A 243,983-nucleotide genomic window follows, 5' to 3' on the forward strand; every position below is an offset into this window, starting at 1 on the left:
GTGTCGCCCTTTAGCTGTCTCCGTAAACAAAGGGCGTGTTTTCTATTTTTTCCCAAATCTCATTTTTATGGGTTGCTTTTACTTGTTTTTAAGTGAGTGGAATGTTAATGGTTACGTGGTCTCACTTAAGGAGGAAATTTTGCACCTTAGAAGTTTGTTTCCCTTGTATGGAAAACAAAAGGCTCTGATTGGATTATTCATTTGAGGACAAGCGAATCATCTAGAGAGTCTGTAAAATATGCAGCTTCACGAACCCCATCAGTGCAGGTCTGACATGTGTTCCAAGTATTGACAAGAACACCAAGTATTTTCGATTTTGATATTTGATTGACCATCTCACTTGAGAAATACTGTCCTAAATGTTTTCTTTTCTTTATTTCTTTCTTTCTTTTCTTTTCTTTTTTAGTGTTTATTTTGAGAGAGAGAGCATGAGTGGGAATGGGGCAGGGAGAGAGAGGGAGAGCAAGAATCTCAAGCAGGCTCCACACTCTCAGCACAGAGCCCAATGCGGGACTTGAACTCACCAACAGTGAGATCACGACCTGAGCTGGAATCAAGAGCCAGACACTTAACCAACTGAGCCATCCAGGTGCCCCTGTCCTACATGTTTCCTAAGGTCTTTTTCAGATCTAAAATGTTATGATTCTGGAAGAGTTTTTTTAGAAAAAAAAAATAGATGATAGAGCTCCTTCGTTATTTGGGGGCATACTACATACACCAAGGAACCAGTCTAAAGGAATTAAAACTTGGTCCTTGAATTTCTGGACTATTTTAGGTATAGGTCATCTTCATTGGAGCACATACTACTTGTTTGTGGTTTCATAGCCAATTATATAAAAGCCATATATATATATGTGTGTATACACATACACACACACACACACACACACACACACACACACACACATATATATATATATTATATATATACACATACATCCTTATTGCCAGATAGAAAATCCTGCATGCTAAGTCTCTAATGTGTTTGACTTTGTATACCTACAGTTAAATCTAGTATGCAACCTACATTTCAAATTGGGCATTTGTGGGGTACCTGGCTGGCTCAGTAGGTTAAGCTTCCAACTCTTGATTTCAGGTCAGGTCATGATCTCACAGTTTGTGATTTCAAGCCCCCATTGGGCTCTGCACTGACAGTGTGGAGCCTGCTTGAGATTCTTTCTCTCCCTTTCTCTCTGCCTCTCTCCCACTCATGCTATCTCTGTGCTCTCTCTCTCCCTCTCTCTCTCTCTCTTTCTCTCTCGCTCTCACTCTCTGTCTCAAAATAAATAAACTTTAAAATTGTGCATGTGTAAAAAAGAGAGATCTTTTTTTCACATCACTTTCAGACATCGGTATGGGCATATTTAAGCTCCCCAAGCCTCCATTTCCTGCATCATTTCTACTCCTTTCAAATCTGGAAACTATCTCTTCCTCTATTCCAAGCCTTTTATTCTCTCTTCCAAAGCCCTGTCTAAAATTCATCTACCCCACATAAGTTCCATGAGCACATAGCTCTATATCCATCCAGTGGTGTGCTGGTAAACGTTTTCCACTCAGCTCTCCAGGGGTGGGGTGAGGAGACCTGATTTAGAATGTTTGCTGACTTCCGCAGTGTAGATATTCCCACCGTGGCTGATGTCAAATTAAGGATGTGACCTTACCGAGCACAGGTGTTGAGCAGAGATAGGCATTGGCACACCTTTAGATGGCGTGGTGTGTATACACATTCCTTATACTCTTCCTTTTCAAGAGGTGGAGCTTAATTCCCTTACACATGAGTGTAGGCAGGACTTAGCGACTCACCCCTAGTGAACATAATACAGCAGAAATGATGGGACGTATCTACCAAAATCAAGTTATAAAAAGACTGCAGTTTCAATCTTTCTCTCTCTCCCTCCACTCTTCCTCTTACAATTTGCCCTGGACCACCGTGTGGAGAAGCTCACATAACAAGGACCTGAACGGAGGCCTCTGTCAAACAGCTGAGAGGGACTGACATCCTTAAGTGCATCAGCCTGTGAATTACTGAGGCCTGTCAACAACCATGTGAACAGGTTTGGAAGTACATCCTTCAGTCCCAGCCAAACCTTGAGATGGTGGCATCTCTGACAGCTGACTACAAGCTCAGAAGACACCCTGAACCAAAACGACCCAGCTCAGCATCAACCAAATTGCTAACCTACAGAAACCGTTAGAGAATAGATGTTGTTTTAAGCTGCTGGTGGAGTAATTTGTTACACAGCACCCAATAACGAATACACATAGTTATTTCCTTGATACAGATGCAATAGATACAAATAACCTCAAGAACAGAAGAGGGTAACAATGCGGCAACATAATTAAGAAGTGATGGGGGCACCTGCAGAGCTCAGTCGGTTAAGCATCTGACCTTGATTTCAGCTCAGGTCATGATCTCAGGGTTTGTGAGTTTGAGTCCTGAGTCAGGCTCTGCGCTGACAACGTGGAGCCTGCTTGGGATTCTGTCTCCGTCTCCCTCTCTACTTCTCTCTCTCTCTCTCTCTCTCTCTCTCTCTCTCTCTCAAAAATAAATAAATAAACATTTTTAAATTAAGAAGCGAAGTGCTGAATTTTGAGTATTTATTGCCTTTTGAGTATTTATTGCCTGTTCTACATATAATTTATTTAATGGCAAGTTTATATAATTTCTTTTTTGTGAAGACTGGTTGTGTTTAATAAGTGCCTCATAAGATGTCTTAAGTTTTAACAATTGGCTCTTGCAAGTGGGTCAAGCTGCCTCCAACAAACTACTATACTTACTTCTAGTCTCCATTCTTCACTTAGCAGTATGCCCTCCGTTTATGGCTGGCCCTCCTCCGCAGTTCCCCACAGAGGTGATACTGTATCGTTATTCAGTTTTCATGAAACTTCTGTATCAGAATCACCTAGTAAGCATGGCCCTGTTCCAAACCAATTGAATCTAATTTTCTGGGGACGGGGGCTTGGAAATCTGCATTTGAATAAGCTCTCCCCACCCCACCACCCCACCCTCGCACAGTGATTCTGATGCAGTACAAATTGGAGGAACACTCAGTCAAGAGACTGGCTTTGACATCTGACGGGACAGCGTTCTAGTCCCAGGCCTTCTTGTTTTGGAAACTGCTCAATGCCTTCATCTGAAAACGAGGGATACTATGAGCATTCCATGAAATAAAGCCAGCAAGGGGCTGGGCACAAGAGAAGCGCTCTATAAACGGAAGCCTTCCGTGCCCCTTCACTCCTTGCTGGGACGAACCGCCATCATGGCACCCTCTCACTGGCCACTGCAGCACCCCATCCAGGTATTCTTGCTCCCGCATCCTTCCTCCTCCCTTCTGAACCCCGAACACCGAAGTCTGACATTCCTTGCTAGCACTGACGACATTCTCTCAGCCAGCCTCCCCTCAACCATTCCTCTGCTCACACTCTGGCGGACCCCCGTGTGCCCGGCCAGGGCTGTAGAGGCTCTCCTGTTGCCCTCACTTCTCACTCCTCACATTTCTCGCAGTTGTCTCACCGCTGGGCTGTGTGCGTATCAAGGTCAGTCAGGTGTGCCACCACAGTGTTCCTGCCACTTCCACTTGTGCTTGTGTAATTAATCAAAGAGGTGAAGTGATAAATCCAAGAGCAGAAAAAAGTTGAATGCTTTGGATGCACTCAAATTTTCAAAGTGGAATAAAGTGTGGAGAAAACAGTCAAGGACTGCGGAAAACATAAAAATCTCTAAAAATTCTGCTCTTAGATTTGTTCCAAAAGCTGCCACTTTACTATAAAGGAACTGAAACTGTTACCCTAAGGAACAGAACATACATTATCGTGAAAAGGCCTTGTTCCTGAAACTAGCAACCAAGAACCAACCAATGGATGAGCATGTGCTTCTATTTTAAATTTAAATAGATTATTTAAACTGCGCTTGTATGCTTCATTTTTTAATTTTTTAAACTTTATTTATTTATTTTGAGACAGAGAAAGGTGCCAGTAGGGGAGAGGCAGAGAGAGGGAGAGGGAGAGAATCCCAATCCCGACACAGGGCTCAAACCCATGAACCTGTGAGATCATGACGTGAGCTGTAATCGAGTCAGACCTTAACCTCCCGAGCCACGCAGGAGCCTCTGTATGTTTCATTTTTTATGATTCTCTTCTTCAACTGATTTTTCCTTTAGCCATATTCCAGTTATATGAGGTAAGAAGGTAGATATGTACCACAGCAGACGGGTAACAAGCAAATGCCTTCTGAATGTGCCACTTGAATGAGTACTGCCAATAATCCATCGCCAAGTATCACCACTAAGCATCTAATTACCACCTCAAATTAAATGTGGTCCAAAAGGTTTATCAATGGTTTTCTACAACCTTATCCTGAACCAATTTCTCTGTAACCTAGTGGCCACCTCAGTATTACCAACCTCCCAGCAACCTCATCCAAAAACATATAATATGAACCATATGTGTACCTTTAAATATTTTGGTAGCCATGTTTTTAGAAAGTAAAAAACAGGTGAAATTAATTTTAATACATTTTGTTTAACCCAATGCCCCCAAATATTATCATCTCAACCGGCAACCGATTTAGAATGTATCAATGAGGGGCACCTGTTAAGAGCCTGACTTCGACTCAGGTCATGATCTCACGGGTCGTGGGTTCAAGCCCTGCCTTGGGCTCTGTTGCTGACAGCTCAGCGCCCGGAGCCCGCTTTGGATTCTGTGTCTGCCTCTCTCTCTCTGCCCCTCCCCCACTCATGCTCTGTCTCTCTCTCTCTCTCCCTCAAAAATAAATGATCATTAAAAAAATTTTCTTAAAGAATGTATTAACGAACTATTCTTCCATACTAAGTCTTCAAAATCAGTTTTGTAACTTACATCACCGCACATCAGTGCAATTCAGCCTAGCCATGTTGAAAGTGCTCAGTAGGCACCTGTGGCTAGACAGCCGTATTGGACAGCTGACAAATCTTGCCGTTCTTATATTCCTATCTTCTAAAATTATTCTTTGTGATTTATCTTCACAGTTAATGCCATGGTCCAAGCACTGGTTATTTCTTTGCCTGGACTATGGCAACATCCTCTCCTGGAGGTGACTCTTCTCCATCACTGGTTAATCAGAGTTTTCAATCTTACTTCTTAAACCTCCTTCATCATTCACCCTGATTCATCATTCACACTATCCACCATCCTGTCACATCCATCACTCGGCGGATCAAAACCAAAGCTGCCAACCCCTTAGTGAAAATAAAAGGAAACCTTGTTTAGAGTGGAGTCAGGAGGCCAGCAGAGGGAGCTCTCAGCCCTACCACTCCTGGTGAGTTTCAGGCCCAACAGGAAGAGACACTAGATACCACTTCATTACCCCAGCCAAAGAAAGGAAGGTTTCCTCCTTCCATGGCAACAGCCCAGCCAATAAGAGACAGTTACAATTCAGGCAATGAAAAGCCACTATACTTCCAGCTCCCAGTCTACTCCAATGAACTTTCAGTTTCTAACGGTCTCTCCCAACCCCTCCCCTTTTTGCTCTATAAAAGAGTGTTCCCCTCCTTACTTCTCCAGTCTCACCTATGGCTTTGCCCCATGTTGGTTGTCCTGGGCTAAAATTCTTAGCTGTTCCTGAATGAACCCATCTTTTGCTGGTGAAATGACTGGCAGTTTTATTTTTAAGTTTTATTTAACATCTTCGGAGAATTTTATTGGGGAGCCCTAGGAAATCTTACTTCTTGTGTCTCTTGCTGCTTCTTTCACTATTTCATTTACTCTCCCAACCTCATTTTGAATTCCTGCACCACCGTCCCCCAAACTACAACCATAGTGATATCTACACCAGCCTTACCTCCCACGCTGTCGTCCCTCCTCTCGAGGCCAGCCCCATCCCTTACCTCCTATTCCCATCCTCCTCTTCTCCACCAGGCGATCCTCCTCGCCTATACTTTCAGGTCCTCTTTCTCCCCTTGCAATTCCTCTTTGCACCATTCTCTCCTATGCTCTTAAAAAACAAAACAAAACAAAACAAAACAAACAAACAAAAAAAAAAAACCCTACATTCTGACTTGAGTTCACTTTCCCTAGCTAGCACCCAAATACCTCAACTTTGTCACATCTCATTCACTCTTCCACTCAACATCTACTCTGTAGATTTTATGCATCTAATCAGACTCAACACCAGGGGGCCTGGGTGGCTCAGTTGGTTAGGCCTACAACTTCGGCTAAGGTCACAATCTCACGTTCTGTGAGTTCAAGCCCCACATCAGGCTCTGCACTGTTCGTGCAGAGCCTACTTGGGATTTTCTCTCTCCCCCTCTCTCTCTGCCCCTGTCCTGCTTGGTCTCTCATTCTCTCTCAAAATAAATAAATAAACTTAAAAAACAAAAAAGAATCAACGTTCATTGACCTTTCCTGGGCTTCCTCGGGGTCCCACACTCAGCTTAGTGTTCTTCCCTCCCTTGACATGCTCTGGGTGGCCTCTTCCATGCCCGTGGTTTTGGTTATCACCTCCCTGCTCCCGCGATCTAAAGCCTCCTCTCCATTCCGTCCCATTTTAGAGATAGAGATGGCCTTTTGTGTGTTTGCCTCCACGGCCTAACACAGCAGGATCCACAGTTATAGGGGCTCAATATGTTTGCATGTGAATGAATGAATTAGTGAATCTGCTATCAACTCCTGCTAACCATGGTACTCAGACTTCTCCCCAGGTTTGTAATGTTCTGCTTACTCAGTAAGCTCCTGGATTCCCACATTCTCCTCCAGGAACCCTTCCTCAGCATGACACAACTACGACAGCCTTCTCTTCACTCAGCAACCACGTCCACCAAGTTGCTTGCGTGTAATGTGAGTCATTTGCCAGTTTTCTCATTTTATCTGTGTACTTGTTCAGTGTAGTTTCTATTTCTGTTTACATTATTATTGTCCGTGTTATACTTTTAAGTCTACCATACCATAAGTTCAATATTCAGAAGCGAAAAGTGGGTTTTCTATTATGTTTTTACCTTTGGAAACCAAACTGCTGAAATGAAAATCAGATTGCCGATTTTCACTGCCAAAGAATGATTGGCTTTCCCTTCAGCTGCTGGAGGCTGACCAATGCAAAGAATGCATAACAATTTTACGATGTAGGATGCTAACAACTTAATGGGGCTCAGGAATGTTAAGGATTACATAGTATACGGACAAGTACCGGAATGTTTTTGTTATCAATAACAACCATGACTTATCTATTGCCTTATTTTTCAATCCATAATATTTCTTGTACCTTTTAAATTTGAGTGTCCAAAAATGAAAGCTATTCACCTCTGTGTCGTGCAACTTACAAGACATCGGGGTGATGTCACTTATTTAGTGAAAGCTGCTCACTTCTTTACAAGACTACAAAATTAGCAATGCATGTAAACACATTTTGTGCCCACACATGTTTTAAAGTATCTCCTGCCTTCGCCAACACTTTGGAAGCCTCCCTGCTACTAGATGGACTGACCAAAGTGCTAATTAGGTCAAAATTAATGAGGTTAATCATATACACAGAGAACAAAACAAACAAACCTCTTACTCATTGTCAGGACTATACCCTTAATTTCAGAAAAGCTTTGTGCATGACAGCAAACCCAACTCCACTGAAAGTTTAAGTCAGATGGCTGTAGGTGGGTGAGTGGTCAGTCACATTGTTACTGGCAAAAAAGAAAAAAAAAAACATACACAGCACATTCATCAAGTGGATACTCAATGTTCACAATAGCTATGACTTTAATATAGTACCATACATAATTTTTGCTGTTAGAAACCTCAGTGTTGTCTGATTAGTCCTTGAAGTTAAATCAGGATTCTCCTGCAACCCAAACACAAAAGAACCTTCCACTGGCCCTTTTGTTGAAAAACTAATCTGTATGTGGAGTCTTGGTCCAAGCTTGGTTTGCTCTCCACTTGGTTGCACGATTTACTCCAGGGGCCTGCATCCTGAGATATGTAATTTGGGGGAGGGCAGATCATTCTACCAGGTAGATGAGAGGCCAGGAGGTATGGAATGGTCACTGCCCAGCAGAGTCCTATGGGGGGCTGAGCCTAGGTCTTGGGGCCAGGTTTGCCTTCTTGTGAGTGACCATGGGTTGTCTTTGTCCGGGGGAATCTGTGGTCAAAAGAATAGAGTTTAGGTGAGAACTTAAGTCACATTTGTGTAAGAGAAGAATGAGGAGTTAGGGGTGGAGAGAGAATAGTGAAATAGCAAAGAAAAAGGAGGAAGAGGAGATGAGGGGGAGGAGGAGAGAAAAAGAAGAGAAGGGAAGAAAAAGCAAAAGTAAGGCAGTTGAAAATCCAGTACTATGTCTATTCAAGGGTCTTAGAAATTTTATAAACTTCATCTTCCTTAGTGTGAAATGTGTAGGAAATTTACCTTCCTTATGGATGATTAGTCCTAAATCAAACCGAAGAATCTCTATATCTTATTCAAGATGCACAGCAGCATAACAAAAACAAAAAAAAAGCATGACATTTATAAAGCATTTCAGTGTTCACAAAGTGTTTCTCCTGCATTTTCCAACTTTATTCTCAAACTTTTTTCATTTTATTATCCACTTTTTACAGATAAGCCACCTGAATTCATGGAGGATAAATTCAAAAGCAAAGATATGTGAAATCAAAGAGAAATATTATTAACTCAAAGATGTATTTTAGAACTACCCCTTCATTTAATTTTTTGGACTTGAGCTCATTCTACTCTAGAAAAATGTACTATAAATCTAAAGTCTTAGCGTGTTACTAGGAGCCAAGAACAAATTGAATTTCTGTGTCTTCCTCCCCTCTGTGAAAAAATTATTATGTCTGTGCTTTTACCAACGATAAAATGTGGTGTTCATTGGACTTCAACTAAAATTATATACTCTGCTATTTAAAAACAAGATACCAAAAATGGAATTAAAAAGATAATACAATAACTTGCTTATAAAATATAACAGACTCTAGTAGCTAAGGGAATGCATTGCTTTATTGCCCTTAAATTTTCCATTAATATAATACATAGAAAAAAGTCAGAAGTGCATCTTCTCTTATATACCCATGTTTGAGAATGAAATTACCAAAAATGAAAATCAAATGTCATGCTCTCGTGAGACAAATGTCACAAAGGATGATTGATTTTCTCTTTAGCTATAAGATGTTGGCCATCTTATACATTTTAAACTCTTATAAATTAATAAATCTTGTAAATAAATAGGGTCTTTAATTAGGGAGTAAGTTAAATTGCTTCAGGAATCTATAATGGTAACTCTAAACTAAACATTACACAGGTGCACACAACACTAACCTTTCATCATAATTAATAATCATATCTACTTGGATCTTTAATACTCTCGTCAAAGTATTGATCCCCACTTCCCCTCCCTGTCGTAGACTCGTTCTTTCTTGTCCAGCAAGAAACTGGGATGCAGGGGGGCGCCTGGGTGGCTCAGTCAGTTAAGCGTCCGACTTCAGCTCAGGTCACGATCTCACGGTCCGTGAGTTCGAGCCCCGCGTCGGGCTCTGGGCTGATGGCCCAGAGCCTGGAGCCTGCTTCCGATTCTGTGTCTCCCTCTCTCTCTGCTCCTCCCTGGTTAATGCTCTGTCTCTCTCTGTCTCAAAAATAAATAAACGTTAAAAAAACAATTTTTTTTTTTTAAAAAAAGAAAAGAAAAGAAAGTGGGATGCAGGATTAAAATGCGAGAAATGGCTAATGTCCAGGAGAAGACAAGAGCCCCGATGAAGGGTTCTTGCTCCATTTTTATTAGGATCAGAGGGCTTACTAAAATGGTGATGGACGTGCACAAAGAGGCAATGAAACTGTGAACATTAACCCATGGGCATGAGGGAAAGGGGGTTTTGGAAATATGTGGTGCTAGAGGTTTGGGTTAATACAAAACAAAATCCTGGCTCTGGTTGGAAGGTTGTTTACGGCAGACTGAGGCACTACCTCTGTCTACCTAAACTGGTCTAGGGGACAAAAAAGACAGAGCATGCAACCTCAGGGTCAACAAGGCACCTTTCTTTTGTTAATTAGCTCTGCTCTGGACAACTTCACCCCGCAGAGGTCTTACAGCTCTATTTACCTATCTACCTAATTCGGTCCTTCCTTCCTGTTAAAGCCACTTATTGTACTAAATTGGGGGCGTTCCTGCCCTGAATACCTAATCTTGTTTACCTCATATACCTTTGTCCTATACTGGGGTCTTTGCCCCGCCCTATCTATACTGGGGCCTTTGCCCCACCCTCTTTATACCCATTTGCCTAATCTCGTTTACCCAAACTTGGGTGAGAACATACTATGGCTTTCTAATTCTTTATGCCTTGTTAACACATCAGGGAATTCCTAAGCCTATTCCCCACACTTCCCTACACACACATACAACCCCTGTTTCTCCATGGGTATTTCATCTCAGAAATGGCCTCATTTTCTATTTGTTCAATAAAATTCCAATTGACAGCCTTGATCTTCCTTTTTTCCCCATGCCCCACATCAGCACTTTCCATCAATTCTACCGTATATATACACACATATATGTATGTAATATGTATATATATATATATATATTCCACCCTTTCTTTTTTTTTAATTTTTTTTTAATGTTTGTTTATTTTTGAGAGAGTGAGAGAGACAGAATGCTAGCAGGGGAGGGGCAGAGAGAGAGGGAGACACAGAATCCAAAGCAGGCTCCAGGCTCTGAGCCATCAGCACAGAGCCAGAAGTGGGGCTCGAACCCATGAACCATGAGATCATGATCTGAGCCACAGTTGGATGCTCAACTGACTGAGCCACCCAGGTGCCCCTATATTCCACCGCTTCTTGCCATAACCACTGCCATTACCCTAATCTCGGCCTCCAACTTTTCTCACATCAACAATTGTGATCGCCTCTTAACTCATCTCCCTGCTTCTACAACTGTCCACCCTGAATTTATTATTCCCACTGCAGCCCATTTTCAAAATTTAAAGCAGATTATATCACTCCCCTGCTGAAAATTTCCAGGAACTTTCTAATGTACTTGGAATAAATTCCCAACTTCTTGCCTTGCCTGCCTCTCCCATCCCATCAATAACCACTCTCTTGGGATCCCTAAATGCAGTGGGGACTCCCAGGTACTATCTATCATATCTTCCTGTTCATTTCCTTCAACACACTTATCACAAAATGCCGTTTCTTTACTTGTGTTGCTTTTTTTTTTTCCTATAAAAGATGAGCACCTTGAGGGTAGGTTCTTGACACTAGAGTCTAACTTACAGAAGAGATTCCATAAATATTTGTTGAAAATAATGAGACATATGTCCTGACATTTTAACTCAAGTCCACAAGAACTTTATCCCTTTTAAACTTTAAAGACTTTAAGGAAATAACCAATCCGCATCTAAAAGAAGAATATTATCCCTAATAGACTTAATATCTACAATCTTTTTTTCTTAAGCTTATTTATTTATTTTGAGAGAGAGAGAGAGTCCCAAGATGGTTCGTCACTGACAGTGTGGAACCCGATGTGGGGCTCGAACTCACGAACCTCAAGATCACTACCTGGTCTGAAACCAAAAGCCGGAAGCTTAACCGACTGAGCCACCAAGGCGCCCCACTATCTATAATCTTTGAACGAGACACTGTCCTAATTATTGGCTTTAACTTTCTACCCCTATGCCATATTTTACAAATAAGGAGACTGAAGTTGAGAGATGTTAAATAATTAGTACAAGTTTATATAAACAGGAAGTGATGAAGTCAGGCTGATGGAGAAACTGCATCATTTTCATGGTATGGGCTTTCCATTCATTCAGTCAGTCAGTCAGTCAACAAACTTATTTAGAACCCACCATATGCCAGGTACTTGGTAGTTACTTGGTGGGATGTGGTCAGTGAGGAATGTAAATGGATTAACATATAGTCCCTGACAGAGAAGAGCTCAGAGCTCACTCTCCAGTGTAGAGACATAAGACTGCCTTGTCCAGTGATAAACATGTTCTCTGGCTAGAACCAATCACCATGCATAGGAGAGTTTATTTCAATTAGGATGTAGCAGAATTGAAATCTTGGAAAAACACATCCTGTTATGATGTGACTTGTTGAATATTTTAAACACTTTGAAAACAATATACAATATAAAGTCCAATAACTAATTAATTCAGATTCAGAACACACTACACCCCAGCGGCTTGGGAACCGACTTGTGGCAGGGAGTGTTACCAAACACATTGAGTCATTAAGTCTTCTTAGTTGGGTAAAACAATTAGGTTCAGCTGCCACATCGCTCAAAATTGCTTCATGAAGGATTCTTTCAAGATTTAGTGTGCTATTTATTGTCTTGTTCCTTGCCTCAGCGAATTAATATGCTGATTCGTTGATTCGGCTTAAATTTTATTTCATACTTGCAGAATACCCCAACAGCGCAACTAAAGCCCCGTCTTTAATCTAGTTTTATCTCTTCCTAGGAAGTAGTTGCTTATCTCCTTATTGTCTTCAGGCTGCCTCCCAACATCTCTGTCTTTCAACATCCACTTAATTGACCCGCCCCTGGATGTCTATGACCAACCCACACTAGGCTAGACAGCCAACTGGGGCCGAAATAACACCACCACATAGAGAAGGGGCTGAAATGGTACCTTGAGCTGATGGGATTATGTAGGAGAGGAAACAGAGGGCAAGAGAGAATGAGTCACAGGTACTCCGCTGGAAAATAAACCACAGGGCCCCTTGGCCATTCTTCTACCTTGGCTTGTCTCATGTATACGCCTCAGAGCAGGGCAAGCTCCCTTGTTTGAAATGCTTCTGGAACAAACTCCAAGTCACATCACGAGCTAGTGTTATTCTGCAACTTCTTTTCCCATTGCTCCCAATGCTTCCATCCATCTCTTAGTATGTGGCATATTCCTGGTCTGACCAGGTCTTAATGCATGTTGTTCACTGTAGTGTGATTATTCTTCCCCTTCTGTCCCCACTCCATTTCTGGGTAACTTCTGTTGTTACAGGTCTCAGAGATCTTATGGGGGAACCTTCCCTAACAGCCTCCATCAGGTGTGAAAGATCCCATGGCTATGTGATCCCAAAGTTCCTTGTGTCTCTCTCCCTTTTCAGAGCTTTTTACTAATTACTTATTTAATTGACCAAAATCTCCTTTATACTATAAATTTTGTGAAGGCAAGAATCATGTCTCTCATGCCTTCTAGTGTCTTCTACTGCCTAGCAAAGTTTGATACAAAACTAAAACTAAGCAAATATTTATTGACTGCATGAATATATAAATTCTTACAGAGATCAAGCAATGCTCCTCAGTTGACACTGGATACTCCACCATTCAAAAATAACTTGCTCAAAATCTACATCCGTTAAACTGCAACTGCTTCCATAGCTACGGGAAACAGCCCATGGTTATGGACGTATGCAGATCTGAGAGAAGTATTGTCCTGAGCTTGAGGAAGAACCATCACCACTGCCTATTTCTGCCAGTTCACATGGAACCTGGAATATAACTCTACTGACTCTGAAGTCCTGAGCAGCTGAACTAGTCAGGACTTGCTTTGTTACAACTTAAAATAAACTGAATTCAAAATGGCATAAGCAGGGGCACCTGGGTGACTCAGTTAGTTAAGCCTCTGACTTTGGCTCAAGCCATGATCTCACAGATCATGGGTTCGAGCCCCGCATAGGGCTCTCTGCTGTCAGCGCAAAGCCTGGCCTGCTTCAGATCCTCTCTCTGCCCCTCCCCCAGTCTCTCTCTCTCTCTCTCTCTTTCTCTTTCTCTCAAAAAAAAAACCATTTTTTTAATAGCATAAGTAAATAGGAAGTAATATAGGAAGGAAGGACAGAGGGAGGTGGGGAGGGAGGGAAGAAGGAAGGAAACTAATTCACAAAATGGAGCTGGCCTCTTTCCCAACTTCTTCCAAGGACTCCACCAACCCCAGGAATCTCCATCTAGCTATCCATCCACCTATACGTCCCTTTCTTGCCTCAACCTTCTGTGCTAGCTTCATTCTCTCCAGGGAGAAGGACTTCTACAGGGAGTTCTGCAGGCACTTTCAGCACTCTCTGTCAATGCCCATACATAAATTCCCTAAGAAAGATTATGGATCTGTCGGCAGACTTGGGTCAGGTGCCTATTCTCAGGCCAATCCCTGGAGATAAGAAAATGGGGCATTATGGTAGGTTACACCTACAATTTTTTTTTATCTAAAATCCTGGAACAAGGAAAATCTCTATAAAGACTAGAAATACAGGTAAAGATTCATTATCATCAAAAACATATCCAATCTGTAATAAAAATTAAATAATATTATCTGTGTTTTCAGGTTTTATATAAGACTTCATAGACTAGAAACTAGAGTTTTGCCTTTAAATAATGTTCATTATCTAAAAAGAGGTCAAGATTTTGTGTGTGTGGCTTTTTTCTAGCTTGATCTTTGTTTCTGGAAGACAAGCACTTTCCCCAACCATCCCTCAGCCAGAAATGGATGGAAGTCATCACCAAGTTCCCAGTCTGGGACTTTTCAGGCTATAAACAATTAAAGCTGTGGAGCTGACATGTGGCCATATTAGAAAGGAATATTTTTTAATGGTTAAGTCTCAGAACAGTGAAGTCTCAGAGTATTTTGTTGTCTTGTGATCTGTCCTCACTCCACTGAATTAGTACTTTAGAAAACCATTCTTACTCAATCCTCACAGTCTGGTGTAAGAAATTCTTTCTAATATGTAAGCTTAGTGTAGTAGGTAAGCGATGGCTATAGACTGCTCTTGGATTAAATGGTAAAAATAAACCGGGGTAGCATGAACAAGACTTAAGAAGATCATTTGCTTTGGTAAACTAAATGGTCTGGGGGCATAGCCACCTGGACAATCTAGTTCCAGAGTTGTTTTATGCTTTCAATCCAGCATCAACACTCCTCACAGCAGGAACATCACTTCATTTATGAGGTGCAAAAAAAAAAAAAAAAAACATGATTCATTTGGACTAAAATAAGAAAAACTGATAAAATGGATGATAAATATGATTTTCATGTAAAACTTCCATCAAGTTGAAAACTTGATTTTTTAAAGTTTTTGTGCATGAGGGTTCCCTTTTCTCCATATCCTTGCTAATACTTGTTATCTCTTGTCTTTGTAATAACAGCCATTCTGACATAAGTGAGATGATATCTCATTGTGGTTTTGATTTACATTTCCCTGATGGTGAGTGATGCTGAGCATCTTTCCATGTGCCTGTTGGCCATCTATATGTCTTCTTTGGTAAGATGTCTATTCAGGTCCTCTGCCCATTTTTTAATGGGATTATTTGGTTTTTTCGTGTTGAGTTGTATGAATTCTCTATATATTTTGAGTGTTAACCCCCTATTAGATATATCATTTGTGACTATCTTCTCCCATTCACTAGGTTGCCTTTTCATTTTGTTGATGGTTTCCTTTGTTATGCAAAAGCTTTTTAGTTTGCTATAGTCCCATTTGCTTATTTTTGCTTTTTTTCCTTTGCTGGGGGAGACACATCCAGAAAAAACGTTGCTTCACAGTTGAATTCTACCAAACATTTAAAGGAGAGTTAATACCTATATGTCTCAAACTCTTCCAAAAAAACTAAAGAGAAGGGAAAGCTAACAAACACATTTTACACGGCCAGAATTACCCTGATACCAAAACCAGCAAAAATGAAACAAAAAAAGAAAATTACAGGTCAATATACCTGATTAATATAGATGAGACAATCCTCAACAAAATATTAGCAAACTGAATCCAACCATATATTAAAAGGATTACATACCACAATCAAGTGGGATTTATCTCAGGGATGCAAGGATGGTTCAACATCGGCAAATCAATCAACATAATACATCACATTAACAAAATAAAAGATAAAATAATATAACCATCTCAATAGACGCAGATAAAGCACTTGAAAAAATTCAACATTCATTCATGATGAAAATTCCTAACAAAGTGAGTATAGAGGGGATATACCTCAACATAATAAAGGTCATATATTAACATCATACTCAACTTTGAAACTTACAAGACACCAATGAAAAAAACTGAAAAAGACACAAATAAATGGAAAGATATTCTGTGCTCATGGATTGGAAGAATTAACATTGTTAAAATGTCCATATTACCTAAGTCAATCTACAGATTCCTTATAATATCTATTGAAATTTCAACAGCATACTTCACAGAACTAGAACAAATCTGAAATTTTCACAGAACTACAAAAGATCCTGAGTAGCCAAACCAATCTTGAGAAAGAAGAAGAAAGCTAAAGGCATCGCTCTTCCTGATTTCAAACTATACTACAAAGCTATAGTAATCAATACAGTCTGGTATTGATATAAAAACAGACACACAGATCAATGGAACAGAATTTGAGAGCCCAGAAACAAATTTATAGATACAAAGAACAGACTAGTGGCTTCCAAAAGCGGAAGGGGGTCAACAGTATGATGCTGGATGGTAATGAAGCTTGTGGGGGTGATCACTTTGTAGTGCATACAGATGTCATAAATCTGTACATCTGAAATTTCTATATTAAAAACAACAACAAAATGGACTTTATATTTCTGAGATAAATCCCATCTGATAATGTATAATCCTTTTTGTATCATCCTAGATTTGGTTTGCTAGTATTTTCTTATGACTTTGTGCATATATACTCAAAAGGGATAGTGCTCTGTAGTTTCTCCTTATTGTGATGTTGTTAATCTGGTTTTGGTATCTAGGTAATACTGGTCTCACAGAATGCATGTGAACTGAGTTTTAAACACTGCTGTTCTCTCTCTCTCTCTCTCTCTCTCTCTCTCTCTCTTTCAATTTATCTATCAGGTCACTGCCAAGTGTTTTCACTTTCTTGGAAAGTCTATACACCTATAGGTATAAAGACTTGGGTCAACAATGATTGATTAAACATTCATCCACTTAATAAATATTTATAATGAAATCATTTTTTAAGAAGCATTTGTCAGCGTATTCTGGTTTCAGTCCAAAATAGCTGTATTTTAATTTTATTTAGCATTCTTAGAACACCAAACACTGTGTAGGAACTGGGATGGCTACTGTGGATAAGATCATCGCTATGACAATCCCTGAGTCTCCTGGGAGATACAGACCAGCACATATCCAGTGTGCTAAGTTCTATGATAGAAGTCAATAGTCAACAGTGTTATGGGAGTACTTCAGAGGAGTACCCATGTCTGACCAGAAGAGAAGAGGTTAGGGGCGCCTGGGTGGCTCAGTCGGTTAAGCGTCCAACTTCGGCTCAGGTCATGATCTCACGGTCCGTGGGTTCGAGCCCCGCGTCGGGCTCTGTGCTGACAGCTTGGAGCCTGGAGCCTGTTTCGGATTCTGTGTCTCCCTCTCTCTCTGCCCCTCCCCCATTCATGCTCTGTCTCTCTCTGTGTCAAAAATAAATAAACATTAAAAAATAAAAAATTAAAAAAATAAATAAAAAAGAAGAGAAGAGGTTAGAAAATGATCACCAGAAGGGAGTAGAAATTGAACAGAAGAGGTTAGGGTATCTCTGGATACTGAGGAGGCCATGGATCAAGTGGGCATGAGGCTGAGAACAGACAGACTCTAAGGTTACCTGCTGAACCGTGGATCCTAAACCTTTTTCCAGAATTGATTCCCAGAATGAATCTGGGCATTAGGATATATTTCTCCCGAGACAGAGATTGAAACTGAACCCAACCTATAGAAAAAGACAAAGGCTGAAAAGACTCTCTTGCTGCCTGATTATCTAAAATGGTTTCACAATCATATTTGCAAATTCTTTCCCCCCTCAGGAACTTGGAAATTTCAAAGTGCATTTAAAGCTATTAGGCACTTGATTAAATATCTCCTCCTCTCTCCTGGGATTCAGTTCACAATCTTAGCAGGGCAATCTCGCTTCTTTTCCCAACGACAGATCATTTTCCCTTGGTAAGGAAGTGTAAGGGCTGAGTAGCTCCAACTGCTACTCTGTATGCTAACAGTGCATCACCTACTTGTGAGCAGTAACCAATGCCCTATTCTTGCTTCTTACTCTCTACTTCTTCTATTACTAGCAGATGAATTATTTTGTAGCGAAGAAAGCTCACTGAATCTCCATGGGCTACAAGAAGGCGCATTCAAATCTGCCAAAAGGTTAAACAAAATTTAAAATTTTCTTTATAAGGTGGACACAATCTTTTGTCAAATTCGATAGACACGCGTGCCCTCTACACGTACCAAGCAGCATACTCCATAAGAATCTATGTTACTGAAGTCAAACTCTAAGCTGCCAGAACATTAAAGTGCAGCAGACTTCAACTGACCCAGGCAGCCCCGGTGCAGAGTTTCTTTCACCTTTGGCGTGTACTTTAATGGGCATCCCCCTTTGCCCTCTGCTCTCCCCAGCATTTGCTGTTATTTACTTAAGACTTTCTCAATTGATTGTTAAAATGGCAGCACAGTTGCCAAATCCTACATTAAGGTGCTGTTGTGTGCTCTCCTCTTTTTTTAATCGATCGACATTTCTTGAACTCCTATAACATAGGAGGCATCCATCACATCAGATGTGCAAAGGATATGGAGGAAAATACAGAGAATAGGAAAATCCCAGCCTGCCCTGCAGGCAGCTTAGCCGCTCATGACCTGCATGCCTTTGATCATATTAATAACCCTCGCTGCGCCTCTGTTTCAGGCTGAGAGATTAGCATGAGCAAAGGTACAATAGTACATAGTGCAAAATAGGTAACTTTGGCTAAAAAGAGGTAGCAGCACATAGTAGCCTGTGCTAAGGAGTGATAGAGACGAGTGTTACAGAACCCACCGTGGGGAGAGTGGGGAGAGGTTGCAGTCACCTGAAGCGGGAATAAGACCTTATAGGAGTAAGAAGGAGGGGGCGGTGGAGGGAGGCTTGAGCCGGGTCCTTAAAAGTAGGGAAAGGTACGGAGTTTTGAACAGAACGAATAGCTAACGTTTATTGCCCACAGCAACACATACATACTCCACACGGAGGATCTTACTTAATCCTCACAAAACTCCTATGAATTACTATTATCCTCATTTCATACGTGAGGAAATGGGTTTAGTGGAAGAGGAGGGGAAAAGGCTTTCCAGGAAGTGAAATGACTTATCTGAAGCAAAGGAATGAGACCTGCTATGAGGGCATTTGCGGCTTTGTCTCTCCTGTTCCTGTCCCTGCAGTGCTGGTTTCAGTCCATGAGCAAGCAGCTCCTGTGTTTACTTGTCCCGTGATCCTCTTCTCTGCCACCAGCCCTTTCCTTTCCATACACAGCGAGCCTGCGTCTGTCCCCGGAGTTTTGCTTATTTTCCTAGTAGGCTTAAGGTAATTTCAGTTAGTGCATTTTAGCCTCCCACATCCCCTTGCTTTTGACATGTGGACTTCAGCAGTACTCTAAAGACATTTCAAATGGTCCTCTAGTGATTTTATGTAAGAATGTCAGCATTTGCCAGTACCCTGCCATTCATGTGACCAATGGCGTGCCACTCTTCCGAACATTGGCAGAGATGCTAGTCTTTTAGAATGGATTGGGTGTTAAATCCTCAGAGATGAACATACAACCCTCTGCCCCCTTGCTCACGAATGGTTTCGGGTCTTTCTCCAGCTGGGGGGATATGGGACTTGAACATGGATTTAACAGCCCTAGGCTTTACGTAAGAGCATTAGAAATGGGAGATGTGGGACAGGGGAGGTCTCGTGACACACTGCAAACCCAGGCTTTTTTAAAGGTCTATATGTCTTTAGCCAGGATATGTAGAAGAGTGAGATACTAGTTCACTGGGACAACACAGATGTAACTCTAACATTCATTTTAGCTACAATATTAACCATAAGCTTTCAAATTACTTCATTACCACTATCTTTACTTTTGGTAAAATCCAAAATAGGTAACCCGAAACAGAATATTTTGCTATTTTCTAGAGTAGGAGAGCTATGTATTTTATTTGTACTCTAGTCTTCTTACTTGTTTCATTTTTGTCTGTCAAGTGTAATAGAGAAGATAGTTTAATCCAGGGAATTTTAAGAGGTCTGGCCAGTAAATCATATTAAAATGTATTTGTACTAAAGTGTTGTGTGAGCCTTGCTTTCTGGGTAGCTACTGGTTTAGAACTTTCTTCTCAAAAGCCTGTACATAATGACAAGGGGAAATTTTGGAGACCCATCCCCTGAGATTTTTATAGAAGATGCAAGTCTCCAGTGTAGTGAGCGTAGTAGCCACAAGCACGGCTTCTGAAGTCAAAAGGCTAGCCCTGTGATCTTGAGTCACTTAACCTCTCAGACAATGCCCTCACAGAGAGGCAGAGAGAATGGCATTTGCCTCAGAGACTTAAATGAAATCATACATTAAAAGCTCATAGCAGAAGTCAGGGTATACATTAAGTGCTCAGTAAGTTAACTAGTATGAAAAGAATGAATGAGGTGAACCAAGGTGTTTAGTACCATTTCCAACAGTAGATGTCACCCTCCTCCCAAGTACTGAGTCAAAACGTCTGTGCATTCCATGAACATTAGAGAACAGAGGGTAGAGAATAAAATTTCCTACAGATAGCTTATAATTAAACGGCACGATTTTAAGTACAGCCCCCAAATCGCTGTTTGAGAATTAAGAGCTAACATTTTAAACCACGCCCACACAGGAAGGGAAAGGGATAGAAAGAATGAAAAGGGTCATATGGTCTAGGTACAAATTAGAAAACATGGTCTAGCAGAATAGTCTCAGTTCAACTTTCTGAATCCTTATTTGAATCTCTTTATGTTTGCAAAAGAAGGAAAAGAAACTTACCCGAAAATGGCTCCATATTATAAATAACAATTTGGCAGAATTATCAATTCTTTGAGTTGAAATCTAGGTATGAGATTAAATCAGCTCTAAAAAGTTTAGTTCTATTCTTCCATCTGCACAGAAAACATACACCTCAAAACAGAGAAAAGAGCTGTCTCAATATCCTCCATCTTATTAGCTCAATGGAATTGCCTGCAATCATAGCCTTATAAATACACGTTGAAACTGCCAAAGAAGTTCAGCAAATGAAGCACTTAAAAAAGTAGAATTATTCCTTTTATTACAAAACTTAATAATTTAACGATTTCTGTACTTTTCTTTAGAAGAATAAAAAAATGACAGCTGATACTCAAAACCGGAAACCAGATAATCAGACAAAAAACATCACATTTATTTCAACAGTTCAAAGTGCAAATACAGCAAGTCAGTCCACAATGTTTCAAGATACAGTTTTAAGTATAATGAAAACTTGATCTACAAAAATGAAAGGGTAAACAGCGGAAATAAAGCTCAATTTTTTTTAAAAATTCAAGTAACCCAAAAACCCTTAGACTAAAATATTCCACTTATGACGATTCAGAAATGCCTTCATTTATGGATACCAGTAGTATTTTGCAATCCAAAAGGACTTCTCAAAGAAAGAGAATCACCCAAAACCGGTCAGCTTAGGACAAGAGTGGAGGTTCTTGGTGCGGGCTCTTCCTGATTTGGCGGCCTCACTCACACTGTCAATTGATGTGGTCCAACCCATGATACTTTGAGGTTTAGGCAAATTCTAAAAAATGTGTGAAGTTCAATATGAGGCCAACACCCTGCTAAGAGTTTTTGAAACGGCCCCCATAGATTTAAAAGATTTTATAGACCGATTTTCACTTCAGGACTATGGTGTTATTGGGGGAAAGACATAGATTAATACTTCTTCCATTACTTCGCACCTTTCCGTAAGGTTAGCAACGTGGCCTTTGAAACTTCCTTGTGACAATCGTCCTTCAGTATCTATTTACTTATTTCCACACATACAGAACTTTATTTATATAGAGTAGAAAAAGTTCCCACTAGGAAGATAATTAAAGGTTGTTAATGTTCCTTGTATCACCTGGCAGCCAAGACACGTTTATTTCTGCTCCGCAGAAGCAATGTTAGCTACTTGCTTCAATTCAGGAAAGTGTATCTTCAGAAAGGTTTAGATGAGATATTTATTTACTCGGTCTTTTTTCCAACTTTCTTCATCTTTTCATTATAGGCAATAAATTGAGAGTCTGTTCCAAAAATTCTATCCCACCATGTAAATGTTGAAGCATAATTTCCGATGAAGTTCATATGGTGGAAATCATGATGCCGAGAACCAGCATAGAAAGGGATCAGATTTAAAGGGTTGAGAGGAATGTCATAACCACTGAAATAAAAATGATAAAGATTATGAAGGAAATAAACCCACTTCAAATAACTGACATTTTCATTGACAGTCATCTGCCTGTTAACTAATTCGAGTAACATTCCATGTCACCTAAGTCACATTTATTTCCGACATGTTTACAAAGACAAAACCTCACAGAAAAATGGTACATATTCTAGAAACCATTTCAAGAAATTAAAATAAAAACCTTAATAGATCTTTGGAACTTAATTTTATATATCATGGGATCAGAGAGAGGGCTTATAGTAATGAATCTTTAGATACAGCCTTTCAAGAATTATTTTTCTTTTCTGTTTTAGAGGAGCTTTCTCACCACAGTTTGTAATGCCCATAAAAGTATGTGTCCTTTAGGAAAAGTTAAATGAAAGGAGTGACTGGGGACTCCTGGGTGGCTCAGTCAGTTAACTGTCCAACTTTTGATTTCAGCTCAGGTCACGATCTCACGCTTCATGAGATGGAGCCCCACGTTGGGCTCTGTGCCGACACCACGGAGCCTGCTTGGAATTCTCTCCCTCCCTCTCTCTCAAAAGAAAATAAATAAACAAAAATTCTAAAAAACAAAACATATGTAACAAACAAGGCTAACATGAACCAAGAGGTTACAAGACATATAACCTAACAAAAATGGGCAAACGATATAAAAGGGTTACTCAAAGAAGACAAAACATATCGACTGATGAGCACACACAGACGCACAGCCTCTCAAGTCCCTGAAGAAATGCAGATCACAATACTGAAAACTCTTCAGTTCTCTTAAGGACAAAGAGTAAAGACTGTATCTATCCGGCTTGGAAGGTGTTGCGGGAGGGCAAGCATTCTCGTATATACTCCTCCTGGGGATGTAAATAGGGACCCTTTTGGAAGGCAATTGGGCAGTATCAATCAAAATTTTATTTCACTTGACCAAGCAATACATGAGTACATTCTAACTGTAAAAATGACAACTGCCAGAGACAGGAATGTAAAAAAAAAAGAAAATGTTTATCCAATGATTATGTTCTCATGTTTCCTTTAAATAAAAATAACAAAACTAATGTGTCTTACTAGTCTGCTTAGAAAGATCGGGGCGCCCGGGGGACTCAGTCGGTTAAGCATCCGACTTTGGCTCAGGTCATAATCTCGTGGTTTGTGACTTCGAGCCCCACGTTGGGCTCTGTGCTGACCGCTCGGAGCCTGAAGCCTGCTTCAGATTCTGTGTCTCCCCCTCTCTCTGCCCCTCCCATGCTCATGCTCTGTCTCCGAATAATAAATAAACAGTAAAAAAAATTTAAAAAAAGATAATCTTACAACTGTGAAAACAAAGATATATTTTGATACCTTATACCTGAATAGAAACCATAGCTCACCTATGGACGTCAATAGTTTCCATCAAACGAATGGTCACCCATGCCCAAAGGAAAATGACATGATCACATAAAAGCATGATTCCAATAAAAAATCCAGTTCCAAGAATCAGAGTTTCCAAGGGATGTGCATATTCAGCTTCCATTCCAAATGGAGCCTAAAATAAATAGGTAAGAATTACTTAATGTGTTGTGACTGTTAATTTTATGTGTCAGCTTAGCTAGGCTACAGTGCCCAACAGTTTGATTGGTCAAATACCAGTCTGGATACTGTTGTGAAAGTACTTTTTTGATGTGACTAACATTTAACTGAGGAGACTTTGAGTAAAGGAGATTACTCTCCATACTGCAAGTGCTCTTTATCCAATCAGTCGAAGACCTTAAAAGCAAAGACTGAGGCTTCTCAAGGAAGAAAGGATTCTCAAGACTGAAATACAGAAACCCTGCTCAAATTTCCAGCCTGTGGTCTGTCCTACGCATTTCAGACTTGCCAGGCCCCACAATCACATGAGCCAATTCCCTAAAATAAATCTGTGTGTATCTCCTATTGATTTCGTTTCTCTGGAGAACCATGACTAATACATAACATTAAATATATTCTAATTTATTTATACATATGGTTTTATAATATTATATTGTTTCTTTATGTAATGACAGTATACCTAGCTGAAGATATATAAACAATAACCGTAATTCTCAATAAAAACATCTTTTTGTGGGGGCCTGGATGGCTTAGTTGGTTGAGTTCAACTCTTGATTTCAGCTCATGATTTCACGGTTCATGAGTTTGAGCCCCGTGTTGGGCTCTGTGCTGACAGTGCGTAACCTGCTTGGGATTCTCTCTCCCTTTCTCTCTGATCCTCCCCTGCTTGCTCATGCGTGCGCGCGCTCTCTCTCTCTCTCTCAAAAATAAAGAAAACTTGAAGCAAACATCTTTTTGTTTCTACCAAACATCAAAAGGTCTAAAGATGTCCCTAATAAAATCTTAATAACTGCCTTTAATGGTGTTAGATAAAAACATTAAACAACTTAAACTCTAATTTTGGTTTATGCAGTTGAATTTGTTCTGCCCAGAAAAGGACACTTGATTTAGCAGACCCTGTCATCAGGATCAATGTGGAACACATTGACATAACCAGTTGGACAAAGGTACATTAAAGCAGTTCTGATCAAATCAGTTTTTGTGGAGGCCAGAATGAGGTGGAACTGTGTTAATCAAACAAGTCAGTAATTGTTTCAGAAGTTTAAAGATGAAAGGTTCATTGTTTTGGGATCCAATTTAAATGACTTTAACATCACTATGGCCTCTATTAATCTGCCACATACCAACTGTGATAGGATAGTGCTCTGGCCCCAAAGATGAGTGACTGAACTATTTCATATAACATTTTTCTTGAAAATTTATAGAACTGGTTGTATGTATGTGCGTGTGTGTGTGTTATAGTCTTAACATGCTCATGCCAAATAAAAAGCAATACAAACATCACTGACAGTTTTTTAAAAGCTTGAAGAAAAACATTTTGCCTCTAATAGAAAACAAAAAAAATTCTAACATACCTGAAACTCATGATGAACTTTATGAATATATTTATATATTCTTTTATGATGTAAGAGCCTATGCAGAAAATAGTGCCAGGTATCTTCAATCACTGCGCAGCCTAAGCATTTTACCAACAGCAGACACCTTTAAGATGAAAATACTGTAATGAGTATACGATAACTTAACTTAAACAATCTAGATTTTTCCTTGGGATCACTGCTTGAGGAATTACATGAAACCAAATACCCACCAACCACCTGACCTAACTGGATACACTGACCAGCAAACTCTCAGAACTGATAAGTACAACGTGACCATATTATAGCTGGTATTATAATACCTCTGAAGAAGGGGTAAAGAGATTGACACTGTAGCAATTCTAATTCATTTTTTAAAAATGCACATGTATAGGGGTGCCTGGCTGGTTCAGCAGGTAGAACACATAACTCTTGATCTCAGGGTTGTGAGTTTGAGCTCCACATTGCTCCACTTAAAAAAAAAAAAACAAAAAACAAAAAACAAAAAAACTGAAAAAATTTCACATGTATAAAATCAGAGTTAAACAAAATCCAAAACATCTAGGAAAGGAATAATACTGATGAAGGACTTGAACTGAGATTATTAAGAGTTAAAATCATCACTTCTTTTCCACCAAAGAGAGGGTCATAAGAGCAAGGGGCAAAAACATTTTATATACAAATGAACACATACACAACGCTTTTATATGTTAAACATATATTACAAAGAAAAGAAAAAGTGTACACCTAATATTGGTATATCTGTATTTGGCTATGTCAGGAGCAAACAGTTGAACACAAATATTATTTGAACACAAATACTTGTGCTCAGATAATATATATGTGTCTATATGGACACAACTTTTATAAATCTCACAATTACTCCCTTCTCTTTTTATTCATTTTGGACTTAGAATGTAACAGAGTTTTTCTTGGTTGAAGCATATGGATCTGTATACAGTCACATAAAGGGTGCTACTGAAACTTCTGATGTATGTAAGAAATCACTTTCCAATAAAATATTACATTAAAATAGAGAGAGATAAAAAATGGGAACATTTTAAGTTTCTACTAATGGTTTACTTTTCTACATTGTATTTACTTCTAAAGTTTAGAATAAACATTAACCAAATGAAGAAAGAAGATCAACATTAAGGATATTTTAACTAGATAATAAACCATGACTGAGTATCAAAATCAAATCTTTATCTACATACCATCTTGGCATTCTTTCCCAATCATAAGGAATATTAAAATACTCTGTAAAATAATAAGTTCCACATATCAAAGGAAGCTGGATACAAAAGTGATTAAAGAGAAGTACTTTAAAACATTTCCACTGGTTTTCCCATGTTTCTGGTTTATCCTAGGGAGAAAAATCGTAGTATTTAGTATTGTGTCGGTAATTTGACCTGAAAATCAGAGTGAATTCTAATTATTTCTGTAATGTTTCTATGTGACCTTAATTCTACATTATTTAATTAATCTTATATTACAGTGACTATGTTGCAATAAGCAAGGGCGAGGAATCACAGCACCCCCCCTTCTAAATTCTTGACAACTATGGTAATGAGTTAAAATAGGTGAAGAAACTGTTCCCAAACAAACCCAGGAATAAAGGTCACAAACAAACTGAAAAAAAAAACAAAAACAAAAAAACACCACACCGTGAATCACTCTTCCGTCTTTGCTGCCCACAGAGCCCTCACTTCTGTCAGCAGGAATTTCAGAGAAGACATGTGTTATGCTGAGATCACAGGCAGGTTCTCCCAGCTGTCATACAGACCGCACTGGAAACCTGGATTACGGAGGTGAAGTGATGCCTCCAGCCATTTAGCGGTACTCAGAAATAAGTGTATTCCCAGAAATAAGTGGATTTTTGTCATTTCCAATGACAGAATTATAACTCTCTGAGCTGGAAGAACGTCAGAAATGAGTCCGGTGGGTCCCAAAGAATGGAGAGCTACTGCCCACAGATGACGACATTCAGAGATGAAAGTCAAAATGAGAAAAGTGAGATCAATGTTGTAAAAATGTTCAGAAAACCTCATCAGGATATCGACTTGGTTAGCAAGCCATATAAAAGAATCTAAATTTATTCGATTTAAAGGGCTGCAGTTAGATAAGAAAAGGTGCTTCTGGTTTCATAAAAAGACGGTGATAATATATAATAGTTATTGCTTTGTTTTGCATGTCCTTACTTAAAAATCCAGACAGCTGCTAGTCATACTTTTTTAACTAAACCATAATATCCCAAGCAAGGAAACTACTGCTCAGCAGTGGAAGCCCAGAGAGGTCTGCTACCTTGCCCAGGATCACACGGGCAGGGACCCGAACTAGGACTAACTAAAATCTAGGTCTCCAGTTCTGGTCTTAAAATTCTCTTTTTTGTTGCTCTTAAAATTCCTTGAGTTATCCTCTCTAACAAAAAAAAGAAAAAGCATTTAATAGATAACCAATCTAGAGAGCCAGCCTCCAATCTCAGGGCCACCAATCTCAGAGCTAACTAGCTCTGAGATGCTCACAACTCTGTTTCCTCAACAATAAAATGAAGGGATTAGACAAGATAATTATTAATTAGCTATCTCTACTCTGAGATTATCTGACCTCCTTACTCCAAACCTCCAGTCTGTGATTGGGGACAAAATAAATTAAAGAGCCTAGCTTGGGCAAATTTTCCCTACAAATTCCATTTAACAGACTTTTAATATGCTAGCTTGAATGTGATACCCTAATTTAGCTGCAGAAATTAACACACAAATCAGTCAACTATAAAATCACATGGTTAAAGTGTACATAAATTAGTTTAAAAGATAATGAACAATGGGGGAGCCTGGGTAGATAATGAACAATGGGGGAGCCTGGGTAGATAATGAACAATGGGGGAGCCTGGGGCGGGGGGTGTAATCTGCTTGGAATTCTCTCCCTCCTCTCTCTGGCCCTCCCCTTGCTAGCTCTCTCTCAAAATAAATAAATAAATAAATATTAGAAAAAAAGATAGTGAACAATCAAAAACTCCTACCTAGTGGAACATCAGAGTTTACTGCATTTTACACTTTATATATCACTGCATCCTAATATGAAGGAATACCATTATTAGGACAATCGAATGTTTTTAGTATACGCGTCCCTGAGGAAAACTGCTAGAGAACTACGAAGACGTGATGTTCTGTAAATTTCCCTCTCACTAGTGAGCACGCGCACGGACTATCCCCTAGTCTATCCTGTTTGAAACTGCTCTCCTCACTGCCAGCAACCTTCTTCCTGTGCCCACAAACAAGGGTTTCAGGGCTTTTGCCTTCAAAATGCATAAACCTGTAATTAACTGTACTGATTCTGTTGCTTGTTTTTAAACCCTTTTATGAGAACTTGTACTGATTTACCAACACAGTTCATTTTGGTATCAAAAAGCTCAAAGCAGGGACTTTGATGGTGTTGAACCTCAAAGGAAGACAAGACAGCATGAGGCCATATACCCGCCCTTTCCATTTCTGTTTCTAAGTCCACCTGTAACCAACTAGACAATTACTTGTATGGTCTTTTGCCACCTTTTAAAGTCATTCATAAAACACTGACTGAAAAAGGTCTTCTTCTCTCTGGAAAAGTGACCACCCTCTGACCAGTGAGTCAAGTGCGGAGGGCAGAAGGAGGCCAGGGACACTCTGGCCTGGCCAGACATACCATGATTCAGCCCTATAAGCAAACAAATCAAGAGGTGACACACTCTAGTCAGAATCATCCCAAACATGCATGAAGACAGACATCCAAATTGAACTCTGCCTTTCAAAGCAGGCCCTGTTATAAAAAGCATTTTGGAACTTCTGTCCTTAATTTAGGGTAAGAGAATACTCCCCTTTGGGCATGTCCCTTTTTCCTTCCTCTCCAATCTTTTTGTTCTTCCCTTGGCTTACAGTCTAGTCGCCTGATCGCCTGCAGTATCCCCGGACAGGATCAATGACGCCCTTTGCGTGAGCACTTAAACTCACTGGGAGAGGCAGCGGGGCAAACAGACCCATGGGGGAGAATGTGCACACCGCCTGCCACCTGACGGGTACTTAGTAAGTGCAAATTAGTCTCCACAAAGGAACACTCTCAAATGTTCTACCAAGACCACGTGTCCTTGAGTTTTAGTTTGGCATGACTTTTTAGAAAAGTAAACAGCAAGCATTAGAAACTATCATGGGTTTGCCAAGTGCTGATAAAGCATCTCTAATAAGCTAGTCCAGACTCTTTGCTGGGACCCCTGTCACACTCTAGTTGACACTCTGGTAGAGCTCACCATTTTCCCTGTGATTAAAACTGAAAAGCAGCACTGTGTATATCTCAACACTTTGTCACGCACGGTGGGATCTCAAGAAATTTAGTGCACTAAAACAAGTATCTAGAAACTAGGGGCCTCAGGACTTCCTCATTTGGGATGACATGAATGCTGCTCAACCACTACCATATTATTTAAGGAAAAAACAAAACGTTTAATAACCCCAATCAAGATCTTAGAATATTAACATACACTTAGCAGCTGAGACATCAGGGGTAGGAGCGAATTGCAAATTATCTACAAATCCCCATAACTTTCCTTTCCAGCTAGTTTAAGAGATTAAAATTTCTAAGCCCAAATTAGACAAATATCACATCTAATGAAAGCATAATTTAACAAATTATTCTTGAAACATTAGCAATAACAATCTAGGGCTGTGCTGTCCAATATGGTAGAACTAGAAATGTGTGGCTATTGAACGTTTTAAATATGGCTAGTCTAAACTGAGATGGGCTAAAATTAATGTAAAATACATAATTGATTTCAAAGTCTTATTGTGAGAATAAGAACATAAAATATCTCATTAAGTACTTTTATATTGATTACTTAAGATAATAGTTTAGATTTATTGTATTAAATGAAGCATAATACTAAAATTAATTCCCCTATTTCTTTATACTTTTTTATGTATTCTATCAGAAAATATAAAATTATGCATGTTCCTTCACTGAATTTCCATCGGACAGCCGTGATCTAGATTCTCTCAAAACAAAGTTATATTTACTTTTAAAACCTTCCACATCAACAATAACATTGCATTGTAAGCCCATCACACTCACCTTCTGAATTTTGTACTTTTTCATGTAAGGTATAAATTGAAACAAAAATCCAGGTAAACAGAACAAGAAATAAAGCGCCTCATGAACTATCAAAGATCCCCATGTTGCAATCTGGAATTTCGTGTAATTATTCAACATATAGTTCCAAGCATTTTTAAATGGTTCTTGTAGAGGGTTCTCAGGTAACAGTGAATCTACATACTCCACAGCCAAGGATGCCGAACTAAAGATGCTGATACTTTCATTTGTTGCCATTTTTCAAATCTCTGCAGAAAGCCTTAGAATTCTGTAAAAATAGACAAATAAATACATAAAACAGTGAAATTCCAGCAAAATAATTTTTAAAATTCATCTTCTGATAATTTTTAAAACAACAAATACTAAAGTACCAATTCTCAGATCCTAAACATGTGATTAAAAAAAAAAAAAGTCAACTACTAGATGTCATCACCGTGTCCATTTGAGGACACTGATTTAAAAGCCACACGTTAAGTTTCAAGAGCAGGATCTAAAAGAACACTGGACAAAGAATTTCAGACTATATTTATTTATTTATTTATTTATTTATTTATTTTCAATATATGAAATTTATTGTCAAATTGGTTTCCATACAACACCCAGTGCTCATCCCAAAAAGTGCCCTCCTCAATGCCCATCACTCACCCTCCTCTCCCTCCCACCCCCCATCAACCCTCAGTGTGTTCTCAGTTTTTAAGAGTCTCTTATGCTTTGGCTCTCTCTTCCACTCTAACCTCTTTTTTTTCTTTTTTTTCCTTCCCCTCCCCCACGGGTTTCTGTTAAGTTTCTCAGGATCCACATAAGAGTGAAAACATATGGTATCTGTCTTTCTCTGTATGGCTTATTTCACTTAGCATCACACTCTCCAGTTCCATCCACGTTGCTACAAAGGGCCATATTTCGTTCTTTCTCATTGCCATGTAGTACTCCATTGTGTATATAAACCACAATTTCTTTATCCATTCATCAGTTGATGGACATTTCAGCTCTTTCCATAATTTAGCTATTGTTGAGAGTGCTGCTATAAACATTGGGGTACAAGTGCCCCTATGCATCAGTACTCCTGTATCCCTTGGGTAAATTCCTAGCAGTGCTATTGCTGGGTCATAGGGTAGGTCTATTTTTAATTTTCTGAGGAACCTCCACACTGTTTTCCAGAGCGGCTGTACCAATTTGCATTCCCACCAACAGTGCAAGAGGGTTCCCGTTTCTCTACATCCTCTCCAGCATCTATAGTCTCCTGATTTGTTCATTTGGCCACTCTGACTGGCGTGAGGTGATATCTGAGTGTGGTTTTGATTTGTATTTCCCTGATGAGGAGCGACGTTGAGCATCTTTTCATGTGCCTGTTGACCATCCGGATGTCAGACTATCTTTAAAGAGACTTTTCAGTGTGGTCTCCTTGGAAAAACTTGTAATTTCAATTAGCAATAATGGAGTTTGAGTGTCACTTAAAACCAAAAAAAAAAAAAAAGAAAACATCTGCCAAATAAGACTACATAAAAATTAAATACTTCTGACTGGGGAATAAATAATTATAAGTAAAGTCAAAGATCAAATGACAAACTGGAAAAAATATTTCCAACACTCATGACAAAAGGCTGCCAAGTGTGCTTTAAAGAAAGACTAAAAACCCAACAGAACAATGCCAAAAGACATTCCCAAGGAGTTCATGGAAAAATAAATATAATACAAATGTTCACTAAACAAATATGCAGCTCAGTTCCACTCAAAGAAATACATCCTAAACCAAAAATCTTTAAAAGTTTCATGGTGCTCAGGACCCAATATCGGAAACACACTTTGGGGAAACAGGCATCATTATACATTGCTAATGGAAGGATTAGTATGTCTGAGGAAAAATTCACAATATTTGTCACAATTAAAAATAAATACACCCTTTGATCCAGCAATTTTCTTACTCAGGTACACTAAGACTGAAGGAAGCATTGCTTATAGCAGCCAAAACAAAGAAAAAAGAAAAAACAACATAAATAAGTCCATCAACAAGAAAGGAGTTAAATAAACCCTAAGTCCTTTCACAGGCAATTATACAGCCACTTAAAAGAACAAGGAAAATCTGTACGTTCTTCATAGAAGGATGTCTAAGATACAATGTTAAATGAAACAGCAGGTTGCAGAATAATACCCATAAAGAAGAGCCCCCCCACTTTGTTTCTGTGAAAACGTTATATATTTATCTGTGTGTGTGCACACGTGTGTACACACACACACACACGATGTATGGAAGGATATCCAGGAAACAATTGAGAGTGGTGACCTTTAGAGGAAGAGATCAAGAGGAAAAGATGCACACTCTTGTCCATGTGCACACACGGGATGAGGGGCGGTGAGGCGGGAGGAGAAAAATTCTACTTTCCATTTTATACCTTTTTGCAATTATAATTTTCTCATGAATATACTTTACCTATATAATAAATAAGCATAACGGGTCATGAAATCAAAAAAGAAAAACTTACAAAGAATGTTACTTTCCTAAAAATGTTCCCTGTTGTTCCTAATGTGCAAATTATGAAGGACAACTTTAAAGACAAATTGTTTAAAGCCTCAGAAGCATTCTTTTCTTTTTTTAATGTTTATTTATTTTTGAAGCAGAAAGAGAAAGACAGTGTGAGCAGAGGAGGAGCAGAGAGAATCCGAAGCAGCTCCAGGCTCTGAGCTGCCAGCACAGAGCCCGACACGGAGCTAGAACACGAACGGTGAGATCATCACCTGAGCCGAAGCCGGACGCTTAACCCACTGAGTCACCCAGGCGCCCCAGAAGCACTCTTAATAGTGCTCAAAATGCCCCACTCCCAATGCTGACCTCTCACTGTGCCTCACAGAGGATACTGGGGAGCTCAGTCAACTTGCTCAGGTCTCTGAATTCACTTTGTATGCTTAGTTCTTTTGTCCTACTCATTCTCAAATGGCTTATACTATGGGACTACAGTTACATCCTGACCATTCCAACCTCAAAATTTCTCTTTTCTCACTCACCCTCTCTGAGAGTGACTAGTGTTTTGTTCCCTTCTTACCTTAAGAACTAGTCTGTCACTTGTCCTTTCTTACTTTTCATCTTGCCCTCTTCACTGAGTCCATTCCTTCAAGTTTAGAAAACATACTCATGTCTTCATACTCGTACTTTCACAAGAAAGTCTTCCTTTCTTGTGAAAAGTTTTCCTAACCTGTATCCCCCACTTCCCCAAGCCACTGTCCCACTTTTCTTCTTTGAACCAACCTCTTTTTTCTCTAGGGAGAAATCAACAAAAAGCCTCTCCCTGCTTTGTTTGCATCCAAACACGTCACTCAACCACTTGCAATCTAGCTCCCATTCACGCCAAGGTGTCTTCAGTCTCCTAACTCACAAGATAAAAGTCATTCCAATCCTCATTTTTCATGAGATCATCACCAAATTTGACAATGCTTAACCAACATCACTTAGTAGCTGTGTGACGTTAAGCAAGTTATAGAACCTCTCTGAACCTCAGTTTTATCATCTGCAAAATGTACAGAATCGTAACTAGAAGGTGGGATCTTTTCATAATGTATGTGTATGTTTATATATATATATATGATATATATATCATTTATATATATATCTCATATATGAGATATATATGGAGAGATACACATATCACCACAATGTACACCTTAAATATCTTACCTGTCAATTATACCTCAATAAAGCTGAAAAAAGAAAAACAGTTTTAATGAGTCCAAGACATAATACACGTGAAGTACTTAACTTAGGACCTGACACACAGTAGCTAAGCTAACAATAATTGAGCACTTCCTATATGCCAGGGACTGTGTTCTAAGAACGCTACATGCTCTCTCTATATTAAAGACTTTAATCCTTCACAAAGCAGGTGATTTTATTATTTCCATCTTATAAATGAAAAACTGAGGTTTAGAAAGAGTAATCAACTTTTTTTTAATGTTTGTTTATTTTTGAGACAGACAGAGCATGGGGGGGGGGGGGGGTGCAATGAAAGAGGGAGACACAGAATCTGAAACAGGCTCCAGGCTCTGAAAGGTCAGCACAGAACCCAATGCGAGGCTCGAACCCACAAACCGTGAGATCATGACCTGAACCGAAGTTGGTCTTTCAACCAACTGAGCCACCCAGGTGCCCCAGAGTGAGCAACTTTCTTAACCCAAGTTACAAAAATACTAACTGGGGGAGATTATGCTCTCATCCACTATGGTCTATTGTAATCATCAATAATAAAGCATACAACAGGGGAGCCTGGGTGGCTCAGTCGGTTAAGCGTCCGACTTCCGCTCAGGTCATGATCTCACGGTCCGTGGGTTCGAGCCCCGTGTCGGGCTCTGTGCTGACAGCTCGGAGCCTGGAGCCTGTTTCGGATTCTGTGTCTCCCTCTCTCTCTGACCCTCCCCTGTTCATGCTCTGTCTCTGTCTCAAAAATAAATAAACGTTAAAAAAAATTTTTTTTAAAAAACAAAAATAAATAAACATTAAAAAAATTTTTGCTAAAAAGAAATTATCTATAGTATCTATAGTCTTTCTGTCCCTAGCCCTTTCTCCTAAACTCCAGTTTCTGATTATCTAAAACTCTACCGGCCATCTTCAATTACACAGTTCAGAGTTCCATCAAACTCAACACGCCCCAAAATTCAGCCAACTGCTCCCTGTAACCCTGCCCAAATATTGTATCTTCCTTAACCTCTAATTTGGGGAACTGCACCATCATCTACTTAGTCATCTCTGAAAGAATGTTCCCGGTCTCTCCTCTGCTGCCTAGGTCAAGCCTTCAAACTTACCCCCAATTTAGAGACTTGGTGTAATTCAGGGGTTTACTCTCCCGACACAAGAAAGGAGAGTTGGATACATCTTTGCCAAATGAACAAAACCAAAAAACTAGAAATTAAACTTAAGGAGAGGGGAGGGGAAATAAAGAGTTCTTTTCCCTTTTCTTATCCTTGTGCAACCTGATTGGGAGCCTGCTCCATTCTCAGGAAGAAAAAAAAAATGAGTTATCTGTGTATTCTCTGAGAAACTCTGAAGTTTGGCTGAGCACGGTCGGCCAGTGTCCGTCCTTTGGCCCATATACCTTGGCTGAGCCCGGACTGCAGCAAACAGTTCCCTCATTGGCTGGCGTTGCCCAATCTCTTAGCTTGCCCTCCTTAAACACTACCTTTAAGGTACAACGGCAGGGTCTAGCTAAACAGCAGAGTTAACCCCCTTCTTTAAAAAAGATGTCAAGGGAATGCATCCCTGAAAGATAAAAACCAAGGCCCTGAGCGAGGCGAAACAGGCCCTGCCAGGCCTTCACTCTTCACCTCTCTTATCTCCCACCTTCCCGCTGTATTCTCACACTTCACGTGTAACGGGCACAACACTCCCTTGTCGGTAACGTCCGCCATCCAACTCCTATTCATCCTTCAGTGACCTCCTCTCAGACGCCCTTCCCAACCCCACTACCTCCACTGCACATACGCAAGAGACCTTATCTCCCCAGTAGTGCTTCTGCTTTTGCAAAACTTTCATCACTCCTTCACCCTGTGAACTATCTCCTAATATATCCCGTCTTCGGATGACTGTAAACTTTTAAAGGGCAAGAACCATGCCCCAGCCTAAATTCATCGTTTGAGATTTCACACGGCTTTCACCTGTTCCCCTTGCCTTCCGTCCTCACAGCGGGCGCTGCCGCCCTGCGAGCGCGCATCCACGGCCGACCCCGCTCCCCTCAATACCACGGGGCAGCTGGCCGGAGCCCGCCCGCTCCCCCTTCCTGGCCTACCAGTCTCACCTGGACGACCGCGCGGGAACTGCGGGCCACCGTCACCCAGACTCCACCAGGTGCTGCACCTTCGGAACCTGCCTTTCCGGCTCGAGGGTGGAGCTAAGAGGCCGAGGCGGCTTCTTTTGCTGTTATTGGCTTGCGAGGGCTCCCAACCCTCCTTCTCCGCGCTGTGATTGGTCCTTGCAGTAGTCGGACTCGTGTGACTCGCGTGAACAAATCCCTGGCGGTCCCAGCCATTGGCTCTGCGAATGGAGTGAGGATAGTGAGACCGAGGCGTCTAGCCAGTAGCCAGCGCCGCAGCGCGCCTGGAGGCGGGGAAGCGCGAGGACGCGTGACGGCGTGAGGGGGCGGACACTACCACCACGAGAGAGCCGCTGCAAGGAGTTGCCTTGGCAACCGCGGTTCTTGAGGAGTTGCTGCCGATCCCCGCGCAGTCCCTGGAAGAGGGTACCAGGCCGCCCTCCGCGCGACTTTAAGATGTGACTTGTGTAGCAGTCGCTTGGCAAAAACCTGGGAAGAAAAAGTATAAATGAGTTTTAAGATCTGTTTTGACGGTTTCTTTACAGACAGCCTTGCCTCCCTCTGCTCTACCTTGGATCTAGATCATTCTTCTTCCTTGTTTCCCCAGCCCCAGTGTCCCTTAATAACCCCCTATATATGGAAGATGGAGAATTTCAAACGCAATATATCTCCTGTGATCATCTAAAGAGTTATGATTACCCCCATTTTCAGATGAGAAAACACGAAGCTCAGAAAAGTTTAGCAAATGGTTTGACTTGGCAGACGGCTGCTCCCTGGGGTGTTTAGGCGTCAATCTAGCCCATAGGCCGTGACCTGAGAACGCCCACGTGGTGTACGTGGTGTAATCCAGGTGTGGGACAAACGGGCAGAGAGCTTGATGCGCTTACAACTTTTCGGGAGCCCTAGCCTCGTCTCCGCCATGTGTCAACAGTAAAATACTTGTGTACGAGGCAATAAGAGTCGTGTGTACAGATGGTGTAATAGTATACGAATTTAAACAGGGCCTTCTAAAAATTCGCACAAAGGCACCATTTGGGCTAGGTGAAAGCACTTGCTATTCAGTAGTTTCTGGAAACAGGATGCCGTTGTTTCTCTCAGGGCTATGCTCAAACTGGTTCTTCTGCCTGAAGTACTCAGCCATCTCTTCCCTTACCCATCACCCATCAACTCAGGCACTATCAGCTTGAGGAAGTCCCCTTTTGGTGGATGTCTCTCGATAAGTTCAGTGACTCTCTCGTCTAACTGTCCCATGTCTGACAACCACGTTCTCTGTAAAGTATCAGGACAGCGAGGTCAAATCAAATGAAAAGCAAATGGATCTGCCCTTTTGGTGGTCAGAACCCTGTAGGACGCCTGTGCAGGCAGGTGAATGGTGTCCTGGAATGGATGCTGTGGTGCACCACCCAAATCCCCCTCTTCAGGACTGAAGCAGGCATTTAGCTTCTGAGTGTTGGCAAAGACAGCCACCTCTCCCCACTGGCACACCCCCTTTTCATGGGACCGGAGTCCAGTGACTGAATGATGCCGCAGTACAAAAGCGCAGCCCCTCATCCTAATTTAGGACTGCTTTGCTTGTCCAGCCCAGCTCCAGAGATCTCCCCTCTTGTTGGCTGAGGTTACCAGGCTTTCTCAATTAGCAGTGTGCTCTTGGGTAACTTCTCAAAGTCTTATCTAGTACATTTGTAAAATGAGTATTGTAATAATACCTACATCTCATTTGCACAAGTATCTGAAATACAGGAAGTGTTCAGTAAAGTGCTTACTGACCATTTCAGATCATATCCACCATAGTAGATACATTTTCTAAATCAGAGCAGGTGTATGTATTGGAGGGGCCAAATTATTATTTTAAATCTTGGACATTTAGAGCTGAAAGAAAATACAGATATGGCAGCCAACTCAGTTATTTCCCTACAATGAAGAAATGGGATGTTCAGAGAAGAGCAACGAAGGCGGTAATTTATCGAGGGTCCTCTGTATTTCAAGCTTATTATAACACACATCATTTCTTTCAAATCTCACAATAACCTTGTGACACAGGCACTATTGTTGCCATTTTAGAGAAGACAAAATAACAGTCAGAGGTTAAGTAATGTGTTTAAAGTCACAGCAAGCAGCTGTTGGAGAGGGATATAAATTTAGAGCCACCTTCTGATTCTTATGCCCATGGGTTTTCCAGTACACATCTTTTTCTTCTTTAGAGTCATGAGGCCAGGGTTGGAACCCCAGTCTTGATTCAAAGTGTGATTCCACTCTCCCCTGTAACCTCCTCTTCCAACTGAGGCACTGGCAGCCATACAAGCCAATAGGAGGCAATTTGCTCAAGATCAAACTGAAACAAGTGGCAGGCATAGCACATCAATGTGTATTATGCTACCCTTGTCTCTAATAAAATAAGTCTCATAACTCGGGGTGCCTGGGTGGCTCAGGCGGTTGAGCATTTGGCTCTTGGTTTCAGCTCAGGTCATGATCTTATGGTTCGTGGGATGGGGCTCTGTGCTGACAGTGCAGAGCCTGCTTGGAATTCTCACACCCTCCCACTCTCTCCCACTCTCTCTGCGCCTCCCCCTTCTCTCTCCGTCGTTCTCTCTCCAAATAAACAAAGTCTCATAACTCATCAGCAGCTAAGATTATGAATACCCAGGACCTCATGCTCTAAGAGATGATAATAAAAACCAGGAATCATATGCCAGAGTCTAAAGGAACTCCTAGCAGTATGCACCCCATCCACCGTACCCTTGCCACCAGTGCATTTGGCCAAGAAAGCAGAGATCCACACAAAGCAGGAAGCAGATTTCCTTCCCAATGCAGATGCTCAAATCTAGTCTTGAACTCTGCTCAACCTGGTGCTGTTTCTTTGGCAGGATTTCTAACATGCCTCTCTGTCTTAAGTTCTGCTCTTTTTTGTACGATAATAGAACATACCAGGAATGGTCTTCTATGCCTTTTTAAAAAGGGGTGGGGGGTGGGGGGTGTTCCAAACTGGAAAGACAGAGAGGCATGGGGGAACAGGGTACATCCAAAGCCTCCGAAAACAGTTATGAATCCACCCACTGACAAAACGTGGCAAAACTACTTTATAGTATAGCTATTAAAGCTTCAAAGGAAGTAAAGACAAAGTGGTGTTTGACATTTTAAGTATTTAAGTCTCTGTTACCTTAATAGATTGCATTTTAAGAAAAACTTACACATTTTTTAGATAAGTCTAATAATGCACAGAGAGTTTCATAGAATATTAGTGTTTGGAAGCGATCAGGAAAGATAATGACACACATTTTCCTTGATGCCACTGTGGGAAACAGCTAATAGTGCTCTAAGTTCATTAGATCCTCAACATGTTCGTTGACAGTGGATGTGCTTGGAGCCACACTAATGCAGAAATTCACTTTTTCATATGGTAAGCAGAGGCTTTTTCTTTTTCTGATTAAGTTCTTTGTATTTCCATTTATAATTGGAAGTTCAAGTGAGTATTAAATATGGTTGTTTAAATTTCAGTACTCTGTATTAAACTAAATGGAAATTTTATCACAGGTATAATTCTTTCCTCTTGGTCATCCATTGTTCTGGCTACTGTTCTGTCTATGCTAACCTTTTAAATTCCTCTTCTGAGGCACAGCCACCATATCCCATCGCACTTTCTCCTTCCCATTCCCCTCCCCACTCGTCCTTCCCCTCTTCCCCTTCCCATCTCCTTCCCTCCCCCTCTGCACCCAGTCAGGGGTCCACAACCTCAGCTGTCCATCTTGCTCCCCCACTCCCAATCCTTCAATTCCTTTTATTTAGTATCAAAATCACAATTCCTTTCTCAGTTACTTTAGAGCAGATTTTTTCTTTTTTCTTTTTGGTCCATTGCTCTTTGTTCTATTGTTATCTTGTGCTTAGATTAGGGGACAGAGGAATATAAAAACTTTAAATTTCACCAATACTTGGGAGACTTTTCTCTGATGGTTGAGGTAACTTTTTCTTGGATAACAATTTTCAGGGACCTCAGTTAATGATAACAGACTTGCCTTATAGGTTACTTTGGCATCAAATTTAAAATACTGATTTGTGAAGTTACAGAAAATGCAAACTTTAAAAAAGAACAGAAAAACGAAGTAGGCAACTTTCTTAATATGAAACTAAATAGATACAAATCAAGGACAATGTGAAACAAATAATATACAAACTTTTATTCAAAGATATTCAAGAAAGACATGTTTTGGTCATTTTAAAGTGAGATTAATTGAAGATCTCAGAAAAATTGTATTTGATCAACGCACATGGCTACTCACAGAAAGTTCTCTCTTCTGTTAATAGCAGCTAAATTTATACACACAGAAAAAATTCTTAAGACCATGCAAATTCAGTTGAATTCCATACATTCATTATATTCATCAAAAACCTGCAGTAATATTCATGCCAAAGAGTTACTTTAAGAAAAAAATTAAAAATACACACCAAAACATGACCAAGATTAAACTAAGGAAAATAATAAATAAGCATAATTTATATTTTATTTAAAAAAGTTTGGCATCACACATAGTCAAGTGTGTTACACCATGTTCATTCCTCAGAAGTGGCATTTTAAAGTGTTAAGCATTGTTAAATATCAAAAAATACAACTCTGTTTTACAATGTAGTACTGGCATAATTCAAAGTACTGTGCCAATTATAAATAGTATAATCAAGTTTCAAACATCTTTTCAAACATATTTAAAGGAAAGCATATAGACACACATTATATGCACACAATTTATTATACTCATGTAATCAAAGGTATTTTATAAAAGCAAACAGTTTTATCCCTCACCTAGTTTGTATACTTACATAGATTTTAATACCTGTTCAAAGATTTTCAGTTCCTGTGTATACAGATTTTCAGGAGAAGGAATAAAGATAAAATTTAATTTTACAAGAACACACATTATTTTATCTTCCTTCACAAAATAATCCATAGTCATTCAAGGTTGGTAAAGAACTAGTCTTTAAGAAAGCAACTGTTGTCTAAAGACTACAGAGTAAGTACTGCAGTCCGGGATTCTTATTAAAACTCAGTCAGCTGCTGCTCATTGCAGAAAAAGCCTATGCGGTGCTTCTACCAAAAATAATCTTCAGTGTCTGAGGCCTCTCAGGGCAGCCGATCGTAGCTTCTGCTGAGACGTAAAGTGCAGCCACAAGTGGAGAAGTGCTAGGCTCTGAGTCACTTCAGAAATACTTGGTGAAGCCTGTCTCTCCGGTATAAATATGCCAACAATGCCCTTCAGGCTCATAGTGGTTTATCAATAACTGTGACTCCTGAGCAAAGACACAAAGAAATAAGACAGAAGTCACAGGCACCATTCTGTACCTCTCAGAAAGCAGTGGACTCTTTCCTACAAAAACATCAGGGACTGAACAAATCATGGTGTTTCAAGGTCTCTTTCTTAAACTTTATTTAATACTACTATCATTTTAATCTAAATGACAGCTAAATCTCTGTTCCGGTTATGGACCAGAACCACATCAGACTATTTAATCCAGAACTAACCTTTTGCTCTTTATAGTTATAATTAAAGGAAAATAATTTTATTTTATTCAGGAAATGTCAAAATCCACCTAATACTCAAAGGGACACAAGAGACTTTTGGGGGTGATGGATATTTTCATTATCTTGATTGTGATGATGGGTTCATGGGTATATACACATGTCGAAACTAGTAAAATTCTACATTTTTAATATATGCTGTTTATTTTATGTCCATTATATCTCAATAAAGCTATTTAAAAAATTCACCTAATTTTGAGCTATGTTATTCTGGGATCCTACTATATATAGTTCTTCTATTAGGTGTTTGGATGATACCTAAATAACAGTGATGGTTAGTTAGTATAAACTTCTTTTCTCTCCACTATTGGGTCAATATCAGAATGAATATTAGAATTTAGAGTGATATACATATGTATCTGTCATCAGAATAATATGCAACATACAATTTTAAAGACCTGTCATTATATTTATTATTATTACCAATCTCTTACTAAGAGAATGGGCCCAAAATGGTATTTTATATGATTCGACCACTGTTTTGCTTAAGTAAGAAAAATTATGCCACTGTCTTACTGTACTACTATCACACGGCACCCTGCCAGGGGAGGTGTTCTAGTGGTTATATTTCTTGGATAGCTGAGTAATTAAAGACTTGCCACATAGTGAACTCCACTCTATGTAGATTTTAGCCATATTAAATTTTATTGTACTGTTCTACACTGGAAAGGTTTGGGATTTTGAATTCAAATGACTGTAGAATGACAAAAGAATACCAGTGCCTTATTTTAGAATATATACATCCAGTATTAATTATTTTGAGAAAAGAAATATACTTTGAGAAAATTCTTCTGACAACATTCTTACATAAAAATCAAGATGATGTAATCTTTCTCATATTCCAATAGAAGACAATTAGACAATTATTACCTGCGTAACTTCTCCCTGTGCTCATACAAGATGACACAACTGTCCATTTATCAGTCGTTGGGTTATAATATTCTACTGATGCCAAGTTACAGGAACCATCATCCCCTCCAACTACATATAACAGACCATTAACTGCACAAACTCCTTTAAAAAAATTATGGAGAGAAAAAACAATTAATTTTAAAACTTTGGGGAAATATAAATACCCCTATATGTGTTTGGTGAGGTGTTCCAGAGACACTGATTTCCTTGAAAAGAGGCAAGAAGAGAAGATGGTGAACATGAAAACAATTCCTCTTATATTTGAGAGGTGAACACCACTTCCGAGCTCCTACTCATGCCATGTAGGCAGTAGCTGCTTATGCAGGCACTATTTCAGTTAGTCTTGACAACAACCCTACTTTATGGGTCAGAGACGATTTTAATTCTTATTTTGTTAAAGAAAAATTAAAGGTCAAAACGTTCAGTTAACTTTCCCAAAGTCAGCTTCTTAGGGAACCCTAAAGAAAAAATATATATTGGTAGAAGGTAAAAATGATTTTGAACTCTGAAATGATACTGAATGGTTAGCTATTTTATCTCCTGTAAGAGGAGAGAACAATATTATTTATTACTAGAATAACTCATTTTTTTGGAAAAATTCAAAATACCTAGAAAAGCATATATAAAAAAAGATCACCTCTAATTCTGTACTACTTAGAATAATGACCAGTGAAATTCTGATCTCTACTCTTGCAGACTCTTTTCTATGCATATATACTCAGATACTTCTTTTTTTAATCTTAAAGTTCCTCATACTACACATGCTACTTTATTACCCACCCACTCCTAAATGATATACCTTGGACACTTCCCTAAGTTAATAAATACAGATCTATGTAATTTATAATGGCTGCATAGTACTCCATCTATGATAATACCATAATTTGTTTGTCTTTTAGATATTGTTATTTTCAGGTATTTTTGCTCTTATCATGATGTTGCAATGAACAAGGATTCCTCTTGCATACTTTTTTTGCATACTTGTGCAACTATTTCCTAAATATATTTTTTTACAAAGAAAATTGCTGAGTTAAAAAGATAAATACCTTTTTTTAAGATTTTATTTTTAAGTAATCTCTACACTCAGCATGGGGTTCAAGCTTACAACCCCGAAATCCAGAGTCGCATGCTCTACCGACTGAGCCAGCGAGGCATGCCAAGATGAACACCTTTTAAAAGCTCTTTATTTTAGTGTATATTTTAAAAGCATATTTCTAAGAATTTTAAACAAGGTTCAGAGCTATTAATAAACTGGCACTTGGAGGGCATTAAAACATCCAGAGGATGCTGCCCACACACTGGTCTCTGTAGTTTTGTAGATGGTTTTTCTAACATAATGAACAGATGCCTGCGGATTTTTAACATAACAAAATAATGAGTTCAAATCTCTATATGGCATTTAAAAGTGGACAAGCAATAGTATTTTCTGTGCAAATGGAATGGATCTTCTCTACTCAAATTCAATTGTGTTACTATTCTAGTCTCTTGACAGGGAGCAAACTCATACCATTTTAATGTAGCTCGAACACTTGAAAAGCAAGAGCAAGATGGTAGTTCTACATACACAAATGACTACCTTATTCTTCTCACTAGCAGAAATGAACTAACTTTGATTTGAAAACAATAAAACACAGGTAGAGAAGAAAGCCACAGACTATTCCAATCTTTAGGAAAATAATGAAAGCTAAATGCAAATAAATCTCCCAGTCCAGCAAGGCACATGACTGTATTACTGTGGCTTTTCTAACTTTGTATACACCAGGGTCAAGCACTTATTCTACTTAATAATTTGTGGGTCTTACCATAGTTCTGGACTGTCTAAAGCAGAGAGGTTTTTAGTACCTCACCAAATACAATTGACTAGATGAGGGGAAAGGTCAAGTGGAATTAATTATAAATTCTGTTCTGTTACGGACAGTCCTTGCAGTCCCACGTACTTTGTCTCCCCTCATGATCACACTGAACTAAACAGAAATTTTTTTTTAATGTTTATTTTTGAGAGAGAGAGTGTGTGTGTGCCTGTGTGCACGATGGGGAGGGGCAGAGAGAGGAAGAGGAATACAAAGGATCTGAAGTTGGCTCCACGCTGACAGCAGTAAGCCCTAAGCGGGGCTCGAACTAATGAACAACAAGATCATGACCTGAGCCAAAGTTGGACGCTTAACCAACTGAGCCACCCAGGCGTCGCAAATAGAAATTTTTGTAAAAATAAAGAGAAATTCAGAGGAGCATTTCGGGCAGGATCGAGGGTGCATCTTGCGACATCATCCAGTGGTGAACAGTGAGTTTGAGAATCATGAGGAACTTATTTTGGACTGGAAAATGGCATGAAGATAATGGCATTTTCAAATAGACCAGCATTTCCTGAAAAGACAATCTAGCTATCCTGGATCTAGTTTCCATTTCTATTTTCCTTTCATGGATCTTCTTTCTAAGAGGTTAGTTCCCTAATCTTGAAGACCTCAGTTTTCTTAAAATTACTTGTTGCTATTGTTGTTTTAGTTTTTCCATTTTTAGAAATCAAGAACTAGTAAATTAGGGTTAGCTTCTTCAAGCTTCAGATTCAGGTAAACAACTAGCTTTTAACCTGGTACCAATATTTACTCAACCAGACTAAATTGAGAACTGTAGTCTCTAGTACATTATGCATGGTATGCAATAAAAAGTGTTTGTGGTTAAGAATGAATGAATTCAAGCATCAAATATAGAGGGCTCTTCCTCTCATTTAGTCACCAAAAAGTAGCCACTAAGCTAGGCATACACTATATAAAATTATTACATAAGCTTCTGTCTTTAAAGAACCAATCTATTAGAAAACCCAAATCACTAAAAGAATAAATATACAGCAATACTAGTAAAACTCTGAATACAAATCAATATACATTTCATAACTGTAAGCTAGACAGATACCTGCATTTCTTCTGCACATGTTCATATCTGCAACCTGCCTCCATGTATTGGTGGTGGGATCATACACTTCAACACTTTTTCGTACTAAAGGACCATCATGACCCCCTACAGCATACAGTAAATTGTTTAACACACCAACACCTATAAAACACAAAGAACCAAACTAGAGCAGAGTAAAAGGGACAAGAAATTCAGAACATATTGGGGTTTCTACAAATGACTTGTAAAAGTAAGTCAATATTAAAGCATACAATCTAAGAAATGGAAATGAACAGAATTGACAAGTGAGTATCCCAATAAGAACTATTATTCTAAAAGAGGGATGTCAAATAGAATAAAAATAACATGTACGTGAAACACAGAGAGGCAAGTCCTTTAACATGATCTCTTGAAATCAACTTTCATGGTGTAAGCAAACCAGTATTAAAGCACAAAATTTGTAAGAAAAGGATATGAAGAGACTTGATTATTGAGTTCAATAAGCACTCAAAACAAAAACTAAAAGGAATGCCAAACAATATAAATAATTAAATGAAACACAGAAGAAGCCTTTAATATAGCACTTACGAATTTTACAGTGATATTTAAGTACACCTACTACCACTACCTGCATAATTCAAAAGACATTTGACAGTGGCATTAAAATCAGTATGTATATTTTCCGATGGTATAAAGAGATGCTAATGAATCATTTCACTTGTTTAACTCTTTTCCATCATTTTCATACTTCAATTGCTAAATGAGTTTCCTACGTACCGGCTCCACTCCGTCTGGTGCTCATTTCTGCTATATAGGTCCACTCATTTGTGGTAGCATTATAGCATTCGACTGTGCTAAGACACTGACGTGACGCTCCATCATACCCCCCTACAGCATAGAGCAAACCTAAACAAGGAATCACAAAGAAAGCCAAATTCATAAAAAGCCATTTTTTCAAGTCATAAAGTATTTTCCTCCACAGTAGCAGTTTCCCTTTTGTTACTCATTTTTATAAATTATGAAGATCTTGCCTAATGGTGACAGTAGAGTTACCAAACTGCATTATGAAGATCTATACGTGATGGTATTAATTTAACATTTTCATCAATAAATCTGACTATAAAACAGAAACATAAAACTCACTACATCTTTGGATAACATTATTTGGTAAGTGAACAACATCCTGGAAAACAGAATATAGTAATCTTAGTAACTTGGGAAAAACCAGTTAAATCAAGAATTAGTACCAATATGCAATAGAATATTATTTGGCAATAAAAAGAAATGAGGTACTAGTAAATGTTATAGCATAGATGAACCTTGAAAACTTTATGCTAAATCAAAGAAGCCAGTCACAAAAGAACACATACTATATGACTTCATTAATATGACATTTCCAAAAATGGGAAATTTATCCAGAGACAGAAAGTAGACTAGTGGCTGCCGAGGTCTAGGGAGAATGGGGATGACAGTTAAGGGGAGTGGACTGGTTCTTGGGTTAAAAATGTTCTAAAATGAATTGTGGTGATGGACGTACATTGAATTGAACACTTTAAATGGCTGAATTGTTTGGTATGTGAATTATATCACAAGAAAGCTTTTCAAAAAAAAACTCAGTGCAAAGAATTATACCCACAGTAGGGAGGGAGCGAGAACCCACAGATCTGCCCAAGCAAATAAAATAAAAATCACACCAAAAAATAATACTTATAGCCTACTTAAGCTCTGTTGGTAAACAAAGTAGGATATAAATAAGTAACTGTGGCAATACATCCTCTTAAATGTGAAATAGACTTTCTCTAGAATTAAAATTTTTCACTTATGTCATTTGATTTGTTCCCCAAATAATTGTATTAAGATCAGTTAACAGTTTTATGTAAGGTAAAAACATACACACACACACACAGAGAGAGAGAGAGAGGGAGAGAGAGAGAGAGGGAGAGAGAGAGAGAGGGAGAGAGAGAGAGAGGGAGAGAGAGAGGGAGAGAGAGAGGGAGAGAGAGAGGGGGAGAGAGAGGGGGAGGGGGAGAGAGAGAGAGAGAGAAAGAGGGAGGGAGAGAAGGGCAAAGAAGAGGACAGAGGGAGAGAAGGAGGTGCGGGGGAAACAAGGGCCTTACATAGGTTACTTTATATAGACAAACTAATTTAAAAAAATAAATAAAATTTTACGATGGCTACTCCTTTCTTTTAAATGATCATTTGCTTGCTCATTTAGAAAACTGGTGTTTGGATTACTAGAAGAATCACTGCTAGCAATCCAGAAGCCATATGTGCCTGGAAATGTTCACCTAAAAGAACAGTCAGCACCCACCTCCAACAACACCGACACCCACGCTGCTCCTCCTTGTGTTCATGGGAGCCACGTGAAACCACTCATTTGACTTTATATTATATGCCTCCACAGATGATAAACCTATAATAAAGCACAATGCTCTTCATTTCCTCCACTAAAAAAAAGTGAGGTAATTTTTCTTTTATATATATTATTAGGGAAAAATACTTTAGGTATGTTAAATTGGGCTAAAATGAAAAGAGGAAAATGGTGGAAGGTAAACATGTCAAAATAGGCATAGCCTCTCTTCCCCAGGGCCCCTAACCATGCTACTCACACTTACTAGCTTTTTAAATGTAGTAAGAGGACTGACAGTGATCCATAAGGAAGAAAATTTATATACTTAGTATTCTTACACCATTTAAAAGAGTTCTTTTAACATTTATTTATTTTGAGAGAGAGAGAGAGAACAAGTGCAAGCAGGGGAAGGGGCAGAAAGAGAATTCCAAGCAGACTCTGTGCACTATCAGCACAGATCTCATGAACTGTGAGATCATGACCTGAGCCAAAATTAAGAGTTGGACGCTCAGCCACCCAGGTGCCCCTAAAAGAATTCTTGATGAGAGTTTTTAAACTTATCTTTATAAATTCCCGTTAAAACACTCAATGTCTAATTTTGCCCCAATTCGTTCCCTAAATGTGATTGTTGTGTTAATTCTAATGCAATGTAGAAAAGATGAAAAGGAAGTTACCTGTACTGCCATCAAAGCCTCCCACAGCATATAACAATCCATTTAATACAGCAGCCCCCAAAGTGCTTCTGCGGTCTCGCATGTTAGCAACACTGGTCCACTGATCTTTCACGGGGTCATAGGAATCTACAGTGCGGACTCTTAAGGAGCCATTAAAGCCACCAACAGCAAAAACGAGCCCAGCCATGTAGACCATCCCTGCAAGAGAAATCCAGCAGTTAACGATGAGTATGCAACCATACTCATACCATAGATAGACTACCATACTATCTAAAGGCTGCATTCCAGTAAGTCTATAGCTGTTGTCAGAATATAAGCTACTCTTAGGAGAATGCTGACTGAATAGAATTCTACTCATTAGCAAGAGTATCTAACCAATACATTTTCCTCCTTTCTAAGATTATTAAAAAATCCAATGGTATGGGCTGACATATTATTCTGACTCTTGACTTTTTCAAATATTTATTTATAGACTTAAATACTGAGCCAAGAAGTTTGCCAACCACTTGTATACAGCTCCCATGGCTTTCAATTTTGGATCTTCTACTTTATATGTGTATCTTAATTTGCACAATATATTCTGGTTTATCACAGTGCGATAAATCAGGGGACAGTAAATTACAGCCTGCAGGCTGATTATTTTTTGTAGAACCTATGAGCTGGGAAGGGGTTTTACATTTTTTTAAATTTATGTATTTATTTTGAAAGAAAGAGACACACACGAGAGGGGCAGAGACAGAGAATCCCAAGCAGGCTCTGCACTGTCAGCATAGAACCTGATGAGGGACTTGAACTCACCAACCATGAGATCATGACCTGAGATGAAACCAAGAGTCGGACACTTAACCGACTGAGCCACCTAGGTGCCCTTACATTTTTTTAATGGTTGAAAAACCACCAAAAGAAAATTTTGTGACACGTAAAAAATTACATGAAATTCAAATTTCTGCATTCATAAGTCTTACACAGCCCCACCCATTCATTAATGTAGTATCTATGACTACTTTCACACGATAGTGGCACATGAGTTGTGACAAAAACCATATAACCCCCAGAGCCTAAAATACTCACTCTCTGGTCCCAAAGAAGTTCGCTGACCCTGGGCTAAAGAGAGGTTAGGGAATCCCTGGATGGAGAAGCCAAATTGCTAGCCTCTGGATCTCAACCACCTTTTCACTTTTCTAAGCTTTCTCCTGTGCTTCTCCTGATCTGAGAAGCCCCTCTCACCATCCACTGTGCTTTCTTCAAGTTTAAAGTCCTACTGAAAGTTCCACATTCTCTAGGAGGCCTTCCTCGAACCACTTGAGCCTGAAGAAATTACCTCTAGCTCCTGAACCCCTAGAGCAAATAATACTCTATACAGAGCATTTGAGGTTAATAAATCTTACTGAACCTGCATTATCATCACTTTAAATTGTTCAAAGTTTTATTTTTAAATTCTGTAGTGTTTATGTCACTGTTCAGATGAAGGCAGGCATTGTGCCTCACAGTTCTCTGAATCCAGCCGGGAGAACAGGAATCACCAGCTCTGTGTTGACCAGCTCAGTGTTTCCTATGATGGTGTCAGGCAGGCATACATCACTACCCCCGACTGTCTTACCCTCTGATGCTTCATCCCCAGCTCCCAAAATATTTAGGGATGTGTAGTCCTTCATATGGCACGAAGACTCCTACTGTTCAAATGAAGCTGCCCATGTTGGCAGCTCCCTGTCAGAGAAAGGAATGACTTCTCAGTCCCTGCTTCAATCAGGAAATGAAAACTCAAGCTAGTTTCTGGTAAATCTTCAGAGTTTGGGGAGAGCTGTAGGCAGTGGACAATTTAAGTAGGCAGGGGACTAACAAATGCTAGAGAGTAATCCCTGGATTCCTGAGTGCCCTCAGTAGCAGAAAATGTGGTAGATCTCCTGGGAAGGTGGGGGGAGAGGCAGTGAGCAGTGAACACCGCAGGCAATATATTTCACCGTGAAAATGCCCTATATCCCAATTCATAAGGAGCACTGGGGAATGTTCACTGTGGAAATTTGGTCCATTTCAATGTTTTCTTTTCTCTACAAACAAAACAAAAATCTATCATTTCTTGCAGACAGTATAATATGCTTACCAAGTGGTAGGGTATAAATGACCAAGTGGTAGGGTATAAATATATGAGTCCAAACACTCTGGGGGAGAGGTGGGTGAACTAAAAGAATTGATACTTGGGGCACCTGGGTGGCTCAGTTGGTTAAGTGTCTGACTTTGGCTCAGGTTGTGATCTTGGAATTCATGAGTTAGAGCCCCACGTCAGGCTCTGCACTGACTGCAGAGCCTGCTTGGGATTCTTTCTCTCTCTCTCTCTCTCTCTCTCTCTCTCTCTCTCTCTCTCTCTCCCTCCCTCCCTCCCTCCCTCCCTCCCTCCCTCCCTCTCTCTGTCTCCCACTTGTGCACTCGCTTGCATGCTCTCTCTCAAAATAAATAAACTTAAAAAAAATAAATAAAAGAACTGATATTCTTCACAGTTATAGGGAAGCAAAGCACCCAGACGTTTGAGTAATTTGGCCATAATTCCACAGTTAAAGGGCATCAACTCTAATCTAAAGTGGGTAGAGAAGCACACTGTACCTTCATGGGGACACAATGAAAGTAAAATTTACTCATGAACAGTAAACTTTGGAATGGACCCAGGCTAATGACTTATGGTGCAATAAAAAGGAAACTGAATCAGGAATCAGATATGAAGTAAGAAACCAGTTATAAGTATCACAGAAGACTCCAACAGTAACAATAAAGATAAAATACCTAAGAATAAACTTGCCAAGAAACATGTAGAAGCATATGAAGAAAATGTTAAAAATCTACTAAAGAGGGGCACTTGGGTGGCTCAGTTAAGTGTCTGACTTCGGCTCAAGTCATGACCTCACGCTTTGTGAGCTCGAGCACTGCGTCAGGCTCTGTGCTGACAGCTCAGAGCCTGGAGCCTGCTTCACATTCTATGTCTCCCTCTCTCTCTGCCCCACCCCCGCTCATGCTGTTTCTCTCTCTCTCTCAAAAATAAATAAAAACATTAAAAAAAATTTAATAAATAAAAAAATTAAAATCTGAAGAAAGAAGACAGGAGTCCCATCACCAGTCCCATCACATATTAAATTATAAACCACAGTAATTATAACAACAACTGCTCTGTTTTGATGCATAAATTGGCAAGACAAATCAACGGAACACGATATTTAGAATAAAACCAAGTAAATGTAGAAATTTAGTATATGATAAGGGCAGCACTTCAAATGAGTAGAAACAGCTAGGTTAGCCATTAGAAGTCTTTGGACAACCGGATACCATTAAAAAAACAAACTCTACATCTTACTTCTTATATCAAAATAAAGTCTAGATGTTTTTGATATGAATATAAAAAATAAAACTCTGAAAGTACTAGAAAAATTCGTATTTTAGAATATAATTTTGTTTTAGGGAAGAAACCTAACAGGTACCACCTTAACCAAGTGATTGAGGTTACTATCACCAGAAATACCCCATCTAATCATGAGAAAACATCACACCCAAAACTGAGAGACATTCTTCAGAATACCTGACCAAGTACTCTTCCAAAGAATCAAGGGCATGAAAAATAAGGAAAGACTATGGAACTATTACAGAGGACTATCACAGAGGTCAGAGGAGGCTAAGAAAATATGACAATTAAATACAATGTGGGATCCTGAAACAGAATAAGGACATTAATGAAAAAACTCATAAAATACGAAGTCTGTAGTTTAGTTAACAGTAATGTACCAACACTAATTTCTTAGTTTTGATAATTGTATCACAGTTGTGTAAGATAATAATATTAAGGAATAAATATATCAGAGCTCTTTGTAGCATCTTTGTAACTCTTCTGTAGGTGTACAATTATTTCAACACAGAAGTAAATAATTTTTTTAACTTAAAAAAAATAAAAAACGTGTATGTACATACACACACAGTTTTACAGTAAGGATTTTCTACACACGAAATAAATCCTTAAGTCTAAAGGCAAAACTCTGATGTACAGGACTTCATAAAAAGGCAAAAATTTGGGGAGCTTGGGTGGCTCAATCAATTGAGCGTCTGACTCCTGATTTCTGCTCAGGTCATGATCTCACAATTCGTGGGATTGAGTCCCCCTTGGGCTCTGCGCTGACAACATGAAGCCTGTTTGGGATTCTTGCTCTCCCTCTCTCTCTGCCATCCCCCTGCTTGTTCACACGCACACACACTCTCCCTCAAAATAAATAAATAAACAAAAAAAAATGGCAAAAATTTTACATGGCAAAAATAACACAGGTAAAATCAACAAAGATTAACACAAATATTCACACATGTGACAGACAAAAATGGTACTTTCCTTACCATATATCTGTCAAATCAATAAAATAATATAATAAGAAATGGCAAAAATCATAAACTGACAATTCAGAAAGATGTTTAACTTTCCTCATAATAAAAGAAGTATAAAGTAAGATAACATTTTTCACCTACCAGACTAGCAAAACTCTAAACATTTAATCACAAGATGTTGTTAGGAATGTAGGGAAATTGACACCTTCATATTTTACTATTAGTAGTAATAATTGGTAGTTCCTCTTAGGATACCCTTTGAATCAGTCATTACAGTTCTAGAGTTTTACACCCCACTAAAATATACTGGCACGTGTACATAATAATGTATATATAAGGAATTCATTCTGGCACTGTTTATAATGTAAATTTAAAAACAATTTTTAATGTTCAATTAAAAATTCGCAAAAATTACACTACATCCAGACCGCCCCCCCCCCCAAAATACTAAACAGCTCTTAAAGAATGAAGTAACTCTATGCTGACAGGTAACAATCACCAAGAAATACTGCTCAAGTACTGCCTTCCATTTTGCTATGGAAGCTATGAATTATGGATCCAAATTTGAGTCCCAGGAAGAATCCTTAGAATTTACAACTGCCTATTCTGACTGCAGTTTTGGCTAAATAAGGTCTATTTCAACAAATGTTTATAAAGTGCATGCTTGGAAGTAGGCAACTTACTGTGGATTATGGCTAAGTCAGGAGTCTCTTAGAACTAAGGGTCCCACTCTAAAAAATTATTTTTCAGCACTTCAGCAAAGGTACCTAGGAAAATACTGACCAAATTGCTAAGCTATTCCGCTTTATATTAGAGAATCAGAAAGGTATGTAAAGATGAAGACTGAGTGGCTGTTCCCAATAATGTCTTGGGACATTAAAGACACGTCTATTTTGGGGCACCTGATTGACTCAGTTGGCTAAGCCTCCAACTCCTGATTTCAGGTCAGGTCATGATCTCATAGTTGGTGGGTTTGAGCCCCACATCAGGCTTTGTGCTGACAGCATGGAGCCTGCTTGGGATTCTCTCTCTATTCTAATTAATAAAACAGGACCTCAGAGAGAAGCTCCCAATGACACAGCAGTAGAGAAATGACCATAATGCATCATGCTTACCTGCCCTACATCTCCTGGAAGGCAATTCTGCTACTTGGTGCCATCGCTCTTCTTTAAAGTCATAGCATTCCACACTTCGGATAGCCTTTGGTGCTTGGCCCCCAACTACCACCATCAGCTGGAGGGCAGAAATGTAAGCATTTGAATAAACAACTATTGCATTTTGGGGGGATTTAAAATGTCTTACAAAGACATCGATGTGGAGAGTGTTAGGATGAAGATGGTGGGGTGAGCTGGGGAATAACAACCACCTAATCAACACTTAATAAACATCAACAAAGGGGGCACATGTTAGAACTACAATTCTATTATCTAGCACATTTAGTCAAAAATAAGGATTTCAGAAACTAAAATAAGTTTCTGATCCTTCAAGCAAAAGCAGAATTAAAGCCAAAAAACAGCAGGCAGTCAGCACTGGCAAGGCTGCAGTACGTCATAGGGCTTGCTATAAACTAAACCCTGGCTTTGTAACGACCAGGGATTAGATCTCCACAATCCAGGAGTACAGACAGAAGTGAAATTTATGTTAGTGGGTAGGTGAGATGAAAAGGATGGTAAGGCATTAAAAGAAACATGGAAGAAGGTGGGGGGAAAAAAAACCCTATTGAAAAAGGGGGAATAATTGAATTGGGAGTTCACAAGAGAGCACACATTCCTGTATCTCAAATAGAGATGCCACACAAATAATGGAGATGCTAGAAATCATAATGAATGAATGTACAATAACCTAGTGCTGAGAATAAACAAGGTCTACAAATTTCTTCATTTCAACTCAATCCAACAACTATTTACTAAGTGCCTGTCATCTATCTATACTTGTCCAGAACTAAGCTAGGTGTTATACACATAAGAAATATAAGACATAGTCTCTACCTCCCAAGAGCTTATAGATCTCACTAAGGAGACAAGACCCATGAAGTAATTCAAGAACAATATACATTTATTTATGACCAAAAAGGTATACGATTAGTATAGACATTAGTCACTAACGCTGATCAGAAAATGGAATGTTGCCATAATTTAATGAAAGCTTCCTGGAGGGAGTGGAACCTTGAGAGACAGATGGAATTTAGCAGTCACTGTGTTTGTCTTTTACTGAGTACAAAGGGGCACTTTTTGGCAACAATGGAAACACAGCTGTCAAATCAGAAGAACATAAAAGTTAATGATGTCACATATGGAAAACTTTAAAGAATGGCAAGGACCTTAGGGGAAAGTTGAAATGATGATAGGAGAAAATAGATGTTCAAAGGAAATAAAAAAATCAAAACAAACAGAAAGTGGAATGATTCATACATACAAAGAGGGGAGGTTTGCAACCTTGACTATGACCTACCTGTACTTAGAACTACAGAAAGACAGGCGCACAGAAAACAGGATTCCTTAGAGTAAATCCCAAGTTTCCAAAAAGAATCCTATTTTAGTAATTTATTAACTGGAGAGTTTAAGGAATTTTAAAGGTTTTAAAAAGAAGACTGAGCATAGACCAATTACACGATTTTCTTCAGATGTGTCATTTTTCTAATGTTGATGTAAATAAATAAAAGGAAGAATTAACAAAGAAAATCCACGATATTCTCTCCACATATTACGGAAGAGGAAAGAACAGGGAAGAAGGCAAGGTTGTAAAATCATAGAGGTAGAATAGACAGAAAGATCAACACCATATCCAGGTGTTTATATAAGATCGATCAGAATTTAAACTTCTAAACACTGTCTGGCAGTTAGGCAATAGTTAAGAGGCTTAGTTAACATCTCTGATAAAGATCAATCTAAAAAAATCTCCACACCTGAAAAACATAATCCAGTGAAGAAATGGGCAGAAGACACGAATAGACACTTCTCTAAAGAAGACATCCAGATGGCCAACAGACACATGAAAAGATGCTCAACGTCGCTCCTCATCAGGGAAATACAAATCCAAACCACACTCAGATACCACCTCACACAGGTCAGAGTGGCTAAAATGAACAAATCAGGAGACTATAGATGCTGGCGAGGATGTGGGGAAACGGGAACCCTCTTACACTGTTGGTGGGAATGCAAACTGGTGCAGCCGCTCTGGAAAACAGTGGAGAGGTTCCTCAAAAAATTAAAAATAGATCTACCCTATGACCCAGCAATAGCACTGCCAGGAATTGACCCAAGGGATACAGGAGTGCTGATGCATAGGGGCACTTGTACCCCAATGTTTATAGCAGCACTTTCAACAATAGCCAAATTATGGAAAGAGCCTAAATGTCCATCAACTGACAAATGGGTAAAGAAGATGTGGTTTATATATACAATGGAATACTACTTGGCAAGGAGAAAGAATGAAATCTGCCCATTTGTAGCAAAGGGGATGGAACTGGAGAGTATTATGCTAAGTGAAATAAGTCAAGCAGAGAAAGACAGATACCATATGTTTTCACTCATATGTGGATCCTGAGAAACTTAACAGAAGACCAGAGGGGAGGGAAAGGGAGTAAAAAAAAAAAGTTACAGAGAGGAAAGGAGGCAAACCATAAGAGACTCTTAAATACTGAGAACTGAGGGTTGATGGAGGGTGGGGGAGAAGGGAAAGTGGGTGATGGGCATTGAGAAGGGCACCTGTTGGGATGAGCACTGGGTGTTGTATGGAAACCAATTTGACAATAAATTATACCTACTATCTATCTATCTATAGATAGATAGATATAGATATATATATGAAATAAATCAAGCACATGTTGTTAATGTTCTAGAACAAGATTAAGTCTAAGTATAGTTATACATTTTGAAAACATTGTACTTCTCTATGCTCTGCTTACTTATTAAGGTGTTTGACATGTTCAAAAAAATTAACCAGGCTAATTTTTTAAGTCTATTCTAAATCATTTAAGGGGATTCAATTATTTTTATAATAAGAGTTGAAATATTTAAGGAAGATTAACTTATGAAGTTTATTGGCAATTATTTAATAAATCAAACATTTAAGAAAATGTAAAAAAAATAAAAAGTTTATTATTATTTTTTTACAAACCTCTAGCTATTCTACCACTGTTCAATAGAAATGTGATATATATAATGTGCATATCATTGTAAATTTTCTAGCAGCCACATTAAAAAGCATTAAAAGAAAAAAAAATCTCCAAAGGGAATATTTTTTTAAAAGACCTTGAGAAACAATATGGGTTTATTAGATTTCATGATTCTTAAACTTTGAATCTCATGTTTTCCACGCAGTAGTTCACTTTTGCATATCAGAATAAGAATGGAAGAGAAAATGTACTACTGAGTACAGAGAATGCTAGTGTTATCTGTTCTGTACTCACCCAAGTAAAATGGGGTGAGGATTTAGGACTCCAGGAATCAGAGAGAACAGGGACAAAGAATGTATAATGGGAACACAAGAGAGCAAGGATATTTGTATGACATCAAGAGACTGCACTAATAACCACTATGCTACTAACCATCAAAAGAGGTACTCATGACTCTAACACTCCAGTTATTTGTAAAAGACATTTGATATCATTTGAGAAACACCAAACTAATTATGCTACTGTAAAGAAATAGAAAACTGGGAACACTTTTGGTATGAAAAAATTAAATGTGACATATTTAAGGAAGGCAAGGGGTAGGGAGTTAAAAAAATTCAAGTGACCATCCTAAAATGTAGATCGATTAAACTTTCTTTTTTTTCTTCACCTATTAAGTATTAGTTAGAAATTGCCTCCTGAAAACTCCAGTTTCATAATTTTCCAGTTGGAAATCTCAACACATATGCTGGGTAAAATACAGAAAAATAGATACACAGAACTAATGATAGCATTTGTTAAAAAAAAAAACAGATTCCAAAGTAAAAAAGAAGCCACAAAGTATAGTAGCAAACACACATAGTTTGTCACTATGATGTCCAAAGCCAAGAGCGCCTTACAAAATCCCAATGCTGTTTACTGGAGATGCAAAACTAATGTCTGAGATATACAAAGAATCATTCATGCAAATTTGTATGTATATATCAGAGCCTAATATAAAAAGTACTAAGTCACTGTCATGGTAGACATATTGCCAAAACATTACAAAAGTTTCCTTAGAACCACTACCGCATTTTGTCTGATTTTACTTATCATTACTATGAAATACGTAGGCATGAGAAATTAATCTTTGCTTCATTCTTACCTACTCAGAATTAATCTTGAATATAACCACTTGAAAATGCTGAAAGAGCATCCAACATAAGCACTTTTTCAAAAATATATGTAGATAAGTAAATTTCGAGAAGGGATCATGCAAATGCAAGGTCAAAGCAACAGTGGAGTTCACTACCATTTGCCATGTCTGCTGCCCCTCCTCCCTAGCCACCTGAGAAAGCAGAATGAAACAGAACCTTCATGGACGGTATACCAACCACAAAAAAAAAAAAAAAAAAAAAAGCTAAAGAATTGAGAAATCCAAAAGTATAATAGACTGGAAGGGCCATTCCAAAGCCATAGCCAGAAAAGCCCAGAAACAATATAAACTGAACAGATAATCACAACTCTACAAAAGAGAAAATAAAATACCTGATAAGATTTTACCAAGAACTCTTTAGAAAGTTTCCAAAAGTGACATGTTTATTCCAGAAATTAGAAGAGAGTTAGTTTTCACTCTAAAGGTCTTTGCAGGATAAAGATAGCAATGCTAAAGATGCCAGAAGAGGGGATATACAGATATGAAATGTTTAAAAAAGTATTAAAGATAAAACAAACCAGAAGGAAGCTGACAAAACTAGCATAAAATAGTAATTTAAATGGGCTAAGACTATCAACACTTATTATAATTTTTTTTTAAGAACAAAAACTGACACCAAATAATATGGACAAATATGAAGTGATGAAGATTTATAAAGATGGCTATTTATAAAAGCAGGTAAAAGGGTATTTGGAAAATGTAAACATTTATAAAACCAGCAGACCCAGATGGCATGCATACTAAGATGTTAAGGGAACTAGCTAATGTACTTACTGAGCCACTTACAATTATTTTTGAAAAATCTTGGAGAACTGAGGAGAGATCAGAAAATTTAAAAACGGCAAATACCAATTCTCAAAACAGGGTAGGAAGTGAATGCCTTGTAAATACCTTCTAAGTGATAATAGTTCTGAGTAAAAATTTAGAATATTTTGAGAAAAGCATCCAAACCTCTAGGAGACGACAAAATGATGAGTAACACGCAGAGGGATGTTAAAAAAAAAAAAAAAAAATCATGCCAAATTTGAGTCTATTTGATCCTGAATCTCACTGGACATTACAGGCCAAATTACTTATTTTTGGCTGAGATAAATTATCTCTGTTTAGATAATAAACATAATCATATGGACTGAAATTTTCTGCAAATGGACTATGTCAGTGAGTGGGTATTTCTAGCAAGGTATCACCAGGGAGAGTGCTGAGGTTCATTCTAGATTAAAATGTTTACTAATGATCTAGAAAAAGGAGTAAATAGCATACTGGTAAAATACACAGTTGGTTCTAAATTGAGAACTGATGTTAACACTGGGCAGAACAGAAAAACAGTATCGATAAATATGTGAAGCAATTAAAAATGTAGATTCCAAAAATAAAACTTGAAAAAAACACTAAAAAACATTAAGTGAAAGAATTTAAAAGACATAATTTAATGGAAAGGATAGAGTGGTAACTAAAGATGATATAAAAAAAAACAATGGGTAACAGATTCTTATTTCTTAATTGATCATTGCCCCAAATGCATACAAGAGCTAAAAATACATAAATAACAAGCATTACACTATGGATCATTCTGATTAGACCCTACACAAAATGACACATAAAGTGCTGGTCTTCCAGTACTGTGAAGATGAAAAATGAGTACAAGAAATTGCAAACAGAGACAGAAATGAGGGGTTTTTCTGAAAGGAAAATTAAATCAGTGAAACATACATGGCTTCAACTAAAAAGATAAAGGTAGAATATGAACGTTGACACAAGGGAAATATGAACACTGGAGATCTGGGAGGACATATGGTGAACCTTGCACTGATGGCTACATAGGAAGTGTGAGTGCACCGTCAAAGAGTATACAACAGGGAATAGGAAGGAAATGTACTGAACAGGCTATTCATCAGCTTTAACTCTAATATGTAATTCTGAGAAACTACTTGGTCTTCAATTATTATCTATATGCACAGCTTCCAGAGAAATCTTTTTACCTACTCTGATTTTCCTTTCTACTCTAACTGAAGCTAATGAGACTCAGAAGGGAAAAAGATCAGTTGCCTTCTGTTCCAGAACAGTGACATCATGCGGTTTATAAAGATTAAATGAACCAAACAATCCCCACCCTCTACAGACAAACCCAACAGGGAAGTTGAGTTATATACACTACAGTGAATTTCCAGGCACATAAAAATTCCAGACGAGTAAAAGTATTAACAGCCTCACTATGGGCCTTTCAGATGAAATAATAAGTGTGAACAATAGATCCTACTTTGGGAAGGTTCATGGGTGTCCTCAGTCGGGTCCGGACACTCTTCATTAATATACGCTGCTCTGTCGGCAGCAAATGATACTTCATAGCTTCAATGAGGTAATCTTTGCAGGCACTGCTATTCTTGACCAATGCCTCCTCTTCAACCCTCTGTAAGAGAGAAGACACACCCCATGAGGGGAACAACTATTTCATGATAAAACGGACAAAGCAACAGAGTAAAGAAGAGGGAAAAAAGCAGTAACTATCCTCTCTGGTTCAGTCTTTCCCTTACAAAGGAACATTTATAAATATCACCAAGAGAAAAATAAATGAAGTCCAAAAATGCTCAAGTATCTGGTGTGCAGAGAAAAACATACGTATGCAACAAAAAGAAGAACTACAATCAAAATTATATACCTCAACATCGGCTACAGAATAATCTTTAGATCATACTATATTTGCCTATTTCTTATCTTTAAACATCAAGCCAAAGAGTAAGAAAAGAATTTAGACAATGAGTTCTTCAGGTAGAGTAGGCAATACTAATAAGCTAAAGACAATTTTTCAAACACAAAAAGGCAAATAAAATATCCAGAAGAAGGACTCAAAATATTCTATAACAATGTGCCTACACCACAACTAAATCTTGTACCTGCTATTCCTGACCTCAAATGCAGGACAGGTTTTTCTGTTCATTTTCTTAATAGTGGAGTATCAATGATTATACAGATCACAACAAATAATGAGGCTTCAAGAAATCCTAAAATGCTCAGACTGAATCTCTTAATAAAGAAGGTTTCCTTGGATGGCTCCAATTATAAAAATGTTGAAATGTTCCAAGTAGGATACTAATAATAAAAAAATAAATTCAAAGATGTTCATAGACTGCTAAAGATCCATTTATTTCTACTTATTTCAAATATGGTGGTTTTCCTCACCTTAGAAACAAAGACAGAAACCCAATGCATGCCACTATAATACTATGAAGTCAAATTCAATGGTATTTGGGTCGCATGTCAAAACTCCATTTCTGCAGGGCAATCAGAAGAAGCTATCAAAGGGAAAGCACAGAAGATGCAGAGCAGGGACACAGAGCCACAGGTGCATTTATTTATGTGTAAATGACCATAAATACTGCCTCAATAAGTTCTAGTATCTGCTTGCCCACATCAGAAGTGGGGAGAAGTAAATTTCCAAGAATGGGGAGTGGTCTAAGTAAAGGAGCAGCTGCCGAGGACTGCAGGTGCCTTTATCATTCTCTGTCCTGCGCCCTGTGGTCTGCATTCTGCAGGTGTTATCACCGTGTTAACAGAGATCTCCATGCTGTCAGCCCAGTGACAAAGTGCTATGTGTATTCAGGTGTTGTGAATATGCTTTTACCTGAACTAAATATTCCCGAGGAAGCAAAGGTAACCGCACATGTTCCATCAGCCGTGCCATAAATTCCTGCCTTACATCCTTGTCATGGTTTACCCAAGCTATTACTGCTTCAAATACCTTGCAGAAAATGTGGGGAAAAGAAAATAAGTAATGAGTTATGTACCAAGGCATCTGAATAAAGTATGATGAGATTACATTTTATATACAACTCTTGCTAAGACATTCAAGTTTAATACATGGCTCAGGGGCACCTGGGTGGCTCAGTACTTAAAAAGTTATCCAATCTATTTCTTTTTTTTTTTCATTTGACAGAAGTACTTTTTTCCCCTGCTTTATTGAAATATAATTGACAGATAACATTGTATAAGTTTAAAGTGTTCATTGATAGACTTGTACATTGTGAAATGATTGCCATCAAAGCTCTAGCTAACCCTTCCAACATGTCACATAATTACTTCTTTTTTTGTGGTGTGAACATTCAAGATCTATTCTCTTAGCAACTTTCAAGTATATAATGCAGTTTTATTAACTATAATCACCATACTATACATTCTCCAGAACTTATTCATCTTATAACGAGAAGTTTGTACCTCTTTGACCAACATCTCCCCATGTCTCTCACCCTCAACCCCATCTACCACCACTCTACTATGTTTCTGTGAGTTGTTTATTTAGATTCCACATATAAATGATACCATACAGTATTTGTCTTTCTCTGTCTTATTTCAATTAGCATAATGCCTTCAAGGTCCACACATGTTGTCACAAATGGCAGTATTTCCTCTTCTCTCATAGTTGAATAATATTCCTGTATATGTGTGTGTGTGTGATACTTCCTTATGCATTCATCCACTGAGGGACAACAGGCTGTTTCCAAATCTTGGCTATTATGAATAATGCTGCAATAAATCAATGCACATGCGAGTGCAGATGTCTCTTCAAGATTCTGTTTTCATTTGCTTTGGCTATATACCCAGAAGTGGCATTGTTGGATCATATGGTAGTTCTATTATTAATGTTGTAAGTACTTTTAGTACTTTTATGTATCTAGTATTTTTCATTTGGTATTAACTAAGCACTTAACCAAGTACATTATCTAATCTTCTTGAACTTAAGTGGTAGCTGTGATAATCAGATGATACGTGATCTAATTCACTGTTGATGACTTTTCTAAATTGAATTTGGTTCTATTTACTTGATTTAAATCTCAAGTCTCTTGCAATTCCTATCAAAATAACATCAGCATTCTTCACAGAGCTAGAACAAACAATCCTAACATTTAAATGGAACCAGAAAAGACCCCGAATAGCAAAAGCAATCTTGAAAAAGAAAACCAAAGCTGGAGGCATCACAATCCTTCAAGACGTATTACGAAGCTGTAATCATCAAGTCAGTATGGTACTAGCACAAAAACACACTCAGATCAATGGAACAGAATAGAAAACCCAGAAATGGACCCACAAACGTATGGCCAACTAATCTTTGACAAAGCAGGAAAGAATATCCAGTGGAATAAAGACTGTCTCTTCAGCAAATGGTACTGCGAAAGCTGGACAGCGACATGCAGAAGAATGAACCTGGGCCACTTTCTTCTACCATACACAAAAATAAACTCGAAATGGATGAAAGACCCAAACATAAAATAAGAAGCCATCAAATCCCTCAACGAGAGAGCAGGCAAAACCTCTTTGACCTTGGCCACAGGAACTTCTTACTCAACATGTCTCCGGAGGCAAGGGAACCAAAAGCAAAAATGAACTACTGGGACCTCGTCAAAATAAAAAGCTTCTGCACAGCAAAGGAAACAATCAGCAAAACTAAAAGGCAACCAACTGACAGAATGGGAGAAGATATTTGCAAATGACATATCAGATAAACGGTTAGCATCCAAACTCTATAAAGAATTTATCAAACTCAATACCCACAAAACAAATAATCCAGTGAAGACATGTGTAAAAGACATGAATAGACACTTCTCCAAAGAAGACATCCAGATGGCCAACTGACACATGAAGAAATGCTCAACATCACTCATCATCAGGAAAATACAAATCAAAACAATGAGATACCACCTCACACCTGTCAGAATGGCAAATATTTAACAACTGAGGCAATGACAGATGTTGGCAAGGATGCTGAGAAAGAGGATCTCTTTTGCACTGCTGGTGGGAATGCAAACTGGTATAGGCACTCTGGAAAACAGTATGGGGGCTCCTCAAAAAATTAAAAATAGAACTACCCTATGACCCAGCAATTGCACTACTAGGTATTTTTCCAAGGGATACAGGTATGCTGTTTTGAAGGGGCACATGCACCCCAATGTTTATAGCAGTGCTACCGACAGTAGTCAAAAGTTTGGAAAGAGCCCAAATGTCCATCGATGGATGAATGGATAAAGAAGATGTGGTATATATCTACTACGGAGTATTACGCGGCAATCAAAAAGAATGAAATTTTGCCATTTGTAACTACATGGATGGAACTAGAGGGTATTATGCTAAGCAAAATTAGTCACAGAAAGACAAATATCATAAGGCTTCATTCATATGAGGAATTTAAGATGCAAAACAGATGAACATAAGGGAAGGGAAGCAAAAATAATATAAAAACAGGGAGGGGGACAAAATATAAGAGACTCTTAAATATAGAGAACAAACAAAGGGTTACTGTGGAGAGGTTGTTGGAGGGGGAGGATAGGCTAAATGGGTAAGGGGCATTAAGGAATCTACTCCTGAAATCATTGTTGCACTATATGCTAACTAATTTGGATGTAAATTAAAAACTAAATTAATTAAAAAAATAAATTTCAAGTCTCTTTGGAATAAAGCACCCAAAATATTAAAGCAAAGTGATGTTGTGGGATGAAAATCATATACCCTTATAAACAACTATTTTTGGCATTTCTTTAGATTTACAAATAGATGTGGACCATACACTTCTAAACTGAGGGTCTGCAAAATAGATGAACTTTCTTTTCTCACAATGGAATATGTTAAAATCTAATATTTGAATTTTTTCAAAAAATGAAATAAGATCATTACAAATTAACAACATAAACCTATGAGAAAGCTAATAAGCTAATATGAAGATAATAATTGACTACATAATTTCCTTCCAGACTGATGAACACATAATCAATAATTTTTAAAGTGTTGTAGAAAATGCTTAATGATGATAGTTAAGTTGATTACCAGGAACAAAAAATATTTATTTTGATACAGGAAAAGAGCGAGAAATTAAAAATAATCTACATTTTAATGAACATGCCTCCTTAATTTATTTGGTCAGCAAGCACCTACCAAGTACCTCTATGTGTTGGCTGCTAGAAATAGAGGATCCTGTAAATTCTATCTACTATTTCTCAGCTCTGCTTTCTCTTCACCTGTTTATACCATCCTGAATCAGATCCAACTACTCACTGGTTTGACTTCAACATCCTATCTGTCCCTCACCCCATTTCTGGGGTTTTGTTCATTCAGCATATCACCACTGTGACAGGTGGTCTCCAAACTGGTCCCCTAATAAAGTACATCTCTCAGTATCCACATCTTATGCAGTAAACCTCCCACAGGGAATCTAAGCTGTCCCTGTGTAACCAAAAAAAAAAAAAAAAAAATATTGCAGATGCAGCACTGTGTGACTTCTGAAGCTGGGTCATAAGAAGCTTTTCTCATTCATTATGGTCTCTTGAAATGCTCATTTCAGGGGAAGCCAGATGTCATGTAAGAAGTCTGATTACTTGAGGTGCACCTGGATGGCTCAGTCGGTTAAGTAGCCAACTCTTGATTTCAGCTCAGGTCATGATCTCATGGTCCTTTGAATTCAAGCCCCACGTCAGGCTCTGCACTGACAGCATGGAGTCTGCTTGGAATTCTCCCTCTCCCTCTCTCCCTGTCCCTCCCCTGTTCACTAATGCTCTCTCTCTCTCTTTCTCAAAATAAATAAACATTAAAAAGAAAAAATAAGTCTGATTACTTAAGATCAATCACCATGCTATGAGGAACCCAAGCTAGCCACAGAGAAGGAGGGTAGGGAAGGGGAGGGAGAAATAGGTCAGAGGGAAGGGAGATACCAACCAAACTTCAGCCCAGGAGCCAGATAAGTGAATGAAGAAGCCATCATGGATATTCTGGATGGATGTCCAGACGGACTGAAACCCCAGCTATACGGCTAATTTGGTATCACGCTGGTATCTCCAGATATTCAAGCCAAGCCAGCTGAAGCCCCAGACACTACAGACTGTTCCTATATGCCCTGAATGAATTCTGCCCACAAAATTGTGAGCATAATAAAATGGTTATTGTTTTGTGTCACTACACTTTGCAGTGGCTTGTTATGCAGCAGTGGAAAATCAAAACAACCTTCATGACAGTTCTATAATATAGGTATTACCATGGCATTCTCCTACCATTTAAAACCCTTTAAAGGCTTTTTGTTACAAGGATGACGTCAAGTTTCTTTAATACGGCTGAGAAGATATTTTATGTCATTTTCCCATCTTATCTCCCAGCATTCTGCCATACATATTCCAAACTCTAATCACAAAGAACCAACCTAATATAATTATTCTTTCATGCCTTTTTTACATTTATGTATTGTACCTCTTCCTGGAATGCCCTTCCCATTCCCACCCATCCCGACTTCCCTGGAAAACTCATAAACATTTTTAAAAACTTGGATCATAACTTTGGGAACAAGCTGATCTTGTTCCCATCCCTGGAATGATGTAATGTTCCTACAGTACCCTCTACAGCATTCTGTAGTCATCCATTTACCCCGCTGGTTGTCCCTCCAGTGGAGTAAAGAGTTCTATTTTGTTAGTATTGCCATATCTGGGACTCCGTGACAGTGTCTGGTACAAAGTAGGCACTCAATATGCATCTGTATGCGTCTGAATAGTGATGTTTTCCTCTCCCCTGTATTTCTAAAGTGCTAAGATTATACATCTAACAACCATTTACTGCATGTTTTTTCATATGGTATAGTAAATACGTCTTTTTGTGCCCAGGCAGGAATAAAGCTAAATTTCATACAACTTTAAATGTAAAGCATCAAGGGGGGGCGCCTGGGTGGCTGAGTTTGTTAAGCACCTGACTCTTGATTTCGGCTCAGGTCATGGTCTCACAGTTTGAGAGTTTGAATCCTGCATCAGACCCTGCACTGACAGTGCGGAGTCTGCTTGGAATTCTCTCTCTCCCTCTCTCTGCCCCTCCCCTGCTCGTGCGCATGTGCTCTCTCTCTCTCAAAATAAATAAATAAACTTAAAAAAAAAAGTTTAAATTTTTTTTTTAATGTTTTATTTATTCTTGAGAGAGAGACAGAGCATGAGCGGTAGAGAGGCAGAGCAAGAGAGGGACACAGAATCAGAAGCAGGCTCCAGGCTCTGAGCTGTCAGCACAGAGCCCAGTGGAGGGCTTGAACTCACAATCCGTGAGATCATGACCTGAGCTGAAGTCAGATGCTCAACTGACTGAGCCCCTAGGCACCCCTTTAAAAAACGTTTTAAATGTAAAGCATCGAAAGAAAGAAAGTTTCACTTCCTTCAAACTTTCACAAGCTTTTGTGCCCTGATTCCCATAGGATACAATACCTATCCAAAGAATAAAACTCACTAAGAGAAGATTCTTCATCAACAGGAAAGGTACAGGTGGCTGACATAGGTAAGCTCAAAATGTGGAGAGATCGGAGGCTACAACCAGACAAAGCAGTTGCACAGTGCTCTGGAAGGGAGGAGGGAAGCACTGGGCCGGGCAGAGTATAAGTAGTAGGAGATCAGTCTAAAGAGCATGGTCACGAATATTCCGTCTAGAACAAGCTAAACTTTATTAGCCCTGGTAACTTCCACCAACACACATGATGGTGAAATTACTTTGGTCTGAGAAATACTGCATTTAGATCACAATTTTTACAGACATCTAGCTGTGGGAAGAAACCTAGCACCCATAAGGGCTTATTTCAGTTTAATGTGTTCAAGCACTTGCTGTGGGGTCAAGTACAAAACTCTAATGTCTAGCAATTTAGGGAACTTCCTATGGAGTGAAGAAACACACCAATTTGCACAGATAATCAAGTTGACTAACTGAGTTTTTAATACCTTACAGATCAAAGGTCACTGGCTATCACTACACATATAGGATTACAAAGTTACAAAACAAAGTGAAATAAAGAAAGGAAAAATATTACATCACTATATACTAGGGAAAAAAATTTTTCCTTACCTTCTCTTCTGAAGAAATGGTAAGTTTGTCGCTTGAGATTAAGCTGCACACTTGTTCAATGCCAAGATTGAGAAATTCTTCACTAAGGACAACATCTGCAAAATGCTGCTCTGTTTGGAGGTTAAAAATAAAATCCATTAACACCAACATTCCATTATCCAGCTTCAAGCTGCTTTAAAAAAGAAGAGGTTTTTCTAAATCTAACCTAAGAATGAAAAGAACAAATTACTTCCTCAAAGCAAGAACTAACAAAGCCCAAACAAACTCACCTGGGGAAGTGGTCTCTACTTGAATAACAAAGCAGAAGCATGAGCAGAAAGGCTGCCTTATCACATACTCAGCTGAATCACTTGTGTTTTATGTTGGTATTTTAAACATGTATTCCTTACACAGTAATAAGACTACCAGTATTTAAATCAGTAAAACCTTTTGATTACATAAATCAGAAAAATATATGGCATTATATACTAACACATTTGAATGTATTATGTAAAACATTAGAGGGTTCTAGAACATAATGGAGGAAGGATGGAAACCTGCTTTACTTGAAAACTTTAAACAAAGAAATTTTAAATGCCAGTTTGAATATATGACCATCATTTAAAAAACAGAATTGATTTATAATATAGATAACTCTGGATTCTATGGCAGTTTATCTGGGGATGAAATCACACTATTTTTTACTTTCAACCCCTTTCCAAAAACTAGTAAAATTAGTAATTCTTAAAATACTAAAAAAACCTTTCTTTGATTTCAATGATAAAATATTCCCACTTCTCCAAAGGGGGCAAAAAAAAAACTATTAGTATAATCAATGACTTTACAACTTTAAGAATAAATCATCTACAAAGTAACCTTCCTGAAACTCCAGCTCTCATTTATAAGACATGAGCTCACAAGGAAATGTGGCACTTTGGAGTCAGACACACCAAGGTTAAATCAGAGCTCTGTCACGTACTAACTTGGAAAACCTTGGGCAAGTTATGTCATTTCTCTAAGCCTTGGTTTCCTCATCTATAAAAGGAGAATAATAATACCTTACGTAATAAGACTGCTGTGAGGATTAAATGAACTAAGCACCTAGCATTGTGGCACAGTAGAGAGTAAGGATTTAATAGTATAGCTCTTAAGTGTATTGTAATCCCTAAGTTCTAAGGTAAACCTAGGTATTTTCTAGGTCTTCACAATTAACCATATTCTAATAGTAATTTTGTTAAAAGGCTTCCTTGGGTGAAATAAAGACTTATCTCAAATGTATTTCAACATACCACAGAAACGATTAGTTGGCTTCCCTTTCAGAAACACTTCAAAATCTGGATTTACATAAACCCTATAACTATTCACTTTACAAAAGATTCCTTACAAAATCACTTTAAAAATGATAAGCAGCTCTAGGATAATTATAAAATGATGTGGATTTACAAATAATCTGACACACAATTTTTTTCTGTTGGAAAAAGTTTATTTTATCTTTTTAATTTATTTTTTATTAGAGTTGACAATATTAATATTAGTTTCAGGTGTATAACACAGTGATTCAACAATTCTATACATTATGCAGTACTCACCAAGGAAAGTATAGTTACCATCTGCCATCATGCAGTTATTACACTATTACTGAGTATATTTCCAATTTGAACTTTTCATCCCTATGACTTATTTATTTTGTAACTGCAAGTTTGTACCTCTTAATCCCCTTCAACTATTTCACCCATCCATCTATCTTTTTACCTCTGGCAACCACCAGTTTGTTCTCTGTATTCAAGAGACTGTTTCCAGACTTATGTGTGTGGATTTTGTGTTTTTTAGATTCTGTATGTTAAGTGAAATCATATGGTTTTTGTTTTTCTCTGAGAAAGGGCCATCCATATTATTGCAAGTGGCAAGATTTCATTCTTTTCCATGGCTGAGTCACATTCATTGTATCCATATACTACTTGTTCTTTATCCATTCATCTATCAATAGATACTTGGGCTGCTTCCATATCTTGGCTATTGTAAACAGTGCTGCAATAAACTTCGGGGGGTGGGGAGGCATATAGTTTTGTTTTGCCACAATAAACCTAAGGTTGCATATATCTTTTCAAATTGGTGGTTCGTTTTCTTTAGGTAAATATCCAGCAGTGGAATTACTGGATCAAATAACATTTCTATCTTTAATTTTTGAGAAACCTCCCTACTGTTTTCCACAGTGGCTGCAAGTATTTACATTCCCACCAGCGTGCACTCAAAACACCTTTTCTCCACATCCTTGCCAACATTTGCGTTTCATTTCTTTTCTTTTTAATACTAGTCATTGTGACCGGTGTGAGATGATATCTCTTCATGGTTTTGATCTGTATTTCCCTGATGATTAGTGATGTTGAACAAGCACTTTTTTATGTGTCTGTTGGTTATCTGTATGCCTTCTTTGGAAAACTGCCTATTCAGGTCCTCTGTCCATTTTTAAAACAGATTATTTGGTTTTTTTGTTACAGAGTTATAGGAGTTATTTTTTTTGTTTATTTATTTTGAGAGACAGAGAGAGAAAAAGAGAGAGAGAGCAAGCAAGCAGGGGAGGGGCAGAGAGAGAGGAAGAGAATCCTAAGCAGGGTCTGCACCATCAACGCAGAACCTGACACTGGGCTTGAACTCACAAACTGCGAGATCATAACTTGAGCTGCAGTCAGACATTTAACTGACTGAGCCCCCAGGTGTTCCATGAGTTCTTTATATGTTTTTCATATTAACCCTTTTTAGGATACAGTATTTGCCAACATCTTCTCCCATTCAGTAGGTTGCCATTCTTTTTTTTTTTTTTTTTTTTTTTATGGTTTCTCTCACTGTGTAAATGTTTTTAGTTTGATGTAATTCTGGTATTTCGTTTTTGCTTTTGTTTCTCCTTGTCTGAGAAGACATATCCAGCAAAACGTTGTGAAAGCTGATGTCAAAGAGAGTATTGTTTATGTTTTCTTTTAGGAGTTTTACGGTTTCAGGCCTTACATTTAGTTCTTTAATCCATTTTGAGTTTACTTTTGTGTATGGCTTAATGAAATTCCAGTTACACTCTTTTGCATGTAACTGTCCAGTTTTCCCAGCACCATTTATCAAAAAGACTATCTTTTCCCTAATGTATATTCTTGCCTCCTTTGTCATAGATTAATCGACCATGTTATTTTGGGGCTCCCAATTCTGTGCCATTGGCCTAAATGTCAATTTTTATGCCAGTACTGCCCTCTTTTGATTATTATACTTTTGTAATATAGTTTGAAATGAGAAAGTGTGATGCCTCCATTTTTGTTCTTTTTTTCCAGTCTGAAACCATAGTTTATTTTTAATGTAGCTAGAAATCCAATAACTGTATATTTTTAAGCAGAAAAAAACTCCTTTACTTTTCTTTCTTTCAGCATTGCTAGCATAAGAAAAAAAACACTTCTGGTTTAGAAATGATACTGAGTTTCTATGAAAATGAAGGTACTTCGTATTTGTGGAAATTAAAAGCACAGGACACATTTTCAGAAGACCACAAATTTTACTTTTACCCCTTTATGGTAATATTTGAAATGTTAGAATGTACTTAGCTAATATATAATTAAGTAAATTAAATAAGGGACCCCAAAAGGAACTGGTCTTCTTGAGTTATTCACAGCACACATTAGAAATTTTTAGAGAGAACACACATTAACAACAACAAAAAAACACTGACAAGCCCAAATGCAAATTTATATGCTGAGTATTTTTAAAGGGTTTAAAAAGCATGTTAGCAGACAGCCTTTTCTCACTTATACAACAGATGCATTTCTATCTGCTTGTGCACAGCAAAGGGTGAGAACCTGAATCAACTTACTTATGACTTCAGAAATGTGCTATTTCAGAAATGTATTCCATGGAATTTTATTCACTGCTCCTATCACTGTCTCTTCAAATAAGCAAAGTACAGAGGCTTTTATCCCTTGAAACTGTTTTTAAACATCAGCACTTTAAATTGAAAGATAGGAGGAAACTTAGCAATTCCTGGTACCACGCCTGGACTTAGTCTTAATAAATGTAAGAGGTGAAATGTGCAACAGAAAATCTATCATTTCTTTATTCTTGGAGGAGAAGGAGGGAGAAACAGGAGAGACGGAGGTACGGTGTAATATTTAAGGGCTGAATAGGAGCACAATGACTCATAATACCATCAACTCCACATTGAAGAACCATGGAACTCATCAATTTTATAATTCATGCTGAACCATAAGTTTGGTTCCCTTCTATGTATATCAATGAATTCAAACCTCATGCTCTCCAAAATATGAAGATGAATAATGGAAGATAAACTCCAACTATAACAGATATTTCATAAGTAGAAGGCTAAACACCAAAGGGAATCCCTCTTAGAGAGCCAAAGCATAAAAGACTCTTAAAAACTGAGAACAAACTGAGGGCTGATGGGGGGTGGGAGGGAGGGGAGGGTGGGTGATGGGTATTGAGGAGGGCACCTTTTGGGATGAGCACTGGGTGTTGTATGGAAACCAATCTGACAATAAATTTCATATATTGAAAAACAAAAAAAACAAAGGAAATCCCTCTTTCCAACATCTTTTGATATGGTAACATTTCACTGAGGGGGAAACCTAACACTTAACTATGAAATCTTTTGGTCAAGTAAGAAATTACAACTGCTTACATAATCACTATATGTATTACATATTAAATTAAACCCAGCATTACCTATGCTTGCATAATTATGCTGTGAATGATGATAGCAGTGATGATGCCACCAAAAAAAAGGACTACTTTTAACCCCAAAAAAGTAAGGGTGGGCAGCGGGGAGGGGAGGTGACAACAAGTAGAAAGCACACAAAGAGATGGGCATTTTCTGACCAGGAAAGGTCATTCTAAACACAGAAATCTAAAAAGAAAAGTATTCCCCTGTGTGGAAATAATGTGAAACATTTATTTTCTGTATCAGACAAGAACTCAACTAAGAAATCCAACCCTACTGCAGCATTATAAAAATCATGCCCTCACCAGGGTAAGCGTAAATGCATCTGCACAAGGGCAACGCCACATAAAAGGAGCAAGGTTGCTGCTGTTCTGCCAGTACTTCCGGCCCCTACCCAGGTCCTACTGCAATACTGGTGGTCCCAAAGGTTTTATTGAAATAAATCATGTTTAAAAAATAAAGCACTTAAAAAAACAAGTCAAAATGCCTCAGTAATCATATATCCAACTCAAACTGCATCTATTTAAATGTTATATTTGCCTCCTGCTAATAAACCTCTATTTCACTCAAGCTGAGCAGTAAATCTTCCATACTGAAAAGTATCTTCCTTGCCCAATTAACCCAAAGGGAAAAAACTGAAATCATTAGTAAAGAAAAACGTAGGGGTTAACACCCCCTTTAAATATGTTTTAAAATATTTTTAAGGTTGAAAAAGTGTTTAAAGTTTGTAATTCCCAGTAGGAAATCATTATCTGAATGAACCCAATGGCAAGCCACGGTAAAATGTTTCAGTTGCATGCGAGGCAGAAGGGTAGGGATTATCTTCACAGCACCCCAGCTTTCTCCATGAGAAGGTCAGAGGGACGCTGACTCCTTCTCCTCCAGGGTTTGTATTATTGCAGCATCCAATAGGTGGTCTACATTGCTTTTCCTTCAGCAAGGGCTTTATTTGTCAGAAGGGCATTATGCCTGACCTCCAAATTTGGCTGACAATTTACCCATGAGATTCATAACATTTGGGTTGCTCTGATATCCAGACATATTTGCTGGGTTCTGGGCCACATCCTGGAAGGCCACCATAACTTCTGGATACTGCATGGCTTCTGGGTCACTGAGAATTTCATGGAGCCCAGGCATTCCTGCCATTCCAGGCATTCCTTGAGGAAAATTACCAGGCATTAAGAAGAAAGTTATCCGGGAAAGAGCCATAGTGAGCTCCTGATTGTCCTCTGGCTTCTTCCTCCCTCTGGGCTCTCTCATGTTCTTCCAGAGCCTTCTTAACCCTTTCTATTCTTTCTTTGATCTCTTGCTCTTTCAGTTTTTGCTCATACTTTGTTTGATATTCAGCAATTTTCTGGGCCCTTGGTTGAACTTCTTTCAGCATTGCACTAGCATCTTCATCATAATCCAGTTTACAAGTAAGGGCAAGATCATGTAGTCCAGAAGTCTGTGGTGCTTTCCCTCACCACTTGTAAGGCTGAGCTGAATCAGGATTTATTTCAATAGCTCTATCACAGTCTCGGATGGCAGCATTTGGCTTCTGTAATTTGATGAAGACACTGGCTCTCTTGACATACAGAACAGCCAAGCGAGGATTCAGCTTGATGGCATCTGTGAACAAGTCAATGGCTTTCTGTAGTTCACCATCATTCAGGGCATCAATGGCAGGCACCGTTCTATCATTTGCCTGATCCATCATTTCCTCAGTTATCTCTATATTTTCATCCCCCATTTCTTGAGGGGCATCAGTATCCGGTTCAATCACACCACCATTGTCAATTTCTAGATCATTTTCCTCACTTGAAGGTTCATCTGTCTTTGTTTTCCTCTGCCTTCTCACTGTGTTTTCTTCCTCGATATGGTCTTCTCATTTAGTTTTATGGGTAGCAGGTGCTCCACTCACTCATGGAAAACACATTTCCTCAGTGTGTAGAACCCTCGGGTCCTGCTTACACATTTTCACAAAGGCCCCAAAGCTTCCTCACTTTGCGGGGTCCATGGTCCATGGTCCAGAGGTGGCAGGCGGTGGGCACGACTAAGGTTGTGGCTAATTCCAGGCGTGGGTACTAGCTCTGCATGACCATGTGGAAGGAAGCTGTTCTTCTTTCTTAAGAAGGATTGCTTTGGCTATTTGGAGTCCTTTGTGATTCCATAAAATTTTTAGGAATTTTTTTTTCTATTTGTTGAACAATACCACTGGCATTCTGATACGGACTGTACTGAATCTATAGGTAGCTTTGGATGGTATGGACATTTTGATAATATTAATTCTTCTGATTCATGAACACAGGATGTCATTCCATTTATTTGTATCTTTTTCAATTTCTTTCATCTAAGTCTTGCAGTTTTCAATGTACAGACCTTTCACCTCTTTGGTTAAATTTATTCCTAAGTATTTTGTTGTTTTTGATGCTATTACAAACGGGATTGTTTATCTGTTTTTCAGATATTTCATTGTTAGCATACAGAAAGTCAAGTTTGCGTGTTGATTTTGTATCACATAACTTCACTGAATTTGTTGATTAGTTCTAAGTTTTTTTTTTATGGAATCTTAGGATTTTCTATATATATGAGATCATATCATCTGCAAAGACAATTTTACTTCTTCATTTCCAATTCAATACCTGTTATTTCTCTCTCTTGCCTGATTGCTTGGCTAGGACTTCCAGTACTATGGTGAATAGGAGTGGTAAGAGTGGGCATCCTTGTCTTGTTCCTGATCTTGAAGGAAAACTTTTCAGCTCTTTCACTGCTGAGTATGATGTTAGCTATGTGTTTGTCATACATGACCTTTACTATATTAAGGTTTAATATATTAAGGTATGCTCCTTCTGTACCTAATTTGTTGAGAGTTTGTCTCATGGAAGGATGCTGTATTTTGTCAAATACTTTTTCAGCATCTGAGACGATCACATAATTTTTATCCTTCATTCTATTCATGTGTTGTACCACATGTATTGATTTGCAGATGTTGAACTATGTTTGAATCCTCTGGATAAATCTCATTTGATCATGATGTATGATTCTTCTAATGAGCTGTTGAAATCAGTTTGCTAATATTTCAATGGGAACTTTTGCATCTATATTCATCAGTGATATCGGGCTATAGCTTTCTCATTCTCTGGAAGAACACGAGAGAGTCCAGAGGAAGGAAAAAGCCAGAGGACAATCAGGAGCTCACTATGGCTCTCTCCCAGGTGGCTTTCCTCAGAATGCCTGGAAGAACAGGAATGCCTGGGCTCAATGAAATTCTCAGACAGTATTCTCAGATAATGTCCTTATCTGGCTTTGGTAGTTTTAACCCTTGCAAAATGAGTTTGGGAATATTCCCTCCTCTTCTATGTTTTGGAAGAATTGGAGGATTAGTGCTAATTCTTTAAATGTTTGATAGCATTCATCAGTGAAGCCATATGGTCATGGACTTTTCTTTTGGGGAGTTTTTGATTACTGATTTGTCTTTGATTTTTGACTGCTTTATTATAATGTGTCTTGAAGAAAATTTCTTTAAGTTGATTTTGTTTGGTGTCATACAAAAGCTTCATGAACTTAAATTAAATATCCAAATCTTCGTCCAGATTCGGGTAGTTCTCAGCCATTATTTCTTTAAATAAACTTTCTGCCCCTTCTCCCTTTCTTCTCCTTCTCAACTACAGTGATTCACCAGTTGGTCCTTTTGATGGTCTCTCATAGATCATGTATTCTTGCATTCTTTTTCCCTTGTTCTCCTCAGACTAGATAGTTTCAAACTTCCTGTCTTCAATTTCACGGGTTCTTTCTTCTGCTTGATCAAGTCTGTTGTTGTTGCTCTCCACTGCATTTTTCATTTCATTCACTGAATTCTTCAGCTCCAAAACTTTTTTTTATGATTTCTTTTTGTTAAACTTTTCATTTTATTCATGTATTGTTTTCCTGAAATCACTGAATTATCTGTGTTTTCTTGTAGCTCATTGAGTTTTCTTAAAACAGCTACTTTGAATTCTTTATCAGGAAAATCACAGATCTCAATGTTTTTGGGTTTGGTTATGGGAAGATTGCTATAATCTTTTGGTGGTGTCATGTTATCTTGATTTTTCATGTTTCTTGGCGTTGTGTGCTGCTGTCTTTACATCTGAAGTGCAATCATCTCCTCCAATCTTAACTGGAGTAATACCTTCTTTCAGCCCTGCTAGAGATTCCGAGGATAATCTTAAAAGCAAAAAAGGGAGGGGGGGGGGACCTTGTAACACACAAGGGAGTTCCCATAAGGCTATCAAGGAGATTTCTCAGCAAAAACCGTATGGGCTAGGAGAGAGTGGGATGATCTATTCAAGGTGCTGAGAGAAAACAAACACAAAAAAAACTGCCAACCAAGAATATTTGGCAAAGTTGTCCTTCATAAATGTAGGAGAAATACTTTCCCAGATAAAAAAGCTAAGGTAATTCACCATCACTAGACCTGCCTTAGTAATGCTGACAGGGGTGCCTGGGTGGCTCAGTCAGTTAGTTGAGTGTCCGACTTTGACTCAGGTCATGATCTTGTAGTTTGTGAGTTAGAGCCTTGCATCAGGCTCTGTGCTGACAGCTCAGAGCCTAGAGTCTGCTTCAGATTCTGTGTCTCTCTCTCTCTCTCTCTTTGCCCACCCTACCCTCCGATTGTGCGCTCGCTCTCTCTCGCTCTCTCTCTCTCCCAAAAATAAACTTTAAAAAAAAGAAATGTTGACAGGAATTCATCAAGCTGAAATGAAAAGATCCTAATTATTAGTAATATGAAAACATATGGAAATATGCAACACTTTGTTCATGGATAGATACAGAATATTTGTTGTTGGGGGTGGTGGGGCAAAAACAAGGGATGTCTTATGCCACTGTGATAAAATAAAAATGTTTCAGGGGCACCTGGGTGACTCAGTGGGTTAAGCATCTGACTCTTAATTTTGGCTCAGAGCATGATGCCGCAGTGTGTGGGTTTGAGCCCTGCATCAGTCTCTGCACTGACAGTGTGGAGCCTGATTGAGATTTTCTCTCTCTCTCTCTCTCCCTGCCCTTCACCTGCTTGTGCTCTTTCTTTCAAATTAAACTTAAAAAAAAAAAAGGTTTTTAATCATATGAAAATATTAATGATTAAAATTTTTAAAACAAAGAAAAAAAACCCAAAATATTCTCAAACTAGGCCTAGTTTTCTTCCCCAATAAGAAAGAAAAGCATTGCTATAGACAATCGATGTATTTTACTGTCTTGACTTCAGTGGACAAATGCTGTCCTAAGAAAAAAACAACTGCTTACCCTCCTCATCCTGGGCCACTGCCCCACTTTGCTGGCCTTTATGCCAAACTTCTTTAGGGCAGATCTTAATAATGAAGCCTCTGTATTTTGATTCACACTCACGTCTTTATCTGTTGTAACACAGCCTTTGGCCCATCCTTCTTCCCCTGAATTTGTTCTTTGGAAGTCCTTTTCTTGAGATTAAAACTTCTCAACCCCTGCACAGTGTTTAACCCTAAGGTCACTCTCTCCCAGTCTGGATTCTATTAATACTTTTTTGAAAAAAATTTTTAAAAGATTTTATTTTTTTAAGTAATCTCTATACCCAACATGTGAGTTCAAGCCTGAACTCATAACCCCAAGAACAAGAGTCACATGCTCTACGAACTGAGCCAGCCAGGTGCCCCTCTAATCTTTCTGATCACTCAGTCTGTCTCCTTCAGCTCCCTAAAACTGGGTATTACTTACAGTTCTGACTGCCCTGAGCCCTCTTTTCATTCTCTGCTTCTTCTCCCTTAAGTATCTCATCCACATTTTTGTGTCCCAGTTATCTTTAACTAGCACTCCAGTATGGTTGCTCCCAGATCCAACCTCTCTCCCCAAACTCAGTATTTGAATTTCCAGCTGTTAGTCCCCACATGATCTCCATCATGGCTCTTTTAAACAGACAGATCCACCCCTTACTGGGTACCCAGCAATACACATAAGCAGTCCTCTAAAACCCTCACTTTATTCACCACTTTAGGCCACTTACAATGGCCTGCTTTGAGCTGTACTGTCTTAATTTTTCATCATTGTGCATTTTTCTACTCCTTGGCTGGATTCTTAGCTAGGTCTGATTATCTCCTCAAAATAAATCAAGGTCTTCTACTAGCCTGCTGTCTTTGCTTATTGCTAATAAACTTGCCCAGTGGGAGAACTTCTAAAATTGATAGTGCATTTCACTGTTCATTCTCCCTTAAGCCATCAAGACTAAGACCCACCTACACCTCAAACAGGGTCAGTACCTTCCTCCAAACACCTGCTTGCTCTCCTGTACTCCTTTTGTGTCTTAATGGCTCTCCTACCCACACTGATTCCAAGGCTAAATGAAATCTCAGTTGATTCCTCACTCCCTTTTCTTTTTTATTACAGTAAAACATATAACATAAAATTTAGCATCTTAACCATGTTTAAGTATACAGTTCAGTAGTTTTAAGTACACTTAGATTGTTATGAAACAGATCTCCACAACTTTTTCATCTTGAAAATATGCAGCTCTATAGCCATTAAAGAACTCCCCTTTTCCCCCTTGTACATCCCTTCCTCCCTTTAAACCTGAAAATAAATTGTTTCACAAATCCTATTGATTCTTTCTCTGTAATGCCATAGAAAATCATAAGATTTAGTGGGGTAAGGAATCTGAAAGGTCCCCAGACACAACTTTTATTATGTCAGGGTAATCTCTAAAACTTTTATATTCAGTGGATATCTGGTATAGTTCACAGATATCAGCAGACATCAAGGCATTCACACCATTCTTGAACACTGACTGTAAGTGGAAGTTCTGCTTTATGTTGCACTAAAATATTTTCCCCTCTGATTCTGTAGCACTGATTCTAACTCTGCCCACCACAGAACAAGATTACTCTCTCTTGCCCATGAAATTCCTTCAGACTTTTACAGAGCATTATATTCTCCCAAATTTCCCTCCCAAGGTCTGTAACTCTTAAGTCTTTCAAGCATTCCTTGTATAATATCATTTGGGGTCTTCGGTTTGTCAGTCTCTCTCAAAATATGTAACCTGAAAATGAACTCAATTTCACAGATACGGTCCGACCCGGGAAGAACAGAATGAGATAATCACCATACATCTTTCCAGACACAGTTACAGTACTATTATTGAATACACTATCAACTAAAACCCTAACATCTTTGGATTGGTTTGGCTAATACAAACCTAATACTTGTCATAAGCCAAGATAAGAACTTCTTTCTTTTCACTGAATGAATTCTGATTCAGCTTGCTGCACCTCAGCAAGGTAAGGTATTAATTAACAGCTACTGCAAACTGGAAATATGCACACACTAAAATGCACTCACAAAATATTTATTTAAAATGTAATGCTAAAGGGCAGATCACGTCAGAGTTTAGTGTGTTTCCTTTACTCACATCCAGGGTTAGTTTCCACATCCCCAATCTTGCTTCAGTCACCTCCTCTCTATCTTCATTATCATGGTTCTCTGTTGCCAACTTCAACTATTGTTTCCAATCCTTTCACTGACATGCTGACAGATTACTCTTGTTTAACAGCACAGAGCTTTCACTGTGACTTCAGTAACTTGCTCTTACTAGTTTACCACCGCTGCTGAGTAAAACCAAGCTAGTTAAAAAATTTTTTTAACATTTATTTATTTTTGAGACAGAGAGAGAGCATGAACAGGGGAGGGTCAGAGAAAGAGGGAGACACAGAAACTGAAACAGGCTCTAGGCTCTGAGCTGTCAGCACAGAGCCCGACGTGGGGCCCGAACCCATGGACCGCGAGATCATGACCTGAGCCGAAGTCGGACGCTTAACCGACTGAGCCACCCAGGCGCCCCTAAAACCAAGCTAGTTAAACTGGCATTCAACAATCAGTTCCTTTTTTTCTAAAAAAAAAAATCCCATGACTGCAGTAGGGCATAATTCCCAGCAGTACAGACTACACCATGAATATGCAATATACATTAAACACATATATTGTACATATAGGATATACAGATGTATTCTTCCTTATTGGTAAGGATTCTCTTCACTCTCTAGTAGGACAGCTGCACTTTGCTGTCTGCTTCCCTTCTGCAACTAAAATAAACTTATCAAGAAATGAGTACCCTATGATACAGCAATTGCACTATTAGGTATTTATCCAAAGAAGACAAAAATACAGATTCAAAGGGATACATACACTCCGATGTTTATAGCAGCATTATCAACAATAACCAGATTATATAGAGAGCCCAAATATCCATCAACTGATGAATGGATAAAGATGTGTTGGGGCACCTGGGTGGCTTAGTCAGTTAAGTGTCTGACACTTGATTTCAGCTCAGGTCATGATCATATGGTTTCGTGAGTTCAAGCCCCGCTTCGGTCTTGGTGCTCACAGTACAAAGCCTTCTTGGGATTCTTCCCCTCTTTCTGCCCCTCCTCTGCTTGCATTCTCTCTTAAAAATAAATAAACTTAAAAAAAAAAAAAGATGTGGTGCATATACACAATGGAATATTACTCAGTCATCAAAAAAATGAAATCTTACCACTTGCAACAATGTGGATGGAGCTAGAATGTATTATGTTAAGTGAAATAAGTTAATCAGAGAAAGACAAATATCATATGATTTCAGTCATATGGAAGTTAAGAAACAAAATAGAAGAACATGGGAAGGGGAAGAGAAGAGATGGAAACAAATCACAAGAGACTCTTAATGACAGAGAACAAACTGAAGGTTGATGGAGGGAGGTAGGTGGGAGATGGGCTAGATGGGTGATGGGCATTACAGAGGGCACTTATTGTGATGAGCACTGGGTGTTGTATGTAAGCGATGCATCACTGACTTCTACTCCTGAAACCAGTATTACACTGTATATTAACCAAAATTTAAATTTAAAAAATTCTGAAAAAATAAAAATAAAAAAATAAAGACAACCCATAGGATTTGTTACACCAGGTTTATTGGGTTCATTAGTTCTGGTCTCTCATCCAAAATTAAGTCCAATGAAATTGATAATAAATGTCCAAAGTTTTTCTTGTTCCATTCTGTACACAGTGATAAGCCACAAAGTACCCTTTAGGTTTGATTTCTCAATACCAAACACCTTGTTGATCAAAATTAAGCCATGAAGAATTCCTATAATTTCTCTATATTCCATCTGGCGCAGAATTCCATCTGAGAAGTGAGGTAAGTGCATGGATAACAATAGTATTTTAACACACAAACAGCTCATCCCTGAGAGAGAAAGTATTTTTGGGAAAATAAAAGTCTCTCTGGTCTTCATCTTCCTAATTAATAAAACAAAAGTTATCTTAGCAGATAACTGCTAAGGTTCCTACAAGTGCTAATACTCTGTGATTCTTTCATTCTGAATACTATTTAGTCTCTGGGGAAAAAAAATTACATATATATATCCAGCAACTCCATTAACACAGATAGCTTTGGTAATATCTAAAAACAGCTAACTCATCTCAATGAGAAAAACTATCAACAAAGCAGAGCAGAAGAGACTGCATGTTTACCAGGACACAAATGAGGACCATAATGAATGTAAAAATATAAAAATGATTAATTCTTGTAAGAAGCATCAATTAACTTGGCATGAATTCAAGAAGTGCTGTACATCAAATTCTTTCACAGTTCTCCAAAGGAAGAATCTTCTGTAGTAGTAAATTAACATTGCAATAGACCCTCAAATAATCAGCACCTATTCTTTATTGCATATCACACAATCTAAGCTAGTAATACTATTAATTAAAACCACCCTCTTGGGTGTCTAGGTGGCTCAGTCGGTTAAGCATCAGACTTCGGCTCAGGTCATGATCTCACGGTTCGGTTGGTGAGTTTGAGTCCTGCACTGGGTTCTGTCCTGACGGCTCAGAGCCTGAAGCCTGCTTCGGATTCTGTGTCTCCCTCTCTCTCTCTGCCCCTTCCCTACTTGCACTGTGTCTCTCTCTTAAAATTAAACATTAAAAACAAAAAACAAAAAATAAAAAATACTCTCTTAACACAAGTTTCTTTCAAAAAGGCAGGCTTCAAAATCATGGGCTTATTTTGACAGATGTTTACTCCAAGCAGTGATTCCTAGCCTAAATTACAGAAGAGTGAGCAAATGACTAAAGCAAATTGATTGGAAAGGAAAACAAAACAAAAAAAAGTTACAGGAACTACTTTTACAAGAGAATAAGGCAAAATGTGGATATAGTGAATCTGGGTGTAAGTGGAATATTACTGGCCCATAAACTCCTTGTAAGCAGGGGTTACATCGCACTGAGCTTATCACCCCCAGCAGTCTGGGTGGAGTTAGGTGCATAAAGAGGGTAGCTTTGAAATGACTGACCATTGAGTCTAGGTGGAACAGCCAAAAGATTACTGGGGTACTGGCATCAGAGAGCACACAGATTTATGAAGAAATACAAAAGTATGAAAAGGCAGGAATATAGTCAGCACAAAGGTTGAGACCTTGGCATTCCAAATAGCAGCAAGGTTCAACATGCCCCAGAATTGTGTTCTAAGGTAGCAGGTAGGTTTATATAGGAAAGATGGCAGTCACAAGCAACTATGAGGAAGGAGTCTCAAGGAAGTCAACAATATAGATCTTGAACTTGCTGATGGCAGTAGAAAAGAAGTAGAGAGGGAAGAAACACTCTAGGTGTCAAAGACAGAGGTCGACACAGGCCTGGAGAGAAAACAGGCTGCAGAGAGAATGCTGTAGGCTGACAGCCAGCCAGTGCAGAGCCGAGGATGGTGCCTGGAACGGAACAACAGTCTGAAGTCGTATCCCTTTACCCACCTTCTCGGTGAGTCGGGGGAGTGGTCTCCTAAAAAAGTTTGCCCCCAACATGCAGGTTTGCAGGGAGGGAGCAAAGTTTTATTTAAGACAAAGGGAGAGGGAACATACATGAAAGCAGGGGGGCATATGAAAAGTTTGATCGCTGTACAAGCACAGTGCAAAGGCTAAGTGGAGGGCAGCCCAGGCATCCAGGCCCAGGATGTAAAGAGATAACAGGGTTAAGAGCAAGAGTAGAATGAGAAATAAACTGAAAAGTATGGCAGTGACTGGAGAAGACTTCTTTGCAGGTTGTCCTAATACCGAAGAATGAGGAGTGTTCACCAAGCCCAGAATTTCAGTTGGAGCACTGGCTTGAAAACGATACGGCAAATTTCCCCAGAGATCACTTAGAACTAATAGTAAGCAGCTTCTCAAATTTTTCATATAGGGAGTGGTAAGATGAAGAAATGACTAAGAATCTAAAACTATTGTTCCCCTTAAGTGTGTTTGAAATTCTTTTATAATTCTACAACTGGCAACTTTTATTTATCAACATAGAAGGTTAAAATCTAACTTTCAAGTTCAAATCTAACTTCCGAAACAGTCTGGGACTATTAAAATGCATCAAAACCAGTAAGTTCGGTTTTTATCTCCTCTATATTTTTATCCTGAGGAAAATGCTAAAGGTATTTGTGATTTGGGACATGGTTAAATACGGATGCCACTCAAAACATGGGAAGTAAAAGCATCCACAATCCAGCATTATCGAAACAAGTCTATACAACTTGGAATTAAGTGTGAAAGTTTTCTTTTTCAGGCTTGAAGCAAACATAATTTCATATAGCTTTTTAGCTAAGAAAATAGTCATTCAAGACCATAACAAAGGCTGATTACAGTCCAGAACACCATGCCTCAACATGCAAATCATTTCCTTGGCTGGTCTGGTTGCCCTCAGTTGTCCAGGATTTGAAGAACATATCACTACATGCCCTGGTGAAGCGGTGTGGGCCAGTGTGACAGGCTGTGACTGCCAGCATCATGCTGCGGAAGCCATGAGTGTACAGCAGGATGAATAGAAGGATTTATACCCTCCCTGCCCAGACTTTCTATCCTGCCTACTTGGTTTCTCATATTTTTACTTTCTTCAAAAATGTGATATTATGAAAAAATAACAAGTTCATAGAAGACATTTCCATGGGACACCTTAATTCTTTCATTATACCTGTATAATTTAATTTAACTATAATAAACACCAGAGAGCTCTTTTCCAATCTGCAAGAGAAAGGAATAAAGCAGATCTTACGTTCGGAATCTCTGGTGAGTTTTCAAAGGACAGGAGTGCTCCAGTCTCTGAAGTGCAGTCTACGTTGGATCAGAAAGTGCCCTGAGGTTAAGCAAGCCTTCTTTCCTTTCCTTTCCCATTCTTCCTCTCTGCCAGCTCCCCTCTCTCCTCCCTTCTTCTTTCCTTGTATGTATGTCTGTATGAACCCTTCTATTATTGCTCTGTATTCCTTCCTTCCTTCCCCTTCCCCTTTCCTTTCCTTTCCTTCCTAGAAAGGCCTGTCACAGGCCTACCTAGCCCACTATCTAGGACAGAAAAATGAAAAGGTAACATATTAACTTTCTCAGTTGTCACTGTCTCCCTTCACCGCACCCCCCGCCCAGATCATTTCACATGCTGGATTGTTTGAACGTGAAAGTAACTGAAGAATTTGGGCAGATTTTCTGGATGCAAAAAGTGCTTGAATTGTACAAAGAAAGAAGGGAAGGACTAAAAAACTATCATTTGTTCACAACAGAAAAAAAAAGTTACCTTCCTGCAAGGACTCCTGACCTCCCCACCTCCTATCTGCTTAAGATATAAACAACAATCAGATATTTTCACTAGGAAGAACAACTGTTTTTTAGTAGTCTACTGAATTACATAATTCAGAAAGCTTGTTATTAATATACCAAAGTATATGGAGATAGTTTCATTATATGAAGTTGGTCAATGCAATTTTATTTCTTTAAAATTATGAGTGAAATATATAGATAATATGACAGAATGGCTTCAAATAATACAAGATGCAAAAATTCATCAAGATGTAGACCTACCATTTGTACTCTTCTACATATACATTAGATTTCATTAAAAATAACATAAAAAATAACAACGGGGGGGGGATAGTTAATAACAGAGGGATATATAGTTGAACAAGATTTTCCATGAATTTACAACATTTAAAGTTCAGTGATGAATACTATTCTATTTTTATATGTGTCACAGTTTTTCATAATAAAAAATGCTGTAAAATGTTACTTATAAACTCAAGCAAATATAAGATTCAAATGCATGGTATAAAAACAGTGTATCTTTTAAGACTAGACTTTGATTTAAAATATAGAACATTAAAAGCTAAGAACTGGGGCACCTGGGTGGCTCAGTCAGTTGAGCATCTGACTCTTCGTTTCAGCTCACGTCATGAGCCTCACGTCGAGCTCCACACTGAACATGGAGCCTGCTTGGGATTCTCTTTCTCTCCTTCTCCCCCGCTTGTGTTCTCTCTCTCTCTCTCTCTCAAATATTAATTAACTAATTAATTAAGGGGAGCCTGGCTGTCTCAGTTGGTAGAGTATGCAACTCTTGATCTCAGAGTTATGAATTCAAGCCCCACATTGGGCATGGAGTCTAGCTTCAAAAAGAAAGAAAAAAAAGGAATTTTTCTTCATAATTTTGCTGAAAATGACAATAAACTCTCCATGAAAATGTCTTTGCATAATTATGAAGAAAGACTCTACAAACCAAGATACAGAAGTGTTCAAATTCTAGTAGAGAATTGTTCATATTTTATACTTTATAATAATACATTTAAGATTTTAAATAAGAGAAAGAAACAATTAAATCTCATAAAAATCTCCTAAACACACAGTACATGAGTTGGTTCTGACAGGAGAAGAACTAGGAGTTCCAGTATATCATGTGAATTATGGGTGGACATCTTTTGCATGAATCCTGCTTTACTCATTCTGTCCCCAGCCCCTCTCCCTACCTCTTAAAAGTCAGTAATGTGTATCAAGTAATAGGAGACAACGAGCTGCCCAAGAAAGATATGTTAAACAGTGATTGTTTCCTGCAGAAGAAAAAAAAAAAAAAACATCCAAAAATATACAAGCCTCCTTCATTCTCCCAATATAAATCACTTATAACAGGCACATTATGTCTAGAGTTAATGGATCTTACAGATTTAGAAGGAAACTTTTCTATTTAGCTGAAGAACAGCTGAAGAACACTGGAACACATCACTGAATCCAAATTTATCTTTGGTTTTTCTTAAAATGCCTCATCCCACTCAAAAGGATTACATGAATATCATTACATATTATAGGCATTCCCCAACTTACAGAAGGGTTATGTGCTAAAAGTTCATCTCTAAGCTTTCTGAAATTCAGATCACATTTTCTCACTGAAAGAATTTTATAAAGGGTAGTCAGGTCAGTCAGGTCACCCTAAGAAATCTATAAAGTTCAAACTTACTGGACCTTTTATGTTTCTCTGCAGCACTGTGGTTTTCTTTTCTTTCCAACTAACCACCTAACCATTATTTCTTTGAAAAAATGCAACAGAGATTCTAGGAATACTCGTCTCCAATGCTTTGTGCGTGCGTGCACGTGTGCGCGCGCACACACACACACGCACACACACATACACACACACACACACACACACCTTGCCCAGGTCTATGTGCCACGATGTCCCTTACCCATCAGAGTAAGCACAGTGGAACAGTTTAGACAAGGGGCTCTTGCGTTTGAAGGCTGAAGGAAGTTTTAGGGTTCTGTTTTATTGGGTCTCACAAATACAGGACAGAGATGGTGGGTTATAACTTCTATCAGGCTTATCTTCTCAAAGATGATTTAAAAAATTAGAAGCTTCCTAATAATCACTTTTAATACACATATTTTTAAATGCTTATAAACTCAGAGGAAAAATCAATTAGAGGTTACTTTTGTGTACTTTAGCTACATCCAAAGCTACAACAAGAAACTCTCCTCGTAGACTGGAGTGATGGGGGGATCAGAGGGTCCCTACACAGCAACTGAAGTGATGGCTTCCTTGACAAGGGCAAAGGGCTGCCCTCTGCCACAGGAGGGCGCCAGCAGGAGGTCCTGAGAACTGTTGTCTAAGGAGAAAGCTGCCTGTATTTCAAATCTACTTTTCCACTCTACCCAAAGGCAACTAGATTTCATCACCTTGAAAATGGTTAAGCCACTAGATTGTTCTCCTGGGTGCAAGAAAAAGGTGTAAGAAGCCATAGAAATAAAATGACTTAGTTTCATATGCAAATATTTTCTCATATGCCTGTTAATTTGACAGTTTGAAAGAAAGAGATATAGAGATTCAATACTTGCATAAAACTGCTATTCTATTCTTTAGACTCAATACCAATTTATAGAGTTTTTTGAGGTCAGAATTTTGTAAGTATGCTTTAATTATGCAGTGATACATTATAAGATTTTAAATGGATTTTTATAAGGTTCAGATCCAAAAACATGACATAACTTTCCAGAAATTACTACAGAATTTTATCAGAACTCAAGAGTTCCAGATTCCTCCCGGTCTCAAACTCAGCTGAGGTCTACTCTACTTGCCTGCATAGGTGTTGGCTTTGTTCAGGAGGTCTGTGCACGCGTGCATATCAGCAAAAGCCCGAATTCCTAAGCAGTTGACAGGGTGAAGCTGAGATTCCAAAAATTCACAGCAAGTCTTCTTCACATCCTGTAACTGTAACAGCCCAGCTGCTGGGAGAAGTACCTGCAACATCCAAGGAAGCAGTTAGGCAGGTGGATGAAAGAACAGTCACTACTTACCACTCCTACCCAGGGCACAACAGATGCAGGCAGAATTTATCTGCATCCAGACCCAAACACTCCATAGAAGAGGAATGCAACAACCATTTGCCAAAAGGGTGATGCCCACATTCCCCCATAATTTCTACAGTATTTTTCAAGGATCTCTTCCTGGCCATAAGAATATAAGAGATAGAAGATCATATTAGATTAAGGGTTCTGTTTATAAGCATAAACCAAATGCACCTTTGAATTTTAAAAATATAAATTATTAGGATGCTAGGGGGTGCTATACGGTTCAGTGAAAATGTTTTTTCCCCTTAATTCAAGCAGTCATGAGTTTCAGCGATTTGTAGGGAAGGCATGAGCCCAAAGTAATACATATCACAACAAAGCCTCATTTTGTTCTCCCACTGTCTGAAGAGCACAAGCTGCTTTCCTTAAGAGGACAGAGCAGTTTTAAATTCAACAGTCTCTGTGCAAGCAGTTTCTCTCAAATGTAATATATGTGCTAAAAAAGAAAACACAAAAGGTAATTACCTAATATTAACTTTTTAATTTGTATTTTTATTTGAGTAACTCCACGAGATTTTGTATTAATTATAGGTTTTTCTATGGGATTTAACCAGTATCTTTACTATAAATACTATATTCAATACCACAACTACTTTTCAAATAGGTCAATAATGGAAATGTTTTTTTCTTGTAAGTGAATTAGTGTGAAGCTATGCTAAGTATCACATCTGAAAGTCAAATTAAATGGGAAAACATAAAAAATGAAGTTCTTGAACATCTGCTGCTCTTTTACAAAGGCAAAAGAAAAAATAAGCCTCAACTATTAGAACAATGGTCAATTTTAGAAAAGATCACATTAGCATAAAAAAATAAATAAAACCTAAGTTCCTTCAGGAATTGACTCTTATATCTGCCAAGCTGTAGCCCAAAGGGAAAAAGAGAAAAGAAACAGTAGTTCTAGAAATGTTTTATAATTTTCCTGTATCTATGTAATAAGTCCTAAATGTGGAAAAGAAAGAATATGTTTGTGTCTTTGCATAACAGAAACTACTCTGTTTTTTTTTTTTTAAGAAACCACAGTATTACCTCTCAAACCCGCATGCATACAAATGGTCATGAATTAAAGACTGAGAAAATAACTTTATGTTTTAGTGCAACTGTACCAACTAATAGTTTTCTCTAAAAACATACAAACAGTATCTAGTGGGCTTTTCCTTCTGAGTTTAAGAAAAATAAAGTGCAAATAATGTTGTTTATGGCCAAATCTTTTGTATAATATGTATAGTGTGTTTCCTTATGTTAGGAGAAATGATCTCCATGGAAACCTTTAGTTGTTGATAATTTGCAAATGGGAGGTTTTCCCACACGCGTATAATTGTGCTCTGAAGCAACATAAAATACATTCCAAGATGCTTAAGAGTCTGCCATTTAATTCAGCGAACACATACAGTTAAGAAAGTGGTCTTCAGTGTAAGATTCAATCTCTGTGAAATTTGCACAAGTAGTAATGATCACCCATCTGATCAGCATTTTCGCAGGGACAATCCAGTGAGGTAGAGTAGTATTCAAACTGCTTGGTAATGTAGAAAAGGCAGGAGCTTTGGGGGAAAAACATGGCTGAGCAGAAATGAGCTCACTCATGCACTGGTGGTAGGAGTGTATACTGGTTTCAACGTTCTTGAAAAACAATTTGCCCATTTCAGTCAAAACTACAAATGCACGGGTGCGCCTGAGTGGCTCAGTCGGTTGAGTAGCTGACTCTCGACTTCTGCTCAGGTCATGATCCCAAAGTCATGAGTCTGAGCACCATGCTGGGCTTCACGCAGTGTGGAGCCTCTTAAGATTCTCGCTCTTCTTCTCCTCCCCACCCCCCCCCCCCCCCCCCGTTCACAGCGTCTCTCCCTCTCTCTCAAATAATTAAAAGAAAAAAATACAAATGCACAATCCTCTGACCCAGCAATTTAACCTATAGATACACTGATAAATGCACAAAATCTCACATGCACAAGACATTGTTTGGAGCACTTGGAGCACTACTCTGGGTAATAGCAAAAGTGAGGGTAAAGCCTAAATGTCCATTGTGAGGAGACCAATTAAACAATATCATCCATTCAATGGAATACTCTGCAGTCATTCAAAAGAATGAGGAAACTATATGAATGGGACAGTTTCTAAAATACATTCTTCAGTGAAAAAAATTAGTGATTGATTCATACTATGCTAACTAATACATATACTCCCTCACGTATATATATATATCCATCTAAAAAAAGCAGCTACAGCAAGCTTTTAAAAATTTTTGTTTCATTACTTGCAACTTCATCACTACCAAGCCCAGATCTACCTCATCAGGAGACTGAAATTCATAAAACTGTGTAATATATACACCAGGAATAGAAAAGTTATTCCAATTGTAAGCCATGTAGCTAGAAATTCACGTATAATTTTAATTTTTAAATGACAATGATGAGTCAAGTGGTTCCATGTTTGGCAAACAATATGTATTAAATACACCTTAAAGGTTAGTCAAATGTATAAAACAAGCTTACTCATAATTTCGTTGTCAGTAAATCCTTTAAAATTGCCTCAGTTTTATGACATAATTTTACTAGGACTAAATTTCAATAGCTCCTAAGTATTAATTATGTACAGCTTCAAAAACAATGAATAACTAGCCCAGGCTTACTAACATGACCCACAGTCACTCATGCTGAAAACAGGAAAGCAGCCAGGGCCACATCTACTTTATGTATTAGATAGCCAGCAAAAAAACAAAACAAAATAAAAATGCTTCTAATTTCAGATGAACCACCTCTCACAATCAGAACCACTCAGTTGGCAGCCTGTGAGCTAGATGCCTCGAGATCAAATCAAATCAAACCTTCTAATTTGTCTGATAAAGAAATCAAATCCCAGAGGAAGCTGGAAGACATGACCAAGTCATACAGCTGGTCAGTGGAAAGCTGAGAATATAATCAAATTTACCAACTCTTTGGTCTATTGTTCTTTCTACTACCTTGGGCCCTATCTGTAGGTGCAGAATGGAAGTGCTTGTCCAATTTTTAAATCTCCAATACTGCTCTTTTCAGCAAGAGTAATAAAGACCACAATCATTTCAACAACCCATTCTTGCAATTGCTTCCATTTACTGAGTAATTACTACCTCAGGCACTGTGCTGAGCACTTGTCACACAATAATATCTGATTGCCTCCATTTCACACAAGTGAATATAGAGGGTTGGAGAAGATGGGTAACTTGCCCAAAGTCACACACCTCATATGGAACAGGTAGAGTCCGCTCTAAGAGCAGTATTTAACCAAAGTGAGTTGTAACGCTTTTAGACGGCACACATAAACATTCTGATGTCAATAGTTAGGAATACGATTTTAAATACGATTTATTTAAACAAGAACTGAGCCAATGTAGAGAAAACATCAAGTATTTACCAGTGTCAGCAGTATAGAATATAGCAAAATCATGAAAGTACACACAAATTACTAAACTTTAGAAAACTCTGAATTGAGAGGTCACATTAATCCTTCAATATCTGATAGCATTCTGATTTTTACGGTTTTTACATACCACTAAAAGGAAGGATGTGCTTTAATCTGGGGCTATCACAGTCCCATGGCATATTTTCTACAGAGTGGATAAACTCTACTCTTAGTAACAAATGTCGGTAACACCCAGCAATGTAAAGAAGTGGTTTCTTAATTTGTTATTTAGGTCACAAAAATATCTTGGGCATTGTAATTAAGAGGTCTGAAGAATAAATTTGTGCCTTTAAAACTAATTTTTCTGAGCTCCCTAGAGCAAAGGTACAGCTGAATAGTGCTGCTTCTTATATGAAATGGAATCATATTGACACAATAAACCTCCAGCCACATAGCATTATGACCCAATGGAAATTTCCACTTGTTCCATTTTTCCATACACTAGTATTAACCCTGAAATTGATTAAAATAACCCTACGGTGCTCTATGATCTAAAGTATATTCTAAAACATCAAAGAAAAAGCAATTATATTTGTTATATAATACAAATGTTAACGATGTATTCTAAGAATCAAAAAGTGATTAATTCCCATATATTCTATTCCCATATATACTAAAGGGACGGCCACACTCCAAAAGCTGAAATATTTCTCTCGATTATGTTGAGCCCTAAGAAAAAATACAAAGCTGGCAGTGTGTCTTGGGGCCCAGCCTTTACCTCTCCCTCCAGCAGCCTCCTCCCTTGCTTCCCCTTTAGTTCTATTCTATCAACCTGGAGCTTCTCCACTCAGACCCTGGTGTTTTCACCATGATCTCTCAGTCCCTTTCAGGTCACTACTAACAGCATCACACCATTTCATCTGCTTTGTAACACTCACCAATGTCAGAAATGATTTTATGTATCTGCTCTCATGTTTACTGTCTCTCTCTCTGCAAAAGAATATATGCTCTGGGACCACATCTGTTTACCTCCATTGTAACCTCAGGCACTACAAGAATATCTAGATGTATAATAAACGAATCAACCTGAATGTAAATTAACGTGTTACTCTCATAGGTATTTGTATTTTAAAAGAGATACAAATTTGGATGTCCTTTAACCCAGAAATACAAACTGTATTTCTAGGCTGTGTCTATATGGGACATCTGTGACCTACTGCAAATCCTTTCAGCCCCAACTCTTGCTCAAGCCAACACTGCAGCAACCAGGTCCAAGTAGACTTTGATCACCTTTGTGAAAATGTAACTTCACTGTGCCTCACCACACCTCCTACCATAGCTCTCTCTGCCTTCCTAGCCAGGGAATGCACTGGGGACTCACACCTGCGCTATCTGGAAGCACAGGGGAAGTAATGCTTATGGGGCCACCCTGACCTATGGAGAATGGTCTAAGGAAAGATGACAGCTAAATGCTTCTCCTCTTTATTCCCAAGCAGATACTTCTGAGACACATTTCATAAGCCTCCTCAGAAGGTCCTGGTAAGAACAAACATCTTACATTTTAGCTGTAACCAGATCTATACCACACTTTGAATTGGTTTTCCCTCCTTTCCAATTCAAATTCCCTATTCATTCACTGTTGCTCTCTTGGATCACTTTCCAAATAAACTAACTGTACGAAATCTTGCTTTCAGGGAAACCCCAGGCCATTACACTGCACATGGAATAAACTGTAAGTGTGAATATACTTAGTTATAAGTATGAATTATAGTGCTGTTTATACTATTAAAAATTGAAAAGAACTCAAATGTCCAATAACAAGAGACAGATGAAGTAGATTCTGTACTATCAGTAAAATTGAATACTTTGTAAATATTAAAAGACATACAATAGACACATATCTAATGACCTGGAAAAATATTCCTAATACATTCAGTATACAAAGATAATTTCTAAACAAAATATACAATACAATCCGCTTCTTTGTAAACACACAAACACAACAACATAAAGGGCACTAGAGGAATATAAATATACTGCAATTGTTAACAGGGATCATCTCTGGTTAGTGGTAGTGTTAAGACTTTCTATTTACTTCTTTTTATTTGCATTTCCTAAATTTTCAATAATGAATATGTACCATTTAAATAGTCACATATTATTTAAGAGAAAGTCGGGGAGAAACAAACAAAAGACTGTCTTTCTGGATCTCTAGAACTCCAGACAATATAGCAATGGTGAAGGGAGCTATTTATTTAATAATTATCACCCACCGCTTGCCAGACATTGCTTCAGTTTGACCTGTATTCTGAGTATCAGGAGTCTCAAAGGCCTATGATCATCAAACTAGTGTTCTGCAGAGTGTTATGGAGGCTCTACACATTACTCTTCCTGTTCACGTGAATAGCGCTATCTCCAAGTGCTGGGAAAAACATGAAGTAATAGAACATGACCAGCTGATTAAATAAACTTAAAATCGACCACTTCAGCAAATAGAAAAAAATTATTTTCACCTAGATATGCTGATTTCCAAAATAGGGAGACAATAAAAGCCTAAGCATTTTACACTGTGGAAACATTTTCTGCAATGAACAAAAGAAGCAGGGGAAAAGCTACCACTGATTAGAGAAGACAAGTAGAACACTAGACAGAGAAGACACCCGAGACAAACAATTAGCACTCGTGTGACACTCTTACACCAGCTGCACATTTTAAAGTAAGATGCTTTCATCCTACTTCACTTTGTTTGACAAGCCAAATTATACAGAAGATGTTTCGCTTAGACAAGTACACTCCTTCTGCTTGGCTATTAGGATCTGCAATTTATTTTCAGCTCGGGCACTTACTCCATAGGGGGAAATAATTTATGTAGTAAGTCTTTTAAATCCTGAGCCATTAGCAGTGTGTTTATTAGAAGAGACTACCAAGGGGTCTGACTGCTCCATAGACAAGATTTCCAGATGTCTATGAAAGTATGCAAATATGAAACAGCTCAGTCACTGTTAACTTTACAGTAGGTTTACTGCTAAAAAGCAGGTTTTTTGTTCATTTCCCAGCCATTTTATATTCACATGAGAAGCACCTGTTTGTCTACAGAGTAAGGAAGGGCCTTGTGTGTCAGGAATGACCTGGAAACAAAAAAGGAGACAGCTGTTCAAAGAGCACGCAGAGACAGAAGAAATTATCCCCAAACTTAAAGGAGCTCTATGTTGTTGGACCAAAAAAGTCTCACTACGAAAGAAAACCTATAACTTTCATTAGCATATATCTTCCAAAATCTGCATTTAGTCTCCAAATTATAAATAAGTCATGTTTCACAAGTTTACTTTTTCAACTGGCTGCTTACTACTCATTTAATCATAGAAACAGTATTGAAAAGTTATAAATCACAATATCAAAGAATATAATATTACTACTTGACTGCTGTGACCCTATGGGGCACTGGGTGCAGGAAAGAAGGAGAAAGAAAGTTTCCTTCCTCTTTCTGGGGTGCAGGCCTGGCTGGGGGCAGAATTTTGAAATAGGAAGTGTGCGCCCTTGGCATCCTGCCACCTCATTCACACTTTTACAACTCAAAGCCCTAAACCTTGGCCACCAGGAGTCAGCCTCTGCTCTGTGCACCCAGCTATGGTTCTCCACACAGATCTGCCTTTCCTGACTGCTAAGTGTTTCATCCCGTAAATATACTGACCTCACCTCTCTCCTCCCAACACCCCACACCCCAAGCTCCATCCCTCGGGATAGCTACTGCCAGCAGAGTCAAAATGAAAGCCGTCTTATTATTAATTCATACTAATTGCTAATAATGCATCACCTTCCAGGACAAATCCCTTCCAGGGATATTTAATGTTTCAAGAGATGCTAACTCTTAAGCAGAATACATCTGTAACTGAGGTCATTTCCAATGGTATAATAAATGAAGCGAAAAGGCAAAAGAAGTATGGAAAGAGGGAATATGTGGGCAATGTGGCTTTCCCACAGGCTGAAAACCACCTATCCTATACTTCCCTTTTAACAACTGCTTTTTCCATTCTTTTTAACCTAAGTTTTCTCTAAAATTTCTAACTTATTCAACAGTGGCTCAAATGTATAACAAAGACAGCACCTACCTTGTAGAGTTGTTGAAAAAAATTAAATAAGATGGCCTACCATTCAACACAGTGCCTGACACATGGTAGAGTAGAGCATTAGCTCCAATTCAAGGCATTGCTTCTCAAATTGAATCCAACATCCAATCCCATGACAAGAGAATGCCAGGATTTCCTTTCTCCCTCACAAGATGATGTTCTATGACAGATCATTTCCAAAGAGCATAGGGTTGCTTTCTTTTTTGAGCAAATATTCCCAAAGTAAAAGATACAATCCAGGACACTTTGGAAAAGAACAAACACAGCATGTGAAAAAGGGAAATACAGGGGCACCTACGTGGGTGGCTCAGTTGGATGAACATCCGACTACAGCTCAGGTCATGATCTTGCAGTTCGTGAGTTTGAGCTCCACACTGGGCTCGCTGCTGTCAGCACAGAGTCCACTTTGGATCCTCTGTTCCCCAGTCTTTGCCCCTCCCCCGCTTGTGCTCTCCCCAAAATAAATATTTTTAAAAAAGAAAATGGGAAATATGTTTGATATCCCACTAGTTATTAAGTAAATATAAATTAAAATAATGAGACCTCATTTTGTAACTATTGCTACTTTTAACAACATATATTCAGGTCAAGATACGGTAAGCCTTGGCCCCTATCACATTTTTGCCTTCACTGTAAACTAGTCAACTCTCTTAGAAGGGAAATAGACAAGGGGCGCCTAGGTGGCTCAGTCAGTTGAGTGTCCGCCTTCAGCTCAGGTCATAAACTCACGGCCTGTGGGTTCAAGCCCCATGTCAGGCTCTGTGCTAACAGCTCAGAGCCTGGAACCTGCTTCCGATTTTGTCTCGGTCTCTTTCTGCCCCTCTCCCACTTGTGCACTGCTTCTCTCTCTCTCTCTCTCTCTCTCTCTCTCTCTCTCTCTCTCTCTCAAATACAAATAAACATTTAAAAAATTTTTTTAAAGAAAGGAAATAGGCAGTATTCATCAAAGGTACCAAAAAATATAAAAGTTTAAAGCATTTGATGCTGGAAGTACGTTCCTAAAAATCTACCCTGAGAAAATAGTTCAAAAATTGGAACAGACTAAATCCATAAATTTTACTTTAGCATTATTTATAAGAGTTCCTGGGGGAAAAACCAGAAACAACTATGGATTTAACAATATGGCAACAATTAAGTGCATTATGTTAAACCACATGATGAAACATTATAATCAATGACAATGAAGACTAATGGTTTTAAAAAACTAATATTTCTAAAATATTTGCAATAACATACAATATTATAAAATTGGATTGACACACTGCTCTAACCTATACTCATATTAGAAAAACTTAATAGACATCAAGTTCCTTTGATGTCAAGGAACTTGATTAGTAAAACAACGTTGACAGAGAAAAAACAAACAACAGAACATTTCCACACAACTTATTTTTTCTAACACATAATGGACGTAGAGACAGTGGCGCACTGGTCTTTTTAACAACAGATTGGCTCCCTGCCCTCGCATCTGTCAGTTCTATAGCTGGCAGCACTGGATCTGGATCCAATCCTGTCTCTAATCAGAGAGAACGTGGGGGCTCTAACTAACAAGCAGCACAACCTGGTCGACTTCATGTCAGTGCTAATGTGACACTGGGTACTTTGATGCTTTGTTTCCTGGACAAAGTCCCAGCCCACCTTCCTGTAACTAGGACCCTCTCCTAGTGGGCATCAGCAATGTGGCCCTACTTCACTGTGCATGGAGCAGTTCTCCTGGAGGCTGAAATGCTGCCCCTGGGTGCCAGCCCAGAAAATAAAGCCTTGTTCCCAGGCTCCCTTCTCCTCTTGTTCTGCAAGGACCTCCTGCCGGGCTCAACTTCTATTCATCAAACATGCCTATCCTATGGGCAGTTCCTGATTACTCACCTAAGAAATACTTATTGAACACATAGTCTAGGGTCTAATCACTAGTGTAGGTTCTAGGGCAATGGCAGTGAACAGAATGTACAAATATACCAGCCATCCTAAAGCTTGGATTCTAATAGGTAGTGCTTCCATTTAGTAAGGGCATGTGTAATTTCCATCATCCCAGCACTCCAGCCCTTCAAAGTGGTCTTTGGATCTCAAAGTCTACAGTCTAGGGGCACGTGGGTGACTTGGTCGGTTAAGCATCTAACTCTTGTTTTTGGCTCAGGTTGTGCTCTCACAGTTCGTGAGTTTGAGTCCTGCATCGGGCTCTGTGCTGATAGCGCAGAGCCTGCCTGGGATTCTCTCTCTCCCTCTCTCTCTGCCCCTCCCTTGTTCTTTCGCTTTCTCTCTCTCCCTCAAAATAAATAAATACACAAACAAAAATTTTTTTTAATAAAAATAAAGTCTAGAGGCACTGGAGGACTCAAGAGCTATAGATTTTAATCCCCATCTGTCACTAAATTCCTATAAAGCCTCAGGGGCAGAATAGAGTTAGCATGAAAAGAATGGAGAATGAAAACCATACCACAGGCTCAAGAGGCAGAGAACTCTGGTCTTGAGTGCTAGCTGTGTGAGCCAAGAAAACCACTTAACCCTTCTGAGCTGCAATTCTCTAAGCTGTAAAAAACAATTCTGTATCCAAGATGTTGTAAAAACTAAATGAGATTAGTACTTTAGCAAAGTGGCTGGAACAGGGGAGGCAGGCAGCCCCTTCTTCCTCAATGAATATTTTATTCTATTTCCACTACCATTTATCAGAATTAATCCACTTTAATTTCCTCTCCTTTAGTCCTTCCTCTCCAAAATCACTACAAATAAAAAAACATGAATACTAGTCTCTTGACTAACTGATCATGCATTTTACTCCTATTATAGATCAAAATTTCCCCTGTATCTCCCCTGGATTCTCCAGGATTCTTCCTTTCCACAACCTCAGAATTTCATGAATAACCAAAGAACAGACCAACAGACTGTCAGTGATTCCACATCCACCTTCCAAAAACAGAATTTAAACTGGTGGTGAGACTGAGGCATCAATGCACTGTCTAAAGAAGAACACAGGGACCAAAAAGTCCTGTCAGCAGGCTTCAAAAATATTTTTTAAAGAAACAAATAAAAGCAAGCAAGTTTAAGGGGCCAATGTTATCAATAAAGGTGATGAGTCTTAGTACGAGGGACTAGTGACACTTCCGGCTTTTCAAAGGTGCTGCACGGATGTATCTACAACTGTGCATGAGAAATGCCAAACTGTCCCAATAAGTTATCTTCACTGTCTTTCTGTGGCAGTCATTCCTTAGACCAGGGAAAGTAATCCAAATCACTCTCCAGGGTACTATGTTGCTTTATTATACACAACTCCCTCTTCCTCTCCTCCCTCTTGGTCTTTCCCCTCTTCCCCTCTCCCTCTCACCTTTCTGTCTTTGCCCGCTCCTTTTCCATCTTCTTTCTAAATTGATTTCTATTATTCAGAGCCTCTCCACCCCTGCAGATTACCAAGTCTATTCCAGTGGAATTTTTTTAAGAACAAAGAGACTGATAATACTTTTTGAAGATTTTTGTTTGTTTGTTTTCACAAATATAACACTTAAACCACATAGACACCCATGCATGTATGCACACAAACACGCACATCCATAACACACTCTTCCTCTTTAGACAAATGACTTTTTCTGTTGCATGTCATTTTTCACCAAAAATTATTTTATATTCTCTCTTTCCAACCATGTCTGTAATCAATATTCATATACTATCATCTCCCAAACTGTCAAAGCCGAGGCTTGACATGAAAGAGAGATCACAGGATAAAATTATTGCTGGAGAATAAAAAGTGAGAAAATATATGATAAGAAAGCACATGTCAAGCAAAAAAAAAATCACATTTAATAGACAATTTAATAACTTTATCTATCTGATTAGCCTCTCCCTGACCCTAACTACAGCTTAATTATAGACTATGTATTTCTCAACGTTCTTTATCAAAGTGCCTTAAATCCTATTCATAACAGCCCAAAAATTTAATTTTTTTAATGTTTATTTATTTTTGAGAGAGAAAGAGAGAGTGCACGCATGCGAGTGAGCAGGGGAGGGGCCCAGAGAGAGGGAGACACAGGATCCAAAGCAGGCTCCAGGCTCTGAGCTGTCAGCACGGAGCCCTATGTGGGGCTTGAACCCACAAAACACGAGATCATGACCTGAGCTGAAGTCAGACGCTCCACTGACTGAGCCACCCAAGCGCTCCAAGACAATCCAAAACGTTAAATACAGGTCCATTATCACCCCCCCCCAAACCTCAATAAACCCATACAATGGAACACTCAGTATTTATAAAAAGGAACTAACTACTGAAACTTGCAGCAACACAGATAAATCTCACAAGTATTATGTTGTGCCAAAGAAGTCAGCCTCAAAAGAATACATTCTGTGTGATTCTATTTATATTAAGTTCAATAACAGGCAAAACTTAGAAATCTTATCAATGGTTGCCTGGAGTCAGGGGTAAGAAATTTATTAGAAAGAAGCTTGAAATTACAAAGGTTTAATATCCTGATTTGGGTGTATGCATTTGCTAAAACTTAGCAAACTGAACAGTTAAGATGCATGATGTACGAACAATAGCCCACTAGGAAAAAAAAAAATGAGTGCTTTAAGCCCACACAAAGATTAACCAGAAGTCAGTGAAAGGCATTTATAAATTATGAAACAAAATTTTTAAATGGAAAATAATAATCCTCTCTGCTAGAATCCCAAATAAGAAAATAAAAACATATTAAAATGTATTTACATGACCAAATCTCTATACTAGTATTTGTAAAGTTAATTTAAAACAATAGCTTTTGAATACATGTTAGTGATACAGCTATCTTCTATTTTCACAAAAAAATAAAGTTTTCATAAATTACATATCCTGGGAAAAGACACATGTACACATGTACACCAGATGATCAGAAGCATATTAATTCTAATGTGACATTGGAATTAAGACTTCGAGGTCCAAAAGGTAGTACTTTTTAAAGCTGTATGTCAATAATGCTAGGATTTACAAAACCTTTGGCTTATTTCAAACCAAATATGCCAGAACCATAGATAATTCAACCACTCTAGGCTCTCACCACCTAAAATGGTTTGAAGAAAGGGACCCTGAACACTGGCAACAACCTGGCACAGATGTACTATGCTCAATGCAGGCTCCAAACCTAAACAACGTGATATAAAGGTCAAAGATCAAGAAAAAAATCCACCTAATAAGGACTTTGATATATATCTAACTTTTCTAACTTTTTTCCCCTGCTCAAATTAGAACACTGCTATAAGATGCTAGGTCATAAACAGGATGGAGTCATTTTTTGCTCATCAAGATAAATTCTTCCTATACACCCCATGAAGCTAATTAAAATATGACTCACAAGATGATTCAACCATGGACGTCTTCAAAGATTATATATTTCAATAACATAAAACCACAAGTACCTTAATTATTAATATTTCTGGAGTACGTAGCTTTTCTCTCAACAAATACTTAAAAAACATTTTAAGTTTGATGTCTATCTAGTTTTATAACATGTTCTTATGATAAAGCTTCTAGATTTTTCTCAAACTAGCTGAACTCCAATGGCTTCTTCTATACTAAATTTTAAATAATAAGCTTTCATTTATTCTATACTCTTAACTTGTACAGAGTAAAACATAATTTAGCTGGCATGACTGAAGAACAGATATTCTAGCTGGTCAAGCATTTTCATTAAAATTATAAGGATTACCAAGTTCAGACTTAAAATATAATAAAATACAATTAACATCAAAATTCAATTGTAAATAAATTTAAATTGTCTCGTAATTATTTTTTTAAGTTTATTTTATTTTGAGAGAAAGAGACAGAGAGAGAGAGAGAGAGCACACATACATGAGCAAGTTGAAGGCAGAGAGAAGGAAAAAGAAGTCCAAGCAGGCTCCACACTGTCAACCCAGAGCCCAAAAAGGGGTTGATCTCACGAACTGTGAGATCATGACCTGAGCAGAAATCAGGAGTCAGATGCTTAACCTACTGTGCCACCCAGATGCCCCTACAGTAATTATTAATATAAAAGAAATTCACCACTTGGGGCCTCTGGATAATAATAAAGTAAAATTATCACTATTCTGGTAAAGTGATAAAATACTAGGTTAAGAGTTTTCTGGGTATTAGGATGTCAGACAAATTCATTTCAGTGATAGGATTTCCCATTGTTATCCCATAAACAACCACTAATCCTCAAAGTTTGATTCAATACATTTTTATGTTTGGGTTTTTTTTTTGGGGGGGGGGGGTTTGTTTTGTTTTGTTTTTTACCTTTTAACATGTGTTTTCTAAGCACATCATCTGCCAAACTCTTTTAGTCGCAAAGAACTTCCTTTCTATCTCATAAGAAAAAGAGAACATGGGTGGAAAAAACAATAAGGCTTCCATAAACTCTGTTAGGAAAAATATCACTTTTCTTTGAGCCACTGCATGTCAAACCAATAAAAAAGGGTGTTACAAATTATACTGCAATCACCCCAGAGTGCTGCCTCCACACTAACCAAATAAACAAGTCTTGTCGGGTGGAGAGAAATCTATAGCAAATTAAGATTTTTTTTTTTTTTGGTCACAAATATATTTCCTGATTCAGAATATAAAAAATGAGGGTAAGGTTACACGAGCCATTTTCTTTAACCCAATGATCCCAAACAATCTCAGTGGGTTCTTCTTCCTCGTGGTCTCAAGACTTTTTATTGCTGCCTCATTTCTTATTTCTGCTCAACATTTATAGAGCACTTCAATATTTTTATAAGCTTTAACTGGTATATTTTATAGCATTTCTGTGAGATGTCAAAGTAGTATCAGCCTTATTTATAATAGCTGAAAAGCAGAAAGGTTAATGTTTTCCTCAAGGCCATTCCTGAAGTCAGTGGTTAAATTCAAGATTTGAACTCTGAATTCTCATACAATAATTAGCCAGAGTCCACTAGCACATGAAAGTTTTCTAGCAGGGAGCAAGTCCAAGGGGGCTGCATATTATTTTCTGAGTTATTCAGTAATAATTTGAATATGTAGTATTATATACTTAATTTTAATGATTTATTAAACTAAAAACATTTACAAAACTGCTCAATAGATGTTTTGTTCATCTCAAGATAAGCATTCTACTGAACTGCTTTGGTACTTAGGCAACTTCTAATTGTGTGGCTAAGAATGGAAAGTGGTCATTCAATCAAGAGAACTAAAAAGCAGATCTGGAATGTGACTATAATTAAGGTTAAAACATAACCAAGTGTATAGTTACAGTCTCTGTCAGAAGAAATCATTTTTTTAATGTTTATTTTTGAGAGACCAATAGAGACGGAGCGCCAAGCAGGAGAGGGACAGAGAAAGAAGACACAGTATCTGAAGCAGGCTCCAGGCTTGAGCTGACAGCACAGAACCCGATGCTGGGCTCGAACCCATGAGCCATGAGATCATGACCTGAGCCAAACTCTGACACTTAACAGACTGAGCCACCTAGACTCCCCATGATATTACATAATTTAAATAAACACAAATAATCCAATGAACTGTAAGTGTAAAAGGAGAGCTGTTTCTACAAAAACTAAGTTGACTGCTTTAGAATGACTTGATCAACATGTTACTGCAAAAAAAAAAAAAAAGGTTTCTCAAATTATACATGGGGGAAGGAAAGAGAAATTGTGTAACTGAAAGATGACTTTGCACTGAGATTTCAAGTGTCTGACCTCTTGCTGAACTTTTTTAAAAACTGTAAAATTAGAGTTGATCCATCATTATGATGTCATATGTGTAAAAACACATATGGCTCTCTAAGCAGCTGACCATACTAAGTTTTACAACAAAAGATTGCCATACGATTGTACAGTTGCATATTTTAGGTTAAAATATCTGGGGTATATATGTATCCTTGTTTGATGATTTCTCCACTTTAACAATATTTTGTTGATCAAGCAGTCAACCACATCAACAGGTCTCCTACTGTGAATGCCCCTCTCTGCGAGGTCTTCTTTTTAGGACCGGCTGGTAAAACGCTATAGAACAACATTCTGTCAGCACTTCTAGTCTGAAACAAACAAAAAAAACCTGCCCTACACCACCAGCAAAATGGACACACTATGTCAAATTTTCTACTGTACTGAGATTGTGTAAAATACTTTGGTGTGTTTGTCGCCAAAAGCTAATTTTAAATGTCTCTTGAAAAACTCTCATTTAAATTCTGTTCCTTTTCTAAAAGGATTGGATTTTCTATTTCAATTTCAATTCATGCAAAACATAGAAGTTTCCTGAACTGTTTAAAACCTATCCATTCACAATTATGAGATGCTTAAGTTCTTCTTAAATGACAAAAGTTCTAATGCAGGCAGAACTTGTAGATGAACACTGATAATATTAATTCGGGAATAAGAATTTATTTACATTGGCACGGCCTATTAACATCCGTACCTTTGTTTTTCACACTTACATCAAGTGAAAAAGATTCTTAGCTACTTTTAGCAAGCCAAAACAAATACCCAAAAGCTGAGAAGTCAAAATGTATATAAAACCACAAATTTAGCAATGAAGTAAAGGCTTTTAAAAATTCAAGTTGCTTTAGAAGTCTCCAAAAATGCTGACCAACGCATAGAATGAAGAAGAGTTAAAAGGTACTTTTAAACTCTCTAAGCAACTATTAGTTCATGACAACTTAACAGTTGCTGTATGATAATGAACTAATCACTTAACCTTCTTTAGCTTCCTTAATTGCAAAATGGAGTAAAACCTACCTAAAAAGGTGATGAATATCAAATGAGATTTATGGAAAATACCTAGCACATAGTTGAAAATAAACTCACGCAAAAGCCTTTCATTCATATAAATGTATATATTTATATATTTATTATTTTATATTTTATTTTTATATTTTATATATATATATATATATATATTATTTTTTCCAAGTATTCCTAAGAGTGGGAGAGTGAGGGAGGGAGAAAGACAAAGTACATGAATTCTCTAAAAGTATATGCGTATATGCAAAACTCTGTGTATAAATGGTTATATGTACTTTACTTGGGAAAAGGTCCATAGTTTTTCATCAGACTCTCAAAGGAATCCACGATAAGCCCCAAATTTAAAAAACTACTTCATAATAGCCCTTGGCTTTATTTTCTCTGTTCCCAGATGTATAGTTTATAAAATTTGACTGGAAACTCTAGACACAAGTTAAATCTAAATTACTCAGTAGCAGCAACAAAAAAAATGGTCAATTAAAAGCATGGTCATGGTAAGATATATATCCTCCTTTTATTTCTCCTTTAAAAAAATACACAAATTCATTTGGCTCAAATTATTCCCCAACCTTGCCATAAATTAAAGCAAATATCTAAACTCAAAGCCAAAGTTAAAAAACCTAACCAAAAAAAACCCAACAGCAACAGCAAAAAATCAGGGAAATCATAAACAGCCAAGAATTAAAGTCCTATTACTTATATAACACTAATGATTATACTGTTTTTGGAGTTAATGCTTCAAATTAATCCATTCCTCATTCTGACTCAAAGTTAACAACCTTTACTTCAAATAGCTGTTATATATTTTTTAAATTTGTGTAATAGGAGACTCACAGAAGGAACCCTAAACTAGGAATCAGGAGAACCAGGGTTATGGTCCTATTCGGTCACTAACTAAGACAGCTGGACCCCAACACTCTATGGCACTATGATTCTACATCAAAACATGCAATCCCAAAGTAAAAGGCTAAGATACCTGCTATCCTAAAATTGTATTTTATTATTACTAAAACAGAAACATGGTAAAAGAGAGGTGACCTGACAAGAGATTTGATTCTAGGTGTAATGAGAAAATATACCTACAACAACAAATTTTTGAATTACAGGAAGTTCTATCCCCACAGTCAGTTCTCTCAAAAGAGATAGGGTCAGGGTGGGCGTCCAGCTGGCGCCACTTTAAACTTTAGCTTAACATTAATAAGAACACCAGATACCTCCACCCTAACACTCCTTTCCCTAAGGTGAACGGCACTTATAAGAAAGATCTAACAAAGTACAGACAGGCAAAAATACAAAAAACAGTGGAGACAGCAGTTTGGTGTATCTTGATAGGTAAACTCTTACTTTGTATTTCACCGAAAAATTACGGAAAAGGCAACTTGTTTTAATCAATTTTATTTCCAAACTGCCTTTTCTAAAATAAGGATTTTTCGATGGACAAAAATAAGGCTTTGCACATAGTACCCCTATGTTCTCTTCCCCCTTCCCCTCAAAATAAAAACTACATGAATATTAAGCATTTAACAAGTCTGCCAAATACACCTCTTTGAACGTATTCCTGTAGGAGCTGAACACATATACAAAAGGCAAATCAGCATGGCAAGAGGTTTTCTGAAAGGCTGCGATGACTAATATTTCAGGACTGGAACGTGATAGTTAATAAAAGAAACACGAGAGTCGAGGCGTTCTCCCAGTTCCGCATAGGCCCATGTCTCCACTGCAAGAACTACTACAAACAGCATTCAGTGCTGAATTCACACAGTCTATTGTCTCAGGCCTAAATCATCTTTTGCAAATTTCCCTCATGTCACATATTACGTGAATCAAAGAAACCAATCAGCAATTCATTTGTTGAAGGTCAGATATAGGGCACAGTAAGGCCCATGCACTCAAATGAATTTAAAAAGGGAGGAAAAAGAAAACCAAGATAACTTCTTGTTAAAAATGATGCCCTAGAATCCAGGAGACAGTAGAACTATACAGAAAAAATTAGAGTGAGATCATATGGTGGTAGTTACCTCCTGACATGTACCAAACACCTTCCTCCAAGTTAAAACAAAAGTTCACCTAGCAGGTGGTTCACACCTTTATACATGACTTGAATATCAACCAAGGTTTTTTCAAATGCCTTCCGTCATGAACTGGATTGCCAAGCAAAGGCAAATGAAGCCACCCATGAAAGACCACCAGAAGGCCTCACCACTGCCGATATTTCAGATTTAATAAGAGCATTCTTAGCAAGTTCATATCCAAAGATTTCAGTCTCTAAATTCAAATATTTTGCATCCTATTTCAAATAATTACAAAAGCGTTAAAAGACTGAGCTCAGACTTTCCTATTCGAGTAAGTAGAATTTACAGACCACTTCTTAAGAAATAGTCCTAATTTGGGGCGCCTGGGTGGCTCAGTCGGTTAGGCCTCCAACTTTGGCTCAGGTCATGATCTCAGGGTCCGTGAGTTCAAGGCCCACATCGGGCTCTGTGCTGACAGCTCGGAGCCTGGAGCCTGCTTCGGATTCTGTGTCTCCCTCTCTCTGTTCCTCCCCCGCTTGCACCGACAGTCAGTCTCTCTCTCTCTCTCTCTCTCAAAAATAAATAAAGATTAAAAAAAAAAGAAAAGAAATAGTCCTAACTCTTTTCTGTTGTCCTCAAGACACACTTTACCTGTTGGAAGGAGTGTAAATAAATATAAACTTTCAGATGGCAGTTTGGCATGCCTGTCAAAAATTAAAACATGCATGTACCTTTTGATCCACGAATTACATTTGAGAAGTCTATTATATGACATTTTGGATGTAAATATAAAAATGTTCATTCAATGCAGTATTTTTATAAAGGTAGGAAAATCATATATGCTGATTAACATATGGGATGCCATTCAAAAGAACGGGTTAGACCCACATGTATTGATGTGTAAAGAACTTCAAGATACTTTGTACAGTGAGAAAAGCAAGTTTCAGAAAAACTGTGCATGTGTGTGAATGCATGTATATATAAAACTGCACAAAAAATGGTCTGAAAGAATTCACACCAAGCAGGTAACAGAAGCTACCCTCTGGGAAGGAGAGTGGATCAATGTGTGTGGGCTGGGGTGGGCGAAAAAGGAAGGGAAGTTTAAAATAGGGACCTTCACTTTCTGTGCTTTATGCACCTGTATTATTCACTTACATCATAGATTACAAAACATTTATTCTTTACAGAAAGCGAGAAAATGCAATGTGAAATTTTAGCTAAGCTCTAGAATCACTTATATGCTGCAACAGGAAAAGAAGTAAAGACCGCTGATAGTCAAAAACATCCCTGTAGATTTGAACCTCAAGGGAACAGAGAAATGTAGGCAGCATCAGTCAGTAGTTACAAACGAATATGACAGCATTTTCACAAACAAGCATCACTCAGAGAACTAAAAGATTACAACTTTAAGATTATAAAGGACACTGAAATCAGAAACATTATTCAAAAGATATAATCATTCCAAATGTCTCCTGGAAATTCAGTTTTAACAATGAATTCTATTACTTTGGTACAAAAAGTATACTGTGGGTATGCTCTTTTCACTTAAAAATCTGGCATATACAAAGAGCTAAATGGTATGGGGTGTTTATTCTTACCTGTACATTTTCTTCTGTAACCTGAATTTCTGCAGTGTAAACATAATCAATTAGCATCCTCAGGGTCCAGCCATCTACCTCTTTTATTCGAACTCTCTTTGCTCGGCTCTCACTCATCTCACCTAAAACACAAAAGAGTGAGAGTAACGCTACAGCAAGACACTCTGTGAAAATACCAATGCCAAGACAGATTCATCCATTTTCTTGCCACTCATTGTATTTTGGAGGCAACACAATCCGCCGCTTCTTGCAGACCTGCAACATTTCATGACCTCCCCTGAAAGCTTACCTGAGCAAACCATAATATGTACTTTCATTACCCACTTACACCTGAAAATCACATCACCACACTGAATGTGCCACGTGTCCAACTATAATACCTGTGACATTGTAAGTTCAGTATCTGATGCTTTCCATGGTTTTTCTGGTCCGTGCTTTTTTTTTTTTTTTTTTTTTTTTTTTTGTAAGAGAGAGAGAGAGAGAGGAGAGAGGAGCAGAGGGGCAGAAGGAGAGAAAGAGAGAATCCCAAGCAGGCTCTGCTGACACAGGGCTCAATCCCATGACCCCAGGATCATGACCTGAACCAAAATCAAGAGGCAGAAGTTCAACAGACTGAGGCACCCAGGTGCCTCTGATCCATGCTTCTGAGCATCTTGTTTTCTTTTTGGATTTCCACTCATGACTAGAAGAGTCACAATGTTACCCCTTTTGGCTAACAGCAACCAGTACTTGCTAAAAAGGACTCACTGGCCTAGCAGCATTCATTCAACAAGCACAGCAGTGCTGGTCATGGGCATGAGTGGCCTGGACACAGAGGCTCTGCCCTGGGGGATGACACAACCTTCATGCAGGAAACAAGTAGAACACACATTACAGAAGATGCTGAGGGAAGACAAGACAAAAGAGGGATCATAAAAAAGTTAGTCAATGGCAAGGGCTTGTTATAGGGATCTTCTAGCCCAAGTTCTCATCTGGTTTGTCATCTGCAGTAACTTTGCCCACAAATGGTAAGTCATTTCCATACCAACATTTATTACTAAAGCCAGACATTCTTCTATGTCACTGCCTGCTAGAAAGTGCTATACAACCTCTCTCTTTTACTCACTGAACTAATTAAGCATTCAAGTATCATAAATAAGATCCTCTCGTGTGGAAAGAAACAGGAAAGCAGAAAAGAGAAGGGAATGTAGGGAGAGAAAGCAGCAGGTTTGAGCAAACATGTGTGGACAAGAGAAAACGACCCAAGACATAGGGAAACACAAACTTTCGAATGGAGGAAAAAGAAACTTCAATCAAAAACGACAAGGGCAGAAAAAAAAAATGACAGAGGCAGTTTAAAAATTATGATGAGTGCTATAAGACACCTTAAAGAAAAGGTTTGGTTCTAGAATTCACGAGGCTTCAAAGATTAAAGAAGCATGAAAACGATGCTGCCACCCCTCACCTTCACCTTAATCCAGCATCTCCTGTTAGAAAAACAACATAATTAAGCCTCAGGATTTCTTGAAAGTTCATTTCTTTTTTAGACACAGTACACTGCCAGCGACCATAAGCTATCAGAAAAGCCTATGGGAATCAATAATTACACCAAATTCCTTCATAAACACAAACCCTGGGAGGAAAGAAATAATAATGATGTACATTTAACTGCGTGCTTCCCTGGAGATTATTTCTGACAAGATCTCAGAAAGAAGCTGTTTTCCTAAGAGCTAAAATATCTCAAAACTATCCTGCCACTTCCCAGGGGAGGAAACATCCATCTGTATTATAAGGGAAGGGAGCTGGTTAATGAGAAAGAGGTATATATGCCTATACAGCAGAAGACAGGGATTGGGTTACGAGTCTGCTGCCTAAGCACGTTTTTCCCTCTAAAAAAAGGGAGGAAAAAAGAAGGGCTGAGAAATACAGAAATATAATTCTTCATCTGCATATAAGGCACGTTCCTCTATCCTACTCTCCCTGGATCTTGTAGACAGATGGGATTTGTATTATCTGGAAGTTCTTTGGTGCCAAAAGTAAAGACACTTGGGTAATTCTCACTTGGACTTTAGACAAAAGCCACACCTAATTCATCTATAAGGCTCAAGCGATGCATAAAACCCCACAGGGCCTGGGGCCACACGAATATAAAACCATGCACTTAGTTCTCAAGGACTGAATTCACCTCTTAGGACTTAGGCATGACTTAGCTTAGACACAAACACGTCTGACTTTAATTTATATATATATGACTGCCAAGCAATTTTTAATATCATCATTTCTAAAGTATTACTAGAAGACATACTTTGCTAATTCATACATTCCAAGGATCATTTTTAATATGAATTCTTTCCCCAGAAAACTGCATCTGCTTCCAACAAATTCAATCTCTATCATACGCTGCTTTAGAAATGTTTTAATCTTTGTTTCATGTTAACCTGTGAAAGAGTATCAAAACAAATAGCTTGTCACAGATTGCATTAATAGCTTAAGAATTCCAGTAAATACTGAGAATTAATACTAAAGACATACTAAAGACAGTTGTAAAAGCTTTAGATTTAGAGTAAAAGTAGATTTAGATCGGGGCGCCTGGGTGGCTCAGTCGGTTGGGTGTCCGACTTCGGCTCAGGTCATGATCTTGCGGTCCATGAGTTCGAGCCCCGCATCGGGCTCTGTGCTGACAGCTCAGAGCCTGGAGCCTGTTTCAGATTCTGTGTCTCCCTCTCTCTCTGACCCTCCCCCGTTCATGCTCTGTCTCTCTCTGTCTCAAAAATAAATAAACGTTAAAAAAAAAATTTTTTAAAAAAAGTAGATTTAGATCTAATTCTAGTTTTTATATACCACCTGAGTTACTGCTCTTTGCTGTTTATAGAGAAAACCTTTAAGTAGTATGGTTTGTGACATTTACTTTTGACAAGGCACTAAAAAAACATATCCAATGTAGTCAGGTGTCCAATTCTTGATTTTAGCTCAGGTCATGGTCTTGTGGTTTGTGGGATTGAACCCTGTGTAGGACTTCATGCTGACAGTGCAGAGTCTACTTGGGATTCTCTTTCCCTCTCTCACTGCCCCTCCCTCCCTCCCTCCCTCCCTCTCTCAAAATAAATGAATAAACATTTAAAAATTAAAGAAATAGGGGTGCCTGGGTGGCTCAGTTGGTTAAACATCCGACTTTGACTCAGGTCATGATCTCACAGCTCATGGGTTCAAGCCCTGTGTCGGGCTCTGGGCTGACAGCTCAGAGCCTGGATCCTGCTTTGGATTCTGTGTTTCCAGCTCTCTCTGTCCCTCCCCACTCATGCTCTGTCTCTCTCTCATAAATAAATAAACATTAAAAAAGTTTTTTAATAAAATAGAATAATTAAAAAATATCCAATGATACTGTACAGAGTTTACCTGGTGTCGTTTTTAACTTCACAGAGTCTCTCTCCAAATTAGAGTGTTATGCTTCTGTATTTCGATCATGTACACCTCTGAAGCTCTATGTGGATATCCACACAGACATCATCACTAAAATTCTGAGAGTCACTTTTGACTCTCCCCTCTTCCTTACCCACCCATGCCATCATTCACTAAAACCTGCAGAATTAAGCTCAGGGAGATCTCAAATCAAATACACCCCCCCTCATCCCTTCCACCACTATGTCACCAGGGTCCCTGCTAACACCACCACAGCAACTTCCTAATTGTTTCCCAACCCCCAAGAGGACTCCACAGATCTAAACATGGCACTCAAAAGCCATGAGCTGCTCTTAGTCCAGGAGTGTGAGCCCCTTCCACATCCCATCCCTGCTTAGCTATCCAGCTTCCTCTCTCCCTCTCCCACTTCTAGCCTTAAAATGTATCAGGAAAGAACTTCCCATAGTTCACATACAGCGAACAATATCCTGCTCTAATGCCTTTGTTGAGTTTTCTCTTTCTCTCCCCATGCTTCCATTTACCAGGCTAATCTCCATTCTTCAAGATTCAGCTGGACCCTCTGCAAATAGGCTTACCTGTTAATGAGCCAAGGCTGGGTTAGGCTCCCAACCTGGGTACACTTGGGTACCTACTGCAAATGCACTCTGTTATGCTATACCTAGCTCTCCCCACCTAGATCTTGAACTCCCTGAGAGTGAGATGTCTTTCTCATCTTGTCTCTGTATCCCACAATGACTGACCTATTGTAGATACCCAATAAATTCTGGTTGGATAAATGAATGACTAAAAAAATAAAAAGTAAAGTGTAACAATTTAAAATGTAGGATCTTTACTCAACATAACTAACATGTGAATTAATCTCAAGCATGGGTATTCTAGCTATGAAGGATTTCAGTCAATATTCATTGAATATCCACTATACATCCCAGGCCAAGCTAAGCCTTCACTAGTGAACACTGCACCATCTCTACTTTTTTCTTTTGATTTTTTTATTGTTTATTTATTTTTGAAAGACAGAGAGATGGAGCTTGAGTGGGGGAGGGGCAGAGAGAGAGACAGAGAGAGAGACACAGAATCTGAAGCAAGCTCCAGGTTTTGAGCTGTCAGCACAGAGCCCAATGTAGGCTTGAACCCATGGACTGCTGAGATCATGACATGAGCTGTAGAGGGATGCTTAATCTGCTGAGCCACCCACATGCCCCTCATCTCTACTTTCTTTGAGAAAAAAATGAAGTCCTCCAAATTGTAAAAGTTTATGGACATATCTCTGAATAGGAACATTTCCATCTCAAGGACCTTTAATTAAGACTCCAGAAATCCAGCACAAACTGGTAACTTTATTTATCCATTCTAAAGTTCTAAAAAGTGAATAGGTTGAGACGGCAAACCCTAAGATCTGTTTCAATACAAAAATCCTATGATTCTAACTTCAGTTACTGTTCAGCATATAAAAATATTTGGAAAAAAAACATAAAAACAAAGAATCTTTACTCTGCTGAAACCTTAAGAAGTGAATGACAAATTTATAGCTACATTTAATAAATAAATTTTATTCCATTACTTTCAAGTTCACATATACTCTAATCATTATTCTAATCATGTATTTGCCATTAGTCCTGGGTTACAAAGAAGCTATTGACACACAGGTATTTTCATTCTGGCAACCTGTCCTGGATGCCCCTGCCAGTCATTCCCTATGATGGTCATGGTGCATAACTCCCCAATTCTACCAATAATAAGAGGCAAACATGGTAACTGCATTCCCCTGCCAGTTTTGGTCTAGTTTGAGTAACTTCTGGGAAAGTTCTACTAGACCCTAAAGGGGAGAAAAAAAGAAAAAGCAATCCCTCTCTTTCCTTGAGATGTTGGGTTCACTCTGATAGGCATCTTGCATTCATGAGGGGCAGCAACCTTGGTATAAAATTTTTACTGAGGCTAGCAGACAGACAGAAGAAAGCAGATCCTTCATGAAATCTTTCAGCTGCAGATCTGACCATGCCTGGTGTCCAGCCTACTTTCCAGTTATGAGAGAAGAGATTTCCTTACTATTTAAACCAGTTTAAGTACAGTTTCTGTTATGTGCAGACTAAAGCATCCTAACTTAGGCTCTTAATACACAAGACCCTATTTAATTCTCTTCACAGCAGTCAATAATATCAGAAATTATATTTTCTTTGAATTTACTCTGTCTAGCCTTTCCTCCTCTTCCAATGACAATCATGAGAACAGGGACCTGTCTTATCCATTTCTAACGTCCCCAAACCTAGGATAATGCCTAGCACATAGAAGATGCTGAACAAATATTCCTTGATGAACAAAAGCATGAATCTTAGACAAATATAACCACACATACAACTTTCTAAAACTCTCACTTCTTGGGGAGAGAAAAGCCATGGAGGGTAGGGAGCTGTTTTTGCAGAGAGAGGACAGACAAAGGGGGAGAGGGAGGACAGAGAAAGGGGAAGAGTGCAGGAAAAATGCTTCACCTATAGTAGCTGGAGAGAAAGAGTGAAAAATGCTCATGGGGAAATGAACAAGAAATCTGTTCTTCAAAACTATTGATGGGAAGAAAGGCGAGGGTTTCAATACCACCAGGATTCTATAAACCGTGAAATGCAGAGTCTCAAGTTTCAGAGCTCAGTGCCTGGAAGTGCTCTCGTGAGGAAGCAGGACTAATCCCCAGGAGCAGGCAACAGGATGTGAAGGGTCCATGTGCCACATAGGAAGAAGTGGTTCCCCTGTTTGGAGAGCATTTGGTAGAGATCATACAGCCTCCCCACAGGCAAAGGTCCCAGCAGACCCTGGAGAGCAGCCGTGTTTGCTGACAAACATATTGGGACAAAGACACCAGAGTGTGGTGAAACCAAGTGCCGGCTGTGTGTTGTGATTTGCCAAAATCTCTGAACCTCTGCCACTGCACGATCACACAAACCTTTTCAGAGGCAAGCCAGCACTTGGCCATTGCTCCCCGGACCCTCCCTCAGGGAGTCAGGACAGGACTAAGCCACAGGGGTCTCTGAAGTGTGAGGTTTTGAAACACAACCCAATCTGAGATAAAACTCTGGAGGGAGGTGCCGCCTGGCAGGCTGACAGTTTGGACATGGACAGAAGCTTGACACAAAGGACGGGTGCTTGATCGTGGGTAGGCGAGAGCGCAAAGTTCCTGTGACAGAGACTAGGGAGCTGGGTGAGACCATTTCCACCTCTCCCGCGCACCCATAAACTCACCACACTGATCCACCCCAGTAAGCTAAGCAGTGCCACCTTGTGGGGAACGGGGCCACTACACCAAGCCCCACCCAACTGTGCCCTCCAAGCACACCCCTGGAAGACCAGGACAAGTCCCTCCACCTGCATAGTTTACAGACTATAGAGGACTTCATAGTTTCAATTCTAGGGAAAACTGGATATAACTTCATTTGGGTTTCATTCTGTTTCCTGGTTGATTTATTTAATTTTTTTTTTTTTTTTTGTTTCTGTTTTTGTTTAACTTGGTTTTGTTGGTTTTCTGTTTCTTTTCTTTTCCTTCTCCTGGATACAGAAAGAGAAAAATCTATTCTTCTTTTCTTTTTCTTTTTTTTCCATTTTTATAAAATCTTTTTTACTTTATTGTTTTAAATTTTTTATTCTACCTAATTTTCTGTATTTCATTTTACTCTATTTTATTACGTAATTCTTTTAATTTTCTAATTTTTCTCACCTTTTTTTCCCTTTTCTTTCTTTTCTTTCCCTTTTTGTCTATTCTATCAAGCTTCTTTCAGCAAGCAGAACAAACTATGATCTAGCTTCCTCTATTTGGTTGTTTTGTTTCTAATTTTTTAATTTTAATTTTTTATTTTATTAATTTTTTTCTTCCTCCAAAATGACAAAATGAAAGAATTCATCCCAAAGGAAGAACAGAAAGAAATGACAGCTAGGGGCTTAATCAACACAGATATAAGCAAGATGTCTGAACTAGAGTTTAGAACCACAATAATAAGAATACTGGCTGGGGTTGAAAAAAGCATAGATTCCCTTTCTGTGGAGATGAAAGAAGTAAAATCTAGTCAGGACACAATTAAAAATGCTATAACCAATGTGCAATCTCGAATGCATATGGATGCCATGGTGGCAAGGATGCACGAAGCACAGCAGCAAATCAGCAACACAGAAGACAAGATTACGGAGAATGAAGCAGAAAAAAAGAGGGAAACAAAAGCAAAAGAGCACAATACAAGACTTAGAGAACTTAGTGACTTTTAAAAAGGATTAATATTTGAAAGGTAGGAGTCCCAGAAGATGGAAGAGAGAGAAAAAAGGGACAGAAGGTTTATGTGAGCAATTTGTAGCAGAAAACTTTACTAATCTAGGGAAGGACACAGACATCAAAATCCAGGAAGCACAGAGAACTCCCATTAGATTTAACAAAAACCAACCATCACCAAGGCATATCACAGTCAAATATACACAATACACAGACAAGAAAAGACTTATGAAATACCAGCAAGGGAAAAAAGTCCTTAACCTACAAGGGAAGACACATCAGGTTCACAGCAGACCTATCCATAGAAACTTGGCAGGCCAGAAAAGACTGGCAAGATATATTCAACGTGCCGAATTGAAAAAGTATGCAGCCAAGAATTTATCTGGCAAGGCTGTCATTCAAAATAGAAGGAGAGATAAAAGTTTCCCAGACAAACAAAAACTAAGGGAGTTCTGACCACTAAACCAGCCTTGCAAGAAATTTTAAGGTGGACTCTCTAAGGGGAGAAAAGACAAAACAAAGACTAGAAAGGTCCAGAGATCATCACCAGAAACACCAACTCTACAGGCAACACAATGGCACTAAATTCATATCTTTCACTACTCACTCTAAATGTCGATGGACTAAATGCTCCAATCAAAAGACACTGGGTATCAGAATGGATAAGAAAACAAGACTCATCTATATGCTGCTAAAAAAGAGACTCATTTTAGATCTAAATACACTTGCAGATTGAAAGTTAAGGGGATGGAGAATAATCTATCATGCTAATAATAGTCACCAAAAGAAAGGTGCAGTAGTCATCCTTGTATCAGATAATCTGGACTTTAAAATAAAAACTATAACAGATGAAGAAGGACACTATATCATAATTAAGGGGTCTATCCACCAAGAAGACCTAACAATTGTAAATATTTATTCCTCCAATGTGAAAGCACCCAAATATATAAATCAATCACAAAAATAAAGAAACTCATTGATAATAATACCATAATAGTAGGGGACTTCAACACCCCACTTACAGCAACAGACAAATCATCTAAGCAGAACATCAACAAGGAAACAATGGCTTTGAATGACACACTGGACCAGATAGACTTAACAGATACATTCAGAACATTTCATCCTAAAGCAGGAGAATGCACATTCTTCTTGAGTGTACATGGAACATTCTCTAGAACAGATAGCATATTGGGACACAAATCAGCCATCAACAAGTACAAAAAGATTGAGATCATACTGTGCATATTTTCAGACCACAATGCTATGAAACTTGAAATCAACCACAAGAAAAAATTTGGAAAGACCATGAATACTTGGAGATAAAATAACATCCTACTAAAGAATGGGAACTCTTTCAGAGGAGCCAGGATAGCGGAACAGCATGGAAGATTTTTTGTGTGTCTCGCATCCATGAAGTACAGCCAGACCAACACTAAATCCTCCTACACACCTAGAAAACTGATTGGAGGATTAACACAACAGTCTGTACAACCTGAACCACAGAATTCAGCAGGTACACAGCGCGGAAAGGTGGACTAGGGGAGTGGGAAGGCACGGGAAGGGAGGTGCTTTTGCAAGTGGAGAAAGGATGGAGACTGGGGGTGTGGGGGAAAATACGGGAAAAGCACCCCTCCCCAAAAGCAGCTGGAGAGAAAGTGGAAAATTGGAAACAGCTACAGGGACTAAACTAAAAAGGGAGTAAGGAGAAAGGAGAGGGTTTAAATTCCATTAAGACTGTAAACAAGGGGAACACAAAGTGTGCAACTCCTCAGCTCAATACCTGGTGGTACTCTGGTGAGAAGGGCAAATCCCCAGGAACAGAGTGGGGTCCGGGAGGTTCTTGGGCTACACGGGGATAAGTGGTTCCACTGCTAGAAGGACATTTGGTAGAGACTATTGAAGCCACCTGGTCCCAGCAGACTCCAGAAAACGGCCACATTCGCTGGTGCTGGAACAAGGTCGTTAAGGGTGAAGCCTGGTGCTAGATATATGTTGTGATTTTCCATAACCCCTGAAAAGCTGCTGCTACGCTATCTTGCAAACTTTTTCTGGGGCAGGCTGGAACCTGGCCACAGTCTCTGGGCACTGGAAGCAGCACGGTCCAGCAAGCATTCCGGGGTGCAGCCAACATTAGGCCATTGCTTGGTGAGACCCTCCCACAGAGGGGCAAAACAGGTCAAAGCCACAGTCCTTCAGAAGTAAGGGACCAGGGAAAACAGCCGCATCTGAGACAAAACTCGGGAGAGAGGTACTGCCTGGGGCTTGGTCACCGACAGTGAAGAAGCAGGGAGTGGACTAAAGCTGAAGACAGAGGACGGGTGCACGATTGCTGATCAGAGAGAACAGAGTTCCCATACTAGAGACCGGGTAGCTGGGTGACGCCATTTTCACCGCTCCCGCACATACGCATAGACACCTACCAGCGCTAAAACCATCCACCCCAGTAGGCTAGCAGCGCCATCGAGCGGAGAACAGAGTCTTTACACTGAGCCCCGCCCAACTGGGCCAACCTCGCTCTTCAAGAACACAAGTCTCACTGCCTACTTAGTTTATGGACTATAAAGCACTACATAGACTGACGTCTAGGGGAAAACGAAGTAATTTCAGTCCTATTTCAATCTGTTAGCAGGTCCATCTATTCAATTTTCTTTCTTTTTTTTCTCCTTTACACTATTCTTTTTCTTGAATACAGAAAGAGAAAAAATTCATTTTTATTTTCAATTTTTTATTAAAAATATTTTTAATTTTTTTTACTATATTTTTTGTGTCAATTTTTTCAAATTCTATCCTACTTCCATCATTCTATTTTTGTCTACTTCAGTGTATTCACCTTCTCAAATTTTCAAACGATTTCCTTTGCTTTTTTTTTCTTTTTTCTCTTTTTCATTTCTATTCTTTTTCTTGAGTTCAGAAAAACTTCATTTTTACTTTCAATTGCAACTAAAAATATTTTCCTTTAATTTGTTACTATATTTTTTGCTTTTATATAAATTTTTTCAAATTCCATTTTACTTCCATTTTATTTTAGACTCCCACTACTTTGAAAGTGTATTCACTTTTTAAAACGATTTCCTTTTTTCTTCTTTTTCATTTCTTTTTTCTTAAACAGAAAGAGAAAAAATTCATTTTTATTTTGAATTATTATTAAAAATATTTTTAATTTTTTTCTACTATATTCTTTACTTTTGTGTAAATCTTTTTAAATTCTATTTTACTCCCATCATCTCATTTTAGTCTACTTGAGTGTATTCATTTTTTCAAATTCTCAAACAATTTCCTTTTTTTTCTTCCCCCTTTTTTTTCTCTAATCTGTCAAACCACTTTCAACACCCAGACCAAATCACACCTATGATCTAGCATCATTTACTCGATTTTTTTGTGTATGTTCTTAATTTTTTAATTTTAATTTTTTAATTTTAATTTTTCTACCTTATTAATTCCTTTTCTCCCTTCAAAATCACAAAATGAAGGAATTTACCCCAAAGGAAAAAGCATGAAGAAACAACAGTCAGGGATTTAACCAACACAGATACAAGCAAGATGTCTGAACCAGAATTTAGAATCATGATAAGAATACTAGCTGCAGTCGAAAACAGATTAGAATCCCTTTCTGCAGAGATAAAAGAAGTAAAAAATAGAATGAAATTAAAAATGCTATAACTGAACTGCAATCATGGATGGATGCAGCCGCGGCAAGGATGGATGAGGCAGAACAGAGAATCAGTGATATAGAGGACAAACTTATAGAGAATAATGAGGCAGAAAAAAAGAGGGAGATGAAGGCAAAAGAGCATGATTTAAGAATTAGAGAAATCAGTGACTCATTAAAAAGGAACCACATCAGAATCATAGGGGTCCCAGAAGAGGAAGAGAGAGAAATAGGGGTAGAAGGGTTATGTGAGCAAATCATAGCAGAAAACTTTCCTAATCTGGGAAAAGACACAGACGTCAAAATCTGGGAAGCACAGAGAACGACCCCCATTAGATTCCACAAAACCCAACCATCAACAAGGCATATCATAGTCAAATTCACAAAATACTCAGGCAAGGAGAGAATCATGAAGGCAGCAAGGGAAAAAAAGTCCCTAACCTACAAGGGAAGACAGATCAGGTTTGCAGCAGCCCTATCCACAGAAACTTGGCGTGGCAGGATATATTCAATGTGCTGAATCAGAAATATATGCAGCCAAGAATTCTTTACCCAGCAAGGCTGTCATTCAAAATAGAAGGAAGGATAAAAAGTTTCCCAAACAAAAATTAAAGGAGTTTGTGACCACTAAACCAGCCCTGCAAGAAATTTTAAGGGGGACTCTCTGAGGGGAGAAAAGATGAATACATATACATATACAAAGCAACAAAGATTATAAAGGACCAGAAACACCACCAGAAAATCCAACTCCACAAGCATCATAATGGCAATGAATTCATATCTTTCAGTACTCACTCTAAACGTCAATGGACTCAATGCTCCAATCAAAAGACATAGGGTAACAGAATGGATAAGAAAACAAGATCCATCTATATGCTGTTTACAAGAGACCCACTTTAGACCTAAAGACACCTTCAGATTGAAAATAAGGGGATGGAGAACCATCTATCATGCTAATGGTCAACCAAAGAAAGCCAGAGTAGCCATACTTATATCACAAAACCTAGACTTTAAAATAAAGACTGTATCAAGAGATACAGAAGGGCATTATATCATAATCAAGGGGGTCTATCCACCAAGAAGACCTAACAATTGTAAACATTTATGCACCAAATATGGAAGCACCCAAATATATACATCAATGAATCACAAACATAAAGAAACTCATCAATACTAATACCATAATAGTAGGAGACTTCAATACCCCTCTCACAACAATGGACAGATCATCTAATCAAAAAATCAACAAGGAAACAATGGCCTTGAATGACACACTGGACCAGATGAACTTAACAGATATACTGAGAACATTTCATCCTAAAGCAGCAGAATATACATTATTCTCCAGTGCACATGGAACGTTCTCCAGAATAGACCATATTCTGGACACAAATCAGCCCTAAGTAAGTACAAAAAGATCGAGAGCATACAGTGCATATTTTCAGACCACAACGCTATCAAACTCAAAATCAACCACAAGAAAAATTTGAAAGGTAACAAATACTTGGAGACTGAAGAACATCCTACTAAAGAATGAATGGGCTAACCAAGCAGTTTAAGAGGAAATTTAAAAGTATATGGAAGTCAATGAAAATGATAACACCACAACCCAAAACCTTTGGGACGCAGCAAAGGCAGTCATAAGAGTAAAGTATATAGCAATCCAGGCCTTCCTAAAGAAGGAAGACAGATCTTAGATACATATCCTAACCTTACGCCTTAAGGAGCTGGAAAAAGAATAGCAAATAAACCCCAAACCAGCAGAAAACAGAAAATAATAAAGATTAGAGCAGAAATTAATGCTATTGAAACAAAAAAAAAAAAAAAAAAAAAAAAAAAACAGAACAGATCAATGAAACCAGATGCTGGTTCTTTGAAAGAATTAACAAAATTGATAAACCACTAGCCAGTTTGATCAAAAAGAAAAAGGAAAGGACCCAAATAAAGTCAAGAATGAAACAGGAGCGATCACAACCAACACAGCAGAAATAAAAACAATAATAAGAGAATATTATGAGCAATTATATGCCAATAAAATGGGAAATCTGGAAGAAATGGACAAATTCCTAGAAACATATACAATACCAAAACTGAAAAGGAAGAAATAGTAAATGTGAGCAGACCCATAATCAGTAAGGAAATCAAATTAGTAATCAAAAATCTGCCAAAAAACAACAGTCAAGGGCCAGATGGCCTTCAAGGGGAATTCTACTAACATTTAAGGAAGAGTGAACACCTATTCTCTTGAAGCTGTTCCAAAAAATAGAAATGGAAAGAAAACTTCCAAACTCATTCTATGGAGCCAACATTACCTTGATTCCAAAACCAGACAGAGACCCCACTAAAAAGGAGAACTATAGACCAATTTCCCTGATGAACATGGATGCAAAAATCCTCAACAAGATATTAGTCAACCGGCTTCAACAATACATTAAAAAACTTATGCACCACGACCAAGTGGGATTTATACCTGGGATGCAGGGTTGGTTCAATATCCACAAAACAATTAACGTGATTCATCACACCAATAAAAGAAAGGACAAGAGCCATATGATCCTCTCAATAGATGCAGAGAAAGCATGTGACAAAATACAGCATCCTTTCTTGATAAAAACCCTCAAGAAAGTAGGGATAGAAGGAGCATACCTCGAGATCATAAAAGCCATGTAAGAACGACCCAACGCTAATATCATCCTCAATGGGGAAAAACTGAGAGCTTTCCCCCGAACATCAGGAACAAGACAGGGATGTCCACTCTTGCCACTGTTATTCAACATAGGATTGGAAGTCTTAGCCTCTGCAATCAGACAACACAAAGAAATAAAAGGCATCCAAATTGGCCAGGAGGAGGTCAAACTTTCACTCTTTGCAGATGACATGATACTGTATATGGAATACCCAAAAGTTTCCACAAAAAAAAACCTGTTAGAATTGATTCATGAATTCAGCAAAGTTGCAGGATATAAAATCAGTGCACAGAAATCAGGTGCATTCCTATACACCAACAATGAAGCGACAGAAAGAGAAATCAAGGAATTGATCCCATTTACAGTTGCACCAAAACCCATAAAATACCTAGGAATAAATCTAACCAAAGAGGTGAAAAATCTATATGCTGAAAATTATAGAAAGCTTATGAAAGAAAAGACACCAAAAAATGGAAAAAGATTCCCTGCTCCTGGATAGGAAGAACAAATACTGTTAACATGTCAATACTACCCAAAGCAATCTACATATTCAATGAAATCCCTATCAAAATAACACCAGCATTCTTCACAGAGCTACAACAAATAATCCTAAAATTTGTATGGAACCAGAAAAGACCCCGAATAGCCAAAGAGATCTTGAAAAAGAAAACCAAAGCTGGAGGCATCACAATCCCAGACTTCAAGCTATACTACAAAGCTGTAATCATCAAGACAGTATGGTACTGTCACAAGAACGGACACTCAGATCAATGGAACAGAATAGAGAACCCAGAAATGGACCCAAAAACGTATGGCCAACTAATCTTTGACAAAGCAGGAAAGACTATCCAATGAAATGAAGACTGTCTCTTCAGCAAGTGGTGTTGGGAAAACTGGACAGTAACATGCAGAAGAATGAACCTGGACCACTTTCTTACACCATACACAAAAATAAACTCAAAATGGATGAAAGACCTCATCTTTGATCTTGGCCACAGCAACTTCTTACTCAACACGTCTCTGGAGGCAAGGGAAACAAAAGCAAAAATGAACTACTAGGACCTCGTCAAAATAAAAAGCTTCTGCACAGCGAAGAAAACAATCAACAAAACTAAAAGGTAACTGACAGAATGGGAGAAGATATTTGCAAATTACATATCAGATAAAGGGTTAGTATCCAACATCTATGAAGAACTTATCAAACTCAACACCCAAAAAACAAATAATTCAGTGAAGAAATGTGCAAAAGACATGAATAGACACTTCTCCAAGGAAGACACAGATGGCCAATGGACACATGAAAAAATGCTCAACATCACTCACCATCAGGGAAATACAAAGCAGAACCACAATGAGATACCACCTTACACCTGTCAGAATGGCTAACATTAACAACTCAGGCAACAACAGATGTTGGCGAGGATGCAGACAAAGAAGATCTCTTTTGCATTGTTGGTGGGAATGCAAGCTGGTGCAGCCACTCTGGAAAACAGGTTCCTCAAAAAACTAAAAATGGAGCTACCCTACAACCCAGCATTGCACTACTAGGCATTTATCCAAGGGATACAGGTGTGCTGTTTTAAAGGGACACATGCAGCCTCCATGTTTATAGCAGCACTATCAACAATACGCAAAGTATGGAAAGAGCCCAAATGTCCATCGATGGATGAATGGATAAAGAAAATGTGATATATATATTAAATGGAGTATTACTCAGCAATCAAAAAGAATGAAATCTTGCCATTTGCAACTACATGGAGGGAACTGGAAGGTATTATGCTAAGTGAAATTAGTCAGAGAAAGACAAAAATCATATGACTTAACTCATATGAGGACTTTAAGAGACAAAACAGATGAACATAAGGGAAGGGAAACAAAAATAATATAAAAACAGGGAGGGGGACAAAACAGAAGAGACTCATAAATATGAAGAACAAACTGAGGGTTACACAAGTGATTGTGAGAGGGGGGATGGGCTAAATGGGTAAGGGGCATTAAGGAGTCTACTCCCGAAATCATTGTTGCACTATATGCTAACTAATTTGCATGTAAATTTTAAGAAATAAAAAATCAAATTAAAAAAAAGAAAAAGTACATGGAAGCCAATGAAAATGAAAACACGAAAACCCCAAACCTCTGGGACACAGCAAAGGAGGTCATAAGAGGGAGGTATATAGCAATCAGGTCTTCTTAAAGAAGGAAGAAAGGTCTCAAATACATAACCTAACCTTACACCTAAAAGAGCTGGAAAAAGAGCAGCAAATAAAGCCCAAAACCAGCAGAAGTCGGGAAATAATGAAGATTAAAGCAGAAATCAGTAATGTATATTTAAAAAAAAAAAAAAACAGTTGAACAGATCAATGAAACCAGGAGCTGGTTCTCTGAAAGAATTAACAAAAGTCATGAACCCCTAGCCAGTTTCATCAAAAAGAAAAGGGAAAGGACCCAAATAAATAAGATCAAGAATTAAAGAGGGGTGATCACAACCAACACCACAGAAATACAAACAATAATAATAAAATATGAGCAACTATATGTCAACACATTTGGCCAATCGGGAACAAACAGAAAAATTCCTAGAAACATATAAACTACCAAAACTCAGATAGGAGGTAGAAAATTTGAACAGACCCACATTCAGTAAAGAAATTGAATCAGTAATCAAAATCTCCCAACAAACAAGAGTCCAGGGCCAGATGGCTTTCCAGGGGAATTCTACCAAACATTTAAAGAAGAGTAGCACCTATTCTTTTGAAGCTGTTCCAAAAAATAGAATGGAAGCAAAAACTTCCAAATTCAGTCTATGCAGCCAGCATTACCTTGATTCCAAAACCTGACAAAGACTCCACTAAAAAGGAGAACTACAGACCAATTTCCCTGATGAACATGGATGCAAAAATTCCCAACTAGAACTAGCCAACAATACATTAAAAGAATTATTCACCAGGATCAAGTGGGCTTTATTCCTAGGATTCAGGTCTGGTTCGTATCTGCAAATCAGTGTGATATATCACGTTAATAACAGAAAGGATAAGAATCACATGATCCTCTCAATAGATGCAGAGAAAGCATTTGACAAAATACAGCATCCTTTCTTGATAACCCTTAAGTAGGAATAAAAGGATTATGCCTCAAGATCATAGAGGCCACTACAAAAGACCCACAGGTAATATCATCCTCAATGAGGAAAAACTGAGAGCTTTCCCCCTAAGGTCAGGAACACAAGGATGTCCATTCTCACCACTGTTATTCAACATAGTGTTGCAAGTCATAGCCTCAGCAATGAGACAACACAAAGAAATAAAAAGCATCCTAATGGGCAAAGAGGAAATCAAACTTTCACTCTTGGAGGACGACTTGATACTCTATGTGTAAAACCCAAAAGAGTCCACCAAAAAACTGCTAGAATTGATCCATGAATTCAGCAAAGTCGCAGAATATAAAATCAATGCAAAGAAATCAGCTGCATTTCCATACACCAATAATGAAGCAGCAGAAAAAGAAATCAAGGAATCAATCCCATTTATTGCACCAAAAACCATAAAATATCTAGGAATAAACCTAACCAAAGAGGTGAAAAATCTATACGCTGAAAATTATAGAAAGCTTATGAAAGAAATTGAAGACACAAAAAATTAGAAAAACATTCCATGCTCATAGATTTGAAGAATACTGTTAAAATGTCAATACCACCCAAAGCAAGCTACATATTCAATACAATCCCTATCAAAATAACACCAGGATTCTTCACAGAGCTACAACACATAATCCTAAAATTTGTATGGAACCAGAAAAGATCCCAAATAGCCAAAGCAATCCTGAAAAAGAAAACCAAAGCTGGAGGCATTACTTCAAGCTGTATTACAAAGCTGTAATCATCAAGACAGTATGGTACTGGCACAAAAACAGACACTTAGATCAGTGGAGCAGAATACAGAACCCAGAAATGGACCCACAAATGTATGGCCAACTTTGGCAAAGCAGGAAAGAATATCCAATGGAATAAAGACAGTCTCTTCAGCAAATGGGTGTTGGAAATACTGAACAGCAACATGCAGAAGAATGAACCTGGACTATTTTCTTACTCCATACACAAAAATAAACTCAAAATGGATGAAAGACCTAAACATGAGGCAGGAAACCATCAAAATCCTAGAGGAGAAAACAGGCAACAACCTCCTTCACAGTGGCCACAGCAACTTCTTACTTGACATGTCTCCAGAGGCAAGGGAAACAAAAGCAAAAATGAACTATTTGGACTTCTCTGCACAGTAAAGGAAACAATCAGCAAAACTAAAAGGCAGCCAACAGAATGAGAGAAGATATTTGCAAATGACAAATCAGATAAAGGATTAGTATACAAAGTCTATAAAGAAATTGTCAAACTCAACACCCAAAAACCATGTAATCCAGTGAAGAAATGGGCAAAAGACATAGACACTTTTCCAAAGAATACATCCAGATGTCTAACAGACACATGAAAAGATGCTCAACATCATTCATTATCAGGGAAATACAAATCAAAACCACAATGAGATACCACCTCACGCCTGTCAGAATGGCTCACATTAACAACTCAGGCAACAACAGATGTTGACAAGGATGCGGAGAGAGAGGATCTCTTTTGTACTGCTGGTGGGAATGCAAACTGGTGTAGGCACTCTGGAAAACAGTATGGAGTTTCTTCAAAAAATTAAAAATAGAACTACCTATAACCCAGCAATTGTACTGCTAGGTATTTATCCAAAGGATACAGGAGTGCTGTTTTGAAGGGGCACGTGCACCCCAATGGTTGTAGCAGTGATATTGACAATAGCCAAAGTATGGAAAGAGCCAAAATGTCCATCTACTGATGAATGGATAAAGATGTGGTATGTATGCATGTATATGTGTGTGTGTGTGTGTATATATATACACACACATATACATACATACGTATGTAATGTATACACACACACACACACACACACACACACACACACACTGGAATATTACTCAGTGATCAAAAAGAATGAAATCTTGCCATTTGTAACAACATGGAAGGAATTAGAGTGTATTATGCTAAGCAAAATAAGTCAGAGAAAGACAAATATCATACGATTTCACTCACGTGGAATTTAAGATACAAAACAGATGCACATAAGGGAAGGGAAGCAAAAATAATGTAAAAACAGAGTGGGAGACAAACCATAAGAGACTCTTAAATACAGAGAACTGAGGGTTGCTGGAAGGGTGTTGGGTGGGGGAATGAACTACATGAGCAAGGGACATCAAGGAGGACACTTGCTGGGATGAGCACTGGGTGTTATATGTAAGTGACGAATCACTAAAATCTATTCCTGAAATCATTATCATACTATATGTTAACTAACTTGGATTTAAATTTAAAAAAAGAAAGTAAAATAAAATAGAAATCTCACTTATCATTCAAATGATAATCCCCATTTTCCTATTCTACTCACCGAATCATGTTCAATATGACAAAGGAAATCATCAAAAAGCACAAAAGAGTAAAAACAAAAATCCAATTATTTCCTACTAGATGTCAGATATTTTAGCCTGGGGTACTAAATAGGCCTCAAATGTATTTGTAAGAGAAACAACATTTTAAATTCCACATTTATAAGAAACAAGTAATTGAAAAACACAAGAACTCAAATGATATATGCTTCCTTAAGTAAGAATTAAACCACCTGGCCTTGCTCTAAATAGGCCCATACTTCACAGAGTAAAATCCTGTGACTGTATCACACAATTACTTTTCACCTCCTTTCTCTACCCAAATACTTGGAACTACAAAGAGTAACACAATCCTTTTTTTAGGTAATAGAATTTGAATAAAAATTCCTCCTACAATTTATAGATTAGAAACAAGGGGCAAAAAAGAACCTCTTCATGTTCCCCATTTCCTAATAGGTGAGGCCTAGGAAAACAAGAATAGGGTAACGACCTATGCCACTGCAAGCACTTCTGATTACCCACCGAGCAGGAGAAAATAAATATACATAATGTACGATGGAATGGCAGCATGCAAAGTTCTACAGGTTTCCTCGCTCTATTTTTTATAATAAAGTTTAACAGGGTTTCAGACCAAAAAACAAAAAACAAAACAAAAAGATACAAGGGATTCATATTCTAGCAAATCACAAAAAAAATATATGTACGCTAAACCACCTACACCAAATCTCCTTATCTTCCTCACCTAATCTCTGACAAGTGATGGGCTATTCAGTGGATTCAAAAGTAGAAATGTACAAAGACTGCCAGAAAAGTGAATAGCATCTATTGCTAAAGAACCAAAAAGTCAGGGGCACCTGGGCAGCTCAGATGGTTAAGCGACCAACTTCAGCTCAGGTCATGATCTCAGCATTTCTCAGCCCACATGGGCTGACAGCTCGGAGCCTGGAGCCTGCTTCAGATTCTGTGTCTCCTTCTCTCTCTACCCCTCCCCTGCTCATGCCCTGTCTCTGTCTCTCTCTCTCTCTGTCTTTCTCTCTCCCTCTCAAAAATAAACATTAAAAAAAATCTTTTTTTAAGTCAAGCCTAATAAGTATATGAAAAGATGTTCAACATCATCACTTATTTGGGAATTGCAAATTAAAACTACAAGAGATGCCATTTTACACCCATTAGAATGACTACAGTTAAAAAAAAATTAACAAGTGTTGATGGAGATGTGGAGAAATGGGAACCATCCTACATTAACTGTAGGAATGTAATATGGTACACCTTCAAAAACAGCATAGCAGTCATTGTTAAGTTTAAAGAAATTTACCCAGCAATTCCACTCCTAGGTATCTACTTCCATGAGAAATGAAAATAAATGTCCATGTAAACAATGGCACATGGATATTCACACCAGCATTATTCCCAACAGCCCAAAACTGAAATTAACCCATATGTCCATCAACTGGAGAATGGACAGCCAAAATGTGATACATCCATACAATTTTATCTATTTAGCAATAAAAAAGAACAAACTGATAATAAATACTATAACACAGAAATAATTTACATACATAAACCCAAAATCATTAATGTGGGAATAAAAATGTTCCAAAATTGACTTATGGTGATGATTACTAAATACATTTACTAAAATTCACTGCCACTACACTGGAAATGTGTAAATTTCATAATATGTAAAATATGCATCAAAAAAGTTGTGAAAAAAACACAACTGAGGTATTCAATTCATTTTATATGAATCAGAAATTAACACAGTATCCCTATTTTGCATTTATCTTAGTATACCGCAATCTAAAATTTGACTACATGTAAAAGGTATATTAGACTAAAAACAACAACAACAACAAAAAAAAAAACAGGGAAAGTGAAATGTAGTTTAGGTCATAAGGTAAACAGAAAAGAAGACAAAGATATAACAAGATCTCCCATCTATCTTTAGCATGCGTGTCTCTGGATACCTAAGGGTCAGGGAGATTGGAGACTCTAAGTGCTGCCTTTTGAAGGGAAAGGAAACTAACCTTGATCCTGCAGTTTTAAGTTACTTTGATCTTGCATTTTTAAGTTAATCACTATATATTTGTGTAGCTCTATAAAAAATAAAACATTTATCAAAATAAATTCTAGTCTAAGCGTTCCTCAATCTTCTACTCTTACAAAATATAAGGACATTTAGAAATTTAGAGTAAAAGAAAAATAATTGATCATATGGTATTCTTATTTTTAATTTTTTGAGGAACCTCCATAGTGTTTTCCACAGTGGCTGCACCAATTTACATTTCCACCAGCAGTGTACAAAAGTTACTTTTTTCCTACATCTTTGCTAACACTTGTTACTTCTTGTCCTTTTGATTCCAGCCATTCTGATAGGTGTGATTTGCATTTCCCTGATGATTAGTGATGTTGAGTACCATTTCATGTGTCTGTTGGCCATCAGTGGTCTTCTTTGGAAATGTCTATTCAGGTCCCTGCACATTTTTTACTGAATTATTTGGTTTTTGATATTGAGTTATAAAGGTTCTTTATATATTTTGGATTTACAAAAAACAACAACAACAAAAAAAACACACCAAAAGCATTAATTCGAACAGATACATTTACCCCTATGTTTACTGCATTATTTACAACAGCCAAGATATAAAAGCAACCCAAATGGCCATCGATAGATGAATGGAAAAAGAACATCTGGTATACAATATTAGCTGTAAAAAAAGAATAAGATCTTGGCATTTGTACCACTATGGGTGGACCTAGAGGGTACCATGCTAAATGAAATAAGTCAGAGAAAGATATATACCATATGATATCATTTATATATGGTATCTAAAAAACAAAACAACAAACAAGCAGAAACAGACCCATAAATACAAAGAACATAAATAGACCCGTAAATACAAAAAACTTGCGGTCACCAGAGGGAAAGGGGGGCAGGACAGGCAAAGGGGAGAAGGGGAGCTGGGGATACAGCTTCTAGTAAGGGAATAAGTTAAGAGGATAAAAGATACAGCATAGGGAATACAGTCAATGGTACTGTAATATCATAGTATGGTGACAGATGGTGGCTACAGTTGTGGTGAGCACAGCATAACATATAGAGATGCAGAATTACTATGCTGTACACCTGGAACTAATGTAACATTGTGTGTCTGCTATTCTTCAATTCAAATAATAACATAATTACTGCCAAAATTAATTATATATTTTCTATGGGCCAAGTAGAGTGCTAAGAAATTCATATATATGATCTGATTTAATTTTTATAAAAATCCTAGAAAGTGGGTAAAATTACCATCCTCCTTCTCCAGATGGGGAAACTGAAGCATAAGTTGATGATGTGAGTTTCCCATGGTTTCCAACAAGGAAATAGCAATAGCAGTGTCATGTGAGAGAATGCCACCTACAGGGGACAGCCCTACACTAGGGAATTCCTAAGTTAGGCTGACACATTCCAGCCAGAACCTTCCTCTCATAAGCCTGGAGACTCTGTTTAGAACACTGTCCAGGGGAAATAAATAAGATGTAAGATGTAAACCATGAGACTGAAATGAACCCTAGGACATAAAAATCTGACTAGTCCCACATTATTAGTATTGACTTTTCAAATCAGCCTCAGCTAAAGGCACCCTCCCAACTTGGCTCACAGCCCCTCCGCTATCATTCCTACATTCTTGATTATTTAACTCCGTTCAGGAACAGCAAGGCTGCAACAGGCTGAATAGTGAGGGCCTTCCAGACTCTCCTCTACTCCCAAAACATTAAGCCCATCCTCTTCACGTGGCCTTCTGGACTCCTCTTCATTGGTGTGAACCCTTTAAACCTATCTGGCTTCAGGAAATGTCAGATCCCCTTCTCTCAGTGCTGTCCATCACAGCCCTCGCCATCTGCATCACTGCTTGGGCAACCAGATCTTCCATACTCTACTACATACTTAAAGTGCGCATATTGTTACTGGGGGTGGGAAGCACACTTACACGATTGTATATTCCTGGAAGTATCTAAGCAAAATGTTAGGCACAAGAAATACTTCATGATTTCTAAAGTATGAATATCTTTTATTATTTGCACTTTTTCATGTAACTATATTCGCATTCATAAGTGTTTTGTTTTGTTTTTTTAGAGAGAGAGCACATGAGGCGGGGAGGGGAAAGAGGGAAAGAAAGAGATCTTAAGCAGGCTCCACACTTAGTTAGTTGGAGTGGAGCCTGACACGGGGATTGGTCCCCCGACCCTGGGTTGATGACCTGAGCCAAAATCAAGAGTAAGACACTCAACCAACTGAGCCCCCCAGACACCCCTGTATTTATAAGTATTTTGTTTGTTCTACCAATACTCTTAAGATTATAAGCTCACTGTTCTAATATATGACTTCATTTCTTTGTACAGTAATATATGTTTAATTTTTTTAAGAGAATGAGTGGGCAAGCATAAATTACTTTTTTTCCAGAAGTACTGAAGTCATTTTATATATGTTTAGTTACCTAAGTGACCACCATTTTTTTTTATATATTTAAATCAAAGGACATTAAATAAACATCTCTTTATTCACTGTAAACAATCAACGAAACATATGTGAAAATCATTTGGAAAAAAAAAAAATGGAAAACAGTAAAAGCACTTTTCTTTTGCCAAAATAATCAAGTGCCAAAAGTTGTTATAATTGGCAGGCAGGTAAACTCGGCCAGTATATGTAGATGTAAATACAACGGGGCAAAACTAGCATAAAACTATGAGTATGTGAATATAATGCACATATACACACATGATTACAAAACCGAAAAACAACAGGGAGGAGGAATTTGAAACAAAGCAAGAGCGTTTACTTCCATTACAGCACTTCATTTCATAACAATAAAATGTTAATAAGAAAAGAAAATGTGGAAAGAAAAGCCCAGATCTGTATACGCTTGAAAAATACCCAGAACTAAGACATTTCATACCTGTAAACATGGCATGAAAATAAGGACTACAGGCAGCCAGCACCACTCTGTGAGCAGAGATCTCCATGTCTTCAGCCACAATGGTGACATCACACAGCAAGTTTTGACTGTTCACAAAGCAGAGAAAGAGAAAATTTTAATGATACCAATAATAAATGTATTCAGCATCCTGTGCTAAAATATTACAGTAAAAATTGCAACATATTACACTCTTCTGAAGTTGAGACTTTTAAAACTGCCATCCTTTACTTTAAAACAGAATTCCTTAAACGTGAAGCGCACAGAAAACAGTCACAACAAAGACCCGACATGCATTGGGCCCTCACTCAGAATCCTAACTTTGTTCAACAGAGAAACCTTTCCCAACTTGATTAATGATTTCTCAACCTAAATAAATTACTGGCAGCAAACCATCAATGGATTGTAAAAGGAGAGGATGTTTGAATTAAGAACAGTTTGAATTAAGAAGTGGCAGATGGCAGTCTCACATTAAGATGAGACAAAATAAATTGTATGTAGAAAACCAAATTGGGTCAAAGTACCAAAAAAAAAAAAAAAAAGATATTTAAAATGATGCTGGGTCATCAAGCAAAGGTAAAACTATATTCAATTACTCCCACTACTTAAAAGGCATAGAAGACATTTTAGGCTTAACTTAATCACAACATTTTACCAATGCCAACTATCTCTTTCCTCAAAGCTGGAAAACATTACCATGTACAAAATTAAAAAGCATTTTGTTACCTTAAAACAAACCATTATTCAGCAAGCATAATTATACCTCCCATTCTGAAATATCCATTTTGAGCCATTCAAAACCATACGGTGAACACTTTCTACATTCTACACAAACTGCTAGATGAGCTTCTCCCGCTAAATAAGAATGTCACAGGATATCTTTTTGGCAAAAAGTGGTGCTGATGCTTATTCCAGAACAAGCAAGGAGGCTGCAGCTCTAAAACTGACCTTACTGGTAGTCATGTCATTAATGACTGAAAGAGGTGTGGTGAACCCAAAAGTCCTTTCCACACTTCACACACCCAAGCATGAATTTGTGTGTATCCCACACACAGGTCACACTTGTCCCCTCCTCCACTATTCTATCTCCTACAAGGATGGCCTGCGGCCTGCTATAATTTTCTAGTAGCTCACAAGCAACATTTTCACATGAGCTTAACCAAATCCTTGAAGTTTTCCACTTTTCCACACTGCCTGTTTCTGTAGAATGCACACCAAAAGTTTTTGGAGATCCTACTGGCATTGACTTTCCCTCCGGTCTAGGGGAAACTGTAAGAAAAAGGAGCACGGCAGCGCCGGTGATAACTGTGCTCCAGAGCCTCCCTGCTGATGAGCCTGCTGTGTCCTTTAGAGCAAAGTATGGCTCATGGGTGTCAATTTAATGGCTCAGGATGCTGTATGAGACACCAGGTAGGTCCCACGTTAGAGTCATGGAAGTTAGAGTCATCAAAGGTGGCATAAGGTCACTCTTCGTGATTCCTCCACTGTGAACACCAACAAAGTCTATGTCTGCTCTGAGAATATAAAAACCATACTGCAATTCTATGAATTCCATGGTTTCACAAGTAACCAGGGTGGGAAAATTCAGTGGTGTTTTCAGGAGGTTACTATGCAAGTGCTTTACCTGCATGTTTTATCTCATTTAGGACCCACCACAATCTTACCAGGTAGGTATTATTATGATTTTTACCCCCAAAATGTACAGCTGGGGAAGTCAAGGTTAAAGATGAACAATCAGCCTTAAGTCCCCACTTGTGGAATGCCAGGATTCAAATCCATGGAGTCTGGCTCCAAAGCCTTTTAACCACTACACAAAACCACCTGTGTGTTTTCAAGACTTGTTAAAGCTTGAATGAAACAGGGAATAAAAAGTATAAATCAAATAACACCAATCTATTATTTGGCATACTATATACTAGAAACAATTTTAAGTTCTGTATATAGTTTATAAAAGGCACAGTTTTAGTGGGGTTTTAGCACTACAAGCATATTTAGAAAGATCAAATTCAACAAAGCACTGCAAGATCATCTCTGACCTTAAGGAGTCTAGCAGAAAGGAATGACCGTGCCAAGATTACAGGATAAAGTAGAAAAAATCACTGTAAAGGTGCTATGGGGAAGCATCTAAAGCAGACTAGGGGTGAGAAAAGTCTTCCTGCAGCTACTGACCTTAAGCTGAGTTTTATAAACAAGTAGGCATTAGCGGGATAGAGAAGGAGCAAGGGAGCTCCTAACAGAGAACAGTATGTGCTACTGCATGGAGACGTGAGGCAGCACAGCACAATGGGGAACCCTGGAAAAAGGAAAGCAGAGAGAAAGAAGGGTGATCGAAGAGGAGGTCAGCAGAGATGCACACAGTCTCTCAAGGACGGGGCCATCCAGGTTTTCCTACTATGGCCAGTGCATCTGGACACAACTCAAACATGAGCCAAGTACATTTTTATGCCGATTTTCCTTTTGTCAGTAGTAATCTTTCTTAGTGCTCTAGTTTCAAGATGGAACATAAGTGGAATTACACTTGGACACCCCAAAATCACATAATTAATTACATTTAGCTTCAATTACAATTATTGATCAAAACCATCTAGCATAACACCTGCTGGCTGTCACATAATTAGCTCAGCCTTACTGGCTTATTAGCTGACAGTTAACTAGGAAGGTAAAAACACTGCCAAATCAGTATGTAGCCACACCCTGGGTTAGGTCACACAGAATCTAAGGGTCACATTCTAAAACAATAACATATTTGGTTCTAGTGCTTCATTTTTTATCTTTTTGTGTCCAGCAATAACATATTTTATTTTGTAATGTTTTTCAATTTTTTCAATATTTTCTTTTTTGAGAGAGAGAAACAGCATGAGCAGGGGAGGAGCAGAGAGAGAGAGGGGAACACAGAATCGAAAGCAGGCTCCAGGCTCTGAGCCGTCAGCACAGAGCCTGATGCGGGGCTTGAATCCATGAACCATGAAATCATTACCTGAGCTGAAGTTGGATGCTTAACCGACTGAGCCACCCAGGTGCCCGAACAATAACATATTTTAAAACGGCACTCAAAGACAAGAGAGACCAGGAGCATTTGGGTGGCTCAGTGGGTTAAGCGTCTGACTTTTGATTTTCAGTCATGGGATTAAGCCCTGAGTCAGGCTTCACACTCACATGGATTAAGATTCTCTCTCTCCCTTGTCCCTCTCCCCCGCTCCCGCTTGCTCTTAAAAAAAAAAAAAAGAGAGAGATCTGACCAGCTTTCTTATCTTTCAGCCAGTGTGTATCTAACTGAGTATGGCCCTTACCTCTTTCCAAATGTGCATGCTTGTAAGTAGTACAATAACTTTTGGATGAGGAGGAGGACAGGTACAAATGAAAAGTTTGGCAATAAAAATTAAAGTGAGTTTCTGAGTTTATATTCCTATTACTTGAAATTCAATGAAAGAATGAATGATAGAAGGAAAAGTCTTCCAGAATAGTAAGACAAATAATTGCTATTTAGCAAAATTTGCATCTATTCATTCATCATCAAATATCCAGAGTGGCTACTGTGCGCCTAGCACTATGTTCATTTACCACAATAGCAAGGCAATGCCCATGACAGCAAGGAGTTCCCAGTGGAGTGGGGAGAAACAGACAAGCTAACAGCTAATTACAAAAATGAAACTGTGACTTTTAAGATGGGGCACGTGTGGCATGTTTGGGAAGATATAAGAGAGGCGAAGCCCAACCTTAAGGTGGCTTTGCAAAGGAAGATGCCTCTAAGCTCAAATGTGGAGAACAAAAATTATATAGGCCTTTTGTAAAACCCAAATTGCCTAGAAAAATGAAAGGCACTCCAAAACCTAAATGAAACAGCATCATGCAAATTGGTCCTTCTCAGGAAAAATGCTGCTTTGAAAATTAATGAAACATGCCTGACATACCAAGACATCCTTTAGTTTCCTGACACAAAGTCACAAATTCCTAAGAGGAGAAAAACCGATCACTGCTGTGTACATATCAGGCTTTCAGAGGTCAAAAATAATTAGTAGTCACATGAAACAAAAATTGACTTTCTACTGGAAGCCAGCACGGTGAGGCAATCACATGGCATCTGTCCGTCTGTCTTCCTCGGGTGCCACGGAAAACCTAGAGGCACTTCCTGCCACATGGAGTGGACTCGGTGGCTCGTGAGACGAGGCTTCCACCACAGCCCAGGGGCAAACCCCATACCACGGCCTGGAATATGTCCAAAGTCATCTCTGGAACAGCAACAGGTGTTAGGATAAAGAAACAATAGCAAGACATAAAAAGAAACGAGGCAAGGGGTCAGAGGTCAAGGAAAGAAGCCAAGAAGTTTAAAAACTGGTCAGGAAGCAGAGGGAGAGCCAGATGTGGAGCTGCTGTTCAGGACATGGCTGCATCGCCGAGTACTGGTCACTCGGCATGAAGGGAGATGAGCTGGTTTAAAGGCAAAAGGCTGCACAACTGCTGACTTAAATTAGTCATATTTAACCAACCCTCCTCTGACAATTTCATTTAACAGACAAGGGAGATGCAATCTGGCTTATAATGTCAATAATCTCGAAGATCAACAGAACTCCATGGCATGTGTCACCACCATCTTCCTTCTTTTTCTTCTTAAAACTATGATGGTTTGATTTTGATATGAATTTAAATTTCTGTGGCAGTTAAGCACAGGGAAAAATGTAGAGGCTGGGTTTACCCAACACAGATTCACCACCATAGTGTAAGTCCTGATAGCACAGCCCCCTCAACAGATTTGCACCTGCTGAAATTTTCAAACAGAAAGCAGGAAGTGGTGACAATGTGGAAAGTTGTAGGACAACCTACTACAGTCAATAACTTAGAAACTGCCTTAAACTAGCAAGGGTCCCAGGGGCGCCTGGGTGGCGCAGTCGGTTAAGCGTCCAACTTCAGCCAGGTCACGATCTCGCCGTCCGTGAGTTCGAGCCCCGCGTCAGGCTCTGGGCTGATGGCTCGGAGCCTGGAGCCTGTTTCCGATTCTGTGTCTCCCTCTCTCTCTGCCCCTCCCCCATTCATGCTCTGTCTCTCTCTGTCCCAAAAATAAATAAAAAACGTTGAAAAAAAAAAAAAAAAAACTAGCAAGGGTCCCAGAATATAGAGATTATTCTTTTCAAACAGAATCAAGACAGCAGAATGACAGTGAGGGGTGTCTGGATGGCTCAGTCGGTTAAGCATCTGACTTCAGTTCAGGTCATGATCTTGCAGTTCATGAGTTCGAGCCCTGCATCAGGTAAGTTTAAGCCTCGCTTTGGGTTCCCATGCTGACAGTGAGGAGGCTGTGTGGGATTCTCTCTCTCTCTCTCTCTCTCTCTCTCTCTCTCTCCCTCCCTCCCTCCCTCCCTCCCTCTCTCTCTCTGCCTCCTCATGGGATTCTCCCTCTCTCCCTTTCTCTCTCTCAAAAAAGAAAAAAATTAAAAAATAAAAAAGAGTGACAGTGAAAAATGACAAAACGGAGCCACTGGAAGGCACAGAGGAAAGTGTGTTACTAAATACCTGCAGAGAAGGGAAGGTAACATCTCCAGATTTGAGGACCTGCAAGAACACTTGGTCACAGTTGAGAGAAGATGAAAAGAATAATTAGAAATAAAATGAAGGAAGAGATTAGGGACAGAGAAAAGCTGGTGGGGAGAAGAACAGAGAAATGAGGAAGGTGAAGGATTTCGGGGGGTAGGGGCGGAAAGAGTAATGCAGCAGAGATGAGTTTCTGAATATGCAGATGAAAAGCCTCTGTGGTAGAAAGTGTAGGATGCATACAAAGGAAACTTCCTCATTACAAAGTATTTTTTAATTGGTGAAATAAATCATAAGCTACTCTTAGCTATAATAAAGAAAAAAGCCAGAGTAAGATCTTCTGATTTTCTGATTTAACAGGCATAGTAAAAGCGAGCTCTGAAGCAGGTAGGTATTCAACAACATAAAGCAAGGGAAAAGAAAGGAGTTGGGTCAGTAAACTCATTTATTACTATCCACTATTGGTATTCTTTGAAATGTTCAATGATCCTATCCATGCTCAATAAACACCACTTAAAAAGAGATTAATCACATGTGCTTAAGAAACACTGCAGAAGATTACCAGTTAAAGTGAGACTAGAAGTTTCAAACTGTATCTTAAAATTTCTAAATAAACAAGTCTATTTGATTTGGGGCTCTACCCAACTGCTCTTTCAAGGAATGTTTTACATCCTACTCTAGTATAACATGAAAACAAAAGAACCTGGCAATGTTTTACTACAGAAAAAAATATATGTTCGAGCAATAAAAAAAACTCACATCGTATGTAACTTCCTGAAATCTCTTTTAAAAACAGTCCCATAAAGGGGTGCCTGGGTAGCTCAGTCAGTTAAGCATTTGACTTTGGCTCAGGTCATGATCTCATGGTTCCTGAGTTTGAGCTCCCCCACTTGCACTGTCTTCCTGTCTCTCTCTCTCTCTCTCTCTCTCTCTCTCTCTCTCTCTCTCTCTCTCTCAAGAATAAACATTTAAAAAAAAAATTAAAAACAGTGATATAAAGCTGTGAAGAGAAAGGGAGATTGACTTAAGTTTGTTCTTTAATTCACTTGCCATCTAAGCAACAGAGTATAAATAACTAAAGAGCCACAACTCCAATTTTTCATAGATGCACAATAGATAACTTAATCCTACTGGTGATCTGGATCCACAAGGTCTAAATGTCCTGGAGGAAAAATACAATAGGCACTCCTTTAAAAGACAGCTTCAGGCTTTTTTGATTAAATTATACTCGGGAAGGTAAAAACTGCTGTTATAACTGACCTACTAAATATTTATGACTTAGATATGATATATAGAGGAGCACTTGAACTGCTTTAAATGATTTATCCTTACTAAAAACTTTCAACTCCTTAATATAACTTAAGGATCAAAATTCTCTTCCTTCTAAACAAGCAACAGGTTGGCCCTAACTAACAGTCACTGAAATTTTTAAAGCTCAGATACTCTTATCCCATAACCTACAAAACAGAAGTTGTGTGTGTATGTGTGTGTTTAATGTAAAGGCAAAAAGCTATCTCTTGACATTTCCTTTCTGGGGCCACCTCAAAAAGCCCATAGCATAATGTTCTCAATAAAACCTATGTCTGAGATTTAGTCTGCTTGTCTTCTCCACAGACTCACTACAGTGTTTTACACATAATTAGATCTATTGCTTTGATTTTGAAAATGTCAGTATCCTGAAAAATTCCTACCCCCACCAATTCAAGCTTGGGAAGTTGAAAGAGCTGAATTTTCTGCCAGAGATGCGTTGCTAAAAAGACCCGTCCTTTCACTACACTGCCAGGTTATGCCTCCAACACCATTCATTTTACAACGCTGCTCCCTTTTTCAAAAACCTTCACTGATTCCCAGTGCCCACAGGATTAAGTCCAAATTCATCACGCTATTTAAGCCTGCACAATTCAGTCCTTCTCCCGCTCCTAACCTTTTCTGCACAGACTCCCCAGCACGAACTCTTGATTCACTTTATCCAACAAGTTATGTTTATCCCCCCCCCGTAGCTCATGCAGTCATCCAGGCCAGGAACTGCCTTTCCTCTCCTGTCCTTTGTATGAATCCTACTGCCCGCGATCAGGTCCAGCAGAAACCTCTTCTTTGGGCTGCTGTGGATTTCTCCTGTGAAAATCCTCTTCAGCATGCACTGTTCCCCCACCTCATCCTCTCCTCTAGACATCTCCTATAGCAATCTAGACATTCGCAGGGCATGGGCCAAGTCTGATGCTGTTTCTGGCTCCCGCACAGCCGCGCATGCTAGCAGATTTCAAAGGAGAACCAGCTGCTTACAAACACTTGTAGAATACACTGTTTACAAGTAACTGCAGGGTTTTTAAGCCAAGTAATTTTAAGCTATTCAAGCTCATATTGGGCTGGGACATGGAGCTATATCTGGGCCTCCTGTCTAAAAAAGAAAACAAAAACAAAAAACTAGTTTAAAGAAAATGTCACATTCTTTTTCTATAAACTATATTAATTCTCAAACTTTACAAAGCTCTTGCCCGCTCACTCCCACTCCCCCAACCACACCTTACAACAACCATAACTAGAAAAAAAAAGTTACTCTTACTCCTAAAATATCACTTCCATCAGTCAAACATTCATAAAAATGCTCTCTAGTGTATGGCTGTTATTCTACCAGTTAAAGGCAAGGGCCCAAGAGCAGAGCAATAAGAACAAGGAAGTTCTCTCTTCCCAGAAGTCAGGAAACCACTCTCAGCTACCTCTTCCTGGCAGCAGGAAGTTGATGCAATGGCAGGAAATTAAAGATTTTCAGCTGTTTAAAGAATAGGCTTCCTCCAAGATTTTTTTTTTTTAATTACTCAAATGGGCCATAAGGGTTAAGAGAGAAGTGAATGATATTTTAAAAAATTTTTAATGTTTATTTTTATTTTTGAGAGACAGAGAGAGACAGAGAGAGAGCATGAGCAGGAGAGTGGCAGAGAGGGAGAGAGACCCAGAATATGAAGCAGGCTCCAGGCTCAGAACCCAATGAGGGGCTGGAACTCATGAGCCATGAAATCACGACCTGAGCCAAAGTCAGACGCTCAACCGAGTCACCCAGGTGCCCCAGAAGTGAGTGACATTTAAAACAAAACAAAAGGGTTCTGATGAATCCCAAGAGAGTTTATTAAAAAAAAAAAAAAAACAATATCAGTTAGTGAGTTTATTAAAACAATCCTGGATATAGAGCTGGCAGCAAACACCCTCTGGCTATTTAAAAGTCGTTCTTTGTTCTGAAAATCAGCATCAACTACCAGCCTGGTGACACGTTGGTTCCTGATATGGTACGACACAAAGAGTAAGACGCTGTTTCACAGCCATATAGTTCACACCCAAAACGGGACAAATAGGTACATGAAGGCTAGAGCAAAATAAACCCAGGATGAAGCAAGGACACCAGTGCTGTGCATGTAAGCAGGAAAAAATCTCACAGACTCAGAGAAGTCAGAGCAGCAATGAACCTCACATTCCATCCTGTCTCCTCACTTCACTTTATAGTTAAGCCTCAAAGAAGTAAAACAGTTCGCCCAAGTCCAGACTGTGTCCCTAAACCGGGGTCATCCACCTCAGGGGAAGGTGTCACCTTCCCTGAAGTTTAGTGAGTCATGCCTAGGTCAACAGAGGCCCTACTCACACCAGTGGAAGGCCATGGTTATGGTGCTCCCACAGAAGGGGGTGGGGAGAGGAAATGTGAACAGGAAAAAGTCAGTCTTTCTAGACTTTTCAAAGAAAGAGAAGAGCCATTAAAAATCTCAGTCTTAAAATGACCAGACTAGGGTCACCTGGGTGGCTTAGTCGGTTAAGCGTCCGACTTCAGCTCAGGTTATGATCTCGTGGTTTGTGAGTCTGAGCCTTGTGCTGACAGCTCAGAGCCTGGAGCCTGCTTCAGATTCTGGGTCTCTGTCTCTCTCTGCACCTTCCCCGCTCACACTCTGTCTCTCTCTCTCAAAAATAAACATTAAAAAAAAAAACATCTTAATGACTATTTTTCTTACTTTTCAGTTCCATTTAGTAACCACTGCAGTTTACATTCAATAACTACTGTTAAAACGGGATTAAAAAACTAGAACAGCACATCCGGACCTGCTGGGTTATCCCAACTACATATTTTCCCAAAGACTAAATGAAAACATTAGAAATACTATCAGAGCTGGACTAGGAAGCAAATCAAGTATGTTATAGTCGATTTAACTTCCTTGTCCCTCTCCACTTCACTCTCCACCTAGCAGCAAGTATGTTCTTTTCAAAGTACAAATCTGATCATGTCACTACCCTGCTTAACACTCTCCAGTGGCTTCCTCCCATGACAACAAGACTGAAATGTGTAAGGCCCAGAGTATGCTGGGCCCCACCTGCCCACTCAGGCTCCTCTCTTGCCATGACCCCCTTGACATTTGTGCTCCAGCTGCCCCTCATTTCCTCCAATGAGGCCAGCTCTGTCCCACCACCAGACTTGGGCACTGCCATTCCCTGTGCGTGGAACAGTTTTCTAACCTCTCCCACCCCCATCCTGCCTTCATTTCCTTACCTCTGTTTTGCTTTAGTTCTCAGCACAAATATTTCTATCAGGTCGGGAAGCCTTTCCTGACCACTGTTATCAACCTTCACAGCACCAGGCAGCCCTCCTTCATAGCACTTACTGCCATTAAAATTTACAGTAAATTATGTGTGTAATCCTCTGATTAATGCCTGCTCCCTGCATTCAACCATAAGCTATGTGTCTCATGCTCACCATTGTATCTCCAGCACCCAACAGATAAATATTTATTGAATCTTTACGTAAAGAAAAAACAAACAAATGATGGGCCTAAAGGGTGGACTTTTACGAAGACATAGCACATAGAGATTGAAGGACAGTTTAAGTCACTCCCTTCTTTTTAGTCCAAGCTTTTAAATATATGTACTTTCACAAAGAGAACAATGCAGAAAAAAATACTTTCACAAAGGGCTAAGAAAACTAAACCAAGGTTAATACACACATTAGTCTTTTAATTAAAAAAAAAACAACTATTCATTTTCCAATCAACTTTTAAAGTCACTTTTTTCATATCAGTGACCTTTAACATACTTAAGAATAACGTTAACAATGGGCAGGTCACCAGTCCTCAAAATTACTACCACCACCACCACCACCAAAGTATCACATTTTTCCCTTACAGTTTTCTTTCCGTATCTTTGTGATAAGTGAGAAACCCTACACCAAGTCATCCAATAGAACTATGGGAAATATATGTAATATATAATGCAATTCATAATTTTCTAGTAATCACATTAAAAAAAGAAACAAGTGAAAATAATTTCAATAATATATTCTATTTAACCCAAAATATCCCATATATTATCATTTTTAAATGTAACCAATATTCTTAAAAGTTATTAATAAAACATTGTACATTCTTTTTTGTACTAAATCTTGGAAATCCACTTTGTATTTTCTACTTACAGAACATCTTAATTCAGATTAACCACATATGGCTAGTTGCTACATATCGGAGACCAGCCTTATACTATTCATGCTTCTGATTAAAAAAACAAAACAAACAAACAAAAAAAAAACCCGTAGAAACAGCTTTTAATGTTGTCTATATCAAATAAAGAACCAATGAGGCATGAAGAGCATATTCACTAGAAACAACTACAAAATAAAGGGAAGAGACCCATGTTACATGAATATTAATGTAATAATACCTTCTTAGTTCATTCATGACTTTGAAAGCTTTCTTCATATGCCAAGGATTCACTGTCACTGGGCAGTGTTTTTCAGTATTATCATCTTTTGAATCGAGAGGCTTCTGATGACCCTGCTTTGTGCATCTGTACATAAAAGAAAAAAAACAGAAAAGATCTTATTAAAAATAATTTAGTTCTGGCTTGTTAGGCTATAAGAGATACAACAAATCTCTCAAATTCATTTAGAAGAAGTCTTGCAGTATATCCCAATGTAAGATCAAGACACAATTCAGAGCACTTTCTGATGGTCACTACGATTTCAACAAAAAAGTGGGTAATCACCTCCACGGTGTCAAAGCTCTATCACAAAGGAGCACAGAAAATTCAGTAAAAGTGGTTCAGCAGATACTTTAAAATAAAAATGCTGAGAAATGATCTCTGTTGGAAATTAACATGCTTTTAACAATCTGCTGTAGTCATACATTATTTACAAACCAAGACAGGAACAGGACCATATTTTACACAAACTTCAAAAACTTAGACTCTGATTTGAATTTTGCTCTCTACCTGCCAGGCTATTTATTTACCCCATATATTTCAGACCTACTCTTGTAACAAGAGATTAATCCTGTTAGTTAAAGTTTATTGAGTATTTACTATTCAGCAGCCACTGTGCTAAGTTGTTTACTTGTATTATTTGCTTAATCTTCACAACAACTCTGTGAGCTCATTACTATTACCATCCCCATTTAACAGATGAAAAGATGAAGGCAAAAAACAATTTAGGTAACTAAATAGTAGAGCTGGGTAAGAGCAAAGTCAGTCTGACTCTTTGAGCCCATTCTTTTCACTAATGTTCAATACCATTTCCTACATTAAGCAATGATATTTAACTTCATATTTAAACATAATTTTTAAGAGCACAGGCTGTATTAGTATTGCTGTATAAACTACTCTTTTGAGACTTGGGAGCAAAAAAATTAACAAATAAAATCAGGGTACCATGGCAGGGAGTGGGGATTAACTACTAATGGACACAAGGGAACTTTCTGAGAAGACAGTTGCGCAACTCTAGAAATGTACTAAAAAATCACTGAATTGTACAACTGTAATAGGTGAATTTTATGGCATGTAAATTATACCTCAATAAAGCTATTAAAGAAAAAAATCAGGATACCAAATTAAGCCTAAAGAAGTCATACTTGCATATATATCACACAAAGGACAACAGGCAAACATCATTATTTATTGCCATATTTCTCTTCGTACCTCTTTCTTTCCTGACCCATTCTGAAAGGATCACTTATTTTTAAAGTATTACCTCTTACGAATTCACTCAGCAAACATTTTTTGAGTCCCAACTATGTACCAAGCACCATTCTAGGCACTTGGAATACAGGTGAACAGTGAACAAAAAAAAAGACTCCTACCCTCACAGAGCCTGGAGTCTAGCAGGGGCGATGGGGAGGAGACAATACGCAGAACAAATCAGTAAAACGGGCAGCACATCATAAAATAAGAGCTACGGATATAAGAACAAAGGCAGGGTAAAAAGAATCGAGAGGACGGAGTGATACAACTTGCACTAGTCAACAGGGCCATCAGGTCATCAATAGCCCAACTGAGAAGTGAGATCTGAACCAAGACTAGGAGGTGAGAGAAGGTCCAGAAGGAATGAAGAGCTAGAGCCAAGGCCTACATGTGCCTGGTGTGTTCCAGGAATGGTGAGGCCAGGGCTGGGGCTATGGGGGCAGAGGGAAGTGCAGATCATGTAGGACCTGTGGGACACTATAAGGACTTTGGCTTTTACCCTGAGTGAATAGGGAGGCATCACAGAAGAATGACACCATCCAAGTTACGTTTTCAATAGGATCACTTTGGCTGCTGGGTGAGAATAGTCAATGTGGGCAAAGATAAAAGAGTGTAAACTATTTAGAAGAGTGATTCAGTAGGAGATGCCAGAGGCTCAGAGCACAGTAGTAGCAGTGGAGGTAGGAGCAGTGATGAGAAGTCGCTGGGTTCTGGGTATATTTTAAGGGTAGTGCCAACGAGATTTGTTGACGAAATGCACGTGGTGCATCAAAGAAAATCAGGATGACTCCCAATTTTTTGGTTTGAGCAACTGGAAGGACTGAGTTTCCATTGAGATGGGGAAGGCTGCAGGTGGAACCAGTTTGGGGGTAGGAAGATCAAGAGCTTAGCCTTCACACATGTTGGTTTTAAGATATCAGACATCCAAATGAAGATGTAAAATTGGCATATTAGAGTCTAGAGTTGGAGAAGAAACTTTAGCTGGGTAGAAACGTACACATAGAAGGTACACAAAGCAATGGAACTCAAGCACTCAAACATTAATGTAACCTCTACCATTAACCACAGATGCTATCTTTGCTCAGTCCTCCATTCAACACTAATTGAGGCATCTGATTCTTCAAGGGTTTGCATACCAGAAGTGGAGATAAGTCATGTGTCCCTATCACTTGAGAGTTTTTAAAGGGGGGCCTTACAAGCAAATGAGTACAAGACCCTGCCTCCTGGAGGTGAGCCCACAGCTGGAATGGGAGAATAGGACAGTACATCCTCGTGTGTGTGTGTGTGTGTGTGTGTGTGTGTGTGTGTGTGTGTGTGTGTAGAGGGATGGGTTACGCTTGGCCTGAGAAAAAGAGCTAGTAAGTCTAGGAGACAAAGATGAAAGAACATTCAGATCTGGTGGAGGGGACTGGGAAACATTTTATAGTTTAAGACATATTCTCATGCTATTCCCCACCACCCTTTCATAAAGAAAACAGTAGGAGGAAAGGGAAATTATATAGATATATTCAACCTATGCAAACTTTCTGACCACATAACACTGAACGTCCGCATGTATAGCAACTTAAGAAGTTTTACATTAGCTTCTAGTTTAATAACTTAAGAGTTTATAACAAAAGGGAAATATAATATTGAGGACTGACAAAACTATCACAGAAGGGCTTTTCAATGCTCAGAATGGAAGTGAAAGCAACTCAGTCCTAGAAAGAATACCATTATTTAAGAGCCAAGAGTGTTTATATTTGCTTAAGAAATTATGAATTAAAACTGCCTGCATTAGAGAATTAACTTTAAGACAGCTACCATACATGGGGCGCCTGGGTGGCTCAGTTGGTTGAGCCTCTGACTTTGGCTCAGGTCATGATCTTGCAGTTCATGGGTTCAAGCCCCTGCTCAGAGCCTGCTTCGGATTCTGTGTCTTACTCTCTCTCTCTGCCCCTCCCCCGCTCACACTCTGTCTCTCTCAAAAATAAACATTAAAAAAAAATTTCTTTTAAAACTACCATATAGCAATCAATATCTATATAGGTGCATTCTTAAAGCTATGTTCAGCTCCTGCTTTTTCTGATGTACTCCATAAACTCTACAAAGAAAAGACTTTATTCAAAGGCTTAAAGGAATAAGAAATAACACTGACTTTTTTTTTAAGTGTTCTCTGTACTGAGAGCTACTTACAAATACAGCACCCTGCTGCACAGGGCTACATTTTCAACACTAAAGTCCTTTCCATAATTTTCCATTTCCTATATGGTTTTGTGTTAGATAGTCTCTCACTCAGAAGCAGAACTGAGTAACAAAATGATACATCATGCCTAAAACTACAGATGTGGAAAATGAACATACACTAGGAACCAGCTAAGTGGGAGGTGAAGGTTTACCCTTTCAGGTATACCAGTAAGTGCAGTTAAACCTTCTCCCTGCTTCCCTTCTGAAGCAGGGAGGTAGCCTTTTCCAGAGAAGCTCCTCATTCTGAAAACTGTCTTCTTTTAATTATCTAGAAGAGATACTTTTTCAAAGTTCTTTCATTTTAAGTCTTTCCCCAAGTCTAACTCGCAACCAGTCTTAAAACTTTCCAATAGCTTACTGCTATCAAAACATACTCAACATAGTTGAGGTTTCCAAGGGTCTGGATCCCAATACACAGCTATGTTTTATAAGAATCTTTGAGTCTTCCTTCAATGACTGACTCTTGTATAAATTTCCAGCTGTGGGTAAGGTTGGCTTCTCAGACCAGGTAACTAGGTAACTCTAACTCTGCCCCAAAACACGCTAGTGACAGAAATGAACTCTCAGAGAAGAAGAAAATAAAGTCTCTCACAGGGCTGTCTCCCTCAAAGAGTCAATATCCATAAGCAAAGGTTTAAACCTACTGCAAGAATTCTGTGGCCATCTTAGAAATGAGGCATAGTTTCTTTAGATATACATTACTTGTTCTGGCAGAGTGATTCCTAATGGCAGGGGTCAGAAGGATGAGAAGCAAGGAGTACCTGAGTGGCTCAGTCGGTTAAGTGTCCAACTCCTGATTTTGGCTCAGGTCATGATCTCATGGTTTGTGAGATGGGGCCCCATGTTGAGCTCAGTGCTGTCAGCTTGGGGATTCTCTCTCTCCCATTGTCTCTGCCCCTTCCTCACTCATGCTCTCTCTCTCTCTCAAAATAAATAAACTTCAGAAAAAATTTTAGGAGCGCCTGGGTGGCTCAGTTGGTTAAGCATCCAACTTGGGCTCAGGTCATGATCTCACGGTTTGTGAGTTTGAGCCCCGTGTCAGGCTCTGTACTAACAGCTCAGAGCCTGGAGCCTGCTTCAGATTCTGTGTGTCCCTCTCTCTCTGCCCCTTCCCTGCGTGTGTGCGCTCTCTCTTACTTTCTCTCTCAAAAATAAATTTAAAAAAAATTTTTTAATTATTGATTTTTAAAAATCAATGAGCCAAACAATTTTTCAAACTGCACTCAACCATCCCTTTTCCCATGAAGATTTGGGCAAGCCCTTTTTATAGGACTAGGTATATCTGAATGACAGCATCTCCAGAAGCAGGGGTGAAAGGCAGCTATGTATAATTTCAAAACAAAACAAAAAAAGTGATGTAATATGTCCCACCACCCACTTCCCTCCCACCCCGGGACAATCATCTCAGATTGAGAACAAACACTTTAGAACATATGAGTTGTTCATGTTTTTAGGGTTTTCTGGTAGAAACAATGCTGTAACTCATGTGAATGATGCAGCTGCAAAATTTAACAGGGGACCAGACATTTTCACATGCAGGACACAAATACTTAGCCCCTGGGTGGCCACCATCTCTGCTCTCCCCTCTGCCTGTTCACCTCAAAGGCTGTAAGACTCCCTTGCTCACAATGAGTCACCCACCATTACTCACAAACTTCTGCCAAGTTCACATCAGCAGCTGTTGTTTTCGGTCACCATCCATGCTCTACGGCTCTGAAGTTTCTCCATTACTTTATAATATCTCTTCTATTTTCTGTGCTGTCTTCCCTAACTAAACTTCCACTCAGAAGCTGATTATACTAACAACGCTCCAGTTTGCAAGTCCAAGATATCAGAAGGCCGATATTTTAACTAGTATGTTATGTCACTCTACAGTTTCCCAACAAAATAGTCTCACATCCTTCATCTCACCCAAATAACCACCGTAGTATTTAGAGGTTGTAAAAATAGAGGGCTTTCTCCACTGGAAACAGGATTTGGTTTGTGGAAGAGTTGTGGCTTCAGTTTTTGCAATTAGCTAAAGACAAAGAGACATGCTCTGCAGATTCTCTTCAATTGTTTGGAATTCAAACTTGCATTAGGTATAGAGCCAGCAGACTATCATCTACAGACATTTATTTGGTCCTATTACCAAATAAATGTAGCTTTAAAAAAGTTAGTGTCTATATCTATTTACATGTAAGAATTTGGATTGTACCTTCAGTATGAAGACCTATAGAACTGAATATAAAGCATCTTGTGAGACAAAACAAAATCCCTGCTCTCCAGTCACAGAACACCTTACAAGACATGATAATGATGCCACTGAAATCTTGCCATTTGTGATGACATGGGTGAACCTAAAGGGTATTGTGCTAATTGAAAAAAGTCAGACAAAGACAAATGCCACATGATTTCACTTATATGTGCAATCTAAACAAACAAACAACAAAAAAAGAGAAAAAGACTCATAAATATAGAGAGTACAATCTGGTGGTTGCTAGCGAGGAGAAGGTTTGGGGAGTGAGAGAAACAGGTGAAGGGGATTAAGAGGTACCAACTTCCAGTTATAAAATAAGGCACAAGGATGAAAAGTACAGCATAGGAAATATAGTCAATAATATTGTAATAACTTTGCATGGTGACAGAATAAAAGGTAATGCCACTGAATACATCAGTATAGCACATATATTGCCAAAAGTTATGTTTCAGATTTCTCTGAGCTGGAAAAGCTGGAAATGCCCAATTTTCCTAAAATGGATTAGCAATTAAGGGAGAGCACTGAACCTACTGGAGGACAGAGGGAGATCTCACACACACCCTGGACCCACTACTCTCCCCCCGGGATTTAGTCGTGTGGCTTTATGTTAAGTGTGCGTTGAAGCACTGGCAGGAGGACGTGGTTGGGATGTCTGAAGTGGAGAGGTTGATGAAAGTTGGAATATAATTGCTCTCTGATAGTAGAACAATAGAGCTGTAAAAAGCTCTGCTTCAGTTCAACTCAGCTTGCTCTCCCTCTTTCCCTCCCACCTACACGACAAACAGAGCACAATCAGGCACTTTTTGTCCCTGGCAGTGACTATTACCAGGAAAGGGACCAGGGTAAAAAGCATGTCTTATGCAAGATCAATCTTATTTTAAAGAATTTGTTATAAACAAACAGTTAACAAAGCGCTGTCAGAGTGGGATATTTGTGATGTGCTAAAATAGGGAGAAAGAGGTTGGTGATCCATTTCAAACACTTCCGTGTCTTTTATCAACTCTTTTTTCTGGCCTTTCTTTTGCCACTTTCCCTAGTATTACCAGCACTTGGCTAGTAAGAGAGGGCAGCAATATGATTTCACAATTCAGTTGACCAGGCTACATTTTCTAACACTCGGATGAAAACACACTAGAAGAGGACCAGAATCAGCTGGAAGACCTGAATGGTATTCCTGACGATGCCAAATACTAACCAAGTGACCTTGGGTGTAGTCACTTGGCCTCTCTGGCCTTTAGACTGTTTACTTACAAAATAAGGTGCTGTTATTCCACAAATATGTCTAATACGAAATGTAATAGGAAAGTCAAAGATAATAACACCTCACCTACTTGCCTCAGGGAGCTGTACAAGCATTAAATACTGTATGAATGTAAACACAGAGTTAAGAAAAATGTTGAGGTTAGGAGCTGAACTGAATATAGAGATATATTTTTATGGATTTGACTGGCCTTCCTCCTTTTTAATTGTGACATTCAATTAAAAATTATTAGCAATACTCCACGCAACCACCAGTGTTAATAAATCAAGTAGATAAGCACTGCCTAGATGCTGACTGCATACCCTAACATAAGCAGAATGGGGGAGATGAAGGAGGCTGAACGCAAGAAACTTCTCCAGTTACCATCTAACTGGGGAGGCACATCTGAAACCACCAGGGAATGGCACAAGTCAGCACACAGGTGCAAAATAATGGGCTACCAACACTAGAGGAATGCAAAGAGCAGCTGGAATGAATTAGAGTAAATAGGGAAGACTTTGTGAAGGAAGAGAGGGTTCCAAGTGGGCTTTGGAAGAATTCCAAGTTGTTTTAACTGGGGACAGGCTGGGAAAAGGCTGGGGATTCCTCACTCATGATAAGGCAGAGTTTACTCTAGGAGGTCAAAGCACATAATACTTTTGAACATACTGTAAGATTAGGACAAAATGATCGAGGATTCTGACCATCTATCTGGTTGAGATAACTGGTTTGGTAAGTCACTTGATGTGACTCTAAGATGTTGGGGTCAAAATGGTAAGTGGATTGAAAGGTGAGGAAACAACACATAGAGATCAACAGGAGAAAAGGTAAAAGAAAAATGCAGGTATCAAGGGATGAAATCTGTTCAGGATAGAAGGAGTCAGAATGGACACTTGAAACCATGAGTATACAGTTTCCAGAAGTTGATAACTGTGAAGAATGATGAGAGACAGAGAGACAGAGAGAGAGAGAGAGAGAGAAATCAAAGACCATGCCAAGGCTTTGGGTATCTGGGACCAAAAGGATGATTATTCCATTGATTATGTGCAGATGTTATAAAGGGAAATCAGTTTGAGAACAAAGGTTACAAACTCAGTTTTAGACATGTTGAATCTGATGTGTAAGCTAAGAGCAGAGAAGTTCTATAAGAAGTTGAAAATTCAAGACTGAGGCACAGATCTAGAGCCTAGGCTTAAGACACAGATGGAGCCACAACTTAGTGATCAATAGTTATTAAAAAGAACTGGCCAAAACCTGCATCTGTGAGGAGCAGCCACTGCCAATGAACCGTAACAGAAGAAAAGCCATCTAAGACAGAAAACAGTGATCAGTGAGAGAGTCCCAACTTCTCCTCCTACTTGATAACCTTCGAAAAGGAATTTACCGTCTGAAAAAAGATAAGAACCTACACCAACATAATCTCATGTTCACAAGATTAAATGAGATAAAGTAATAAAGTAAATCACATTTAGCAACCTAAAACCTACAGGAGGGAACCAAGAAAAAGCAGTGTCATAGAAAGCAAGGGCTTATTTTCAAGGCAGGATCAGTGAAAAGAACTGGTCAAAAAAATACTTCAGCAAATGTCAGCCATCTGAATGTAAAACAGTAAAGCACATAACACACAAAGTATACTGACCCTAGCACTACGGGAATTGTATTAAATATTTGTTTGCTATCAGTTTCAACGACAATGAAAAAGACTTTGTTTTCTGAGATATTCCCAAAGTCTGGTCATAGTAAGCACCCAATAAATATGAATGAAAAACCTTATCTCCCTTATTATAAACAGTAAATAATATTTAGAATTTGGAAGAATTCTATAGAAGAGCATCTGAAAAGCAATTTTCATTCTCTGTATCACCTGAAAAGAACCTTCTCCCTGGTCTTAAGGAAGAAGTTCAACTGTTTTCATAAACACTTCTAGTGCAGTTCCATTACAGCCACAGATGAGTAAATTTACAGTCACCTTCAAGAAAGCAGGCTTACTGATATTTATTGAATGCCTACTGTGTGTATTATAGAAACAAGAGGTTTGGGGCTATTTAGTGGGAGAGGGAGGAGTGATTTCCCAGCATCAGAAAAATTTAAGACTACTGCATCAATGTTACCTATTTCCAGAATCCACTTCTCAAGTTCCCAAATACACCTCAGAATTTTCCTTACATAACACTTCTTTCAACACACAGTGATCCATGTCTTCTTTCAACATTACCTTGTCAGCCATTATTACTCCTACATATTTTAAACATCTTTGTCTGTCACTGAGGAGATTCACCTATCATCTGACAGATGCCCAATTTACATTCATGCCTACTTAAACAAAACCAAGAATACATTCCAATGTGCTGTAAGACAAACCAATGAATACTGGGGTAACCTGCGTCAAGGTTCCAAATTCACAGTAACTCAATCTTAAAATTAGAAAGAACATTAAACGTCATCTGGTCCGGTAGATCACAAAAGCTGGGCTCCAGTAAACTTTTTATTGATCCGTGACAAAATAAGGAAAATATAGTAAGTTTTCATAAAACTAAATTAATTCAATTTAAAGACTATCCTTTTAAGTCTGAGATTACATCCTTCTTTGTATTTGGAAAGGGACACTAAACTGCCCTTCCTTTTACAAAAAAAAAATGGTGATAGCTGATAATTATTATTTCATCAATTTTTTTTCTACTAAGCAAAAAAATAAGTTCGCAGTTCTGTGATGGACCTCAGTTTATTTATTTATTTTTTTAACTTTAAAGGTCAGTGAAATCCAAAATTCTGAAAACCTCTGCTCTGATTCAACCAATCTTCTGCTGCCTAAATCCCTATGAACACGGTCAAGAAGATGTCTGTCTGCCTACGCTTGAACAACTCTGATGCCAAGAGTCTCCAGTGATGTGGAATCGCTGATCCAAGATATGGTTGTATGTGAGACATGTTTGCTGAGCTCTGTGAAGGAAAAGCAAAGATGTAAGGCTTGTAAAGAGAAAACCAACATGTAAAAGCAGAGCCATTAAGAAAACAAGGACCAAAACAATGTTCAGTGAGAGGTGGTCAAAGGGATGCATGCCACCCTATACCTCAGCCTTCCCTCAATTTCATAATTATGAAAATCTTTTACAAAAATAACTATAAAAGCTAGAATATGCAAAACATTCCTGAGGTCAGGGCTGCACGTCTCAGTTTACCACCCAAAATTCCTATACTAACCTACATCTAATTTTTAGTTACACACCTTAAGATTCAATCAGAGGCAAATGTCCCATCATCTTAATATCACCCAGACTCCTAAATGCAAGAGAATCTAAACGTCACATATAAGATCCAAAAAACAACAGGCAGAGAGATATGAAGCCCAGTGACAATATGAGAATCAAAAAGGATGAGGAGAACTTGGAGGCAAAGAGTGAAAGAGTGGAAAGAGTAGAAGAGATCAAAACCTAATTTCAACGAGCCCATCCCATCCCAAAGGAACTAGAGAACCTGGGCAGTCATCCTACCCCTCCAAGACAATGTGCTAACAGGCTGAAGGGCAGCAAGGTGGGATCTGAAAACAGTGTAAAACTGGCTGTCACAAGAGAAGGACGAGCATAAGCTCCTCCACAGTGGCAGGCAGAGACAGGCATTCAAATATTCACAGAATTAATGAGTTAATAAACAGACACTCACCCAAAGAGGATCTGAGCTCCTGCTTCCAACCACATCACCCAAGGCATTTTAAGTCCACATCAAACATCTTTCCTTGCCTTAAAGCTCAGGTTAAAAATCTAACCTTACAAGAAGCTGAGCCCTCCCAATAACTTTGACTGCCTCCATCTACCCAACTCAAGCCCAGTGAGGCCCAATAAAGCTCCTTCCCAAAGACACTGTCTACAATCCTCAAATACAGCACCTATGATTTAGTGTGGAAGGAAAAAGTAAGCTAATGGGAGTGAAGGCAAATAGGCCAAGGGGCAGGAAGGGAACCTATTTCTGATTCTAACAAATTCTGGAATGAGGGTTAATTTTAGATGGGCCAAATGAAAATAAACCCCATTTGTATTTAGTATTAAATGAATATCAACAATCAAGAAGTCTCACCAACTTTAGCCACCCCTCATTAAAAGAAGTTTTAACAAATCTTTCATCCCTGCTGACATTCCTTGTTTTCCATTACATCTCAGCCTGTCATTGTTCCAGCATTATTGATGGAGTCTCAATACCAGAGAATTGTGCTGGATACCAAAATTATGATTAATTGATCTGTCCTAGATTCAGTTTATCACTATTTCCATGCACACGTCCATTTCATTTTCAATTATTTCTATTTAAATCATTTTCTACATCTCTAGTCCCTCCCTCCAGAGGCTGCTTTTTGTCCACACCCTTTTTCCACCTGCATTCTAAGAGCCCCTTGTTCTTTCCTGTAGTTTCCTCTGCTCCAAAAGTAAAAGGGGACTGCAGGAAACTGATATAAAGGGAACAGGCTTAGTATAGATAACATGCCTACATGATATATTCCATATACTATGTGCTATCTACATACAAGAACCATTTCCTGCCTTAATTGTGTCTAAGCCTGGACAGAACCCATGTGCTGGTGCTATATTCATGCTGCTGATGCTAACAATCCACCATCATGTTTCCTAGGGTTTAGGAGCCTTCCCAAACCTGCTAAAGAACATGACTCGATCACAAAGCCCTCAAAGCTAAGTGATCACGAAGCCACTGAGCCCTTGCTTCTACTGGCCAGGAAGGGTCAATTCATCAGTTTTATCATCTACTCCTTAGATCCCCATGACCTGTTCCACTCAAGCTAAAAATTCTGTAAGGCACTTTTAGAAATTACAGTTCCAGGATCTTATAGTTCCAGCTCTCCTTAAAAGGGCTGGACATCAAAAAATTATTCAGTCCAGGCCAAATACCCATATTTTGGCTGGAATTCTGCCAAATAACCACAAGAGGCTGGTGCGGTACAACTGCCATGGAGTGAAGCTGGGCAAATCTAAGTGAAAAACGATAAGGCTCCATGAATAAGCTCTCGTGAAAAGGTACACTGATCTCAGAATGAGGTTTGCTTGAGGTTTGAAAAGTCAGATTCAAGGGGCTCTTGTTCCCTGATAAAGGTTAAACTAAGGAAGGCAAATCAAAATGGAAATTTTCAAAACTCCTCGGGATTTATAGTCCACTTTTACCAAATACTTTCAAAAAATATATACTGTACTGAATAATGCAATTCTTCAGTATCTTCCACGTAATTGTTCAACTGTTATTATTTCTGGAAAGTAGTTTCGCTGCAGGTATCTTGAATGTATTTGGGTACCAAGGAAGAAGACACCTGTGCCTGGCAGGTAGCTACACTACTAATTTGCCTAGGGTACCAAGGAAACAGAAGATGCTCTGGTTTCTGGATACAATTTTCTGCAGTGCCAGGTAAAAGAGGTCACATGCCCTGAACAGCCGTGGCTCACTTAGAGTGATGTAAAAGCTCTTCAGATATTAATTTTGCTAGAAATTCGAAGAAGCAAGCAATCTAAGGTCAATTCATTTAGACGCCGGTGTCTGGTACTTTCCAGTTCCTTTTTTCAACGGACTCCCGTGCAGCATATCTCCATCCCTTAGAAAGGGGTTGGCAAGCTAGGCACCAGCAGCCCAAGCGTTCCAGGGAGGCGCACACAGGACGGGCAGAGTCCCCAAGCCCAGCCCAGCCGGAATCTTCTATTCGCCTGGGATGGGGAAGCCCCTTCCCTAGATACTATCCAGGGTTCTAAGTCACTGCCTGGCCAGGCTGAGTTTCCGCCCGCGTCCGCCTCAGGACTGCGGGAACCGCACCTCGTCACGCCCCGCAGCTCCCACCTCCCGCCGCCCCCAGCGTCCGCTCCCCGGCGGCTCCGGGCGTCTTCCGCCGGCGGGCACCGGGCGGCCGTGCCCGAGCAGCGCCCGTGGCCGGCGACACGCGCCGCAGCGGCGCGCTTATCCGCAGCCGCACAGCCCGCCCGCCTGCCCGCCCGCTCACTCACGCGGGAGGCAGCGGCGGCGTCTCCATTGTGGCTCCTCTCGGGCTTCAGAACGCAGGCACCGACCGCCGCCGCCAGCACCATTCCAGCCGCGGACGCCGGCACTGCCCGCCCGCCGAGCCGCGTTCCATCCGCCCCGGAGGGGGCGCCGCGCTCGCCTCACCGCGCGCCACCACCTGCGGCGGCGGCCCCCGCGGCCATGGCCCGCTCGGCCGGGCGCGCTCCGTCTGCCTGCGCGGCTCCCGCGCTCTCCGGAGTGCGGGGCGGTGGCGGCGGCGGCGGCGGGACGGGCGGGCGCGCGGGCTCGGCCACTTCCGGGTTTGGCCCCGGCCGCGCCGACGCCGTGACGGGACGGCGATGCGGCCTCCCGCGGCGGCCGAGGACCCCTCCCTCGGCGCCTCCCCTTCCTCTTGCTGCTGCTGCTGCTTCTGCTGCTGCTGAGGGTGCTGGCGCTGCGGAGGGTGCTGCTCCTGCTGTTGCTGTTTGAGGGTGCTGCTGCTGCTGCCGCCGCCGCTACTGCTGTTGTTGGTGGAGGCGGGCGGGCGCCAGCCAGGAGCGGGCGGGCGTGCCCAGACGCGGGCTCGCGGGGCGGGACGGGGGCGGCGGCCGCCCGCAGCTGGGGTTGTGGGTCACCCGGGCGGGGGAGCTAGAAAATGGGGCGGGGGGCGGGTTGTCTGTGCGGAAAAAGGGCACCCGAAAGCACGGCATATTAGCGCTCGCTATTGACTTACTGCTCTGCTTTGCAAGCGTGTTCACATCCTTCGCTTTTGATTTGAGCCTATGCCTGGGGAGAGGGAAAGGGTAGGCATAACCAACCACTTCCTTTACAAATGGTGAAACTGAGGCAGGAAGAAATGAATTTGCCTGTCCAGTGTTCCAAGCAGGGACCTGGGCCTCCCCTCTCAGTGTATGATCCCTTCGTTGAAGAAGTGAAATGAGCACCTACTAGACAAGGTGTTGGTACGGAATGCGATGAGAGGGCAAAGCCAGGTCTGTGGGCTCGTGGAGCTGTCAATCTAGACGGGCGGAGAAACAAACGAACGATGCCTGCTATGAAGAAAATCAGAGTGAGGAGCTGGGATGCTATTTTAGGAGTAGCCAGAGAAGGCCCCGCAAATGATGTCATTTAAACAGAGATGGAATAAAATGAATCTTGAGGAAAGCAAAGAGCGCTCAGGGCAAGGGAAGAGTCATGCAAAGACTCCTATGCAAAATCTTGCCTGGCTTGTTGAGGAACAGGAAGGAGAACAATGTAGCAGGTGGTTGTCCAGGTGTGTCCAATAGCATCTGGGAATTTGTTAGAAATACGAATTCTGGAGGCCCACTTCAGATCTACTGAACCAGAAACTCTGGGATGGAGCCTAGCCGTCTGTGCTATAACAAGCCTTCCAGAAGATGCTGATGCGTGCTAAGGTTTGAGAACCTCTGGTGTAGCTGAAGCAGAGTGAGGACAGGAAACGAGATGTTGTATGGGGCAGACTGGCATATCACAGAGGCCTTGTAGGTCATCATAAAAGATTTGACTCTTACCGAAAAGCAACTGGAAAGTTGTGAGCAGCTTGATCTCATAATTAAAAGGACACCTTTGCTGGTATTTGTTTTAAAATATTCCACAAAAAAAAAAAAAGAGGGTAAAAAATAGGGGGAAAAAAGATAAGGAAGGGGACACCTGGGTGGCTCAGTCAGTTAAGCCTTTCACTTTTGATTTCGGGTCAGGTCATGATGTCACAATTTGTGAGTTCGAGCCCCACATTGGTCTCTGTGCTGACAGCATGGGACCTGTTTGGGATTCTTTCTCCCTGTCTCTCCCTCTCTCTCTCCCTCTCTCTCTCTCTCTCTCTCTGCCCCTCTCCTGCTCACTTGCTCTCTCTCTCAAAATAAATAAATAAACACTTAAAAAAGCTTTAGAAAAATATGAGCAAAATGTTAATTTTTGATGCTAAGTGATGGGTACATGGGGGTAGTCATCATTTATGTGTATTTATGTGTATGCTTTTAAAGGTCCATAATAAAAAGTTGGTTTTTTTTTTTTTCCAAACGATGACTGATTGATATGTGAGCAGTATATATAGGGAAACAAGAGAGCAAGCACAGAGATTAGCCTAACTGGAATAAAAAAAATAAGGATGACCTGGACTAAAGTCAGTGTGATGGAGAGAAGTGGTCATATTCCAATCCTATTTAGAAGATAAAGCACACAGGAATTGCTGATAGGTTAGATATGAGTATAAGAGAAAGAACAGAGTCAAAAATGATGCCCAGTGTTTTAGTCTGGGTTCTTGGGAGAATGGAGCTGACATTTACTGAGAATGGGGAAATAGAAAGAAACAGATTTGGTCAGGGGGAGGGGAGTATTTTTAAACTCTGATTTAAACACAGTTAAGTTTGAGGTGTCTATCAAACATCCATGTGAAGATAGGAGTAGACAATTAGATATATGTATCTGGAGGGGATATAAATGTGGAGTTTGTCAGCATAGATATTATTTAAAGTCATGGAACTGGTTGAAAAAAAATAAAGTCATGGAACTGGTTGAGATCAACTAGATAAAGTAGCTACAGAAAAGAAGAGGACCAAGAATTGAGCCCTGAGGCACTCCAACATTAAGATAATAAGATAAGCAGAATTCAGCAAAGGAGACAGAGAAAGAGCAGTGGGTAAGGTAGGAGGAGGACAAGAAGTTTCTTGGTGGCCTAGTGAAATGTTCTAGGAAAAGGCAATACTTTGGTATGCCTTAACGTGAGCTAACCTTTCTATAATGTGGTGGCATTATTGATCCATCATGAGTAGGAAATGCCTAAGGATGTCATCATTGATGACATTCTCTCATTGATGGTTTTTCTCGGGTCACCAAAAAACCTCCTACTTTATAAGGTCGTTGTAAGAATTAAGTGAAATCATCTATGTAAGCATATAACACTAAATGTACAATGGGGGCACTTAATACATGGTCGTTGCTATTATTATTTCTACACATTTCCGTGACTGTCCGTTATATCTGTACCTGGCTTTGCTAGGAATTGAGTTTAAATGCTAGTCCCAAGAGATACACACTTAGATTTGATCAAACCTGTGGCCTGACTTCTTTCTTCTGCATGCAAGCTGAGTGAACAGGGCTGTTTGATCAGCCATTTCAGGAACTCTTTCAGGAGAAAACAAAAACAAAAAACAAAAAAGTCTCCTATTGCTTTCATATACTTCTACCCAAATAAGGAGGTGTCAGTCTGACAAGTAGATACGCAAGTCCAAACCATAGCTCCTTTCACATCTCCCCTGGATTAATTTTATCTGTTATAATTCTCTGCTTGTTAGGGGATCCAGGTCATCTAGAATGCTTAATGTCTACCCAAACTTTTTTTTTTTTTAATTTTTTTTTTTAACGTTTATTTATTTTTGAGACAGGGAGAGACAAAGCATGAACAGGGGAGGGTCAGAGAGAGGGAGACACAGAATATGAAGCAGGCTCCAGGCTCTGAACTGTCAGCACAGAGCCCGACGCGGGGCTCGAACTCACGGACCATGAGATCATGAACTGAGCCGAAGTCGGCCACCCAACCGACTGAGCCACCCAGGCGCCCCTCTACCCAAACTTTTTGTTTTTCATATCTATTTCTAAATTTATAGACTTTACAAATGATCTGGGAAAGAATACCTTTTTACCCTCATACAGTTCAACCTCACTGAGAGTTAAACATCAGCCCACAAGCTCTAGTATTCTAGCTTGTTGGCCACCAGGTAGATTTGAAGGCAGTCTATACACGTTTCTTTTCTTTTCTTTTTTTTTAATGTTTATTTTTGAGAGAGAAAGACCGACAGAGCATGAGTGGGGGAAGGGCAGAGAGCGAGGGAGACACAGAATCCGAAGCAGGCTCCAGGCTCTGAGCTGTCAGCACAGAGCCCGATGTGGGGCTCAAACTCACGGACAGCAAGATCATGACCTGAGCTGAAGTCTGACGCCCAACCAACTGAGCCACCTAGGCGCCTTGAAGGCAGTCCATGTTTCTAACTCAAGTCTCTGCCATGGAGCCCGTTCCTTGCAAAGAAGAGGAACAGCCAAACCCACAACTTGGCATCTCCTCTGAGAATCTTGAAGCAATTTGAAAATGTTAATTCATCTATGCTGAGCTTTTGTTGTTTTCTGAAAAGACAGTGATGGAACCCTTGGCTTTCAGACATATGTAGACCTGCCTAAGATCAGCAGCAATTTATGAGGCCAGTTTCCATTTTCATCTTTGTGTGGGCCAAGTAACTTCACAAAACTGGCCCTTGGCAATCAAACATCAAGATTTAATGCTGCCTCACCCTTCACGAGGGAAGTAAACAAAAATGCTTGTCAGGATGAACACAAGGCCATCTGTGGGGGAAAAAACTTTTAATATATCTTCCTTTGTATATGAGTTTCACTATTTTCTCAAGTAAAGGATGCAAAAGATTGGGAGTAGCTTTCCAAGGGCCGCTAAGGACTTCTCATTTCTCTTTCCCTTGGAATGGTGCTCACTGGACACGCAAAGGTGTTTGACCTCTCCCTGCTTGGGTTATTAGCTCCACCCACCTGGTGATTATTCTTTGGATGAGCTCCTCACTCCTTACAGAGGGGTGAGACCTTACAAAAGTCCATCCATTTGTTATACTGTTGAAAGAGAACAATTCCTTAGCCATATTAGTAACCATAACATAAAGCTAATGTGAATAACCAGATTATATCACTTGTAAAGAAGATGGAACCACACAGAGGAACATGTCCATGACAGGAGCTGGTGGCAAAAATTACTGAGATTCATTTGGAATCCGATGTTGCAGTAAAACTAATGACATGACATGGCAGGTGCAAACACATCACGTGGCAAGAATCTGGGAACTGAGAATCGTTCCTGTAAAGAAAAGACTTCACGTCACCAAACAGTATAAAACTGTAAGATCCTGTTTTTGTAATTCCTTTCAGTGTAAAGATAGCAAGTATGAAAAGCATCACGTGTTCAAAAATATGGTTTTAAAGAAGATGGAGACCTTCTAAACAGTCTCATTTTCTATCCTAAAGAGTTAGTTTAAAATGCATTTCTTGAGTTGTTTCTCTAATTTTAAATCAGGGTTTTTTGCTTTTATTCCTCGGATTTGGAAGCAGCTTAGTGTACATAATATACTATGAAGCATTTCAAAGTATCCTTGCAAGATTTTGCTATTTAGCAAATGGGTTTGTCGATACATTAAAAGTATTTATTACAAGCTTTGTGCTGTTAAGTGGGGTGAAGTGTGTCTTCTGCTCCAGACCAATAGACAATTCTAATTGAAGGAATCCTTCATTTTTATGACTCCAGTTTACTCTGCAAATGCTTGCTTCCTTGTTTTCATAGTCTTTAAGATACCAACCTTTCTTCCAGCACAGCACACCTGCCCATTACCCTGTATCAGAGGTTCCTGGAGAAATGAAAGCAAATTGTTTGCTGCAAAGTTTAATTGGAAATCTGTTGGAAGTGGTACAGGAAGTATCCAAAAATAGACTTCACACTAATGTATATCAGGTAAGCAGTTTCTCTGTGCTTTTTTAAGAAAAGGAAATCTACTTAATCTATTTTTACTTGTATATAGTTATAAGGTATCTATTTATGTAGTCTAGTGATGTAATACCTCATTATAGAATTATCTAGGACTAAACATCTTTCTACACAGTCAGCAATGCTGGCGGAAAGGAAAAGCAAGTAAAAATTCTTGACAAATTACAGGAAGCATTATTAGCATGCTGTCATTCATCTCAAGTTATGCACACACACACACACACACACACACACACACGAGCTTTTATCCACTGCTTCTCTTTGTTCATCACAGCTGACTGTTAATAGCATAGAACCTAAGCAGTACTGTGAAATGAGTTTGTTGCTGGCATTCTCATTTTCCCCATTCTGTTCCTTTTTTTTTTCCTTTTGGCATCAATATACCTATCACCTCTAACCATCACCAGCTACAGGTCTCCAGTGTCCTTTCTTCATCCGTAATAAAACCTATAATAACAGTTAACAGAATGATTGATTAGTGGATTACACTTTCATACAATAGCTTTAATATAATGAGGTAACTTCATATTGGTATTACTCTAGCTGAAGAGAATCTTCATCATCTACTCCCTATTCTTTCTCCTAGAATGCATTCCAATGCCTTCTATATTCTCTCAATCACAACATTTTTTGATAATAAAGTGTGATGTTGAAATGTGTCATTTTCATTAATGGAGGTGTTACTGTGCAACACTGTGAATGCTTTACTTAAAGAACAATGCTGACAGAAGAGATGAAAAATATTCTTGAACTCTAGACTTTTTGAGACCAAACCTCCGGGAGTTTGTATTATTTGTTCAACTTGTTCACATGGTAATATGAAAAGATAAGTCTTGAATTTCCACATAAATCCTAAAATTGGAGCTCAGCCCAAGTCTTGGAATTATTTTTGCAAGTGAGGATCTTTTGCCAAGAAATCCTTTCTAGTTCTTAATCTGGTTCTAGTCAGCTTCTGGATGCAGAGAAGCATGTTTAATGCAGGATATAAGTGGTTAGTCAATTCCTGAGGCATCCATATTTCTTCATTTTCCTTGTTAAGATCTTGGTAACAATCCAACCCAAGAAATAGAGTTGAATCCAGGCTGCATATGTATGAGAACTATTCTTCATTGAACTAAAAATGAACCTAAGTTGCCATTTTGAAGTCTTTGTTAAAAGCCAACTAAAATTAAATCATGAGAAAAATATTCCTAGTCATATTTTCTGAGGCAAACTGATTCAAGCAAATCTTAATTGTATTATACTTAGGTATTATGTCAATTTTGTATGCCAGATAGGGAAAACCCTGACCACCCTATTTTAGGTTACAGCTGTACCCTTAACACTCCCTAAACTCCTTTTCTAATTTATTTTTCCCCAAAGCACTTATCCCAATTTAACAAGCTGTGTTTTACACGTTTATTTCATTTATTGTCTGTCTTCTCCCTTGGAATGTAAGCCCCGTGAAGGCATAGATTTTAGTCTGTTTGGTCCCTGCCATATGCAGGCTTAGAAACATTCTGGCACATAGTATGCGTGCAAACAATACTATTGAATGAGCAAATTGACATGATTTATTGTATTCACCAAGCAAAACATTTACTCCCAAGAACACATATTCTAACTCAGATTCAGGCAATGTGCATTTTAACACCTATATACAACATCTATATATTAATTTTTCTTTCTTTTCTTTTTTCTTTCTTTTTTTTTCTTTTCTTTTTTTCTTTTTTTTTTTTTTTTGTCTTTTTTTTTTGCTTTTGGAAGCATAAAATCAATGCTCCCAAAAATAAGTCACAGAGAAACTTATGTTGATTTCAGTCAGTGAATCAGCCAACATGTGTCAAATGACTTGTTTGATGAATATACTGTGATAGGTTAGGAGTTGCGGGGAGTGGTAGAAATAATAAAAAGCTTAAGCCAAGAGTTCTGCCTTTAAGAAACTTGTAGCGGGGCACCTGGGTGGCTTAGTCGGTTGAGCATTCGACTTTGGCTCAGGTCATGATCTCGCGGTCTATGAGTTCGAGCCCTGCCTCAGGCTCTGTGCTGACGGCTCAGAGCCTGGAGCCTGCTTCGGATTCTTTGTCTCCCTCTCTCTGACCATTCCCCACCCATATTCTCTCTCTCTCTCTCTCTCTCTCTCTCTCTCTGTCAAAAATAAATAAAACATTTAAAAAAATTTAAAAAAAAAGAAACTTGTAGCTAACTTCAGACACAAGAAATAAATCCAGTATATTAAATCAAATTAATTAAACAAAAATACCAGACAACAAAGTCTTCACAAATAAGATGAATACTGACTTGAGCACTTAAGAAAGAGAAAGCACATAGTAGGAAAAGAGAATGTATTCATGGACAGTAAAGGGGGATTTTAGACAACAAATGATTTGAAGATGGGTAATAAGAAACAAAGCCAAGATGTTAATGTGAAGGTCAGATTCTAGAGATCCTTGAATAGATTCTGGGCTTTATATGAAGTAAGTAGACAAGTATTAGAGGAATATGCTGTCTGTATGTATATGTGTGTGTGTTTGGGCAGGTAGTGGAGTACAAACTCTACTGTAAGAATTTCAATCTGGCATTGGTGTGCAAAATTAGCAGATGGAAGAGACTGGAAGCAGGAAGATGAGTTGGGAAACTATCTTATCCCAAGAGTTCGTGTGTGAGACGACAAAATTTGAAATAGAGCAGAGTACTATTAATGAAAAGAAAAGGCCAAATGGCAAAGATGAAATAAGCATGACTTGTTGACTAGTTGGACATGGAGGCAAAGGAACATAAGTCGTCAAACACCCCAGGGTTTTGAACCTAAGAACATGGTGATAGAATTGATAAAAAGAAGAAAAAAATCACATGAGCTAAATGGTAATGGGTACGGTTGCAGGCCTGCAGAGTTTGCAGTAATAGCAGGATACCGAAGTGAAATGTCCAGCAGGAAGCTGCAGATAAGGCAGGACAAGGCCACTTGGTACAAAGATACAATCACTCATAGAGTTATCCAACCCTGAAGAAACAGGTAATGCAACTTTCTGTGGCCAGCTACTTTGTTGTAAGAGGTAAACTCTCCCGTGTGTTCGCCACATTTTTCTATGCATAGGTTGCCGGCCCTGTTTTGTTACTTGTTAACTTCTTAGTTGCTGATTTTTTTTTTAATTAGGGACATAGTACGTGATTCTATTCTTACAGTAAAAACTCAGACCATAAAGTGAAATCTCCCACTGACCTCTTCCCAATCCCTTCCCAGAGGTAAGCCATTAACCGTTTTATGTATGTCCTTTCAAACATTTTTCTGTGCGGTTACATGTGGATATAGTACATACAGAAACACATGTGTTTGTATTTGTTTGGTTTACATAAGCGGAAACACGCTGCATGGTACCATCAGCCCATTAGCAGCTGCTAAGGAAATCTTACTGCCAATTTGCTGTAGCTGTGGGGAACCCAGGCAGGGATAGCTCGGCTGCCAGTTGCCAATACATCCAAGATTTTAACTGATACTAATTTCAGGGAAAATTCTGAACATCGGAAGTTTGGCTAATGCATTAGATTAGATTCAACAGTACCTCGCCAGATAGATACTCCATTGCGTCTCGGTACCACAGACGATTTTTCCCTCCCCTCTCACCAAAACACACACTCTTTTAGAAATCATATTTTTGTCCTCATCTTTAGGCAATAAGATTCAAGTCACTACTTCTCCAGTAATTTTTTTTAATGAGTTACATTACCAGAAATCCTTAGTATTTCTAGATTCTCTATTTCTGTTTTTTTCATCTCTTTCTAATCTGTACCTTGTCTCTCCATACTTTTTTTATTCCAGTTACTGCTTTTAATTGTTTTCAAGTTTATTTATTTATTTAGAGAGAGCGTGCACACAAGCAGGGAAAGGGCAGAGGGAAAGAGAGACAGAATCCCAAGCAGGCTCTGTGCCATCAGCACAGAGCCAGATATGGGGCCCGAACCCATCAACTGTGAGAACATGACCTGAGCTGACATCAAGAGTTGGAGGCTTACTCTTAAAAACTGAGAATAAACTGAGGGTTGACGGGGGGGTGGGAGGGAGGGGAAAGTGGGTGATGGGCATTGGGGAGGGCCCCTGTTGTGATGAGCACTGGGTGTTGTGTGGAAACCTATTTGACAATAAATTTCATATTAAAAAAAAAGTAAATAAAAAAAAGAGTTGGAGTCTTAACCAACTATGCCATCCAGCCTCTCCAAGCGACTGCTTTTAAAAAGAAGGCTTTCTCTTTACAACTCAGAGTATGGGACTGCCTGGGTGGCCCAGTTGGTTAAGCGACCAACTCTTGATGTCGGCTCAGATCATGATCTCATGGTTCGTGAGATCTAGCTCCATGTTGGGCTCCGTACTGACAGTGTAGAGCCTCCTTGGGATTCTCTCTCTCCATCTCTGTCTGTTCCCCTACCCCGACTTGCTCTAACGCACGCACTCTCTCCCTCACTCTCTCAAAACAAATAAATTTTAAAAAATTTTAAAAATAAAACTCAGGGTATGAGGAAGATCTAGAAGATTTGAGTTATGGTTGATAGCTGTTCATTCTATATTGGTCAAAAGCTGCTGAAATTTCAAATTTCATTCTTTTGTGTTTTTGTTCCTGGTTAAACTTTCCTAAAACCATAGTAATTACATGCCTACTTATAATGATTTACTGATTTACTTTAAAGCGTATTTAAATATTGCAGCAACATGCATTTTATTTAGCACAATCTGTTTTTAAAGTTCTAACTGTGGGAAGCTATATATGCTCATAATTACAGTTTATTTGAATGTGTAATATTTTTGGAAAGTGAAGTACCATACTTTGGGGGGGTGGAATGAAAATAATTTATGTATTTTTAAATGAACTAAAGATTTTTTTTAATGTTCAGTATCTAGGGTAATTTTTAAATTCGTTGGTTCTATTTTATATTTTAAGCCTTGAATAAAAATATCTTTATACAATGAAATCTCACTAATGTTTTCAAAATCCATATCATGTGACCACCTCTAACTACTTTGGTAATTGTGGTGATTAAAATATCATTGAGAGATTTTTTTTCTTATACTGAACTCCATACAAAACCACTTTTGCAAGTAAGTGGATGTGTCTTTCAAAAAACTAGCTGAAAATTATTTACATTTATCAGTAACTAATTATAATCATGGTATTAGAAAAGTATGGCTAAAGCCACTTTGATAACTCATCCAGTCTGTTAGTTTCATATGGGAGTATGACCAACCCTATAAACATTCAGGATATATTTCAGAATGTTCCCCAATAACTCATTCCACACTTTTACAGTCCTTTTCAAGATTTAGTACCTAGCACTGTGTTTACTTTGGAGACAGACGCAAAAAATAACCTGTCTGGGAACAGCTTGTCTACCCTGAGGAAATGAGATATACATACCTAAAATTATAGGGCAATATGGTTTATGACTGTAAAGATATTATGAGTTGGATTATTCCAGAAACACCTTTTGGAAAGTAATAATTTGATTTGAGCCTTGGGGGACATGTAAGATTTACATTAGTAGAGAAGAAAAGGGAACAGTTTCCTCACATAGGGAAGGAAAAAACAAAAAACAGAAAACAAAAAACAAATGGTAGATGTGGGAAAAATTGTAGGTCTACCCTAACTGGAGTTTAAAAAGAATAGGTGAGATTGAACAGGTAAGACAAGGTATTTTCCCAGAGGACCCCCAAGGCCTCAGTGTGGGATGGTTGACAATTGGTCTAATAAACTAGAAGACTGAGGATTTTTAACAAGTGAGTAAAACATTCAGGCATTACTTTATTAAGATTTATCTGGCTGAGGTGGATAGACCAAGTTGTAAGTTGGAAGGTTTTAGAAGGACGGACATTGATTAAAGATGGCTTTACACGTGTATCAAAAGGTTTAAAAAATACATATGTCCTGGGGCACCTGGGTGGCTCAGCTGGTTAAGCGTCCAACTTCGGCTCAGGTCATGATCTCACTGATCGTGAGTTCAAGCCCCTTGTCGGGCTCTGTGCTGACAGCTCAGAGCCTGGAACCTGTTTGAGATGTTGTGTTTTCCTCTCTCTCTGCCCCTCTCCTGCTCAAACTCTGTGTCTGTCTCAAAAATAAAGAAACTTTAAAAGTTGTTTTAAAAATATATATGCCCTGTGACACAGCAGTTCCACTTTTAGGAATTTATCCTAAAGAAGTAATCATAGATGCAGATAAGTCAGCTACCAGGATATTTAATGCAGTGTGTTTCAATAACAATAAATTGGAAACTTACATTGGCGACCAAATGTTATTATAATACCAACATATAGTGGCCTGTTATGGGACCATTAAAATTGATACGTTATAAGACTACTTAATGTCATAAAAACACGACATACTGTTGACAGGAAAAGAAAGTTACAAAATTTGTGTATAGTATGATCCTGTGCATGTAAAAGGAAAAAAAGGTGTGTGTGTGACAGAAAGAGAGAGAGCATCTCTGTGTGTAACTGATAAATTGAGCAAATAGGACACATTTTGATTGGGTGAAAAATGCAATTTTTATCTTCCAATGTCCTTTTAAGTGTGTGTTCATTGGTGTTCCTGCCCTAAGGTGAAGTGTGGGAGAGCCCCATCACTTTCAGGAAACAAAAATTTCTTCAGCCAGTTACAGTTCTACAAAAACCACAACTCAGTCTCAATAGTCAAAGTTCCAATCCTGGCTTTGTGCTAATTTTTCTTCTCCCCCGCCGCCACCCCCCGCCCACTTCTCTGACTACTTCCATCTGAAATCTCGCAAAGGGAAAAGTTGGAGAGGGAGTGAGATCCCTCAGCAATACTCTTTAGACTTTGGATGGCTAATCAGGAAATTTGCATTCGAGAACCACCTCTGTGTATCAAACTAGTAAATTAACCACACCAATTTTTCATCACCTCATGTGAAAAATGGAACTAATAACACTTGGCCTACCTACATCTTAGATTTATTAGGCACATCAAATTATATCGCAGAAGCAGAATTACTTTGCAGAGTTGAAAAGTGTTTTAGCAGTGCATTAGGAGATACAACCCACTAGACGAGGGATCCAGAAGCCAAATGCCGACAGGAGGCCAGGAAGGTAACATAAATGGCTATATCATTGAAGATGTGAGGTCGTAAATAGCAACTGTAACAACGGGCATCTGACCTTAACGTTGAGGATGTGGTACACAGTGGTAGGGAAGATGGTACGAAGGATGGAGAGCTCGTGCCCAGTGAGAGGGAACAGCTGCCCCTCAGATCGAAGCAGCTCGTGCCATGGAGACATGCAGGCCGTATTGAGATGCTCTGATATTTCAAGGGAAGTCCCAATTTCTGATTTTTTGTGAAATCTAATTTTCCAATATTGACAACTGATTTAAATACCAAACGCAACATAGACCAACAATGTGTGATTTGAATTTACAGTGAACAAAGGCTAGATTCAGGCCCCACGACATCACTTCATAATCCTGCGCTAGACTACAAACAACTTGAGGGCAGAGATCTTGACTTTTATCTCTGTGGTCCTGATATTTTATATAATGTCTGACATAGCTGGTGCTTAATATACGCTGGCAAAATGATAGATGTGCACTGCTAAATTGAAAGACTGTTTCTACACATGAAGTCATCCAACAACTCAAGACTGCCTCGTCATAAGGGTTTTTTTTTAATATATATATAAATTTAATTGTAACAATCCTCCCTTTTATTTTCCCAACCAGTCAGAGTAGGGGAAACAAGTAGAAGACAGCTAAAGGAATACCTGCAACATAAAAGGTGAATGTGAGCAAAGAGTTACATTAAATAAATAAATTGTAAGAGGTTTTGTTATTTCTGGTGCTTTGTTCAATCTCCTATAAGGAGATTGGGTTTATCTGATTGAAGTGGGTGGATTTAGTGAACTAAAGAGGTAGGTGAGAAGAACAGCACCTAACTTAGGGGATGTGGGTGTCTGTTGTGGGGACCGCGAGTAGTCAGAGAAGACTTCCTAAGGATGTGTTGCCATTTAATTCAACAAGTGATTTAATTGAACAAATATCTATTGAATATTTACTATGGAATATATCAGTGAGCAAAACAAAGACTCTAATCCTCATGGAACTTCTATTTTGCTGGTGGGGACAGACAGACAATAGACATAATGTATTAGAGAATTATATAGTACCAGGGAGCCTGAGTGGCTCAGTCGGTTAAGCATCTGACTTCGGCTCAGGTCGTGATCTCACGGTTTGTGGGTTCGAGCCCCACATCAGGCTGTGTGCTGACAATTTAGAGCCTGGAGCCTGCTTTGGATTCTGTGTCTGTCTCCCTTTCTCTCTGCCCCTCCCCTGCTCATGCTCTGTCTCTCTCTGCCTCTCAAAAATAAATAACTGTGGAAAAAGTATTTTAAGAAAAAAAGAAAATTATGTAGTATGTTAGATGGTATGATGGTCAATTTTATGTGCTGGTTGGCTAGGCTATAGCCCCTAGTTATTCAAACACTGATCTAGGTGTTGCTGTGAAGGTTATCCTGGATAATCTGGGTAGACCTGATTCAATCAGTTGAATGACCTTAAGCATAGAACTGAGGTTTCTCCACAGAATGAGAAATTCTGTCTACAGACTTCAACTTCAACTCACATTGGCAAGTTCTAGCCTGCCCTTCCTGACAGCCTGCCCTGTGGATTTTGGACTTGCCCAACTAGCCCCCATAGCTGAGTAAGCCAATTCCTTATACTATATTTAAAAAAAAGTCATTTGTGTTTGTATCAAACTACTGCCACGAAACAAACCACCCTCCAAATTTAATGACTTCATCACCATTTGCCCAAGATTCGGTGCACTGGCAATTTGGATTTAGCTAGGGTAGTTCATCTCCCCTCCATGCCATGGCAGCTGGAATCACTCATGTGTTTGCAATCGTTTGGCAAGCCAGCTGGGCTGGCTACCACCAACCAAATGGCCTCATTCACAGACAGGTCTAACAGCTGAGTGAGGTGGCGGGGCCTCTGGGACAGCTGTCTTACCAGCAGACTAGCCCAAGCTTCTTTAGGTGATGGCTGGGTTCAAAAAAGCAGCAAGCAAGCCAGTGCAAATACTCCATGTTCAAGCACTCATCAAGCCTCTGCTTCTGCCATTGGCCAAAGCAGGCCATATGGCCAAGCCCAAAATCAATGTGGGAGAACACATTACAGGGTCCTGGGTTTAGAGATGCATGACTCATTGGGTTTGCCATTACTTCAACAACCCACCATAGGGGCGCCTGGGTGGCTCAGTCAGTTGAATGTCTGACTCTTGTTTTCAGCTCAGGTCATGATCTCACGGTTTGTGCTTGAGATTCTCTTTCTCCCTCTCTCTCTCTCTGCCCCTCCCCCACTCACTCTGTCTCTCTGAAAATAAATAAACTTAAAAAGATAATAATAATTGGCTAGGATTTGAGCCAAATCTGACTTCAGGGACTGTGCTATTAACCACTAAGCTCTACACGAGGGAAAGCCGTGGGAGAGAGACCAGAGGGGTGAGTTGGGGCAGATGGTGATGGGCCCTGAACACCGTCAGGGTCGTTTCCTCCAGGTCCATGCAAACTGCAACAGCAGGTATAGGAAGCAGCAGGTAGAGGATTTGTGGGCTGGGATTCCTGAAAAAAGAGAGAAAAGCTTTAACCAAGAAATAGAGCCAGAGTCATAGCCTGGGAGAAAATGAACCCTGGACCAAACCACAGAAGGCAGGTGGTGGCATAAATAGATGTCAGCATCTAGAAGTAGATACTGAAGAAGGTCAAGAGAAAGGAGTGAAAACAGTGTTCTAGACGTTGCTGCAGACAAACCAGAAGTTAATTTTGCATCTTTAGGGTGAGGTACCCCTAAAAACTGGCATCTGCTTTTGTAACAATTTGTCTGGAGTCATGCTCATCATAGCAGAAATAAATTCAGTTTTACTCCGTTTTCGTGAGGGTGCGGGTGTATGTAAAAGCCGGGAATAGTGGATGTGCCGAAATAACAGTGAGCAGCTTTGAGCAGCCTCTGAGTGTATTTATAGATATCAAGCACACGAAACACGCCCACATCATACACCCTCTCCCCAGGAATCCAGGATGTATGCAGAATAATACAAGGTGTACATTTGGCAGTCTGTACCACACAGGGGTGTGCTGGGTGTAATAATTTTAAAAATCCTTTATCATACCTGACCAGTATTTTATCAAAGCTATATGATGAATGATTAAAAGGCTTGTAGACAGAATCATTTTGAATGCACAATTTTTCTTTTTTCCAACATTGGTGCGACATAATCTGTCTGAATCTCTTTTTTTTTTTATTTTAATTTTTTTATTTTTTAAATTGACATCCAAGTTAGTTAGCATATAATGCAACAATGATTTCAGGAGTAGACTCCTTAATGCCCCTTACCCATTTAGCCCATACTCCCTCCCATAATCCCTCCAGTAACCCTCTGTTTGTTCTCCATATTTCTAAGTCTCTTATGTTTTTGTCCCCTTCCCTGTCTTTATATTATTTTTCTTCCCTTCCCCCATGTTCATCTGTTTTGTATCTCAAAGTCCTCATATGAGTGAAGTCATATGATTTTTGTCTTTCTCTAACTGACTAATGTGGCTTAGCATAATACCCTCCAGTTCCATCCACATAGTTGCAAATGGCAAGATTTCATTCTTTTTGATTGCCAAGTAATACTCCATTATCTTCTTTATCCATTCACCCATCTTCTTTATCCATTCACCCATCGATGGACATTTGGGCTCTTTCCATACTTTGCCTATTGTTGATAGTGCTGCTATAAACATAGGGGTGCATGTGTCCCTTCAAAACAGCACACCTGTATCCCATGGATAAATGCCTAGTAGTGCAATTGCTGGGTCATAGGGTAGTTCTATTTTTAGTTTTTTGAGGAACCTCCATACTGTTTTCCAGAGTGCCTACACCAGTTTGCATTCCCACCAGCAGTGCAAAAGAGATCCTCTATCTCCACATCCTCGCCAACATCTGTTGTTGCCTGAGTTGTTAATGTTAGCCATTCTGACAGGCGTGAGGTGGTATCTCATTGTGGTTTTGATTTGTATTTCCCTGATGATGAGTGATGTTGAGCATTTTTTCATGTGTCTATTGGCCATCTGGATGTCTTCTTTGGAGAAGTGTCTATTCATGTCTTTTGCCCATTTCTTCACTGGATTATTTGTGTTTTGGGTGTTGAGTTTGATAGGTTCTTCATAGATTTTGGATACTAACCCTTTATCTGATATGTCATTTGCAAATATCTTTTCCCATTCTGTCGGTTGGTTGCCTTTTAGTTTTGCTGATTGTTTCCTTCGCTGTGCAGAAGCTTTTTATTTTGATGAGGTCCCAGTAGTTCATTTTTGCTTTTGTTTCCCTTGCCTCTGGAGATGGGTTGAGTAAGAAGTTGCTGTGGCCAAGATCAAAGAGGTTTTTGCCTGCTTTCTCCTCGAGGATTTTGATGGCTTCCTGTCTTTCATTGATCTTTCATCCATTTGGAGTTTATTTTTGTGTATGGTGGAAGAAAGTGGTCCAGGTTCATTCTTCTGCATGTCGCTGCCCAGTTTTCCCAGCACCACTTGCTGAAGAGACTGTCTTTATTCCATTGGATATTCTTTCCCGCTTTGTCAAAGATTAGTTGGCCATATGTTTGTGTGTCCATTTCTGGGTTCTCTATTCTGTTCCATTGATCTGAGTGTCCATTCTTGTGACAGTACCATACTGTCTTGATGATTACAGCTTTGTAGTATAGCTTGAAGTCTGGGATTGTGATGCCTCCAGGTTTGGTTTTCTTTTTCAAGATCGCTTTGGCTATTTGGGGTCTTTTCTGGTTCCATACAAGTTTTAGGATTATTTGTTGTAGCTCTGTGAAGAATGCTGGTGTTAACTTTGATAGGGTGTTGCATTGAATATGTAGATTGCTTTGGGTAGTATCGACATGTTAACAATATTTGTTCTTCCTATCCAGGAGCATGGAATATTTTTCCATTTTTTTTGTGTCTTCTTCAATTTCTTTCATAAGCTTTCTATAGTTTTCAGTGTATAGATTTTTCACCTCTTTGGTTAGATTTATTCCTAGGTATTTTATGGGTTTTGGTGCAACTGTAAATGGGATCGATTCCTTGATTTCTCTTTCTGTCGCTGATTGCTGAGGCTAAGACTTACAATACTTTGTTAAATAACAGTGTTGAGGGTGGACATCCCTCACTTTTTCCTGACCTTAGGGGGAAAGCTCTCAGTTTTTCCCCATTGAGGATGATATTGGCATTGGGTCTTTCATATATGGTTTTTATGATCTCAAGTTATACTCCTTCTATCCCTACTTTCTTGAGGGTTTTTTATCAAGAAAGGATGCTGCATTTTGTCAAATGCTTTCTCTGCATCTATTGAGAGGATCATGTGGTTCTTGTCCTTTCTTTTATTGATGTGATGAATCACGTTAATTGTTTTGCGGATATTGAACCAGCCCTGCATCAGGTATAAATCCCACTTGGTCGTGGTGAATAATATTTTTAATGTATTATTGGAACCAGTTGGCTAATATTGTGTTGAGGATTTTCACATCCATGTTCATCAGGGAAATTGGTCTATAGTTCTCCTTTTTCGTGGGATCTTTGTCTGGTTTTGGATGTCTGGATCTCTTAACATCAAGATATATCAGTTGTGACCTCAGGTGAATGGATTAATGATAAGATGGCAAAGGGTTGAAACTATTCCTTTTTACTCCATTCAGTTCTCTACCATCACTTTTAACAACAACAACAAAAATAGATTGCTTTTATGGTCAAGAAAACCTTACTTAAAAAAAAAAAAACTAATGGAATCTAGACAGAACTGTCTGGCTCTGTTAGTATGAAACACAAGCAGAGAATTATCAGGGAACAGGGGGTACAGGTACTTTTGTCAGAGGGGTACTCCCCCAGTGCTCCACGCCCCAAATATTGGGAATGGAGTCATTAAATGCTAGGATCAAATTCCAACCAATAATAGTCTCTAGGCATGAAATGTCAGGGCTCTGGTAGCCTTTTGATTTGTTATCTTTACAGGCAATGGAGGCACACATTGTTTATCAGAAAAGACATCAGTTTTTCACTCACCAGGAAAGAAAGAAAGAAAGAAAGAAAGAAAGAAAGAAAGAAAGAAAGAAAGAAAGAAAGAAAGAAAAAGAAAGAGGGCTGCCTTGGTGGCTCAGTCGGTTAAGCATCCGACTCTTGATTTCAGCTCAGGTCATGATCTTGGCAGTTCGTGAGTTTGAGCTCCACGTTGGGCTCTATACACGCAGCACGGAACCTGCTTAGGATCCTCTCTGTCCCTCTCTCTCTGCCCGTCTCTCACTTGCAGTCTCTCTTTCTCAAAAATAAAGAAACATTAAAAAAGGAAAGAAAGAAAAAACAAAGAAATTACTGTGAGACCCAGGCTTAAAACAGACAGTACAAAAGATTGAGGGCATCTGCTCTCCTGCCACCAATTTAGTGAGGTGCAAAGAAGAGGAAAGATTGGCAGAGACTCAGAAATGCTTAATATGAGAGAGAACACAGGCATAGGCTTGTCTGTTCTATACCAAGTGTGCCCGAAGTATGTTTTTATTTTTTTTAATTTTTTTTTTAATCTTTATTCATTTTTGAGAGGGAGACAGAGTGTGAGCGGGAGAGGAGCAGAGAGAGAGACACAGAATTCGAAGCAGGCTACAGGCCCCGAGCCGTCAGCACAGAGCCTGACGCGGGGCTCGAACCCACAAACCGTGAGATCATGACCTGAGCCGAAGTCGGATGCTCAACCGACTGAGCCACCCAGGCGCCCCAAGTATGTTTTTAATGATACAAACTTATTGAGCACCTACCCTGCTGCTGAGTGTGACGGGGGATGCACCAGCAAATAAAACACCACTTCTGATCTCAAGAAGGTGATAATTTAACCATCCATGCTGCTCTCTAGGACTTTGTAGCAACTCAAACACTCTCTCCCCTGTTTCTTGGAATTGGATCTGCTTATTTGCTTGATTTCTTCTTGGTCTCTCGCTACTTCCCGCCACTAGTTTCCCCACATATTTGATGGCTGGTGGACTTTATTTTTTATTTCAAGTCTCTCACATCTGATTTCCTGGGAGAAAAAAAGACAGATTAACATGTTATTGGTTGGGATGTATTCAGTGACTCACTCCTCAGGGTTCCTAACTCACAAGAGCTCAGTGACAGGAGAAAACACCTCTTTTTCCAAGCTGTTAATTCCTTCTTTAGGTATAAACCATCTCTTTTAACACAATTTCATAATGAGTTCTCTTTGGACATAGTAACAGTAGCAAAAGTTATTAATCCAATCTTTCTGACCTTTAAATGATCAGTTAGGTCCTATACATCTGAGTTCTTTGTCTGGCTCTGTGACACCCAGCAATATCACACTACCAGGTTTCAGTTGTACCTGTTACTATCTGACTAACTGTCCAAAGGAGACAGCAGAGGAAAGCTGAAGCCATCTGGCTTCTGGCTACCACAGGTCCCTAGAACAAATTTTTCCTGCTTGCTTGCTTGCTTGCTTCTCTTTTTGAATAATAGCATGGAGCTCATGGAATGTTCTGAGGAGAAACATTAAATAAGCTATTGCCTGGATTCATAGGAACAGGGAGAAATAAAACACGTAGAATTTCTGAAGGTCATTTATTGAAAAGAAGGGAAAAGGGATGAGGCTAGGGCACATTTCATTCTTTTTTTTTTCCTCTGTCGTTTTCCCTTCAGTGTGAGAACACTCTATATATAATATCCTTCCAGCCTGCACATATATCCGTGGTGTCCCGGGTAAAGCTCTGTCTCCTCAAGCTCCAGTAGGCCTTCACTGAGAAGCAGCCCAGGACAGGGAAGGGATAGTAACCCAGGCCAAACAAAAGAAAAGCACACAAAACTATTATTCTTTTAAATTTAGACAGAGTTCAGGAATCTATAGAAATTCAGAGGTGAAAGAGCCCATTTTTGGTTAAGAAGACAAGGAAGGGATAACAGAGTGGGTGGCTTTTGAGTTGAGTTTTGAAGGATGAGTAGGATTTCCATGGCAGAGTTGATGGATGGGGAAAGACAAACTACCTGCTTCCGTCGTAGTGTGAGATTGTAACTCCTCCTCCCTGAGATCCATATCTTCCTCTATAGAATGAAGATGTGAGACTCTGGAAAGTTTCCTCCCAATTCATCTCTTGTTCTAGCATGTGATTCAGTCTCCAAGTGAACTTTGGCTAATATTTGCTTGGATCTTCACCAAGATCTTTCCTACTCCTCTGCTCCTTTATGCTAATTTTTGTCTTTCTCCATTTCCCCCCATTTATCTTCTTTAAATTAATAATGAGACAATCATAGCTTATATAAATAAGTGTACTTGTTGGCCAGTGCTATGATCATGTTGCATATAAACAACCCCACAGTTTAGTGGCCTTTGACATTAATTCTCCCACTAAGGTTTCTGGGGTAGCTGCTCTGGCCTGGACTTTTCTGGACCCTTCTGGTTCACCTTCCAATCTTAGTCAGCTCTAGTTTATTCTCATTATCACTTCCAGCTAAGGTTTTGTATTCTTACCTTTGGCTATACCATCTCCCAACACATTGTTTATGTGGAAAAAGACAGAGTTAATATTCATTAGCTAAATCAACAAAAAACCCACAAAATTTTCCAGAATCTTGTTTAATGTTGAAATGAATGTTCTAGAAATAGCTAAAATCAAACCATAAGGAACTGCTGTCTGGACCAAGCTGTATACACATGACACAACTACCATTGTTGTGTGGTGAATAAAAGTGATGATGAGGATTTAGTAATATCTCACTAAAAAAACCTAGTACTTTAAGAAGATGAGATACTTCTAGTAAGGCAAGATCACAACGTTTGTACTTCTTCTGAAGAAAGTGTTTGCTAAGTAAATTATTAATGAAAAAAATCCAAGAGGAACCATTAACAGTCTTCAGAAAGTCCTTTCAAGCATTCTTGAAATTCTATGGCAACATTTATTTGCATATGAATGATGAACAAATTAAAAATTATTTTTATCTGTTTGTTAAAACAGGTTCAAAAGAAGCTCTCCTTAGAAGTTTTGTGGAAATTAGCCCACATTGCAGAAGAGCTTTAAAATACAAACTTGTAGATCTCAAAAAGAACTCTATAAAGTCTTTCAGATAATTTTTCTGAATTAGAGTTTTTCCCACATTAAGCAATTTTGCCCACCTACTGATGACTTTTAACAAAGCATTTTAGGAGGGATAGCAAATAGAGGATTACGTTGGATATTTTAACCCAAATAAGTCAGCCCAGACAAACCCCATTACATCATGACACAACTATACCACACTGTACCACACTGAGACCTAACTGTACCAAAACAACCTGAGAAGAAAAATTATGGGAAACACAAAAAATATGAGTATTACGCTCCAGAATTGACTCTGCTTATATCTTTTTTTTTTTTTTTTTTTTACTCTGCTTGTTTCTTAAAATAAGTCTTCTTCCATGGGACACAGGTAGAATGTCCCTGTTTATTCTCCAGGGAATGCGTTTCTCTAATAGTTCAGTGTAATTGTTGTGCAAGGAATGGTAAACATATGAAAATATGTGCATGTTTGCTATGCTATTTGCCTCCAAATGACATATGCTTGTGAGTATTATTTGTGATTCTAGTTTCTGGCAGTAATAGACTCATTATCTTAAAATGTTTAATCCCTGGGGTGGCTGGGTGGCTCAGTCAGTTAAACCTCTGACTCTTGATTTTGGTTCAGGTCATAATCTTAAGGTCATGGGATTGAGCCCCACGTCAGGCTCTGCAGTGAGTGTGGAACCTGCTTGATATTCTCTCTCTCCCTCTCTCTCTGCCCCTCCCCCGCTTGCACTCACATGCACAAGCTTTTTCTCTAAATAAATAAATAGATAAATAAATAAATAAATAAATGGGTGGTTCAGTCGGTTAAGCATCTGACTTTAGCTCAGGTCATGATCTCACAGTCTGTGAGTTCAAGCCCCGTGTAGGGCTCTGTGCTGACAGCTCAGAGCCTGGACCCTGCTTCAGATTCTGTGTCTCCCTCTTTCTCTGCCCCTCCCCTGCTCATGCTCTGTCTCTCTCTGTCTCAAAAATAAATAAAAACATTAAAAAATTTTTAAACAAACAAACAAACAAACAAACAAATGTTTAAAAAAAATGTTTAATCCAGGGGTGCCTGGGTGGTTCAGTCAGTTAAGTGTTCGACTTTGGCTCATGTCATGATCTCACAGTTCATGAGTTCAAGCCTCCAGTGGGGTTCTGTGCTGACAGCTCAGATCCTGGAGCCTGCTTCAGATTCTGTGCCCCCCTCTCTCTCTGCCCCTCCCCTGCTCATACTCTGTCTCTATCTCTATCTCTCAAAAATAAATAAAAATTTTAAAAAAATTAATGTTTAATCCCTGTGCACTGTAGTAAATAGCATTTTTAAGTACTATATGTTCAATTTGATGATGGTTTATTGTTAGTGATCCTGTGTTTCTTTGTAAACCTAAAAATCAAATAAATTTTTCTTAATTTTCTCTCTCCTTTTCTTCCCAATTGTGTTCATGCATTCTCTCTCTCTCTCTCTCTCTCTCTCTCACTACCACATCTTCCACTGTTTATTTTCCCAACCACCTTAGACCCAGTCAAATACTTTAACCTTTTGGAATTGACATTTGGCAAGGGTTAGTTTTATCTGTTTCATTTCTGAAATGCAGTACCAAAGATTTCAACTGAACTCAGCCTTTTATCACACTAATCAAGGCACAGACTAAGCCTTCCAAATTCACAGCTTGCTCATGAACTCGACAAGTATGGGATGGGGGAGGAAACTAGAACACTCCGTACTGCATGATCCTCCCCATCGCTCTGTCACCTCTTTTACCAAGAAAATTTTCTGAAACTCCAAGCTAAATGACCAGTTCTTTTTAACCCTCTTTCCTTCACAGTAGTTTTCAGTATTTATACCTGCTTCTCAAGCTTTTTTTACCTATACACCTAATTTTTCCCGAGTTTTACCTTCTGTGTCTTGTTATAAAAATCAGTGTCTCTGCAAAAATATACAATTATAATTTTTTAAAGTTTATTTATCTATTTTGAGAGAGAGAGAGAGAGGACAAGTGGGGGAGGACCAGAGAGAGGAAGTGAGAGAGAATCCCAAGCAGGCTCTGCACTGACAGCAGAGAGCCCGACATGGGGCTTGAACTCACAAACCGAGAGATCATGACCTGAGCCAAAACCAAGAGCTGGATGCTTAACCGACTGAGCCACCCAGGCACCCCAATTATAATATTGAATTCTTTTCCATTGACATACCCTGGAGATTCTCATTCACCCCTGAGTGAGGAGTGGAGGGCCTGGGGTTGACTCTGTACTCTGTTTGAGAATCACTGCTCCTACTGTACTGCTCCTGGGAGCTTGGTTAGTAAATCTGCCAAAACTGAAAAAGAAATTCTAAAGGATAAGCCGTTATTGTTGTAGATATTCCAAATTGCATTAAACTAAGAGTTAGGGCTGTAAACTATAAATGAATTGGTCCCTTGGGGAAATATGCAGGTTTCTATGAGGCTCTACAGTTGGTCCTAGAACCTTGCACTGACTTTAGAGATTTTGCAACTAATAAAGACTAGCAGCCCATGATAATCTTTGTTTTGCTAAATAGAATTTAGAGAGCTGTTTGACTAATCTAAGTGAGTTTTCTATTTTCAATCCCTTTTCCAAAATATGTGGTTCTGCATTTCCGTTTTTAAATGAAATTGGCTTATGCACATTCCTTACAAAAATGAGATCCAGAAGTTAGTGATTAACGAATAGATAAGGCTGAACAACATTGGAACAATGTGGTAAGCTTGTCCTCTGTTAGGATTTCTCTGACCTTGGGAACTTGGGTTTCTAAAGCTGAAGGTTTTTTGGTTTTTATTTGTTTACTTTCCTTGGCAAAGCAACAAGGTAGAATTTGTCTATGAATGTGAAACACCAAAAATATTAAAGGTTACACATGCTTTCATTTTTTCCCTTTAGTTATCAATATGGAATAAGTGCACCCATAGCATTTTTTTTCCTTTTCCCAAAAATAGTTTATCAATATTATCTCATTAACCAACCCTTACTGCCCCCCTGTGGCATAAGGCAATGTTCTCTTCCCTCTCTGTCTCTATTTAAAAAAAAAAAAAATTTAATGTTTATTTATTTTTGAGAGAGAGAGAGAGAGACAGAGACAGAGTGTGAGTGGGGGAGGGGCAGAGAAAGAAGGAGACACAGAATCTAAAGCAGGCTCCAGGCTCTGAGCTGTCAACACAGAGCTGAACACGGGGCTCCAACTCATCAACCATGAGATCATGACCTGAGCTGAAGTTGGTCACTTAACCAACTGAGCCACCCAGGCGCCCCGGCTCTCTGTTTATTGGGCTGACAAAATCTTCTAGAAATAAAGACATTTGTCCAAACCAAACAGTGTAACACTGCTAGAACTGGAATAGAATTTTAGACAGCAGTGTCTAAAATTTCTCAATCAAATTGCAGCAGAATATGTGATTTGACTCAATGTATATACAGTGTTAAGGAGGCTTATTTAAGACAACATTTTATTTAGAGGATGCCTTTTGGCAGTTTCATTACATGAAAAAACTAAACCTTAAATAACTATATGTGAAAAATTTTAAGAAATATAAAGCCCATTCTGTTCTATTGCTCTATGTGTCTATTTTTGTGCTAGTACCATACTGTTTTTGATCACTATAGCTTTGCAATATAGCTTGAAGTCTGGAAGTGTGATGCCTCCACCTTTGCTTTTATTTTTCAGGGTTGCTTTGGCTCTTTGGGGTCTTTTGCGGGAGTTCTATACAAATTTTAGGATTGTTTGTTCTAGCTCTGTGAAAAATGCTACTGGTATTTTGGTAAGGCACAAAAATAGACACGTGGATCCGTAAATAAAATAGAATAGGGGCGCCTGGGTGGCTCAGTTGGATGAGCGTCCGACTTCAGCTCAGGTCATGATCTCACGGTTCATGGGTTTGAGCCCCTCATCGGGCTCTGTGCTGGCAGCTCAGAGCCTGGATCCTGCCTCCAATTCTGTGTATCACGCTCACTCGCACACACTCTCTCTCTCTCTCCCCCCCCTCGTAATCTGTTTCTCCCTCTCTCTCTCTCAAAAATAAACATTTAAGGGGCGCCTGGGTGGCTCAGTCGGTTAAGCGTCCGACTTCGGCTCAGGTCATGATCTCACGGTTCATGGGTTTGAGCCCCTCATCGGGCTCTGTGCTGGCAGCTCAGAGCCTGGAGCCTGCTTCCGATTCTGTGTCTCCCTCTCTCTCTGCCCCTCCCCCGTTCATGCTCTGTCTCTCTCTGTCTCAAAAATAAATAAACGTTTAAAAAAAATTAAAAAAAAAATAAACATTTAATAAATAAATAAATAAATAGAACAGAATAGAAAACCAGAAATGAACCCACAACTGTATGGTCAATTAATCTTCACCAAAGCAGGAAAGAATATCCAATGGCAGAAACAACAGTCTCTTCAACAAAGGCGTTGGAAAAACTGGACCCCAACATGCAAAAGAATGAAACTAGACCACTTTCTTACACCATACACTAAAACAAGTTCAAAATGGATTAAAGACCTAAATGTGAGACCTGAAACCATAAAAATCCTAGGAGAGAACACAGGCAGTAACTTTTTTTACTCTGACCATAGCAACTTCTTTCTAGATATGTCTCCCAGGGCAAGAGAAACAAAAGCAAAACTAAATGATTGAGAATTCATCAAAATAAAAAGCTTCTTCACAGCAAAGGAAACAACAAAACAAAAAGGCAACCTATGGAATGAGAAAAGATATTTGCAAATGACATATATGGTAAAGGGTTAGTATCCAATACTAGAACTTATAAACTCAACACCCGAAACACAAATAATCCAATTTAAAAAATGGGCACAGGACATGAGCAGACATTTCCCCAGAGAAGACATCCAGATGGCCAACAGACACATGAAAAGATGCTCAGTATCACTGATCATCAGGGAAATGCAAATCAAAACTACAATGAGATACAACTTCACACCTGTCAGAATGACGAAAATCAGCAACACAAGAAACAACAGGTGTTGAAAAGGATGTGGAGAAATGGAAACTCTCTCACACTGTTGCAAACTGGCGCAGCCACTCTGGAAAACAGTATGGAAATTCCTCAAAAAGTTAAAAATAGAACTGCCCTACAATTCAGCAATTGCACTACTGTGTGTTTACCCCCAAAATACAAAAATGCACCCAGATGTTTACAGCAGCATTATCTACAATATCCAAATTATGGAAACAGCCCAAGTATCCACTGACCTATGAATGGATAAAGAAGATGTGGTATATACACAATGGAATCGCCACACAAAAGGATGAAATCTTGCCATTTGCAATGACGTGGATGGAACTAGACAGTATTATGCTAAGCAAAATAAGTCAGTCCGAGAAAGACAAATACCGTATTATTTCACTCACATGTGGAACTTAAGGAAGAAAGCAAATGAACGAAGGGGGAAAGAGAGAGAGGCAAACAAAGAAACAGGCTCCTAACTATAGAGAACAAACTGATGGTTACCAGAGGGGAGATAGGTGGGGGGATGGGTGAAATAGGTGACGGGGATTAAGAAGTGCACTTGTGATGAGCGCCAGGTGTCATATTGAGTCACTACATGGTACACCTGAAACTAATATAACACTGTGTTACCTATACTAGGATTAGAATAAAGACTTAAAAAAAAGAAATATAAAGACCACATTGGTTGCTCTCAATATTATGGAGATCTTGCCTAATAGCTGCTTGTGTTCAGAAATGCTTCAGGTCATGGAAGGGAAGACTAAATCTATTTCTAAATCCAGTCCACTCTTTTGGAACATAATACCCTCTTGAAATACATTTGATAGTTCAATTACCAATTCTGTTTCTTTGCCAGAAATATGCTTCTGGCAATAGTGTGCAATAGACTTGGCCTTGCCCTGATGCTATATTTTGGCCTGTGACTCCGAATGTTTCCTTCATGGAAGTCGATAGTGCTTTACAATGATGCTTTTCCTAGCCTTGTGATGCATCATTTTTGTATATTTCACAGGAATGCAAATATATTTTGTAAATTCAAGAGATTTAAGTTTCTGAATAATGAATGCCACTTTTGAGTATAAATGTAATATTTTGGTGGTAGAATGTTTTAAAAAGATACATAGATACAATGTGAACTCTTTGAAGCCACATTATTGGGTAGGCAGTCATCTGACCTTATACTAACCACCTTATTTCTAGTGTACTAAATACCTCTCAACATCTCCTGTAGTCACTGAGCTTTTTTTTTACATTTTTCTTTAGGACTGAGGGTATTTTAGGGGAGAAGTTTTCCTTGACATGATCACTGTTCCCATATCTGCTAACATATGCATTGCTGTGCTGAAAGGAGCTGCATTTAGAGTCCTTTTTTTTTTTTTTTAATTATTTTTTGATAGCATCAATTTAAAAAAAAATTTTTTTTTAACGTTTTGTTTATTTCTGAGACAGGGAGAGACAGAGCATGAACAGGGGAGGGTCAGAGAGAGAGGGAGACACAGAATCTGAAACAGGCTCCAGGCTCTGAGCTGTCAGCACAGAGCCCGACGCGGGGCTCGAACTCATGGACCGCGAGGTCGTGACCTGAGCCGAAGTCGGCCGCTTAACCAACTGAGCCACCCAGGCACCCCTTGATAGCATCAATTTTTAAAACTAGCTTGCTGTTTTTAGAACATGATATATGCTCACTATGAACAAAATTCGTTTTTTCTTTTTTTTTCAAAATTTTCTTTAAATTATAGTCAGTTAACATGTAGTGTAATATTGGTTTCAGGAGTAGAATTTAGTGATTCATCACTTACATTTAACACCCAGTGCTCAACGCAACAAGTGCCCTCCTTAGTACCCATCACCCATTTAGCCCATCCCCCCCCACACCACCCCTCCAGCAACTTGAACAAAATTCTAACACGACAGAAGAGTACAAATAAGAAAATAAATACACACCTAAAAGCGCATCACCAGAGAAAACATCTGACAGTGTGGTGAGCATCCTTTAGGCATATCTACCCATTTGTAGACTAGTGCAATTTTACATAAGGGAAATCACTCACTGTATACACTATTCTGAAACATGCTTCTTTTCAGTTAATCATTTGTCCCTGAGATCCTTCCATACCCATCAATAAAGAACTACTTTCTTGTTTTACAGGCTGCAGTGTTTTCTTTTTTTTTTTTTTAACTAAAAAAAAAAAAAAAAAGATAATTATCGAACAATTACCCACCACTGGATTTGACTTAGGCAGGCCCTATAGAGGGTGTCTCCACCTTCCTGATTTATTTTCAGCCCTTAAGGGCATCATTGTAGATGAAAATCAGGGTGACATAATCCTGGAAGTTTACCACCTGGTCCTTGTTCCAGTCCAGGTCGTCCATGAGCTTTGCAATTTCAGTATCCTGCACCTTTGGGCCAACGGTGAACTCTTTCTGGATCAGCAACTTCAACTCCTTCTTGCTCAGGGTGTTCTTGTCACCTTCCCTGCCCAAGTACTTGTGGAAGATGGCCACAAAGAGGCCAATAGCCTGATCCAGGGGGTACGCCATGGTTGGACACTAGGTTTAGCGAGCACAGCCTGGAGAGTATGGAGGGACCAGCGGGCGGTGGCCAGCCTACCTCTTAGCCTACAGGCTTCAGTGTATTCTACTGAATTCATGTGTCACCTTGACACAACTTATCTAGGCTATTTCTAAATTTCTACCATTATAAACAAAGCCACGATGAGTATCCTGTGAGAGTATATCTATTCTCACTTATTCCTTTATTTCTTTTGGATAAATTCATGCATGTGTGATTTTGGGTCATTTTTATGAATATTGCCAAACTATCCTCTAGAAATATTGTACCAATTTACATTCTCACCAGTAGGACATGAAAGTATACATTTCCTGAGACTATATCCAACTCTGAATGTTATTAACCTTTTCAATATTTGTTGAGGACCAAACAATAATATTTCATTAATAGTTTACTTAGCTAGTATTTGATTCCTAATAAAATTAAGCATCTCCTATGCTTATTGGTTATTTGGATTACTTCTTTTTATAAATTTCCTGTTCATATTCTTTTGTCATCTTTCTTTTGTTTTTTCCCCCATAAAGGTATGTATGTATGTGTGTGTGTACATATGTGTGTGTGTATTAGCACTTTGTTATATATCATTTTCCGAAACGTTTTTCTAATTTGTCATCTGTCTCTCTCCCTTCCAGATAGTGTGAATTATGAGTTCGTTTTCTATTTGGTTGTCTGCAATGCAAAAGTTTAAAAGGTCAAAGTTAACAATCTTATCCTTTTTGGTTTCTGAGTTTTTGTGACATGGTTTTAAAAAGTTCGCCATATCTCAGGGCACCTGGGTGGCTCAGTCAACTAAGCATGTGACTCTTGGTTTTGGCTCAGGTCATGATCTCACAGCTGCTTGTGTTCAAGCCCCACATCGGGTTCTGTGCTGTCAGTGGGGAGCCTGCTTGGGATTCTCTCTCTCCCTCTCTTGCTGCCCCTCCCCGACTCATGTTGTCTCTGTCTCTCTCAAAATAAATAAATAAACTTAAACAACAATTTTTTAAGGGGTACCTGGGTGGCTCAGTTGGTTAAGCATCAGACTTCGGCTCAGGTCATGATGCAGTGGGTGGATTCAAGCCTCTCATCAGGCTCTGTGCTGACAGCTCAGAGCCTGGACCCCGCTTTGGATTCTTTGTCTCCCTCTCTGCCCCTCCCCCCACTCATGCTCTGTCTCTCTCTCAAAAATAAATAAACATTAAACAATTTTTTAAAAGTCTCCCATATCTCAAAGGGAAAAATATTTACTCATTTTTTTCCCTCTAGTACTTTTGTTCCATCTATCACACTTACATCTGTGATATATCTAGGAGGTAAAAGGAGTTAAAGTCTGGATCTCTATGTTTTTTGTTTTTGTTTTTTGCTGGATGACTAATCTATTGTCCCAAACCCTTACTGAATGACCTTTCTTTTTTTTTGTTTATTTTTTTTATTTAAAAATTTTTTTTTAAGTTTATTTACTTTTGAAACAGAGAGAGACAGAGCATGAATGGGGGAGGGGCAGAGAGCGAGGGAGACACAGAGTCGGAAGCAGGCTCCAGGCTCTGAGCCATCAGCCCAGAGCCCGACGTGGGGCTCGAACTCACAGACCGCGAGATTGTGACCTGAACTGAAGTCAGACCTTCAACCGACTGAGCCACCCAGGCGCCCCTGAATGACCTTTCTTTACCACTTATTCAAAATGCTACCTTGGGGTGCCTAGGTGACTCAGTCTGTTAAGTGCCTGACTTCAGCTTAGGTCATGATCTCACAGTTAGTGAGTTCGAGCCCCCAATCAGCTCTGTGCTGATAGCCCATAGCCTGCTTCAGATCCTCTGTCTTCCTCTCTCTGCCCCTTCCCTGTTTGTGCTCGCTCTCTCTTTCTCTCTCTGTCTTGAAAATTAAAATAAATAAATAAATAAATAAATATCTGAAAACAAAACAAAAAACCCCACAAAATGCTACCTTTATCTATAAATTAATATGTATGAATATATGCAGTATAGTGATTAACACTGTATTTGGAGTCAAACAGATCTCAATAAAGTTTGATCATTTTCTTCATATAGCACTTATTATTAATGTTTTCTTATGTAATTTAAATTTTTGTGGGTATTGAAATCAACATGTTGTCTGCCAACATATTTTATGATTAGGGATTTTTTTTGTATATAAGCCAACTATTAATTTTATGTATATATAGATTAAAATAACCTGCAAAAAAGACAATTTTGCTGCTTCTATTCCAGCTCTTATTGAACTCCTTGTTTTAATATATTAGTGGCCCCTTTATTTTACCCCAGACATTAATGAGTTAAGGAAATATTCATCTAATTCTACTTTACTGAATGTTTTCATTGAAAATGGATATTAAGCTTTATTAAATGCATTTTTGGCATCAATCAAGATGAACATCAGTTTCTCTCCTTTGACCTATAAATATGGTGAATTATATTAATACTTTTATTTAATGCTATAAACAACATTTGCATTTCTGGAATAAATCCCACTTGGTCATGGATTATCAGTCTTTTAATATACTTCTACATTCTGTTCAAGACATGCAAGATTATTTTTACATTTATAATTTGACTCTAAATAATGTATCCTAACAGTCCCACCATTTTTTTTTTGTTCTACTTGAAGTACCAACTTTGAAGTCAATTAATTTAAAATATTATGCTTTATAAAATGGAACTACTAAACAAAATCAGAAATGAGAGAGGAGAAATAACAACCAACACCACAAAAATACAAAGATTATAAGAGAATAATATGAAAAATTATATGCAAAAATATTGTACAACTTAGAAGAAATGGATAAATTCCTAGAAATATATAATCTCCCAAAACAGAATCAGAAAGAAATAGAAAATTTGAACAGATTGATTATCAGCAATGAAATTGAATCAGTAATGAAAACACTCCCAGAAAACAAAAGCCCAGGACTACATGGCTCCACAAATGAATTCTACCAAACATTTAAAGAAGAGTTAATACCTATCCTTCTCAAACTATTCCAAAAAATAGAGGAGGAAGGAAAACTTTCAAATTCACTGTATGAGGCCACAATTACGCTGATACCAAAACCTAATAAAGGCACCACACAAAAAAAGAGACCAATATCTCTGATGAACATAGATGCAGGCATCCTTAACAAAATATTAGCAAACAGAATCCAACAATACATTCAAAACTCATTCACCATAATCAAGTGGTATTTATTCCTGGGTTGCAAGAGTGGTTCAATACATGTAAATCAATCAACATGATACATCGTATTAACAAGAGAAAGGATAAAAGCTGTATGATCATTTCAATAGATGCAGAGAAAGCATTTGACAAACTACAACATCCATTCATGATAAAAATGTTCAGCAAAGTAGGTTTAGAGGGAATATACCTCAACATAATAAAGACCATATGTGAAAAACCCACAGCTAATATCACACTCAATGGTGAAAAGCTTAGAGCTTTTCTCCCAAGATCAGGAACAAGACGAGGATGTCCACTCTCATCACTTCTATTTAACATAGTACAGGAAGTCCTAGCCACAGCAATCACATAACTAAAAGAAATAGAAGTCATCCAAGTTGGTAAAGAAGAAGTTAAACCTTCACTATTGCAGATGACAAGGAGGTGAAAGACCAATACTCTGAACACTAAAACACTGATGAAAGAAATTGAAGAAGACACAAAGGAATGGAAAGATAATCTATACTCGTGCATTGGGAGAACAAATATTGTTAAATTGTCCATGCTACCCAAAGCAATCTACAGATTTAATGCAATCCCTATTAAAATACCAATAATTTTTTTCACAGAACTAGAAAAAATAATCCTAAAATTTGTGTGGAACCACAAAAGACTAGCCAAAGCAATCTTGAAAAAGAAGAAGACTAGAGGTATCACAATCCCATATTTTATGATATACTACAAAGTAGTGGTAATCAAAACAATATGGTACTGGCACAAAAATAAACACATAAATCAATAGAACAAAATAGAGAGTCCATAAATAAATCTATGATTGTATGGTCAATTTATCTTTGACAAACAAGGCAAGAATGTGTAATGGGAAAAAGACAGTCTCTTCAATAAACAGTGTTGGGAAAACTGGACAGCTACGTGCAATGGACCACTTTCATACGCTATAGGAAAAAAAAAACCTCAAAATGGATTAAAGACCTAAATGTGAAAACCTGAAACCATAAAAATCCTAGAAAAAAGCATAAACAGTAATTTCTCTGACATTGGCAGTAGCAACATTTTTCTGGATATACCTCTAAGGCAAGGGAATCAAAATAAAAAGTAAAATAGACTATTGGAAAGTTTCTGCACAGAAAAGGAAATGATCAACAAAACAAAAGACAACCTACTGAATAGAAGGTATTTGCAAATGATAATATATTCAATAAGGGGTTAGAATCCAAAATATATAAAGACCTTATACAACTCAACACCAAAAGACCCCAAATAATCCAATTTAAAAATGCGCAGAAGACATAAACAGACATTTCTCCAAAGAAGACATCCAGATGGCCAACAGATACATAAAAATATGCCTAACATCACTTGCCAACAGGGAAATGCAAATCAAAATTACAATGAGATATCACCTCACACCTGTCAGAATGGCTAAAATCAACAATGTAAGAAATAACAGGTGTTGGCAAGGATGTGGAGAAAAAGAAACCCTTGTGCCCTGTTGATGGGAATGCAAACTGGTGCAGCCACTGTGGAAAACCTTAACAAATTAAAAAGACAATTATCATATGATTCAGTAATTCTGCCACTAAGTATTTACTCAAAGAACAGGAAAATACTGATTTAAAAAGATACATGCATCCCTTTGTTTATCACAGCACTATTTACAATAACCAAAGTATGAAAGCAACCCAACTGCCCTTTGATAGATGAATTAGGATAAAGAAGTGATATCTATATATCTATATCTATATCTATGAACATAGTGGAATATTACTTAACCATAAAAAAAAGAATTAAATCTTGCCATTTGCAAAAACATGGATGGATCTAGAAGGTATAATGCTAAGTGAAATAAGTCAGTCAGAGAAAGACAAATACCATATGATTTTACTTATATGAGGAATTTAAGAACCAAAACAAATGAACAAAGTAAAAAGAGACAAAAAACCAAACTCTTAGATGCAGAGAACAAACTGGTGACTATCAGAGGGGAGGTGGGTAGAGGGATGGGTAAAATGGGTGAAGGGAATGAAGACATTTATCATAATGAACACCGAGTAATGTATAGAATTGTTGAATCCCTATATTGTACACCTGAAATTAATATAACACTGTATGTTAATTTATACTGGAATTAGAAAAATTAAAAACAAAAATAAAATAAAATGTATAAATACATAAATAAATGAATAAATAAAATGGAACTACTATCATGTGTGAATTCTACTCTAAGAGAATGAAATGGTCTATATGAATTTTCTAAAGCATAATTGTGTACTATCTCATAATGTATAATTACATTAAAAATTTGAACTTGAAGGTATATATACAAGAGAGTTATACATATGTCCTACAAAAAATGTGTACACAAATGTCCATAGAATTATTCATAATAGCCCAACTGGAAACAACCCAAATATCTACCAATTGACAACTGGATAAACAAAATATGGTATAGTCATACAATGAAATATTATTCAGCAATGAAAACAAATGAAATTCTAATACATACTACAACATAGATGAAAATCTTAAAAAGATTTATACAACCTGACTTCGAGGTTTTCTGTAATATATCAGTAATGAAGAAAGCATGGTATTGAAATAAGGAGAGACTTATGGATACAGACTAATGGAACAGAATAGAAAATTTAGATCCACACATATATAGTCAAGTGGTTACCAACAGACATCAAAGCCAATTAATTGAGAAAGATGGTCTTTGCAACAAACATTACTGGAACCAAATAGTTTTCATACAGAAAAAAATGAACCATAAATACTATAAACAAACATTAACTTGCATTAATATAAAAGCCCAAACTTCTGGAAGAAAACGCAGGAGAAAATCTTTGTGATCTTGGGTTAGGCAAGGTCAAAGCACAAACGATAAAAAAAAAAAAAAAAGGATAATTTGAACCTCATCATATTTAAAAACTTTTGATCTTTAAAAGACAGAAATTCTGAGCTTCCTTTCTTGCTGGTGATCTGAAGAGGTTGGAGGACTAAGGAAGGACTCATGCACTCATGGATGGGAGATAGATTCATGCACATTCTGAAGAGCAGTCTGGCAGTACTTCATCAAACTAAGTACATGTACAATGTGTGGCCCAGCAGTCTTCCTCATGGGTGTATACGATATCCTCACACAAGTCCAGGAAGTGGCATGTATAACTACTTTCATTGGGGTATTAATGGTGGTAGACACCAAAATAGTATAAAGCAAAAAAAGCAACTATTAATTTATATAGAAAACTTTTTAGCATTCCCAGACCCCCCAAATAACCTCTTTTAGGCTTTTCTGATACGTTCGGACACATCTTGCTAACAGACGCACAAATAAACTGAGATAAAGCACAAATGTTCATGAACGATTCAAAGTTACAGCAGCTTGATGTTGAGATGCTGAGGGTAGTTCCCAGGAAAGAAGCCCACTAGGGTTACTCTTGCTGTTGGGGGGCAGAGATGAGGGGCATGACCCACAAAACAAACTCTGACCGCTATTTGCACTGTTTGTCTTTTTTATAAAAGTGAAAGTCCTCTTTGGATTTCTTTCAAGTTAGCTAAAAGAGTTACTAATGTAGGTCTTTTGTAAGAGTGAAATGGCATAACATGAACTTTTGAGAAATGGGGGAAGACTGTATATAACATCAACCATAATCTTCAAACCTGAAAGCAATTCATCCTGGTAGATTCTACTTTTTTCAGGTTACAAAAAAGAAAATGACCCCTCTGCACCCATTAGGATGGCTATTTTTTCTTAAGGAAAATAACAAGTATTGGTGAAAATGTAGGGAGAAATCGGCACCCTTGTGTAATGCTGGTGGGAATGTAAAATGTTGCAACAGCTGTGGAAAACAGGTTGGCTGTTCCTCAAAAAGTTAAACATAGCAGTTTGCAGGGTGGTGGAGTGCAAAGGTCAGGAAAGAATTCTTGAGACATTGTATGGCTCAATTTATTAAGTTTATTGAAGTAGCACAGGGACAGTACAGAAAGACCTGCACTTGAGCTATGTGAAAGCTGGCGGTTATCTGCTTAGTGCTCAGGGGGGAGGGGACGGGACATGTAAGAAGTATTAGATCATAAATGTCTTCCTCGAATTTCTCCTCACAAAACTACTTTCACAAGATTTCTCTGGTGTGTATCATTCAGTTGGATATTAACTATCGGTAAGATTTACAAGCCGTCATGAGACCCATTGAGAATGTGGCAACCAGGGGCACCCGGCAGATTCAGTCGGTAAAACATGCGACTCTTGATCTCGGGGTTATGAGTTTGAGCCCCACAGTGGGCGTAGAGATTATTTAAAATAAATTCTTTAAAAAAAAAAATGTGACAACCAGCACGTATTTGATCCTTACCGGAACTATGGAGGCTATAGGTCAGCCTTCCAGGCTAAAAGTGAACATTTTTCTGCTTCCAACCCTCATCAGAAGTACTATATGACTCCACAGCTCCGCTTCTGGATTTATACACCTCCAAGAGTTGGAAATAGGGACTTAAACATATACTTGTACATGAATGTTTATAGCAGTGTTACAGTAAGTGTAAGCGAAAGGTGGAAACAACCCAAATGTCCATGGGAATGGATAAACACAACGTGGTATATACATCCAATGGAATATTATTCATCTGTAACAAGGCATGAAATTCTGATACATGCTACAGTGTGGTTAAAACTTGAAAATATTATGCTAAGTGAAAGAAGCCAGACACAAAGGACAACTATTTTATAATTCCACTTATGTAAGGTTCCTAGAATAGGCAAGTTCCTAGAAACACAAAGTAGAGTAGATGTTGCCAGGGGCTGGGACCAGAAGGAAACGGTGTGTTGTCGTTTAATGGATATAGAGTTTCTGTTTGGGATGATGAAAAATTCTGGAAATGGACAGTGGTCGTGGTTGCAGAATACTGCTAAATTGTACATCTAAAAATGGTTGAAATGGCAAATTTTGTGTTATGTCTATTCTTTCCATAATAAAGAGAGAACAGCAAACACAAGGTTCAGAAGAGCTAAGTGACTTACCCGAGGCTATCTCCCTAGCAGATGCCAGAATTGGGATCAAACCCCTTCCAACTGCCCCCAGGGTGGGACTTTCTTGCCCTGCCCCCTACCATCTCCATCCTCCTGCCATCTCAGCACGAGAGCTGAAACAAGGCAGAGGCCCCTCCTTGGACCTCAGCTGGGAACCTGTGCATCAGGCTACTCAAATTTTTCCAGGCTCTGCACATGTCCACAAATGACCATGAAAGTACCACGAGTATTGATTTGGGGATTACAAAGAAATTTTAGCAAGTAGGTGAATCCATGGACACGCAATCTGTGAACAACGGGGATCGATCATATTCACTAAAATGTATTTTTTAAATTGGCCAAGTTTTGGAAGTTATCTTCCAACAAAATGGGTACAGATTTATATAAGGTAGTCTCTCTCTGGCTTTACTTGAATGGACATTTCTTCAGCACACGTGGAAAACATGTCAAGCTCTGTATACACTCTTACATGCACGTAACATTCACCTGAGAAGCTTGTTAAAATGCAGCTCCTGGCCCTCTGAAGAGGTTCAAGTGATCTAGGATTGAACCCAGGCATCTGGATTTTTAAAAGCAAGCTCAGATGATTCTGACAGCTGAAAAGAAAAGAAAGTATATGGCAGTCCTAAACCTGGGCCTAACTCTGGTTTATGCACTGCAGCCAAAAACTACAAGTAACACATCTGTAAGTCAAACAGACTTGGTTTCTTGGCTGGTCTCACTGCAACCACACACCATGGAGACCACACACCATGCAGGAACTATGAGGGCATCTCATTAGGACAGAGTTAGAAGGAACTGTCTGTGGGAACTTGGCTCGTGTTAGACATTTTGGAGAAGAGTTCAACACAAGCAGGTGTCTGCCATGGATTGGATGCTGGCAGGAAGTAATTGGGTATCTATAATTGGGTACCTTGATCATTTTTATCTAGAAGGCAGGAAAAACGAAGAGGGGTTAGAGCTGCCATTGGTAAAGAACCAGACCAGGAGTTACTCTGCTGGGAGACAGGACGTTTGATTGTTTTTATGATTTCATAGTGACCTTGTTTTTTGTTAAGCTCAGACCCAACTCCACAGTGGTCTTGCTTTTGTTTCACTTCATTACCAAGACAAAGTGCCCTCATCCAATGTTGGTGCTCTAAGAGATTGTTTATACTCAACTGGAAACCATTATGGCCTGGCTGTGAGCGCCATGAACTCTATGGCCCAGTTGACAGGACCAGGCCAGCTCCCAGCTCTTGAGGGTTATTTTGTTCTTTTTGGTCCTCTTAGACATCAGTTGTTTGTCCCATTTGCCCCTTCTTCCATGGTCCTGTCACTCTCCCTCATTCCATTTTGCCAATGTCTTACCAGATTCAAATTCAGCAATCGGCTTGTCTAACATTCGCATAAAATGTCCCATGCTCAAAAGGGTACCAGCACCTATATTTCTGGATAACACATATACAAATGATAGGGAGAAATGCTCCCCAAACACTCACAGTAAAAGTGAGATGATACTTGAAGTTGCTATCTCAAAGGAAAAATTTTGTCTTTTTTTTTTTATAGCTCTTGGCATATCATAAATGTTAAGCAAATATGAAATGGATTGTGGTGGTGAGCTTGGGGAGAAAAAGGAGGAAGCAGTTGTGTTAAAAGGAGTCAGAGGTGTTTAATCTCATTTTAAATCCTCAGAGAAGTTATAACCACCTCTAACAAACAGCTTTAAGTGAGTTGTGGTAAAAAGGTGTGGATCTAGTGATCAGAGGGTCATTAAGAAAACCATTATGTAGCCTAGATTTCTTAGAAAAACAGTACTTTTTAAGACTTTTAGGAGAGCCAAATTCAATTTCCAGTGGTTCTGGATCTACCTTAGACAGGATGGCTCAAGCTGATGGGTTTGCACAGTGATGCAAATGGTTAATAAAACCTAGATCTCTGTAAATGGAGTGCCGGTTACCGTAAGTATGCTAATTATTAGTAACTACAAATACTTGAGTTTAGGCATTCCCAGGATGCTTTTACTTGCTCGGAATCTGGGAAGTAGAAATGCCAAGCATTTACATCATAAAAAACAGGATTTGCCCATTGAAAATACCTGGCTTTGATCATATATTTGGGCAGTATCATCCACCAAAAAATTTTGAATTATTATCTCTATAAACCAAGTCTCTGATAGTTCCAAATAATGACTGAGTGTTTTAGTGACTGAAGAAGAAAATCTACTGTTACCAAAAAGAAAAGGTAAAGATGAAACTAGCCCAGGGAAGAGAGAGAGAAATCACAACAACTTGACAAATGAAGCAGCTCTAGGTAATCTATTCACAGCAGCTCTCCCAATTCTAGGTGATCTTTATTTCTCCCTGAAACAACAGACTCTCTGAAAGCTCTATTTTGAAAGGAAAAAAAATTGTATTTCCAAATGCAGAACACTTAATTACTCCCTTAGTATCGTTACCTCTTAATTTCTCTAGATGTTGTCTGGAAAGAGAAATAGCATAAACATACAAAGAATTCTCTATTTTTTTGAGACTAGATTTATTTCAATCTTGATAGTTACATAGAAGCACATGATTACTCTATAAATGATCCAAGTAAAATATGTGTTTTAGGATCTTTATTGGTGTGTTGACAATACACATCGATTCAACGAAACCGTTTTATAAAAGGAAACCCGTATGAAATAGACCAGTGGTGGGCAAATGTAAGTATATTTTAGTTTTGTATCAAAAAACAAAATGATAGACTTGCCTGTTTACAACATTTAAAACTGAAGTATGTATCACATAATTCTCTGGCTATGTGTCACATTATTATTTGCCAATCTTCCCCATAAGAGATGAAAGATTGGAAATATGTTCTTCAATTGAGGAGAGTCTAGGTGGTTCCAGAAATGAATGTGTACAGAGCCAAGTAGGTAGAATTTGTGGATACATTGGAAAGCATAGTTCTGTCAGGCTTCCGCCCAGTTTTCCAACCATACCTACACTTGGTCTATGTCTCTCTGAGCCTTCAAAGTCCTGAACCTCTTAATTGTCGTACAACAAGCTAGAGTTCACATACTTTGCTGGTAAAGTATACATGAACATGAGACTTTCTTCTACGGTTCTTACTTGCGTGGCTTTTCCTTCCTTCCTTCTTTCCTTCTTTTCTTTTTTTTTAAGTAGGCTCCATGCCTAATGTGGGGCTTGAACTCATGACCCTGAGATCAAGCGTTACATGTTCTACCAACTGAGCCACCCAGGTGCTCCTATTTGCCTCACTTTTAAAACCAGGTGAATTGTTTATGTAATAAGTAAAAACAGCAAAATCTCTGTTGCATTTACTTGAACCACAACCGAGAATGATACAAAAGGAAAAAAATCCTGATTAGGAGAAGGAGAAGAATGAAAAGGTGCTTCGATCTCATGAACGTAGCGTTGGAATTTATATATACATAGATGATTTACGTGTCTTCATGAACTTAAAGCAGTTTTTCTGCAAGACACATATCTGCAACACGTTTTGAGAGCAGACACATCATGAAACAGTACAATCACGAGGATGGCATTTAGGTGTGTTCTCTTTCAGGGTTAACATACCACAATTTTCCTCAGTCTGTTCATGTGTTTAATTGCCTTCTGTTATTATTTTTTATGCAAGACATCTAGCCGGAGAATTGGAGCAATTACGTTTGGCTCGGATTCCCTCTGAGAACAGAGCCTACTAATTGCAGCGAAATTCACCCTTCACCTGCGCTTTCAGTTGTCTGCCTCAGACCCGTGTACCCAGGCAGAATGTAGGGCTTGGGACATTGTTCAGGTAAACTAACAGCCTCAAAATAATTTGGAGGAAAAAATACATTTTCTAAAATACAATATGGTTGTGAATTTACAATGGTTTTGAGAACATACTTTACTCACCAATTGTTTATAAATGACTGCTCAGCACGTCCCTTGGGTATTTAATATTCACATAATAATATATGTGCAATACTAGTTATAAAAGTGAAAAATGTAGTTCAAACTACATGGAAAAGACTGAATCACTGAACGGAGTCGTAATATTTGGAGAATCATTGTAATGGTATTTGAGCCACAGGTCCACTATTTTCATGTGACTGTTCAGTAGTAGGGAGATGGCAATACGGTTGACCTTGATCAACACAGGGATTAGAAGCACCGACCCCTGAGTAGTCGAAAATTTCAGTATAATATTTTTAAAATTTTTTTAACATTTATCCATTTTTGAAAGACAGAGAGACACAGAGTGCGAATGGGGAAGGGGGCAGAGAGAGAGGGAGACACAGAATTTGAAGCAGGCTCCAGGCTCCAGGCTCCAAGCTGTCAGCACGGAGCCTGATGCGGGGCTCGAACTCAAAGACAACAGATCAAGACCTGAGCCAAAGTCGACCACCCAACCAACTGAACCACCCAGGTGCCCCAATCTTAGTATAAATTTGACTCCCCTAAAATTTAGCAACTAGTAGCCTATTGTTGACCAGAAGGCTTACTAATAACATCAACAGTCGATGAACAAATATTTTGTACATTATATGTATTTTTTAAATATTTTATTTATTTCTGAGAGAGCACAAGCATAGGAGGGGCAGAGAGAGAAGGACAAAGGATCTAAAGGGGGCTCTGTGCACTGGACAACAGCGAACCCGATGTGGGGCTGAAACTCACAAACAGTGAAATCATTACCTGAGCCGAAGTCAGATGCTCCATTGACAGAGCTACTCAGGTGCCCCTGTATGTTACATGTATTAAAAACTGTATTCTTACAATAAAATAAGCTAAAGAAAAGAAAATGTTATGAAGAAAATCATAAGGAAGAGAAAATACATTTACAGTACCGGACTGTATCAAAACCAATCTGTATGGATACGGACCCGTGCAGTTCAAATCTGTATTGTTCAAGGGCCATCCATACACCTCAGCCAGACTGAAATATTTTTGTGTTTCTGATTTTGTCATGTTCGCACAGAAGCAGCCTTGCTGAGAAACACTAGGATGTAGATCATTTCCCCCATCCTTGTCAAGACTAGATATTCTCTTGTCTTTAGTTTTTACCTCTAATCCTGACAAAGTAATGCTGGCTTCCCTCCCCCGCTCCCCACATCAGGTCCACCCTGCAGTTGGGCCAAAAGGCTGCCCAGATCAGCTCCCAAAAGACCCCAGGAAGGCAGTTCTAGGTGGGCCTAGAAAATGCACCAAGTTTCTATTGGGTCAGAGTTGCTTCTCTACAGTGATGCTGGTTTTATTTTTGTTTTCTCCCTGTTTTTCTGTAATAGTTAACTATCTTTATTTCTAAAAAACTATTTATACTTATATATTTTACTGTCGTGCTACCCCTATCATTTAACTTCTCATTTTATCACCAATTCCTAAATTTATTTATCTGACATAATTGTTAAATTTCATGTTCTTGTAAAAAAAAAAACAAACAGGATCTATTTTGGATTTACATTATACTTAACTTTCCCTCTCCTTATCTTTTATTTAGATGTACTTCTCCATTCTCCAGTACATTTTTCTCAGTTTAATAGTGTCTTGCTTGTCTGATCAAGAGCTACTCGAAGTTTGGTATTACTAGGGTCAAGGTCAACCTTTGGATTATCAATAAATAGGATTTTAACTTAAAAAAAGTAGTGTTGGTTAGTTTTCTGTTCAGTTCCATCAATTTAGCCTTGTCCCTCTTTCTATAGTATATTCTCTTTTTTTATGCATAGCTTTATACATTTTTATCCCCTTAAAGAAAGAAGCTCGCATTTGTAATTTTAACCTGAAAGTTAAAAAAACTCACATAATCTGAATTGCTCAATCCTCGGTATTTTTTTTTTTAATTTTTTTTTAACGTTTATTTATTTTTGAGACAGAGTGAGACAGAGCATGAACGGGGGAGGGGCAGAGAGAGAGGGAGACACAGAATCAGAAGCAGGCTCCAGGCTCCGAGCCATCAGCCCAGAGCCCGACGCGGGGCTCGAACTCACGGACCGTGAGATCGTGACCTGGGCCGAAGTCGGACGTCTAACCGACTGAGCCACCCAGGCGCCCCTCAATCCTCGGTATTTTTAATACACAATATTGCCTATATGACTGTACTACAATCATCTTTTAGCATGCTTTGTGTTACCTTGATCTTTTTAACTATAAACAGAGAGTCAAAGTTCTTTTACCAAATTTGGCTTATGGAATTGGAATTCAGTCCTAAACCTGCCTCAAAATAGATGAATAGGCAAATAGCAGCATATTTATCAGGACAAATCACTTCCAAAGGAAAAGGCTAGAGAAGCACTGTTTTAAAATAAAACTTCTGGTGGGCACCTGGGGGGCTTATTCAGTTGAGCATCTGACTTCCGCTCAGGTCACAGTCTCACAGTTCGAGGCTTGTGTTGGGTTCTGTGCTGTTAGCCCAGAGCCTGGAACCTGCTTCTGATTCTCTCTCCCTCTCCTCTCTCTCTCTCTCTCTCTCTCTCTCTCTCTCTCACACACACACACACACACACACACGCACAAATAAATAAACATCAAAAAAACTTAAAGTAAAACCTCTGGGAACAATCACTTGCTTCTCTCACATTATTATCTTTAATTAAGTGCCTATTGATTCTACTCATGCTGGCAGTTGGATTTGTGGGTTTTTGTTTTTCCTGAGTAAGGCTCTTCTGGACCTGCATGTCTTGGAGGCAATTCCAGCATGCCTGGGCTGAAGATCAAAAAATAAAATAAAATAAATGTAAGAATTCAAAATCTTAGGGAACAATATGGTAATTAAGACACATGGCAACTGGTGGCAATTACTGCTTCCCTCCTTGCTCCTCAAGCTGTCACTAAAAGTCCTCTTTTCAGGCTGGCCTCTTTACCTATTTAACATCGATTCTTCTGAAACTGTCTGCTTTCTGGGAAAAAAAAAGTTCCAGGCTCACCTTGATTTTTTTCTGCCCCAAGACACTGGATCAGCTATTTTGAAAAGTTCTGCTTCTTTTTAATGGAAAACAATACTGGAGGATAAAAAAAGACAAAATCGGGCACTACAATGTATTTTAGATTGCTTAACAGGACCGCTGGAAGGAGTCAGATGACCTCAGAGAAGACAGTCCCTAACATACTGTAACAGCAATAATCCCTTAACAACAACAATGAATTCATGTTGATGTTTCCAATTTACCTCCAGTTAAATTGAGTCCCTCTTGTATTGTTCTGCTAGGACAGCTGATTTTTCCACTTTAGTTAATGGAGCTCTGGTTTACATTAACATGCCACAGTACAGGTTGTCATACTATGCATCTTAATTATTGTGTTGTCCCCTAAAATGTCAAGTTCTTAGAATTCTTTGAATTTCATCTTTGGATGCTCAACCCCGGTGTCTGGAATTGCCTCCAACGTATGCAAGTCCACGGAGCTCTCTCTACCCCCTTCTCAATATCACCAGAAACACCGAGCAAGTATCTTTAAAACTGAAAGAAACCCACGCTTCCTCAGGAACACATCCACAGATCCAACTCAGCCTCATAGGCTAAGTCAGTGAACACTTAGTCAAAGATAATAATATCCAATGGGCAAATTATTGGTTCTCCAAATTACTTTGTTTTTCAACAATGCTTCTCTAGCCTTCTTCTTTTGACCTGATTTTTCCATTATGTTTTTTTTTCTCTTACACTCTCATGTCCTTGTTTGTTTGAGTATTCCTTCATTTCTTTTCTTTTAAATATTTATTTATTTTGAGAGAGAGTGAGAGAGCACGATCAGGAGAAAGGGCAGAGACAGGAGAGAGAGAGTACCCCAAGCAGGCTCAGAGCTCTCAGCAAGAAGCCCAAAATGGGGCTTGATCTCAGGAACTATGAGATCATGACCTGAGCCAAAATCAAGAGTCGGAGGCTCAACTGACTGAGCCGCCCAGATGCCCCACATATTCCTTTATTTCTAAGGCTGTCTTAGGGCTGAATTCCAATTTCAAAAGTCCTCGGATGCATATGTATTGTCTCAGTGTTGTTCAATCCCAGTGATCCAAACCAGGCAAAAGATAATCTGAAAACAAAACTAAATTATAGCTAGAATCATTAGAAAATTAAGTTACATGGAATAGAGAATTCTCTTCCTGGAAAGTTTACTCTGAACAACTTCTGCTGTATTTCTTGTTGATTCTGCTATATTCCCATAAGAACCATTTCATAAAAGACAAAAGCCCAATTGAACTATATCATATTTCCATATTCAAATAACTTTTAGATATTCCCCTAATGGCATTATGGAATTCCCAGACACTTGGCCCATCTACAGACTCCTGTAGTTCAAGAATTTTTTTCACCCATTAAATTATAACAATAAGAAGTTTTAGTGCAACATATCCAGGTTCTCAATGGATTAAAACACCCCATGCCTATACAGCACTCCTGTACTTTACAATAATTGTCTAGTCACCGCGGAAATAAATACTTCAATTTCCACTCCTCCGGTTGGCGCTCCCCCTCTGGCGTCAGCTGCGCTCCTGGGGAGGGGACCATGGAGTGGCAGACAGGACTGAGGCTGATGTAAATCAGAAGGCCCCTGACGCCCACCTCACCAAGGAACTACTGGACCTTGTTCAGCAGTCATGTAACTACAGGCAGCATCCGAAAGGAGCTAAGGAAGCCGCCAAAACCCTCATCAGAGGCGTCTCTGAGTTCATCGTGATGGTTGCAGACGCTGAGCCGCCGGAGATCATCCTGCACCTTCCCCTCTGTTTGGATCAGAATGTGCCCTACCCCTAAGTGTTTGTGCACCCCAAGCAGGCCCTGGGGTGGGCCTGCAGGGTCTCCAGGCCTGTCATCGCCTGGTCTGTCGCCAGCAAAGAAGGCTCACAGCTGAAGCAGCAGATCCAGTCCATTCAGCAGTCCATTCAAAGACTCTCAGCCTAAACGGACGGCCCCTGCCCCACTCCTCGCTGAATCCCCCCACGCCCTCCCTACCCTGGGGCTGTATATCATGTTGTCTGTGTTAGCATGTAGTACCTCAAGCCACCTTCTCTTATGATATTACGGTACTAAATCTGGTTTTTGCATTTTTGTATTATTTTTATTTTACAGGTTGTCATCCATATATTAATCCCCCACCCCAGCCCAATCTCCCATTCTACTCTTTCTGCCTTCTTATCGTCCCTTTTGAAAAACGAACTAATGCCAAGAACAGGCCAACACAGTGGTGACACCATTCAAAGGCAGGGAAGAGCCAGGATAGAGATCCGGTTTCAGCTTTCAGCCACTAGCTTCCTATGGTGTGTAGAACATGATGGCTATAAACACCATTCACTTTGTAGCCCTTGTGCCTGGTGTACAAAATCATTCCATACAGTATTTGCTCTCTATGAAGATGATGTATCATCTGGGGAGACTGCATGTATCCTGTGAGGCTGTTAGGTGTATGTTCAAGTGTTATTTGCTAATCTGCTTCTGCTGTTTGCTTTGGTAATATGGTGTTATTCCCCCTCTCCCCCAACTCCTAAACATGCCCCTGAGGGCAGCAGCATGCCAAAGATGTGAGGCAGAATTCCAGAGGCTGCCTGGGGAAGTTAGACATGGGGCAGTTGACCTACGTCATGAAGGAGTCCAGAGTAGCAAGAAAAAAGAGTCAACTGATGGTGGAATGAAGAAGTCTGGGCAAGTCATGGAGACCTGACTGGATGCTACAGCAGAGATGTTGGAGTCAAGGAAACATCCTTTGTGGTGAATGGAGATGTCTTCAGTGGACACTTGGTACCAGCCCTGAGAGCCCTTACCCCTGTTTCCTGCAACAATGTGGGTCAGATAGATGTATGTATTCTTTATTTTTTTTTATTTTAATTTCTTTTTTTAATTTACATCCAAGTTAGTTAGCATATAGTGCAACAATGATTTCAGGAGTAGATTCCTTAATGCCCCTTACTCATCAGCCCATCCCCCCTCCCACAACCCCTCCAGTAACCCTCTGTTTGTTCTCCATATTTCTGAGTCTCTTATGCTTTTGTCTCCCTCCCTGTTTTTATGTTATTTTTGCTTCCCTTCCCTTGTGTTCATCTGTTTTGTATCTCAACATCCTCATATGAGCGAAGTCATATGATATTTGTCTTTCTCTGACTAAGTTCACTTAGCATAATATCCTCTAGTTCCATCCATGTAGTTGCAAATGGCCAGATTTCATTCTTTTTGATTGCCGAGGAATACTCCATTGTATATATATACCATGTCTTCTTTATCCATTCATCCATCAGTGGACATCTGGGCTCTTTCCATACTTTGGCTATTGTTGATAGTGCTGCTATAAACATTGGGGTGTGTGTGTCCCTTCGAAACAGCACACCTGTATCCCTTGGATAAATGCCTAGTACTGCAATTGCTAGGTCATTGGGTAGTTCTATTTTTAATTTTTTGAGGAACCTCCATAATGTTTTCCAGAGTGGCTGCACCAGCTTGCATTCCCACCAACAATGCAAAAGAGATCCTCTTTCTCTGCATCCTCGCCAACATCTGTTGTTGCCTGAGTTGTTAATGTTAGCCATTCTGACGGGAGTGAGGTGACATCTCATTGCGGTTTTGTTTGTATTTCCCTGATGATGAGAGATGTTGAGCATTTTTTCATGTGTCGGTTGACCATCCGGATGTCTTCTTTGGAGAAGTGTCTATTCGTGTCTTTTGCCCATTTCTTCACTGGATTATTTGTTTTTTGGGTGTTGAGTTTGAGAAGTTCTTTATAGATTTTGGATACTAATCCTTTATCTGATATGTCATTTGCAAATATCTTTTCCCATCTGTCGGTTGCCTTTTAGTTTTGCTGATTGTTTCCTTCGCTGTACAGAAACTTTTAATTTGGATGATGTCCCAATAGTTCATTTTTGCTTTTGTTTCCCCGGCCTCCAGAGACATATTGAGTAAGAAGTTGCTGCGGCCAAGGTCAAAGAGGTTTTTGCCTGCTTTGTCCCCTAGGATTTTGATGGCTTCCTGTCTAACATTGAGGTCTTTCATCCATTTTGAGTTTATTTTTGTGTATGGAGTGAGAAAGATTAGTTGGCCACATATTTGTGGGTCCATTTCTGGGTTCTGTATTCTGTTCCATTGATCTGAGTGTCTGTTCTTGTGCCAGTATCATACTGTCTTGAGGATTATAGCTTTGTAATATAGCTTGAAGACCAGTAGATGTATGTATTCTTTATCACATCAGAAGGACAGTGCTAGTGGGCCAGTCTTGTGAGCATTCTAATAAAGAAAGATAAGAACATTCGTAAAAAATACATGAATATATATGAAAGAAAAATATAAAGGAATATGAATATTCTTATTCCAATTTTTAAAAAAGGAAATAAATACTTCAAATAATCCACTGATATTAAAGATTTTTTAAAAATATAAAAAAGAAAGGAAAAGACGGTTTCTCTTTCAGTTAGAAGCATAGGGAAATCTCATAACTAAGAAACATTAACTTCTTCAGTTTTATTGTACCATACGTGTCAATTATTTTTTTGATGATAGAAGGAGAGAGTTTTACTCCATTGTAACCAGATGGAAGAAAAATAAATGTGAGTCCAAATAGGCAGGTTTGTAGTTTTGCTGTCACGAAGATGAAGAGCCTGAAGTCTGATGATTTCTGTTTTCTCATTGAATTTTGTTTCACAATGAAATATTAGGGAAGAGCATCATCTCAAGAATGAGTATATCAGGAGTGCAGAAAGTTTAAACATAGAATAGGAAATGTAACATCATTATCTCAGGAGCGGGAAAACTGGCCAATTGGGAACACCAAGGGATTGATAGGCAGAACCAAGTATCCATGAGGTCTGTGACCATGAATTTAAAGTAGAAGTGTTTACCTGGATTGTGTGATTCAAAAACGTCCAAGGTGGCAAAAGAAAACTTTGAATCAGAATTATTCTGACACACCCCATCCTGACCCCAGCCAAATGCCAAGGGTGGGGAGAGGGGAAAGTGAGGTGAGATTATCTATCTACAAGTGAGCTATTAAAATGTTAGATCATAGAATCTAGACCACCAAAGAGAGAAGGAGGTTGAGAGAGTCCTGACACTGCATTATGGTCAAGAGACTAGATGCTAATAAGAGGTTGAGGAATAGAGGTTACTAGAGCAACTGAACTGAAAGAATAGGGAGTGATAGTTAAAGAATGAGTGTTTGAAAACAAAGTTTCTCAAAACAAAGTTTTGAGATTGGTATCTTGGTTGTGACCGTGGGAAGTGGTTGCCAGGAATCGAGTAGAGGAAAAAGTCATTAGAGACGTCTTAGGTCCTTTTCAGTCTTACATTTTCAATTGACTATTAATGGTACATAAGAAAAATGTTGATTTTTTAAATTTGTATCTTGTCTCTGATGACCTTACTAAACAATCTAATTGGTTCTAATTATTTTAAAGTTGATTTCTCTTGAATTTTCTGGGGAGATAATCATCTTACTGACAAATAACAACAGATTTGTCTCTTCCTTTCTAGTAATTCTACCCAACCTTTTCTTCTTGCCTTATTGAATTGCCTAGAGAACCCTCTTGCACTGTTGGTGGGAATGCAAACTGGTGCAGCCGCTCTGGAAAACAGTGTGGAGGTTCCTCAAAAAATTAAAAATAGACCTACCCTACAACCCAGAAGTAGCACTGCTAAGAATTTACCCAAGGGATACAGGAGTACTGATGCATAGGGGCACTTGTACCCCAATGTTTATAGCAGCACTCTCAACAATAGCCAAATTATGGAAAGAGCCTAAATGTCCATCAACTGATGAATGGATAAAGAAATTGTGGTTTATATACACAATGGAGTACTACGTGGCAATGAGAAAGAATGAAATATGGCCCTTTGTAGCAACGTGGATGGAACTGGAGAGTGTTATGCTAAGTCAAATAAGCCATACAGTGAAAGACAGATACCATATGTTTTCACTCTTATGTGGATCCTGAGAAACTTAACAGAAACCTATGGGGGAGGGGAAGGAAAAAAAAAAAGAGAGAGGTTAGAGTGGGAGAGAGCCAAAGCATAAGAGACTCTTTAAAACTGAGAACAAACTGAGGGCTGATGGGGGGTGGGAGGGAAGGGAGGGTGGGTGATAGGTATTGAAGAGGGCATCTTTTGGGATGAGCACTGGGTGTTGTATGGAAACCAACTTGACAATAAATTTCATATATTAAAAAAAAATAATAAATTGCCTAGAATACCCAGTAAAATGTTGAATAGTGATTACCAGGGTCCACTTTGGTTCCTGACCTTAACAAAAATACTTCTACTATTTTTTTTAATGTTTATTTTTTGAGAGAGAGAGAGAGAGTGAGAGCATGTGTGCACATGAGTGGGGGAGGAGCAGAGAGAGAAGGAGACACAGAATCTGATGCAGACTCCAGGATCTGAGCTGTCAACAAAGAGCCGGAACTCACGAACTGTGAGATCATGACCTGAGCTGAATGAAGTAGGATGCTTAACCAACTGAGCCACCCGTGTGCCCGATGAATACTTCTACTATTTTATCATGAAATATGGTGTTGGTTATGGCTTTCTGATATATTCTTTTTATCAAACTAATAAGTCTTCTCTTATTCCTAAGGTTTGTTTTACTTCTTGCTTTGAAATCAGAAATGTGTATTACATTTTACTGAATTTTTTTTCATCATTTATGAAAGTAAACATAACTTTCTCCCCAATCCCTTAATACAATGGCTCTCATATTAAAAATGCAGACACTATTTCAATCCAATTCAACAAATATTCTTTGACTCCTTACTATATGCTACACTGTAATTTAGACTGTTACTGTTCAGTGTTGAACAAAATATGTATTTTTAAAAATCTCTTCCCTCATCTAGTTTTCATTCTTATGGATCCATCTACCTCAGCACTCCCACTTCTAGGGATTTATTCCACAAATATATGGTTAAATGTATGTAGGTTCAGGGGTATGTATTGGAACAGTTTTCTGTGTTGTAGAATATTCAATAACAGATGAGTAAAAAAGGAATAACGACCTATACACAGATAGAACACTGTGCAACTATTAAAAGAATGAGGTAGACACATGTGTAGTGACATGAAAATTTCTTTAAGATGATTAATTTTTTTAAAGTGCATCTTGGATCCATTATGCAAAAGATACGTGTGTTTATGATGTACATGTATAGAGAGAGAAGTGAAGGATACTGTGATCGTTAATTTTATGTGTCAGCTGGACGGGGCTAAGACATATCCAGATAGCTGGTAAAACGTTATTTTGGGGTGTGTCTGTGAGAGCATCTCTGGAAGAGATGAGCATTTGAATCAGTAGACTGAAGAAAGCAGACCACCCTCACCAGTGTGGGTGGGCATCATCCAATTCTGTGAGGATGTGACTGAAACACAAAGGTAGAGGAGGGATAAATATGGCCTCTCTGCTTGGGCTGAGACATCCGTCTTCTCCTGCACTCAGATATCAGTGGTCCTCGTTCTTGGGCTTTTGGACTCAGACTAGGACTTACGCCATTGCTCTTCACTCCCCGTCTTCAGGCCTTTAGACTTGGACTAAATACCACTGGTTTGTTTGGTTCTTTAGCTTGCAGATGGCAGACTGTGGGACATCTTGGCCTCAGTAACCGTGTGAACCAGTTCCTGTAATAAATCTCTTATGTCTACATCTACGTCTACATGTATCTTCTCTGTTCTGTTTCTCTGGAGAACCATGACTAATACAGATATCCATCAAACTGTAACAGTGGTGGTTGCCTCTAGGGAGGGAATTCGGAATGGGAGTGGGGTAAGTAGAAGCCACAATATGTTACTCTATGGACTTATGTATTGCTCCAACCATTTGCAATGAGAATTTATTTGTGTATATTTGTGAAATTTTAAAAAGAGAGAGAGTGAAAAAACAGTATGAAACTGCTGTGAAACCAGCAAAATTTTGACAGATGGTCTGTCAAAACTACCAGGAAAAAATGCAAGCACTAGGAAAATAACAGAGGAAAAAAAAAAAATCAGGGAAATATCCTCGGTTAATTAGCACTGAGAAAGAAAAGAAAGAGAACGATAGAAAAATAACCTAAGTAGTTAGAATCTAAACCTAAAGCAGGAGATCTGAGAGATCTTGAAGAGCTCTTAAGTATGACCACAGCCCATTACATCTGTGATTTATGAAGACCATTTTGTCAAAATGAGAGCATCACGAGTCTCTCTTGCAGCTCTATTTCAGAAAAGCTGGAAGGCATCATTTCGTTTCAACACCCGAGAGGAAACAATCATGAGCCAAGAAAGATTTAAATATCCTCTGAGACAAGAGTTTTGCTTGCCAACTTTTAAGAAGCCAAGATTTACTTGTCATGATGAACCAAGATGCTGAGCAGAGAACAGATTCCCAAGTCAAAGTCAGGGACCGAGCACAGTGACATCTGCAAGTCAGATGTTTTTATTCAAGAGTTGTTGTTTTTTTCATTTTTAGATTAGAAAATTATTTGATATATGCTTCTCCAGTCAAAATCAGATCACATCAAAGGGAGACCATGGCAGCTTTCTGGATATTTAGCTGTCCATGTCACTGAGCCCCCCTGTTCCTTGCACATTATCCAGCAGTTTAGAAAACACTTGCTCATGCATTACCTCAGGGGGTTCTCAGAACAAATCCAGGACTGGTACTATTGATCTTAGTTTAAAGGAGTAGCTTCAACCAAGATCACCTTAGTGAATGGCATAGATCTAGGGCTGCTGACTCCAGCATTCCCCACAGTGATTGCTCAGGCAGAGACAATTAATGTGTTTGATCTTTTCTTAAGCAATATTTGGGTAGCAGTACAAGAGGAGGAAAGTAGATAGCTTGGGATGGAGCAGGAGAACCGAAACAGGAAATAAATAGTACAAAATGAGCTTGGGGAAGCATGTAAAAGGGGAAGTGAATGAGCAGTCTTGATTTAGCTGGAGGGTTTTTTATCTGTTGTGATTAGGCATACCAAATGCCACTGTAGAACTTTGAAAAGGGAAACGGCATGACGAAAACTGGTTGAGGGAAATTATTTGAAGCATCCAGCATCGAAGGAAATGGAAAAAGTATATCGGAAACAAGGGGAGTGGGGCAGTACAGAAAAGATGATGAAAATCAGAAATATCCAGCGCTTGGGGCACCTGGGTGGCTCGGTCGGTTGGCCGTCCGACTTCAGCTCAGGTCACGATCTCACAGTTCATGAGTTCGAGCCCCGCGTCAGGCTCTGTGCTGACAGCTCGGAGCCTGGAGCCTGCTTCACATTCTGTGTCTCCCTCTCTCTCTGCCCCTTCCCTGCTCATGCTGTGTCTCTCTCTGTCTCAAAAATAAATAAACATTAAAAAAAAAAAATTAAAAAAAAAAAAAGAAATATCCAGCGCTAGGAGATTCCCAAGACCCTGGAAAGACGAGCCAGTCAGACTGTGAATGAAGAATGAATCAAAAGATATATGCCAACATTTTATACCAAGTACGCCAGACTGAAGTAATGCTAGTGACCAGTGGAAATGTTGACAGGGTGGCTTTTTTTTTTCTTTTTAGTTTTCAAAGGCTTTTTACTGAAGAAAAAAAAAAAAAAACAAACAAACCCAAAACGCAAATCAAAATATTTCCCATCTGAGGCTATTTCTTTTTTTGTCTTTTAAAAATTTTATTACGCAGCTCTCTCCCATTCCCATGTGTCAGAGGAAAGATGTCCTTGCTCTTTCCAAAACCAATAGTGGAGAATGTTTAGAAAACAAAGTCCAACTAGTTTCCCTCCTTCCCTGCTCCCAAATACCCACCGAGTGTCAACCAAAATAGCAGGACTTGCCCCCTTAATGCTTACATTTAATTCACATTTTTTTATTTTTTTAAAGTTTATGTATTTGGGGGCACCTGGCTGGCTCAGTCGGATAAGCAACCCACTTCAGCTCAGGTCATGATCTCACAGTTCCTGGGTTTGAGCCCCAAGTGGGGTTCTGTGCTGACAGTTCAGAGCCTGGAGCCTGCCTCAGATTCTGTGTCTCCCTCTTTCTCTGATCCTTCCCTGCTCGCACTCTGTCTGTCTCTCTCAAAAATAAATAAACAATAAAAAAATTTTAAGTTTATTTATTTATTTTGAGATAGAGAGAGAGAGCATGCACACACATACACACACACACACACGCACGCATAAATGGGAGAGGGGCAGAGAGAGAGGGAGAGAAAGAATCCCATACAGGCTCTGCGTGCTATTGGCACAGAACCCGATACAGGGCTTGAACACACGAACCATGAGATCATGACCTGAGCAGAAATCAAGTGTCTGACACTTAACCAACTGAGCCACCCAGGCACCCCTGATTTAACATTTTTAGCACAACACTGGAGATTGACTCTAAATCAGCAACAAAAATTGTATAGTGACAACATTCTCCAAAACACAAAAGAACACAACCAAACCCTTTAGATACGGTAACTTTAGGAGTTTTATCTATGCAGCAGTTATTTTTTTTAGTCACCCAGCGATTTTATATTATATGTATATAAATTTTCTTCCTTTCCTTTGTGGTTTTTCACCCCGGTGCTCGGAAAGACGGAGGCGGGGTGTCCAGCTCTGTGGTCTGAGGAGGGCAGGCTCTCCTGGCAAGACCACATCTCAGAGCAGGTTGCAAGATATGCAATGGGAATTCCAGGATCCTCTGTCCCCAGAGATTTCTTTCCTCTGCAGGGACAAATCCTCACCTCTAAAAATGTCCCCCCCACCCCCGATATGTAAAGCTTCAGGTGTCAATAATCAAGTGAAACTTCTTATAAGGAGTTGGTGGTATAAGTCTGGAGAAAAGTAAGAAATGACTGCTAGACCTTTATATATGAAAGCCGTTTATTTAGTTAGGTGATCATGACAATCAGGAGCATTGAGAACTGCCCATGTATAAGAAACACTGGAGAGGTCTACCCAGTAGCAGGCAAATGGGGAAATCTAGCCAAGAAGGAGAGATCAAGGAAATAGTGAAGGTTTCAGCAAAGGCATCCACCAAAGTGGGAAGAAGGAACAGGAATCACTAATCTACCCAACAAGATCTGCAAGTCTGCAAATACAGCCTCATGGAACATGTCTGTTAAGCTATGGTTTTACAGCAGACATCCTCTTTGCTTTTGCTAACCTCTTATTAAATGGAAGCAATCCTAGACTTAACAGCACTCATTATTGCTACGAAGAGATTATTGGAGAATGGCAGGGTGTTGGAATTACTTTATTCTAAAGGTATATAAAATAAAAGGGAGGAAAGCAAAGCCCAAGTTTTAGAGACAGCCCATAATGAAAGAACAGGGGAAATGTTAGTGAAGGAGAAAGAGAGGAAGATAATGGTAGAAGGAAAGGAGAAAATAACAGTATCTCAAATCTTAGGCTAAGGTAAAACAGAAAAAGAGAAGTGCTGTTAAATGTAACAAAAAAATCAAAAAGTATGAGAACCCACCAAATAAAGGTTTCAATTATTTGATAATCAGGAAACCATTGGAGATGAAAAGAAAGGTAATTTTGGTGAAGATGCGGGGATGAAAATGTGAGAATGGAGAGCAAATTGCTGGGAAGGAATGGTGGTTAGGAAGGCCATAGGGAAAGAACAACTCTGAAAGACAGGAAAATAATGCAATGACAATTGTTAGGGAAAGAAAATTGAATTTAATTGAAGAAGCATTTAAGGAACATGTATGGTATGCATAGCATCCTGTTAGGTGCAAAAAAAAAAAATGTTTTAAGAAGAAATAGTCAAAGGAAAGTAAACGGTAGGAAAGATAGATGAGAAAGGTGGTTCCCAAAAGGCTAATGCAGGGAACCCAGAAAGAATAATAATCTGTCAGCTGGCTGCTCAGGTGTGGTAGAGGAGGCGTGGAGGACGAGTTGGGGTAAATGAAAAGCAGGAGCAGAGAAAAACTCAGCATAAAAGTTTGGCCTCAAAAGGGAACTGGTAATTACTAAGTACAAGATTGGCATCTCCAGTCAAATTGTAGATAAACGTAAGGCTGGAGTGGGGGTCAGGGAGGTGAGGGTGGAGGGTCTGTAAGAAGCTTAAGCTGAGGTCAATCGTGAGGGTGGAGGGTCTGTAAGAAGCTTAAGCTGAGGTCAATCGTGGAGACAGACCAGATCACTGATAGCAGCCTGTTGTTTGTTTCTTTCTTTCTTTTTTTATTTACATCCAAGTTAGTTAGCATATGGTGCAACAATGATTTCAGGGGTAGATTCCTTAATGCCCCTTACACATTCAGCCCATCCCCCCCTCCCACAATGGCATGTTGTTTCTGAAGTCAAAACAGAGCTGGATTTCAAATCTGGTCCTGTCACCCTCTATTTGTATGACCTTGGGGAAATTACTTAAGTCTTTGGAGCTCTAGTTTTTCCCCTGGAGAAAGAGCTATCTCATAGTGTTACTGTGAAAAGTTTTTGATGGGAATGCAAGCTGGTGCAGCCACTCTAGAAAACAGTATGGAGGTTCCTCAAAACACTAAAAATAGAACTACCCTACAACCCAGCAATTTCACTACTAGGCATTTATCCAAGGGATACAGGTGTGCTGTTTCGAAGGGACACATGCACCCCCCCCATGTTTATAGCAGCACTATCAACAATACGCAAAGTATGGAAAGAGCCCAAATGTCCATCGATGGATGAATGGATAAAGAAGATGTGGTATATACATATACAATGGAGTATTACTCGGCAATCAAAAAGAATGAAATCTGGCCATTTGCAACTACGTGGATGGAACTGGAGGGTATTATGCTAAGTGAAATTAGTCAGTCAGAGAACGACAAAAATCATATGACTTCACTCATATGAAGACTTTAAGAGACCAAACAGATGAACATAAGGGAAGGGAAACAAAAATAATATAACAACAGGGAGGGGGACAAAACAGAAGAGACTCATAAATATGGAGAACAAATGGAGGCTTACTGGAGGGATTGTGGGAGGGGGGATGGGCTAAATGGGTAAGGGGCTTTAAGGAATCTACTCCTGAAATAATTGCTGCACTATATGCTAACTAATTTGGATGTAAATTTTTAAAAATTAAAATTAAAAGGATTAAAAAAAGAAATTGCCAACACCAAAATGTGAAAAAATAAATAAACAAATACATACTTACATACATACATACATACAACTTCACATAACATAAGGGTAGAAAAACGTGGTCTTCTGGATCTTTCAACATGACTAAAATATGTAAAATTGAATAGCGACAAAGGATAGACAATTAAGCCTTTCATTATGGATGAAGACAGCCTATTTTCAAAGCATCTAATTAATTTAAGTTGTGACATTTTTTGAAATTAAAAAGTAATCTGCAGGAGGAGCCTTTAATAGTATTGACTTTTAGTCAAGAAGTTACGTTCCTTTTGCTTTCGAGTTTAATTCAATAAAATAATTTTGTTGTATAATCTCCCTCTCTAAAAGCGAAGCAGAAGGATTTACCCAAACAGCATTGTAAGAGAAGTACTGGTGTTCTGATAAAACTTCTAAGGAACTTAATGCATTCAATTCTCTCCAGAATGTAAATAAACCACAACTTTTTCAGTTAAAAAAAAAAACAAAACAGTGTATGAGATAGTGCCTGTAAAAGCAAGTAGTTGATATTCAGTAAGTACTGAATGTGGCTATTTAGCCACTGTTATGAACATAAAGTACAAAAGGACAAAAACGTGAGTGAGGGGTACAACACTGGATTGCATCTGGACACTAAGGCACTATGGTTCTGAGGAAATGGAGTAAGGGAAGCAGGAATGAAAACACCTCAGAACTCAACATTTAGTCAGAGGGCTGGGAGATCGTCTTTGATACTTTCTGAGAGATATCGTCAGTAGTGCTATCAAAGAGGACCCCCTCCCCTTAGAACAGCAAAACAGCATTTCAATTTTCATATGTTTATTATTAAGCTAATACATATGCAAAAAAAAAAATTTGTATAGAAAAGCCAGGGACGCCTGGGTGGTTCAGTTGGGTGAGCGTCCAGCTCTTGATTTTGTCTCAGGTTGTGATCCCAGGGTCTTGGGATCAAGCCCCAAGTCAGGCTTGGTGCTGACACAGAGCCTGCTGGGGGTTCTCTCTCCCTCGCTCTCTGCCCGTCCCTTGCTCAAGAGCTATCACGCACACGTGCACCATCTCTCTCAAAATAAATAAACTTAAAAAGAAAAGAAAAAGAAAATCCAGAAAATATTAAAAATGAGTTTAAAAAGTTATGTAGTTCTATATGTGGGAGCTAACCACTATTAAAATGGTAGGGTAATTCCTTAGTTTTGTTTTCTGCATACATGTAGGGGGGTAACAACTGAATCCTACTTTGTTCACTTAATATCATATCATAGCTTTTCTCCATACTTCATCTTAAGGGTATACCATACGTCATTTATCAAACAGCTTACTATTGAACACTTGAGTGTTTTTAATTTTCTCTAATATAAGTACTGGAGTGATATTAATATCACTTTGCATCATTTAAAACAGTTGTGTAGTACTCTATTGTGTTACTAAGCCTTAATTTACTCCCCATTTGTCTCCTACTTGACATTTTAATTTTTTCTTTCTTTTTGTTCTTTGATATTGAAACAATATCATAATGTACTTGTTCATACTTTTACATATTTGTGTGTATGTGTGGAGACAAATTCCTTGAAAAAAAAACACACACACAACTTTTCAAAAAACCCAAACTCTTGATACAGACAGCCAAATTTACCTCTGGGAAGTTTGTGTTGATTTTCACCCCATCAGCAGAACCTGACTGCCCATTTCAACACATGCACATTAATAATGAACAATGATCGTTTTCTTAAATGTATTGCTAAATTGCTGATCGAACCAATAGTTTATGCTTTATTTTTCATTTATTATTAACAAATTGCTGATCAAACCAATAGTTTTGGGTTTATTTTTCACTTACTATTAACCAACTTGCACACATACATTTTTATTGGCCGTTTGTTTTTCATAGAATCCTTTTTAAAATCTCTTTTAAGGAAAATATGACAATCACAGAAGCCTATTTTTAAGTACCATAACTTGAACATCAGAAATCACACTTTTTGCACAATTCTCAAAGGGCTTTGTTCTGTTGCCCACAACCTAATAGCTGGAAGCAGAAGCATTTGGCTTCAACCCCCAGTAGCTCTTCATTATTTAAAGGATGGGATGGAAAACTCTAGTGGATATCTGAGACTATGTCAGTAACAGAGCCTCTGTTATCTTCTCTGAGTGCTATTTCCTCATGTACTCTCTGTTGCGGTGCATTGAAGGGCTAGGTTGCATAGACTATAGACTGTATATTTTTCTACCATGTTTGATTAAGCTCTGCCATTTCCTTCAAGTTGGAAATAAGACACTGGACAATGGAAGTGTTGACTGGAATTAATTGTCAAACAAGGCAGTGGGTATATTTCTTTTCTCATGGCTAGTGATAGTAAGGGTAGGGAAGTGCAGACATTTCAAACAGAAACAATCTTATTTAAAGAAAGAAAAAGAAAAAGAAACAATCTTAGTTAGATGGAAGAGACCACAAAGATTGCAATAGCAAAATCTGGTTGCCCAAATTTCTCCTATTCTGGGAACTCCTTCCTTCCCTGCTCACCCCTGAAATATATCTAAATTATCACCAACAGGTTGATTCTGCTATAGACAACTGTCAGAAACTAGGCCAATCTCAACCCTTGGGAACTGGAAATTTTTCTCACCAGGTGGTTGGACCTGAAGGCTAATAAAAATTTGGTACATTTTGGCAGGTAGGTTTTCTGCCATGTGGCTTGGGAAGCAGAGAAAGTTGGCTAGCAAGAGGGAAGAAGGTAATAGATGAGAAATAGTGCGAAATATTTCCTTGGATCACTATGATGCTGCAGGCTCTAGTTCTAGTCCACTGGCATGTGTCCCTGCCTGTATCTTTATAATCAATTCTCTCAAATTCATTCTCTATCTATCTTCTTAGTGTTGGCGAGGGTTGGTTTCCATTGCCTGCAGACAAGAGAATTCTAAACAATGCAACCACCCCAATCTCTTTTTCTATCACCTTACCTATAAATAAAGAACATGCTGATGATTTTAAATTGATGAGGAAAGGGATATATCTTTTCCCCTAATGCCTTTATCCCAACTGTTTTCTTTTCTCTAGCAAAGCAAAATACTTGCAAACCATTTACTATCATGTTCTTGTAAATGTAATGAAGTTAATTGTAAATGTGGTCAATTCAATTAGTAGATGTAATCAATCCAATTGTACGACAACCTTATTGTGTGATTGCCTTGGATATTCCTCTTACTCAGAAGAATGCTAAGTCTTTTAAAGAGCATTCCAATTAATTATTTTCCTAGGCAGTCTTAGATAGTAAGGTAGGCATGTTTTGAGACATATTATTGAAAGATTTTCGGGGCGCTTGGATGGCTCAGTAGGTTAAGTGTCTGACTCTTGATCTCAGCTCAGGTCTTGATCTCAGGGTCGTGTGTTCAAACTCCGCATTGGGCTCCATGCTGGGCACGGAACCTACTGAGAAAGAAAGAAAGAAAGAAAGAAAGAAAGAAAGAAAGAAAGAAAGAAAGAAAGAAAGAAAGAAAGAAAGAAAAAAAGAAAGAAAGAAAGATTGATTTTCCTATTCAAAAATATTTCCCCATTTGGGATGATGAAAACATTCTAGAATTAGATAGTGGTGATGGCTGCACAACCTGGTAAATATATTTTTTTAAAAACCCACAGAATTGTACACTTTATTTTTATTTTTAATTTTTGAGAAAGACTGAGTGAGAGAGAGGGTGCATGCATGAACGAACATAAACACAAGCAGGGGAGTGGCAGAGAGAGGGCGAGAGGGAGAATGAACCCCAAGGAGGAGCCTCACCCATTGTGAGTCTGAAACAGGGCTCGATCTCACGACCCTGAGATCATGACCTGAGTTGAAACCAAGAATTGGATAGTTAACCTACTGAGCCACCCAGGCACCCAGAATTATACACTTTATTTATTTTTATTTTTTTAAACCTTTATTTATTGTTGAGAGATGGAGAGAGACAGAGCACAAGCAGGGGAGGGGCAGAGAGAGAGGGAGACACAGAATCTGAAATAGGCTCCAAGCTGTGAGCTGTCAGAACACAGCCCAACATGGGGCTCGAACCTATGAACCATGAGATCATGAAATGAACCGAAGTTGGATACTTAATCGACTGAACCACCCAGGCGCCCCAGAATTGTACACTTTAAATGGTGACTTTTATGCCATATAAATTAAATCACATAAAAAGTAATAAAACGAAAAACAACAACAATGAAAACCTGGCCACGCCGAGTAATACATATTTAAATTAGAATAGGAAGTAATAAAATTAAGTTTGTTGATGATATAACACAGAAAAAAGAAATGTGTCACCAACTGCCATGCCAAAATGTCTCTAACTCTATTACTGGAGAAATTGGTCCTTTAGTTAAAGCTTTGCCACTTTTGGAACCCCCATTCATGAGCCAATAAAATTTTCAAGGTTACATAAAAAAAAAAACACAAAAAACAAAACAAAAAAAACCACTATTGGCCATTCACTCTTTTAGTTTAACTTATCTGGTAAGCAGCAATCACTTATCAGGATGTGAAGAGAGAAAATATGATGGAAAAGTATAAATTCCCTTCAGTGTAGACAGTTGATGGGGGAAGATAGTGGTGAGAAAGTGGGCAGTGAGCAAAGAATGGACTGTAAATCATGCTAGGCCCTGGACAACTAGAAGATAACATTAGTGCTTGGGGTCTATATAGAGTAGCAGGGGATCAGATTGTGGAGTAGGAAGAAAAAAGAAGAGGAAAGGAGTGCCAAATAGAGCAGAAGTGCAGGGAAGGGGGTGGGTAATGAAGCACTTAAGCCACATTTGAGCTCCCTTATAACTACCCCAGAGTGGATCCAGCCTGCTTTCATCCTTCTGAAATCCTGAGCTTTCCATGGAAATCGCAAAGACAAATCTTAGAACAAAACTAAATTATTAATGATCCTTAAAACAAAATGGACTTTTTATCTCTCTGACAACACACTTGTTCTCCTTTGCTTGCTAACTACAGATCACACACAGCTTACATTTCTCTTTGTTCTCCAAGAGGTACATGAACTTTTTGAATTCTTGCCATATTATAGAATGACAGGATGCGGTTTCGTCAATGAGGTGTGATGGGTAAGTCTAAGTTACACAGGCAGCAAAGCACTAAAGTTTTCACTAAACTACTCCAAAGACTCTTAAGAAAGCACAATGAAAATGAATTCTTTAGAAATAGTATTTACTAATATTTTAAAAATAATGATTAAAATTATGTCACTGTTCCCATCCAAAATTAAAATGAACTTACAGATAGATGATTAAGTAATGACTTTGTAATTCAATATGTACATAGAGAATTTAGGTAATGTTACTTTCTCATCAAAATGTTTTGGGATAAATTTGACCTAGGCTTTATCTTTGCCCATGTAAACAAATGCCTATGAGCCACGGAGAAGTAAATGGAATTAGCAATTGCTTGAGAGAAGACCAATGAATGCAGTGGTGATGGTTAGGTACTAAGATAGAATTGTTCTAATAGTAACAGCTAAACTTTACTGAATACTGACTGTGTACCAGGATTTGTTCTATGCATTTTACACATACTAACTCATTTAAAGTTTACCATAGAGGGGCACCTGGGTGGCTCAGTTGGTTAAGCGTCCAACTCTTGATCTCAGCTCAGGTCATGATCTCACAGTTTGTGAGTTCAAGCCCCATGTCGGGCTCTCTCTCAAAATAAATAAACTTTAAAAATTTAATAAATAGGGGCACCTGGGTGGCTCAGTCGGTTAGGCATCTGACTTCGGCTCAGGTCATGATCTCACAGTTTGTGGGTTTGAGCGCTGGGCTCTGTGCTGACAGCTTGGAGCCCGGAGCCTTCTTTGGATTCTGTGTCTCCCTCTCTCTCTGCTCCTCCCTCACTCATGCTGTCTCTCTCTGTCTCACAAAAATAAAATAAAACATTAAAAAAAATTTATAAAAAATTTAGTAAATAAAATTTACTCAGTTGGTGGAGGATTTGACTTCGGCTCAGGTCGTGATCTTATGGTTCGTGAATTCAAGCCCCACATCAGGCTTGCTGCTGTCAGCTCAGAACCCACTTAGGATCCTCTGTCCCTCGCTCATGTTCTCTCTCTCAAAAATCAATAAACATTTTAAATAAATAAATAAATAAATAAATAAATAAATAAATAAATAAAGTTTACTACAATGCCATGAGATAGGTAAGGTTAGTATCTCCACTTACAAAATGAGGAAATGAGGAAGAAGTGAGAGCTTTACCCCTAAGGTCAGGAACAAGACAAGGATGTCCACTGTTACCACTTTTATTCAACTTGGGACTGGAAGTCCTAGCTACAGCAATTAGACAACAAGAAGAAATAAAAGACATCCAAATAGGTAAGGAAAAAGTCAAACTTTCACTGTTTGAAGTTGACAAGATATTATATATAGAAAATCCCAAAGAGGATGAGTGCTGGGTGTTGTATGGAAACCAATCTGACAATAAATTTCATATATTGAAAAAAAAAAAAAGAAAATCCCAAAGATTCCACCAAAAAACTGCTAGGACTGATAAATGAATTCATTAAAGTTGCAGGATACAAAATCACTATGTGGAAATCTGTTGCATTTCTATACACTAATAATGAAGCAGCAGAAAGAGAAATTAAGAAAACAATCCCATTTACAATGTAGCAAAAGTAATAAGACACCTAGGAATAAACCTAATCAAAGAGGTAAAAGAACTGTACTCTGAAAAACTGTAAAAGAGTGATGAAGGAAATTGAGTACGACACAAGAAATGTAAAGACATTCCATGCTCCTGGATAGGAAGAACAAATATTGTTTAAATGTCTATACTACCCAAAGCCATCTACACATTTAATGCAATCCCTATCAAAATACCAACAGCATTTTTAGAACTAGAACTAATGATCCTATAATTTATATGGAACCACAAAAGACCCCAAATAGCCAAAACAATTTTTAAAAAGGAAGGTAAAGCTGGAGGCATCACAATTCCAGACTTCAAGTTCTAGTACAAAGTTGTAGTAATCAAAACAGTATAGTACTGGCACAAAAATACACACATAAGTCAATAGAACAGAATAGAAAATCCAGAAATAAACCCACAATTATATGGTCAATTAATCTTCTACAAAGCAAGAGAGAATATCCAGTGGCAAAAAGACAGTCTCAGGGGCTTCTGGGTGGCTCGGTTGGTTAAGCATCTGACTCTGGATTTCAGCTCAGGTCATGATCTTGTGGTTCGTGAGATGGAGCCCCGCATCAGGCTCTGCACTAATATCACAGAGACTGCTTGGGATTCTCTCTCTCCCCTTCTCTCTGCCCCTCCCCACTTGCTCTCTCTCTGTCTCAAAAATAAATAAATAAACATTAAAAAAAATGTTTTTAAAGAAACAAAGACGGTCTCTTAAATCGATGGTGTTGGAAAAACTGGACAGCTATATGCAAAAGAATGAAACTGGACCACTTCCTTTCACCATACATAAAAGTAAACTCAAAATGGATTAAAGACCTGAATGTGAGACCTGAAATCATAAAAATCCTAGAAAAGAGCACAGGCAGTAATGTCTCTGACATTGACCATAGCAACATTTTTCTAGATATGTCTCCTGAGGTAAGGGAAACCAAAGCAAAAGTGAACTACTGGGATCTCATCAAAATAAAAAGCTTCTTAAAAAATAATAAATAAATAAAATAAATAAAAAGCTTAACCCAAATAATCCAATTAAAAAATGGGCAGAAGACATGAACAGACATTTCTCCCAAAAAGACATCCAGATGGCCAACAGACACTGAAAATATGCCTAAAATTACTTACCACTGGGAGAATGCAAATGACTTCACACCTGTCAGAATGGCTAAAATTAACATTACAAGAAACAACAGGTGTTGGTGAGGATATGGAGAAAGGGGAACCCTCTTACACTGTTGGTGGGACTGCAAACTGGTGCAGCCACTCTGGAAAACAGTATGGAGGTTCCTCAAAAAGTAAAAAATAAACCTACCTAATGAGCCAGCAATTGCAATACTCTGTATTTACCCCCAAAATACATAAACACGAATTCAAAGGGATACATGTGCCCTGATGTTTATAGCAGCATTGTTTACAATAGCCAAGTTATGGAAGGAGCCAAATTATGGGGAGTCCACAGATAGATAAATGGGTAAAGAAGAGGTGGTATGTATATATATATATATATATATATATATATATATATATATATGTGTGTGTGTGTGTGTGTGTGTGTGTGTGTATGTGTATACATATATACATATATATATTTACATACACATATACATTTCCATATATATATATACATATACACACATATATATACATATATATACACACACACACAATGGAATGTTATTCAGTCATAAAAAAAGAATGAAATCTTGCTATTTACAATGACATGAATGGAGCTAGAGCATAGAATGCTAAATGAAATCAGTCAGAGAGAGACAAATATCATATGATTTCACTCTCATATGTGGAATTTTAAGAAACAAAACAAAAGAGCAAAGGGAAAAAGAGAGAGAGAGAGACAGGCAAACCAAGAAAGAGATTCTGATAGAGAACATAACTGATTGTTACCAGAGGGGAGGGGAGTGGATGGGGGAAATAGGTGATGGGGATTAAGGAGGGCACTTGTGATGAGCACTGGGTGCTGAATGAAAATGTTGAATAACTATATTGTACACATGAAACTAATATTACACTGTATGTTAACTATATTGGAATTCAAAGAAATTTTTAATGAGGAAATGAAGGTACCAGCCTGCTGGTGACAGGAGTAAAATAAATTGCAGGGAGATCCCATATTTAAAGTGAAATTCAAGAAGTTTGATTAGTTCTCCCCTCTCCCTAGAAATTCTCCTTCCAATGTTAAAATTTGCAGATTCTGGGTTTTGTCTCATTATCTCACTTGTAAGTTTTGTCACCTTGAGTGCCTTGCCCAAATCCCCCAGGGGACTGTCATGACTCTGTATGAATTCTGTGGGTATAGTTCTAGAACCTCCCAGACTAAAGTGAGCTTTGACGCTTTGCTTTTGTTGCCTAAAAGGACTTCAGACTTTATTCAGAGTGAGATGGCAAGCCATATGAGCATTTTGAGCAGACAAGTGTCATGATTTTATTTTTGTTTTTCACAGATCACTCTGGCTGGATGTGTAGAAAATAGATTGGGATGAGGGCAAGGACTGAAACAGAGAAACTAATTAGAAAGCCATTGAAACAGTCCAGGTGAGAAATAATTATGGTCTAGGTTAGGGAGGTGGTAGAGAAGGTAGTGGGAGATAGATTTTTAAACATATTTTGAAAGTAAAGCCAGTAGGATTTGCTAATGGCTTAATTGTGGGCTATCTCCAAGTTTATTGGCCTTAGAAACTAATTGAAAGGAGTCTTTCTATTCAATAATATGGGGAAATCCATGGAGAAGGATAGAAAATTAAGAGTTGTTTTTTTGGATATTTTAAGTTGAGATGCCCTTTAGACATTCAACTGACAGTATTTAGTAGGCTTTTAAATACATGAGTCTGTACTGTAGAAGAGAGGTACCTTTGTTTTTTTTTAATTCCTCCTCCCACCATGTTCTCAAGCAAAGACTTATATCAAGCTACAAATTAAGATGGAAATTTTACACATTCTCCTTTTAGAAATGGTTTAATTTCAATAAAGGACAAAATGTTATGCCATTTCCTGGTGGCACAATTTCAGACATTCATATTACTCCAATTTGGGGTGAATAAAAAAGGCATCTAAGTGTTGCCTGGGCCATACCACAGAAGTAGGTATTTATAATACTATATAGTCACTCCTCATGATAATCTATGTTCAAGAAGCAGACATCCTTATAGAAATGTCAATGAGTACCTTGACATTTTACCACTTTGAAGAAGAAATTTCTTGGATTAAATATGTTCTTGGATTAAACAGATAGTTGGTAAAAATTATGCTTAAAATAAATTTACTTCCTTTTGCTCACTGAATGGTTTTTAAATATGGATGAAGAGGGAGAGGTAGGAAATGTTTTCACAAGCTGAAATTTTATCAGGAAATACATAAAGACACTAAAATCACAGCACCCTATCAGAATGTGTGAAAAAAATACAGTATACAAAAAATGTTTTAAAGTCTGACGTTTTTACATGCAAAAAAGACACGCATTTTCTTTATAAAATATACTTAACTGTATTTCTCAACAGCTAAATACGTTTCTATAGTTGGATTTATAGCTGGAAAAAAAAGGAACATTCTCTAAAATGTCCAACAGAAAACACTGAAACCACTGTTATTTTGCTTTTATGTTATTGTTTGTTTTTCTCAAATATTCTTCAAAACAAAAACCCTTATCATATCTTGCACTAAATTTAGAGTGCTGTTTCACTAACATATATAAGATATAATATTTTACAAAATATACTTACACATACATTATGTTTGTCTATTTGATCTGTGCAACAATCTTTCGGAGCAAGTGGTATTAAAATCCCCATTTTGCAAGTGAGAAAAGTTGACACTCAAAAAAGGTTAAATGATATGCATAAGATGATATAATCAACTGATGGTTTTAAAATAGGCTACAGTTTGGTTCTTCAGATTCCGTAACATGCTGATGCTTTGCATTTCCCCTCCTCCCAACCCACAATACCCATTCAAATTTTATCCATTTTCCTTTTCCTTGAAACCATAATGTTTCTATCAAAAGAGGCTTTTTCAGGGTGCCTGGGTGGCTCAGTCAGTTAAGCGCCTGATTCTCAATTTCTGCTCAGGTCATGATCTCATGGTTTGTGGGTTCAAGCCCCACACTAACTGTGTGGAGCCTGCTTGGGATTCTCTCTCTCTCTCCCTCGCTTTCTGCCCCTCCTGTGCACACACTCTCTCTCTCTTTCTCTCAAAATAAATAAAATTTAAAAAAACAATTCTTAAAGTGTTTTTTTTAAAGAAAATACCCACTGCCCTTGCCAAGACAGTTGCCCTTGCCCAGAGTGAAAGAACAATCAAATGTTTTCTGTGAGCCTGACAGAGAAAGGAAAGAATTTGTCTGAACATGCCATGTATCCCTCTTTCTCCCCTATTTCCTACTTCTACCTTCCAAATCCGATCCCGATCTATGTTAAAGGCTGCTTTAAACCCCTTTTAATTTGAACATCTGAGTCATGTCATAGCTGACCCCTATTGATTCTCTTCCCCTTGAAAGTGACTGATATTTTTCTGGTTCTTTGTATGTCAAGTAATTTGGGGCTGTATCTTGGAGCTCGTGAATGTTGTAAAGACTCTGGATTTTATTATATTTCTCCTAAGAGTGTGGCCAGTTTTGTTTTAGAGATAATAATCATTTAGCAGATAGTTAATTTGGCTAGATTCAAACTACAAACTTTGTCTCACCTGCAGTGGGGGGCAGCTCAAATATCAGCTCCGTTCTTTTCTCTTTAGCTGCACTGCTTGCAGTCTGACACCATGCATGGCTCAGGAAGCAGCCTGAGTCTTGGCGAAATTTATACACGACATTTTGGACTCCCTTCTCTAGCTCTTTCCTTTCTAGGATTTCTCCATCATGCTTGTTCTGCGCGCCCCCTATTTGCCCCAAAGTTATTCTTCATATCAGAAAGATGGCTAACTTCCTACTGGTGTTTTAGCTGCTATGTACCCTGAAATGACTGTGTCCACTCAGGGAAAAGCTTCAAATCAACAGGAAGCTCCCCCTGTCGTTGTCTCTCCCTCCAAGTTTCAACTCTTCTACAAAAACCTACTGCTTTGCCCACTCTTTATAGGTCGTTGTTTTTTATATTTTTTCCAGAGTTTACAACTGTTGTCTGCAGTAGGTTTGATCTATCAGTTTGCTATGCTATACCAGAAGCATACTTCTCCATATAGATCTCCATTTCAGTTATCTGTTGCAACAACCCAAAATTTGGTGGCTTAAAATAACAACTATTTGTTCACAATTTTGCAACTTGGGCTGGACTTAACTGGGTGGTTCTTCTCCATGCAGTGTTGGATGCAGCCATCTGGAAGCTTGAATGGGGTGGAAAATCCAAAATAGCTCCACTCACATGCCTGACACCTCAGATGGAATGGCTGAAACAGCTTTGGGGCTGATCAGATGGCTTGCTTTTTGCTTTCTTTCGAGCAAGATAGCTGGACCTGTTTATGTTGTGGCTTAACGTTTCAAATGGAAGTATTCCAAGAGCACAAGCCCCAATATACAAATACTTATAAAGCCTCTGTTTGCATCACACTTGTTAATGTACCATTGGCGAAACAAATCACATATCTAAGCTGAGAGTCAACATGGGAAGGAACTGCACAAGAATGACTCAAGCCGTTGAGTTGAGGCTACCAATGTAATAGTCTACCATAATCTCTCAGGTACCTCTCCTCCATTCAAGTTATAGGTTACCTCTCCCCATTCTTCTACCTCAAGTATCTTTCTCTATCATTTGTTCCTTCCTCAACCTCTCTCTCTCCCTCTATTGATTCTTTCCATCAGTATGTAGGTGATCTCCATATCTTGCTCTTAAAATAACACAAAACTTGACTTTGAGCTAGTACCCTATCTCTCTATTAACTCTCACAATCAAACTTCTTGAACAGTTGTCCCATTCAACTGTTTCTAGTTCTCCATCTTGTGATTATTTGACTCCATAAGTGATATGGCTTCATGCACACCACTACATTGGATTGCTCTCACCAAGGTCACTCACACCTTTTTATTGTTAACTATAACAGCTGTGGCTCAGTTCTTTGATTAACTCTCAATAGCATTGAGCAGTGTAGATCAATCCCTTCTTGAAACACTCTCTTCCTTGTACCCACCTTACTTTATCTTCTTCCCTTGACAGTACAGTTCCTTGCTGCTCCATTTATTCCATGTCAGTTTTTAAAGTGTTGTCCTTCCTGAGGTTTTATCTTGAGCTCCCTTCTTTTTTTGCTCTAACATTATTTCTTGTCATCTCATCCTTTTCAGTGCCTTTAGTTACCATCTATATGCCGTTACCTCCTGAACCTAAATCTTTGGCCCAGATCTCTCTCCCTTAGCTTCAGAAGTATACATCCAATTACCTACTCGACATTTCTGCTTGCTTATCTCACAGGTAACCCAAAATGAAGTTGTTTCCACTCTCCCCAAAACTATCTCTCTTCTTGTGATATCTCTCTTCATGACCAACACCATCAATGGCTCTCGGCTATCCTCTTACCTCCCTTTTACCCACTCCCACCTCCATCCAACCGACAGTGCTCCGTCCCCAAGTAGATCAGCCATCAATGATCTCATTCAGGTTTATGCCAGGATATCACCTGATTTCCCTGAATACACTGTCAGGTTTCCTGCCATACCCCATCCACATCCCAATCCTTCAGGCACATATATACATAAGCTATTTATCACAGACAATCCAGAATGATCTTTCTATATGAAATTTATCCACTCATTTTAAATCCTTCAGTGGGTCCCCAACATCTGTAGAATAAAATCTCAACTCCTTACTTGGGTGACAAGGTCCTTACTGATTTGGCACCTACCGCTCAAACTTCCTTTCTTAGCTCTCTTCAACTTCCTCTCAAATCCTCCCCCTTCACTCACTTTCCCTCTTCTGCTTTTCCAATTACACACAATCTCAGTCACCCTGGCACGGGAAATTCAACATGTTATCTCTGAAGTTAGACTAATTGGCTGTTCTGTCACTGCCTTAGATGTGTGACCTCGAGCAATTTACAAGACCTCTCTGTGCTTCAGTTTCTTTTTTTTTTTTTTTTCAACGTTTTAATTTATTTTTGGGACAGAGAGAGACAGAGCATGAACGGGGGAGGGGCAGAGAGAGAGGGAGACACAGAATCGGAAGCAGGCTCCAGGCTCCGAGCCATCAGCCCAGAGCCTGACGCGGGGCTCGAACTCACGGACCGCGAGATCGTGACCTGGCTGAAGTCGGACGCTTAACCGACTGCGCCACCCAGGCGCCCCATGTGCTTCAGTTTCTTATCTGTAAAACCAGAATTGTAATAGTATCTACTTCATAAAGCTGCTGTGAGAATAAACAGGTAATGTATGCAAACTCCTTGGCCTAGTGCCTAGCACCTAACAAACACTCAATTGACATTATAGCTTTGGGGCACCTGGGTGGCTCAGTCGGTTAAGCATCTGACTCTTGATTTGGGCTCATGTCATGATCTCACAGTCATGAGATTGAGCCTCCTGTTGGGCTCTGTGCTGAGTGTGGAGACTGCTTGGGATTCTCTCTCTCCCTCTCTCTGCCCCTCCCCCATTTGCACACATGCTCTCTTCAGAATAAATAAACATTAAAAAAAACATAGCTTTTATTATTTTTTTTCCAGCCACACTATTTTTATTTTATTTTATTTTATTTTTTTTTTTCAGCCACACTATTTTTAGTTCTTCAGTCTATTCATCTCCTTCCTTCTGAGTCATTTGTGAGCTGCTCCCTCAACCTAGAACATTCTCCTTCCTCCAACATCCTCCTCACAATCTCCCCTTCCACCACCACCGCCTAGCCAACCCATACACATACTTCAAGTGTTAGTTTAGACATCATTTTCCACTGGAGGTCTCCCTTCCAAACTACTGTATTTCTTTCTATCTATAGTATCTATCACACTGAAGCATCATCTCCTGTTTATTTCTTAGCATCTCCACTAGACTGGAAATTCTCTGAGTGATTTGGGTGATATCTTTCTTTTTCACTCTCTTCCTGTAATGGACTGAATTATGTCTCCCCAAAATACATATGTTGAAGTCCTAACTCTCGATAACTCAGAATTTGAAGACAAATTCTTTAAAAAAAGGGAATTAGGTCAAAATGAGCTCATTAGAGCGGGCCCTAATCCAATATAACTAATGTCCGAAATTTGGACATAGACATGTATGTGTATAGAAGAAAGATTGTGTGAAGACAGAGAAGACTGCTATCTACGTCTTCTAAGCTAAGGAGAAAGGCCTCAGGAGACATCAACCCTGCCAACATCATAGATTTCTCCAGAACTATGAGACAATGCCACCCAGTGTGTGGTACTTTGTTATGGTGGTCCTAGCAAACTAATATACTTCCTCATGTTGCATCTAGCAACATGCCTTGCAAACAATAAAAGCTCAAAACTATTTGCTGCATGAAAACAAATCATCCCGTTTTCTCCAATCCTATTAGAAAACGCCCCAATGAGTTGGAATAACAGTAATAAGCTAAGCCTTTTTGTCCAGACCAAAGATACCACAGAAATGTGAGATTAAACCAAAATCGAAATCTAAACACCAAGTTTCAAACACTTGCAAATCACTTCCCTTTTTTTCCCTTTCAGAAACAGAAGGTAGGAAATCTTTTTTTTTTTTTTCTTAATGTTTATTTATTTTTGAGAGAGACAGAGACAGAACGCAAGTGGGTTAGGGGCAGAGAGACAGGGAGACACAGAATCCGAAGCAGGCTCCAGTCTGCGAGCCGTCAGCACAGAGCCCGATGCGGGGCTCGAACTCACAGAGCTGTGAGATCATGACCTGAGCTGAAGTCAGATGCTCAACCGACTGAGCCACTCAGGTGTCCCAGAAGGTAGGAAATCTTAAAAGTTGTTTATAAACAGCTGAAGCAAAAGAGAATATTTACAGTATCTATATTCCAAGCAACTTTGCTTTTGATTGATTTCATCCCTGTTATTTAATTAATGGGGGTGTGTATTTGAAAAAGTCACCAAAAGTGCTCAGGATGCCTGCAACCGGCATCCAAAAGCCCCAAGTCCTTCAGGCCCTCAGAGGTAGCAGGGAAATAGTGGGGGACAAATAAACAGTCCAAAAGATTCTCTTGCTAGGAAACAACTTTCATTCCCTCATTAACTTTCTCTTGATGGGCTAAGATAACCCAAAGCAGAGAACCAAATGAAATGATTCCTCTATCTTAGTTTGCTACTATATCAGTATGTAAAGTTTATTTGATCTTTTCCTCAATCAAAAAACGAGGCTCCCTAAGATATAAAGAGTCCATTTGAATATAATATCTGCTGAAAAATTACAAGAATGAATGGAAACTCCAAATCTGCAATGAAACAGTTTTATATTGCTTTGCATGTAGTTTAAAATCTTCATGGGGCGCCTGGGTGGCTCAGTCGGTTGAGCGGCCGACTTCGGCTCAGGTCATGATCTCGCGGTCCGTGGGTTCCAGCCCCGCGTCGGGCTCTGTGCTGTGTCTCCCTCTCTCTGCCCCTCCCCCGTTCATGCTCTGTCTCTCTCTGTCTCAAAAATAAATAAACGTTAGGGGCGCCTGGGTGGCTTGGTCGGTTAAGCGTCTGACTTCAGCTCAGGTCATGATCTCACACTCCGTGAGTTCCAGCCCCGTGTCAGGCTCTGTGCTGACAGCTCAGAGCCTGGAGCCTGTTTCAGATTCTGTGTCTCCCTCTCTCTCTGCCCCTCCCCTGTTCATGCTCTGTCTCTCTCCATCTCAAAAAAATAAACGTTAAAAAAAAATTAAAAAAAAAAAAATAAACATTAAAAAAAATATCTTCAATCATCTAAAATTTCTGTAAAGACAACATTGAAGAAATTCCTTTTCTGTAAAATGAGCATAATCTCACCTACTTCATCAGGTTATGAGGTTTAATGAAGTAACTTTTAGAAAATAGCAACATAATACCTAGTGTATAAAGGACATTTAAAAAATATTAATCTCCTTTCCCCGCTTTCCTTCCAGAGGAAGGAAAAATAAAGACAACCAGAAAGTTCCTTCTCAAACTCGCAAAGAATTTCGGTTATATTACCTGGCTTTGTGTTCCTGCAGCCTGCACACAGAAGAGTATCACACAGCAACAGATTAGTGTAGTACGTAAGAGTATGGCCTTAGTGATGACGATGATCATAGTTGAGGCACATTAGCAAAATCTCACACTTTAAAATTCTGTTTTCAGCGATTCAGGAAGTCAACCTCCTCACACAATGCCTGGTAAATACTAGTGCTATTCAAATAATAGTCCACTTTACTAATTTAGTATCCACTGAAAAGCCACTTCATACATGTCACTAACAGGAAACAAATATCTATCTTTACGTGCTGAGACGGAAACACTAAACATTTGTCCCGTTTGATGAAAAACATTACGCTGGAGTCCACGGACTCCATCTTACTGATAGAGGAACAGCGCCGCTCAGCGGGCTGGTTGAGAACTGCACCTCTAAATGTAAGTGGTTTGGGAGCGTTTACAACCAAGTATTTTAGCTATTGCGAAGCAAGTCAGTTTCTTAAAGTTTCTGGATAGCTCGCAGTCCTAAAGCATTGAGATGGACATAGCACCCTGCCGAACCTTATTGCTTACTCCTAGGGAGTGGCCCCCTAGCAGTATAGGGGATGTGGTGTGGAGTGGAAGAGGAAGGAGGAAGGGGTGATAAGGTGGAGAAGAGTTCATACCACAGAGTATATCCTAGGGAGAGCTCTAAGTCTGTTTGGAAGAAATACTTTGATGAGCTACTTGGAGAGGAGGGTAGGGCATCAAGGTCCTGCTCAGGCAACAAGAGATGTAAGCTGAATGGATATGCATGAAAAACGAAGGTTTTTTTGCTCCTAAAAAGGAGAGAAAAGTGGAAAAGAGGAAGAGGGCTGAGTCAGTAGGACAGCAGGAAGCCCTACCTTCCCCAAATCCTCAGACAATCCTATAGAATCCGCAAGCACCTGGCATAAATTGGTTTCCTGTAGAAATCAGCGAAGGCAGAAGGGCAAGAAGACTTGAGCTAACTAACGTCTGGGTTCCTTTTGAAAGCCGCGTCTTTTCCTGGCTTTGGAGGGGTGAGTGATGGTAAGAAGCAACAAACCACTTCCTCAGTCTCTCTGACTAGCTTCTCAATCTCTTGCTTCTATGTTTGGTTAATTATGTTATGGACCAGAAGGCAGGCCCTCAAATTCTAGACCGCAGACTGTCCAATGGCATAGAAACAGAGTTGTGAGACAGGTGGGAGGATTATCATCCCATCTTGGGGAGAAACGAATTGAAGTATCATTATGTGATTTGCCAAAACAACACTTTGAGTTCATCATTGGTGCCATCTGAATTTCTGCCAAGGAAAAACATCTAATCAGGGTGATTGCGCAAAGTGTTTTTCACCCACTATGATGCTGCTGAACTTAATCAAAGAGCATTTATTAAGTACTTAATTACATGCAGTGCTGTGCTGGATACCCACAGAGAGAGCTATGTGCACTGGCCCCTCCTTTCCAGCAATTTGCATATGGAGAATTGCAGGAGACAGAGAAGGAGACAGGAAGGAAGCTACAATTTCACGAGTTCCTCATATGTGCCAAGGCCCAAATAGATTCAACACGTGATTTAATACTTCCTGTCACCTTATGAGACACAGATCACTGTGTCCATCTCATAGATAACGGAAAATGAGGCTCAGAGGGGTAAGTGGTAGAGCTGGAATTCAAGCTGAGTTTTCTGGCTCCAAGGGTCTTTCTCCATGCCATGTTGGTGTGGGAGGAGCCCAGGCTGACATGGGAAAGGGTGCCCAGAATGAAAAGCCTCCTTAAAACAAGAAGCTGACTTCTAAGCGTTTAGGGGTGGAAGGCAGAGATATGTGTGTTATGTATACTTTGAGATCAAAGAAAATATGTCCTGCAGACACTTCTTTCAGTCTCTAAAAATTTGAGATGAGAATGTTTTGTTCATTACCTAAGGCTTGAGGTGCCTGAGAGATAGCTGCCCCCCTCTCTCTCTCCTACCCCTCCCTCACTCTCCGTCCTCCCCCCACCTCCATCAGCCTCTTTAAGAGACTCTGACAGTGCCTTCGGGGGTTAATGCCCAGACCTGAGCCAGTGAATCTGCCCCAGATGCAGGGCATTCTGGGAATAAAGCTGCAAGGTTATGGCAGGATCCACAACAAACCTGCCCAAATGAGAAATTCACTGCTGTTGGTAGCCCAGCGATGTGCCAGGATGCCCAGCCAAGGACCCTGCCACCCAAGTAGCCATTTTACTGCCTGGCATTAGTCCACCACTCACTGTCAGCATGTGATGTTTGAGTGTTGGAGGGGGGTTCCCCCTGCTTTGCCTCAGACATCCTACACTACTTACCTACCCACTGCCCCCCATCAGCCCTTTGGCTGTTTCACATAGATCTTATTATCCGTGTATTGATCTAATTAATGAAGAGCATGGGTGACTCCCCAGTTCAACACCTTTCCACACCTCTTCCCCTCAACCCCTCAGGTGCTCCTGTTCTTCTACTGTTCCTCTCATCTCTGTTCCTCCTTCCCACATCTCTCCTTCTAGCCCATCCTCCTTGCTCTATTTCCCCCACTACCTACATTCCATCAGCGTCTTATTTTTACACCTTATCCCGTGTTTCTCCTTGACTGAGGTCAATTCAGCCACCATTTGTTGCATATTTAGTTCTGGGCTGTGTGTGATAAATTCCACCTCAGGGTGTCTGAGGCATAGTCAGGGTGGGGGTGGGGGCGGGGGGAGTAAGGCATAAGCAGAATACTTCTAGTGATTCCAGGAAATAATTATTATTGGGAGTCAGACAAGAGCGCCTGGCTGGCTCAGTCGGTGGAGCTTGTGACTCTTGATCTAGGGGTTGTGAGTTTGAGCCCCGTGTTGGCAATAGATATTACTTAAAAAAATTAATTAAAAGGGTGCTGGGGTGGCTCAGTTGGTTGAGCGTCCCACTTCGTTTCAGGTCATGATCTCCCGGTTGTGGGTTCGAGCCCCGCGTTGTGCTGTGTGCTGATAGCTCAGAGCCCAGAGCCTGCTTCAGATTCTGTGTGTGTGTGTGTGTGTGTGTGTGTGTGTCTCTCTCTGCCCTTCCCCCATTCATGCTCTGTCTCTTTCTCTCTCTCAAAACTGAATGAACTTAAAAAAATAAATTAAATTAAAAATTATTGGGAGTCAGACAGAAAAACGGTATGTACTAGTATCTAAAGAGATGAGAAAGATTTTTATCTTCTTTTTAGCTCTCTAAACTCTGAATACCTGGCTTAAAATTTGTTCATCTCTCTCACTCACTAAAGGATAAAAGTCAATTGAAAACGTGAAAAGAATGAGAAAATGATACTTCTTTAAAAAAAAATTCAGGGTTATTACTTTCAGGTGGCTGGAAAAAGGCTGTATAGGGAAAGAAGAGGGGGTGGCCGGTTGCCATGTGTTGAGTGGACAGGCATTATTTATGATAAACAAGCGCGGTCCTTGCCCTTGAGTCAACAGCCCTGCTCAGCGCTGAGGAGACCCTTCCTCTCAGCCTCCCCTGGTCTGCAGTCCCGGAGGACTCCTCCCTGCATTTCTGTTCATGTTTCCTCCCACCCCCCCCCTCCCTTCCTTCCTTTCTCTTTTTCCTTCCTTCCTTCCTTCCTTCCTTCCTTCCTCCCTTCATTTCTTCAATTACGATTCCCCAAGTTTGATTCAATATATATAATTCAAAAACCAACCCTGTTTCAGACATTTAGACAATGAGATGGATTTTTAAGTCCTTTTTCTCCCATTTTATTTCTCTTGGCTACTTTCCAATGACACACCAAGGGACAACTTCATCTTTTAAATATATATTTTATGTATGTTGTTGGATATTTTTTTCTAAAAGAAAATTTTCTACGGATTTTCCAAAGCACAATTCTTTTCTAAACTATTTTTAATTATAAAAACATCATACCTGTTCTAGAAATATACCTCTGCCTATGCACCAAGATGCACAGGTATACATAAGAAAAAAAAAAAAAAAAGTAAGGGTGCCTGGATGTCTCAGTCAGTTAAGCACAGGACTCTTGATTTCAGCTCAGGTCATGATCTCACATTTGTAAGACTGAGCCCTGCATCAGGTTCCATGCTGGGCATGGAATCTGCTTAAGATTCTCTGTCTCCCTCTGCCCCTCTCCCTGCCTTGCTTACTCTCTCTCCCTAAAATAAAAAAATGAAAGAAAGAAAGAAAAGAGAAAAGAAAAGAAAAAGAAAGAAAAGAAAAGGAAAGAAAGAAGGATGTTCATTTGTGCCTGGGTGGCTCAGTCGGTTGGGCACCCGACTTTGGCTCAAGTCATGATCTCACGTTGTGTGGGTTCGAGCCTGAGTCAGGCTCTGTGCTAACAGCTCAGAGCCTGGAGCCTCCTTCAGATTCCGTGTCTTCCTCTCTCTCTGCCACTCCCCTGCTTGCTCTCTTGTCTCTCTCTCAAAACTAATAAACATTAAAAAAAATTTTTTTTAAATAACAAATAACTGAAAGCAAGCTAAATATCCATTATTTGAAACTGGTTAGTAGCCTATGGTATTCATAATTAGAACACTATTCAGAAATTAAAAAAAAAACAAAAAACAAAATGGACCTACATATGTTATAAAAACAAAAACTCAGTTTTACGATAGAGGGAAAAAAATAATTTTATTCATGGAAAAAATGTATGTGGACTAGAAAAACCAAATGTTTTAATATGCAAATTTATGCTGTAAAATATACAGAAAAATATCTAGAGAAATATATGCACAAAAAATGCTTACTGCAAGTCATGAATTACCTGTTTAATTAAAAATTTAAAAATTAAGGTTTTAAAAAGTCATACATAGTAAAAATTTCATAGTGCAGGAGAAACAAAACATTTTTCTACAACCTCAGTCCTACTCAAATAGAGGTAATCGTGAATGATTCTTGTATATTCTTGCAGAACATTTTCATAACTATACAAAGACAAATATATGAATAGCTATTTTGCCTCCAGTGGAAATATGTACATATAATTGCAAATTGAGATTTTTTTTTTTTACTCAGTATATCATTCTGCAGTACATATTGATCAGTGTTATAGATGTACCCCTATGCTTTTTAATGGTAAGTTTCATTGGTACAGTATTATATTTAGTCCTCTATTGACATATATCTAGATTGTTACTGTTTTTAATAAAGAGGATGTTTCAGATACAATGGTGCAACAAATGTCCATAAACAAATATCTTTCTTACTTTTTCTAGTATAACTTCAGGAAAAATTCCTACAATTAAAGGATAAATATTTAAAAGGTAGATAAATGTCGATTTGATAAGTTTGACAGACTTGGCCAAATTGTTCTCAGAATGTTGCAGTAACTCATACTGTTTCTAATAGTGTGTGAATGTTATAATACTGTTCATCTTTGTCAATCTGATAAATAAAATAGCATCTTTTGGGACACCTGGGTGGCTCAGTCACTTGAGTGGCCAACTCTTGATTTCAGCTCAGGTCATGACACCAGGGTGGTAGGATCAAACCCCATGTCAGGCTTGGCGCTGAGCACGGAGCCTGCTTGGGATTCTCTCTCTCTCTCTGCCCCTCTCTCTTACTCATGCTCTCTCTAAAATAAGAATAAAATTTAAAAAGATAAAATAAAATTTAAAAATAGCATCTTTTGTTGTCTTAATTTGCATTTTCAAAATTATGAGTGAAGTTGAACATACTTATGCTGTTTGCATTTCTATTTCTGTAAACCACTTGTTCTTATCATTTGCCCATTTTTTGAAACTTTTTTTGTTTAACATTAACTTGAAGTGCTTTTTGTATAACAAAAAATTAGCTCTTTATCATGTGAGTTAGAGTTAGGATCATGCAATAATTCATAGTTGCATGGTAAGCAATTGTGTGTGTGTATTACAGACTTTTTATTTTTTATTTTTTTAATGTTTATTTATTTTTGAGAGAGAGAAGGAGACACAAAATCTGAAACAGGCTCTGGGCTCTGAGCCTGGACAGAGTCCGACGCGAGGCTGGAACCCAGGAACAGCAAGATCATGACCTGAGCCAAAATCGGACACTTAACCAAATGAGCCACCCAGGTGCCCAATATTCCAGACTTTTTAAAAACTATATTTTTATTGTGGTAAAATATTTATAACATGTCATTTGCCATGCTAACCATTTTTAAGTGTACAATTCAGTGGTATTAATTACATTTATAATATTATTCAACCATCACCACTATTGATTTTCAAAAATTTTCCTCACCCCAAATAAAAATTCTTACTCCTTATGGAATAATTCCCACTCTCTCCTTTCCCCAGCTCCTGGTAATCTCTAATCTACTATCAGCTTCTTCTAGATACTTATAGAAGTGGAATCATATGATATTTGTCCTTTTGGGTTTCACTTATTTCACTTAGCGTAATATTTTCAAGGTTCATCCACACCGTAGCAGGTATCAGAACTTCATTCCTTTTTATGGCTGGATAATATTCCATTGTATGTACATACTACATTTTATTTATCCATTCATCTGTTGATGGACACTTGGGTTGTTTCCACCTCTTGGCTATTGTGAACAATGCTGTAATAGACAATAATGTACAAGTACCTGTGTGAGTGCCCACTTTCAGTTTCTTTGGCTATATACACAGGAGTGAAATTCTCTTAAACTGACTTTATGTTTAGCATTTTGAAGAACTGCCAAACTGTTCTGGCTGCATCACTTACTTCCCACCAGTAATGTACAAGAGTTCCAAATTTTTCTACATTGTCACCAACATTTGTTATCTTTCATTTTTCTAAGGATCGCCATTCTAGTAGGTGTGAAGCACTATCTCATTGTAGTTTGGCCTTTCCCCAATGACTAATGATGCTGAGCATCTTTTCGTGTGCTTATTGGCCATTTAGATATCTTATTTGTAAAAAAGTCTGTTCAAGTTCTTTGCCCATTTTTAAATTGAGTAGTTTGGTTTTTGTTAATATGTTGTTGTCATTGTTTTTGAGTCGTAGGGGTTCTTTCTATATTCTGGATATTAACCCCTTCTAAGATATATGATTCACAAATATTTTCTCATTATGTGGATTGTCTTTTCACTTTCTTGTCTTCTGATATGCAAACGTTTTTCATTTAATTTTATTTTACTACATAGCATGACTCTTATTTTGCAAACTACTGTTACAACAAACTATATTATACAGCCTCTTTTTGCCAATAAATATAGATCTACCTCATTTAAAAAGTTGTTGGATAATATTCTAAGTATGGATACATAGTTTACTTAACTATTCCACAAATAATAAATATTTGGATTGTTTTCAGTTACTTGGCATTTAGCATTTATATTTTGATTTTAAGTTGTCTTTTTCTTTTCCATGCAGAAGTTTCAAACTTTTTATGTAATCAAATGTATTGCACTTTTTTCTTTAGTGCTTCTGAGTTTGGGGTCATGCATGGAAAGTCCCTCTTTTTTCTTCCACTGTGTTACAACGTTTTTTCCCTAGAATTTTGTTCATTTATTTTTATGTTTAAATCTTTGAACTATTAGGAACTTATTTTGGCTTAATAAATATGGGAGTGATCAGTTTTTCTTTCTTCCCAATGGCTAGCTGACTTTCCCAACAGCATTCGCTAAATAATCCACCAACTGGGGAGCCTTATAAAAGAGATACAAAGTTCAAGTTGAGGGTACCTGGGTGGCTCAGTTGGTTAATCATCCAACTTCAGCTCAGGTCATGCTTTCACAGTTTGTGACTTTGAGCCCTGTGTCCATTTCTGTGTTGACAGATCAGAGCCCGAAGCCTGCTTTGGATTCTGTGTCTCCCTCCCTCTCTCCCCTTCCCTCGTTTGCTCTCTCTCTCTCTCTGTCTCTCAAAAATAAACAAAACATTAAAAAACATTTTAAAGGTCAAGTTGAAAAAGAAGTAGGACCGTTTTAGCACACAAGGGTTAGACTCTGAGTCTCCTGAAAGAGAGTGAAGCTTACTTATCTTTCAGAACTGAATCAGAGCCAAATTAGGGAGCTACTGCTCAGCTCAGTGTACAAGACTATAGCTTCTAATTGGCGTTCTTTATTCATGCCCTTCAGTTCAAATATCCCTTCCTTTCTACTTTGCTCTGTGGAACCCAATTCAATTGCCACTTCATCCATAATAAAATTATTTCCTCGTTCTCCAAAAGTTTGTTTTTGCTCCTGCTCTACTTCAAACACGTATCAGAATGTCTAGGAATCCTTTTCAACTGTGAACGCTAAGAATAGAAAGGTAAAAATGGGAAAGGGTTGACAGGAGATACCAGAAAACTGGGCTGACGCTGGAGACCATAACAGAGTATTAAAGCATAATTAGGAGAAAGCTGAGGCCTGATGGGAATCCGTGAGTATAATTTACTCAGTCCATGTAGAGGTTCATTCTAAAGACAAGAGTCTAAGGCAAATCCAAGATCAGCATTTACAAAGACTAGCCAGGAGGAAAGGAATAATAAAAGGAAACAAAACCTACTGAATTTTTACTTTGCTACAGGGCCTACCAGGGTCCCATATTGGAGAACTTTAATACATATTTATTGATGAATAAATAAATGACTAAGTGAGTACCAAACATGAAATCAGACTCCAATTTTCTCTATTATTAACAAATGACCAGGGCACCTGGGTGGCTAAACCGGTTAAGCGTCAGACTTCGGCTCAGGTCATAATCTCCCACTTTGTAGGATTGACCACCACCTCAGTCTCCACGCTGACAGAGCAGAGCCTGCTCGGGATATTCTCTCTCCCTCTTTCTTTGCCCTGCCCCTGCTTGCACACTTGTGCTCTCTTTCTCTCTCTCTCTCTCAAAATAAATAGACTTTTAAAAAAGAGATTTTAAAAAGTGAAATAAAGTGCAAGTAATAATATTACACAACCCCAGCTCTGAGGACTATCATAAGGACCAAAATAGTATGTGGTTTTCAAATGTGTAAATGCTTTGTCAATTGTGATGACCATATAAACACTGCACTTAGAGAGGCAAGGCATAGACACACCCATGAACAAATTTAAATATTATTTGTTTCTGTCTTTTGTTTTGTCTCCTTTTTAACACTCTAAGTAACTTAATTTTTTTTAGGTTTTTTTTTAATGTTTATTTATTTTTGAGACAGAGAGAGACAGTGAGACAGAGTATGAACGGGGGAGGGTCAGAGAGAGGGGGAGACACAGAATCTGAAACAGGCTGCAGGCTCTGAGCTGTCAGCACAGAGCCCGATGCGGGGCTCGAACTCACGGACCGTGAGATCATGACCTGAGCCGAAGTCAGACACTTAACCAACTGAGCCATCCAGGCGCCCCATAAGTAACTTAATTTTTTTCTTAACTTAAAGAATAAGCCCATGTCTAGCTTATATTAACAAAGGTGTTATAAACAAAAAATCATCACATATCCTGGTTTATTTCACCTTGGTCCAAACAACTTCAGAGATTTGGAAGTTATAAGGTTTTCTGAATATTGGAAAATCAACATAATTATTTTGTAAGTTACTGGAAGACACTTTCAAATGCGCTTTAAACTGCAGCACACTGAATTATGAATTGCATTTTAAAACAAAAATTTTGGGGCACCTGAGTGGTTCAGTCAGTTGAGCGACCGACTTCAGCTCAGGTCATGATTTCAAGGTTTGTGAGTTTGAGCCCTGCATTGGGCTCTGTGCTGGCAGCTCAGGGCCTGGAGCCTGCTTCGGATTCTGTGTCTTCCTTCCTCCTCCTCCCTGCTCGTGCTCTGTCTCTCTCTGTCTCTCAAAAATGAATAAGTGTTAAAAATTTTTAAATAAATAAATGAAACAAAAAATTTGCTTCTTAAATACCTAGAACGTAATTAAATGAGAGATCACTGCAAAAAGCTTAAAGCCCATCTTCTGGTTTATTCTGAAATAAGGAAATCCACCCATGAAAATGCTGAAAACTAACTTGGCTGGATTACAGATCAGAAGTGAGCAGAGATCAGGTAAGATTAGCTCTAGAATAACTAAGGAGTAGCTTTGATTTTCATGAAGGTTATAAAATGCATTTTCATCCTAAGTTTCTGTAAATGCTTTTCTAAAACTTTAAAAGAAAAAAAAAAATTCTTGGTCTAAAACTTCACATACTTGGTATCTATCCAAAGATAAATTATTTTTGGAAGTTTTAGCAAATTTGTTCTCCCACTCCCGCATTAGTCAGTGGAGCTAAAATAAATCTTTCTGCCTTCAGAAACAAGTGTGTTTTTAAATGTCAGCACAAGAACTTCAGGAGAACACAAACCAATAACGTGGGAGGAGGTGCTGGATAACAAGTCTGAAATTTCATAGGTTCTGAGGACCTCTAAATATACCTTCTTCACCCAAATTTGAAGTGTTTGGTTACAATTGGATTCTATTTGTGGGACCTCGTGCTCTCAAAGACCCCAAAATTTATGGAATAAATGGAAATGGCAGAATATTTCCAATTGCTCACCATTTAACACTACCATTAAACTTCTTTCTAGAGAAAAAAATTTCTAGGAAAAGTATATAAGCCAAAAATAATTTGATACATTAAAATAACTGTAGACTTACTTTTTCTGTCTGTTCATTGAAAGGGAAATTGTCAGCAGCATCTCTCTAGGTATCTAAGAGAAGCTTAGCTACAAACCTTTATAAGTGCATTCCTGACAGAGGTACAGGGAAGCTTAAGAGAATCGTAGACAAGTCTAGCTAGGATTGACTCAATCTAAAATGATTTAAAAAATCAAGTTAAGGGGCGCCTGGGTAGCTCAGTCAGTTAAGTGATGGACTTTTAATTTCAGCTCAGGTCATGATCTCATGGTTTGTGAGTTCGAGCCCCACATCAGGCTCCACACTGACAGAGAACCCCTGACACGCTTGGGATTCTTTCTCTCTGCCCCTCCCATGCTATGTCTCTCTCTTTTTCTCAAAATAAGTAAAGTAAACTTAAAAATAAAAAGCCAAGTTAAAATCAGTATTAGTAGCTAATGAGATCTCACTTAAAAATCAATAATAGGGGTGCCTGGGTGGTTCAGTCGGTTAAGCATCCAACTCTTGGTTTGGGCTCAGGTTGTGAGATCTCACGGTTCGTGTGTTTGAGCCCCGAGTGGGGCTCCACACTGTCAGTAAAGAGCCTGCCTGGGATTTTCTCCCTCTCTCTCTGCCATTCCCCTGATTGTGCTCTCTCTCAAAATAAATAAATAAACTTAAAAAAATAATAAATGTTTTAAAAAATAATAAAAATAAAATCAATAATAAATATTAATTAAGCACCTATTGTTTGCATTATACATGATACTATGGTAGGCTGAATAATGGAAGTTGTGTTGTTAACATTATAAAGTGAATTAAGGACATATTTCATATTGATGTTAAAAAATGAGATATTATTAACACTTTAGTATCTGTGATCGAGCTAAGCACTGTGCTCGAAATAATGTTGATGGTGACAACATTTATAGGAAAGATAGAAATCTTTGGAAATTAGATCCAAATCTAAAGGTGAACCATTTGGCAGAAAAACAGGTTCTCTTTATCTTCTTATCCCTCATAGGTAAACAAATGCAAGAATTTCCACTAAAAATATTTCAATCGTGCAACAATGAAATGTCACATACCTTTATAAATATAACTTCTTTTATGGGGCTTTGCTTATTTAAATTGCTTTGACCAACACTAGAATTTTATATGGACATAAGATTTTAACAATCTTCCCTGATAATGACTAAGTTTTAATTTCCCATACATTTCATCTATGCCTGAGTTCTATAAGAATTCCTTTTGGAATTTTGAAGAGAGTTCCCCAGGACTGTATTCCACTACCTAACCCATTGTTTCTGTTTATATTCCCTGAGTAGATGGCAATTATATATTATGGGGCAATTATATATTAGTGGCAATTATATAGTTTTCTTTATTTCTTTTTTTTCTCTTAGGTTCATTTATTTATTTTGACAGAGATAGAAAACCACAGGGAGAGACAGAGAGAGATGGGAACAGAGGATCCAAAGCAGGCTCTGTGCTGACAGCAGAGAATCTGATATGGGACTTGAACTCATGAACCGTGAGATCATGACCTGAGCCAAAGTCGGATGCTCAACCAGCAGAGTCACCCACGTGCCCCAATATATTTTTCTTTATTTCTAACTTTTCCCCTGGACGTACTAAACATAACTATGCTTGCGTGGCTAGGCCTAAAATTAAATCTTCTTCTTCTTTCTAAATTTTCACTTGCCTTTCTACAGAGCATTGTTTTCTACCACTCTTTCTAATCCCTGGAAGTTGCCGTCTCCTATTGAAGCACACCTCCTAGCCTGACCTCACTCCTCTACCAACCCACTCCTATAAAATCTTGCAAACTTCAAAATTTTATTTCCTAACACCATTTCCCCCTTCTGGTTTGCACAGAGTAATCACAGATTATTCCCACAATGAAGCCTGTTAGCCTACCAAGGGCACCATCATCTCCCCCCACCCCCCGCCAACTTTTTTATTTTGAAAAATGTCAACTTCCAGAAAAAAGTCTTCCTGAACTATTTGAATAATGTAATATTTTAATGTACTATTAAAACAGTGACTATGCATGTTAATAATACTTTAATAAACCTGACTTAGACAAAAAAGGTGACTAACCTTTCTGAGTGCTTAGAGGCAACACTGTACCGAGAGCATTACATGCATTATTTCATTTAATCAAAAATCCCTCTGAAATTATATCTATTAACAGTTCCATTTTTACAGATGAGATAACTGACTCCTAGAGAATTTAAATAAAGTGCCCAATATCATACCCCTAGTAAGATGCAGAATTCTAACCTTCATGACTAATTCCAGAGCCCGGGTCTTTATCTTTTTTCATTTCATTTCGTTTCATTTCATTTCATTTCATTTCATTTCATTTCATTTCATTTCATTTCATTTCATGGAGAGAGAGAGAGAACACATGAGGGGCAGAGAGAGACACAGAGAGAGAGAGAGAGAGAGGGAGAATCTCAAGCAGGCCCCATGCTCAGTGTGGACGTCCTTATTTTTAGCTATTGAAGTAGTTGGAATGAAGTTTCATAATGTCCTCAACTAACTTTCAAAACGTTTGGTTAAAAAAAAATGTGTATGAACACTTGCATGCGCGCGCGTGCGCACACACACACACACACACACAGCCAACTGTGGCATAACATGAACAACTGATGAATCGATGTGAGGGCCACACTGATGTTCATTATACTAGTCTTTCAACATTTCCCTATGTTTGACATTTTTCAAGATAAAATGTTAAAGGAAAATGAATGCCTAGAAAAGGCTCTTGATAAATAACTCAGAATCTCAGGAAATTTTTAAATTTCCTGAGATTTAAAATTTTTGTTTAACATTTATTCATCTTTGAGAGACAGAGAATGGGTGGGGAAGGGGCAGAGAGAGA

General features: G+C 38.8%; 3 protein-coding genes and 2 pseudogenes across 7 annotated transcripts; 1 reads left to right on the forward strand and 4 right to left on the reverse strand.

Moving 5' to 3' along the window:
* Positions 1 to 21,088: 21,088 nt before the first annotated feature.
* Positions 21,089 to 36,032, reverse strand: MSMO1 (methylsterol monooxygenase 1). The gene is made up of 6 exons (XM_007084241.3): positions 35,931 to 36,032; positions 30,136 to 30,421; positions 26,256 to 26,404; positions 25,039 to 25,165; positions 23,485 to 23,639; positions 21,089 to 22,117 (listed from the first exon to the last, which is right to left on the reverse strand). The coding sequence occupies exons 2-6, from the start codon at positions 30,388 to 30,390 to the stop codon at positions 21,922 to 21,924; spliced, it is 882 nt and encodes a 293-aa protein (XP_007084303.1). The 5' UTR covers positions 30,391 to 30,421; positions 35,931 to 36,032; the 3' UTR covers positions 21,089 to 21,921.
* Positions 36,033 to 36,086: 54 nt separating this feature from the next.
* KLHL2 (kelch like family member 2) lies at positions 36,087 to 156,725 on the reverse strand. Of its 5 annotated transcripts, XM_042983661.1 has the most exons (16): positions 156,577 to 156,718; positions 143,589 to 143,714; positions 132,360 to 132,466; positions 107,976 to 108,097; positions 87,894 to 88,056; positions 67,833 to 67,942; positions 61,615 to 61,731; positions 60,253 to 60,402; positions 53,802 to 53,919; positions 48,337 to 48,534; positions 47,624 to 47,725; positions 46,090 to 46,218; positions 45,334 to 45,474; positions 42,382 to 42,525; positions 36,283 to 36,434; positions 36,087 to 36,166 (listed from the first exon to the last, which is right to left on the reverse strand). In XM_042983661.1, the coding sequence occupies exons 1-15, from the start codon at positions 156,600 to 156,602 to the stop codon at positions 36,397 to 36,399; spliced, it is 1,791 nt and encodes a 596-aa protein (XP_042839595.1). In that variant the 5' UTR covers positions 156,603 to 156,718; the 3' UTR covers positions 36,087 to 36,166; positions 36,283 to 36,396. The 5 variants fall into 5 exon arrangements, with proteins under 5 accessions (XP_042839595.1, XP_042839597.1, XP_042839598.1 ...); XM_042983662.1 differs by lacking the exons at positions 36,087 to 36,166; positions 36,283 to 36,434 and adding an exon at positions 40,097 to 41,222 and having other exon boundaries at positions 156,577 to 156,714; XM_042983663.1 differs by lacking the exons at positions 36,087 to 36,166; positions 61,615 to 61,731 and having other exon boundaries at positions 36,314 to 36,434; positions 156,577 to 156,725.
* On the reverse strand, positions 72,326 to 84,301 carry LOC102959384 (annotated as a pseudogene).
* Positions 156,726 to 185,444: 28,719 nt separating the features above from the next.
* Positions 185,445 to 185,705, reverse strand: LOC102956285 (protein S100-A6-like). Its single transcript, XM_042982671.1, has one exon. It carries the CDS (start codon positions 185,703 to 185,705, stop codon positions 185,445 to 185,447), a length of 261 nt encoding a protein of 86 aa, XP_042838605.1.
* Positions 185,706 to 193,092: 7,387 nt separating this feature from the next.
* On the forward strand, positions 193,093 to 202,799 carry LOC102969468 (annotated as a pseudogene).
* The last annotated feature ends 41,184 nt before the right edge of the window (positions 202,800 to 243,983 follow it).

Source organism: Panthera tigris, chromosome B1 (genome assembly GCF_018350195.1).
Source record: "Panthera tigris isolate Pti1 chromosome B1, P.tigris_Pti1_mat1.1, whole genome shotgun sequence".
Lineage (NCBI taxonomy): Eukaryota > Metazoa > Chordata > Mammalia > Carnivora > Felidae > Panthera > Panthera tigris.

What these genes read in the sequence shown, in the direction of transcription:
- MSMO1 (XM_007084241.3), bottom strand. Translation starts at nt 30,390, where the DNA reads ATGGCAACAAATGAAAGTATCAGCATCTTTAGTTCGGCATCCTTGGCT. An exon ending in AAAAGTACAAAATTCAGAAG is followed by an intron (nt 26,405 to 30,135) that starts GTGAGTGTGATG and finishes TTTTCTCCCTAG; the next exon opens with GATAAACCAGAAACATGGGA. An exon ending in GAAACTATTGACGTCCATAG is followed by an intron (nt 22,118 to 23,484) that starts GTGAGCTATGGT and finishes TTTTTATTTCAG; the next exon opens with TGGTTATGACATTCCTCTCA.
- KLHL2 (XM_042983661.1), bottom strand. Translation starts at nt 156,602, where the DNA reads ATGGAGACGCCGCCGCTGCCTCCCGC. An exon ending in TTACAGAAGAAAATGTACAG is followed by an intron (nt 88,057 to 107,975) that starts GTAAGAATAAAC and finishes TGGATGTTGCAG; the next exon opens with GTACTTCTCCCAGCAGCTGG. An exon ending in CACCAGACGGAGTGGAGCCG is followed by an intron (nt 45,475 to 46,089) that starts GTACGTAGGAAA and finishes TGTGTTTTATAG; the next exon opens with GTGTTGGTGTGTTAAACAAT.
- LOC102956285 (XM_042982671.1), bottom strand. Translation starts at nt 185,705, where the DNA reads ATGGCGTACCCCCTGGATCAGGCTATTGGCCTCTTTGTGGCCATCTTC.